Source organism: Scatophagus argus, chromosome 2 (genome assembly GCF_020382885.2).
Source record: "Scatophagus argus isolate fScaArg1 chromosome 2, fScaArg1.pri, whole genome shotgun sequence".
NCBI classification, from domain to species: Eukaryota; Metazoa; Chordata; class Actinopteri; family Scatophagidae; genus Scatophagus; species Scatophagus argus.
In genome coordinates this window covers 7,244,366-7,524,298 of record NC_058494.1, presented here as the reverse complement: position 1 = coordinate 7,524,298, position 279,933 = coordinate 7,244,366, and the positions used below count along the sequence as shown (strand labels likewise).

General features: G+C 41.1%; 24 protein-coding genes across 44 annotated transcripts; 10 read left to right on the top strand and 14 right to left on the bottom strand.

The window, feature by feature from the left end:
- The first annotated feature begins 5,092 nt into the window (after positions 1-5,092).
- abcc6a (ATP-binding cassette, sub-family C (CFTR/MRP), member 6a) lies at positions 5,093-31,588 on the top strand. Its single transcript, XM_046404788.1, has 31 exons — positions 5,093-5,690; positions 8,646-8,822; positions 9,023-9,148; positions 13,967-14,104; positions 16,969-17,091; positions 18,237-18,298; positions 18,436-18,567; positions 19,833-20,039; positions 21,211-21,388; positions 21,629-21,790; positions 21,888-21,980; positions 22,532-22,735; positions 23,511-23,657; positions 23,782-23,869; positions 24,433-24,502; positions 24,594-24,720; positions 24,810-24,986; positions 25,076-25,243; positions 25,479-25,662; positions 25,860-25,944; positions 26,066-26,183; positions 26,737-26,944; positions 27,124-27,434; positions 27,726-27,925; positions 28,132-28,258; positions 28,425-28,526; positions 28,704-28,850; positions 28,988-29,146; positions 29,313-29,479; positions 29,635-29,829; positions 30,169-31,588. The coding sequence occupies exons 1-31, from the start codon at positions 5,649-5,651 to the stop codon at positions 30,275-30,277; spliced, it is 4,533 nt and encodes a 1,510-aa protein (XP_046260744.1). The 5' UTR covers positions 5,093-5,648; the 3' UTR covers positions 30,278-31,588.
- Positions 31,589-32,029: 441 nt separating this feature from the next.
- On the top strand, positions 32,030-35,407 carry cep20 (centrosomal protein 20). Its single transcript, XM_046404800.1, has 4 exons — positions 32,030-32,170; positions 33,796-33,993; positions 34,301-34,385; positions 34,913-35,407. Exons 1-4 carry the CDS (start codon positions 32,143-32,145, stop codon positions 35,040-35,042), a joined length of 441 nt encoding a protein of 146 aa, XP_046260756.1. The 5' UTR covers positions 32,030-32,142; the 3' UTR covers positions 35,043-35,407.
- Positions 35,408-39,276: 3,869 nt separating this feature from the next.
- Positions 39,277-66,267, top strand: myh11a (myosin, heavy chain 11a, smooth muscle). 4 transcript variants are annotated; one of them, XM_046404755.1, is made up of 43 exons: positions 39,277-39,490; positions 42,779-43,143; positions 43,427-43,583; positions 47,937-47,964; positions 51,909-52,008; positions 52,137-52,163; positions 54,124-54,216; positions 54,328-54,391; positions 54,871-54,969; positions 55,262-55,405; positions 55,522-55,617; positions 55,825-55,943; positions 56,069-56,221; positions 56,329-56,502; positions 56,658-56,831; positions 56,980-57,094; positions 57,689-57,882; positions 58,095-58,216; positions 58,312-58,381; positions 58,495-58,655; positions 58,871-58,979; positions 59,136-59,267; positions 59,478-59,684; positions 59,811-59,948; positions 60,072-60,195; positions 60,322-60,493; positions 60,665-60,877; positions 61,116-61,260; positions 61,408-61,614; positions 61,731-61,835; positions 61,984-62,136; positions 62,255-62,503; positions 62,712-62,924; positions 63,064-63,276; positions 63,371-63,532; positions 63,651-63,779; positions 63,865-63,953; positions 64,038-64,161; positions 64,252-64,460; positions 64,641-64,749; positions 64,855-65,027; positions 65,408-65,440; positions 65,891-66,027. In XM_046404755.1, exons 2-42 carry the CDS (start codon positions 42,802-42,804, stop codon positions 65,430-65,432), a joined length of 5,832 nt encoding a protein of 1,943 aa, XP_046260711.1. In that variant the 5' UTR covers positions 39,277-39,490; positions 42,779-42,801; the 3' UTR covers positions 65,433-65,440; positions 65,891-66,027. The 4 variants fall into 4 exon arrangements, with proteins under 4 accessions (XP_046260711.1, XP_046260699.1, XP_046260704.1 ...); XM_046404743.1 differs by lacking the exon at positions 65,408-65,440 and having other exon boundaries at positions 39,278-39,490; positions 65,891-66,267; XM_046404748.1 differs by lacking the exons at positions 52,137-52,163; positions 65,408-65,440 and having other exon boundaries at positions 39,279-39,490; positions 65,891-66,267.
- A 2,355-nt stretch (positions 66,268-68,622) lies between these two features.
- On the bottom strand, positions 68,623-72,172 carry LOC124067442 (nuclear distribution protein nudE homolog 1-A-like). Its single transcript, XM_046404774.1, has 9 exons — positions 72,008-72,172; positions 71,506-71,632; positions 71,208-71,361; positions 70,600-70,748; positions 70,317-70,453; positions 69,615-69,791; positions 69,425-69,510; positions 69,182-69,336; positions 68,623-68,818 (listed from the first exon to the last, which is right to left on the bottom strand). Exons 2-9 carry the CDS (start codon positions 71,589-71,591, stop codon positions 68,725-68,727), a joined length of 1,038 nt encoding a protein of 345 aa, XP_046260730.1. The 5' UTR covers positions 71,592-71,632; positions 72,008-72,172; the 3' UTR covers positions 68,623-68,724.
- A 680-nt stretch (positions 72,173-72,852) lies between these two features.
- LOC124067407 (pannexin-1-like) lies at positions 72,853-78,027 on the bottom strand. Its single transcript, XM_046404736.1, has 6 exons — positions 77,626-78,027; positions 75,517-75,638; positions 75,105-75,304; positions 74,074-74,575; positions 73,807-73,966; positions 72,853-73,702 (listed from the first exon to the last, which is right to left on the bottom strand). The coding sequence occupies exons 1-5, from the start codon at positions 77,804-77,806 to the stop codon at positions 73,817-73,819; spliced, it is 1,155 nt and encodes a 384-aa protein (XP_046260692.1). The 5' UTR covers positions 77,807-78,027; the 3' UTR covers positions 72,853-73,702; positions 73,807-73,816.
- A 978-nt stretch (positions 78,028-79,005) lies between these two features.
- LOC124067357 (meiosis regulator and mRNA stability factor 1) lies at positions 79,006-95,300 on the top strand. Of its 5 annotated transcripts, XM_046404677.1 has the most exons (28): positions 79,006-79,133; positions 79,585-79,795; positions 80,623-80,832; positions 81,133-81,507; positions 81,690-81,846; positions 82,107-82,321; positions 82,973-83,090; positions 83,182-83,354; positions 83,691-84,209; positions 85,575-85,735; positions 85,898-86,062; positions 86,217-86,403; positions 86,568-86,746; positions 86,870-86,950; positions 87,064-87,303; positions 87,587-87,706; positions 87,809-87,987; positions 88,119-88,339; positions 88,431-88,573; positions 88,769-88,902; positions 89,117-89,319; positions 89,727-89,954; positions 90,172-90,411; positions 90,531-90,779; positions 90,967-91,027; positions 91,304-91,408; positions 91,709-91,873; positions 92,255-95,300. In XM_046404677.1, exons 2-28 carry the CDS (start codon positions 79,640-79,642, stop codon positions 92,452-92,454), a joined length of 5,184 nt encoding a protein of 1,727 aa, XP_046260633.1. In that variant the 5' UTR covers positions 79,006-79,133; positions 79,585-79,639; the 3' UTR covers positions 92,455-95,300. The 5 variants fall into 5 exon arrangements, with proteins under 5 accessions (XP_046260633.1, XP_046260649.1, XP_046260640.1 ...); XM_046404693.1 differs by lacking the exon at positions 81,133-81,507; XM_046404684.1 differs by having other exon boundaries at positions 80,623-81,507; positions 84,078-84,209.
- A 415-nt stretch (positions 95,301-95,715) lies between these two features.
- On the bottom strand, positions 95,716-106,616 carry bmerb1 (bMERB domain containing 1). 2 transcript variants are annotated; one of them, XM_046404703.1, is made up of 7 exons: positions 106,228-106,616; positions 102,930-103,050; positions 100,160-100,233; positions 98,233-98,347; positions 97,559-97,641; positions 97,339-97,453; positions 95,716-96,833 (listed from the first exon to the last, which is right to left on the bottom strand). In XM_046404703.1, exons 1-7 carry the CDS (start codon positions 106,313-106,315, stop codon positions 96,755-96,757), a joined length of 675 nt encoding a protein of 224 aa, XP_046260659.1. In that variant the 5' UTR covers positions 106,316-106,616; the 3' UTR covers positions 95,716-96,754. The 2 variants fall into 2 exon arrangements, with proteins under 2 accessions (XP_046260659.1, XP_046260668.1); XM_046404712.1 differs by having other exon boundaries at positions 95,716-97,453; positions 106,228-106,613.
- Positions 106,617-107,270: 654 nt separating this feature from the next.
- Positions 107,271-111,742, bottom strand: LOC124067399 (mpv17-like protein). The gene is made up of 4 exons (XM_046404726.1): positions 111,077-111,742; positions 110,147-110,217; positions 109,836-109,865; positions 107,271-109,291 (listed from the first exon to the last, which is right to left on the bottom strand). The coding sequence occupies exons 1-4, from the start codon at positions 111,378-111,380 to the stop codon at positions 109,046-109,048; spliced, it is 651 nt and encodes a 216-aa protein (XP_046260682.1). The 5' UTR covers positions 111,381-111,742; the 3' UTR covers positions 107,271-109,045.
- Positions 111,743-112,382: 640 nt separating this feature from the next.
- On the bottom strand, positions 112,383-116,915 carry ntan1 (N-terminal asparagine amidase). Its single transcript, XM_046404618.1, has 10 exons — positions 116,649-116,915; positions 116,012-116,114; positions 115,785-115,850; positions 115,575-115,683; positions 115,415-115,488; positions 115,272-115,325; positions 115,108-115,161; positions 114,917-115,014; positions 113,881-113,994; positions 112,383-113,713 (listed from the first exon to the last, which is right to left on the bottom strand). The coding sequence occupies exons 1-10, from the start codon at positions 116,727-116,729 to the stop codon at positions 113,549-113,551; spliced, it is 918 nt and encodes a 305-aa protein (XP_046260574.1). The 5' UTR covers positions 116,730-116,915; the 3' UTR covers positions 112,383-113,548.
- Positions 116,916-117,093: 178 nt separating this feature from the next.
- LOC124067310 (probable ATP-dependent RNA helicase DDX17) lies at positions 117,094-124,940 on the top strand. The gene is made up of 13 exons (XM_046404582.1): positions 117,094-117,360; positions 118,169-118,328; positions 118,492-118,588; positions 118,899-119,032; positions 119,287-119,352; positions 119,474-119,615; positions 119,756-119,916; positions 120,040-120,212; positions 120,388-120,498; positions 120,625-120,686; positions 120,914-120,973; positions 123,106-123,342; positions 123,467-124,940. Exons 1-13 carry the CDS (start codon positions 117,308-117,310, stop codon positions 123,991-123,993), a joined length of 1,983 nt encoding a protein of 660 aa, XP_046260538.1. The 5' UTR covers positions 117,094-117,307; the 3' UTR covers positions 123,994-124,940.
- Positions 124,941-125,596: 656 nt separating this feature from the next.
- Positions 125,597-135,572, bottom strand: LOC124067319 (ADP-ribosylation factor-binding protein GGA1-like). Its single transcript, XM_046404595.1, has 17 exons — positions 135,388-135,572; positions 134,689-134,773; positions 134,348-134,423; positions 134,115-134,213; positions 133,756-133,879; positions 132,998-133,098; positions 132,689-132,769; positions 131,495-131,632; positions 131,318-131,399; positions 131,050-131,160; positions 130,811-130,954; positions 130,428-130,471; positions 129,975-130,165; positions 129,553-129,806; positions 129,271-129,440; positions 128,968-129,078; positions 125,597-127,948 (listed from the first exon to the last, which is right to left on the bottom strand). The coding sequence occupies exons 1-17, from the start codon at positions 135,431-135,433 to the stop codon at positions 127,838-127,840; spliced, it is 1,968 nt and encodes a 655-aa protein (XP_046260551.1). The 5' UTR covers positions 135,434-135,572; the 3' UTR covers positions 125,597-127,837.
- An 803-nt stretch (positions 135,573-136,375) lies between these two features.
- Positions 136,376-149,859, top strand: micall1a (MICAL-like 1a). Of its 2 annotated transcripts, none has more exons than XM_046404571.1 (16): positions 136,376-136,518; positions 139,476-139,524; positions 141,394-141,535; positions 141,772-141,866; positions 143,085-143,233; positions 143,603-144,180; positions 144,276-144,336; positions 144,535-144,965; positions 146,178-146,521; positions 146,607-146,741; positions 146,866-146,992; positions 147,157-147,247; positions 147,716-147,789; positions 148,006-148,120; positions 148,228-148,274; positions 148,396-149,859. In XM_046404571.1, exons 1-16 carry the CDS (start codon positions 136,376-136,378, stop codon positions 148,527-148,529), a joined length of 2,715 nt encoding a protein of 904 aa, XP_046260527.1. In that variant the 3' UTR covers positions 148,530-149,859. The 2 variants fall into 2 exon arrangements, with proteins under 2 accessions (XP_046260527.1, XP_046260517.1); XM_046404561.1 differs by having other exon boundaries at positions 146,136-146,521.
- A 2-nt stretch (positions 149,860-149,861) lies between these two features.
- On the bottom strand, positions 149,862-154,578 carry c2h22orf23 (chromosome 2 C22orf23 homolog). Of its 3 annotated transcripts, none has more exons than XM_046404631.1 (7): positions 154,369-154,578; positions 152,879-152,975; positions 152,689-152,751; positions 151,725-151,898; positions 151,407-151,544; positions 151,061-151,161; positions 149,862-150,238 (listed from the first exon to the last, which is right to left on the bottom strand). In XM_046404631.1, the coding sequence occupies exons 1-7, from the start codon at positions 154,456-154,458 to the stop codon at positions 150,128-150,130; spliced, it is 774 nt and encodes a 257-aa protein (XP_046260587.1). In that variant the 5' UTR covers positions 154,459-154,578; the 3' UTR covers positions 149,862-150,127. The 3 variants fall into 3 exon arrangements, with proteins under 3 accessions (XP_046260587.1, XP_046260605.1, XP_046260596.1); XM_046404649.1 differs by lacking the exon at positions 154,369-154,578 and adding an exon at positions 153,504-153,804 and having other exon boundaries at positions 152,879-153,010; XM_046404640.1 differs by lacking the exon at positions 154,369-154,578 and adding an exon at positions 153,504-153,802.
- Positions 154,579-155,836: 1,258 nt separating this feature from the next.
- klf1 (Kruppel-like factor 1 (erythroid)) lies at positions 155,837-160,123 on the top strand. The gene is made up of 3 exons (XM_046404605.1): positions 155,837-156,261; positions 157,331-158,189; positions 158,281-160,123. Exons 1-3 carry the CDS (start codon positions 156,187-156,189, stop codon positions 158,454-158,456), a joined length of 1,110 nt encoding a protein of 369 aa, XP_046260561.1. The 5' UTR covers positions 155,837-156,186; the 3' UTR covers positions 158,457-160,123.
- Positions 160,124-168,496: 8,373 nt separating this feature from the next.
- Positions 168,497-171,253, top strand: LOC124067295 (NFIL3 like protein-like). Its single transcript, XM_046404550.1, has 2 exons — positions 168,497-168,651; positions 169,255-171,253. Exon 2 carries the CDS (start codon positions 169,327-169,329, stop codon positions 170,575-170,577), a length of 1,251 nt encoding a protein of 416 aa, XP_046260506.1. The 5' UTR covers positions 168,497-168,651; positions 169,255-169,326; the 3' UTR covers positions 170,578-171,253.
- Positions 171,254-173,924: 2,671 nt separating this feature from the next.
- LOC124067288 lies at positions 173,925-183,879 on the top strand. Its single transcript, XM_046404538.1, has 2 exons — positions 173,925-174,279; positions 179,882-183,879. The coding sequence occupies exon 2, from the start codon at positions 180,432-180,434 to the stop codon at positions 182,289-182,291; it is 1,860 nt and encodes a 619-aa protein (XP_046260494.1). The 5' UTR covers positions 173,925-174,279; positions 179,882-180,431; the 3' UTR covers positions 182,292-183,879.
- Positions 183,880-194,074: 10,195 nt separating this feature from the next.
- On the bottom strand, positions 194,075-212,052 carry rgl3a (ral guanine nucleotide dissociation stimulator-like 3a). 4 transcript variants are annotated; one of them, XM_046404507.1, is made up of 19 exons: positions 211,902-212,030; positions 211,409-211,468; positions 210,357-210,612; positions 204,989-205,278; positions 203,477-203,521; positions 203,139-203,308; positions 202,028-202,188; positions 201,636-201,947; positions 201,433-201,536; positions 201,007-201,091; positions 199,723-199,782; positions 199,012-199,098; positions 198,864-198,896; positions 198,620-198,741; positions 198,403-198,498; positions 198,044-198,179; positions 197,625-197,894; positions 196,863-196,977; positions 194,075-196,201 (listed from the first exon to the last, which is right to left on the bottom strand). In XM_046404507.1, the coding sequence occupies exons 3-19, from the start codon at positions 210,543-210,545 to the stop codon at positions 196,047-196,049; spliced, it is 2,430 nt and encodes an 809-aa protein (XP_046260463.1). In that variant the 5' UTR covers positions 210,546-210,612; positions 211,409-211,468; positions 211,902-212,030; the 3' UTR covers positions 194,075-196,046. The 4 variants fall into 4 exon arrangements, with proteins under 4 accessions (XP_046260463.1, XP_046260473.1, XP_046260455.1 ...); XM_046404517.1 differs by having other exon boundaries at positions 211,409-211,501; positions 211,902-212,004; XM_046404499.1 differs by lacking the exon at positions 211,409-211,468 and having other exon boundaries at positions 211,902-212,052.
- A 1,516-nt stretch (positions 212,053-213,568) lies between these two features.
- Positions 213,569-219,207, bottom strand: odad3 (outer dynein arm docking complex subunit 3). 3 transcript variants are annotated; one of them, XR_006844733.1, is made up of 14 exons: positions 219,117-219,207; positions 218,775-218,896; positions 218,490-218,567; positions 217,975-218,166; positions 217,762-217,863; positions 216,908-217,033; positions 216,457-216,579; positions 216,138-216,281; positions 215,848-216,008; positions 215,598-215,754; positions 215,272-215,421; positions 214,177-214,264; positions 213,892-214,077; positions 213,569-213,604 (listed from the first exon to the last, which is right to left on the bottom strand). XR_006844733.1 is itself a non-coding variant. In XM_046404483.1 (14 exons), the coding sequence occupies exons 1-13, from the start codon at positions 219,190-219,192 to the stop codon at positions 213,950-213,952; spliced, it is 1,647 nt and encodes a 548-aa protein (XP_046260439.1). In that variant the 5' UTR covers positions 219,193-219,207; the 3' UTR covers positions 213,569-213,604; positions 213,902-213,949. The 3 variants fall into 3 exon arrangements, 2 of the variants coding, with proteins under 2 accessions (XP_046260439.1, XP_046260429.1); XM_046404483.1 differs by having other exon boundaries at positions 213,902-214,077; XM_046404473.1 differs by having other exon boundaries at positions 213,569-214,077.
- A 1,337-nt stretch (positions 219,208-220,544) lies between these two features.
- On the bottom strand, positions 220,545-238,088 carry slc44a2 (solute carrier family 44 member 2). 3 transcript variants are annotated; one of them, XM_046404468.1, is made up of 22 exons: positions 237,896-238,084; positions 231,569-231,617; positions 231,300-231,373; positions 230,611-230,695; positions 230,347-230,431; positions 230,114-230,233; positions 229,928-229,988; positions 229,670-229,796; positions 228,775-228,858; positions 228,329-228,441; positions 228,120-228,251; positions 227,921-228,020; positions 227,175-227,267; positions 226,789-226,873; positions 225,590-225,852; positions 225,396-225,490; positions 225,066-225,169; positions 224,912-224,985; positions 224,699-224,769; positions 224,503-224,591; positions 223,880-223,964; positions 220,545-221,427 (listed from the first exon to the last, which is right to left on the bottom strand). In XM_046404468.1, exons 1-22 carry the CDS (start codon positions 237,930-237,932, stop codon positions 221,318-221,320), a joined length of 2,136 nt encoding a protein of 711 aa, XP_046260424.1. In that variant the 5' UTR covers positions 237,933-238,084; the 3' UTR covers positions 220,545-221,317. The 3 variants fall into 3 exon arrangements, with proteins under 3 accessions (XP_046260424.1, XP_046260404.1, XP_046260414.1); XM_046404448.1 differs by lacking the exon at positions 220,545-221,427 and adding an exon at positions 221,443-223,629 and having other exon boundaries at positions 237,896-238,088; XM_046404458.1 differs by lacking the exons at positions 220,545-221,427; positions 237,896-238,084 and adding exons at positions 221,443-223,629; positions 233,340-233,774.
- Positions 238,089-239,548: 1,460 nt separating this feature from the next.
- Positions 239,549-244,187, top strand: LOC124067233 (glutaryl-CoA dehydrogenase, mitochondrial-like). The gene is made up of 12 exons (XM_046404400.1): positions 239,549-239,932; positions 240,345-240,454; positions 240,675-240,707; positions 240,848-240,988; positions 241,139-241,201; positions 241,380-241,550; positions 241,648-241,777; positions 242,121-242,337; positions 242,451-242,554; positions 242,986-243,111; positions 243,231-243,391; positions 243,725-244,187. The coding sequence occupies exons 2-12, from the start codon at positions 240,352-240,354 to the stop codon at positions 243,796-243,798; spliced, it is 1,323 nt and encodes a 440-aa protein (XP_046260356.1). The 5' UTR covers positions 239,549-239,932; positions 240,345-240,351; the 3' UTR covers positions 243,799-244,187.
- A 117-nt stretch (positions 244,188-244,304) lies between these two features.
- syce2 (synaptonemal complex central element protein 2) lies at positions 244,305-246,027 on the bottom strand. The gene is made up of 5 exons (XM_046404415.1): positions 245,997-246,027; positions 245,581-245,687; positions 245,134-245,213; positions 244,897-245,011; positions 244,305-244,738 (listed from the first exon to the last, which is right to left on the bottom strand). The coding sequence occupies exons 2-5, from the start codon at positions 245,653-245,655 to the stop codon at positions 244,538-244,540; spliced, it is 471 nt and encodes a 156-aa protein (XP_046260371.1). The 5' UTR covers positions 245,656-245,687; positions 245,997-246,027; the 3' UTR covers positions 244,305-244,537.
- Positions 246,028-253,203: 7,176 nt separating this feature from the next.
- Positions 253,204-255,107, bottom strand: acp5a (acid phosphatase 5a, tartrate resistant). The gene is made up of 6 exons (XM_046404391.1): positions 254,974-255,107; positions 254,732-254,822; positions 254,422-254,621; positions 254,200-254,324; positions 253,771-254,116; positions 253,204-253,680 (listed from the first exon to the last, which is right to left on the bottom strand). The coding sequence occupies exons 1-6, from the start codon at positions 254,989-254,991 to the stop codon at positions 253,441-253,443; spliced, it is 1,020 nt and encodes a 339-aa protein (XP_046260347.1). The 5' UTR covers positions 254,992-255,107; the 3' UTR covers positions 253,204-253,440.
- A 1,885-nt stretch (positions 255,108-256,992) lies between these two features.
- Positions 256,993-268,509, bottom strand: LOC124067204 (interleukin enhancer-binding factor 3 homolog). Of its 3 annotated transcripts, none has more exons than XM_046404362.1 (20): positions 268,412-268,509; positions 267,801-267,938; positions 267,167-267,278; positions 266,538-266,734; positions 266,226-266,394; positions 265,962-266,124; positions 263,324-263,415; positions 262,743-262,838; positions 262,518-262,629; positions 262,318-262,415; positions 262,134-262,242; positions 261,895-262,035; positions 259,983-260,173; positions 259,532-259,651; positions 259,209-259,340; positions 258,861-259,022; positions 258,449-258,575; positions 258,317-258,355; positions 257,637-257,960; positions 256,993-257,464 (listed from the first exon to the last, which is right to left on the bottom strand). In XM_046404362.1, the coding sequence occupies exons 2-20, from the start codon at positions 267,905-267,907 to the stop codon at positions 257,355-257,357; spliced, it is 2,601 nt and encodes an 866-aa protein (XP_046260318.1). In that variant the 5' UTR covers positions 267,908-267,938; positions 268,412-268,509; the 3' UTR covers positions 256,993-257,354. The 3 variants fall into 3 exon arrangements, with proteins under 3 accessions (XP_046260318.1, XP_046260326.1, XP_046260335.1); XM_046404370.1 differs by having other exon boundaries at positions 268,358-268,464; XM_046404379.1 differs by lacking the exons at positions 267,167-267,278; positions 267,801-267,938; positions 268,412-268,509 and having other exon boundaries at positions 266,226-266,429; positions 266,538-266,678.
- A 1,774-nt stretch (positions 268,510-270,283) lies between these two features.
- Positions 270,284-275,376, bottom strand: ptger1a (prostaglandin E receptor 1a (subtype EP1)). The gene is made up of 3 exons (XM_046404349.1): positions 274,245-275,376; positions 272,431-273,341; positions 270,284-271,269 (listed from the first exon to the last, which is right to left on the bottom strand). The coding sequence occupies exons 2-3, from the start codon at positions 273,298-273,300 to the stop codon at positions 271,000-271,002; spliced, it is 1,140 nt and encodes a 379-aa protein (XP_046260305.1). The 5' UTR covers positions 273,301-273,341; positions 274,245-275,376; the 3' UTR covers positions 270,284-270,999.
- Between the last annotated feature and the right edge of the window lie 4,557 nt (positions 275,377-279,933).

Here is a 279,933-nt window from a genome sequence, read left to right as displayed (position 1 = left end):
AGAATTGCACCAAAAATGAAAAAGTATTGGGAGTTAACTACTGATGTACTGCCTGCAGCAGCAAGAGTTGAACCATGCTGTGGCCTCCTGGCTCCCATCCAGTGCCTTTGTTTGTATGGACTGCGGCTGGGTCAGCTGTGAGGCACAGGCAGGTCAGATCCAACCAAAACTCACCACTGGCCAACATGTAAAGCACTGTGCCTGTGGCTAGAATTTATTCATATAAAAAAAAAGAAAAGAAAAAATAAACGGCCTTCCAAATGATGTAAAAGAGTGTCAGAGTTGTGATGTGTCACCTACTTGGATTCTATTCACAGAGTCAGTGTTAATGACTGACTGATTACAAAGCATGTTAATTGCGTTTTATAAACTCCTTTCAATTTTAAACCCCTGGCTGCCGACCCAAAAAATACGAGTTTCTAGCTTAGTCATTAGAAATAATTTGCTCATATCACTTAATTATTACTTTTTCAAATGCTTCGGGTGATTTATTTCCAACCAAGCAACCAAATAAATGATTTGAAGTTATTAAAAGAAAATCTATCACATAAGCTAATAGTGTTATTATTATCTATGGTCAAGCTATCGTCACTGACCTAGACCATTAGACTTTGACTTAGACCATTTTTTTTTTTAAAGCTAACACGATCAGTCGCTGTCTTTGTTGCACAGGAGGAAATACATGTGACATTCAATATTACAAAATGAACTCTGGCATACAGAAACATGTGACTCATGGTGATGTTCTGTAAACAAAGAAAGCATTGCCAAACAGTCAGTCTAGAAATCTGTGGTGAAATTTCAGGCAGTGGACAGCTCACAATAATTTTGGAAAACATTCACAATTACAGAGATAAATGCAGCAGTATTCAAATTTCATTATCAATGTATTCACCCGGCCATTTTAGAGACCTAATTCATGTCTTTTCTAATAATTTGAAGGTTTTTCTTTACTGGGAGGAGACTGCCTTTACCATCTCATTAGTGGATAATTTTGCAAGCATGTTGCTTATGTAAACATTTATAAAATAACTGTTTATTTACATTGTTTGTTTGAAAGTGGGTACACCAAACCAATCCCACGTCACATCTGCCCTCCTCTGGCTGGCTGTCATCCTGCATGGTTTTCCTCTGAGGGGTAATCACAGCACAGACTCATTCAGACACTTTCTGGTTCCAGGGCAGTTGAGAAAATGATGGGAAGCCATCTGCTGTCTGAGAAGAAAAAGAGCATCTTTACCGTGTCTGAGGTTTGGAGATGTCGGGTGGAGATTAGAGTTACAAAAAAAACCCAAAACAAAACAGAATAGAAAAAAATAAAACAAACCGGTAGCCTAGCAATTACCTTGCTAATTCTAAATTGTTATGCAATTGAAGTGTCTCATAATGTTGCATAAGACGACTACAATTCAAAGTAAAGGCCATTTGCCCAGAGAATAAAGTGGTGAAGGTCAGATTCAAAGCTTTTCAGAAGAGCTTGGCAATCGATGCGGTGTTAAAGTAACATTTTGGCAAAAATTTGCTCTTTTGCTGAGTCATATGACCACTCTCATATCTGTCCTGTAAACACACAGCAAACAACACGAAGAACTAAAACTCTGGGAAACAGCTAGCCAGCAAGCTCTGTCCGAAAGTAACTAAGTTACTTAGAATTCATAAAGCCAGAATAATTTATCACTGGAACTGAATAACTCACACAGCTTCCCTAAGAGAATTTGTTACCTACTCGCTACAGTCCATTGAATTTGTATGCCATCACGCCTGTTAGCTTTGGTTGTGCTGGTAGGCTGATTTTCTTTCCTTCAGAAAAAGCAGCCAGCTGTGTCCCCTCCTTCCCACATTTTATGCAAAAGCTAAAAGGCTACTGGCTGTAGCTTCATATTCACTGTACAGATATGAGAATGGTATCAGTGTTCTCATCTAAATCTAAAAAAAAGTGTATTTCCCAAAATACATTTATTTGTGTGTTGAGCTATTTCTGACAGTGGATGAGTAATCAAGCTGTGACTATTTGGACCTCTTATGAATGAGTCCAGAGCAGGTGCCAGGGCAGTAAGGTGGCAAATACTTTTAGGTTCATATCACTGACAGAGGCATGTGAGACTGGTCTGGAGTCCGCAGACCAAGGAAACAGATCTGACACACACAAACACAGAGAGAGAGAGAGAGAGACAGAAGCAGTATCATCTTCATCATATCAAGTATACTTGCACATCACAGCAGTCCTGCTGACAGACAGGAAGCAGGTTGGAGTCAAAGGTTAATCTTAACTACAGAGCAAAGCAGCAAGGACAAACTAAGATGGCACTGTGGGTAAAAGCTGGAGGGAGTGAAGCGGAAGACAGAGCCCAGTTATAATTGCTTGCGTAGGCTGACACATCTGAATTTACAGGCTGCACTGGAGCTGCGCCACTCATTTAAGATGTCTATTTAAGAGCAAAGAGAGGGAAAAAAACAGAGCGGATATTTTGTTCACTTATTTCTTAATCTGCTTTAGGCCCCTCCCTTTTGCTATATTTGTCTCTTCTTGCTCAAACGTAAGAAGCCAAAATGACAGCATTATTTTGACTAGACTGTTTTTCCTCCCAGGGAAAGAGGCCAGAGGAAGTGTAGGTGACCTAGACTGGTTAACCACCGCCTTACCATGGGTTGGCTGGGGCACTGCCACCCCCACAGCAACCTTCTGCATCCACCGCCTGCCAGGTCCACATTACTACTACTACACGCCATGACCGCAAGTGGCCCAACTCCAGTACCAGCCTCCCGTTGGGTCCTTGCTGGGCACTTTTTCTCCCTCCACTGGTGTAAACAGTCTGTCGTCTGGCCATCGTCTGGCAGGGAGCTCATTTAGGTCATATTTACAGGCTTCAACGTGTGTATGTTTGTGTATCAGCAGTTTGCACAGCTCTTGGTCTTCACTGCATGCGTACTGCTCTGTGTATGTGTTGTTTTTGTGCTACTTTTTCTCCATGGGTTGCAACACATCCAACCTCAAGCTCCTGTCTGGGACCGATCAGCTGAAGGGTCTTGGCTCAGATGCTGCACTGAAGTTTTTTTCTGGACACAGCAGGAGATATTAAACTATCTCGCTTCAAATCAGAAAAGCCAAATATACACATATGCACACTGGCTAACAACCTTCATGGACCTTTTCAGATAGAAAACACAGCAATTTCAAGACAGAACATATTGTAAAACTGATCCTGGGGGGAGCTCTCACACACCTCTAAAAATGTCCTCTTACAGCCAAGCACCAGATGTTGTCATCTGTGTACTGTTGATTAGAATAAACAAACAGCCAGTCTCAGCGATTCAAGCATCAGTAACGTGAGTGAAAACAGAAAGGGAAGGCATGCTAAGTCCCTTTCTCTCTCAGTGTTTGGCTCTTGGATATTATTTGGGACAAAAAGATGTGCTGTAAACACTACAGTGTGCGCTACAGTGACACACATACACACACCACCCACCCCACAGGCTGTGGTACACTGCCTGAGGTGTTTCGGACCATTTCTTGGTAGTAGCAACAGTCCACTCAGGCTGGGGGACTGAGACATAACACAACAGTCAGTTAGACCGTGGATGTCTTTTTTGTTTAGATCTGTCTGACAGCTACATTAGGCTTTGTTACACTACTTTATTTTGTCTCAGTCTTCTATTGGTTAACGTTAAAGTCAGCAAGATAAACTCTGGGGACAGCAAAAGGTCATTTTAAACTTTCTGACCACACCTCATAATAAAGCACACCCAACAGACATCACTTCAAAATATTTATTTCAGACCAATATGTTTTACCATAATTATAGTTCCAGTTCCCTGTCCTAATGTCATGTCCAGTTGCACCATGAAGCAACAAATTCAAATCCAACCTTTCAAAGAATTTCACATTCAAATGTTTTCATGTGTCGTGTTACATAATTTTCAACATTTTGAGATAGCTGAAGTGCTAAATAAGAAACACTCACTGTAGGAGCCTGGAAGAGAAACGTAAAGTGATGACTCATTTTTTAAAGAATAATAATCTCATATTTGCACATGGCGAGACACAGGACCCGGTGGTGGTCTGCCTCTCCGCTGAACTTTCCATGTTTCTTCTTTGCGGTGATGATGGCACTGGTGGTGTTAGTCCCAGATGAGACGTTGTCATACTTTCCTGTGCAGCTGCTGTGCTGAAGTTTTTCCCTGCGTCTTGACCAGAGTGACCGTCATCACGCCATTCGATGACGTTTTTCAAGCTGACTATAAAGAGCTTTTAGGAAGCGTGCTCATGTTTTTGTGCTTGCACAGAGTATGGATACATCTAAAAACAGTTTTGTTTTGTTCTTCTGTATGTTTTAATTTAGTGTATCTGTCCATTTCAGTATGCCAGACTGGCACATATGCACTGACACACATAAACAGCAATGATAACATATGGCTAATGTCACTGGTGTACTGTAGCTGAACTTTCAAGTTATTTCTTAAATGTTTCTTTATTCACAAAATGGCCACAGTATCAGACTTAACCCATCTCTGATTCATCATGACACTTTGTGACAACGTTGTGCAATGATTTTTTTCCCCTTACATTTTCCACTTACAGCACAAGTTTCAGTCCAATAAGATGACTAATTAACCAAACTTATTCCCCTTTCTTCCCAAATCAGCAAGTTTTTTTTGCAGTACTTGGAAATGCATGTGATGCTTTGAGCCATTGAGGTTGCCCTGTATTTTCCATTCAACATAAAGAATCAATTTAACTTAGATGTGTCTGGTCTGAAAAACATAATTTTGTGACTCACCGGAGTTAGTGCTAATGTCCTCCACACATGCATGCTAATATGTTAGCACTGAAACACACTTGTGATACACATGAAACAATACCACACATTAGTGACTTGGGTTGCTGAAATCTTGGATGTGAGTAAAATGAACGTAAAATTGTGGCATTTATTTGAGCGTTGTTGGTCTCAGTTTAAAAGGTATGTCTGTGCACAAACACACACTGCATGGTCAGACGACTGGGTTGGGATGTGGGGAAAGGGGCGAGGGAGGTAGCAGCAAAAAAGGAGGTAAGGGGCAGCGAGTGAAAGTGGGAGGAGTGTGTCTGGGTGTGGGACTGTCATCCCATTGAGGGGAGTAGCTGTGGTGTTTTGATTGAAATCCAGGAGATGTGGGAGAGAGTGAGAGAGAGAGAGGGAGAGAGAGAGGGAGAGAGAGAGATATTTCCACCCACCCAACAAGGAGACACACTCATAAACAGCAGGCAGACAGAGTGAGAGTCAGAAAGACACAGGATCTCAGGGCAGCAGCAGTTCAAACAGCAAGGAAGACAGAAACAGAGTTTCATTGAGAGAAGATGTTTTATTAAAGGGGAGGAAAAGTCTCAGACACACTCAAACACACACACACACACACACACATTAATAAACAGCACATTCCACCCAGACAGACAGGCAGGGACAGGCTGAACGCAAGACATACTGCAATTAGCTATAAAGGAAAAATCTAATAAGGACACCTTCTTTTACTGCTTCTATCCCTGGCACACACACACAAACACACACACACACACACACCAGTGCTGGTGCTGAGTGTGTGCTACAGCGTGAGGAGCAGGGTTGATCGACCCCAACAAGTGGAGCATCAGGGAGGAAGAAGCAAGCAAGTGGATGGATGCCTTTTGCAGACTCAGTGGTCTGGACCCTTTGTGGGTGAGTTGTGATGAGTTGACGTGCTCTGAACTCACATTTTTTAATATGTGTGTCATTTTCTTTTTGTTTTGAACAGTTAATGTAGAACCTTATGCAGTTCAGTTATAAAGAGTTTGATATTTTGGATAAGTCAGGCAAGATTTTATGGTCACGAACTCCACAAATGTCTGATATGTGTCAATGTCAGTTAGTAAATATAATGTAAAAACTGTTTTTTTCTGAGCCTGAACAACGACCATCCACTGTTGTTTCATAAATTTAAATACTTAACCCAATGAGATAATTATATTATTTTTGCTCTTCTTTTGCTCTCTTACTCTTTCTCTTAATCCTATTTAATCCTGACCATGGATGGGATTAGTGATTAAAGCCATTAGCATTAGCCACATTAGCACACCGATCTTGTGTTTTTGACCATCGCCTGTGTTGCTCATTAGAGTCTGACAGGTTTTTACAGTCCATTGCTAAATAATAGAATGAAAAATAACAAGCTTGTGTGTAGAAGAGGTAGAGGAGAAGTGTTAACCTAAAGCATCAGCTGGCAGCACTTAGCAGATCAAAATCCTCACAGCATACACTGACCTTGTCAGTTTGCTGCCTGTACTGTTCTGTGTGTGAGGCCACCAGAAATCTAACCCAAAGAAAATCTGAATGGGAGAATTTATCTTTGATGTGTGTTGTTGAGCTTACCGTCAGCCTGCCCTGTGATTCAGCACAATAAGATGCCATGAGGTCACACAGCAGTGAGCTGCTGTTGTTAAGTTTTGTGCGTTAGAAGACCTCCACTTTCTGATTCCCGGCTTGAACGTAGAAGAATGGCTGCAGTCCAGCTGGAAAGCCAAAATTATTGAATGCACTCGCTCCCCACTTGCCTCTTTCCCGTTTTCCTTTTTCTCCCTCTCAGTTTCTGTTTCTCATTATGGGTCTTTCAGTTCTGTACTTGTGCAAAACACCAAATCATTGGTCATCAAACTTTGTTTAAAAAGTGAAAGTAAACTTGCTTATTGTCTCTTTGCCATGAAAGTTCAAAGAACAGATGCAGTGTTCTCAGCTAAATTACATTCATCACAAAGCGTGGAGGATGTTTTTGTCTCACGTTGGCCACAATGTACTATTGGTTATTAAGTGTAGTAATCAACCTTTCACATACTTTTGGAATAGTGTCACTGCTTACTCACAGCCCTGGGGTACCACTGGGAATTTATTTGATTTTAGTACTGAACTGAACATGCACAATCCAGCTCAGCAGAAGAGGTTTGATCCAGAAACACATAGCATACAATCTTTTTAGGGAGGACAAATTTGAAAGGGGCCAATTTAAGAGCTAGAAGTGTATATAGTTTCTTTATTTTTAAATCAAGCCATCCTGTAATTTGAAAAACAGGACAAGGTCTAGGTGAAAATATCAAGAGGGATCGATGCCTTCTAAAATTAGTGTCCTTAGTTCATACATGCCACATATTCACATTAGGCACATAATGTTGTTTTGCTCACAACCCAATGCAAGATTTCATTTATTTAACTTATTAGCTGATGAACTGCATTACAAGGAAGGTAATAGGCATTGAATAACCCTGTTAAATAGAGGATATGAAAGGGGACATTCAGCAGTTTTGCTTTCACATCACTGTGTTATTTTCAGGTAAAAATAGACACCTTGCAGCAGCTAGGCTTTTGGCATCTACAGGTTTACTACAAACACTTCAGCCAAGGGTGAGAAACAGGAGCAAAATGCACAAGAAGGTGCTTGAAGAGGGTCTGACAAGTTGGATTTCTTACATAAAAGTAGTCTGTTCATCCGTCTGCCATTGACCGCAGGAGTCAGAAGAGCCTGTGAAAGTAGCCTCCCACTCACTGCCTCACCAGAGATTTATCACTTTGAAGGATTTTGGTACATCAGTGTTCACAGAGAACATCAGTATACAGTACGTGCAAAATGGTTAGTTCATTACATAACCTTAACCACCTATGTTATTCAGATTTATGTGAGAATTTTTGTGACCCTGTGGTGAGGCAGTGAAATGCAAAGCTCTGATGTGGAGAAGTAGCCTATATAGACTGTGATTCAGAACCGTTGTGGTTCCAGAGGCGGCAAATGGTGGCGATTAATGGTAAATTCGAATTAATCATGGTTCATGTTGAGACATGCCTTCCCTTGAGCAGCAGCATCTATCTGTGTGAAGTCTGCCTCACCTGCCATGGTTCATCTGCAGGGTTGTGGCTGGATGGTCATTACATAATGATGCTGCAGCTGTCACCAATTGTGGCCTCTCTCTCTCTCTCTCTCTCTCTCTCTCTCTCTTATCCCACTTGGGAGTCTAACAGCAGGGCCAGACTGCTCCGCCATGCTTTAAAACCACTTCCTGTGGTGAGTCCACAGGGCAGCCTCGTTAGCTCAGCCAGACACCCTGCCCCTCATTAGGCCAGTGAGGTGATAAACAAGCGAAGCAAGACAACAACAAGCCACTTAGCTCCTGCTGTTTTTTTTAAACAAAAGTCAAACTATTCTGCTCACTGCTGTTATGTAATCGCAAACTTTTGGCTGCTTTTGCCAGCGCACCTAGTCTGTATAGACTTTTATTGCTTGTAGGCTCCATTATTATTATAATCCTTCACCTCACATTTTAATGTGTTGACAGCTTATATCGTCCTACTCAAATTAGGAATCAAGCCAGAGACACAGTCAGATAAAAAAGGTCTTCTTTCAGCTAACTCTCTCTCAGGATTGGGCACAGACACATTTTCTGTTGACTTACTGTGGTTTCCCTCTTCACTGTCTTGATGGATGCAATGCAGAACCTGCATCAAGTTTGGATTCTCTGGATTTGGCCCCTTCCTTCTCTGTCTCTCAGATGATGGATATACACACATCTCACACCTTTACCTCAGTTCCTACCTCTCAGGCATATTGTCTTGATCTGAAAATGGAATTTTCCTACTTTCTCTTTGCTGCAGGACTGGAATCGTACATGGTACACAGCCAATCCAGACCTGACCCAGTGTTTCCAGAACACAGTACTGGTGTGGGTCCCCTGTATCTACTTGTGGTTGTTGGCCCCTTTCTACTGTCTTCACTTGTACTGCCATGACCGCGGACGCATTCGAATGTCCTGCCTCTGCACTGCCAAGATGGTGAGACTTCACATTCACTTTGACCAGTTTTCAATTTTCTGTTCAATTTTTTCACATGACTGAGAGCAGACACAAAAGAAAAATGTTTCCAAGTTTTATTTCAACCAGATCCCCAATATCAACGGAAATATATTGGAAAATGTGACTGTAGATTCAGAAAGTTTCTTCAATCAGTTTTCCATTACTTACCTGTCTTTCAGGTGTTGGGTTTCCTGCTGGCCTCCTTTGGCTTTGTGGAGTTCTTCTACATCCTGCTGGAGAGGAGCCAGGAGATCCATCAGCATATGGTCTTCCTACTGAGCCCCATCATACGCAGTATGACTGTGGTAAATACTATGGCTCTTTCCAAATTTTACTCCTGTGTTTACCCATTTTTACCCTGTTTTTTGAGCCATACGTGCTTTAGCCCCACTTCTAACCTCGCATGACGCTTATATTAGTGTAACAAGGGTGGATGAGTAGCATGCTACAAAATAGTACGATCTATAAACCAAGGTCCATCTTCAACATGGATGTTGGCTTAAGTGAGTTTGTGGACTCATGCATCTGGAATATTGTGAAAAAAAAGACATGAAACAAGCATCAATTGCAGACTGCCAGGCAATCGTGTACTTTTGCAGTAGTTTTACAGAGTCTCTGTACTTTAGTGGTTCATGTATGGAAAAAGCTTTTAACTACAGAGCAACTCCACTGATTTGTAGCTATAATCATACATCTGACACCTGTGCTGCATTGCTCAGGGTAACAGAGAGGTTTTGAGAATATATCAGCCTATGTCCTGCTGGCTTACATGTCAAAGTACGGACAAATGAAAGAATATATAATTTAATATGTTTGCCAGACATGGGAGTGCAACGATGCACAACCAGGGATAGATTTATCATGTTGCAGGCAGTGCAAATATTGCAACACCCTGTAAACACAGGCTGTATTTGACCATCACTCATCAGAGCGCAGAGTAGAGTCCATATGTAATGACATCACTTACTATTGGTTGTGGAGTGGGTGTACCTACGTATGTGGAAAGTTTCAACACAATGAAAAATGTAATTGGTAGGTGCTGTGCAAGTAACCACATGTCATAGATTATCTTCCAAAGTATTCCTTTTCCCCATATCACCACAGATCATAAGCTGATCAGTTAAGGGTGGCTGGTCAGTCAGTCTTGTGGTATCTGTGACTTATACTCTAAATCAAGTTCAACTGAATGTCTTCCAATTTTGGAAGACATTGAATACAAAGGTGATGATACACAATTGTAGCCTATGTCAGACCTAATTATACAGAAAGGTCCAGTCTTTATAAAGGCTACAGGTGTGCTGCTGGATTTGACGCCAATTCCTTCTTTGAGCGCCATTGTTCTGACCAAAACTGTATTTAAGGCACAATGTGTTCAATTGCAGTGACTCTGCAGAAAGAAGAAAAGGGATAAAAGTACACACCATTTGATGATAGATAGATGAGATTTTTAATCTTTATAAATGTGTCTCATGGCACATAGGGTGGGCTACCGAATATTATTTATAGAAGATAAGAACTGGTGTGCAATCAGGAAAATGTTTTCAGTGGCTTAAGTTGATGGAAACAGCCCTGAATGTTTCTCACTCCCACTTATTTCAAATGATACTTAAATGATGAGTAGGAGCAAACAGAAGAGGGCTGCAGCTTGCAACATGGGTGGAATGGCAAGCTTAAAATGTTGTTTATCCTTAGTAGGAGTGATGTAAGAATTACAATGCAGTAAAACAGTGCCGTGCCCATATAGAAAGGGTTGCTGTAGAAAAGCTGACCCACAGATCCAAACAGCTTTACTCACAAAGCTTCCTCTCTCTGCAGCCTTATACAGGTCCTGCACAGTCTCAATCTCCCCAAGTCAGACAGCCTTTCCCACCTGTGGTCTTTTCAGACTCCTGGGTAAATACCAGCACGTGCTTGGATAAAAATACACTGAGACGTCTCTATATTGAGGGACACATTTTAAAAAAGAGTTCTTTATCTTAAGGATATCATTTATCACACTGGGCACACAACAAACATCTATTAAATCATATTAAGTCCTTGTCACCAATCTATTCTCCAAACAATATCTTTATGAAGGGACATAATTTTCTTGATGGCAATTGTTGCCGCCCACCATCACCCTTGGGCACAGGCCTGGAACACTGTGCTCTTTTGCTCTAACCAACTTGTTTTGTTGTCCTTCAACTGAAGCTAATGTATGGGAACAGTTCTGCCCAAGTCAGTCAGCCCACGTAAGAACTGTGGTCAGTATTGATGAAAAGTACACACACGCCACTGACTATAATCAGCAAGATGTAAAACTCCTATCCCTTCCCCAGCACTGCACACTTCCCATGTAATTATAAGGTAGGGTTTTGATTTGGGGGTTAGTGATGGACTTAGTTCCACCCACTGACTTGTACAAACAGATGGACTGATGGTTTGCAGTCATATGGCAAGTCAGAGAGGAAGGCTCAGAGTAGGAGGGTCCTTTCCTTAGGTCTTTAGGTTCAGACTGGGGTAGCCTCAGCCTCACCAGTTTAGGACTTAAAGTACCAGCAGTTGAGAACATACTGTTCTTTCCATGATGGGTATGGTACTACAGACTGATACTGTTGGTCTGGGGATACACAGTCCCATAGAACACTTCCCTCTCCCTTGATTTCATAGGGAGAAAAAAAATACAAATACATATTTAGCTTGTAAAAACTTGACTTTCTTTAATTGCAGTTATTTGATTTAAAGTTAACATATTGTGCTCAATTTCTACTTAATATTTTTATATCAGGTGTCTACTAGATTAGGTTCACATGCTTTAATGTTCACAAAGCACATTGTTTTTCTCATACTGTCCATTACTGGAAAACTTCAGTTTAGCCCAGTCCCTGTTAAGTCCCTATACTGGAAAAGCCCAGTCCACTCTGACTGATCAGCCACACAGGTCTGAGCCAGCACCGCTTACCGTATCTCCAGTCCCTGCAGCACTGCATTATAAACTTACAAAGAGCAAGCACACAGTTACCAGCATCCAACCCACTACTATCATTATTTAGTTGACTTCAAATGAGGCTTAACATTGGAGCAGTCCAGGAGTAAAATGCACACACACACACACACACTTCTTTAGTTTTCCATTTGTTGTGAGGACATTTCTGTCACATTTCCATCAATAATAGCATCAAGAGAACAACAGAACAGTCCCATGCTTAGCTCATGGCTCTCTTCTGGCCCTCGCTAGTTCAAAATATCTTGTGGTTTCACACTCACAAATGTTGAAACACTGTGGTCCCTTGAAATATCCAGACAAGTTGTCTTCTTTGCTTGTACCTTCCATATATTCATGCAAGAACAGCAAAAATCAAGGTGGGCCGTACTTTCATCTAGATGGAGGTGGTGTTGTGTTGCAGCGGAATATGGATAATTTATGGAAGTAAAGGCAGGGTTACTGACAAGGTGTTTCAGACAGTTTAGGGGCAGTGTTTTCTGTAGGAGAGAATAATTCCCTTTTGTGTGGACTTTGGTCACGTAAATTAGCAGACATTTTACATGCACAAAAAAGAAGGAGGGAAGAGAAAAGGAAAAAACTAAGAAGCACAATATGTCCTCTTTAAATATTATTTAAAGCTGGCGTAATTAATATTTACAAATTAACAGTGGATGAAATGACTATGTGTAATGTAAAAGGTGATGATACACAATTGTAACCTTGATTGATGAACCCACAGAGATTTATCACTGACTCTGCTGAGCATTTGATTTGCTAGAGTCAGGATCTTTTCAGCTCACTTTCACTGCTGTCATCAGTGTGTTTGAAAAATTGTGTTAAAAAATACCAAAGTTAAAAATATGAAAGTAAATGCAACTCAGTTACTAACTAGACTACTTATGATCAAGACATTTGCAACCATAAAACACATGCTGTCCTTGTATTAGCATCCCCTCCATAAGTGAGCCTTTGGTTCCAACATCTCAAAGACATTAAAGTCTGCTGGACTGAGCACTCTGAATTCCCCTTAAACATAACACTGTCTGCCTATCTGTATTCATTCATCAGTAAACTAGTAAGATATATAGTGTGGAGGGAATGAGAAAAAATGAATGAGAAAAGGAACATTTTTTATATTGACCAGTACACTTGAAAAATGTTCACACACAATTCTTTCATCTCCACATAAAGTGTATCTGGTTGTCGATGTGAAAAAGTTATATAATGTCCAAACCACTATCGTTTATAACAAGACACTGCTGTGGCTCATCCCAAAGTAACCAATGTGGTACAACCACTTTTTCCCCACTTGGTAATGAGCTGGAATGACAAAGTGACGTCTCACTTGGTGAACCAACCAGGGGCCAATTATAGTGTTTCAATGGTTTAATGCGTGACTTCACTGAGAATAGACAGACACTGAATCAGGCCTGTTTTTGGGAAAATATCACGATATAGAGTTATTTTTTTCTTTCTTTTTCAGAAAGTATATAATAAGATTAAGAAATGTGTACAGGGCATGCAGCATAGCGTGTGTTATTTTTTATAGGTGGAAGTTAGCCAAATCACATCTGTGCCTGTGGCCAGGGAAATCTAAGAGGTCTAAGTTCTTTCTCTGATACCACCATCAGCTGCATTAGATCAGTCTAAATCTGATTATAGCCTTTATGCATCGTTGGCAGTGGCATCTGCAGCTAATACGGGAGAGATAGTGCTTTCAGTCACATTTGAGTGGCACTCATAGCACACAGCAGCTTGGAAAGTTTTGTTTTGTTGTATTTTGTTTTTTCCATCAGATATCCACCTTTACTAAAAACTGAGCTTGAATGAAGCTTAGAACTGATAGTAACTGTAATACTAGTAACTTGAATATCCCTCAGGATCAATAAAGTATCTATATATCTATCTAATATAAAACTGCTCAGTAAATATCTTTTGTTTGAGTTTAAAAAAAAAAAGTCATTCCGTATTTGGATATCATGCTTTCTTGTCCTTATTTGTGATGTCTTTCTAGGCTGTTCATTAAATGTGGCATGACAAATTTGAGATTTGGGTCAATGCTTTATGACTCTCAATTGCTTCCCCTCTTGTGCTGCAAGAACTGCACATGTGAATTCTTAAATTAAATCTTTCTGTCTTACTGTTTGTCTTTCACCAGATCTTGGCCCTGTGCATAATCCAGTTGGAAAGAATAAGAGGCTGTCGTTCCTCCATATTCCTCTTCCTGTTCTGGGTCTTGGCTGTCGTCTGTTCCCTGGTGCCTCTCAGAGCTAAGATCCAGCTGGCTATGGATGAGGTATTTCTTTGAAATATTAACTCTATACCTTGCTATATATTCCAAGCATACAGAGAGGTTCAGCAATACTCTCTGAATTGAAAATAAGAAATAAAGCAGAGCTAAGGTGGATGTGTTTGTCAGGTTTCAACTCTGTGAACCTGTAAAACACCATGCAATGATATCTAATCAGGTCTAATCCTACCCATAGTCTAGACACAAGACTCCAACAGCACAGCTTGAGATACCTGTGTCAGCAAAGAGTCTCTATTTCATCCCCCAATTTCAACCAAAGTAACCTAAAGTTAACCAAGTGCTGGAGGATGACACTGCCAATTCTGGTCAAGCCCGTGTGTGTTTAAGTTTTCCTTTTCTTCCTGTGTCTCCTGTCAGACACTGCAATCATTGTTGTATGGGGTAAGTTTCTATTTAAGCGCACACAGCCATGGGGCAGTCACATTTGCATTTCTATAAAAACACACAAACACACACATCCATATTTCTGTTTTATCGTCCTCAGCGTGACATTCCCACACTGCTTGGGGGAGAGTAATGATGGCCCTGGGATAAATGCTGGTGAGACATGGCAGCCCAGGGTCAGACCAGAGGAACGTCAGCGCTGTGTTTATGGGCCTACACTGCTGTAAACAGAGCCAGATGGAAATCTATGCATCTGCACATAATGCAAGGCCAATGGAATTTTGGCACAGATGTTTTCATTTCATACAACCACACACGTACGCATATGATACACACGTGACCACCCATATATTTCTCCACCATATCATATATCTACATCTTGATGAAACAAGTACATAGGCTCAGTTTCACCTCTTCAGTTTCTCTAAAGATTTTAATACCATCCAGTGTATTTTACATGGTCATGGGAGTTAATGGTACCAGGTAGGCTGTGCTGCAGTGTCATATTTTCAGAATATACAGTCAAAGCTGAACTCGAAATAATAAAGACAGCTTCAAGAGGTTCATAAACCGTGCAAGAACCACTTACTACACCCTAAAACCAATTCAAAAGGTAGTTAGCCTATCATTGACTTTCAAAAGCTAATGCTGTAACTCTCACTGAAGGAATGGTTCAACATTTGGGGGAAACAGACTTATTCACTTTCTTGCTGAGAATTAGATGACAAGAATGAGTGGGATCATTGTGTGTAATGTGTGTAAGATCCATATGAAGCAATCAAGACAAATATGCTAATTAGCTTAACTTAGCACAAAGACTGGAAACTGGAGGGGACGTCCAAGGGTTACAAAATCCACATACTAGCATCTCTAAAGCTTGCTAAATAAGATTTCATATCTCAAATCCATACAAAAACAAAGTGTAAAAAATTGTGTAAATATTAAACAAAATCTTTAATATCCATGCAGTTGCAACAGAAAGAGTACTCAGGAATGTAAACACTCACACACACATAGAGATGTCCCTCCAAAAATGAAGGCATGATAAAGCAAATTAATAGATCATGCATTCATCCATTTTCTATACCGCTTATCAGTCAGGGTCATAGGGGGAGGCTGGAGCCTATCCCAGCTGACTACGGGGGAGAAATTAACAGATCAGTTTTTCCAAAATCTATATTGTAAGGATTTACAAATTTTGATCCCTTTGCTGGTAGTTCACTGTTTTCTAACTCATGGTCCTTTCCCCATTTACCCCCAGGGAGAGGGCCTTTTGGTTCTCTAAAATAAAACCTAATCATTGTCACTCTATTTGGAAGGTGTTTTTGTATATGGGTTCAAGTAAGTCTTGCAGACTATTTTAGAGACAACAATTGCATGACAATCATTTTTGTTTTTTATTTTTTCTTTTCTAAAATTGCACACCCTATTGCAGCACAGCTCAATAGGTTTCTTTGCCTACTTACATAGTTAGTGACGAATTTTCTAAATATTTATAAAGAATGTGTCTAATTCACATTGTAGTGTTGATGCCTCAAGTTGACAGAGTTCATGTTTGTGGACCCTTGGCCATTCTTAGTTTCTTGACCTACATTTTTCCCACCCACTCTCTGACCATCCTGACCCTGTTTTTCACTGTGTGGCCGGATCCATTTGGTCCCTTCGTATCTCCTTTCTGGGCATAGCACCACATTTTTTAGAGAAAGTCATTTTACTGTTTACTATGGCTCTGACTTTGATGCATACCCATACTGCTGCAACACACAACGGACTGGCTGTGGCAGTGGCGTTGACCCAATGGTAAACAATACCTCTGCCAAAACCCACAAAATCTGTACGTCAAGAATAACATGCCTAGTCCTACATTTCACAAAAGTCTCTGAGTGGTTAATATCACAGCTGCTCCCTTGATTGAAAGTAGGGTGCTGGTTTGTAAAACCACAATCTCCGTATTTGCAGATTTGGGCTCTTAGCGTGACTGAGAGGCGACTTTAACTATTGCTTTATTTATATAAAGTACACCATTAAAGACTTTGGGTTTTCACCCTGATTTAGCTTAAAGGTCCAAAATACTCTTTATTGTGTCTGTGATCCTGGTGTATAAACCATATCCTCTGCTATACAATGTGTAAGCATGGGAAAAGCCATGTAATGACTTTACTGTTGTTGTGAAATTGCACAAAGCCACATTGATGATAAATAACACTGTATACAGGATGTTGCGGGATTTGTAAATAACATCAAAGATGACAACCAAAACAGATTTGCATCCTGTTGAAAACCTTATGTCTTGATACAAGGACATTTTTATTTTCTGTGGCATTTTCTTAGCCACAAAGCCAATTAATTTTGTTCCTGGTTCAAAATAAAAGTCAAAGTCACGTAATTTGTCTTGAAAAGCTTCATGCAAACAAAATGAAGGACCTCTTGGCAACCTCATGAATCTCTGTTTTCTTTCTCCACAGGGCATTGCCTCTGATATTGTACGATATCTTGCCTTCTTCTCCTACTTCACAATCCAACTGGCCCAACTCTTCCTGTGCTGTTTTGCTGACCAGTCTCCAGAGGGAAAAACTGTCTTGGAAAAGGTAGGCAGATGAGAATGTATCCCACTTCCGTCAAAACCCGTCCTCTCCAATTCAATAACCAGGAAAGAAAATACATGAGCAACTATCTTGTGGTTTTCAACTTTTGTTGTCAAGACACTTTTCCCTTTTGGAGAAAATGATGTGATTCACCTTCCTCCCTCCCTCCTTCCTCTCCCACTTTCACTTGACCACTTTTGGCTTCCTGTGAGAGGAGTGTGAATGAGTGTGTGTTTTTCCCGTTGTTCTCCTGCATACCATCAGCGCTACTCACTCACATCAGCACTGGAACATCATGACCGCTGCCTAGAGTTCGTGACCACACAACACTGCAGGCATCACTTAATACAGATCTCACTGTCCCATCAAACATGAGCCTGACCAAACGTTTTAAAGCTCAGAATAGCAAGTTGGCTCTGGCTGGCTGACAGGTGAATGAAAATGAGTTTCTAATCAATCAAACACATGTGTGATGTAATATTTCCCTGGTGATAAACAATCAAAATAGCGGGAAAAGTCCCTAGCAAACTCTTGGCCAGTGGTGAGGAGGCTGAGGGTGCAGAAGCCGCAGTCTGGCGTGGTGGACACACCCATTGGTTGCTCCTTGGTGTGTCCTCCTCCTCTTCCTCCACCTCCTCCTCCTCTCTGCCCAAAGCTTTGGTTAGGGTTACTCACAGGAAGAGAGGAAGCGTGGGGATGAAGAGTGAGAGTGCTGGTAATGACGAGAGTAAACACCCTGGTGAGGGGGTGGCAGTGTGGAGAGATGCCATAAAGCATGCGTGAGAGGACAAATTTTCTGTGTGTGTTTCTGTGCGTGTATCCCGTGCGTGTATCCCCATGTCGGACAGTTTGTGATGATACATTTCCTGCTCTGTCTGCACTAGACCTCAAAACGTCATCTTCTCCCTGTGCTAACACTGAACTCTATTTATTCTGTCTCGTGGGAGTTCATGGCCTCTCTTCTCCACAAAGGGCCACCTGACTGTACAGTGCTGTTCACACACATTACCATTCTTTAACACACTCCTCACAAGTGCACCATTCAACCATCAACCAACGGCCACTGTGAAGCTGTGCATGCCTTGAAAGCCTTTAAGTGGTGAGAGATTTATGGCGAAAACAACAGTCTGGTTTTTAATCTGTTGCAGAATCCCTGTCCCGTGAAAGATGCCTCTTTCCTCTCAAAGATTCTCTTCTGGTGGTTCACTGGGTAAGATGGTTCTTCAATACCCCATCATTTTTAGGCTTTGGCTGACTCACTGCAGCAACAGTGTATCCTTGTTTACAATAATTTGTGTGTTTTGTTGATGATCATGTGTGTGAATCATCTCCGCACTGCTTCCTCAGGCTTGTTGTCAAAGGATATCGCACCCCGCTGGCAGCAGAGGACCTGTGGACCCTGAGGGAGGAAGACACGTCACACAAGATCATCTCTGAGCTGCAACAGGACTGGACAGCTGAATGTGCCAAAATTCAAAAGTGAGAACTGACTGATGATAATTGATTGAGTTTACAGGGGAGCCCCAGCAATTTAGCATTGCACTTTCACCATGTTAGGAGACTCATATAAGACACATTAAACAAAAATAAGAGTCTGATCATGTTATAATTAACATGCTAGTGTTGTGCAATTGCATGCTAACATTTGCACAAAACATAAATGTGGCTGATGGGACTGTCATTTGTTTTGCAGATATTTTGTCATAAACTTAAGTATTTGATATTGAGAAATGTTGACCTGATGGTGGCAGTAGAGGGGAAAAAAACACCAAAGTCATTATTCTTTATAAACAGGTGTGAATGCATAAACTTTCACAGCAATCTGTCCCATAGCTGTTAGATTGTGGTGGTTGTGGTTGAGCAGTAGTGAACCAACAAACAAACAAACAAACAAACAACTTTCAGCGTACTGCTGCCCTGCATCAGCACTGCTGCCTGTTCTCTTAGCCCCACCACCACCCCAGCATCCACCTGCAGGCTCACATTGAGGGTTCAAAATGTTTTCTCATCACTTTCCAGTATCTCATACAAGCATATCTGCAGAGAGTGATGATATCAGAGCCTAGAGCGTAACTGCTGCTTTAATAAACATTTGAAACATGAGTCGTGTAACTGAACGAGTGGTTGTGGCATGAAGAACTGTGCAGCAGAAGATCAGTCTTCACAAGGAAACTGCACGTGTTGTCTTTCATGTTTCCTCTGGCTCATGTGGCTTTCTGTTTTAACACAGGCCTGTGATCCACCATACAGCTCCTACCATTGTCACAGTTTAACAACCAAAGTATCAGTTCCATTTTATTGCAATGTGGTCAAATGTCAGCATGGTGTTGGTTGAATTAATCACCCACGCAGAGCATGACTTAGCCATGATTGCGGTAAATTGGAGTTCAGGACATCTCATCAGGCAAACAGGCCAAAAATAAGTCCAAAGGAGTCTCTTGAGGATATACAATACCATAATGTCAAGACAAAAGCCGTGTCATTTTTCAAAGCTTGTTAATATGATCCAGCCCTTTGAAGATCCGTCGTTAAATCCAGTAACTATGTTAGTGAATAATGCTTTTTTACTGCTGCTGGTGAATTCTTGAGTCCATCAGTGATGGTACAAAAAAACACAATTTTTTTTTCTTTATAGTCTGTTTCACATTAACACTTGAAAGGCACCAGCACCACGCTGGAGCATCTCTGACACAGCTGTAACTGCGTTTTCTCTCTCTCTCTCTCTTTCTCTCTCTCTCTGGCAGGCAGGAGAAGGCCTTGGCATCGGGTGTGGCACTGGGGAGCAGATTGCCAGATCAGGCTCAACTCCTCAGGAAGCTGCAGAAGGAGCAGATCTCTGGCTTCTTCCTGCTCAGGACACTGGCACGCAAGTTTGGCCCATACTTTCTGACCGGTACTCTATGTATCGTATTCCATGATGCCTTCATGTTCGCCATCCCCCAGGTGCTCAGGTGAGACTTCAAGGAAAGATTCTCTATCTGCTTTCAGCATGAACCAATCTTGCAATAAACTGTGAAATGATTGCCTTTACAGTCCCAATAACATCAGGATAATCTACAAATGTACTTGTGTATAGTGTCTCATTCTGCATGAGTATAGAAGTTCTACTTTGATAACAAGACGTTCTCAATAAAACTGCTCATAAGACGGTTACTATTGCAAGTAACTGTGTCATTTTGTTTGGACAGAGATGTTGTTGTTGAGTTTTTCAAATATAACTTTTTCAGTGCTCAGACCCACAAACCAAATGGCATTGAGTGCACCGTATTAAAGGAAGCTACAGCCAGTATTTCCAAACCTCAGCTCAGACTGAAATTACCTGGATAGACTGCAATCCAGGCTAAAGTAAAAATAGGCTGTTTTGTGCTTTCTGGGATAAACTGTCCAGTTCAATTTAAAGATTTAAGTAAAAGAGATTGTATTTTGCTGCTATAATTTGAAGAAACATGGGCTTAACAGATTTTGGGAAAACAAAAATACCACAGTCACATCTGTATAAACAAGGCCTTGATTATCACCTCAGATATCACCTTCATTGTTCTATGTTCAATGATTTGTGACACTGACAACCCAACAACAACAGAAGCTGGCAGCAATCAAAATAGGTCATGGCTGACCCACCACCCTCTGCACCATCCCACTAGCCAGACTGGAATGTTGTTGTTGATGCACAGCACAAAATCAGTGGAAGTGTTAATTACGGTCACGGAGCTGTGAGCAAGAAAAGTAGACGAGACCACAGCCCTCTGTGTTCCAGCAAGGAGGACAAGCAGAGAGGGAGAGGAGGCTCTAAATGGCAGAAATGTTGTCGGACCACAATAAGGGAGCCGCTGGCCAACTGTGAGGGCAGCCTAGCCGCAAGCTAAGCAGTGTTGTGCAACCCAGTCGACCAGCAGCCACAGCAGCACTCCAAGGCCATTGGTTTGAGGCACACAATGAAAGTCAACTAATACTAGATTTAGAGAAAAAACACAATAAAAAATCATGTTGACAGGGTAAAAACTTGTCTATGTCTCCTCTAATTTGTATCAGTCTCCACTTTCCAGGAAAACTCATATATAGAAATTAAACAAAAATGCTGAAATCCCGATTAAATTTTAATCTTCTGCTTCTCCTTCATAGTCTTCTTCTGGGTTTCATGAGAGATGAAGATGCTCCGCTGTGGAAGGGCTACTTCTACGCCACTCTAATGTTCCTGCTGTCCTGTCTCCAGTCCCTCTTCAACCATCAGTACATGTACACTTGCTTCACAGTGGGAATGAGGGTGAAGACTGCTGTTATGGGCTTGGTTTACAGGAAGGTGGGTAAATTTCTATCCATGGACAAGTAGCCGCTAACCTCTGGACACAACATAAATTAAGATTTAAACAGCAAAAACAAAAGCTTTCTCTGCTTCCAGACAAGAAAATAGTACACAGTATATGATTAACAGCTTTTACTAAGATGAATGATCGTGTGAACTCTTTACAAGGGTGGAAATTAAATTGCACACAGTACACTGAGGGCCAAAAAGTCTTTGTCTCTTTTGTTGTCAATCCAGTCTTTGGTGATAAACAGCGCTGCCAGGAGGACTTGCACTGTGGGTGAGATCGTGAATCTGGTTTCCGCAGACACTCAGAAGCTCATGGACTTTGTTGTGTACTTCAACGCTGTCTGGCTGGCTCCCATTGAAATTGCTCTTTGTCTCTTCTTCCTCTGGCAGGTATATTGAAATGCAGTGTTTTCACAATACCACTCATTCATGCACAAAAACATTTTAACTGAAAAGCCCTTGACACGATTTTTTTGTTTTATTATAGCATCTTGGACCATCAGCTTTGGCAGGGATTGCCACTGTCATTCTCATTTTTCCACTCAACGGATTCATAGCAAAGAAAAGAAGCAAGCTACAGGTAAAATCTGTTACAGGAATCCTTCACACTTTTGCTCCAATAGTCCTGACATCTGGCATGTTAGGTCAGAAATGCCACAGCTGGTTTAGATAGTGGCTGAAGAGCTGTGTGGGTGTTTGGCCTGGATGATACATTCTCTCTTGTCCTTTTGATGTCTGCCCCATATAACGTGTTTGCAAACAATAAAAGGAAAGGGTGGGCAGTAGAACGACATAATTTTTCATTTCTTTGGAAAAACAACAGACGGTTCTGTAAATTTGGATGCCAATTTCATCGAACCTAGTCTTGGATGCAGTGACCGCATCCCTGTCCCTTTGTTGTTTCCTTGCCATAAAAATTGCTAAAATGTAACAAGCAATAAATTCTTACAGAATTAAACAAGTTCCATGATGTTTAGGAAAACTATTACAGCTGTAACAAGTGCAGACAAACCCATGTTCACAAGTGTATGTATTTGCTTTGGTCTGGTAATTGTCACTGTGCTCCAATTTCAAGCTTAACCAAATTTATTCTAATAATAAAACATCAAACTCTTTTTGTCTGGTCAATAGGAGATTCAAATGAAGTTCATGGATGGCCGCATCAGACTGATGAATGAGATCTTGAATGGTATAAAGATCTTGAAGTTCTATGCCTGGGAGAAGGCCTTCCTGGAGCAGGTTTTGGGGCACAGAGAAAAGGAACTCAAAGCCTTGAAGAAGTCTCAGATCCTTTATTCTATCTCCATTGCATCCTTCAACTCTTCTTCTTTCCTGGTAGGAGCACTAAACTGAAAAAGCTGCAAATAAAAACTCTAAAGTGGCCTAAATGAGTGATGCTGGTGACATTTTCTTACTGTCAAGAAATTCAATGAAAAAACCAAAATCAATGATTAATTGATTCTACTGACAAGTATGTTCACCCAAAGCCTGTCAGAGCTTGCGTTCACTGACTTAGTTTAGCATGTTAGCATGCTAACATTTGCAAATTACCATGAAACACATAAATCAAACTATGGTAGAAATTTAAAATTTGACCTCATCATTTCTCATCAAAGTTTCAGAAGTAATTTCTAGGGGTACATGAATATTTGTACCAAACTTGTGGCAATCCATCCAGTTGTTCTCAAGACATTTGACTGAAAACCACAAACGCAAAACAAGTTTGTTACTTTGTGTCTGGACCAAGCAGTCAGATGGACAGACCAACATTGCTATCCCCAGAGCTGCGCTGCTGGTGTGGAAAAAAAGAAAAGAAAAGAAAAGAAAAGAAACAAGAAATGAAATTATAGTGCCTTTTTTCGAAAGATTCGTGTTTTCAGAAGGAGTGGGCATGGGGCTGAATGCCACAGACAGGGTGGGGAAGTCAGAGAGTACTGAGAGACAGACTAATGCATTGCTGTTGGTTTTGGTCTTTCCATGGGATATATTATACAATTAGAGAAATTTAGAAAAACACCAGCCTTATCCTTTAAATTGTGTCTCTAAAGATCATTTATCATGCAAGTCTTTGCCTGTAAAGTTCACATTTAGCATCTTTTTTCCCCCCAAGATTGCCTTTGCCATGTTTGGAGTCTACGTGATGCTTGATGACAGGAATGTCTTGGATGCACAGAAAGTTTTTGTCTCAATGGCACTCATCAATATCCTGAAGACCCCACTTAGTCAGCTTCCATTCGCTATAAGTACAACTATGCAGGTAGTTGACATTTTAATTATACACTCATAATTGCTCTGCCATGTTTTATATTTCTATATTGATATTTTCATGGTTCCATATAGGAATAAAAATCAGTTAGGTAACCACTGACTCGTTGTTTCAGGCAATGGTTTCACTCAGACGTCTGGGAAAGTACCTGTGCTCAGAGGAACTGAAAGTGGACAATGTCTCAAAGACTCCACTGAGTTCTGGTGAGAACCCCACCCATGTATAAACTGTTACAGAATAAACTACTGTATTGCACTGCTTAATTTCACCAATTTCTGTAATTTGTTCCCCATGCTGCATGAAATCATAGGCTGTCATAATCAATATATGCAGCCCGCAAGATTTTGTTGTTTATATCTGTGGAGTACCACAGCCTTGTATGGATCATGTGCACTGTCACTTCCTGGGTCCCGGGCTGACTAGTAGACAGGGTAATTATAGGATGTTCCCATTTAGTGGTTAAACATAAATCACAGTTTGAATTCAGACATATGATTCAGAGAGAAATAAAATAAAATACTGCACTCCTCTGTCTGTAATCTGTCAACACTTCCTAAGACAGCTTGTGAAAAAGCAACAGCTCTGTAATTTCTATGATTAAGCAAATTCACTTGTAATTACGCCCAGACTGAACTCTGACAAGTTACTTCAAGGGGGAAATTTTGTTTTGAAAGTTTGTTTGTCGTTCAGGTTGAAGGAACATGCCCTGTCCTCAGTGTTTACTGAAGGTTTTGTTCATTTTCCTCAATCTTTCATTCTTGTTTAGATGGGGAAGATGTGGCGATAGAAAACGGCACTTTTTCCTGGTCTGCTGAGGGCCCTCCATGTCTTAAAAGGTAGAATAAATGAAAAAGAATAGAAAAAGTTACAAGATCCACAATATAAAGAAGGGGAGACTTACAAGACAATTCTTTTCTTTGATGACAGGATCAACATCCATGTGCCACGAGGTTCCCTTGTCGCCGTGGTTGGACATGTGGGCAGTGGAAAATCCTCTTTGTTGTCTGCCATGCTTGGTGAAACAGAGAAAAGAAGTGGTCGTGTCTCTGTCAAGGTACTGAGCTCATGTTAGAAAGTTCTATTCACCGTTGTGAGTTTCATTTTACAAATACTCACAGTCTTTTCCGACATCTGTCTTCACAGGGCTCTGTGGCGTATGTGCCCCAGCAGGCCTGGATCCAGAATGCCACAGTGCAAGACAACATCATATTTGGCCGTGAAAAACTTAAGACATGGTACAACAGAGTGCTGGAGGCCTGTGCACTGCTGCCTGACTTGGACATCCTACCTGCTGGAGATGCTACAGAAATTGGAGAGAAAGTAAGAAAACTAAGAAATTGTACAAATTTTTTGCTTGTCACCAGATTTCTCCAACATTTAACTAAACTGGAACAATTGTGTTCATGCAGGGACTGAACCTCTCTGGTGGGCAGAAGCAGAGGGTGAGCCTGGCCAGGGCTGTCTACAGAAAGGCTGATGTATACCTCCTGGATGATCCGCTGTCTGCTGTTGATGCACATGTGGGTCAACACATCTTTGACAAAGTCATTGGACCAAAAGGAGTCCTTAGAGACAAGGTAAGATATGTAACAAAACCTGGAAAGTATAAGTCAACCTGTTCAATTTAGCTTCAGAGAGCCAAAATATGGCTTTACAACACCTAAAACATTTACGAGAATGTGAACTGCGCTGTTGTTATCATAATATGGAAACCACCACTTTGCTGACATTTTTGTTTTAAAGAAAGCCTCAATTTACTGTTGGATTGTGCTTACATCTTATTTTTCTGTCTTGTGTGGCTTGCTATAACAGACCCGCATCTTGGTGACCCATGGGATGAGCTTCCTGCCACAGGCTGACCATATCCTTGTGATGGTAGATGGAGAAATCACAGAAAGTGGGTCCTACCAGGAGCTCCTCAGCCGCCATGGTGCCTTTGCTGACTTCATCCACACCTTCGCCAGCACAGAGCGAAAAGAGAGCGCCATACAGAGAGGTGAGGAGGCGTTTCAGCAATACATGAAAATAAATAATTTAAGACAGTGTTCTGTTTCTTTGAAGTTTTTTTTTTTCAGTTCTTAATTCCCTAACTTTCTGTTGAAAATGTGCGCAGTAAGGACTAATATGTGATAAACATCAGTCAGAAAATGAATAATCGCAATTAATATCTGAAAACCTGTCCTTTTCTTGTAGCTGGTTCAAGGAGGTCCAATGCTCGTCTCAGCATGGTCGACTTCATGCCATTCTCCAGAGACCTGTCACAGGAGCAGCTCATTGGGTGCGTAAACAGATATATGAATTGTAAAACTTTCAAGATGTTTGGCTTCCTAAGGATCTCTCTCTTTTTTTTTTCCTTTTTTTTTTACGAAACTAACCTCTGGTGTCTCTATATTTGTCAGGGGTGACACCACTAATACCAACCTGCAGAACATGGAGCCTGTGTCTGACACAGACCAAGAACAAGTTCCAGAGGACTTGGGCAAACTGACTGAGGCTGATAAGGCCCGCACTGGAAGGGTAAGTCTGAAAAGGGCTTTTATGAAATTGGGCAACAAAGACACCCCCCTTCTTGTTCCAAAACTCAAATTATTCATACATTTCATACAAAGCTGATTATTTTGTTTTTCTGGTTCTTGCCCACAACTCTAATGTTTTTATTCATTCTCATCACTCTCGTAACATCATTTGTGGCTGATGTAGGCAGGTGTTTTCAGTAAAAAAACAAAAAAGAGCATTTAGAGCACACTATTTTCTTCAGAGGTTGGTGGAGAACAAAAACATTGCTTAAAGAGTCTGTCTGTTGGGTTTACATTTGTTATGTGACCAAAAACACAGCTACAAATGAATAATAAGGTCGCTGCATATCTGCTTGATGGTCAACTGTTTGCTAACAAGTGTGTCATATCAATTTTAAAGGTGTCAATGTTGAGTTTACTGCTTTTTTCTGATGCCCTCAGTTTTGCTGGTTTAATGAAGAAAAAACAGTTGAACAGTTCACACAAAGGCAAACCAAGTTAAGTTATCGAATTCCTTGAGATTGACTGGTACTTTTTGTGTTTTTCTACAACAGGTGAAGTTGGAGATGTACAAGAAGTACTTCAAGACCATCGGCTTGACCATCATCATTCCCATTGTCTTCCTGTATGCCTTTCAGCAGGGCGCGTCATTGGCCTACAACTACTGGCTCAGCATGTGGGCTGATGATCCTGTTGTTAATGGCACCCAGATCGATGCAGACCTGAAACTGACTGTCTTTGGCGCATTGGGCTTTGCGCAAGGTCAGTTAACATCAGAAAAAAGCATAGATAAGATCAAATACAAGGAACATAGGTAACTCCAGTGACTGAAATTTTGATATTTATTTATTTTCTTCTGAAAGATGTGAAAACTTTTCTCCTGAAAAGTATTGATTCGTCCTCGGCTCTGATTTAATCAAACATTTTCCCTCTCTCTTCAGGTGTCGCCATTTTTGGTACAACTGTCGCCATCTCCATCTGCGGCATCATCGCCTCTCGCCACTTGCATATGGACCTGCTGATCAATGTGCTGCGCTCTCCAATGTCTTTCTTTGAGTGCACACCCAGTGGCAACCTACTCAACCGCTTTGCCAAAGAGATTGATGCCATCGACTGCATGGTCCCTGATGGCTTGAAGATGATGCTGAGCTATGTCTTTAAACTCATGGAGGTCTTCATCATTGTGCTGATGGCGACACCTTTTGCTGCTGTGATCATCCTGCCTCTCGCTTTCCTTTATGCTTTTGTCCAGGTACAGTATTCCCCCAACATTTAAACTCACCAGTAAGGACTTTGTTATTTATGTTTTCTTTGGGAGCATTATGATATGGGTGGTTGAGCAAGAGCCGAGTTTAGAGTATGTTTTTGGAAAGCTCTGAGCTCCAAAACCAACCCTGCTGATTTTGCTGTTCGCTTGTGTTTTCGTCCCCACCTGCTGACATAGATGTTACACATTCACTCTGAATTACGGGAAAGCCCTCAGTGCTAACTGTTGGTTTCACTCATTAAAACTGGTGTTTTACTTTTCCACTGTGGGCTACAGAGCTTCTACGTTGCCACATCCTGTCAGCTGCGGCGGCTGGAAGCCGTGAGCCGCTCACCCATCTACACCCACTTCAATGAGACGGTGCAGGGTGCCAGTGTCATTCGGGCCTTTGGCGAGCAGTCAAGATTTATTCTGCAGGCAAATAAGAGGGTCGACTTCAATCAGACCTCCTACTTCCCTCGGTTTGTGGCCACCAGGTGAGCAGATAAGTGAAGGTTATAATGAGCTTTAATTTAATTCATACATTCATGTCTCCAGTCACAGTTCACGATGGACAACAATGTTTCATAGCACCAATGGTTACCATGATTGCTTCATGTTAAACAAAAAAGCTGTGGCTTTAGTGATGATGAAATGTGTAAGAGCTTTCCTGCCCACAGCTAACTCAATGTTACATCCACAGGTGGCTGGCAGTCAATCTGGAGTTTATTGGTAACGGTGTGGTCTTAGCCGCTGCCATTCTCTCTGTGATGGGAAAAAATACGCTGAGCCCAGGCATCGTTGGTTTGGCTGTGTCACACTCCCTCCAGGTAAGAGGCTCTGCTCACACACATGCTAACATGGTGCATGTGGCACTTAGAGGTTAAACAGGAAAATGTGAAATAGGAATGCATGGCTTTGCTCAGTCAGCGAATGCATTTAAAGTGCAGGAAAGAAAATGGTTTAAATTAAACCTCAGTGCATTGGATATTACAGGTGACTGCAATTCTGAGTTGGATTGTGAGATCCTGGACCGATGTAGAAAACAATATTGTCTCTGTGGAGAGAGTCAACGAGTATGCTGATACAGCTAAAGAGGTCAGTGTTCCCACCACACACACATACACGGAGAATTAAATGCTTGATATGTTGCAGTGTTGCGTTTCACAACGTGTACTGCATCAGTAACAAATCACTTCTCAGGGCACTAATTCCAACCTTTTACAATAAGAGGGCTTTTTGTTCCCTAGTCACCTTTTGTTATTGTCTTTTCAGGCCAGTTGGAATATAGAGGGCAGCTCCTTGCCCCTGGCCTGGCCCCAGAGAGGTACTTTGGAGTTCCACGACTATGGGCTGCAGTACCGTAAAGGCCTTGAGTTGGCTCTGAAGGGCATTACCTTAAATATTCATGAAAGAGAGAAGGTGAGTCTTCTTGTACGATATTGTATTGTATATTGTATAACAGTTTCAACAGTCTTAATCCTGGATCTCTTGAGTTCCTTGAGTTGCAGAATTATGTCATAGATAAATACTCAGAAAAAAACCAACTCTTTTTCCAGGTTGGAATTGTGGGTAGGACAGGGGCAGGGAAGTCCTCACTTGCCCTGGGAATCTTCAGGATCTTAGAAGCAGCAAAGGGAAAAATCTTCATAGATGGAATCAACATTGCAGACATTGGACTCCATGACCTCAGATCACGCATTACTATCATTCCTCAGGTACGACAGCAGTATTAACAGAAACCGAGGCCTGGCTTTCATCATGTAAACTGTTTGCAATAGCTGCAATCCCTGTTCAAAGTGAAATAAACCATTCTCCTGTAGTAATCCTGTTACGAATCTGGACAGTTTGGTGATGAACAACATCTGCTGTCCCCTTTCCCAGGACCCTGTGCTGTTCTCAGGCTCCCTCCGGATGAATCTTGACCCCTTTGATACCTACACTGATGAGGAGGTGTGGCGTTCACTGGAGCTCGCTCACCTGAAAAACTTTGTCTCTAATCTGCCTGACAAACTCAACCATGAATGCTCAGAGGGAGGAGAAAACCTCAGGTACACACAAGAGTGCACGCAGACCACTGGCTATAGTTTTGCCCTGTCAGTCACTCATATATTATAACAGGATATCCACACAAACCCGCAGGATACATATGGGATAGAATCTAACATGTGATTCCAACCTTCTCTCCAACTCTTTGTCTGCGCAGTCTGGGACAGCGTCAGCTGGTGTGCCTGGCCAGGGCCTTGCTGAGAAAAACCAAGATCCTGGTTTTGGACGAGGCGACGGCTGCTGTGGACCTGGAGACAGACACGCTCATACAGTCAACAATCCGCACACAGTTTGAAGACTGCACCGTCCTGACCATTGCTCACCGACTTAACACCATCATGGACTACACCAGGTACTACTAATATTTTGTGGTATTTAGTGGACTGACAGATTTTTAAGTAGAATACCAAATATTTGATGGTCACAGCTTCCCTATTATACTGCTTCATATCACTGTAATAAGAGTATCTTTGGATGCCCTTACAGCTTTTACTTCCATGGGGGCATATAACTTTGGCTTCCGGGGACCTATAATGGGCATTTGACATTGTTTTGCAATTTAGTGATAAAACAATGGGCCTGGACACTCTAAATCCACAGCTTTATCACATAAACATCTGTTAAGGCAGGTGTAATACAAAACAAAATCTGTATCTGAAACCCATCTTCCCCTTTTTCTGATGCTTCACAGAGTGATCGTCATGGACAAAGGCCACATTACCGAGATGGACTCTCCAGCCAACCTCATCGCACAGCGGGGACAGTTCTACCGAATGTGCCGGGAAGCTGGACTTGTCTAGGTCTTCACTGGGCTTTGTGCCATTGAGCTGGTGTCCTAGTGAACAGATGCAGCACCTTATCTGTGGCTCTCCAACACACATTAAATCGGGACATTCCGAGCTCGGTGGCAGCTCAAACCTCCTCTCCACATGAGGGCATTGTTAAAGAATCTCAAGAGCAGCTGCTGACACAGTCCCTATTTGTTGGTTTTTTAATACACAGAGACACGCCGTCTTTAGTCGAGAAAAGGCATTGTGAACCTCAGATGATGAACATTCAAAATAAAGCTACAGTGGATCGTTGAGAGTCTTCAAGCTATAAATATTGTATATAGTATATATAGTGGAGTCAGTTTATTCCACAAGAGGATTAAACAAGGAGCTGGAATGAAAGAGTATCACAATTTTCATTCTCTTTTTGAATGGGAGCTATATTATTTTTGTAGTTTTCATACGTTTTATAAAGCACATGACATATTTTTTGATGTTGTCTCAGGCTTAAACATTAATGTTTACTCACACCTTTTTAGCCTTGTATACAAGAAAAGAGGCAGTTTTGTAACTGTAAATTGATTTAAATCTATTTCGTCTTCTTGTTCCAGAAACTGGGACAGGAAATACTCTGACACACTAACCTTCAAAAGGTTCTCCCTGGCAAACACAGAGGAAGTGAGGTTTTCGCAGCATTCAAAATCTGAGCTGGAAGCAGCCAATTTGGAATTTTTATATGTCAGGGAAAAAGAGGAAAACACTGAAGTGAGCCAAGACATTAGCAAACATCCAACTATGTTGTGGCTATTGTTTATTTCTGTCAAAGTAAACACATAAAAAAGTCAATAGAGACCTTGCTGGTCAGATTTAACATGATGTCGGTAGTGAAAACCACCATGAATGAAGAGAATGCCTCAAAACAATGGTGATAAATTTCTGTGTGACTGTCTCTCTGCTTCTACCACACGACTCAGGCCAGATACACATATGCAGAGAAGAAAAAAAATATCAGTATTTTTCTTTTGGTGCTGACATGACCAACTGTAAATAGTCCATGTTGACCTTTACTCTTGATTCAAAGAAAGAACCCTATGAACTTTTCAAATAGAAGAGAGGCATTTACTGTTTTTGTCTTACTGGTTTAGACAAGATATTCTAAGAGAAAGCTTACAGTTTATTTATGTCATATGACAAAATGTAGTAAGTGTCCTTAACATTTTAAGGATTATATTATATTTATACTTTTTATAACAATCTTGTTTGTTTTTCACTGACCATTTACTGTTAATGTACTGTCTTGATCCATATGTCATGCTGGATAATAAAATTTATATAAATCTGTGGTATGGTTATCCTTGAATTTGTGTCTTTGTAACAGCGTGTGGGTAGAAGATCAATAAGCGATAATGCCTTCAGTCGGCCCTATAAAAAGTGAAATTTAAAAAAAATGTCAAAAAATGTCAGGCCTGTGATGAGCCGGCGACCTGTCCAAAGTGTACCCTGCCTCTCACCCTGTGTCAGAGAGAATCAGCTCCAGCCCCCACGTTCCCGAAAAAAATATGATGCAATGATACATAAGGCATGGGTGGAAGTCTAAAGTCTTCGTGAGCACATTCCAAGTCAAGGTGCGTGCTTTTGGGGTTTCTGGGAGCTGACACAGCATTTAAGGACACTTCTTCAAAGTTCTTACCCTACCTATACGCCTAATAATTGAATATACAAATTGTGAGGCAAAGTAAATTGAAGAATTCATGGTCATATTTTGATGCAACCTGGGATGTGGCTGACCCTCAATCCACCAATTAATTGTAGTTACACAGTTTAGTCACTAGATGGCAGAGGTCTATGGTGGGCTGTGAGCACAGACAAACAATCGTTTGTTTACGCTTGTTGCAATGGCGACCATCACAGAGCTCAAGTGTGGTAAGCGCTCACTATCATACGGGTGTTTGGTCTTCTTTCACATTATTAAATTAAGCTAGAGTAGATAAACGACAGATCACTTTACTGGACATGGTAGTCAAATTGCTAGTAGCACTGGTTAGCTAAGATAACGTTAGCTTCACCACAACAGCAACGACGACGCCCTCGCGTGTGTGTGTCTCTATTGAAAAATCAACAATTTTGGTAGCTAGATGACTCTAGTTGTAATGTAATGGACGTCTTAAAGTGATTGAGGGCTCTCTGTAATGTCAAAACCTACATTTCAATTCGGCATGTATACATTCAACCTAAGTACCGCACAATTCTAGGTTTTCCTGGATTTTACACTGCTCACCAACTATAATATACGGTATACAAAGGACCCTCGTAGTTTGCAAGCAAGCAAGCGAGGTCAGGTAGTTACTCTAAGATAAAGAAGGCTTTAGAAAGATAGTAAAGAGTAATTATTATTATGAAAATGATGCCTCGTGATACCGATGTGATACTGAGTCATATTTGAAGAGGCATGTGGCTTTGTTAATAAGCAATGAACTATTAACCTTCCTGCCGTGTTCACCTCCCGCCCCTTACTTTAGTGTTCCCGGTCAAAGTTGACCGGTATGTTTTAACTGCTCTTAAATTAGCACAAAAACATTTTTCACCTCCAAATTGTTGTTCAACATTCTTCAGCTGTGAACAACGTCTCAAAGTAGTGTTTGACATGAATTTATAGAATTAGAATAGAAAATAACTGTAGTGAAAATACAAATGGGCACTGAAAATGTATTACAAGATGAACATGTAATGTAAAAAATAAATGGAAAACCAAAGACCAAACTCAACATGAAGTCGTGTGTGTGTGTGTGTGTGTGCATGTGAATTCATGTACATGAGTGGCATGTGACACTCAGATCAGTTCAGAGTGGGCCTGGCAAACATAGGCATCACATTTGCAGCATCTCATCTAAAATCAACAGACCTATGTAGGCTTGGAGGTCTGCCAGGTCGATTTCTCTCCAGGTGTCCCCAAATAATTCTGGAGAGAACTGACAGGTTTGTCATCTCCAGTATAATTCCCTCTTCATCATGTCCAAAAACCTGGACTGGAACCTCTTCGACAGAGAACCACTTGGTCAGTCGCCTACTCATTGTGCTTAGAGTAAAAGGAGTGCAAGGCAAACATCAAGCTATATATGTGGGGTCTGTGTGAAGCTGATACATTGATTAGTCTGGATTGATTGATTGATTAGTCTCTTTCTGTCTGATGGATGAATATGGTCTGGATACCCATTCATTTGACCAGGAACACCACAGGTGTAACAAGGTTGATTAAAACACTCAAAATTCGATGAAAGAGGTGATCATCACTTCTATATGTTCAAGTGCATAGTGTGGAGGATATCATAAGGCCTTGAAGCACTCAGATGTAAAACACAATATTTATGAGTGTTTTAAGTTGTAAATCGGTCAGATTTGACCCGAACACTACAGAAGGGTTAAATTAAAAAATAATAATAAGCGGAGTGTCTAAGCAAACATCAAACAACATTTGTTTGGAGTCGGAGGGTCCTTTAGCACACCCAATACCTGTCTTCTTTTATTCAAATCAAATCTGGTTGTTTTAGCTGTGAGGGAAACACTGGAGTCCCGTGGTGTGCTGGGCCAACTGAAGGCTCGTATCCGGGCAGAGGTGTTCAGCGCCCTGGATGACCAGCGTGAACCTCGTCCGCCGCTTTCCCACGAAAACCTGCTCATCAACGAGCTCATTCGGGAGTATCTGGAGTTCAACAAGTACAAATACACGGCGTCAGTTTTGACAGCAGGTGGGTGAGAAGATAATAACACAACTGGTATTTTCACAAACATTGCCAGAGATTCGTGTTGCATTTAGTCCCACGTTACTGTGTCTGTATTAAATGATTGTGACAGTTGTGCCCTTCCATAGCTATAAGTCTTGTGATCACTTCATGGTTAAGGGCTAAAAAAAACAATGACAGTTTTTCAAAGTTGAGAAATGTTTTTGTGCAAAATCAGCTATTTTTATTCCAGCTGCTGTTTTTGAAATTCAACCAGTCGCTATTGTAGAGCGAAATGTCCCACTTCTAAACTCAGCTCTGTTTGTTTTCTTAGAGTCAGGCCAACCTGAAGTTCCCTTGGACAGACAGTTCCTGGCAAATGAGCTGAAAATCACAGAGGATACAAGCTCCAAGTCTGTGTAAGCACAGTTTGCTATCCAACACAGCATTCAAATATTTGCTGAACTCTCTTGAGTTATGCTCACTTATTGGATAATAATTTCAAATGTGGTCTGAATCATCACCATCATCATATCTCCTTCTTGAAATATAGAGAGATTTTCGGTAATGTCAGCTTGTCCCCACCCCTGCTTTGGAAAAACACTAACATCAGTTTGTGTTGTGAAATTCTACATTTCTCTAGGGGGGCTTTTGCTTGAGCACACGACTCACAAGATGCATCAGGGATCGTAGTCTGCTTGCATGACTTTCATGTCACTGTTCCTTTTTCTATCTGTTCTACTTTTATCTCTGTGTACCATCTGAGAGAACTGAAAAACACACAGTTAGCCATTTGGATATCATGTGTCCCATTGTGACCATATTGACCAGTAACTGATTCTGGCCTAGGACCTTCTCAGTCAACCCATTTTCTCATGCCAAGTCTTTCTTTAAAACAAGAATGATGGGAAAATGTTAATGACAAGTTTTACATTTTACTTCTCAGACCTCTTCTCTACGGCTTGGTGAGCCACTTCATGAACAGCAGTGATAATGGTGGAAAAGTGTTTCTGCGGGGAGCCTCTCTGCCAAGTGGTACCACTGCCAGCAACGCAGTGCCTGGACCTGATGACTAAAAGTTGACACACTGAGCATACTGGAACAGCATGGACTGAGAAGAAATGAAATTTGCATCATCTTGTTGGATTTTAATGATGTAATCTTCATCTGTAAGTGTAACCTGCAGGCGTTACAGCATGGTCTATTCAAATTCTACTGAGCTGCTAAAAATGCACAAAGCCTTTGTGATGTTTTTTACCTCCAAGTTGTCAGTGATTCCACATGGCCTTATTTGTTTAGGTTTTAATAAATGGCTTTAGGCTCAGCTTCAGTCATGGTTTTGCTGCAGTAATCTTAATGCTCTTTTTTTAATAATACAAGTTTTCTACTTTTATATTATCCTTTGGTTGTTCAAAAATAAATGTTTTATATTTATACACTACAGTGAATTGAAATCTTTTTTGGGAAGTGCTATTTCAGTCGCTACCACATGGTGGCAGCCTCACCAAAGATAAGGCTGAAGACAGCTGCTGCCTTAGGACTTCTTGTAGCCTCACAACCACTATCTGTTCATCAACATGTGAGACTGTGCATTGAAGCACTTGCATTCTTATAATTCTTATAGTAAACGCTCATTAACTTACTATGATCTTATTACTGACATTGTATCAGTTCAGCAATATAAAGAGAGTTAACTTTATTTGAAACTTTGGTGAACTTGAGTGTTTTCTTGCTTGTAGTCAGAACTGGACTTTTTTAATGCAGTTTTCATCGCATAACAGTTTTAAATAGAGATTAATAACCTGGGTTTTCTAAATTTACTTTCAACTGCTTTCCTGTGATTGTCTTAGCATTTTGGCACTCATTGTGTTGGTCTGTGCCACCAAACCCACCCATGTTGGCCCTGTACTCTTGAGTTTCAGCTGGTCTGAGATGTTTTTATGAGTAATCCCCCGTGATTATGAAAATGTTTTATCTTGGTCTTGCATAGCTGATAATCCACATGTTTAGGCTGAACTTAATGGGATTTATTTATTTAGCTTCTCTCCTGCTTGTTCACCTCTTATGCTGTGTTCACTGCTGCTTAGGAACTGGGGCCTTATGCCCCCTCTAATAACCACAATAGCAGTATGAAAATTGTACAAAATCTGCCGGAAAGAAGGTCCTCCCTTTGATTTCAAAAAGTAAATGAAAGATGCACCCTCAAACATGAAATTATTTACTGCAACAAGACCATGCTCTGTGCATCTCACTTCCTCTCTCACCATTTAAGGGAATATGACCTTCTTATCTGACAAACCCAGTGTATGTGGAACTGATTATCTACAGGGAGAAATACTTATTTCTCATTCTGATAAATGTTGCTGGACACTGAGTTGTACCCATTTACCATCTGTCATATATCCTGTCTCCTCTGCCATAACTGAATCTCTCATTCTTGATTGTGGAGGCTTTGATAGATGAGATCATAGCTCTCAACTTAGTTCACTAAAACAATGAGGTCATAATAGTTAGACACTGCATTCTGAATATGCCCGTGCCTCTGATGGAGCGAGTAGCTGTGAGGATGAAATGTGACCATTTACCATCAGCACAGTTTGTGCAACAAGATCTAATGTACACTTAACACTTAACAGTTTCCTAATTTATTGCTTCTTTGTCCCACTAGGAAGGACACTGTGTTTTTTGATGCGTATACTGAAAATAGAGTCACAGTGAGCCTCATCTGGAACATTTGGAGACTGATTTACTTTGTTTTCCTGGAGCAAACTTTATTTGCCCTTAAAGGCCATGGTCCTCAGGCACCCAGTTTATTGGCATCAGACATGCGAGTTCTCTTGAAAATGGCTATATAAGCGGAGGAAGTTAAACAATGGCACATGATTGTTCGGTTGGCAGTTTGCCCTATAATGGGTAGCATTTCTCCTCTGTATAAATTAGTTGTGTGTAAAAGAGACAGCTGTATAAATACTACTGAATGCAGTGGTCTATTGACTGCAGCGGAGTGAACTGATGTTTGCTCCTGGGCTCAAATTAGAATGCAATTGCATTCCAAGAAGGTCAAACATATCCATAAACTTATTTTCTCTCTAATAGACGACCATGTATGGACATGATGGTGAAGAAAAACATTAAACATACTGTATGAAACAGATCTTTGCATTACAGTTCGTGGTTTTGTTGTGTATTTTTTTCTGCCACATTGTGTGGAAGGACAGTCCACATGTCCACGGTAACTGGTACATTGACATTATTGCAATCATGCGTGTTTTTTTTTTCGAGGATAAGATTTTATTTAGATTTATTCGGTAAAATAAGTAAAATAAAATAAAAGTAATCCCTTTCATATTTGATTCACTGACTACTATGATATAACCATCCTTCACTCATACCATTTATCCATGTTCACACCCACCGCGTCCTCTCCTCCTTGTCACTATTGGCTGTTCATAGGTTTATTCATTGGTCTGAGGAGTTACTTAGTGATCATACTCTGTCTCAGACAACTGGGGGAGGATACATGTTTGGGCCAAAGCTTGGGACGGAGTCATTCTTTCAGCACACAGTGTCCCCATACTTTAATTTAAAGTTTTTTAGGTTCTTATCCTCCCCTCTCCTAGCATGTATCACCATACATCAAGAAAACTACAGAAATGTCGTCTAACAACAATCTGGAGTAACGATCCTGTAATATGTGGGTATAGGTAAAGACAGCAAGGCAGTGATACAAAATTCATCTGAAGTATACAGTGTCAGACTGACAGCACATCCCCTTATTGCCTAGGTGTAGCATAAATCAGTAAGCCACAAACCATTTGTCTGTCACAGCTAACTGCAGGTAAAGAAACAACTTTGTTTGTTTGAGCAGTGATATTACTGCTGGACCATATTTAGTCACTGGGGACTTTGTAAGCAACGCAGAAAGCTGCCGAGATTCCATACAGACCCCACTGTCCTTATATGGCACACACTGCAACCTCTCTGTTCAGTGTATCTGCTGACTCCCTCTCTTCTGCTCCTCCTCCTCCTCCTCCTCTCGTTCTTCATCCCTCCGTCTGCCTCACCTCTAACCCTGTCTCTCCCTGTGTATTTCAACCCATCTCCTTCATTAGCACCACCCTGCCTCCTTACTGTTGGCCAGAGGGAGTCCTGACATCCTTCAAGTTGGTCTTGGGTCTGTCATCAGGTTTCTAACACACATACACATACACACACACACACACACACACACACACACGGGCGCAGTGCTGTGTCTGTACGGCACAAAACAGACCCTGGCTATCAACCAGCAGCTTGATTTATTGGAGCAAATATATCGGTGTCCTTATATAGGAAGTTCCATTGGAAAGAAGCTGGAAACAGGAGGGATGCAGCAGGGCAGGGATGGAGGGGGGCAGGGCTGTTGGGGATAGCGGAATGTGATGTGTGTAACGATAGAAGACACTTGTGGGATGTACACAAGCACCATAAGACTCACATTTATTACATGAGTTATGAGTTGTGTATCTGAGGGGAATCTCTTGGTTACAGTAAAGGGGGATTCCTGTGCTGGGGACATCTTGCCTTATGAGGAGTAGGAGCAGATTGCATAATCTGAAAACCCTACACGGAGTGGGACTTGAGCATGCAGCCACTAGGTTTTAGTGACAATGTGTCCATCCCATTTTTGCAGTGTCTTTCAAGTTTTTTACCCAATATGTTATTTCAGATATTGTGTACTGTATAATTCTGAGCACAAGACTGGATGCTAAAACTGAAAATGCGGTATGAATCTCAACAGCAAACAAAACACAAAAGCAAAAAAGAAAGAAAATTACATTTACAGTAGTACATTTTGCCCTCTATCACATACCTTACTGGGACACTTGAAAAGAATAGAGGCATTGATGACATTATAAATATCATTGATGTTTATAATGATGTTATAATGACATAAAAAGCAGCAAAAATAAAGCCATTTAATATATGAAAGTATGCTTTATGATCTTGTGCTTTGCAAATCAAATCTTAATCTGTAAAGTAGCAACTAAAAGTGCATAAGGCAACATTTTACAGTAAGTTATCGTACACAGAGCATATCTAATATCCTGCTTCACACGGACAACATGTCTTTGTGTAAAGTGCCAGTCCAATTAGAGACCAAACCGTTTTCCATTTAATTACATTGACTTAATTAATTGATATCAACTTTTTGTCAGCAGGAATCTCCGGTCCTTTCGGCTCCTCCCCATTCATACATCATACCTTCCTGTGACCTGTTGGTGTCCGCAGTGCGCATGTCCTCTGCCTCCTGCCCCTCTAATGGATGCTGCCTTTCCTCGAGACGATGCTGCAGGACGAGGAGGAGGGCTAGCGCGTGCGGCTCCACCCTCGCTCAACAGTGCGCAGTTTAAATGGTAAAGCTCTGAATTTGACGGGGGTCATTTGGACTGTTCGTTTTTGGAGTACCTGGTCGACGCCGGCCGCTCCAAACCCTAACTTTCCAATTCCAAAGCTCCCCTGAAAACAAACTTCTTCATCCTGTGTAAGTATATCACTTACTGTAGAGTGTCGTTTTACCGGTGGTGATGCTGTAGTGCACTTGTCCTTCTCACACTTTGGCAACTTTAAATGCATTTTAGCAAGAGGAATTCCTGTTGTTTTCTTTATGTGTTGAGCTGATAAACTAAAGATGCTAGAAAACTTATATAAATATTTCTTTACTGGTTTAAAACATTATTTAAAAAATGGTTAGTGTTTAGCTTTTCAGCTCACATTTTTTGACAATGTCTGTTTGTGTTGCATCACTTCTTTCAGTTATTAACTGAAGAAAATGAGAACATTGGGGTCACAGACACATGCTCAGATGTACAGTACAATATGCACTGAGTTTATTAATACTTGTCACTTATACCGAGTTACATTTGGGTATTTAATTAACCCTATTGGATGGTGAAGTGGCCGTAAATGCTGTGAAATAGTTAGTGCATTCACTGCACCACAGCGCAGTATATAGCCTAAAAAGCAAGAAAGGGGAAGTTATGTCTATCTCAGTAAAGACACAGACATACTCTAACCATGGAGTTTCCTGTTTTCCAAATATGGTTGTATAAAGCTACTTGTCTGTCAAGCTGTGATGGCTGAAGATGCAGACACTGCAGTGAGAACTGAATCCTTACTGTTTTCACACATCACCAATGAAACCACTATCAGAACTAGCTTCAAAGGAGTTTATTGAAAGATTGTTCTCTCTGTAGTTATGGACATTAATGACCCATTCAGGAATGTCCGTGTCCATTTGTTCTACTTTAGTCAGTCTAAGAGGGAAGTCTTAGGTTGTGTGCATATTCTGTTGTTATATTTGTATTTAAAAAGACAGTTCTGCAGTCAAAGACCGAGTAGGAATATTTCTTTAATGGGACAAACCAAATATTATTATTAGTATATTTTAGTCTTCATGGTTTAATTATTTTCGTGCTGCAATTCTAATCACGATTCAAAGGCATGGATGTACCTATTGTGTCAGGAATTATTAACAATATGATAACGGTAAGAATGTTTGTGAAACAGCCAAACAGGAAGTGAGGGAAATCATTCACAGGCCCTGCACGTCAACCTCTTTCACCCACAAACAGAGAGGTCACTTAGTCTCCTGAGTGACATTTCTACTAGTTTGTTATTTTGACTAAAGACTCCTAAATAAAGTAATTGTTATTGGAACCATCGGATTTCTATTTCTATTTCATTATTTTCTTCTCAGCTTGGTGTAATATGTTTAAGAATCGTGGCCAACTTCTAATGACAGTGAGGGATTTGTTAATCATAACAGAAATGTGATACCACTCTGATTCATTGGTTAGCACTGAACTAAGCAAGGCAGTCAGTCTGTGTGCTGCATAGGGTGTTCCTGTGTTATCCAGACTAAAAATTTATATTTTCAGTAATTTACGGTATGACTGTAGGCACATTAATTATAAAGCAGTATGTGGAGGCTGTGAGCCCTTGTCATCCCTTAAATTTCCAGTCAGTCTGTACCAACCTGTTATCCTGTCAACCCTGCTTCAGACAGCTGTCTTCAAGATACACTGGCTGAATACAAAGCTGTGTTGACACAATAGGCAGACAGAGAGAGGGGGGCCTTTGCCAAGGTATTTAGCCACAGTGGTGCAGGAAGCTAAAGGAGGCGAGGAGGAGGACCTTGACTTCCTGGGGTGGTGTCATGAAAAGTTTGTTTACTTTTATCTGCAGAAAGAGTCGATCATCAAAGCATCAGCTGGTTCCTTCCTTGTTCCCTCAGAGCTATGCCCGTCTCGCTGGGCTGATCCACCAGCTCTGCTGTTCCTTCAGAGGTTTCTGGGTGGTTTGGTTTAGCTTTTCCCTGGGGTACATTTATAGGCTTTCTCAGGAGGCTCAGTGACAAAGTCTTACATAGTTCCCACTCAATTAAAGTATGTGGCAGTCGTAGTGTACACAGGGATAGAGGTGAGGTGGAGGGTGAACTTACAGCCCACAGAGAGGGGTGACTCATTGTCTGTAATCCAGGAACCTCTAAGTATTTCTATTTAGTAGTTCACAGAACAATCCAACTAAACAGATCATCATATGATTTAAGTGTAGTATTAGACCAGTTTTGTTTGGTGGTAGATTCAGATATATAGTGCAGAATATGGTGATATATTTAAAGTACCTGCCACCAAGCTGTATTTACAACTTTTGTTTTAGTAGACTTAGGTTCAGCTACAATTCCCACACTTACACCTGTTTGTATACCTCCCAGCACAGATACTATTCCCAGGCATGGCTGAATCCCTGACACTGGCATAATTTAGCCACTCCCTGTTTGCATTTAAAAATGAATGCTGCTAGGGGCCCATATGAAGCATGATTGTTAAACTTCTGGGCCCCCTCAGGCTCTCTGCCTTGCTGTTATCATTTTGGAGTAAACGACGGGGCCAGAAAGAGACATACTATTCCCTATATGGGCTTTGTTTGGGAGTTCACTTGCCTTGCTGTTTAGGTCCGCAGAAAAGAGTCCTGCTCCAGAGAAGGGGCCCATATATGGTCATCACAGCACGAGACTGAAGCCTCCTACCAGAGAGACAGAGAGACAGAGAGAGAGAGAGAGAGAGAGAGAGAGAGTTAAAGACATGGCAAAAATGGATGTTGTCAATTAAGCCCTGACTTGATGACTGAGTATGAATGAAAGCCAGCAAGTATTAAAAGTTTGGGGACTTTTCAGATAAAGTTGCTGAGAGAATGTTCTGGTATTTGTCACTGAGTTAATTAAAATCAATTTCCCACCGTCAGTCTTTCTATCTAAATCAGGGAGGGGAATTGTTTGTTCATCTCCCTTGTGGCATATGTGAAAGTGTAGGGTCGAGAGGGGGTGGAGGTCTGTGAGAATGACTGCAGTCTGGAACTCCCCGATGGATGAAACATGTTAACTCTTTGAGTTACAATCACAGACAGCAGGCAGCTTTACTTGTGAGTCTCCTATACTAAGAGGCTCATCACTTATTGTAGAGTTTAGTTAACCTTGTGCACACAATGGTTTTTTTTTACCAAAAATGAAAATCAGAAATCTACCACCTGGGCTTGTATTTATCTATGAAAGTTTCTATAAAATACTGTGTAATTGTAAGTGTAATTGATGCAACATAGCAATATCATATCATGTAAAATGTTCATGTTCTGTTGAAACCTCATTTCTCAGCACCTTGTCTGTATTTCTTGCTTTGCCAGCCTGGCTTTGTTCCCTCTTCCTACTTTAGTTTCCTCCTTCCTCCCTTCCTTCCTTCCTTACTTAGACCCATTCATTTGTTCCCTCCAACAGCTGGGCTACCACCTTAGCTCAAGATGTCCAAGAAGGCCCCGACTGAGGACGAGAAGTTCCTCTTTGTTGACAAGGACTTCCTGAACAGCCCCATGGCTCAGGCCGACTGGGCAGCCAAGAAGCTGGTGTGGGTCCCGTCGGAGAAGCATGGTTTTGAGGCGGCCAGCATTAAGGAGGAACACGGCGACGAGGTGCTGGTGGAGCTGGCCGACAATGCCAAGAAGATAACAGTCAACAAGGATGACATCCAAAAGATGAACCCACCCAAGTTCAGCAAAGTGGAGGACATGGCCGAGCTCACTTGTCTGAATGAAGCCTCTGTGTTGCACAATCTCCGCGAGAGGTACTTCTCTGGCCTTATTTATGTGAGTATAAATGGTTGCGCAATCATTCATTCACACCCTCACAGTGTAACTCCACACATATTTGCGTTTATATATTTATGGGGATTTTCTTTGACTCCTCTGATTCCCCGGCCCCCAATGTTAATTTAAATCAAATCTTAATTTTCCTATAAAAATAAATATTAATGCAAAAACTGACCCGAAAATACTTGTATTAGCTTTTCCACATATAGAGATAAAAGCACACAAACATTTACCAGCAGTCCTCACACATGTTCATCTTCCTCATGATGTGTTCTCTCAGACATACTCTGGCCTGTTCTGCGTGGTGGTGAACCCCTATAAAATGCTACCCATTTACTCAGAGAAGATCATTGACATGTACAAAGGGAAGAAACGACATGAGATTCCCCCTCATATCTACGCCATCGCTGATAATGCCTACAGGAACATGATGCAAGGTAGGGTATTTTGTGATGTCTACCTCACAGTATCATTCCTCATCATTTCTTTGTGCAGTTTTCTTGTTATCTGAGTGCTTGTGTTGCAAAGGAAATCATATCAAGTTGTAATTACATCATATAAACTGGAGCCATGAATTGTCCAACATTGTGTGTTTCTATTTTTAGTAGCCTCCATGATGCTAACCTGTCCAGAGTTAACCTCTGGACAGTACATCCTGTTATAGGCTGCAGTATATGCAGTTATAGGCTGCAGTAAATGACTGAAAGTGATCAAATCAAATTCATTGATGCCATTGTTGGCTCTGACACATATGTGTTAGTTGTGATGTCAGCTGTTAAAAGTCTTGCTTCTGTGTGAGTAATTTAAGCTGGCAGTATTTAGCTCAGTCTTGTTGGTGGAGCAGTTAATAAAAACCACAAACTGGCCAACGCTGTCAGGTTTGATAGTTTCAAATGCAGAACTGCGTTTATTATTGTGTCCTGTCCACAATCAGTCACGTAGCTCAGCCCGTCTACTGTCAGTCCATAACAAAGTAAGTTGGTCACAGAGCATGAAAGCGAGTACAACAGTATTTTATGGCCTATTTGAGAGTCAGTGTATTGCAGAGGTGACGATAGTGGCCTTGGCAGGGTAGTGCTTACAGTAAATGGTTCTTGGTTAACCCTGCAATTTTATGACTTCAGAGCAGCTGGTTTCCCATAGAATCAGTTTCTTGTCCTTCCAGGGGGTTGTGCCCACTGGACTTCATGTTGACGTGAGGATGTTCTCTCAGAGGAGCTGACATCTGGATTGAGAGATGGGTGGAGGGCAGTAAAACATTTCCTGTTTCAGGAGCCTCTCTTTCCTCATTCAAACTTTTAACTATATATTTTTTCTCTTTTGGTCAATACAAATGTCAAAGATTTTTTTTTTTTTTGTGCAAGAAAAGAGTTTAAAGGTCCTATTAAATGAGTCTGTGGTTTTGTTTCTCTGCTTTGGTTTGATGAGTTCCCCAATGAAGCAGGATGTTTGGACAGGACTTACTGTTAAGCTAGGAAGTAACTGTTTAGACAGCTTCAATCTTCCAAAACCTTATTACCACCCAACCCCTCTGGGTACAAAGAGAGCTCCCAAAACAGACATTGTATTTGTTGCAGACAAAATGATGATAATGCTGCTAATTCCAGCTAGCCAGCTAAGGATGGATACAACAGAAGGGTTTCCAAGGATCGCTCCAAAATCAATGATCAAATTCTACTGAAAGTCATTTTTTGTGCAAGATATGTGAAAAACATTGGGATAGATAGAGAAAGATTGGGCGACTTAGAAGTAGACAATGGGTATGTATGACAATGTGGCACACATACTAATAGATAAAGCAAAAGAATCAGCCCACGGATAGAAGAAAACGTTTCCCTGCGTGAAAGTTTTTGCTGTGTTGAACGTTTTTTCACTTGTGGGACTTTTAAATGAGAACATGAAGACAGCATCACAAACAACAACAAGCTCTTACGTGTTTCTCAGCCCTGTCAGAGGTTTCACTTGTCACTTATCTCTCACAGTTTGCTGCCTAGCAAATCTTGCACCACACAAGAACACACAAGTTAGATGTCAGTTTGCTTTTTAGTTACTTAAACTAACTGTCAAATCATGATAACTTGTGTAATCACAGACAGACACAGATATTTTTACAGCACCTACTGTGAACATCACGCTGCCTCTCTAATTACTAGATGAAAAGTTACTAGATGAAAAGTTTATAAACTGAAATGATTGCTCACTCATTTATGTCACTCAGTCATGATGATTTGAAGGATTTGTCGAAAGAAAAGCATAAACTCCTTTCTTCCGTATTGAGAAAAAGACTTTATCAAGCATCTACATTAGCAGATGTAAATGTATAGATACTAAATATATCTTCAACTAAAGCACTGTAGCTGCGATACACACAAGCTATGTGTCTAGATATGCTTCCATTGCTCTGGTGGTGTCTTGAAGTTAACTTTTGTTAAACGGATTGATATGTAAAAAGGTGCTGAACTGAGATCAGACAAAGATCTGCAAAAAGAAGAAGCTTAAGGAATGCAGCTGCAGTATTTATTCAGCCCATATCTGTGGCTGAATATTACTGTAACGTCAGATTGAATGTTAACATTGTGTTCAATTTGCTGAATTCTTATGGCATTTACATTATAAATATCCTAACTGGGCTTTGGGTCTTGTGATGTGGATTAATGCTCCATGCTGTATCAGACTGTAAGAATGCTGCTGTCACGAATATGTGTACATTGGAGTATTTTGAGGTCCACCAAGCTGGTACACAGGAAACTATTGTACTTACTGCTGCAGCTATGTTGTGTAAACAAGTTGTCACAAGTAAACAAGAAGGGGGAGGATTGATTAGTGTTTGTGTAGGTGTTTGGATGACACATCTGTAGCTCATCCCTGCAGAAGAACCCATACAGCTGCAGCTTGGAGACCATTTTATTGGAGAGTCACTCAGTGTGTCTTGATCTGCTGTATTTTTTTAGACTAAACAACTCAGACATTTGCTTAGGCTCATGATGTATGGAATGACAAGTGATATTTAAGCTCATGGACCACCCATTTAGTTTTTAAATTGAAAACACTGCATTGTTCAACAAAGTACGATGATTAAGTCAGCAGTAAAAGCAAAGGCAGCATTGTCAGTTAATGCATGCAGAAGAAATGATTAAGGCAAACTATAAAATGGAGGTTATAAACACTTCATAAAAATCCATCACATAAAATTAATCTTAAAAATAACTTTTAAGATGTGGCCAAGATTTTACCTCAGTAACCTCTTTAGACAAGCTGTTTCAGAGTTGTTTCGAGTTGCTTTGTTTTTAAGTCTTGAAGCTGTTTCGGTGAATAATGTATATGAAGAGCTTTAAAGCTTCAGGATAGTCTTACAGTCTTAATGCAGTCAAAGTGCTTTCAAGAGTCCTCAAATACCAAAAGGGTGAGACTAAAGCTGCACGTTGTTGAACCCCATTTGTAGTCTTTATTGTGTGACAATGTGACTGGCACTTGTTATTTTTGATGCATTTAGTGGGAATTCCCATGAAGTGGTCACTAATGATGCAGGATGTCCCACGCTGAGCGCTACAGTATGAACAGTTCACATGTAATAATGGCAGTGGTGCATAACTGCAGCAAATGCAGATAACGCTTGCAACTTTTGAAACATTCTTCTTACAGACTTGGCTGAGATCCCATTCCTCCAAAATTGTGTTTCAGTCTTTGATATCTAGGAGATAAAAATATGGCATTTCTACAGGGAATTTGCTGTCCCCTGCAGCAGATGACTGATATGTTGTTTTCTGTGCTCCCAGTGTACATGGATTGCATGTTACATTACATGGATTGCCAGACAGGTGCAAAGACAGCAATGCTGTGATGTAATCACAGTTTGGTGTCACCAAAATATTTTTCATACTTTGCAGCGACAAAAAATGTGTCTGCGCTCAGAGCACAGGATGGAGTGTTGTTTTTGGATATTTTGCAAAAGCTCACAACTCTCTCTCTCTCCCTCCCTCGCTCCATCTGACTTAATTAGGAAATGCAGAGAGGGAACGTGCTGCATTTTATGTATGTATGGAATGGGAGCAGCCAGTGTCAGAGTCCAAACAGAGTAACACTGTCTGTGCTGGTTTACAGTTCAGGACAGGCTGCACACTGTAACTGCACACACATGCAGTGATAAATAACACTATGAAAATGATGATGCTGCACATGAATGATGATTTTCATTGTCTTTTTCCCACATTGGATCATTTTTGCAGCACAGCTTCAAGGTGTCAGTTTCATGTCGAAAAATTACTGTAAAGTTATGTTTTCTTTCCGCAGTACTCCCTGTACTCCCCCAGAGGTGCTTTGTATTGAAGGATACAGTTACAGAATAGCCTTACATGGACTCCCAGGAGTGTTTCTGGAGACACTTTAATGACTCATTGCTCAGCTCATTCAGAATTGATTTTCATGGTTAAAAATCAAAGTATTTGTGGGAGTTACATGTTTCTTTAGGCACGAGGGAACACACTAATCACACAGCCTCCTCTGAGCCTTGAACCAAGTCTGAGCTGGTATCTAATTTTAACACTACATTGATCTTTATTCCTGGAGAAAGGCTTGCAGATTCACATGTGGTATGTACAGTAGTGTACTGAGCTGCTGTGCCAAAAATAGTGCTGGTCATACATATTTGTACTTTGGTTAATGCAGATTCCTTTGGTTTCCCACATCATTGTTGTGCCTTTATAAGAGATCTGGACACTGGCGTACTGTATATTTCTGAATGAGTTGTCATTATATGTGTCTCACACTATAAACTTTCTATGTTTCTGCAGATCGTGAGGACCAGTCCATTCTTTGCACGTAAGTAAAAATCTGTCACCTCAGAATTTAACCTTTGTCATCTTTCCGTAACCTTTTTTCCCAGACGTCACATTAATGCTAGAAGGAAGGTTGTGTCTGTGTGTGTGTGTGTGTGTGTGTGTGTGTGTGTGTGTGTGTGTGTGGAAGGTTACATAATGCTTGCATAAACAGAGTTAAACAAAGTAGATACCTCTCTAGTCTCTCAACACTGACAAAGAAATCATCCACAATATCACAGTGATATTTTTTCACTGATGTTGCTGACTGCTTTGGTTTTTTAGATTGTGTTGCAGTGAAGTTTCTTTCAAACTGGATAATGGTTAATGTGTTTGCAGCACTCCCAGAAGGCTGTGGCTTCACTCTCCTCTTAAACCCTCGGTCAGGAAGTTTGCCCTGCATCCTGATCGGAGAACCAGATTAGCTCTCCAAATGTTTGGGCTCCATTTTGTTTGTTTATTTTTTTCAGACTAATTACTGGGAAATTTGGCCGGGGTATCGGGCATCCAGGGACAAATGACCTCCTTTTGTGTGACTGTAACAGCCTGATTCCATTGGAATGTCCTGAACTTGACTTTAATTCATAGAAAATTAATGAATCCATTACATCCATTTCTTTATTTTTCGATTTCCTTTTCTAGTGACATAATAGGCTTTATATGTTGTCTGTATGCTGAGGTCATGATTTGGTTAAAATTTTCTGCATTGTGTACTTATTCTAGGAACTGTTGGCAATTGGGTTTTGCTCTACAAATACAAATTTTCCACCTTCACATGCTGTACATCCCCTAGGCATTTGTTCTGTTAGTCTCTGTCCACTTCAACAAAAAATCTACTGCATGCTTACGAAGAAGGATAATTTTGGAGAAGAGGATTTTTATGCACTAAATCACTGTTCCACTCGAAGTAGACCAAATATGAACAGCAAAAATTACAGCACATGCCATAGTGGGCCATGAATAGACATACCTCTACAGTGAAATTAGTTCTTCTCTGTGTCATTTGCAGCAACTTAAACTAACATATTAGTATCAAGGAGCTAGTACAGCTGATAATGTAGATTGCATTTATTTGTTTTGAGCGGCACCATGGCTGCTCAGCATCCAGTGATCCAAATGAAGAAAATGAAAGGAAGTGCTCCCCCCCCACCAAGGCTCTTTCTTCACTAAATTTACAGCACTGATGCCAGGATGCCGAATATTCTTTTATCACATCAGACAATTTCCTCAACTATCAAGCTTTCTTTATCAGAGATAAACTTTGGAAAACTTTGTTCATACTTATGCTTGTCAGGGTTCAGGAAGCTAATAGTTTACTTTTCTGGTGTGCTAAACTTATAGTGATATGATACAACAGAGCTGAAATACAAACTCTTGCTTCTCTGCTGATCATTAGTCAGGTCCACACAGTCACTTTGAGATTTCAGTTTGAGCTACAGCTGGTCTCAGTCTGGAGCCTTATAAGGGAGAAATGTTTCTGCTGCGATACATGGAATGTCATGTATGACGCTATCCTCCTGCATGTGTGTGTACAGTACACATGTTTAATTGCACTGTACTGCATGTTCTTTGGCTTTACAGCGTGAAGTTTAGTAGAAGTTTAGAAGTATTTGTTAGTATGTTGTCACAGGAGATCTGACTAACTATGATTTTAGGGATTTCCTCTTGACCTTACTTGTCAGAATTACATGTTTGTGTATACACAGAAACAATTCAACACAGAATGCATGGCGGTCAAGATGGCAGCAAGGCTGTTATGGGATTTATGGCATTTCCACTCACAACTCCAGCAACACTTCTAGTAGAAAGAAAAACTTACATAGTAGACCAAAATTAACAATAAAAACATTTTTTAGCTTCCTCTTACATGACAAATGATCCAACAGGATTTGCCCCCGAAACTATTTAACTCCTTTATGTATCATGCAAGACACAGATTTAGTAATAAGACCCCCACCCAACTTGTATTATGTGTCGACAGGTATACTTCCAGTTAATTAGAGCAAGATGTCAGGAGGTTTGAGACCAAGTCAGTGTTTCTGAATTTCTTATAAAGTTGTTAAAGTTATGAAGGTATGGCCATAATTTTCTTTCTTGTGTCACCACAAATTATAACCTTAAAATGGTCGCAAAATTTAAAGGATACCTCTCTAAGACAATGTCAAGAGGAAAACGTAAATGTGCAGCACATTTTGTAGAAATGTTCACTTGATCACTGAGTTCATTCTGGTGATTATAGCTGTGGTTATATTCCTCGAATTCCTCCAAACACTACCAGGAATTTGCCATGGGAAATAGCTATGAGCCAGCTAAACTCATTCTTGAGATGTTGACATTTCATTTCATCAGGGTCAACAGTTTCCTTGGTCTAAGATGCATTGCGTGTGTGACAGACTGGGTTGATGGCATGGACATAATGACCACAGAGTGGCAGGATTGTGCGAGAGTCCAGATTCACAGCCTCTTGTAACCCTGCTGAAGAGCCGAATGCATCATGCATTAATGCAGGAGTCGCCTGAATGTAGCTCTGTGTACTGTAGGGATTAACTCGTCAAATCTGATCACAGGTAGCACACTCAAGATTTTCAACTGAAAGTTCGTTTTTTCAGGCATTTCTATTGTTTTGTTTTGTTTTTAGCAGGGAAGTCTAGAAATAATCTTAAATGTTATTATTTTACATAATAATAATAATCATATATTAGGAATATTATTAAGATTATAAAATAATAATAAAACATAATGAGCCATCTGAATGTTAGCAATATGGTACATCTGGTGAAATATGATGAAATCCATTCTAACATTTCAAATAATCTGAAGATTGTTAGTGAATCTTGTACGGATGGTAAGTGGGATGTGCGGAAAGAGACAGTTTTATCAACCGTGTGGGGGAGAAACTCCCATCTGAATTTTTCCTGCACTAACAGCTGCCTACACCAGTAGCCTGGATGTCGTATGTGCTTAACAAACCTGAGCAGGACAGAGTAATTAGATTCCTCTCAGAGCTGCCGAGCCCCAACACTGGGAGCATCCCATGCCTTTTATGGACCCTTGTCTGAGAACGTGTCTGTGTTTTGGACTGCTGTCTGGTGGCTCTGGTATCGTTCAGCTCTGTCTTTCGTGTCGAAGATCATTTTCTGGAAAGAACATGTTCCTGCTTCTGTTTGAAAAAGTATGAGTTATAAATGTCTCTTTACAGATAGTACTTTTTTTACTTTGAGGTTTCTGACTAGTTTGACGGCTCCTGTCATATAAGTCCTCATAATTCTGTAAATGTTTAAAAGGTTTCTTCCAGTGTCAGTCCATTAATCAACATTTTGTGAAATACGCTTATTCATTTTCTTGCTGAGAGTTTACTGGGAAGTGTGATACCTTACTCATGTCTGTCCTGTAAATATGAAGCTTTAGCTTGTTAGTGTAACTTATAAAGCATAAAGACTGGAAATGGCTAGCCTGGCTTTGGCCACATGATTAAGATGCATACCACTTTTGTTGAATGCCATACACCCCTCTATTTTTACATGTTTCCTGTCCATCTCCACAATTTATAGTATCAGTTAAAGGCAGAAATGCCAAGAAAAATCTCTAAAACAAGAGCCAGGCTTGCTGTTTCTTGTTTCCAAATACTCCTTTAAAGCTAAGGTAAGTTAAGAGGAGTTCATTTTGAAATGTTAAAATCACATTTCCCATAAATATATATGGATTATGAATGTGATAGTGGGTGAAAGGGATCAGTGTGTAGTAGGCAGATGGAATGATAACATTATGGTTTGTGTCAGATGTTGGTGCATTTATATCTGCTGCACATGATTTCCATTCAATTAAACTAGGTTACTGAAGTGTGAACAGAGTAGCTGTCAGTGCTGTTTACCTTCTTAGTCTCTCTCATTCCCTTTCACTATCTATCCTCTGCATCTTTTAATCCCCTTCTTGCTTTTTCCACTCTAGTGGAGAGTCAGGTGCTGGGAAGACAGAGAACACCAAGAAGGTCATCCAGTATCTGGCTGTTGTGGCCTCCTCACACAAAGGCAAGAAGGACAGCAGCGCTGTAAGTGTCTGTTTGGAGAGACTGTGATGTGTTAAGACTTTTGGATCTGTTAGCCAGTTCCCTTAGTCTTCAGTATATGTAGGAAACTGCCCAGTTTAATCCTGTATATCGCCATTTCCTCCAAATAGCAACAATCAGGATCACAGTTTGCCTACGTGAGTAAAGGGGAATGCCTGGAGTGTGTTTTTGTGTGTAGTGTTTGTGTGTGTTTCTTCCTTAGGTTAGAAAAGTGCATGAAGAAAGTTTCACTGAGTTGCCAAGAAAATTTTGTAGTTATTTCTTTCTCACACCAAGAATTAAGATCCCAGATCTTACTGTTCTCGAGATAGAAGGTGTTTACCCTAACATTTGCCATTTCTGTATCTTACCCAACAGCAACAGACTTAGACTGCATGATCATCATCATTACTGTACTGACTCGCAGACACTCGAATGTTCAGTGAAGGACATCTAGTGCTGGTTTATCATATTGAATTTTGTGTCAAATTGTTATGAACACCCTCTCACTGTCAGCGGGGATGAGATTGAAGCCTCGCTGGCAGTGAAATGGTCTCTCACCAATCAACGAGCACAGTGTGAGCATGCCCATCTCCTGTTCTTATCTATCAGACACAATGAAATCTTCCCAGTCCTCCCCTCCCCTCCATCCCCCTCCTCCTTATCTACCTGCCACATGCCCTGAGGTGCAGCGTTGGCTCTCCTGTCCTATAGTGTGTACTGGACCTTGAGGTTTGCACTGTGTGGAAAATATCCTATATCCTGTACTGCCTTATCAACATCCTGACTGGGCCAAAATGAGCTCAGTCTCTGTCTGTAAGTCTTGATTAAAAAACTCTTTTTGACCAGCACCTCAGACAGGATCACACCTGAGTAAGATGGCTCTCCCTGCTCCTGACTAGATGTGGGTGGTTTGTGGTGTGTTCAGGTGTTGATGTACGTATCAGAAAGACTCATTTGTGGGTCAAAGTGATGCTTCACATTACCATTGACTTTACACACCCTCAAGGCCTTTGCGTCAGAGGAAACACCATATAGTAAGCTGTGCACCCGTGGACCACGTCTAAACAGAACACTTTGTTGGTTTCGACCCAGCCAACTGCTCCTTAGTTAACTGCTCAAGCATTTTATTTAAACAGTGTCTAAAAAGCAGTCCTGCCCATCAGCTGTCACTTTCTCGCCATTTTGCTGTGCTGTTTCTCGTCTTCTTTTTTCTCCTTTCTTTCCCCCCAGTGACTGAAATGAACAAGGCCCTCCTCTCTGCTATGCCTACTCTGTCTGAGTTGCACCTCTCCAGCTGGTCTGTATCTTTCTTGTCTTTCTGACTGACTTTTCATTACTCTGAAAGACTGTTATGTGCCTTGTTTCTCTAAATTTACCTTTACATTCTGAACAGCTGCATTATAAACCTTCATTGTTTTCACCTCACCATCACAGACACAACCCTTCTTCTCTTCACAGCGTTAGCTCATTTACAGGCGAGCTGAGGGTAGTGTTTTTAAGTGAGAGAGTATGTAAGGTAGAGGTCTACAGCACCTGACCTTGATGCTAGGCTGACACAGACCCCTTTGATCGGGTGGATTAACTTGATGCAGCGTGACGGGGTGTCTGCCTCATTTACTCACCATCGCCCAGTTCCACCCACTGGTCCACCGGCCCTGCAGTCTCACTGGAAGCAAATCACCACCGTTTGTGAATCATTTTAATTTGCCGACACACTGAATGAAGTCTTTGGCTGGATCCATCAAAGGTTTTCTAATGTTAACTTTATTCGGGGGGGCTTACTTGCTTCTCCTCATTTTAACAATATCTCAAAACTGATGGAGAAGTGACATAGTGCGACATAGCAAAAAAAAATCAAAGAAGATTATTATGGAATTACGTTGTCATCTAACAGCTAGTTCTATATTTATTGATCACTTAAGGCCTGATTTGCTTATTTTTCAGCAAGTTAAGTCTCCATTTTTCTGCAAGTTATTGCTCACACATCGGTGATAATATTCTCATAAACCTTCCCCAGTCTATACCCACCCTGTACCACTTTATCCCCACCGATCACCACCTACTGCACCCCATCAGCCAATCAGTGTATAATAGTAATGTTTCTGTTATCACTAGGGGGAGCTGGAGAAGCAGCTCCTGCAGGCCAATCCAATCTTGGAGGCCTTTGGAAATGCCAAAACCGTCAAAAATGACAACTCCTCCCGATTTGTGAGTTTGCCTTTTTCATTCAGAGTAACAGACAACTTTTATACAATTCATATTTTGTGCTTGCTTGGTTCATTAGACTGTCTCATCCTGTTACCCTTATTTCTCTCACAGGGTAAATTCATCCGTATCAACTTTGATGTGACCGGCTACATTGTTGGAGCTAATATTGAGACTTGTATCCTGTCTATGTCGGCTTTCCTCACTCTGGGAAAATGGCTGTTGTTAAAGCAAAAAGAAAAGGCATTAAAGATATAAAAGCATTTAATGTTTGGTATCAATTCAGCATTCAGCATCACTTCAATCCACTATGGCTTTTTTCTTTCTTTTTTTTTTTTTTTGTTTCTGAACATTTTTTTAAGCTGTACTTGTTGAATTTGACTGTAGTTATTAAATTTTTGCTTGACATTTACAATACTTAATTATCTGTCCTTCTAAAATGTATTTTTAGATATGTAATTCAGAGTTGTATTATGGACCATATTTTTAATGTGTGTGGGCTGCCAATGTCTTGTGATCTTTGTAGATATGTTTTTTTTTTGTCTTATTCAAATAGAAATTACAGAGGGACAGAGACTAGACGAAAATATGACTTTGTACTCAACCCTCATCTGAACACAGAGTGCATATGTATTCTTTAACAGCTACAACTTTCAGACCTGCTGGAGAAGTCTCGTTGTATCAGACAAGCAAAGACAGAAAGAGCTTTTCATATTTTCTACTACATGATCGCTGGTGCTAAGGACAAACTGCGTGGTGAGTTAAAATGTATTGCCTTAACCTAAGTGATATTATGTCCTGTTGATCAGTTACTGTGGGTTACGCTCATTTCTCAAATCAAAACTCGCAAAGACAAAATGGAGCCTGTCTTGGTTTCATTTTGACTGTCATACATTTTAAAAGTATGTTGAAGGTCATAAGGCTGTGGAATTTTCTCAACTCATGGAGGTTCATGTAATCCTTCAGCTAATGTTAAACTATTTTAATCAAGTTAAATCTGAGGAAATGTTCTCCAAATGTTTAACTTTGTGTATTTTCATATTTTCAGAGGAGCTTCTCCTGGAACCCTTCAGTAATTACCGCTTCTTGAGCTCAGGCCATGTTCAGATCCCTGGCCAGCAAGACGATGAGATGTATGAAGAGACCATGGAGGCCATGAACATCATGGGCCTCACTGAAGAGGAGAGAATCGGTATCAGTGATAGCTTTGCTTTAGCTCGACTTTGTAAGATTAGGATAGGCTGCGTAGAGTGGGGTTAAGTAAAGTGGCACCACCATTTCTCTAAGTGTCACATCTCCATGTTTCAGATATCCTGAAGGTGTGTTCCACAGTCATGCAGTTGGGAAACATTGAGTTCAAGAAAGAGAGGAACCAGGAGCAGGCCACCATGCCAGACAACACTGGTGAGGCTCCACGTCTTCCCACTATAAGGAACTTGCTTCCATATGGTTATCAACTTTTACCAATTTCACAAACTAAAATATAGAGTTCTGGTAATTTTATCACCAGGGAAAAATGACTGTCAAATTTTAGGTTAAAAAAGTTTAAAAAAAAATAAAAAACATACTTGCATTATGTGTACTAAGATATTTGCTTTTCTATCTCTCTAGCGGCCCAGAAGGTGTGTCACCTGCAGGGGATCAATGTGACAGACTTTACCCGTGCCATGCTCACCCCTCGAATCAAAGTGGGCAGAGAGTTGGTGCAGAAGGCACAGACCAAAGAGCAGGTACTACAAGGAGCACATCGTGTGAAGACATGAGAAAACAAATACTGCATTTAAAGAATACTTCCCACTTCCCATCCATCTTGATCCCACTTCAAATATTTTCTGCGCATGTGTGTATTTAATAGGCTGACTTTGCTACTGAAGCCCTGGCTAAAGCTGTGTTTGAGCGACTGTTCCGTTGGATCCTGGCCCGGGTCAACAAAGCCCTGGACAAGACCAAACGCCAGGGAGCCTCCTTCCTGGGAATACTCGACATTGCCGGCTTTGAGATCTTTGAGGTATGGCCATGTTTTTGGAAACTAACAAGCTGCTGTGTAGCTTTAAATACAAAAGACTCATAAAAATGTTCAGGCATGATATGTATCTGTCTTTTTGGTTATTGCAGAACAACTCCTTTGAGCAGCTGTGCATCAACTACACCAACGAGAAACTGCAGCAGCTCTTCAACCACACCATGTTCATCCTGGAGCAGGAGGAGTACCAGAGGGAGGGCATCGAGTGGAACTTCATTGACTTTGGTCTTGACCTGCAGCCCTGCATTGAGCTCATTGAGAGACCAGTGAGTCGGTTTGAGACAATGAAAGCACAATGTCACTTAATTCCACTTCATTCATAGGTCATGCCAAGTATGTTCTCCTGCTTAATGCAGATGTTTTGTGATTCAAAATCATGTGTCTTGTGTGAAATTTTGTAATCACTGCATAATCTCTACAGAACAACCCCCCAGGCATCCTGGCCCTGCTGGATGAAGAGTGCTGGTTCCCCAAAGCCACAGATGTCTCTTTTGTAGAGAAACTCCTGAACACACAAGGGAACCACATAAAATTCGCCAAACCCAAACAGCTCAAAGACAAGACAGAGTTTTCTATATTACATTATGCTGGGAAGGTGAGTGTTAGGCCCTGTGTGTAATATGATAAAAGCAGAATTGTTGAGGACATACATTCAATTTGGTTAATATAATTTAAAACAGTTTGTCAAAAAAAAAAAAAGCTCAAATGATGCTGATATTGTTTTATCCATTTATTTTTTGTAGGTGGACTACAATGCCACAGACTGGTTGACGAAGAACATGGACCCCCTGAATGACAATGTCACAGCACTGCTCAGCAACTCCTCCAGCCAGTTTGTGCAAGACCTCTGGAAAGACAGTGAGACAAAAACACAGCTTACCAACAATGAATTACATTTATATACAAAGGATTCATTTATGAGCATCAGTTACAAGAATTTTGAATATAATTACCTATATAAAACTGTTGACTTGCTTAGGAAACATACAACAACACATTAACATACTAACTGAATAAATCAAAAGTGTAACTGCACTGATACTAAGAAATTTGGATTTTGGATAACTGACACTTCAGTGGTAGTGAAATACACTGTTAAGGCAAGTAAACATTACTTTTGGCATTCAAATGAAATGTGGGTACATCTCCTTTGGAGTTAAATCAAATCTTTAGGATTTGGACATTTCTGACTTTGGTTGCCTCATGTGATAGTGTCACAAAAAGGACACACAAGTATATGCTGGCACCCATTGAAATGAAGGGACAAGAGGCAAGACATACACTGCACCGATTTTTGTCTGGATTCTCTGATTTTGCCTGCAAGCAGAACATCATGCCATCAGTTAATTTGAAATATTTTACATTTCATGTGCATGAAAAATGTATATTTTTAAATTTGCAATAGTTGATTTTCCCTTCAATGTAATGATGTGTGATGTGTGTCTATTTCAGCTGACAGAGTGGTGGGCCTTGACACAATTGCCAAGATGTCAGACACCTCCATGCCGAGCGCTTCAAAGACTAAGAAGGGGATGTTCCGCACAGTGGGGCAGCTCTACAAGGAATCTCTGGCCAAACTTATGACCACATTGCACAACACCCAGCCCAACTTTGTCAGATGCATCATCCCCAACCACGAGAAGAGGGTAAAGAAAAGTGCAACATCAGTAACATTAGTGTATCTTTCAAGGTGCGGTCTATTTGACACTATTAGAAAAACTCAATAAATAAGTTAAGAAATAAAAGAAAAAACACTGCTTTCTTCTCTTGCATATAGTAAACATTCATAATTGAGTGAGATCCATATTTTTCTTTCATAAAATCAAGTGTCGTAAAACTAAAATCTTGGTTTCCTCAGGCAGGAAAGCTGGATGCTCACCTGGTCCTTGAGCAGCTCAGGTGTAATGGTGTCTTGGAGGGCATCAGAATCTGCCGACAAGGATTTCCCAACAGAATCGTCTTCCAGGAGTTCCGTCAGCGGTCAGTGGAATCTGAGGAAACTACACTAACTTGTAAAGTGCTACTGGAGTTTGTAAAATTTCTCGACATCTTTCTGTCTCTTTGCTGTCTGTTAGTTATGAGATCCTGGCAGCTAGCGCTATACCCAAAGGTTTCATGGATGGCAAACAAGCCTGCTGCCTCATGGTAAATACACTTGTTTTAAAATTGTCCTGCATAATAATTTATTATTGAAGTGTACTTTTTAATCAAAAGTTTTCATGCCCTGCGTGAGTCTCTTTGATCTCTTGCCTATGCAGATCAAGCATTTGGACTTGGACCCCAACCTATACAGGATCGGACAGAGTAAGATCTTCTTCCGCACAGGGGTGTTGGCCCAGCTGGAGGAGGAGAGAGATCTGAAGATCACTGTGGTCATCATCGCTTTCCAGGCCCAGGCTAGAGGCTTCCTAGCCAGAAAGTATGGCCAGACAAAACCCTCTAATAAATTGTGTTGTCTGTGTTCCACTGCTCACAAGTTCAGTGAATCTAATCTTGTTAGGGACCTTTTTATTTAACTGTTGAGGGAGACTCTCATAACTTCTTGTTCTTTTTTGCTCCGTTTATCACCGTAAATCAGAAAATAGAGCACTTTTCTTTATATTGAATTCATGTTTCAATGTTGTATGTTTAAAGGGCATTTGCCAAGAGACAACAGCAGCTCACAGCCATGAAAGTAATCCAGAGGAACTGTGCTGCCTACCTCAAACTAAGGAACTGGCAGTGGTGGAGGCTCTTCACAAAGGTCTGCCAGCTGTTGAATTTGAGACTCTCTAATATTTTGTTCTAATATTTTTTTAATGTAAAATGAATTCTTTACAATTCTTTACAATTACAAACATAGGTTTACGTTTTCAACATTTTCTAAAAACGTGATGTTCCCCTGCCTTCTGAACCACAGGTCAAGCCTCTGCTGCAAGTGACCCGACAGGAGGAGGAGATGAGTCTGAAGGAGGAAGAACTGCAGAAAGCCAAAGAAACTGCTGTGAAGTACGAATCAGAGCTGAAGGAGATCACCTTAAAACACACATCGGTAAAGGGCAAAATTTGCAACAATAACACAAATCACATTTCTCAAGTTCTTTCACTGTCACAGCCATTCAAACCTGTTTGTAAGTACATTTTCTGTCCCTTTTCAGTAGTTATTTAATACAAGAGTGAAACCATTCCAGTAGGCTTCTGATAAAGGTCTACCAGGAATCAATGATACTCAGCCCAGTTCTTTCCTGCCCATTTGTGTCAGGTTTTGGAGGAGAGGAATGCACTCCAAGAGCAGCTTCAAGCAGAGACAGAGTTGTATGCCGAGGCCGAGGAGATGAGGCTTAGATTGGCGGCTAAGAAGCAAGAGTTGGAGGAGATCCTCCATGAGATGGAGGCAAGATTGGATGAAGAGGAAGAACGTGCCCAGGCGCTGTTAGTGGATAAGAAGAAGATGCAACAGCAGATGCAGGTCTACACATCTGTTTCCTGTTCATTGCGTTATTGTTTCATGTTGTTTTTATCCAGATAAGAACCTTCACCTTGCTTATTTCAATGCTCAGCTGTGTAAACCGAAGGTACATTATTCTTCATGTAGGAATTGGAGGAACACTTGGAGGAGGAGGAAGATGCCCGTCAAAAGCTGCAGCTGGAGAAGGTTACCTGTGAGGGGAAGATCAAAAAGCTGGAGGACGACATACTAGTAATGGAGGACCAGAATAACAAGCTGCTGAAGGTAAGTAACAGCATTTGTGAGAGAAGTCATTTTATTGGTCAGATACTTATTAAATGAGTTTGAAATTGTATTGAAAAAGATAGTAGATTGCAGCAAACAGATGACCTGTTTGGTGTTTTGTAGGAGAGGAAACTGTTGGAGGATAGAATTTCAGACTTCACTACAAACCTGGCTGAAGAAGAGGAGAAGTCAAAGAATCTCACCAAGCTCAAAAACAAACACGAGTCCATGATCTCTGAACTAGAGGGTCATTATCTATTGTGGACTGTCATGCATTAACACCCTAAAAAACATTACTAGCATCCCAGTGATTGTCATGATTGTACTTCAAAAACCACTCAAGCTAATGGTTGTCTCTCTGCTGTACTTGTAGTCCGCTTGAAAAAGGAAGAGAAGGGTCGACAAGAGCTGGATAAGGCTAAGCGCAAGTTGGAAGCAGAGTCAAATGACCTACAAGAGCAGATAGCTGACCTGCAGGCCCAGATCGCTGACCTCAAAGCTCAGCTTGCAAAGAAGGAGGAGGAGTTACAGAACGCCTTGGCCAGGTAAAGTCTGGAAAAGTAACAAATACAGTAATCAATTACTTCAGTACACCTGAATCCACAAGTGAACACTTGTATACCTGTGTACCACATCAACTTTTAACTTCTTGGGTGCTTTTTCCATAATTTCACTCATGCTAACAAATATCCTCTTCAATGCATTCTTCCTATCAGGCTAGAAGATGAGACAGCACAGAAGAACAACGCTTTGAAGAAAATCAGGGAGCTGGAGGGACACATCTCTGACCTGCAAGAGGACCTCGATTCTGAAAGGGCAGCTAGGAACAAGGCAGAGAAAATCAAACGGGACCTCGGGGAGGAGCTGGAGGCCCTCAAGTCTGAGCTAGAGGACACCTTGGACACCACTGCCACACAGCAGGAACTAAGGTCCGTCATACAGTATTGCGTATTACAAATATACAAATATGTATTCAGCAGAATTTTATTAAGTCAGTGCATATCACGAAGTTATGGAAAAGGTACAATTCATTTTCAAGAAAGCCTATATTAAAGAGAGGACAAACCCGGAAATGTAAATATTCTCATCTTCTGAAAGCTTGTACACAATTGAGGTATAACACATATTTGTAAAATATGACAATATCTGCATGATCCATCCATTCAGGGCCAAACGTGAGCAGGAGGTGACCCTGCTGAAGAGAGCCATCGAGGAGGAGAACCGGACACATGAGGCCCAGGTCCAAGAGATGAGACAAAAACACACTCAGGCTGTGGAGGAGCTCACAGAGCAGCTGGAGCAGTCCAAACGAGTAGGCCTGCATATTTATACACATACATTGTCATAAATAATAGGTATTACTGACCTTGTTTATTTACTTTGATACTGTTTCTGAAAGGCAACCTTTTTTTCTTTAATACACAAGATACTGATCTCATGGTTTCTCTCTTCTGCTCAGGTGAAGTCAAACCTGGAGAAGGCTAAACAAGCTCTGGAGAAGGAGACATCAGAACTAACCATGGAGGTGCGCTCACTCACCCAGGCCAAACAAGAGGGGGAGCACAAGAGGAAGAAGTTGGAAGGTCAAGTGGCAGATCTACAGTCGCGCTTCACTGACAGTGAGAAACAGAAGGCCGAGCTGGGAGAGCGCTGCTCTAAGATCACTGTAAATGACTCTCAGTAATTGCATCAGTACTGTGCATGAAAAAAGTGCGCATTTTTAAAAGCTTCTATACTGATATACTGAAAAGTCCCAGAACCATCACCTTTGTCTTCACACAGATTGAATTGGAGAGTGTGACAAACCTACTGAATGAAGCTGAGGGCAAGAATATCAAACTGAGCAAAGATGTTAGCAGCCTTACCTCCCAACTCCAAGACTCACAGGTAACTGGATTTTATGTTGGACTCTTCAAACATTTGTTCACACAGTACAAATACAGTCTATATGTAACTTTTTATTAAATATACTATTTAATGCTTGCTAATAAGAAGGCAAGAATTAAAGCACTGACCTTTGCCTTGGCTGCAACAGGAACTGCTGGCTGAAGAGACACGTCAGAAACTGCAGTTCTCTACAAAACTGCGGCAAGCAGAAGATGACAAGAACAGCTTGCAGGAGCAGCTTGAGGAAGAAACGGAGGCCAAGAGGAATGTGGAGAGACATGTGTCCACCCTCAACATCCAGGTCAGAGTTCAAACCAGGGGTCACTACTTCACAACTTCTGATAAAACTAGAGGATGAATAAACCTCAAGACAAAAGGTAGATTTATTGTCATCACAACAAGCCTGTTTCTGTCCACAGTTGTCAGATGCAAAGAAGAAGCTAGAGGAAATGGTGGGAAACATCGAGTTGCTGGAAGAAGGTAAGAAACGTCTGCAGAGAGACTTGGAGGCAGCAAACACTCAGTTTGAGGAGAAGGCCTCTGCATATGACAAGTTAGAGAAGACCAAAAACCGTCTGCAGCAGGAGCTTGAGGACACACTGATGGACCTGGACAACCAGAGACAGAATGTGTCAAACCTGGAGAAGAAGCAGAAGAAGTTTGACCAGGTCAGTTCATTCAGAAAACTCTTAACTCCAAGAGATAATTGCCATAATAATACATAGGTATAACATTTTTTCTGTACTGTATAAACCACATTTAAAAAAGGAAAGACCCATTAATACACATTAAAACATTAACGTTACTATCATTACTGTCACCTGAAAACTGTGTCCATTTTTTTTTTCATGTTTTCCTGTCCTCTCTGAACTTCAGATGCTGGCCGAGGAGAAGAGTATCTCCAGTAAATATGCAGACGAGCGAGACCGGGCTGAAGCTGAGGCCAGAGAGAAGGAGACCAAGGCCCTGTCTCTGGCGAGAGCTCTGGAAGAGGCCCAGGACTCCAAAGAAGAGTTGGAAAGAGCCAACAAGGCCCTGAGGATGGAGATGGAGGACCTGATCAGCTCCAAGGATGATGTGGGGAAAAATGTTAGTGCTGGAACATAATTTCATTCAAAACACATAACTGGCCGGTGCATTTTCAACCTGGCAGTTCACGGTATGACTTATGTTTTCGTGCTATTTACACCAAAAGATAGTAGTTAATTTGGCAATATATTGATGGCAGGTCCATGAGCTGGAGAAGTCTAAGCGAGGCCTTGAAGCCCAGGTGGAAGAGATGAAAACACAGCTGGAGGAGCTTGAGGATGAGCTGCAGGCAGCTGAAGATGCCAAGCTGCGTCTGGAGGTCAACATGCAGGCACTGAAGGCTCAATTCGAGAGGGACCTCCAGGGACGAGATGAGATGGGCGAAGAGAAGAAGAGACAACTTGTCAAGCAGGTGAAGAGTTATAAAATACCCCATCCTCCGCATGAAATGTACCTGTCACACCAGCTGCATTCGCAGTCTAAGCAACATTGCATATTGAACTCAGGTTCGTGAGCTGGAGACTGAGTTGGAGGATGAACGCAAACAGAGAGCCCTGGCAACAGCAGCCAAGAAGAAGCTGGAGACAGACATGAAAGATCTGGAGGGACAGATTGAGACGGCCAGTAAGGGGCGTGATGAGGCTATCAAACAGCTCCGCAAGCTCCAGGTGAGAGTGAAGGGGTAGTGGAAATGTGTGAGCACTGTAAATAGACCTGGAATAGATAAATCATATTCTGGTGCTGATTGTTTGATCATCCTTCGTGTTGCTGTCTTCAACCCACCAGGCCCAGATGAAGGACTTCCAGAGGGAGCTAGAAGATGCCCGTGCTGCTAGAGAGGAGGTGTTGACTACCGCAAAGGAAAGTGAGAAGAAGGCCAAGAGTCTAGAGGCTGAGCTCATGCAACTACAAGAGGTAACACATTTGATTTTTAGCAAGGTAATAGCTTGTTTGAGAGCAGAAGCCTGAATAAAGGATTCACCTCTACTATTGTTTCTAGGACCTGGCTGCAGCTGAGAGGGCACGCAAGCAGGCAGAGGCAGAGAGAGATGAGCTGTCTGATGAGCTGGCCAGCAACACCTCTGGAAAGTGGGTGGAGATTTCACTCCGTTGCTTTGTTTGTTAAATCAATTTAGAAGACGATTGATGGTTACACTTGCTCCATGCATGCAGGTCAGCCTTGGCAGATGAGAAACGTCGTCTGGAAGCTAAGATATCTCAGCTAGAGGAGGAGCTAGAAGAGGAGCAGAGCAACATGGAGATCCTCAATGACAGGCTGAGGAAGAGCACGCAGCAGGTGAGTGGACGATAGCAGCTGCTTGTGTCATTAAATGGCTCGATAAGTGCAGAGGCCACATCCCCCTCTTTGCACACTTTGTGTCCACAGGTGGATCAGCTGAACAACGAGCTGCAGACAGAGCGCAGCACCTCCCAGAAGAACGAGAGTGCCCGGCAGCAGATGGAGCGCCAGAACAAGGAGCTCAAGGCCAAGCTCCAGGAGATGGAGAACCAGGTCAAGTCCAAGTTCAAGTCCTCCATCTCCGCCTTGGAGGCTAAAGTGGCACAACTGGAGGAGCAGCTGGAGCAGGAGAACAGGTCAGTGGCAGAGGAAGATTATGTCTGATTAAATGATTTGGTGTCATTACACTCCTGACAGAACAGTGGTGTTTGGTTCCATTATTAAAGTTTTGGTTTCTGTTTTTCAGCTGAGAAAGTTGTCTACAAATACGTCAGTTATATTTGTATACCTCCCTGAACTCTTTTGTCATTTCTCAGGGAGAAGCAGGCATCTGCCAAGAGCATGCGCCAGAAAGACAAGAAGCTCAAGGACCTGATGATGCAGGTGGAAGACGAAAGGAAACAGGCAGAGCAGTACAAAGACCAGGTCTGATCATTGAATGCGCTCTTGCTCAAACACAAGTCTTTACATTTCTGTGCTTAGCTGGGATGGCCTATTAAAAGTGTGCATATTTCCTCCGTCGCTCACCAGGCAGACAAGGCTAATACCCGCATGAAGCAGCTGAAGCGGCAGCTAGAGGAGTCGGAGGAGGATTCTCAGCGTGCTACAGCCGCTCGCAGGAAGCTGCAGCGGGAGCTGGATGAAGCCAGCGAGGCCAACGACGCCATGAGCCGTGAGGTCAACTCTCTCAAGAGCAAACTCAGGTAGGACAAACTGACAAAGAGTCTGTCTGTCTGTCCGTCTCTTTTTCTTTCCTCTTGGCTAGGTGCCGTGTTTCTTATGTTTCTCTTGTGTCGTTCAGCTTTTCATTTCTGTGATGCTACAACAGGAAACAGATACTGCCCTAAGAAAAGTAACAGAACAATAGTCAACATGCACATGAGTAAAACATGCACATTACACACATATATCTTTTCCATAAAAGATAGATATATTCAACTCAAATAATGTTAACTGTACTCAGGTTACAGTGCTGAAGAACACGTTGTCACTGGCATCTTCACAGGGTTGTAAATGCATTTAAAGCATTCAGGTTTTAGTAAGATTTAGCTTGGTGGTCTTACTGAGTCCATCTCTATTACAGAGGCAACCCTGAACCCAAGGAGTAACACAGCAGGTATCTCTGCACTTAAGTTACCCCATCATCATTTCTTTTGTACTTGCCATGACTTCTCATTTCCCCATGCACACTCCTGATGCTATTGTTTCTTTCATCAAGCCTAACTGAGAGAAATATTGCTTCCAACTACAAAAGACTAAAACATTAAGCAGTGAATGACCTTTCCATCACACCAATTAACTGGTGGCCATAATTTTCTCAGTGCTTGGTTTAATTGCAGTAAACCAAACTCATTTTCCTGAGCCGGGAGTCAAATGAGTTATAACAGTAACCAGCGTGCTTAACCTGTAACCAAAGCACAACCTGTACATTCTTTATTTCATCAACACCCAGAGTGGTTTTCAAGCCTAACCAGCTCAGAAACCTTCACATAACCACTTCTCTCACTCTGGGGATATGTTTCTGTGTCTGTATCCCTGTCTTGTGTGCATCTCTGTGGCATTTTAGACGTGGAAATGAGCCTTCCTTTGGCAGCACACCTCGGCGTATGGGTGGAGGCCGGCGGGTAGTCGAGGATGCCTCAGAGGAGGAGGTTGACTCCCAAAGTGACTTCAATGGAACCAAGTCCACGGAGTGAGGGACGTGAGATAACAAGATATAAGAATTACCTAGAAGTGCAAGGTCTGCCACGTCAACAGAGAATAGCTTCCAAACCTGTTATGCTATTTAGTTCTTCCATATCACTTCAAAATACATAGTGTCTCCAATTTCCAATAATGTAGTGAGCTATCTTCTTGTCTCTGAGCACCTTTTCTTAACACGACACAAACAGGACTTGATATCAACTAGGGGAGTTGTTTGGTGGCTATGCAGATGTGTGATTTGTTGTTCCTTTTTTTAATTTACACATTTTTGTTTTGTACTGCACTGAATGACCAATTCTTTCTTAAGCCAGGTTTTGTACACCAGAATAGGTGCCTCTAATTACCACACTAATGTGCCAGCAAAGCCTCGGGTCTCCACAGTTTGTCACCTTAGAACTTAAAGCAGAGACATCATGTAAATCTGTGGATCTGTAACTATTACCAGCGACGGTCGTCCTGTTGCCTGTGACTGCTGTTAGTATGTGAGAGCAGCACTGAACAGATTGGACCTGAGAGATATTTTTATACTCAGTCTGCATCCACTCAGTGCTGCTGCTTGTACCCCAACAAAAAACATTTTGCTATTAAACATTTTTCTTTAGTCACCTTTTTATATTATTTGCACGTGTCTTGTGCCCAGATATGTTTGGATTACATGTATCCGAGCCCAGTAACGTCAGAATGCTTTAGTTTAGGGTTTAGGGTAACCACAAAAAGCACAAGCCACATTTCAGTATTGGGCACTTGGCAGCACTTATTTGGTATCTTTTTTATTTTTCTATTGTTCAGATATACTGTATATGTTCAAGATGGCCCTGGTCACCCTAAACCAGCTCATTCTCCCTGATCATACTATATGTAATCAATTGAAGTTTACATGACACCAATCTTATCTATTAATTGTTGAACCACCTGCACAAGAAATAAAGATCTTAAAAAAAAACAACTTTGGTTTTCTCATTTTAATATTTCTGTCTTGGTCAGTAACTTCAAAGTCAAACATCACAAAAGAACTTTATTGTCCTTTATTGCCCTCTGTTCAGTTCAATTAAAAAAAAACAAAAAAAAACAAGCTGCAAACCAACAGGATTTAAGTTTAGTACCTCAGGCACATACAGTTTGTTGAAGAGGAGAAAAAAAAAGGAAATCCAGTTGTGACATGAACCAAAAGTTCATAGCTACACACAGGATACACTGCAGTATACAATGATGACCGCGATATAAATGTGATAAACTTAGATGTGCACTGTATTATTTGCTTAATGAGCTGCCAGATGGCAGTGGTAAGAACTCTAGATTTATCAGTAACATTTCAGGGAAAAATACAGATGTCACAAAAACTGTTAATCACTCCATCTCCCATTCACAATATCTCTCACTAAAAGGCAGGAAAAGGGCATTTAATATAGGCTCTACATACCTACACAAATATACTATCAACTGTGCTTATCCTTGACCTGTTACCATCTATTATTGCTTGGTATTTTCACCCACTATGTAAGCATGTACAGGAGGGCAGACTGGAGGTCTCACAACTATCAGGAAATTATTAATGTACATTCAGTAGTGAACACATACCCATCTTTGATGAAAATCAATATAAAAGTTATAGGTAACACTAGATGCACATATTATCTCAAAGACAAAAAAACCCCAAAACCTTTCATTAGCCTTGCATACCCAATAATTATTAGTCTGCAAAAACAAGTCTGTGCAATAGCAGGAGAGAGGCGGTAGAATTTAAACAACTACCACGTGAGATCCGACTCACCTGAAGAACACTGATATTATCTCATCTCTAGAAGCCTGGCAGCACGAGTAATGGATAACCCATTTCAGTTACTTACAGCAAAGCAAGGCCTACAAACTCAAGAGGTAATAACACAGATGAAGGCAGCAATGGCTAAAATACAAACCTCCTGGAAGCAACTAATTAATTCTGAGCTCTTGAATACCAAATCTCACGAAAAAGAAATACTGAGGGCTCTTTTTGACCCACAACAGCTTGTCCGCAAGAGGTTAATTCATGTAGGTGTTCAGTGCTACATTACCAGAGCCCATAGTTCAAAGAATAAAGAAGCAAAACAGACTTAATGAAGTCTTAACATGTTTTTCACATCAGATTCAAAGAAAAAAAAAACTATTTCCCATTACTTTTTTTGTTTGATCAGCTTTTCACTCAGCGCTTTGGTTTTGATTTGGTCACAAACAACATTAACCTTCATATGATGTCAGGTTTTTGGTCCCCGTGTCAGGGTCACATCCTGTGGAACTTATCAACATTATGATCAATGGGCAGGTGTTTTTAAACAGCTGTGCTCTCTGACCCACTACGGAACACAAATCACTAGACACAGGACTGCTTTTAGATGCAGTCCACCACAGTGACAAAGACACAGTAGCAGATACAGTGTGAGCAGTAAGTTCTTTGATCTTACACAAGCTGCAGTGCTGCTTCCTAAGACAGATGTGATGTGAAACTAGCCTAAGGCAGCAGACATCCATGCACTGACTACGTGGGGCATGGAGCGAGGAGAGCAGTTTCTTGTTCAAATAGTTCAGCAGGGCGCATGGCGACATGGGAAGATAGCTCAGTTCAAAGTCCCATTGCTGTAGTTTATTAAGGAGGCAGAGGGGACATGGGGACAGTGTCAGGTTATTGAAGGAGGAGGTGGGTGGTTAGATTTCTTTTTCCTCTCAGAGCAGAATCTTGACCCCTCCCTGAGGAGACTGTGCTCCCTGAGGGACTCCTCTCGGGGGAGCTGGTCCAAACTCTAACCGCTTCACTAAACTGCCAAGACAAGATGTAGCACATACACTCATGAGATTATTAAATTACAAAAAAAAAAAAGTGTTTTTTCTGCAAACACTGGTTTTTTTTTTTTCTTTTTTAATTTCTTATAACTCTTCTAAAATGTGCTGGTTCTACAGACATAAAAATTAAACAATCATCAAAATAATTCTGATAAAATAATAAAATATCTGATATTTTCTTCTTTACTGTGTTAGTTAACATATTTTCATAGGTTCACAGCAGTGGCCTATGTTAGTACAGGAACATACTCCTTTTACAGAAGAACTGTATGTTTTATCTATTAAACCACAAGAACAAACATTTTCCCAGTCTAGTCTGTGCTGCTGTTGTTTGGCTCACCTGTCATACTGAGGAGGGGGGCTCATACTGGCAGCTTGAACCTCAGCGCCTCTTTCTAAACCGGGAGGACTCCCAGGGCCGGCCGGAAGCGCTGGTCGGCTGACAGACGTGTCGTACACAAAGTCCCGACAGGACGCCAGCTTTGACTCAAGATTCTGACAGGGATATCAGGAAAGCGCCAGTCAGCTCACATATGGAAAACCAGACTCATAGTGATTCTATTCAGTGATATAACCCACTTACTCCAACTTTTCTCAGCAGCTCTCCTACAATGTTGAGTGCAGATATTCTAGTAGACGCAGTGAGGGGAGTCCCAGTTAGACCATCCCCTAAAACAGAACAGACAGAAGCAGGTAAACCTGTGGTATTTTAATACAAAGGCAGTATATTCACAGTCACTGTAGTTATTAATGCAGTCTAAGCCTTTATTTACCTCGTCGAATGCTGGAAGCAGGGGGCGTGGCGAATGAGCTGATAGGTCTGGAGGGTGTGACAGGAATGGAGGGGTTGCCAGCCGAGGGGCACGGCACATCTGCTCGATCTGTGTCTTTGCCCAGGCTGCTGGACGGCCGTCGTTCCTTCTGACGTACAGCCAGCTCTTGCCGAAGGTCTGAAACAAACAGATATACCGTGAGTCAACTTTTATTCTGGGAAAGCAAGGCAAAAACAATAAAACAGCCAGCAGTCATCACCGGCGAGGTGATGAGAGGTGACCTCTGCCATTAAATCAAAATGTTCGATCAACCAAGCAGTGACTGACAACAGTTAACTGTGAGGGATACCCACACTTTTGCTTCAAATTTATGCAAGTTAATTTTACACATCACTGTAAAACAGAAGAGGCTTAAAGAGGGAAAAAACATTGTCAAGTATATTTGATTGGTATCAAATGTGGAACAAAAACAACATATGTATAGCCCTTCTTTCAACACAGTTAGATAGGACAATTATGTACTGTAAATTAGATCAAGCGCAGGATAAGAAAGAGGAAAAAGAAAAAAAGGAAAGAAAATACCCACAGGATTTGAAGAATTAATCAAGCTGTTAAAATTCACTAAGTTAGGCAAAAGTGTCAGATTGTAGAGAAACCAACAGTAAACTTGAGAAGCTACACTGCATGTTGGTGTATTTATACCTCTGGCTTCATCCTTGAGCCTTTGGACAGACTCAAGGAGGTTCTCTTTCTCATCCAACTCGCTCTCAAGAAAGGCATTCCTCTCAATGACGTGGTTCATCCGCTGCTCAAAGTCCTCCAGGGACATGATGGTAGCCCTGGGACAAGCAGAGGACAGGCCAATCAAAGTTAACAATACTGCATTTACTGTGCAATCCAGCTCAGTCTGAGCGCAAGTCTACCTCTGTGTGCATATACGAGTTAATCTGTCTTTGACATGCAGTAAGTCCTCTACGACACTGACCTTTTGGTCCTCTCCAGGTCATCGTTGGACTGTTCAAGCTCTCGGATGTATTTCTGCAGGTGATCTCTCACTGCTCTGGTTTGTGCCAGATCCTCCTCCAAAGTTGAGATATGCCTAAAAGCATCAGAGTGTTGAGCCTCAAATTTCTCCTGCAAACATCACACAATGGCAATAAATTAATTGACATTGTCATAGAAGACTAATCAATATAATTCAATAAAAGGATCTGTGTATTAGTCAATGCAAATGTGACAAAAGTGTCAAAAATTCTTTTGAATGTTCTTTTTCCTCTTTGTCCCCAAGAACCTCTGAGCAATCATGGCTTCTTAGCACAATCCTGCATTCACTTCTTCCATTAACGTCCTCTTCCCCATGGAGCACCGAACAAAAATAGCAGTCAGCTGCCTTATAGTGAGGCAATTTTCCTGGTGGCAGTGGCAATGATATGCTGAATTTGGGTTGGCCAAAGGCTGTCTCTGCATGTGGGCGTGTCTCTGTTTCTCTGTCTGAACGTAGGAACAGTATTATCTGCCTGATCACTAACTGGAGCACCCGAGTTTGTCCATCTCTGTTGGGGCCAAGGCCTATTTATAATCAAGGTGCTCTACCTTTATGCTGTCCAGTTCCATGCGAAGTCGGTTGTTGTCAAAAAGCAGCTCTTTGTTTCGAGCCTCACACTGCTTCAGCTCAGCTTCCAGTTCGGCTTCATAGTCTCGACTCATCTGCTGAAACTCCTGCAGCTCCGCCTGAGCCTCATCAGCCCTGATAACAATACAGTATTTGATGACAAATAACTCAAATGTGTACAGCTACAATGCATCATCATTATTATATAGGTTAACTATTACAGAATTTCTATGGAGTAGGGTTTGCTTAATGTCAATGTTACAATCTAACAGTATTAACCTTTGCTGATGCCTCTCTGTCTGCTCCTTCCAGAAGCTCAACTCCTCTTCTAGAGAAGCAAACTTGTGCGTTGTTGGCTCTACCATGTCTGCTGCTTTGTGTCAGGACAATGGGGATGGGAGATCAGCTGTGAAGCAGAACACAGTACAGCTTTTCAGAGTGTCCTTGGATACCATAAGAGCTCAGACATTGTCAGTCAAACTACAAAACTGTTGTGCGTGGCTAATGCTAACAAGGTTAGCTACCCTTAGTGTACAGTGCCAAGCATTCGACATCGCTATCAGGCGTGGGAACACAATCACAATATAAACGTGCTTTTTGCATTTATTTCTATCAAGAACGAAACGTAAAGATGGAAGAGGAAAACGTTAGTGTGGGCTACTTTTTAAAGCTAACAGCGGTACATTAACGGGCATATGGCTAAGCTAACACAGCTAGCTGAGCGACTTAACCAGAGTGTGTTTTCCCAACACAGTGAAAAACAGAGACTAGAAGGACTCACCTGCATATAAGGGTCGATTAAAACATAGTTGAGGGAATGTATTTCGAGGGAAGCCAGTAAAATTCGCCGGGTTTGTGCAACAAACGTATCGTGACTGTACAAACTAATCTCTTATTACGTTAGGATGGAGCTCGACTCACCAACCAAATCCAAACACAGCTTCGTTTCTCGAATTCCATTGGACAAAAGTGATGACGTTGTGAAAATATTATCCAATGATATTATTCAACGAACTTGCAACTGAGGGGGCGGAGCCACCGACACTACAATGCCTATAAATGCTGTGACAATGCACTGCGATTTAAAGTAAAGTCGGCTCACTTCAACCTGCGATGTTGCACGAAAGACGAATCCTCAGACGTTTTCTTCCATGTGTTTGACAGCTACTGACAGTATGTAACAATATGCACATGTAATTGAAAAGTGATGTTCCCCCTCCTCGTGTGTATATAGAGGATGTATTATTTTTATTGCAGGGGATTTGCTTACACTGTATTGAACCTGAATTCAGTAGGTTTGACAAGGATAGTGAAATGGACATTTACACTTTCAATAATTAGTCTGTCTTGGGCACATATTTCGGAATGCCTGATGATTCAGTGGCAGAGGTGGCAGGAAAGAGGTGAAACTATTGAAGTATTGAGGAAGAAACAATAGAAAGTGCTCTGCATAAAGTAATCAGGTTTAAACGATTTTACTACGGAGAACTGCTAGTAGGTGAATTAGGTTATAGATTGTGTATGAAGTAAATTCACCTCATTATTGCCATGAAAATGTTTTGTATAATATTGTTTATTATATACTAATATCTAAACCATTGTAATGAAAGACCTCATAACAATATGTATAGCTGAGAATAACATTCTTTATTTGCATAAGGCCCATGAAAATCTGACAAGCTTTAAGTCTTTATAATAATTGATTTTCACATTTTAGACCATTCATCTTTCATGTAAAATGCAGAGTTGCCATCAGTCTAACATTCTGGACAACCCAGGGTCTTGTTTTACATTCAGCATAAGCATACAGTTTACTATGTGTTGTTAACAGTACATTGACACACAAATAATCACATGCTTTACAGTCCAGTGGTTATCATAATACCTAACAATTCATGTTTAGTTTATGCCTTGGAAGGTCAAACTTTCCTCAGTCACTACATTGTCTTATTTCCCCACCTCGACTATATGTAAACCTAAACACTGTGTTCAGAAACTTTCTGATGTAAAGGGCAGGAAGTAAATTCTTGCACTTAGAAAATTAATGTACAAATTTCAGTCCAAGGAACATGGCTTATATCATAAAAAAATGACTGGAAGGCATTTAAGATCCTGAGAAAAAGATTGTGTACTATAGAAAAACATATAAACATAGGAAAAATTTCATTTTGAAACAACAAAATTATTAAAGAAAAAAAAAATCAAAACAAGGTCTGGGAGACTGAAGCAGATCGCCTCAGACTGGAGATCCTTGTACTTGAAGTATTCAAATTTATTAAAAGTGAAAGGTGACATGTCTGTTAGACAAACTACAGACTGTGAGACTGAGGCCTCTTGTGTTTTTGGTATGTAATACTGCACCAGAGATTCAGATAAAACTAAGTGCACAGGTTTCCCTTGTGGTCCACTTCTTCTTTTCCATTGCAGCAGGGCCTCATCTCAGTGGATTCATCATTCAGCAAGAGGGCAGAGAAATCTGACGGAAAACAAAACAAGTTTATTTAAGGTTAAATCCACCAATCTTTTCTTTTCACTCATGGTACATAGCCTCCATCAGAACGCTTCAAAGTTTTTCCTTACCTCAGAGGAATCATTCTTCAGCTTTATTAGTTTCCTTGTTGTTCTTGCGTGAGCATGATTTCTTACTATCTAACACATCAGTCTTCACCTGACCCAGTGTTTGCAGTAGGCACATGGTGTCAAACCCCTCATCACCAACTTCTTGCAACAACTCAAGCACCTGCAAATGAAATAAGTTACTTCTCTTTGAAAGAAAAAACACCAGCAAACATGGGTGACATATCTTAACCACCACACTGGACATTTATTATCTGCACTAGGACTCACCTGCAGACATTTAAATGATTTGAGTGCACTAAGGTTCTCTTGGAGGAATAACAGATAGATGCTGAGGTCGTTGTAGAAGGGCGTGACCATACCCAGAGTGCCAAAGCCCGGCAGCATCTCATAGGGCCGGAGGAAGCTGGAGTTCTGGCGAGCCGGTCCAAGAGCAGCGTACACCACCAGTGGAACAAGAAGCACATAAACCCCCAAGTTGATGTAGCTGAGCAGCCTGAAGACTCCCACTGCCACGAGCTTACACTGGACAGCCGACGGCACCATGCTGTTATTCTTCAGCTCTCCTGTACGCAGGTCACAGGAGAACTCATCAGTGAGAGAGGCCAGTCGGATGTAGTAGCCAAGGTAGAGGCAGGCCAGCAGGAGGATCAGCAGAGTCAGGCCCCGACATACAAGGTACTTGACCACGAGACCTCGAGAGAAGCGTTTGGTCTTCAGATACTGCTCTACTAAAGGGTATTTGAAGCAACCCTCGGTCAGGTCCAAAGCACTGTTGCAGAGAACAGGTACATGGGCAGTGAGCATGAGGTGAAAAGACCTCTGTGTTTAGAAATGCAAATGGATTTTTTTTCCTACCCATGACCAAGATTTTCTTCTAAGCTTATATGGTGCTGCTTTATAATCCAAATGAAAGTCCGCCCATCTAGATGTATGTGTTGTTTTGAGCCGAGTCATCAAGAGTGAGCAGCAGCATGCATTGGTATCTGCTACTATATAACACAGCCTCTTGGGGGCAGTGTCACAAATGAGTGAATACAAGTTTAACCTATTCCTTGACTTTACTTGTCAAAGGATGGCCCACACTACTTTTTTGGATAGGTGATCTTGCTTATGTTATTCCCTCTCTCACCTGTAGACCAGTATTTTTAACATGGCAACGACACACTCTCAGGGAATATGAATTTTAAAAAAACAACAAACAAATGTATATTACAGACACACAGCAGTCTCATCTCCTGCTAAAACTGTGAAAGAATAAATTGGTATGTAGATCTGATGATAGGTGAGAAGATGTTTACCTCTGGTTGTCCTCGGGTGCATCTTTGCTGTCTAAGGATGCCAGATTCTTGGCCAGTCTGATGGCCCGATTATAAAAGCGGTCCAGCTCCTCCATGATGAAGTTGAGGTCAGAGGAGAGGTGCGGCGCTGCAGTGAAACGCCAGAGCAGGGCAGGGATATACAAGAGGATGGCCAGTGAGAGCAGAATGTATGGGAAGAACTGCGGGAAGAAAGGCAGGGAGAAAACAGATAAGAAAAAACTACAGTAGAAGAAGGCAATAAAATCCAACTTTGATTTCTGGACAGTATTAGCACTGCTTAAAGCTTAGAAGCATTTAGCTTTATTAAACTTGGATACCTTAATTAGTATATTTATGGACATGTGTTTGACCGCTACTTGACTAAATATTACTGTTGGGGGGATGTCTGTACCTTGTGCAGCCATAGTGGTGAGCTGTCGGTTTGTTGCTGTACTGCTGCCCAACAAAATGAGTCCACATATGCAGCCTGTTTCCAGGTGAAGTTTGTGGGAGCAAAGCAGCTGATCTGGGTACCTGGATGAGGAAAGTGAACAGGCATTTAAATGACTCAGCAAATACACCACTCCAGACGCCCTCCCTCCTCCGCACTCATGGTCTAATTTGTCAGCATACTTTTGTAAATAATCATGCCATCGCCTATGGCAGTGTACAATGGGAAGTTCAATCTGGTTTGTACAATTCACAAACGACCCACAAAGTCAACAGACAGTAATATTTTGGCAACACAGGAGCTGTTATATTCATATGACAGAATGATTCTTCACGCAGTCTGAGTTATACAGTTCTAATATCAGTCATATTAGTACGAGTTATACAAAGTAAGTCGGGTCCTGTTTGTGACTGGAGCATCATGCAGTGGGTTAACTAATTCCATGACCGACATACAGGCAAACGTGAAAATGTGCAGTGCAAAAATTAGAGCTCAATTATGTGCCCACATCACATACGCAACATGCATTTCAAGAATCGCTTTACTGGCGGTATATATATCTTTTACATACGCACACTGAATTTGTGTACTGCATTTAACCCATCCTTAGTCGAACACACACGCAACACCTAGCAAATTACATGCAGTGAAACTCACACAGGAGCAGTGGGCTGCTGCTATCAGGCGCCATTTTATTTATTTTAGCATACAGTATTTTCATTTTATGCTACACTTCTACTTCACTACCTTTCTGAGATAAAATTGTATCTTTCATTCCACTGCATTTGTTTGGCAACATTACTAATTAGTCACTTTACAAATTCATGTTATTAGTAAAGAACATAAATGAGCTAATATGTTATGAATTGTGATTATGGTATTGTTTTTTTCATCATTATTAGGTTACCAGGCAGTACGTAAAGTAAATATTGAATCCCACCTTCACAAGCTGCAACAACATTAGTGACACTTACACATTAATGCATCACTAATTATAATTAGGTAATATGATATCATATTTACTGTTCTGCATAATGAGTACTTTTACTTTTCTTGGGATATTTTGATGCTAATACTTTTGTATATTTACGTACGTATGATTTTGAGTGGAGGAGTTGTTTTTTTAAACTAGTCACTAATTATGCACATAAGTGTGACCTCTGTACTATCTGATGTATAAAAATGAGCAAGGGGGGTACAAGTGCAAAGTTTTTTCACACTTGCACAAAATATATCCACAGCTGCAACACTTTATGACACATTCACAATCTTCAGTTGGTGAATTTTTTTAATGATAAACTCACACATTCAGATGTGCATGCAATATTTTTCACAGGCAGACAATTGTACTGTAGGCTGTGAAATATTAATGCATTAATGGCTTGCCCTCATTTGCTCCCATACAGGAAAGCCATCTATCTACATGTCAGGCATGGAAAAGTCCATCTGCATCTCCTCTTTTGTGATTGTTGTTGATTTAATAAGGAAAATCAGGGTGGAATGTTGGCTATATTGTGCTTTCACTTTCACAGTATTATGTGATAACAATAGCTGTCCACAGTAATTAAAGTGTCCTGACTGGTGTACTGGATCCATCCTGTCTGAGTATCAGGGGCCTGTAGCAGGACTGAGACCAACAAAAAACTGTGGGCATTTCAACTAAGGAGATTATGTATTTAGTTAAACTGCTGATGGAGATGTAGATGTTTTGTTTTGTTTTGATTGTTGTTATATGTTGATATATGGCTGCTTCACCGTCTGGGAGTGGGATAAGCAGAAGAGTGGAGACACCACACCTTCATTATTCACAGCTCCCTCTGATCATGGAACATACTGAGTGTAACTGCCCTACATACATACATACACATCACATTATTTCATCCACCACTACAATTAAGTACATTTGAACTGAAATAAATGCAATTGTGTAGTAAGGAGACGGAGAAGAAAAGAATAAAGAAGCGCCGCCAGGATCTCCGTCTAAGGGATATTTTCTGTTGATAATCCGCATGTTGAAATCTATAGGATTATAACCTCAAATGAGTAAGACTCGCACATTGAACAACTCACCAACTGACACCTCCTGAGCAAAAGCGAGCGAGATGAGAAACAAAGGCAGCCCCACCGCTAGAAACGTGACTATCTTGTCCACCGCCAGCTCCAGACGCACCCCTTTGTACTTCGCCTCCGTGGGGTCCTTTAACAAAAAGTCAGAAAAAACGTACTCGGTAGCTACGTGGGCAATCGCCATGACGGACGGCAACAAATAGTCGGTATTGTCTAATTGATGAAAGAGTCGCTCTCTTTTCAATTAGGCGAAAGCGAACTGCGTTTAAATTAATGCAAACTCCCACGATGTAGAACCGTGAAGAACCTATGAAATACCGAGCCGTTATTGTTTACCCATCTCCATTCACTGCTGGGACTGATGGGTGAACCTGCTGTCCCGCTACAGCAGCTACCCCTGACATGACAGGCAGCAGGGGGGAAACTGACTGCCTGCCGCCAGATGGCGCCCCTGTTTCTTTACAATGTACAGTACACTGTGGGATCCCGTTGCACTAGCGAGGAAATGTGGGGGGTTTTTTCTCCAATGAAACAGAGTCTGAATTCGATTTTTTAAAAATGTTTTCATTTTTTTTCAGGGGTGGAAGATGTATTCAAGTAAGTGAGTATGCTACGACTCTTCAGATTTTCTTACTGAATCATAATCAGTGGAGTAAAAAAAATGCAATCGCTTTTAAAGGAATGGAAAAACGTATAGGTCACAAAAGTTATTAGAGAAAAAGGATAGTATGAAAAAAAAAATGATATCATCGCTGCCATTTAACCTGAAAATATAAGTGTGTTCATTTAGGATTCATAATGCCAGTCCCACCATTGTATTATCACAATCACTTTATCTTTCAGTAGATGTACCAGTAAAACCTGAAAAGGAGCAGGCCTTACTGTCTATTCAGCTGTCAGTGGGATTACAGTAACCTCTTGGGGAGGAAGAGCAGACCAAGTTAAATTATTGAGATTGAGGTTAGACCACTGTGGATTTAAGAGTGGAGTTCCTGAGTGGAAGTTGTCAGTGTGGCCATACTGTGACAGTAAAATATGTGCTTCTGCACAATTTATCCTGTGAAAACTATACAGAAACATAGTGGAACTGGGGGGATACCTTTAATCTCTCAACCATGGTCTAGAACTATACTAGAACACTCAAATTTTTAAACTACTACAATGATCCCTAAACTGACACAAACTGGACCACAGACCCCCTTTTAATAAGATTTTGTCCCAAGGTCTGCCACCTGATTAGAATTTTGTTTTTAGATCTTTTATTATTGATCTTTATAATAGAAAACCACTAGTCTAGAATTCGTAGTCTGAATGAGGGGGGCAACAATAAGCCATCGACGCGTCCTGACTGCCGTACGAAAGAAGGAGAAGAAGAAGTAGTAGCCGCAGCCCAATTTGCGACAGCTGTACGTGCTTTTTGGCAAAAGTAGGTTACAAAAAGGTGTGGGTTTCTACGGAAACGGATAGGGGGGAGCAGTCCTTTGAGGAAGATGTGAAAGACGAGTCCTCAGGTAAACAAATAAACAACTATTCTGGAAATTTCTCGCCCTTACTAATTGATATGGATTTTATCAATAAGCCAATGAACGGTAGCGTGTAGGGGAGTAACGTTAGCTACGTTTCACTTAAACAGCGAATTAGTGGTGCTTGTTGTTACCTTTAAAACTAAGGCTAGCTCCAGGCAAGCAAGTTGACACTTACATTAATTTTGCTATGTTCATCTAGAAATGTAGCTAGTTAACTAGCTATTTCCGCCACACACAACGGTTAACACGTATGCTCAAACGTATTAGTGTTAGTTGACTTGTAGCTAACTTAACGTCGGTAGCGTTGGTTTTTATGTCTTCATGTGAACGGAGATTAAAAAAAAAACAGCCAGCTAACTGCGCACCCGGTCACCGGTCAGGTGATGTAAGCGCAGCTAATTAGAACAAACTTTTAACTTTCGTTTCCTCTGTATAGGAAAGCATGAGAGAGAAAAGAGATGAAAGTATGGTGAAACACCTCTTTGGGTTGTATGATGGAAGGACTGGGAAATGAGAGATCCATATGCAGCTCTAGATCCTACCCATGGCTCAGCCACCCCAAAACAGAGGCTTCAACCCTTTTATGGAAACTCAAAGACTGCTTCTCCACCAATGAGGCAACTTCTGCTCTTCACACAGATAAAGAAGTAAGTACATATCTGTGTACAGTCCAACTAATTAAATGGAGTGCAGATTGCATAAGAGGTAGCAGATAAGCTGTTCAAGTCATTTTTTTTTTATTTATGTAGCCTAAAATCACATATCACAATTCCTCAGTGGGCTCTATAAACTGTACGCTGTATTACATCCTCTGTCTTTACACCCACGATTCAAGTGAGGAAAAACTACCCCCAAAAACCTTTTTGACTAGTAAAAAAAAGAAAGAAACCTCAGGAAGAGTCCCAGAGTAGAGATCCCTCTCCTGAGACAGATGTGCAATAGATGTCATATACAGAATGGACCATCAAAATCATATAATATACAGATTATAATGACAGAATTTCTAAAACATAAATGGCAAATTTATGTGAAGAGTGTGGATTCAAGACGACAACTGAGTAGCTTGAGCTGTTGCAAATGACACCTGAGCCGTACGACCACCTCTCCACCATGGTGACTGGGAGGAGGACAGGCCACACAAAAAAAATTTGCAAAGGAATAAGAATATATATAAATTTGTTGGCAAATATACATATATGTGAAGATTTACTGTCTATCAGCTTATGCCAGCAGCATAGGATTGCTGTGGTAAACATTGAGATCAGCTTTTAGCTGTTGGCATAAATAGATCAGTTTCTTTTTCTGTTTAGATTTGGCCTCAAAAAGCCATATGAAATTTGTTAAATACTGGTCAGTTCAGACAGGTTATTCAGATATGATGTGGTATGACTTGGGCTTGCTAAATTTTTATTTAGCAAAGTTTGAATTATTATAAACAAAAATCCACAGAAGTTTGTTTTTCTTTATGTTCCAGAGCAATTACATGGACAGACAGGCTGTGCTGGAACTGAAAGATGTACCTCCTCCACCCCTGCACCATACTACTTCCCAATCATCCCAGCCCTTCTCTCTGGCCCCTCTCCCTTTGCCCCCTCCCTGCTTGCCTCCTCCTCAACTTACACAAGACTCTCACCAACAACAACTACTACCACCGCAACAGCAACAAGAGGGGGTTAGCCCCAAAGTAAGCATTTGCACTCAATGTGACTGTTGCAGGACAGATGGCTATGGGTTATTAGGTGGCGGAGGTGTTGTTGGTAACAGTAGCAGCATTGCTGGTGTCTCTGTATATATTGCTCCAAGCTCTCTGGGAGCCAGCAGCAGCAGCAGCAGTAGCATTAGCAGGTCTGGCTCTTGCTCTGTGGCTTCATCTGTTCATCAGTATAAACATAATTTGAGCACCAGAAGTAGAGGTGAAGTTCTTGACCCTTCATTCAGTCTTGCTTGCAAACCTCAGCTGCTCTCTTCTGTTGCTACCTCTCAGCCTATTTCATCACACCCCTACCTCTCCTGCTGCTCAGGGCTTCTGCACACCTACTCATCTGTACCTCTTCCATGCAGCCAACCCAGCCTGTTTACATCCTCAGCCCCTCTTGCTTCCTCTCTCTCGTGTGTTTCCTCTCTACGAACTCCCTTGCATGGCTCTTGCCTGGCCTCTTCTGGCTACTACCCATGTGGTGTGGACTGCTGCCCATCTGCCAGAAGACCCCAGATAAGCACTTTTGGTGATCACACAACTACCACCACCATGACCACTACAACCACCTCAGCACACTTCTGCTCTAATCCTATGCACCTAAATGTAGAACGCACGGTGTGTGTGAAGGGGGCACACTACTGCCAGGAGTGCCTGTTGAAGGTTGGTGGATCCTTTTGTCTGTATTTGTGAATGAAGATCACTGTAGGTAACTTAATTCTACATGCATGGGTGACCGCAGTAATGTAAACTGAAATAAGGCCATTCTTTTTATTTTTGTTGTTATAAAATGCATTTATGCATTTGGTGGTATTTATTTATTTGCTTTTTGTCTTTATTTGTAGCCCATGAACGGTCTGACGTCTGATTCAGATAAGGTGTGGCCCAATGTTCCTGCTCCCCAGACTGCTCCTATCCCTATTTGCAATGGCTGTGGCACTTCCTCTGATGGCATGATGCTCATGCCATCAACCAGCCTTACTAAGACTGGCCAGAAATATGGTTAGTGGACACTACAATACAATTTTGAACTCCTGAATTAATACCTTTTATTAGGCATTAATGTTCAGTTGGTCTTGAGGGTCTTGTTTGGACTCTTTTGAAATAGCAGGGTCTTTAGGATTTGAGTGAAATGGATATGGAATGCTATTTATCAAAATAAACTGCAACTAGAATTAAATAACTTCGTTAATCTGAAGCTGTAAAGATGCTTTACAATTGTTAAGTGTGTCTACAATGATCGTTTGCTTACTGTCTGCTAGGTTCTCCAGAGAGTAGTGGCCCCGAGAATATACCCCCGGTGGGTGTTTTCTGGGACATTGAGAACTGCAGTGTGCCCAGCGGACGCTCTGCTGGAGCTGTGGTCCAGCGTATTCGCAGCCGCTTCTTTCAGGGCCACCGCGAGGCAGAATTTATTTGCGTCTGTGATATCAGCAAGGAGAGTAAAGCTGTCATTCAAGAGCTCAACAACTGCCAGGTACCAACAGTAATGTATTTTATTTCAGTTGGTTGTGTTATTGCAGGTAATGATGCCATTCATAGCCTGAATGAGTATTTATCTGTTGGGGTTGGGTGATATGACAATGGGCTTTATTTCATACAGAAGTAGAAATGCATCCACTGGTAGAGATTTGGTAATGTGCACATCAGGTCTGGATTCTCGCGAGATCTCGTGAATTAGGTTGCTTCACATGCTAATGTGATTTGGGCAGCAGAACTGCTTACCATGTTCTCACATAATGCTAGGAAGACATTTGGTGTCTGTAATGCACCTCATAGTTGGCTTGTCCACCTCAGAAGATAAGGGTGACAAAAACCAGGAGGAGAGTTAAATTATACAAATCCAAAGGCATCCTTCAGTTGAAAGTGTTGTTCGCATTTAGATTCTTAAAGCTTCCATTTTGAAAGAATGTTAGTTTTATTTTTTGATTGTTTTGTTTTTAACTTAAGTGTAGTTTCATGTGGGGCAGTTGTTTTTAAATGCTGTGAAATTACTACTTTGATGTTTTCAAAGGTATGTCTTTCCACATCAAACATCTAAAAATGACACAAATGTGTCAAGTAATCCTCATTGGCAAAAGAAAGTTCAGAAGTCATAACCCAAGTGTACGTAATTGTGCTTCATCAGGTTACTGTTGCACACATCAACGCCACAGCCAAGAATGCCGCAGATGACAAGCTTCGCCAGAGCCTGCGGCGCTTTGCTGAGACTCACACTGCACCTGCAACTGTTGTACTTGTATCATGTGAGTTCAACTCAGATTCACTGTAATAAGCATTTACAACCTTGAAACCACAAAGATTTGTGTGATAATTTGACCTTTTCTTTGTTGACAGCGGATGTGAATTTTGCAAGTGAACTAAGTGACCTACGACATCGCCATGGGTTCCAGGTAATCCTGGTCCATGGCAACCATACGTCTTCTGCCCTGCTGCAGCACGCCCACTGCCATGTGGCCTTTCAGGAGATCACAGCTGATCTGCCACCACGCATGCTTGTCAAAGCACAGGTAGGCCCCCTAAATACTTCATTAGGACTTAAAATACTTTTTGTATTTACTCTGTATTAAAAAGGTAAGTGGATGCTGGCAAAACAAACCAATGAGAAATTCATTTTAGTGTGGACTTACTGACATGGCAGAGAGTGAGACTGTTGGAATGTGAGCTTGATGACCTTAACAGTTATTTACACTTTTCTTTTTTGGATCATTACAATGTTATCCTAATCTATGCCACTCTCAACCATTCTCCAAATTGATTTTCAACTAAAAAGAAGACTACTGCTATTTTTTGAAGTGTAAAATACAAACCAGACAGGCACGCTGTCTCTTCCTCCCCTCCCTCAGCCCAGTTTCAACCTCCTCTATGTGCACAACCTCCCTGTCAACTGTGACAAGAGCCTGCGGAACACTGTGAAGCTCAGGCTCCGCCGCCTGTCAGACAACTGTGGTGGCAAGGTGCTGGGCATGTCCCAGGGCACAGCAGTCCTCCGTTTTGGCAGCCCAGAGGCAGCTTCACGTGCCCGCAAGCGAATGGAAAATGAGGATGTGTGTGGCCATCGAATCAGCCTCTCCTTCTCCCCACGACCCAGAGATGATGCAAGCCCTGAGCCTGAGTTTCAGTCTCAGCCCCATCACTTGCCTCAGACACTGCCCCAGATCTATCAAAACCAAGATTTAATGTTCACCCCTACCCCATGCACATCCTCTTTTTCCTTTCTGCCCCTGGAGAAGCCCAGGTCACCCAGGAGGCCGCGGCGTGCCACCCGCCCATGTCACACCACAGGCCCAGTGCCTGAAAGGCCCTACAGCCCCAGGAGGGGGTGCAGTGGGCCTCCCGGTGGTGCTCCAGCCAAGCCCCATCAGGTCAGCAGACTCATCCGTGCCTGCTTCCCCTTAACCTCCATTGCCCTCTGTCCTTGTCTGGGCTGCTTTGTAAATCATAGTAGCCCCCCTGCCCCCGATTCTCCTAATTGATACTTTTACTAACAGCTTGTAGCTGCTTGCTAAGCTCCGTTTGTGTGTCTTTGCTAGCTTGTTGCATGTAGTAACTGGCATCGGTGCTTCATGCACCCCCTTCTGTCCTGCATGTTCATTTGCCATTAATCATGTTTATGCATGAATTAGCCCATAGCTTTTGCGCTTTCTTTGTGGTTGTGTTTTGATCAGCTGTCCGTACTGAAATACTGCTTCTATGTGTTGCCCAAAATCTAAACCACGCCTCTCTTTATTTTGTGCTTGAATTTGACCCCTGCAGTTTTCCACTTTCATACAACTGAACTCTGCTGGCTGCAGTGACTGACTTTGCTTGTCTTTTGCTTCTTGATTCTAACCAAACAAACCGGTGTGGAGGACTGGAGAAAAATGACCCATCAATGAACTTCTGCATATGTGGACTGAAACTAGGGATGGGCATTTTAATCTTTCTTCATAGTGTGACAGTAAAGAGAACTTTCAGTTCATCCAATATTCATCCCATCTACAGTGCATGTCGGCTGTTATATGATGGAAAGTAACTATTGCAGATCTGTCAGCTGCCTCTCCAACTGTCACAAGGACAATCCTGCTGGCTGATTCAGCTTGACCATAAGCTTCTCAGTATTCTTGTCATGTTGGTGTTTAATCAGAGAAGCTCACGTTGTGTAGAGTACATTCAAGTTCAAAAAAAATTTAAAAGGGACAGCTCATCCCAAATTCAAAAATACTCATCTTCCTCTTACCTATTTATTTGATCTAAATGGATCAAAACGTGCATCTAGGTGGATAAAATGTGTAGAGACATTGCTGTTTTATTTAGTATTTTTCCATTAAATTTGAGAGAAGGCCGACATCTCTGGAGTCAGTATCTCCAAAATTCTGCAACTCAAACCAAAACAATCTAGATGGGTGAGTAACAACACAGGTAAGAGGAACAATATATATTTTTGATTTTTGAGTGAACTATCCTTTTTTTAAAAAAAAAAAAAATAGTTTGGAGGTCAGTACCTTCCACGGAACTGAGATGCACAAAATAAATTCTGATATTCAGCTGGTGTTGGCTACTACACAGAGCTTTCTAGTCGGCTAGTTTATTTTAAATGCACATCCCTAGTTTAAACCTCGAAACATCAGTTTATGCTTATGCGTGTCTTTCCATCGAGCCTGACGTGAACTGATACGCATGCATATAAACACGTCAACAGAGTTCATCCAGTCACCTTCTACAGTGTTAACATGTGCTGCCTCTGTCAGATCCAGGAGTTAGGTGGTTTGGAGGGCAAGCCCAGAATGGGTTTCCATCACCTGGAGAAAGGATGTGCTGCCTCCTCTTCCCCCAACAGTAATGGTGAGACACCAGTCCTGGAGCCGCTGTCTAAGCCTGGCCTCACTGGAGAGTCCATGTACAGGAGAAGGTACATACAGGGAAACAGGGCATTGGACTAAGAAGGATACCGTTTGATAACAAGAAAGACCTTACTATGTCACTCATATACTTGCATATTTTTGTTGAATAGATGGTGAAGGCTCTTGCCCTTCATACATGTTCCTCTTTTTTTTTTGTTTTATCTTGTCAGTCGAAGAGAGGACTCCACTCCTCGCAGTGTGACTGAATCCCCTGTAGAACAAAAGGACAGGAGCTCAGCAGAGTTCCAGATTAGCACACCTTCAGCCTTCAGCAAGTTAAATCTGCACAGGAGTTTCAGTCCCCTCGTCCTGTCCCAGGGCTCCTGGTCTTCCAGGTAACATTGTGTTTAAGTCAGTCATATTTGATCAACTTGGCTTAGAGTATTCATTGTTCCAGAGGTGACATAGTACCTATGTTACACATACCACACCCTCATAATATTTAGTGTCCTGTTATTTTAATTTTTTCCTCCTCTTGTCTAACAAAAGGAGTGCATCTCCCTGCCTGTCCAGCCGGTCCTCTCCCCTCCTCACTGCCCCTCGTAGTCCGTGTCCTGAAGGTCCTCCTGAGCCTTTCTCAGAAGGGGCAGAGGTTCAAGTGGCCAACCTAGACTACAGAATGTCCCGCAAGGATTTGCAGCAGACACTCCATGACACCTTTTCCCGATATGGTCGGGTAAGCCCTACAACAGTGATGTTTTTACACTGATTATTATATAGATCAAATGCGACTCTATCCATTCCTGTCCATTCACTTCACTGTTTGCACACCTCCTGCTTGAAATGAGATTCACCTCTGTCTCAAAATATCTCCTTGTGGGTGTCACTTGTTTTATCTAGTTGAAAGCTGTGGAGCTCAGCCCCCACACTGACTATCAGCTGAAGGCCACAATCCAGATGTTATCCCTGCGACAGGCCATAAGTGCCGTTAGTGGCTTGCATCGTTATAAAATTGGAGGCAAGCGTATTCAGGTGTCTCTGATCACTGGTGGCAGCAACAAATCTCTTGCTATGCTCAGGTACAGTCAAGCATAGTTGAATTGGGGATTCATCTAACTTTGAGATATGAAATATGATTGCAAATGTTTCTTCAGCTGTTCTAGTTTGCATTCTGGCAGTAAATTTCAGCCTTTTCATTACAGCACTGAGATCATCAGCATTCTTCACGATGCACCTGCCAATTGTCTTCCCCTCTTCAAGTTCACAGAGATTTATGAGAAAAAGTAAGTAACATTGTCTCAACACATGGCTTTCAAACTTGAGCAGCTTATAGTTATGATGCATTTCAAAGTAGTCTGTACTGACAAGCTAAATGATCTTTCTTACCCCTCTCCAGATATTCCCGTAAGCTTGTGGTTGGTGATCTATACAGATTGCCAGAGGTGGTGGCAGTGCGAGAACAGGGAGGCTCAAGGCTTGTGTGTCTTCTGCCCAGCAGCCAAATCCGTCAGAGCCCACTGGGATCTTCCCAGTCCCAGGAGGCCTCCTCCTCTGCTAGCGGCAGCCCCGTGGTGTTTGAAGAGCTGGAGTACCATGAACCTGTCTGTAGACAGCACTACACACAGCAGGACTTCAGGTTATTAGAATTTTGCGTCAAATTCACCTAGTTTACATAATACTCGGGTGCTTATTTCACAAAAAACAGATAATAACAAAACTTTAAAGCTTTAGTTATTGAAATGTGTTTTTGGCCCAGGGTATTGGAAAGCCAGATACTGACCTGTGATGTCCCTCGCTCACATTTGCCTCCAACAATTGAACAGTCAACCTTAATTTTCATGAGCGCTGTTCTATGAATTACACAATTACAGCAGGCTGTCTCCCTCTCTGATTGTTTTCCTTATTGATCTTTTTTTTAGTGAGGCTGACTTCGACCCTGATTCCTATAAAATACCTTTTGCTGTGATGTCTCTGAGCACCTTAGCCTCTGAGGTCCACACTTTGTTGCAGTCACATGAGGGAACTCTTCCTTTACTCAGGTGACAATCAGTTTTTTTATATTCGTGCATTTGTAAACATTTTTTTGAATCAAACAGCAAATGTTTTCACACATTATAAAGTCAATAATCTTTTGTCCTTAGTTTTCCAGACTGCTATGCAGCAAAATTCAGCCCTCTGCAGCTAGGCAGTGAGACCATGGAGGGTGGTGTTCCTCTGGAGCACCTCATTACTTGTGTTCCCAGTATCACAATAGTCACAGCTCAGAATGGCTTCAAGGTCATCAAGTGGATCCATAATAAACCACCAGCACCAAACTCCGGTAAGAACATTCAAAATTTTGTTCAAGCTGGTTTGTTGACTTGGCTTCAGTTCCTACAGTACGTGCATAGTGCTTTATTAACCTGTCCGATACGTATTTTGAATACTAAAGAAATTTATTTCTTAATGCAGAGCCATGGATTCAACGCTGCAAAAGTCCTGTTGGAAACCCACAGCTCATCCAGTTCAGTCGAGAGATCATTGACCTGTTGAAGAATCAGCCTTCTTGCATAATGCCCATAAGCAAATTCATACCCTCATACCATCATCACTTTGCCAAGCAATGCCGTGTGTCTGACTATGGTTACTCCAAGTTGCTGGAGCTTCTGGAGGCTGTGCCACATGTCCTCCAGGTATTGAGAAAAATGAGGATTGCACATTCCTAATTGTACTTTTGTTTGTCTCTTTTTCAAATGTTGTTTTTTGAATTTTATTTTCTTACAGATCTTGGGTATGGGTACCAAGCGTTTACTGACCCTGACCCATCGTGCTCAAGTGAAGCGCTTCACCCAAGATCTGCTCAAGCTGCTTAAATTTCAAGCCAGCAAACAAGTGGCAATCAAGGACTTCATGCAGGCGTACCATTGGTCAGTTTAACTTGCTTTCTGTAGATGTGTTCACTTTGCGTTAATTGGATTGAGTTAATTTTATTTGCCTGCTGGCTCGCCTGTGAATTCCCCTGAAGTTTCTAAAAAAAAAAAAAAATAGGGTGTCAGACATAAGAATGGATCATCAGTGATGTGGATATTTGTTGTTAAGTGTTGTTATACTTTGTATAACAGGTGCTTCTCCAGAGACTGGAGGGTAATCGACTATGGCATATGTGATCTGATGGACCTGCTGACGGAGATCCCCGACACCACCATCACTATTACAAATCAGGATACAGACACAGTCATCTCTGTTCCCAAGAAAGGTTAAGCCAGTTATTAAAAAGATGAAAGAAGACTCAAAGAAACAGATCATTCAACTCCCATTTTAACTTGTTACATATATAATCTTATAATATTAAATATTAGCAAACTTAATTTGAAAATCCTCCACAGTATGACCAGCTGTAAACAGATTATTTCAGGTTTTTATTTTTTCAGCAATTTGACTTGACTGAATTCCCTCTTATTCACCTACAGAGCGTACAGTGGAGGAAATGGAGCGTACTAAGCAGTTTGGAAAGGAGGTGGTGGACCTTCTCCGTCACCAGCCTCACTGCCGAATGCCCTTCAGTAAATTCATCCCCACCTACCACCATCACTTCGGTCGTCAATGCAAGCTCAGCTATTACGGCTTCACCAAGCTTATGGAGCTCTTCGAAGCAATCCCCGACATACTGATGGTGAGTTAGTGAGACTGTGTGTTTGTACAGATGTCATAGGTGCTCCATCACTCAACTATGAGGAATTGTTGATCATAACTGAGCATTTACTGACCTTCAAGACAAAAGGGATGTAAGATAAGCTGTGTGGTTCCTTGATATGGATGTCCAGGATGTTCTCTTGAGACCAAGTATCTCAGTCATCAATTATTTCTGTTTGCTTCTTTGAACTGACTTGCTAATTGAAACTGGCCTGCTCATAAATGATCGGCTTCAGGGGCCTCCCATGGTTTTTCTGCATCAGATCAGGCTCTTCTCATATGTCCTGTACTTAGATTGAAATAAGTTACTGAATTCACAAGCATAAATTCCTCCTCCTTTGAGTCTGCCTGAACACTAATTTAAAAATGATCCCCTACCTTTGTCAGGTGTTGGAGTGTGGTGAGGAGAAAGTCCTGACTCTGACAGAAGTGGAGCGAATCAAGGCTCTGGCGGCTCAGCTGGTCAAGCTGCTTCGGGCTCAGAAAAACTCCAGCCTTCCTGTCAGCCAGCTGCTCACAGAGTACAGCAAGACCTTTGGTTATGGTCTACGCCTGCAGGACTACGACGCCAGCTCCCTGCCGGCTCTGCTGACCAAACTCTGCCATGTTGTCAAGGTAAAGAACACTGAAACACTGAAAAGTTTAGTTTTTGGTTGTTCCTTTTGTTGCTTTTGAATAAAATCTGTAAAGTTAAATCCTACACCCACTGAAGAGAACTTCCTTTGGAAGTTGAGCTGATCTCGAAGTGACAGAGAGCACAGTCACTTAAATTGTACTTCTGATGGTCGTAACATACCAAGAAACAAGCAGCTGCTCTCTTTTCCATTTCAAGGTGGTGGATGGTTCTGAGGGCCGGGAGGTGCAGTTGATCAACAGGAAGTCTTTGCGCTCACTGACCTCCCAGCTACTGGATCTGCTCATGTCCCAAGAGGAGGAACAAGTCATCAATGGTCTGAGAGTGGAGGACTTGAGCGAGCGTTACTGTGTGATCCATGGAGCCCCACTCAACCCATGTGAATATGGCTTCCTCTCCCTCAGCGAATTACTCAAGAGCCTGCCCTACCTTGTGGAGGTGAGTGGAAGTTGGAGTTTGGTTTTGGTTTGGAGTTTTGGTTGGTAAAGCTCTGGTGTACTTGCATTCACACACAGAGGCAGTTCTTACTGTTTCAAATTTTTTTTCTTCTTCCGCAGTTGTACCATGAAGAAAGCAATGACAACAAAGCTGGCAACGCTGCCAGTGGTCATGGTGAGGAGTGGGTTAGGCTCACCAGGCTTTACCAGTTTGCCCGTAATGTACGCGCCCTGCTCCACACCTATCATTACAACCAGATCTTCCTGACTGATTTCCAGGGAGCGTATAACAAATTTACAGGCTGCTGCCTTGAACCACGTTCCTATGGATACATGAGCATTGATGAGCTGCTCAGTGCCATTCCACAGGTGAAAAATTATCTTATTTTTATTTTTTTTCTACAATTTGAGATCTGCTAGTCTTGGTTAAACCCATACCTGATTCTTTTCCAAGTTTGTCATCTTTTCATTTGTTTGTTTAGTTCCTGGATGGTACAGCCCATGAAATCTTATATAGTTCTTGTAGTTTGTTATATTTTTGATGTGTCGTCACCAGGTGGTCTGGATCAAAGGGCACGGTCGCAAAAGGATTATCGTTTTGAAGAACGATATGAAAGGTAAAACGTGATGGACATCTCACTCATAGCATGTTTCATTTGTTTTAAGTCATGGAGTATACACAGACTAATCATTTCATATGATCAGGAGTCACTATTTATCTAAACTGTAGGTGCTTTCTGGGGATACTCAGTGTAGCTGAGCAGCTCAGTAATAAGGTTCTCTCTCTCTTTCTCTCTCTCTCTCTCTCTCTCTCTCTCTCTCTCTCTCTCTCTCTCTCTCTCTCTCTCTCTCTCTCTCTCTCTCTATGCATACACATCTGTGTTTTTGTTTAGCAAAGGGAAGCTCTTCAGCCCCCACCAGCCCCCAGCCAGGAGAGAACATGGAGAGCCCACGGGACAGCCCAGTTAGCAACAAAATTTCTGGAGCCCAGAGTCCAGGTGACACGGATCACACAATGTTTATATAGAGAGAGTGCGTGTGTGTGTGTGTATGTGTGGATGCATATTCCTGTAGTTGTGGAGACAAAAATCTGTTTACACAGTCACATTGTGAGGACCTGCATTTCTTATTGAGACAAAATGCAAGTCCCCACAACATTAATTGTCGAGTATGAGGCTGAAAACTTGCTTTAAGGCTAGGTTGAAGTTAGGGTTAGGTTAAGGGCTTGGTTTAGGGGGGTCATGATTGAGAAATACAGTGACGTAATTAAAATGACTCAGTGATGTTTTACTTGTCAGGTGGAGATGCAGCTGCAGAGTCAGAGCTGCTGTGTCTGACATCACCAGTAGACCTGCTGTGTGGTCCTGTACCATCCTGCCTGCCGTCACCTCAACTCCACCCCGACCCCATTCTGCTCCAGCAGATGGACCTGATTCACTTTGAGGAGAAAACTTCACCAACAGGTCAGTTTTAATGTATTGAGTTTCATGTATTTGTATTGCATGTTAAGCCATCATTAATTAATAATAAAATTGTTCTTTTGATGCTCCAGGTTCAGTCAGTCCATCACTTGGTATTTTGATGCTGATCCAGATGCTTATTCAAACATTTCTAGATTTCTTATTTGTACAGTAATGGATTAGACTCTAATCTACTCTAGAGGGTTATGTGGCCTTGGCACAGATATGTGCTCAAAAGTGCTGTCTAGTTTTCAGAAAAGATGATAAACAGCAAAACAAGGGAGAAAAGAAAAAACACCTTACAAAATGAGTACATCACACTGTTGGCTTCCTTCCTGCCTTTCACTGGGTGTTATCTCAGTCTGTTGTTGTGTGTGATTTCAGTGAGTGATGAACCTGAGGTGACAGCTGATGGTGCGTCTGAACCACCTGAGCAGCCTGGCAGCACAGAAGACTCCACAGCCACCAAACCACCACCACCCCCTGACACGAAGACCCCCTTGTCCATGGACAGTCCCAGCAGAAGAGCCATGCGCAGTAGAATTAAGCTGGCTGCCAACTTCTCCTTCACAGCAGGCCTCTGATCCTCCAGGCCTCCTTCTCATCTACACACACAAATCAGTACTAGATCACACATAGTGTAACTCTAAATACAAGAGTTGACCGGCTACACTGAACGCATACTGCACAGATCCCATAAGAGCATAGGTATTGTCCCCTCTGCATCCTGACAGGCTGTTGCATTCTTCTGCTCTCTTCTTAATCACTCATCGGCCATCTTTGTTCTCTTTAATTGTTTCAAAATCAGTGTTTTCTTCCGATGATGTTCACCAAGCTGTGATTTTCTTCTTGCAGATTTTCTGCAGTTCTTTAATTTGCCAAATTCATCTACTGTAACCTCTGTTTCATTTCATCTGGAGGGAAGTTAAATTGTATTTCTGTGAATGTGCATCATCAGTTTAGAACCACTTTGTGTCAAAGAACACTTCTAGCTTACAGAGTATGCAGAATCTAAAAATGAGTTAGTTGTCACTGTGTACAAAGTATTAGGTGATACTAGGGGAAATGCCAGGGAGGAGTAGTCAGTTTTTCTATGTTAAATCCAAGAAATGAAGTTACTCGCACTCTCAGTTTATAAGATTGACAAATAATAGAAGGTTTAGAGAAGTTCTGTTCATGTAGCATATTAAAAAACCTTTGTGTATACTTCCTTGCTGTATTCCCAAAGACAGAGCATTTAATTTAAGGCATTCACACAGTTTTGAACTCATTTTAAATTTCCTGAGGTTTTGCTTTGTAGGTAACTCAACTTGACAACCAAACTGGCCTCTGGCATCTGCCCGTTTCATTCTTTCAGTCTTGTCTTGGGTAAAGATTTCTAAAGAGGTAGCTTCTCTTTGAGGTCTCTTCTCCACTTTGTCTCTTGTAGCCTGAAGACAGTATTTTCTGTTGCTTTTTCGTGTGTAGAGTGTTTAGCAGTCTGTGGAAGAGTTTGGCGTGGTGCTTCTGAAGAGATGAACATTACAATGAACTGAGACAGTGACTTTTGCTAAAAGAAGCTAACAGTCTGTTGACAGTTCAAGCATGAATGGTAAAGTTTTGATTGACATTGCAACAAGCATTGCTCTCAGGAATTTTTATTCTTGCAGAACATTGGCTTAATTTATCGCAAAAGATTTGGCTCATCTCTCCAGGGGCTGCTTCAGAATGCCAGACAGGGGAAAGGTGGCTCTTTCAAACGCTGGCCAGGTGCGTGCTTGGGCAGCAGGAACTGCAGTATACTTTGATTGTTTGGCTTTACCCAGCAGCCAGTGTATTTGTGTTCTTTTAGCTGTATTTTGTCTGTGTGTGTGGTTTACACTGGATTAGGTGGTGTGAAATATGCGTGGGGTGCATAAATGAATTTATGCATAGTGTAAGCCCGAGTAGAGCAGACAGGAACAGATGATGGAAAGAGATTCTTTAAGATCGGTCTTTTATTTTCCACCATGTTTTAGGGATCTTAAGGGTTGGCCGTCACCCTTGCAGTTGCCTCATAAATGCTCAAGGTTTTTTGAAGTTAACCTTGTTGCTGGTAGTTTCTGCATCTGTCGTGATGTCCACACTGTCTGAGTTGAAGAGTTCGAGGGAGGCAGTTAGCACTCCTGAGTTTTTGATTTTTAATAGCAAGGTGAATGGTTGTGAGTTTTTAGGGGTAAGAGATGGGACAGGAGGCGATGGGCTGTTTATGGAGCACCATGGGGGCTCTGGGTAGCCTCCTGAACAGACTGCGACGTACACAGAGAGGACCTCTGCGGCTCTCTGGACTCTGCCGGGCTTTTACAATGGCTTGTATTTGCCACGGTGCCAAAGGAATCACCATTGCACCTCCCCGTCTCTTGCATCTCACGTAGAGGAGTTTTTACGTACTGATGTTTGCTGGTTTCTCTGTTTTCCTCTGTCTCAATTGGTAGAAGACTGCTGGCTGCTGAATTGCCATTAAACGATGTTGGATAGTTGTGAAGTTTGGCACGATCCAGGCACCGCTGAAGTCAAAGAGTTGTTGTTGTTTGAGTTCAGAGAAAAGGTTCAAAGAATGGGTAAGAGCCCATTTTATCAGTTTCTGTCCGGTTTTGGTGTTTACCTCTTTAGGCAGTGTTATTACATGAGTTTTCTTTGTCAGACTTGATTTTGTCTTGGTGTGAAAAGCCTTTATAAGAGATTCCACCTGTCAGTTCACCAAAATGTCTGAAATGCCAATCAAAATGTTTTTAAAAATGCTGTTTGGGTTCAGACCTCTCCTGCAGTGTTTCACATACTGTCCGGAAACCTGTGTTATGAAGGAATGAGCAGCTCAGAAGAGTTGTTGATTTGGAATCAGTAATGCTAGGAAGAGGATTAAAATGCTCACAAGAAATGTCTAGATTTAACTTTGGCAGTAAGAATGTATTATACTTTTTGTGAATTAGAGCAAAAGCCTAGCTCTTCCTCAGAGTACTGCAGTGGCAATTAACTCAAGTGAATACATTTAACTTCCCTGTTTAGCTTTCTCTCTCCCTTTTGGTTAAAATCAGTCATAAGCTGTTGTACCTGTCAGTATGCACTTTTGCATAGTTTTGGTTTATGAAATAAATATATAAAATTAGTTAGTGGAGAGAGAGGGGCTGAAACATGTATTTGTGTCTTTACCTCTGTTTCTGTTGAACTGTATCTGACCTTACTCAGTGTTCAAGTTGCATCACAGTTTCTCCTTTATCCAGCAGTGTCTTTAAAATTCCTGCCTTCTGATTGTTTGTGTTTATCTGGTCAACAGTTGTAAGTGAAACGTGTCCTCTCTGTATTTGCCTCCCCTATCTGTCACACTGCTTCACTGCACCAGAAGTCGCTGTAGCAGTCTAATGTTGAAGGGACCAAAAAAAAAAATTTGCGTAAATAAAGTTCACAAGCATCATTTCTGCCTTTTCTCGTTTTGTGTTTTTGAGCTTGTTTTTGAATGACTCAACCAAATCCTGAAAGATGCTCTTTATTTAAACATATATGTACAGGTAGTTTCAGCTTATTTTCTGCATATTTATTCAATATTCAACATTAGGACCTTCATAAATTCACTACTACTACAGAACGTTAAAGTTATCAGAAGGTAGGTTAAGTGACAAAGGGCAACACTTTGCTTGACATGAGTCACTAATGTCCTAAATACACTCAAACATACACGGTCTATTGTAGGCATTTACAAGAGAACTGCATTCATTTCCTGGTGTTTATCATAAAAACGCAAGACTAAATTCAGAGGATGCAAGTTGTTTATCAGCAATATCCATAATATCTATGAATGATGTCATGATACCAGAGTCAATAATTCCCAGTAGCTGTTGGCTGAGATGATGTAAGTGATGTGGTGACACTGGGGAACTATCAAGCATAGTGTACCAATAAATAAATAAACAAAGAAAAACACCATGTTTAAAAAAAATTCAAGATTTGTGCTGGCATATACAGGTGTCAACCATAATGATGGAAGGTCACAAAATCCTTAACAGGAACTAACCTAACCCTTCAAATGTGGGTCATAAGAGGTTACATGCCAGTTAGTGTTACCCTCTATAGAGTGAAATGGACACGGGTTTGGCTACTGAAAATGATCTCAAAGTTCTTCTTCGTCTGAAGTTTCGTCAGTGACACTTTAATACATTTTTATCCTTCAAAAAATGTACAGAAGATTCAATTTAATAATTGGAGTGTATTATAGACATTATTGCACAGGGTGAGGTTGGAAAACAGAATTGCGTTTGGCTAGTTAAGCAAAGCACAGCCAGTTCAATCTCAAAGAAACTTAACTGGCCATGCTTAGCTTGTTTTATTTAAAAACAAACAGGGAACTTTTCCTGCATTGTCCACTCCCTGAGAAGATGAACACTATTGTGTATTTTTCTTTTTACACAGCACTGTATATGTCCATCATCGGTTTCATCGTATTGCCACTGTTCATCTTTGTGTATGCATTTTTTAACATGAAGGAACTGCTCTTGCGACTGCTCCCTGGATGTGAAGTAATATCTACGTTTGATGTTTGAACACAGATGATTTTAGATTCTGTCTCACATTACTTTCAAAATTTTGATGTACAGGTTGCCAGATGTCTTTTCAAATAGACAGATGCTTTACAGGCATTCAGCCTAATATGACCCAACCTTTGTAATAACATTGCAGTGGGGTCCACTTTAATCAAATATTTCTTTGTCATTTTTGTTAACATTGAATGACACATATCGAGAATAAAAATGCCACGCTGGCCAAAGGATGGACACAAGAATATTGTTCGACTCCAGCACAAAAGCATCCACTGGCTGCTGCTCCTCTCCAGTAATTTATATACCTGTCATGCTGCCATATTGTTTGTTTGTATCACATGTGTTGGCCCCACCCTAAGAACAGAGTGTTTCCTGGAAGTGACCAGTGAGGTTCACTGGTTGGTGATAAAAGGCTGAAATGGAAGAATAAATACCCGTGGTCAAATATGATGAGACAACAACAGATGCTTTTTCCTGTCAGGCAGAGAACCCCAGCAGTTACACCTCACTTTGTGGACATTGTGCTTGTAGTTCTATAAAGGCGTGCACTGTTTATCAACCACATGATCATAGACATCATAAAGTAATGTTACATGATGCATGGACCCGATCTAATTCTCATACAGGATACATAAATAACAGACTTTTATTTACAATTCCCATTCCCATTCCCCCCATGTACACCGTGGACAAGTGTCCTCACCCACAGAAGCTCCTTACTGTAAGGTTCCCTCCGAGAACTGATTAGGGATCATTTCCAAAACTCATTTATGAATTTCATTCCTGAACAGTTTTGAGGGAAAACACAGCTTACAGAGGTTCTCTGAGTCACAGGAAGTGATATATGGCATGTCATGTGACTTGAGCATGTTGTGTCTGACATGAGGAGGGGGTCATGAAGAGGTCTGTGTCAGTTACATAATGGCACACTGGGTGGCTCCACAGCAGTCCTTAATGATGGCCACTCCTGACTTGGTGATGGATGGTTTGTTGAGAGGCGGCTCTGGGATTTGTCTCTTGGGCTTTGGAGGATCTTGCCATAAAAAGAGAGGAAAAAAGAGATGATCACATTGTGAAAGTTGAAGTGAGCAATGACCCTGCCCCTCTCTGTGTGGGAATTTTTGGATTTTTCACTCACTTTGTGTGACTTTGAGCTTCTTCTCTAGAGGCATCAGCTTCAGTCTGAGGAACTCTGCCATCTCCTTGTCCTCCTCTCGCTCCCTGAGTTCAAGATACAGTCAAACAGTCTGCCATTTGAACACATTCACATGATTTGCAGGACTAGCACTCTTAGCCTAGCTGCAGTTCCTGCCTTTTTCCATTACCTCATTTCTTTATTTCTGGCCTACTGTCATTTCTTACTGAGACACTTGAATAGAAATAAACTACTATTATGAGTTACACCTGTGCTTCTTCGGTTTAAATGTACAAATACATTTTATCTGCTTAATGCTGCTGTTTTGTGAGTGTGTGTGGTGTGTATTTTGTTCTGATTAGCTAATGTTAGCATGGTCGTCACTCAGCTTACTCGCACACACACACACACACACACACACACACACACACACACACACACACACAGTAGCCAGTGTTGTGATGGTGAAGTGGCCCTGTCCTCTGTCTTCAGGCATGCTCTCATTTGCTTCACACATATAATCTAATGAGTCTCCTTCCCACTGTCAACCATCCTGTGTCTATCAGATGAAGAAATCAACACAAGAAACCAACACTGTCTGAGTAAACAAACAGACAGTCAGCTCCCACAGATGTCCTCCCGGATATTAACTGTTCCTGTATGTGGGAGCACTCTACCTTAATCTCTCCACCTCAGCATCATCAACCAGGAAATCCCTTTTCTGCACCAGCTTATGGATCTTCAGGATCAGCTCCTCTTCCCGTTGCCTCTGCTTCTTGGTTTTTTCTTTCTCTGGAGAAAAAAAAAAAGGAAAATTAAAGAAAGGCAGTGTTATAAACACATAAATAAATGGATAGCTAGAGGGACAAGCAGAGCAGATGAAACCTTAATGTTTTACTTCCTCACAGGAAACATAAATGCAGGTTCCGCACATTCAGTTACTTGCAGACGACCTTAACAAACTGACCTTACAGCAAAGTCAGCTGGCTCTCAAACAGAGTCACATCACAAACAGACCCCTAATTCTCTCCTCATGTATAATTTATACCAAATAAGGCAACTAACTTAATTATGTAAATGCTAGAGCGTTCTGTTTTTTTCTTTCATTTGGTGAAGGAATTTGCATTCACAGTCAGAGACCCATGAACATAACATCCTCTTTGCTTTATCTCATGTTCCTAACCTTCACACTCCGAAGCACAGATAGAGACACACATAAACAAACCAGACAAAGTACACACACACACAGAGCTGCAGAGATAGGCTGTCTGACACAGCTGGTATCTAGGCTTGGTCAGGGAAAACGGGGTTGAAAAACAACTGCAAACATCAGCTCCTTTCTCCTATCCGGAAATGAAGTGGAGCGGTGCAGCTGCAGTCAGTATCCCCCCTCTGCAGGGCAGAACAATCCTGGGTGGGTGCGTGGGTGGTGGTGGTGGTGGCTGCAATCCCAGTGTCAGAGGACAGCAGGGTCTGTTTGTCACATGAGCAATGTTGCTGGAATGAAGTGGCTCAGTGGCTCATGGGAATGTCAATAAGGGGCAGCTTTTGAGTGAGCAGTTGCCACAGTTACTGCTATTTAGCAAAAGTTGCATAAGATTGCTTAAGGTCGGTTTTGTCTTGTCAACTTTTCTTTGTTTTGAGTGGGATGGATTACTGGGTTGCACTGGGGGAGGTCCTGACCTCAGTATATTTAAAGTCTTGTCTACAGCCATGAGTCAGATTAACACCACTAACAACATAAATCAGAAAATGTCCACAAAGGTAAATCAGTGTCTTTCTGACAACATTCATTCCAACATGAGATTCCCAACAGCAGTATTTACTGCAGGACTGCTGTGTCAGATTGTATTACACTGGAAAGAGTTCTGTTATTTTGGCCTCACACTATACACAGCAAGGTTGGAAAGTGGTTAAGAAAAACGCCCTGTGAGTGACAAGTCACTGGTTCGTTTCCCAAAACAGCTGATGAACATCCACGTATTTTGTTGCTTTGCGTCCTTGAACACGACACCAGCCCCTCCTGCTCGCACACACTAATACATGACGTGTGCACTGAGTGCTGTTGCCAGGTTCGCTGTATGCAGAGCCTCGTGTATGTGTTCCTATGTGTGCTGCAGCTGACGTCAGTGAATCATTTCTGCACATTCTCGTTGTATTTCAGTTACAAACCACACTGGACTGTGGAGTTAAATGAATATTTGACTCCATACTGCACAAACACACCATAAAAACATCCAGGGAGTAAAAGTGAGTGTTTTCTGAAATTCACTTTAGACATGTTGTCTGAAAAGCTTCCCCTCAGCTCGTATTGCCTTCACAGTGATGACACATAGGTGCTTGTGTGTGTATGATTATCTCCCATAATTCAACCACATCCCTGAGACTTCCAATCAATCTTGCACAGTTTAGTATAACGGCACCTTCTATAAATCACCACGACGCCTGCTGGGGTCATGAAACAGTTTCTGCCAGGAGTCCAAACAGGGAGTGTTTGCATAGAGAGGATCAATTCTGAGTGGTTTATTTCCTGATATGCTTAATGCTGGTTTTCTTGATTGTTGACAGAGAGAGAGTGTGTGTGTGTATGTGTTTGAACTGTACCTGGTACTGCGACAATTTGTCTCAGCTCCTGCTTCAAACTCATGATGTCTTTGCAGAGCTGAATGTCATCCATCCTAGAAAAAAATGAGAAGGAAAACAGTAAACCACTGGTTTCCATCAGATTGAAGAACAACAAATATTATTAGCTGCTTCCACTTCCACTTGAAATGATGTTAGGCAGAGTTAACAGTGAACCATGGGGGAAAAAAAAGCATCATGCATAAAGTGAACTAGAAATGTCCTGTCAGCTGCCAATTTTATGTTTTGATGAAGTGAAAAATTCTGCCAGTGTTCAAAAGCACAGAGATTGATTTTTTAAACTTGAATATTATATATAATATTTTTCACACTTACGAGTGAAAGGTAAGATGATTTCACCCTATTTTGTATTTGACACTTTCACAATTCTAATAAAATGCATTTTATAACAAAAACAAATTTATCAATTGATTGATAAATAAAATTTATGATGCATGAATTTATCATACATTTGATTCATCAAATATTCTTTTCAAATAATTGTGGTTATTCCAAATGAGAAAAATATGCAGAACATCCTAAGAAACATCCTAATTTGAAGCTAATAGAGACTTTAGAGACTTTGAGATGCAGATAAATTGAAATAGAAAAGCTGTGCTAGGACTTAAAGGGTTAATCTAATCTAATTCACTAAATATATTGTATAAAATGCCCATATGCCCATGCCCAAAATTAAAATGCCCATAACAGTTTCTTGGAGCTCAATGTGAGGTATTCAGATTGTCTTATTTTACCCAAAATTTTATTACCCAAGATATTTACAATTAATATAAAAAATAGAAAAGCATCAAATCCTCATTGCATGCACAAGTGAAAGGGAATGTTTGGCTATTAAATAAATCAAATAAATCACTATAGCAATTAATCAGCTATTAAAAACTTCACACTGCTCTCTGAGCCCATGGGGGCTCGACATGTTCCCCTCTCCTTCCCCTCTCTGTGAGCCATGACAGCAGCCACAGAATTATTTCTCCCTGTCATAGATCAGGCCGATGACTCATCCATAGCCTCCTCCTCTTCCTCCCTCTGCATTTATCTCTGTTGCTCCGTTTTACACCTCCCTCCTCTTTCTTTCTCCCTCTCGACCCCTCCCTTCAGCTCCTTCCTCTCCCCCTCTTCTGTCTTGTTTTTCACTCTTTCAGTGCCGTCTGTAGATTTCAGCAGCTTCTGCACTCTGACACTCCATCTGCTAGTTTGTGTGTGTGTGTGTGTGTGTGGTGTATTGATGAGCCGTCTTGAATCACACAGAGCCTGACAACAGAGACGTAAGCAATAAGCAGCGTGGCGGCCTAATGAAGCCTTTCCAGTGGGCGTGTGAACTAACATTATCAACTGTGTGAGCTCTCTGAGATGCGTATCGGCTTCATCCGACACCTCGAGCATCACAGTGCACACGTTAGGGGCGTAATGACCCACAAAACACACCGTGCGCTTCTTTGTGTCACAGTGCAGACACAATCTGATACAGTTTCAACACAGGAAAATAAATAGCGGCTTGTATAGTCACTTTCAGTTCCATTGTGTTAAGGTGCAACATCCGACACTTTATCATAATGTATCGCAGTTTTTCTTGGTTCATTTACTTTTTTTAAGCTACGTGTATGTGACAAAAAGCTAAACCTTATGCCAAAAACAACAAGATAATGTGACAAAACAAGAAATATTTTCGGCTGCACAATAAAACTTCACTGTTCAGCATTGATTGAGCATATACAAGGAGTGAGCGATATAGATAAAAATATAATTTTCTATCAGGTATATGTAATTATATCACAACAACAATATATTGTAGTAGTAAAATTCCTAGAAATTAAACTGAGTAACTGGACAGAAATGTCAAAATATAATAACTTTAAAAACAAGGTATATCATTTCACTGAATCATCCTGCTCAGTGATTTGTAACATTGCCTGTTACAGTCTAAAACAACCAAAGATATTTAAGGGACATTAATTAGAAATGACTGCAACATCTCTGGTTGGTTGACAAATTTACAGCCTCACGGTCGTATCATCAAAGTCTACATGCACCGCCAGTTTGTATTAGAGCTTTTTACAGAGTTATAATCAATTAATTATTTAAGTATTTTTTCAAGCAAAAAAAAAGATGGTTTCAGCTGCTTAAATATTTCTCACACTGCCATACTGTATGAAGCTGAATGTCCTGAGGTTCTTGGGCACTGAATACGATAGTGAATTTAGCTGCCTGGTTTATCTTATCTGACAGTATGCAAGCAGTGAATGACAGGATATGAATTCCTATTTGATCACACTGTATGTAAACCAGTGGCACGAATGAACATTTGAGTTTCACATGTGAGATGATGGGGATGATGAGAAAGACTGATGATTTAGACACAGAGGAAATAAATAAAGTAAGTCATCCCAAACACTGAGCCAAGCTAATGTCGATGAGGAGCCAGTAAGTCCATCATGGTGACTCATTCAGCTGCTATTGGCATGTCCAGCCCTCTGCATAATCAATGGAACAAATGGGCTGGCTCCCTCACTATCAGACAGACTTTGGGGGAACCGACTTCTACCACAAAGAGACAACACCTGTGCAGTGCAGTGCATCATGGCCTGTCTGTCATGGCAACGCAGAAAACCTCATCTTCCACTCAAGGACAGCAGCAGGAGTTGTTGTGAAACCGTACTGACTGATTTGTCACAGTATGTGTCTAATATGTAGCCTTACAGGAACACAAAACATTGACAATTTAGCAGCTCACATGAAGCGCAGCTCTGACTCCCGGCGCACCAGGACCTCTCGCAGACGCTGGATACGAGCCATCTCCACCTCGATCTCCTCTGGAGCCATGGTGCTCTCTGCCATGGACACGTCTGAATGACCTGGCAGGCAGAAATGACAAACAGAGAACAAATGAATAAGGAGGAGTAAAAAAGATAGGAGAGAAACTGGAGCATCTGACATGGTAAAGAGATTTTTTTTCTCTGATTTTCAGTGACAGCTGAGACATTAACGCATCCAGAAATTCCTAATTTCTGTCTTTTTACCCTTAAAAATGTTCTCGTAGCGTCAGCGTCTTGGCAGACTCATTCCTCCTTCTCCCTGTGACGGGTCACTTCACATCATCCAGTAAAGTGATGTTTGGACAGAAAGCAGCAAGTGTAATCGAGCGAGGTGGCTCAGATTTTGTAGTCACAGCGGTGATTCAGACATACAAATGACTGTTTTCCATTGAAAAGCCTTATCACTGCTGACACGATAAAAGCAGGATTTCAGCATGTGGCAATTTGAGATCTTCTACCAAAGCAGAAGGTTGTTGAGTCTTCATACAGAGACGCATCAATGAGAAGCTGTGGCTTCTCGCTGATTGGGTCATTCCTCCATGAACTGAACCACTGACTTCACACTCTCCATATCTGCCATTAAACACTTGCTACACTGACCAAACATGTACTGCACCGATCAATGCACTGACCACTGCAAATGCTGTGGCTTTTACAACAAACTGACATTTAAAAGCTTTACCAGCATCGTACAACATACAAGGAACAGTATGATCTCCATATGCCAATATAAATATATTCCATGTGAATTTGAGGAGGGTGGTGATGTATTAGAATGTAGTCTTTCTCCAAATATTCCCATCTGCCTGCATGCCAAATCATGAAGGGAGCAATGAAGTTTTTAACAGGAAACTTGTGTCACAAAACTGAGGGTGTGGAGCTTGAAAGATGTTGATGTTTGCTGCATTATGTATGTATTATGATGTAAGTTGCATTATGGGAAATGTAGAATAGCTTTCAGGGGCAGCACGTATCCCAAAGGCTAAAAGTCAGGATGCATGGAATCATATATACATGGCTGCTTAAATCTTGGCACATACACACACACACATCACCCCTTATGGAGACACTGTCCACAAGCTGACAGGACTGAATAAACTATTTGCACCTTGAATCCTGAGATGTCAAATGTGACGCATGTCACTTATGCACAGTGAGTCTTGTAATATTAGAGGACTGGATGAGCTCCTCGTCCTCCTGCAGCTACATAAACTGCAGTGTGCGTTTGTGGTACATTTCATGGACAGAGCTGACTCACCACAGCAGACAGAAGTCTGCACAGGAGGGCCCTGGTTTGTTTGTGCCTCACTGATATTGAATCATCACCCAACGTGTCTGCTGACAAAAGATGCTGACGCCAAAATCGAAGTTTATAGCATGTTAGAAAACACACCAATCTTTATCTCCCTCTTTCTCTCCATCTTGTTTTTCTTTGCACACTCCTCTCTGTCACTCATAGCCATGTGCTTGCCATCAATAAGACCAAGCTGCATAAAGTCCCGACTGATGGCAAAACACCAGTTCAATAATGTCTTAACAGCTCTCTCTTATCTGAACAAGCTGCTCACACATACACACACACACACATACTCAGCATTAAAAGCATCGCAAGGCCTGAAGAGCGCTGACACTCGCTAATTAAAAGCATGTTCGCCAAAGAGAGGTGAGGTTAACTCTGCTGTTTCAGGCCAACATAAGCAGCACTGCTCTTCACAACACAGGCAGGTGTAAACTGGTGTCCTTCTCACGCACATTTTCATTAAAACAAATGAGCTCATTGGTATAATTCAAGATTATGATTTAATGAGGAGCACACGCCCTGGTGAGCCTAGACTGTACGTGGTGCAGCAGCCACATGGGGCCTGTCAACAGGAAAATGTCAGCATCTGTATCTGACAGCCAGTGTAGACACCCCTGACACATCCTGCAGTCACACGCTGGTGCTGCCTCCGGACCCCAAGACCCCACCCCACCCCCACCCCACCGCCACATCTCCATGCACAAAACATACAGGGGGTGAACACAAAATAGAAATGCAAGATAAGCACAGGCGGTATTTCTTTTAGAAATATAAACCTGGAGGGGCTTTGCTCTGCTGCGTCTTGTTTTCAGGTGGAATGTGTGTGTGTTTGTGTTTGTGATAGACAGACAGAAAGAGAGCAATGGCTGGATCTGCGTCTAAAAATATCCCCTGCATTTTCTTCTTCTTCTTCTTCTTCTTCTCTGACTTATTCTGGAAGTTTCTTCACACCCTGCTCTCCTGTGAAGAGTTATCCTCAGAGGAACCAGCCAGAACACATCTTAAAGGATGTTATCACTTGGTTGTTTCCGTCAGCATATGCGTCATTCATCAGCCTTTATCACTTGGGCAAAATAACAGAAACATCTAATACGACTGCTCTGCAGCTGATAATGTCCAAACTGTACTTTGCTCAGCTTTATGGTCGTAATTAAAGATGTGATTTGGGCAGAGATGAAACGATTAGATGATTAATTGCTAGGCCAATCAACATGAGATCAATGTCATCAAACAAAATGCTAAATGTTCTCCGATTCCAGCCTCTCCAAAGTGAGTATTTGCTGCTTTTCTCAGTTTTATATCAGAGTAAAATGAATATAGCTTTGAACTGTGGAATGACAAAAATAGCAATTTACAGACGTCACACTGTTTTGTTTTTTTTACTGACACTGGGGTGCTTTTACAGCTTTGAGGCTCTAGTCTGTAGTGTTGTGGTATTGTGTCAATATAATTGCTTGCTATTATAGTGCAGAAACTGCCCCCCCTCCCCAACACACACACATACCAATTTACAATGATCCTCAAAAACGATCATCTTTTACTCATGTGTCCATGAACTGAAATATTGGAAATGTAAAATCAGAGCAGAGCAGAAGACCAAAGTAGTGACACAGAACTGCTGTGCTGCTCCAGCTCTCACAAGTTTGCCAAATACTCTACACTTGCTGTATTTGTGATATACTCCTTGGCTCAAATTCATTCACAAACCGCACAACACCCAGTGTGTGCATGCATGGGGAATTAAAAGGCCTATTATTGCCACGACGGCGCTACTGATACATCCCAAACCTCTGTGAGTCACCTTTTAACCATTTCAGCGCTACCTGCTCACTGGGTTTTGACAGAGTGGGAGACATCGTGCTATCACTGAGGACCGGGCGGTGAAACAACATCATATTCTGATGCATGACGCTCACCTTTGTCCGTTGTCCATGCAGTTTCCGACACTGCGCCGTAGCTCCTGAGCGCGCGCTCGGTGTCCGAAATAGATTTCTTCATCTCCATGTCGGTGCTGTGCCCGCGCGCATACACCACGATACGACGAGTCTGTGGGCTGAAGTTACACGGCTCCTCTGTGTGCGTCCCTCTAGATCACTCCAGTTCACCCGGTGACAAGGCTCCAGCGACCCGAGACGTTGAGCATCTTTATTCAAGCTTCCAAGTAGCCCGACGTGTGGATGGAGGTGAGGATGTGAGGAGCATGCGCAGTGCGGGCAGGGATGTGAAGACTTGGGAGACACCCACTGGCACCGAGGTGACGTTAAAAATCAAACAATAGGTACACAGTTACACTGGAGTTTTTATTTGTCAGTCTTTCCAAGAATCTGTATTGGCCTATTTAAATATGCCAAGGCTCCGTCTGGGTATATATTCAGTGTATTTATTAGTAATAAAGAGATGTGACAGATAGCAGGAGGTAATAGCTCCTAAAAGCCTCTGAAGTGTACCTCTGGTCGTTATTGGCAGGCAGACAGAAACACCAAAGATTAGATGTCAAGTTTACAAATAAAGGGATCTGGATGTCTATGACAAAATTAGACAAACTGAACCTGGCAGTCTGCTACAAACTACAAACAGTTTTATTAATACGTTCCCTAAAGCTTCATTTTTGGAGGCTTGGAAGCAGGTAGAGATAGTAAGTATAAGTGAGTAAAACAGAAAACACGGGCTGCAGAAAAACAGCCGTGCAGCAGCTGGCAGGCCTTTCAAAGTACATGTTGTGCTCAACATATTCCCACAAGAGATGGAGACAGAGCTTCTGTTGCTTCTCAACAATGAGTAATACAGAGGAGTGAGTAATGTGTCTGATTGATCCAAAACACACTGATAGCAAAATATCAGAGGTGTGAGCGACATCTCAGATCAACCTAAGACGAAAATAGGGTCGTCTTACACTACACTTTAGTAACTGATTTCTGACTCCGCAGCTGTATGCTCATGTAAACACTCACACAGTGAATCAAAGGGATGTTTTTACTTTATTCAACAATAAATATTATTTATCTCCACCAGTTAGTACAACCTGTGTGCAAAATCATTGTTTCGACACATTATAGTCAACAGCACTGATCAATAGTGATATCGAAACCAGTCAAAACGATAATTGAGAAATTTCAGACTGTGTTAAAGTAGCAAACCGACCTTCAACTGAATTAGTAATCGATTTCACCTCTCAGTTCCAGCATAGCACATATAAATAATAGTCAGAAACAAATGCTCTAACACTACATTGATATTATGTTGTTACTTAGTCTGATAAAAGGAAACAGAGCTGTCAGGGTTACATTGTTCTTCTGTAGCCCAATCCAGACACTGTAGTGTTACTGTGATCCATAATATTAATTTAGTTACGTAACAGATCAAATGATATAATCACACAATTTCTGATCAAACACTACTTTAGAATTCATAATTGCAAAGTACAATTCAGCCTCCTATATAAATCATATGAGAAAAACAAAAATAGACACCACATCTCTTGGTGACACCACATGTGCATATGTGTGCGAAAAGTTCTTTTTTTTTTTAATTATCTGTGTGAAATAGAAGAGAGAAGTTTGCCCTAATTCCTTTTAAATTCACCGCCTTCAAGGAATATGTTCACTCTGTGGATGTTGCTGCCTTCAATAAGATCTGAATCATACTAACACAGAATAAATTCAGAAATAACAGTAAGCTTGTGTCCAGAGCAGAACTCCCCCTCCCCAGAAAAGTGCTTGGCAGAGAGGTCTGATGAAACATTTCAAGAATCACTGCAGGCAAGGAAACCTATAAATGTCTGCACTAAGAGGTCAAATAAAAAAAACCCCAAATGTATTAAGAAATTAGGACCTGGTGCAAAGAGAGACAACAGAGAGCACTCCACAGAATCACGTTAACATAAGTTACAACCACAGGCAGGCAACATTTCCACATTCAAGTACACTGATGCTTGAGACAAGCACCATTAATCATTACTAGATAAAACTTCAGTAGTATATCATTACCTTGATAGATATGTAAAGGGATAATGGAAAACATGGAACTCAAAATTGTACTTTGAGATATGTGTTTTGGTGCTTTAAACAATATACTGTTTGTGAAATTATGCCATATCTCCGGGTTGTTACTCCTTAGAGATCGGATCGTTGCAGTTGCAAATAATGGTCCATACGCTGGTCCATGCGCTTGTGCTAATGACAGAGTGACAATGTGCAAGTATAGTAATTTGCTCCATTTCATCAAGTAAAAAGCCGGAGCTAATGTGCTAGCTGCCGCTCCACACTGTGGAAATGATTCTTCGAACACACATTCCAGGTTTTCATTTGGATGTACAGCTGAGGACAGTAAAACATCAACCTTACACTTCCTCATCACACCAGCTTCCCCGTATCGTTAGGCATGGTCCAGTTGAATCAATTGTTTTAAACTTTAGAAAAAAAACCCCAAAAAAAACAAAACCTGATGTGACATGTAGCATGGCGACAGTTCACTGCGGAACAGAAAAGTATGACTCAATGATATTTTCCCACTGTGGTGACGTGCTGTATGAATATTAAATAATGGAAACTGTTTCAAAAAAGCACCTGACAACGTCACCATGACGCACATTTTTAGCTTAGTTGTGATGAGACTTTGAACTCAGACGCCGGCGCAACATCGGCCACAGACAGCCCTGCTGACCACAGGACCAGCTGTCTTCTGTTTCTGTTGACGTCTTGTCCCCCTCCATGACAACGACTGTTTCTACACACCTCAGTTCTGAGCAGGTTTAGATGCTACTGTTGCCTCTTTGGGAGCATCTGTCTTGTCCTTAGTGTCGGCTCCCTGCTTTGCAGATTCTGCTTCGTCCTCTTTAGAAGGGAACATCCACGCCAGAGCAGCACCGGCAGTGCCGTCGCCGCTCTGACGTGAGAAGCAAAGGAAGGTGGCCCAGATGAAGGCACAGCAGCCAGTGAAGGTGGTCCGCACATACAGAGGCACCAAGGCAAAGTTCAGACACTGAGAGAGACAAACATTTTTATCAATGTACCGTTTTTTCAATGTACATGTTTATATATCAGTGAATAATTCAGATTTGTTATTTGAGAGGTAGCTTCTAAAACGACATAACTCCTCAGCAAGTTGTGAAATACAGACACACAGACTCTATTCTTTAAAAAAACTGGGTCAGTCGATGGAATTGAATCTACAACATTTAACCCTTGCTTTGTACTTATGGTGTGTTATGATATTTGGAATAGGTGAAATATTGATTTTAGGGCTGCTCCACAGGCTTGTCTTTTAATATTAATAACTGTGCAAAAAGACCAAGACTGGGTCACTTTTAATACTACCATAGCAGATGTTTACATTAATGGAAGTGTGGGAAAATTTCAAATTTTAAGAGAATCTTCAAGCAGAAGCAACAGATTTATCATGAGGCTGTGAGGTGTCTTTAAAAGATCATTAGTGAGTGGACCTGTGACCTTAGCTTTTCTTCACTATGTATTGTTCCCAAATGTCAACAATGAAAAACATATGGATGGGAGGTATTAACATTTACCTGCATGAATGGCCAGAACATTAGCCCGGTCTGCAGAAACAGACAAAGAGAAAGAAAACAAATCACTTGTAGTTTTCCCCAAATGAAAAGGAGAAAACCTCGAGTGACAAAGAGAACAGCAATCTGCAGAGCTTTCCCAAAACCACATAATACATGACAAATCATCTGATTGCATACACAGAACTATGGCTATACAATACATGGACTGTCTTCAAAATCCATATGTTTTGATTTAGGTACAAGTTAAATGTCACAACAGATGACACCACTTGAAGAACACGCTGTGACAGCCTGTCTCTGCTCCTACTCACTTTGTATGTATTCAGGAATTTTTCTCTCCAGTCTTGCGTGATGTCCTCCTTGCCCTCCAAGAGGCTGACACCTGGGTGACAAACAAGCACTTCACGATTGTTTTGGTTTTCTACAGTTGTATTATAAGCGAGTACAAATACTGCAACACATCCTCTTGCAGGACATTATCAGAATTGTTTTTCATCAGCTTGTTTATTGAATGACAGCTCACCCGTAGTAAGAGGAGAACTGGGCTGGTTGTCACATACCGGTAGGTTGGTTGACACATTCAACAGATTACGCCCTCTAGAGGGCATGTTAAAAATCGTTGGTATTGAAAGTGGTGCCAGAGGTCACCTTAAGGGTGATTTCAGGAGTAAGACATTTTGGTGTTTTTTGTGTCAAAATGTAAATATTCAATATTCATTTTACACAATGGATTTACAGTAAAACAATTATTATCTTTAAAAGGCTAAGAATGAAGGGTAAACAAATGCACTTTTTGAGGGATTCATATGAAAGTGAGAAGTGTCACAACCAATCCTGTTCTCCCCTGTGGGATGTCAAAGGGAGCATTCATTCATCACTATAGCAATTTGTAGGCCTAATTACCACGTGTAATACTAATCCCTCAAGTTTACGTTACTACTGATACTGATGATGTGATGTTTGATCTAGTATAAAGGTTAACTCAATTTCACTACACTACACGTTCTCTGCTTATCTAGAATATGCCATCTGCTAAGTGATGTCTTTCGTGTGGCCTCAGGTAGTCAAGCTTTGTTTCACAGGGCAGTGAACAGCTGTGAATCTTTATACGATACGCTTAGATGACTGGGGTCAAGTTAGACATTGACAGGTATATGATCCGTTTTGAAGTTAACCATTAACTCCCGGTGTGTCCCGGGGAGCTGTGCTGTGTTGCCCATTCCGTCCGACTGGCCACCGACCTGTGTAGAAAACGCTGGTAGCCAGGGGCGCCGCTACAGTCTGGTCCAGAACAAGCTTTCTCACCACCATCCCGGGGGATTTCCCGGGAAACCTCCGCTCCAGGAACCGCATCCAGAAGAAATTGAAGTTACCATGGAAACTGAACGCAATCATGGCGACGTTCCGTGTCTGGCTCCAGTTTATTTTCTCCCTCCGCGAAAACCACTGGTGAACGAAGTCCCCTCCAGCGAACAGACAACCATACAGTGTAACGTTGGTCACCCACGGAAACCGACGCGCATGTCTCAAAAACGCCTTTCGCATTATTGTACAATGAGTATCGACCAGAATTTAATAAGATGTTAGCAAAAAATAAAACACTTAGCTTAATGTGTGAGTTTAAATGTGACAAATTAGTGTTACCGGTAAATTACATCATCTCTTTGGTGTCATCTGTCTGGAGATATCCGCGGCATCGCAAATACTGTACATTTCCTTCCGGTTTTCGATGGAAAACGTTCATAAGGTCTTGCTAACCATAGAGTGTGTATGTTTTCGCACAATTAACATAATAAAGTAATATAATCTCAGATGAAGTACTTCTTTATCGTGCACCATCCGACAACCGGCGCAGAACTGACAGTGAGCCACCGGCCAGCCAGCACGGGCCGTATTGTGACCACGCCCCCTTTACGTAAAGAAGCACTAGAGGCTACAGAAGGGCGGAGCAAAGTTCTGGACACCCCGAGCAACCAATTCAGCCTGACCGAGTGCCCTGAGGAAGCCTGAGTGCAGCGTGTCAGTCTGACCTGAGCTGGTTTGGTCTTATCACTGAAGAGGTGGCTTTTATTGATGCATCAACCATAGGGGTTCAAGAGATCAGAGATTTTTTTCTGCTGACAGTGTTTCGTTACACGTAGTGAACATTTTAATTGTGGCCAGGATACACTATACAGACAAAAGTATCCAGACGGACGTATTTATGGGACTGCTTTTCAGGGGTTGGGCTCAGCCCCTTACTTTCAGTGAAGGGAAGTCTTAATGCTGCTTGTGGCAACACTTTGGGGAAGCCATTTTCTATTCCAGCATGACTGTGTCCCAGTGCACAAAGGAAAGTCCATAAAGACATGTTGGATGAGTTTGGTGTGGAAGAACTTGACTGGCCCACACAGAGCCCTGACCTCAACCCCATCCGACACCTTTGGGATGAACTGGAAGTGAAGCAGAATTGAAGTGGTCCCTGTTAGGCAAAATATATATTGAAGATATTTATAGAGAGACATATTTTTAATAGAAAAAAAATTTACCCTTAAGTACTGAACTCAATTTTTGAACTCAAGATTTAACCATTTACATTTATTTAGCAACAAATACAGCATGTTACAGTAACAAGTTGCACTGAATGCTTTAAGGACCTTGCAACTTTCTGAGTAACACAACTGATGAAAAGGCCTTACACAGCATGTTGTGGTTTCATTTTTAACAGTTTCCAAAAAAAAAAAGACAAAACTAGTTAAATCATATTGGGTTGCAGTTGACAAGGATCTATGCCATCTCTTGCAGAAGATTACTATACACATTCACACATGCAGTTTCCTAAAACATACTCATTCATAGCGAAGTATACAGCAGTAGAGTCTGTGATGAACTATCATACTCCACTCTCCTCGGGAAGGTGCATTTGTAAAGAAAATAAACTGTGCTCAGCTTTTACAATAATGCAGTGTTTAACAATTAGTATTCTCTTTACTGTTTTAAGCAAAGTGCCAAAATAAATACATTCTTTATTGTTGTTGCAGCAAGTTCCCCACTTGTAATTATTCCTTAAACGGTAAGTCAAGGCTGTATGTTTAAGGGCCACATATGTGGTTTTACATGTGTTAGCGGATTAACTATATTTTGTCCAAATATTTCTAAGTTTTTGGATTGATTTCATACCTCTTAGATGTGAAAATACATTGTTTTTCATAACCTAGTTGAGATAGTTAAGGTTTGACTTCTCGGTACAAGGTAGCTGGCAACATTAACTGACTGACAAAAAGGCATTTAAATGAATGCAAGGTTGGAAATGAAAAAAAAAGGTTGTTGTGGGTATTGGGCTAAAAAAAAACCAAAACATAAAAATGAGAAAGAAGTATGATCGTATAACCGTACGTAAGACAGCAATGTTAATTATTTCCTAAAGATGAAAACAGTCAAACATCACCAACATAACAAATGGTGTAAGAGAGTGGAAAATATTAAGTGTTGCAGGTATGAACAGAACAACCTTTACTTCCTCTACTCTCTCTACTGGACCAGCCAGATGAGGCAGGAGAGCCACTAAACATACACATGGTCCAAGTCAGGGGTTAAATCCATGCTAAGACACGATGAATTTAAAAAAAAAAAAAAAAAGGTCAATATGTAGATGGGTCACAGTGTTTCCATTGAGCTCAGAGGCAAAAACAGTCAAGCTCCATGATAAGGTTGAGTGAGGGAGAGAAGTAGGACTAGACACTCCTCTCCCACTCCCCCGTCTCAGTCCTGTGGTAGAGCTGTGGCTGACCACCAGGGAACAGGCTATCAGAGCTGGGGTGTTCTAAAAGGAACTGGATGGTGGACTTTATGTGTCGGACAAAGTGTGGAGGCTCAGCCATCGGAGAGGTGGACAGGTACTGTAGAGAGAAATACCAGAGTCTGAGTCTGCATTATGTGACTTTTTGGACTGCTGCCTCACACTCACTTTCTGAGTGTCTGAAGCAGAACAGAAGCCTCGAGTAAAAAATGAACATCAGCAAAATATAACAGAGGATGAAGTAGATTACTTTTTTAGGACTGCTACCTTTAAAATTGTGTCATCACTTTGTGACAACCAGAAGGCAATATCCAGATTTGGGGACCACTTGCAAGGCCCGATTTTAATCAGTCCTCGACTTGAGTCATATATGTCAGCCATCTGCGAGACAACAAAACATTCATTTTAATAATAATCTTTGCAATGATTTTGTTTTTTGTTTACCCAACAATGAGATTATGTCCTCTTAGTTTCGTCACTTGGGTGGGTTAAATGCAGAGCACGAATTTCATTGGAGTGAGTTCCCTCCAATGACGAAATATGTCACTTTCATCTTTCATCTTTCATCATCATACCTCCGTGTCCCACTCAAGTTGCAGTTTACATCAATGTCTGTCCAGGGTTATATAAGATATGTAGTGAAGGCTTTGAAGGAACTTAAAGTGGAAACAGCCCCCCATTGCATAATAGAGGGGTGAAAGCAGATTTCATTTTGTTTTTGCCAGAAGACTTTATCTAACATACCAATCTAACATACTGCTATATGTTCATTAATGTGTAAGTTCAATGAGAGAAACAAAAAAACAGAGTCCAGTTCCTTGTGTGTGTTCACATGCTTGGCCAGTAAAGCTGACTCTGAGAGAAAACAAAGAAGCTACAAATTCTAAAACACACGGGCTTCATATGCATCTTCAACCCAGCAGCATAGAAGTTCTGTACAATCACCACATTTTTAAGGTGGACACCCAAGATTAGCGTCACCAATTCAATATCTGACCAAATAAGAAATATACAGTCAACTCTTCTGTTCTTGAGTCATGGTGTTGGTTAATGGACTGAAAACGATACGATGTTACAGTGAAGTTGACCTTTTGGATATAAAATATCATCGCTTCATCTTTTTATCCTATTTAACATTTGCGTGAATTTATTATCATAATGAGTGCTATGTAATCACATAATACTTAACATACGGTGAGAATGTTCTGCATGAAATATCAACTTATAACCTTTGGTTACATTTTTGTGCCACAAAATGGGCAGTATTCACACACAGAAAACAGCATTTTATATATGGCAGTACCTGTCCCCCAGTGAAGGTCCTTGCCGATCGAAGCTCCTCTGCAGGTCCTTTATGAGTGAATGAGGAAGGGAACACATCCCCTGTCTTAACATTTACACCTGTGCAGAGACAGACAGAGATGCAATATATTAGAAGTCACATTCCATTAAAGCATCGCATCTCTCTCACTCTGCAGCATATTCTGCACTTACCTATTCCATATACTACAGGCGTATGAGTTCCACTGGCAACAATATCATTAATTTCTACAAAAACAGAGAACAGAAGAGTCACTTGGGCAGGTTTTACTGTCATTATTTTTTAATATAATATTTCTAAATAACTCTAAACAAATCAAGACAGGTGTTAAAGTTACCAGTGATGCAACATGTTTCCAGATGAATATCCTCTTTCTGTTTCTGGAATGCTGCTGTAAAATGAAGTAAAGTTAAGTGCTACAAAGCCCAAAGCTATTATGGTGACAGCATGATAGAGAAAAGGTAATTTAAAAGACTATACCTAGTATATTAAGGCTGAGTTTATGGGATGTTTTTGACTCATCGTTAAATCCCCCGACAAGGTGGAGCTCAAGTCTGCATAATGGAAAATCAAAGGAAAGAAAATGTAGAACATCTGAATAGGATGTGCTCTTATATGTTTTTGTTTGTGTGTTCCATACCTGCCCTCCTTACTGACGTTGCTCAGTGACATGACAGCTTTCACAATGACTGGGACTTCAGACCAGGTGCTGGAACCGTCACAGTGAGCAAGGCAAACTGCTCCACTTCCTAATAAAATTCAATCAAGGGAGTCATTAAAAATTTCATTCCTAAATATGGACACAGGCAGAGTAAAGTCAAGAGCATAAATCTAACGAACAAAAGTTTACCTGTGTGTCGCAACACAACCAAATGGCAGGTGGTGGCATCATCAGATCCAATTACTGAAACACAGTCTGTAATAAGACAAGAATGTGTAATCATTATGATCCAGAATGATTAACCTGGAGTACTATCTGGCTCCCAGTACTTCTTATTCAGAAAACACATATTGTGGCTCGAGGGCATTTAAAAGGCGGATATTTCAATAAGCTGTAAATAATGAGGCTTCACTCACTGTCTGCTGGTGTTGTTGCAGCAAACTCTCTTTGCTGTACATACAAGAGGCACTTTGGGTCGACATCAACAAGTGGCTTGGAGCGAAATGTTCTTCCATTTTCCTGTGACATATCAGTAAAGATATATAACTTTAAAAAATGTCAAACTGACCCTTCACAGATATTATTACAGAATGTAAAGTTGTCATCTTCGGGGTCTTATTATTATTTGACTGCACAATTTAATTTGAAAAGCTGTCATAGAGGAGACGGTAACCCAACAAGCATTTTTCAACTGGTTAAAGAAAAGACTCACTATATATATACATAAAAACAATTAAAATCTCTATATCCCTGCAAACACCAGATCTGTGTCATAAAAGTTTCTTTTTCTATTTCTCATTTTTCTACTAAGGGAGCTGTCATGTCTCTTTAATTCGCATTTCTTTCACATTTAGTAGTTTTTTTTATTATAAATGTAATTATTTTAGGATACATGACGTAACATCAAAACCACAAATGCAACTGTATTACCACGTCGTTTAACATTTTCTTCCAATCTATTTATTAAGTGATTACTTAACAGAAAAGTATGGTTAACGGGTGATGGCAGCTAGCTGAGCAAGCTAAATTTAGCCAATCTCTCTGGAAACTAACCTGTAAATGTGGATACTTGGCGAACAGTTCTTCTGTCGAGTTTATGCGCCCAAGTTCTCTACTTTGAATAAACAAAGGCATTTCGCAATGCGAGGTCTACTTTATAACTGGCTATCATACCATTATAAAGACTAGAGACTTCATATTCGTATTATCTCATATTGTACACACATAACGCAGCGACCGCAGAGCCTTTCAATCAGCTTGAACTTCCTGGAACCGAAGGCTGTCTTCTTCTACTGCGTCAATGCAAAAGAGACTCACAGTGTCTGACATATCGCCACCAACTGTTAAAAGGCACGAAAATGCGTACTGGAGTCAAATTCACCATTACTACCCAGGCAGAGTTTGTGCGTAGTGTCTCTTTTAATCTAAACGAAGCTACGTATAATTACTAGTTGAAGTTACGTCTTAAAAGAGGGCAGGGAGTGCAACGGGGCCGTTCAGCTACGTGACGCATACAACAATTGTTTACCAAAATCCAGAGGCCTATGTAAGGTCAGCGTAATTATCGCGTACTATCCACGTAGTTTTTTAAGGGTAAAGTGTGTTTATTGGGTTATCTTGCACTTTATAACAGGACATAACGTGAACAAACCGTAAAGCTAACATTACAAACAGCGCAGAGGAGTTCGTATAACGTCGGTTTTTTCGCCAACATGAGAGGGGGTTCCTCTTACGGAGACAGAGACAGGGACCGTGGACGGGACAGGTAAGTTTATATACAGAAATAGCGCACATATTTATCAGAGCATTAGTGTTGCATAATGTCTAGACATCACAGTTTGACCCAAAGCCATGGCTCAGACTCCACTGTCCTCAGCACTAGGCCGAAAAGTGCAATAAGAAAACAGGAAACCTCAAGCCTTCCCTACCCCCTTTCAGTTTGTTAACCTCTTTTCATAGTAAACATGCACAAAGTTAGACTCATAGGTTGCAGAGCATTACAGCCTTACAGCAAGTGTATCATAAGCGCGAATTAAAAATGGCCATTTACCATACAAATGCAAATTGGTAGGTCCAAACCTATATGTGTAGTATGCAACTTCATTATAGAATTATACTATATTATTTAACTACTTATTTTAGAGACTTATTTTAAGAAACAGATAGACTTATTTTAAGAAACAGATAGTCAAATTTCTTCAAATAAATAAAGAACATTTTGGCTATGTAAATTGTCCATAACTTACATATGCAGAGTGGTATAGAGCTGTAATAAAGCAGTACACATACATAAAAATCCACATGAGCCCTGTTATTGGTTTGGTAAAATACAGAATTGCTTTCTGGACTTTATGAGAATAATTATTCTGCGTGTGCAATAAAACCAGGGCATATGGATTCAACCATAAATGTGTTGGTCATTGGTCACTGGTAACAGTGGATGGTCAGTCACTGGCATGACGGAGGCAGACATGTCCCCTACAGTGATTGCTGCAGGTAATGCTGCAGCTTGCCATGCTTATTCCACAGTGCTCTGTGCTCTGTGCTCTTATCTCTTAAACCTTATCTGTCAGGCCACGGTTTGGGGCCATGAGCAGTCGCGGTGGTCCTCCCCCAATGAAGTTTGGGAATCCAGGTGAACGTCTCCGCAAAAAGAGGTGGAACCTGGACGAGCTGCCAAAATTTGAGAAGAACTTCTACGCTGAAAATCCTGAGGTTCAACACATGAGTCAGGTAAATCTTTTATTATATTTACCTAAAAGTACAGTTAGGCATGACAGCCATATTTCTTTACAAAGTCAGTAATTCCATCAGAAGGTATTCTAAGAAATATTAATAATTTATGCACAGTGTCCACATGCAAGTTTTCTCTTTTTTACCCTCTTTTTCTGTCCAGTATGAGATGGAAGAGTTCCGCAGAAAGAAGGAGATCACCGTCAGAGGCGCTGGCTGTTCAAAGGCGATCACCGCTTTTCACCAGGCGCAGTTTCCTCGTTAGTAAACCTTACATTACCTTGCAACCTAAAATGTTTGTACAAGCAATCTCTGGGATCCATTAACATCTACAACAAATAATTAATTCACTTACTCATAATATTTAGGGAGTTCAAAATATCCTTTTTGAACTGCCTTACATAGTAAAGCTAAACAAAACGGCTGTTCTGAAAAAACAGCTGACAAGACAAGAAGCAGGTATGTTCAGAGATTGTCTTTCTGATGGAAAGACTGAAAGACAGAAACCAAAGTTACAGTCCAGCAGTGTAACTGTCTTTTGGTTATCTCTCTCTCTCCTCCTTCTGGCAGAATATGTGATGGACGTGCTGATGCAGCAGAACTTCAAGGAGCCCACAGCAATCCAGTGTCAGGGCTTCCCCGTGGCCCTGAGCGGCAGGGACATGGTGGGGATTGCCCAGACTGGCTCTGGAAAGACGCTGGCTGTAAGTCTACCTGGCTATCGTCTTGCACAATGATGACGACACTTTACTGGACATTTAATTAGAAAAGTTCATAAAAATCATACTTATGTATCAGGTTACACAAAATAGAAAGCAACAGTAAATGAAATTAAGTACAACTGCAGTGGGACGACGTCAAGATGAGTACATGATTCTACATAATGTGTTTTTAAAAGGGATTCGTGGGAGAATGAATCACTTTATCTGATTTCTTTTTGTGTTTTTTTTTCCTGTAGTATCTTCTTCCTGCTATTGTTCACATCAACCACCAGCCCTATCTGGAGAGGGGAGATGGTCCAATTGTGAGTGCAAATTCCATACATGTTATTATTTTAGACAGAGGTGTGTGTGTCTAAATCATACTCCCATAAAGTGGACGTACAGTCAGTCTGTAAAACATTCTTATTCATCCTGTCTTCATAGTGTCTGGTGCTCGCTCCGACCAGAGAGCTGGCTCAGCAGGTTCAACAGGTCGCGTTTGATTATGGCAAGTCATCCCGTATCAAAAGCACCTGTGTCTATGGTGGAGCACCCAAAGGACCACAGATTCGAGACCTTGAGAGGGGTGGGTCCATAGTTTGAAATTCAAAACTATTCAGTCCTGTTCTACAACTAATTGAATTCATGGAAAAACACAGAAAGTGTTTCACAAGACAACCGTGAAATGTTCTGCTTAAGCATCGAATAATGTGTGCATCTTTGTAGGTGTTGAGATCTGTATTGCAACGCCTGGTCGCCTCATTGACTTCTTGGAGTCTGGGAAAACGAACCTGCGGCGCTGCACCTACCTAGTGCTGGATGAAGCTGACCGCATGCTGGACATGGGCTTTGAGCCACAGATTCGCAAGATAGTCGAACAAATCAGGGTGGGGCAAAAGCGCAGTTCCCATGGCTACTGATTTTCAAACAATCACCTTGACTCTTTAATGTCATAGTATCTTTCTTCAGTGAAGTCAGCTGGATGCTCTCTCTCTCTCTTTGTCTTTCAGCCTGACAGACAGACTCTGATGTGGAGTGCAACCTGGCCAAAGGAGGTTCGGCAGCTCGCCGAGGACTTCCTGAAGGACTACATCCAGATTAATATTGGTGCGTTGGAGCTCAGTGCCAACCACAACATCCTGCAGATTGTCGATGTCTGTATGGAGACTGAAAAGGACCACAAGTAAGGATTGCCAGTGAGAAAATATCTGGCCTAAAAAAAACATTGTCATCACTTTTTCTATATATTTAACTACTCTAATAGTGTTGCTGAACATTTTCTGTTCAGTTTATCCTTTCACACAGCTGGAACTCACAAGTGCTGCCCTTGTGCTATGATTATCTCTCCTTGTCCACAGACTTTTTCAGCTGATGGAGGAGATAATGGCTGAAAAAGAGAACAAAACCATCATCTTTGTGGAGACTAAGAAGCGCTGTGACGATCTTACCAGGAGAATGAGGCGTGATGGGTGAGCAGTGACACGTGACACCAACATCAGTACTATGACTGATGAATTATGCAAATATTTGGTCTTGATAGAAGCTGTTCAGAGTGCTCTCTAATCCTGCCACTTCATTGTGGTTTTGTTTTCTAGGTGGCCAGCCATGTGCATCCATGGAGACAAGAGCCAGCCAGAAAGAGACTGGGTACTCACAGGTAAGAATACTTTTAATACACTGCTATTACTTCCCTCCTGCCCTCTGCTGTAGAGTTCACCAGAAGGGAAATACAGACTGCTAACTAGTCAGTGTAGGTGTTTTAGTTATTCAGTCTTTATCGCCTGAGTTGTGATTGGAGATGATGATTTCCATGCTGCTCTTCAGTTTTAGTGTCTAGGCCTGTTTCTGCTAATATTCCTTCTAATGTTTCTTTAATTCCAACAGAATTTCGTACTGGTAAAGCTCCTATTCTGATTGCTACCGACGTGGCCTCTCGTGGTCTGGGTATGTCTGCTCACACTTACAGTTTATGGTGCATATTCTCTCACACTTGGCCAATGTCTCATTTTTTATGCATTTTCTTGAAAATTATATGTTTCCTGGAAGTCATACAACTTAAATACTTGTTGATGTGTGCGGTGCGAATGCACCTTTGCTTTTGGGCCTCTATTTACAAAGATATCTTGACTAATAGGTAAGTATACTACAGATGAGACAGCTATATCCGGGAAACTCTGATAATGAAAAGGGGTAAGAAATGTAATTCTACACGAAGTGTAGAATTGTCTTAGTTTGACTGTTGTCTGATTGATCTCATGACAGTTTGTTCCTTTTTTTTGATAGTTATCACAGTAGCAATTTTCCATAATGTACAGCTGGTAAAATATGTAGTGTCGCTGTCGACTAGAAGTGAGAAAATAACAAAAAAAGTGTAATCTGTGTGAATGTATTCATGTACAGTGAAATTAATCAGCACATTATTCTTAAGGATCACCCTTACTATTGTAACCTGACAGTTTATTGAACTGTTGAGTCCAGTATGGAGGCTTCAGGCCTTCTGCTCTGCTGGGTTTATAGTCTGTTTCTTGTTACTGCAGTTAAAAAGCTTCCTTCTGCCGGGGCTCTTTGGCACGCTGCTGCCTGAAACAAGGGGTGTGTGGGGCAGATGCTCCTACGCACCTTTTCTTATGTCTCCCTCATGGTATCAAGACAAATTAAATGAAGATGCTGCTCACATAACTCGTTCTTCCACACAATAGCAGGATCTCCTCTAAGTGAAATACAACAGTCATTCATACGCCTGTGGTTTTCCTGCAGTGACATGTCAGAATGTCTGCTATACAACAAGTCCATTTGACATCCAATTTGTTGGCAGGATAAATGTGAGAAGGGGGGATAAGTGAAGTGTCTCTGACTTGTCAAAATTCCTATGACTGTATCCTTGTTCTTTTTTCCCCTCTTCTCCTCTCAGGGTTTGGCAGCACACGGCAGCTGTAACAGTCTGTGCTGCTGTCACTGCCCCCTACGTCACGTAAAAGTAGAAGCTCGGCTAGTTTTAGAGAGGTTAAAGCCCCTCTCATTCTTCTTGGGTAAATAAGATCCCCCTGCCCAGTATTGTCAGAGTTTGTAAATCCAACGAGCCTTCCTTGGGAGCAGCCTGAGGTGTCTGTATGTCTGCCCATCGGTCCGCCCCAAAAAGCAGACAGACAGGAGAGAGACAGTTAGACGGGCTCGTCTGGATCCGGTCTTGGCCAGGGACTGAGGAGGGTCCTGCAATGCAGCGAGAGAGCAACAGAACCAGCCGTTGTGTGCGTGTCTCTTGAGGTTTAATGGTTCTGCTCCCGTCTGACGTTGCTGGTGTGGGATGAATCCTGTCTCCCTCCCCCTCAGCCCCTCCCTATAAACCAGGACTGATCAGGGGGGACTGACTACCTTTGTAAAAACAACATGAAGGGGGTAAGTACCTCACCGCCCCTTTCTCTTAACTCCTCTATGAGCTCACCATATTTTCATGTACTCTTATTTAAGTCAAAAGAAGAGCAGTTTTTATCCTTTCGCATTGTCCTTATGTTACTCAGCAGGATATGAGTGATGAAATGGCTTCCCTCTGCCATGATGGAGGGGAAAAGGTAGACTGATGATCAGCAGTGCTGTCAGAGCCCCACGTCTTGTGTAATAAGAAACAGACTCTTTGTCTTCACACACTCTGACCAGTAATCACATTGGTGTGAAGATTATGAAGCCTAAACATGGTTTCCACCTCAGTGTCAAGTGAACATGAAAACCTGAGGTTAAGTTCAGTTTTTACTGTATTTGATTAAAAGGAGGTAAAATGGTGGTTCACTGAATGAATCTCTAGATGTATGGATTTTTGCAAGGTGTCTAATAAAGCAGGTAAGTTGCTCTGTTTGTTTAGATTCAATTTCCAACCTAAATTATTGTTTCAGTATCTTATATATATTATATGTATGTTTAAAGGTTAAAATAATCATATCATTTTATATTTATTTAAATACAATCTGTCAGCTCACGTGATTAAAATGGTCAGTTCTTTCTTCAGAAGCTTTTTCCCCTCTTGACATGATAGTCTTTTTTTTCCCCCCATGCTGTAAAATCATTTGCTCTTTATCTGAAAGATGTGGAAGACGTCAAGTTCGTCATCAACTATGACTATCCCAGCTCGTCGGAGGATTACGTGCACCGTATTGGACGTACGGCCCGCAGTACCAACAAAGGCACTGCCTACACTTTCTTCACCCCTGGGAACTTGCGGCAGGCTCGAGACCTTGTCCGGGTGCTGGCAGAGGCCCGACAGGCCATCAACCCTAAACTGCTTCAGCTCGTGGATTCAGGGCGTGGTGGAGGGGGAGGCGGTAAGAAGGGCTGTCACTGTTTTACATCACAGTCAGTCATGCAGTAAAACAGAAAAGATGGGGATTTTGAGACATCTAGGGATGAACAGTTTAAAAATGATTGTACATGTGTTCTTTATTACAGGTGGCAGAATGCGTTACCGTGGCAGCAGCTCCAACAACCCTAACCTCATGTACCAGGAGGAGTGTGATCGGCGCATGCGCCCTGGTGGCGGAGGCGGCAGCAACAAAGACAGCCGCAGTGGCTTTGGCCGCGACAACCATAACAACCGCGATGGAGACCGCTCCACTTCTTCCTCCTCTTCCTCCTACAGGGACAGAAGCCGGGACCGCAGGAATAGCTACAACTCAGGCTCAGATCAGTACCAGAATTATGGTGGCGGTGGGGGCTACAACACCCGCAGCGGAGGCCAGTCTGGTGGAGGCGGAGGTCAGGATCAGCCTAGCCAGCCACATGGTCAGTTTGGCCAGCCTCCTGCTCCTCCTCTTCCTCCTCCTCCTGCTCCACCATCAGGGGGGCCCCAGCCTCTGATGGCTCAGCAGTTTGCTCCTCCCCCTCAGCCACCGCTCATGGGCTTCATGGGGCAACCGCCTTACCCTTTTGCTAGTCCACCACCTCCTCCTCCAGGTCCTCCACCTCCCAGGAAGTAGACAGATGTAAGAGACACAAGGACTTAGTTAATTTGCCCTACTGAGAGTTTTCACAGTGCAACTTTGTTGTTTTTACTCTCAAACTCTTGTCATCTCCAAGAGGCAACAGTTTAAAAAGGTAAATATCTGAGGAGATAAGGGCCGATATTTTCTATTTGTTTTGTACTTTTTGATACAACCCACATGTGGAATTAAAATGTTCCTAAAGATAAGAAAAATTTACCTACTTTTACCTTCATTTTATCAGTTTCCAAAGTCTCATACAGCTGCTCTCAGTCATGTACCATAGAGGAACAAGTTTCTTGTGTTTTCATTTTAATCACTACTACAGCAGTGAATTTCTCCAGTCTGTCATCCGTCTCTGGTTTAAGATGAGTCATTCATCAGCTGTATTAGGATGTGGTTACAATGAAAACTGGCTTCAACTGAGGCCCCAGTGGTATGTGGTTGAGACTGCTTGGTAAAATTATTTTTAATAGATACCGTCACATTCCACTCACGTCTTGCTTTATTAAAGTTCAAAATCTGTCTTGTATTGTTTGGGGGAAGAGTTCTGGCTAGCAATATAATAATAGAATAATAATTATTGCATTTATTTGAAGGTTGTTCAAATTTATTCCAAACACTGATGCAGTTCAAATTGTGAATTTTCTCCCATACTTTTCATATGCAACCACTATTTTGTTTTGTTTTTTTAAGTATAATGGACTGTCACGGATTTAGATGCATTTTGTCGTGCATGGCTTTACTTCTTCCTGTCCTGAACTCAAAACTGATGTGTTTCTGTTTACTTCTGTTTGTCTCACATATTATTTTAATAATGAGATCAGCTAACGCAGGCTCATTTTATGTGCATTGCTGACTTAATTGCAGTTTGTTGCTTGTTTCCTTTTTCCTCTCTTGTTGTTTTTACAGTGCTTTCTTAATAAACAAATGAGTCAAAGTTGGATTTTCTACTTTGCAAATTATTGATTCATACAGCTGAACTCCCTGTACAAATCACTTTATTTGACTTAAATACACATTTGTAGTACATTCCAATTTTGTACTCGGTAGTATGTACATATTTGTTCCTTTTGTTGATAAATATACATAATGGCATTAGGAGCACAAATGGAAAAGACGATTTCTCTCCCTCAGAAATACATCTGTATAGGCCTTTTCACAACACTTACTTTTGTTGTACTTGCTGTATATCAGTCTTGAAAATCGGGATCCAGTTTAGTTGGATGACTCACTCACTTGATATATGTTGTTTTTCTTGCCAGTCCTAGTTGTCTGTGTGTGTGTGTGGTCCAGTCTGATTCATGTCTTTCAAAGCTAGACAAGGCTGACAGCACTGTGTGTGGAATGATGTACAATGAGTAACTTCCAGTGGAGTGCAAACTGAAACATAAAAGTTATCCATTTAAAGACTGAAATTACCAAGATTTTTATCTGTAATAGGTTTTGTGGGTTCCTTGCCATAACTGACTAAGGTCACTCCAGTCAGGATTGTGCCAGTGTACATCCAAAAGCAGATGATACTGTGGAGAAGATGGAGGCTGCAATAATCCCATAATTGTTGAATTGTTGTAGCAATGACAAAGGCATGGACACAAGATAAGTTTGCTCCCAATCGTGATGATCGTTGATGTAGTCAAACCCGTTACAGTCCCCGTTAATGCATAGTTTACAGGACATGATACTGGGAGAACACGTTTGTCATTTACAGTCTGCTTGAGCCATGAAGGACTGAAAGGTGGTTGGTGAGGATGAATTTTTTTGTCCCATTATTGCTTTCTTCCTTCCCGTCTGTTAATAATGTATGTACCGGTAAATGTATCTGTAAACAAAGGCTCAGATCAACATGGAAATGAAACAGCTGATTCATAGTATTACATTACAGAAAGTTCAATGGCACTGCATGACGGCTGATGCGGGCTGATCTACCATATGAAATCTAACACTTACAGGTACAAGCGTAAAGGCAGAATCAGTATTCTTAAACCCTCTTTCTATTCTGAACAGAGTCCCCAGCTCTATTCTTCTTGTAGCTGCACACATTTGGAGTTTCACATGTATCCTCAGGTGAAACCAGTCTACCTCCAATCTCTCTTTATTTTAGTCTTTATGACCTTAGGAAGTGATTGTAGACCTGTGCTCCAATCAACTCAATGTCTGTGGATATCAGGATGATTCTGTAACATCATTTGATGTGTCTCTCTCTCTGATGAGGACATGAATAAAGTTATGTGTATATGTATATATACAAAGCAAATGAACATCAAAACATTTCATCTCAGGCACATGTGGCAGAATCAAACTGGATGTCAGCAATGTCAGCTCAGGACTTCACATGTCCTTCTTTGGGTCAATCAACAATGAGAACAGACAATGTTGAACTTTGAGAGGGAATGGTTTCATGTGCAAAATTTAAACAAAATAAGTGCATGAAAGTCTGTGTGTAAAATCAATCTCCAAAAAAAAAAAAAAAAAAAAAATCAATATCCTGAGTGAAACATAATGTCCAAAAGTGTCCCCCCAAAATATTGAAAACATAAAAAGTGCTGAAAATAAAAGCTAAATTTTTGCATTTTAACAGGGGCAGAGATTTAGTGCTATTCCTTCGCAGTGCTTTTCCACAAAAGACATACTGACATGTCGGAAAAGTACAGGCGTAAATGATAAAATCACTGACAGCCACATTCCATTTAGCAGCTTCAGTTTCAGGGTCCTCCAACTGTTCATGCTGGCTCACCGTCACTCCTGAATAGAACAGAGCCACAGTTAATGTAGGCTCTGTGCTTTCCTTATTATGGCAAGTGCTCTGAGGAAAAGACTTGCTGTCACACCTTAAGACACACACACTCACTGCCCAGTTATAATTTTCCAAAGCATGACACAAATATTAAAACCAAGACGATACGTAAAACTAGATATTAATTCATTATTTACCCTCCCTGGAGATACTTGGTTCTCCTGACATTTTTCCAATTATTACAGCATTTAAGATCATCTCCTCATACAGGGAAAACCACTTATTTCAATGTGTTTACATATATTTTAAGAATTTCCCTCAGAATTAAACAACACAGTTTGTCTGACAATCCTCTGCTGCTGCCCCTCCATGAACACTGAAGTTGTGCTGAAACATTTAGCCAATTAATCAATTCATCATGTGACAGGAATTGAATTTCAATTCTAATAATTTAGTTATTTATCAGGTAAAAGGACAAACTCCTCCACGTCATAAGCTGAATACACTTCTGTGTCTTGGCTTGGCTTTATCACTTTATGCATTTAACTGACATAAAGTCGACCTGAAAAGCTTTATTGATTGACTGAAAGAAATGATTTTTTGCAACCTCTGAACACTCAGAATGAACACTGGACACACAAACTTGTGACAGAACTTGTGGGACATTTTGACTTGCATTGTCCAAAGTTAGGAATGCATCATCAGTCACATGCATTAGGTTGAGCACTGAGGGTTGGTAAACATCTGGGAGGACTGCTGAACAATATGTGAATCAGACAAATGTACACATTCTGTTTTTACAAGGCTCAATTTGTTTCCCCCAAAAGTCACTTCGCTGAATCAATGTTTCTGACAGTTTGTGTTGGGCTGATTGTTCGAAGAAAGTGTAGCTGCAACACAAAGATGATAGAAGGAGAGGAAGGTTGCGAAGGAAGGCACAAGGTAGAAGCTGGTTCCCACAGCTGGTCTCATGTCAGTTTGGATGATTACCAAACCACAGCAAGTGTAAAGAGGCCATCTTGCCTAAAGCCAGCGATCAGGGACAACTTTAACCTAAATCTAAAGGAAGCAGCAAATGAGATGACAGGAAGTTGGCCATTCTCACTAAAGGTCCCCCCAGGTGTTTGGAGGTGGAAACTGGTCTACATCACCAGATTCATCATAAGATTTGTCCCCCACGTTGAAAGTCAGTTTGTACCGCAGACGCACTTTTTCCTGAAACACAAGAAAAAGAAAAAAAACAGAATTACTGCCTGTGCCTGTAAGCCTTCGTCCATCTGTCAAGCTGCAGTTCATGTCCGTGTCTGTCCAGATTAAAGTATGTAGTGATGTGTAGCTTCATACACCGGTGAGGCTGTAGATGTTGCTGCAAAGAAGCTACAAATTCTAAAAAGTGTCTGCTTCACACACGTCTTCACGTTTTATAATGAGCACAGTTTCCAGTTGGACACCCAAGATTAGTGTCATCAGTTCAGTATCTGACCAAAAGTGAAATATGGTCACAGTCTTCCCATGTGTTCCACAGTCATGGTGCTGAATAATGGACAGAAAACATTATGATGTCACAGTGAAGTTGACATTTTGGATACAAAATGCCATCACTTCATCATTTTATCCCATTAAACATTTGTGTGAAATTTTGTCATGATTAGCTATTGACTTCTTGAGTTATGGCTTAATAAAATGTGTTTTTTGAGGTCACACTGTCCTTTGACCACCAAATTCAAATCTCTTCATCCTTGGGTCAAAGTGGATATGTGTGCCAAATTTAAAGAACCTCTCTCAAAGTGCTCCATATTGCTTTCTGTTTTATTTATTGACAAATAAATCAGCTATCAGCCATTGGCCATCGACTGTTTTTATCGTATAATTTTTGTATTTACTTTATTTTGCAAATGATCTATCTACAAAGAACAAATATATCTACAACCCTGCAGGGCACCTTTCATTTTTAAGATAATTACTCCTTTATAAATTATTAAATTATATAGAGCAGTTTGCTTGCAAAAATGACAAGTGTGCACGCCAATATGCCTATTTAATTACGAGTATCATTGTCTCTAATGATGTAACAGGAAATCAATGAGGTAATCAAAGCTTAAGTTTCAACAATATATCAAAAGACTACCATCTGACCTCCAAATTTTATAATTACAAACACTTTGTGAGGTTTCCATACAAGTTCTCATATACTTCAGCCAGTGAGATTCAGAAAAATGTGATGAAAAAACCACCTTGTGAGGGTTAGCCAACAGTAGGATCTGAGTGATGGCAGCTGGAGGCAGGATGGGATTGAAGGCTGGGAGTTCTGTGCTAGAGGGAGGCTGCAGCTTCACTTTCATCACCTAGGCAACGTGAACACAATCACAAAAGCATCATGTTACCAAGTGATATCCACAATTAATATTTAAGATATGGTTTCCCCCTGACTGAACATTCAAATGAAAAGCAACACAGCTGTTTTGGGGACAGGACCAGAAACCATTCAGGTGTCCCTTTGCTGTAATCAGTCTAAGCAGCAGACAACATGAACCTACCTTTGGTACGGCTGCCTGAAAGCGGATGTTGGTGAGAGGGATGGGGGCAGAGGACAGCATGGAGATGATCACCACCAACACGTCAGGACGTGATGGAGGACAGTCACGGGCAAAGGTGAACAAAACCCGGAGACTGTGTTTGTCAAATACAGTCACTGGTAACAAGCTGCCTGAAGAAGATTTGAAGAGAAAAGGGGAAAAACAAAAACAGAATGATAAATACAGAAGTACAAAGAGAAAACTGCGCAATTAATCACACCCAGCATCACTGCTTCTGCTTACTGGGTTTGATTGATTCCAGAGGCACAGTAACGTCAGCCAGAGAGATACTGTCATAGGGGTCAGCAGTCGTGAGACTGAGATTGGAGAGGAGGAGAGCATCGGGCTGCTCTGAATGGACGACCAGGTTGGACGTGGGTCCCGGTCCAGGAGTGGAACCAGAGGAGGTGGTGGTTGCATTTGGAGCAGGTCTGGAGCTGGTGCTGGACTTCTGCAGATCTCGTAGGGTGACTCTGGACGGAGGTTGGAGCTTATCCCTGTATGTAGAGGCCAGGAAAACACAAGTTACCGTACAAACTAGCTGCATTCATGTCAAAGAATAAATAAACAAACACATAACTCCACTTAACATACGACTTACCACTACTGTGCTATGAAGGGTTAGTGCACCAATTCCTTGCAATTGCAAACACAGACACACTCACCATTTGACCTGCTGGGTCCCTGGAGGTAGGGACTGCTGTAGCAATGTCTTCCCCAACATGTCCAGTTCCTCCATAGGTTTAGGTGGAGCAGTGGGGGCACCTGCTGTTGGAGCCTGCGGTGTTTTGACCAGAGCTGGCAGCAACACTGCGGCAGGGACTGGTGTAGCAGATGATTCTGTGCTATCAGAGGACTGAGAGCACAAAGAGAGGGTTTAAGTTTGCATGTGCATGGAGATGGGGCTGATGTCAAATGATTTGAACATGAAATTAGTATCAAAGCCCCTATGTGTAGAGCTTGGTGTAACTGTAGCATATTTTAAAATTATTCTGATGGGGTAAGTTTTTGTTTGCACAACAGACTGCTTTGAAACTTCCACTGGGTGGCACCAAAGCCACACAGGAGGAATATGGCTTTACAGTATGAGCAGTACAGTATTATCTTACAACTTGTACCTGAAAATTGTTCTGTGAGTCGCAGTTTTCCGTTGCATTCAGTCCTGAGAAATGACAGACCACAAAAGCTTAATAAAATTTCAATTTTTGATTGTTATAATATATTACAAGGTAATGCTGTTGAAACAACAAAGTAACCGTCAGAGCTCGTGACATGGTTGGTTTGAATGTGTGTAGCTTTGTTGTGGTCTAGCCATATGTGGCCTGCTTCCAAGGATGCTGGGTTTCAGCCAGTCAGCCAACCGGAGGGCTACACAATGGCCAATGGAAATATGGTCCTATGGTGCTGTGTTTGCACTGCTGACCCGACACCTTTCTGGCTTGTTAAAAAGTTAAGCTTAGTAACTTTGTGTTTACAAGCCAGATGAGTTCTTTGTGCTTACCCAGCGACATGAGTTCGTCATCCAAGAGGCTGATGCCCATGCTCTGAGTCAGGGTCTGCAGATTAGAGAGCTCCAGGTTGGATGGTCCTGTGCTGGCTGATGCGTTGAGCCCCATCAGGTCTACGAGTGCTGAGCTACTGCCACCTGATTTGCACAGAGAACATCCATCCGTGTGCCAAATCACACCTCACTGTCAATTTCAGCGGTAGACTTGAAAACAATCACACACATGCACCTACCTGTTTGTGAGTGTGTGGTTATGCTATCTTTTGAGACGTCCTCTCCCTTTACCAGTTGTCTGTACAGGGTGATGACCTGAGTTAGGCTATCATTGGCCTGTAAGATATCAGCTGTAAGGAGAAAAAAGGCTCATTAGCAAACTGGATTTCAAATGTTAAGCTTAAGGATGGGCCTAGTTCCATGATGAGTGTATGAGGAAAATGGTGAGTTCATTAAAGGTTATTACAATATGGTATTCAGTCAAAGTCATGAGGTCAGCAAACTCACCTAAAGCTTCATCACTATCCTCTGTATCACTCGCTAATCGGAACAGTGTGGGTCTCATCTTTTCACAGCGCTGGTAAAGATCCTGAAAATAAGACACATATTGAAAACCAGTGAGGGGTGCAAGCAGAGTTATGAGACTGCAGCTGCAGAAGGTTTAATGTGCTGAACTGCGCTAACTTTAATGAGCTCCTGGTTGCTTTGGGAGCAGCTCTCCTTGCTGTAGCCCTCCAGCAGCTGGGTCAGCAGGCTGACGCTCTCCTTCACCTCCTGGATGGCGTTCACCCGCTTCGATACTTTCTCCACTTGCTTTTGGTCCTGGGGGAAAAAACAATAGGATCTCCCAGTGTTTAAAAAAAAAAACACAGTGAGATGAATACACATTTCTGAAATATTAAAATTACAGCATGTTTGCAGACTTTTATTTCCTGACTGAATTTGTTTATTAAGGAGATAATGACACAGGAGACGTGACAACATACAGTAAGTGTTATTAAGGTTATTTTAAGTGGGTTTTACAATATAAATCTTGTGAATTAATAGTTTCCCAAGTCTGGGTGATAAATCAAGTTTTAATTTAATTAAAAGTTTGGCTTCCAACAGTAATTAAAACAAGATAACTGAGGAGCAAAAACCATTATTATGTTGCTTTCCATTTCGCAATGGTGCTCTTGTTTAGTCTTATAAAACCAGCTCTGCCCTGTCCATCGTAGCTGTGCACTTTCGCCCCTCCCCGACAGCCCAAGCTCACTCTCGGCCAGCCTGTGGCCTGTTCAGTTCAGCTCAGTGCGGTTAAGGGAGCTGTCCTTTGCAAAAGCCTGATCAAGCCAGCTGCTGTTTGGATTCTGATGTACATCTATGTACACTGTTACAGTAGCAGTGCTTAGACTGGTCAAGAAGAACAAGAGCGCCGCTTTTCAGCAGTACTTTCTCAGATTTTGTATACCAAATAGCACATTATAATTCAAATTTATTATCATACATTTATTTGCTTTTCACTTGAATTTTATTTAAATTTCAAAAAAATACAAAGACAAGCGTTTTTAAAGTTAATGAGTAATTATGTTTATCAGGATCAGGATTTTTTTCTATTATATTAATAATTTTGAGGACCACTTGACTGTTGATGACAACATTTTTTGTACAAATAAATTAACAGCTATTTTGCTAGATATGATCATAATTTCAAACCATGATCATTAATCTGTATTTGGTTTTTTATTGCTTCTTTTGATCATATTCATCAAAAAGTTATTATTGAAACTCAAGCCAAGTGTAGTCAAGTGTGAATTCCATGGTAGAAAAGCACAGATACACGTGCATGTGGGACCACATGTTGTACAGCACATATGGTAAACAAAACTGATGACACACCTCCTGGACCATTTCCTTAATGAGCTTGTTTGCTGCTCTTAAATCTTCAGGGTCGGTGCTGTTCAATAAGCGAGACAGCATCTACAAAAACAGGATAGGACAGAAGTGGGAGAGGAAAGGAAAGAGGAAGAGGACTCTGTAAATTGTTGGTCCCTTAATGATTTTCACAGGACGTTCTCTTCACAGGATTCGACAGGTATAAAATATTCTTATGAATCTAACATAATGGAGATACAATTCACATGTACGGCCTTTTGAAAACCTACTCCAAGTGCTTAGTGCTCATTTGTTGCCACTCATACTTCATACCTTGGATTTCTCCTCATCCTCAAAGATGGCACTTTTGGCTCTGGGTGGAGGGGGTGGAAGGGGCTTATCATCAGGAAGTACAGGATCCAGCTTGACAATACCTGGAAGAAAACAAGGTCACTTGTTAACCAGCTCCCATTACATATGTGTACGCTGTATATAGATTTTAGAGACACAAAAAAGGTCACCTCTGACTTAGTACTGTTCATGGCATATGTGATACTGGTGTTATAACATTGTACTTCACATTTCTTTTTATGTACAGTCTCAATTCCAAAAAAAATCTCAATCTGTGTATGTTAAAAAAAAAAAAAAAAATCTTAAGCAAACTTTTACCCCATCTTTTTTTGAAAAGCAAATGATGTCCTACAGATATGGTTCATACATAACCCTACATGAGTACCGACTACACTGCGGTAACTGTGGACAACTACTCCACTTTGCTGGAAACTGAGCCTGTAAGACCACACCAGATTCAACTCAGCATGATTAAGGACTTTGGTCTCATGCTTGTGGGTCATCACCACAAAAAGGAGAACTGATACTACTTTGTGCAAAACATTATTTGTTAAAACAAGGAAACTATCGGGAAGCAAAACACCATTATCAGTAAAACATAGGAACTACACAAGCTCATGAAGCTCTGTATGTGTAAATGTATGAAAAAACAAATTCATGTAACCAACATGAGACACATAACCTAAAAAACTTGTCCTTTATCTTGACAGTAATTTCTTCAAGCTTCTGCAGTGGCTCACCCTGTTTTTTCAGCATCTGATAAGCTTCTGCTATTTTGGTCTCATCAGGCAGCCTCACCGTCCAGCTGTACACCATTTCTAAAACCTTCTTCTTCACTGGCTCAGGAGACCGGGCCCCCAAATACTAGAAGGGAACAAAATTGTTAAAAGGTAACTGTGACTGTGCTTATGCTTTAACAACTAAATATACTGACATGTGGTTTGCTGTTCTTTATGTTTCTTAAACTTTTCCTGCAACGTTTCTACAGTCATTTAAAAGCTGCTTTAACTAATTAATAAAGTGCTACAAAAAAATAAATCTCACGGATGTATAGTTACAGTCAAGCTACTATGATAGCATAAAAGACAGGGATCATTACCTTGGGTGACACGACCTTAATGAGCTCATTGAGAAAGCGAAACTTTCCCACCTCGCCGTGGAATCGCTTTCCACAGTTCTTCATGCACGTCTCAAGAACCTGGGAAGCGTTTAAAGTGTGTTTGTTTTACCTTTGTACAGACAAGCAAAAAAAAAAACTTGCTTCTAATGTGGCATTCTGCAGCCCTTTTGCACTGTCGCTTTGAATTGACGTTTTGATGCATGATCTCTTACCGTAAGCGCCTGCATGGCCTCCCACTCCTGAGGAGACTGGATTTTATGGGCCAGAAGTCTGGTTGCAAGCTGGGGACTGATAAATAAAATTTAAACTTAACTTTACTGACGGATAGAAAAAAGAAGTCAATAACACTGCAAGATGTAAATTTGAAATGCGCTACAAAAACGCTTGCAAACATGTACAAATTATTTGGAGTAAGACACCCTTGATGTTGTGTCAAGTTGTTAGAATTTAGCTCAGCAGCTGGAATAGTTCTGATTTATTTCGCCATTTTCTATATTGTGGGAAGCAGAACAAGTACTCTGATATGGCGTAATATTGAACAGCATCATCTCACCCTTCTGGTTCATTGTTGAGCTGATCACAAAATGCCTGGATATTATCCCAGTCAGTGTCCTTATTCAGAGGGTTGGTAGCCTTGTCTGTGTAAAGGGAAAATAAATTAGCCTAAATTAGGCGTCTGCTCTACGGTATATTTCACATTTAACAAAAAACACATGAAACAAGAGGCTCTTGGCATCCTCTGTTTCGGATTGTTATGTATAGACCCATGAAGTCTGTCAAACCTCACACAGTGACACCAAGTCGTACGAAACGTTATAGCAGAAGTAATGTACATTTCCTGGCTCCGGGTTCATTCACCGGCTTGTCCTGGTTCTTAGGGAGAAACAGCCAACAGCTAGGTTAACTAGCTAGTTGACTTTGTTAGCATTCAGCTGAACATTACTAAGATTTTTAAATTTAAATGTCAGGTTAGCGCAGCATCACTAATCCAAAGCTGTCAACAGTTAACAGTCGTCTTACAGCAAACGTGATACACTATCTGACTGAGTTAATTCCTCATCGACAACTGCACTTTTCGATTTGATTACATTCGTCCTCCTCACTCAAATTTGTTTTTCGCCGGGGACAGCGCTATACGGTCATATAGCGGTAAATTCGAACAGAGAGTACACCTCCCTATCCATTATTAGTGTATCGTCTACCGCTTTTACGTTCAAAGGTTAATGGGATATTGAACACTATGCTGACTTACTGATGCGAGACTGTAGGCTATCCTCATCTGGAGGGGCCGCCGCCATCTTTCGGGAATTCTAAACAAGAGTCCACTATCGCGTGATTTTTGTAACATATCGCGTGTATAGACTTTGGTGACTTTGTGTAGCACCCCTTGCTGGACGTAAAATGAAATAACAACGACGTGACATTGACCGTGGTGGCAGGTTGCCGAACACTTCAATCAAAGACACTCGGATGGCTCTGCACCGCCCTTGGACTGTCTCTGAACAACATTGATTCTTCAGGATAATATATTTTTTACAATGTGCTTCAATTTTGTTGTCGCCTAGAGGACGTTGCCAGTAGCGCGGGATGTAACAGACTTTTTATCCGGCGTTTTAACAGCCCTTGCAGTCGCTTCATCAGCAAACAGAAACCGTGTTGTGGTCTACCTCAGGGAGGCAACTCGCCTCTCCTTCGACTGAAACTGTATCATCGCCCGTAAATGGCAAAAACAATTCTCAGCTTGCCAGCGCTCTCAAAGACGCAAAGCTGCCATCTAGGCTAGCAGCAGACTAACGTGCCCACTTTAGCCAGCTAGCTAACCTAAGTTGACTAGTCAAGAACTTTGTTGTCAAGGTATCGTTATCAGCTCTGGATAGCAGCCGTGTTTTTAACCCAGTGGATCTGGTCAAAGTTCCAGTTTAGATGCATTTATCGTTATCTGAATAACTCGGTACAGGAGATAAAGTTGGGGCAAAATGCATTTTGTTGTTGCAAAAGTTGGCTAGCGCTAGCATCTAGCAAGACATGCTAGTGTTTAACGTGACTCACTGGCTGTTAATGAATGTATCGTATTGGAGTATCGGGTGTTGCCTGGCTCGTCCCTTAGCCGAAACGCTGCTGATGACTCGTTTATGACTGGAGAAAAGACATTGTGTCGTCTCCTGTCACGCTTGGGACAAAAAAACGCTCGACTATATCTAACAAGAGTACTTTGATTTCTACGATAATACGTTAGTACCATGGGATCTCTCAAGGCTCTCCAGGAGTGGTGTCGGACACAGTGTGAAAATTACAACGATGTGGAAATAAAGGACATGTCAACGTCCTTTCGGGACGGTTTGGCGTTTTGTGCCATAATACATCGTTACAGACCAGAACTGATGTAAGTAACCTGAAGTTTAACTGTGTGACATTGATACTAACCAAGATAATGTGCATGTACGTATGAGAGAACAGGTTACAATGGTTCAGGTTAACAGTAGCGTCAGGATAAATGGGATTTGGTCAAAACACAATTATATAAGGCTCATGTCAACAAAGATTAGATTTTGTTTTTCTTTTTGAACACATTTTAAGTAGAAAACTACATAATAGCTTTCTAACTTGATATGATGCAGTGATTAGATAACTATTTATGTTTGTCAACAATACATAATGTTTGTGTATGTTTTGTCATAACTCCAAATGCCAGGAGTGAGCGGCCAGTGTGCTGTAATTAACTCAAGCTGACAAGTCATGCCCTGTCTGTAACAACACACCCCTCTTCTGAATTCTACACCCTCACTTACAGTACAGAAACTACCGCAAAAGAGATAGGCAGTGTCCATGTGACTTGATGAGGAGGAAGAATTGAGGAAATGATGACTTGCTATTCTTTTGATAGAGACCAAAAGTGGAAAATATCATACTGCCTTTTTAGCTTACAGTTGACAAGTGAATTTGACAAGCCTTTGCTCTAACACACCACAAGATGATGCATGTTTTATTCAGTGATGATCAGCCTCTCAGTACTTACAGCAGGGGTCATTGTGTGTTTGTTACAAATATGTTTGTAGAATCTGTTTATCAAAATTGGTAAATAGTTTGATTTGAAAAAATCGCCATTACTTTCATTGTGATCTTAAATAGACACAGAATCTCTGACCTTCATATGACACGCATTGGACATGCGCCTCTGTGGAAAAGCACTGGTCCTGTGTAGCATAATGCAGCTCTGTGTAGCTGACTGGGTAGTGCACACTGTTGACAACACCAGCATTTGTGGTTTGATTCCATTTGAAACATGTCAGCAATCCATGTTGTTTTAGGAGGACTGTGTTAAAGCATCCAGTAATGTAATGTCCCTCCTTTGTCCTGGAAGAAAAACTGTGGTGTGATGGAATGATTTTGGACAATAAGCACCTTGCTCATGCTGCTAACCTTGCAGGTGGTCCAGGCATTTGTGAGCAAATTGGACTATGCTTGGATGGTAGTAGAGCAAGCATTCACTGACTGAAACCAGTCACTGAAGTGGAACATATGTGCAAACAAAGCACAGCAGTAAAAGAGTGAGTATGAATCCTAAAAAGCCATCTTTTGAGCTCTGCCTCTACGATTTGTGTCCCAGCGTGCCTTCCCGTGCAGCCCTCTGTAAAGCTGCAGTGGCCCAACCGAACTTGCTCTGATCCAGACAGACAGTCCGTCAGACTAATCTGCAGCTGAGACCTTCGCCTGTCAAACTGGATTTAGCTCTAGTGTTAGGCCAGGCCATTGTAGAGCTGCTCTGCACTCTGCAGGCAATGTATTCTCATCCACGTACATCCCACTGAAGTACAGGAAAGACGTTAGTACAGCAAATGACCTCATCTGGAATTTCAGCCAAGTCTGTCACTCAACCCACTGGAGAGGGACTGGAAATGACTGCAAAAAATCATCATCATGGCCCAGTTAACCAGTGTTCCTGTGACAGTACAGTAAAAGCTGTATTATGATTAAATTGTTTTCAAATATGCAGCTCTAGTTCAAGCTTTATCTTGCAATATAGCAGCCACGTCTTCTGCTTAGTTTTACTTTTTATATTTTTCTATATCCTCCCTGTGTTGAAGTTTGTCTCCATAATTCACTTGTTTTGTCTTACCCTCTCCTCTACTAAATCTACTGATTATGATGTATGCATAGGCTTAATTTGTGATTGTTATGACATCACCCTCCATTACAAACTATTCTGTCAGACAGAATCAGATGTCAGAGATGTACCAGTTCACACAGGTTTTGATCGTGTGGTTCTTGAATGTCAGATAATGTGTACACATGTGTACACACATGCGCATGCACATCTTCAGCAGTCCCAGCAGTCCCTTTCCCAAAATAAACCTCAGAGTGAGACTGTGAGTCACAGTGGATTAGGTTTGCAATTCGGATCACACACTGTGCTTCATCATCCATGGCAGTGTCTGCTGGCGCTGTCTGTTCTTTGAGTGTCAAAAGCTACTCACGGCAGTTTGGGCGTTGCTTTTCTTTCCTGTTTGTTTGTTTGTTTGTTTTTGTAAGTTGCTGGTTGTGTTGGTATATCTGACTTAGTGGACATGTTTTGACACGATCTTGACGTTTGAGTTGCTGCACAGTGTGTTTGTGACCATGGGAACTAGATTAGAGAGAACAGAGCTCACTTTGTGTGGCTCCAACACGGAGCTCATTCACAAGGTTTTGCCTTCTTGAGAGTTCCGCATGGTCTCCACAAGCTCTCACCAGGGTCATGGTGTTTTTTTCCACCATACTGTTATTGTACTACTACGCACTTGTGTCAGCATATGCTTGCTTATGCACACAACCACACTTTTACCCCAGAACACCTCAGACATTTTCCACTTTTATGTTTACTGCGGATGTTTACTGCTGAGAGGTCTGGTTTTAGTTCCCTGCTCCAGGCATTTCAAAGCAGGACCTTGTAATTATGAGCCCATCACTCCTGTTTGATGCAGCCGCTTCTTCCCTTTTGTCCTGGCAGTTTTTCACATCAGGCGTCATTTACGTGTGGTTTAGGACCAATAGTGCTAACTGCTCAGCATTGCTGCCTGTCATGCTGTCAAGCCAATAATAGCTTTTTGATGGTTCATAACATATGTGGAAATAGGTCAGCAAGCTAAACACAGCACTGTCCTGTGTCTGTGAGGCTTTGACAGTTACAGTACTTCTTTATGGTCCTTATATAAAGAGAAGCAGTACTTCTTTATGGTCCTTATATAAAGAGAAGCTATGGTTTGCAGTTGTTGCTGGCTACATAACTGTACACTGATGGCCTGCATTCTCAGCCATATCTTGTTTTGAATTTTAACATATTTTTCTGTGTTGTCATTCCAGAGACTTTGACTCACTATCTAAAGAGAATGTCTACGAAAACAATCGACTGGTGAGTCCATTTTACCTTCAAAGTCAGCCATAAAATTATTAAGTCTTATGATTGCATGCAACCATAATGGGAGTGACTTCAGTGTATTTGACTGCATGTGGGGAAAAGAGCATTCAGGATCATAAGAAAAGTTCCAGAGACAACGAAAAGAGGATTTCAAGTGCAAAAGTGCTGAATTTGCAGCTTATTATAAGTCAAAGGATTGAAACCAGCAAAGAACTTTTAAAATCATATTTCCCCTCGTCGGGTTTTTCCACACTGAGTGGAAGCCAGCAGAACACTGACGGATAAACTGGGAGTCTCCTCATTTTCAGTCTGACCTAAGCTTTGGCAGCTTTTTGCTGCTGTTTACATTCTTTTTATCCAACAGCTTTCAGGGAAGCTAGTTGATGGTAGCACCAGTAAGCTCTTTTTTGGAAGTAAATCTAGTGTTTAACTTAAGGTTGTCACGATACCAGATTATAAATACAATATTCGGTAACTCTTTCAATATCTCTGCAAAAAGAAAAAAAAGCCCTAGGTGCTCAAAATTGGGTTTTTCTTTTTTCTTTTTATAATAACGACCTGCACACAGTGCTGGTACTGATATCTGGTCCTCCTTAGTTTTAGACCAGTTGCGTTCATAATTTACTCTTTTGCTAGAAAGTTTGTATTGCACTTACGGTAACGTAATGAGTTGTCATCAACTTGAGTAATATTACCTTAACTTTTCTCCATTATGTGTGTCTGTGCAGGAATACAGGGCAAGATAGCTATGCTGGTTATTTAGTTTTAACATTTAGTGTCTCTACCAATGCATTTTACCAACATTATAGTGGTACAATATCATCATGAAATACAGAGAGAATTGAGTTATTGAGCTGAATACACCTTGTAGCAGAAATGTTAGAATTTACAGCACTGCATACTGTAGAAAGAGAAAATGAAACATCAATAGTTTCAAAAGACATTTCCAAGCTAAAGCAATATTGGCATTTTCCACAGAGACAGCAGAGTGGCATTTTGATTGATTTGGGTTCAGTTCCACTTTGCCCACGTGCTGCATTCATTGGCTGGATATTTCAACGTTGCGTGACTGCCAGCAACTGTGTCCGTGTTATGTAATCTTAACCGGTCGTATTGGAATTTTTCATTAGACTGATGGTGATCCTCAACGGACAAAACATTATATCATAAGCAAATGATTGAGGGTTTGGCAGCAGGCTGGATTATTCAAGGCATCAAGTATGTGCTGATTGATGAACTTTGCCAAGCTTTTGAGAACATTATTCTGTCAGTTTTCTTTGTGTTTTTCACTGAGGCAAATAACTCAATTTCTGCAAATACTCAGATTAAGGGTTCAGTTTAAGTAAAACATTTTAATCGGCACTCAACTTCCTGAACTAAACATATTTTCACCCTTCATGGCATCGAGCCATGCTCATAGTTTTGGTTTTATCATATCAGGTATGAGTCTCTGTGATTTCTTATGCCAGACCAGAACAATGAAGGTCAAGAGACTTTTGTTTGTGCAGCTCGAAACAGACTAATATTTGATAGCTAACAGCATTTTCCATAAAGTCTGTCCAGGTTTCTCAGGCTGATCCGCTGACCTCACTGTCAACAGTTTCCATTGCTGCCACTTGATACCATAGATATATTCACGCCATAATAGTCCCAAACACCGAGGGAAAACAGACCAAAACGCCACCATCAGTTTAAATAATAATAATAGGGAATAGACGACAAATGATACGTGTCAGATAACCGCCTTTGTAAATAATTGGCAGTAATTATTATAATTTATTATTGGTATGCATGTAAACACACTGCATGCAGTTTACTCATCTACGACGTCTGCCTCCCTTTTCTGTCTTTGCTACATTGTAGGCATTTGAAGTGGCAGAGACACAGCTGGGGATTCCTGCCCTGTTGGACCCAGAAGACATGGTGTCCATGAAAGTGCCTGACCGTCTCAGCATCATCACATACGTCTCCCAGTACTACAACTTCTTCAACAACAAGTCTCAAGGTATGGACAGTAAATTCACTTGGATTTCACTTAAAACAGAAACATAAAAGACATATAATCCTTTAAGATTAATGTTGTTCATGATTTTTGTTTTTTTTTTTACTTGATGATATTGATTTATGGAAAATAAGAATTTTTGTGATCCAGTTATAAGGAGCAACCTGTATAACCTGTGGGTGTGACAGCAGCTTACATAATTACTTTATATCATTGACTGAATGCTTCCTTTTCCACAGCAAACCCCCCTTGCATGAAAAGACACAGTACTGCTGGTCACCACGAGCTAGCTCAGAAAAGACCCCCAACCCCTTTGGAAGACAAAGTGGCTGAGGTGAGAACAAGACTTGGCACCTGGAGAAGGTGTAGAGACAAACAGGAATTACCTTGTGCATGTGTTGATATCATATTGTTTTTTACAAAAGGCCACAAATAATACCTGTAAAAACTGAAAGAACAACATTATTTTTGCACAATTTTCTGCTGAAGCTGCATGTTAACAGCTGTATTTTTTAAAGAAATGTTTAGTTTATAGTGTCTTTTGGATGCTTGGATATGCACACTGAATCCTTCATGTTTTTTTGGTCATATACTGGTTTATTTGAAGCCTTGGATTATTAAAGTATAATACTGCATGTTCTGTTTGGAGGCATTAGGTCATCATATCTGTACAATACAAATCCTATCCTGTCCGTGCAGTACAACAATGTACAATATCCACATAAGTACTCTGTAATTACTACTTCCTTGTGTGGGCTTTGTGTTGCACAGCAGGGAAAAAGCAAAGTGACAGAGGTAGAGTCTGTAAAGACAGCCTCTGTATCCTGTCTCTCTTTTCTTTCGCAACGCCGTCAACTTCTTTCCTCCATCCCCATACTCCTATGTACTGGCATGTTCCTCCTCAACTCTCACCCCACCCCTCCCTCTTCAGATGGAAATCCATGCCACTCCCTCCTCTTCCTGCTCTTCTTCCTCCTCACATCTGATCCCCCTTCCACTCGCAGGTCCTGAGCCTAGGCAGTAGAATGGGGTTAGGGGTGGGTTAGGAGGTGCAAGCCAAACAGTTAGGTCAGTCTTTTCTAACCATCTTGTGTAATATACAAGACTAACAATAGAAACTATCTTAACAGTGTGTGCCAAGTTTTGAAAATGCTGCTGCTAACTCCCTTTTTTACTCAACACAAATAAAAAGCCAAAAAGAAAATCAAATGCCTCAACACAAAATACCAATCTTAAATATCAATCATATCCCCAATATGTGACTCCCTTGGGCACTAACCCAGGCTGTTTGGATTTTGTTACTAATAAAACCTTTTTCATCATGACAGATTTTTTTTTGTATCAATCAAATGTTGTTTTACACTGAAAAAGAAAACCATGTGAATCCATGAACAGTAGATGTAGTTAGCTTAACAGAATGAACGATCCACATCCTGAAATCCTGACTCCGTGTTTGATCTCCCCCCCTCCCCATTACTCTCCATCTTCCCCCCCTTCCCCTGTCTCCTCCCTGTCACCTCCCTGTGAACTACGTCCTGGTCGCTTTCACTAGCTGAGCCAGCCCGTGCAGACAGGTGTAGAAGGGCTTGTGGCAGTCAGGTGCAGCACGCTCAGCAGCACCTGCGCCGCCTGCCAGAAGCACGTCCACCTGGTGCAGAGGTTTCTGGTGGATGGCAAGCTCTACCATCGCAACTGCTTCAGGTAAATACTGCAGCTACGCCTACTATGTCTACCTGTGTCTGCAGTGCAATGAAAACATGTGTTCTTTTGAGTTTGTAAACTCAAATTGTTTTTATAAAAGAAGTCAGAATATAAATGATCCTTTTTCCATTATGACATTAATTACATGGTCAGTATTTCACCAGTTTGTCCTTGTAATGTGAACTAGCCGCAGCATGAAATGCTTGGTTTGCATTGTCAGTGTATGTCATGTCTCTGCATCCGTCACTAACAATGAGAACAACTATATAGAGATCTAACTGCTGACTGTCAATACATTGCATGGCTGTTTCTGAAAAAAATGTCAATGACAATCTCCCTCACTGTCCTCCTGTGTCGTTGTTGTCTCAGGTGCACAGAGTGTCACAGCACTTTGCTTCCTGGATCCTACAGATCAAGAAGCAACTCTGGGGCGTTGGTCTGTACACATCACCTTACAAAGCACATTTCGGCCAATCAGAACGGCAGGCCAGATCTCAGCGAGAGACCAGTGGTAGTTCAGTCCGCAAGAATTGGTCGTAGCCCGGTTCCTCATGTGTCACCTGAGAGAGACCAGGCAGAGACTCCTCCAGTAAGCCAAACAAATGATACCGACATGCCTTCCAATGACCCTGTCTCACTCACTGTAGTTACAGCAAATAAAGCAGACTCTTTGGAAAAAGCAAAAGACATGGATGGCGGTGTAGAGACAGAGGAGACACCACGATCATGTTCTCCTCCCAATCCTTTTGATGAGAGCGATGAAGAGGAAGAGAAGGAGGAAGATATTAAAACACCTGCCATATTAACAGCTAATGGGGACCTCCCTTCTACACCTGTCACTCATCATGAAGGTGCCAGTCGGCCGGTACCAGCACCCCGCAGGGTTTCTGAACCGACTCCGCCTCCTCGCCCTGCCCCTCGAGTTCGGCTACTCCGTACTGCAGACGGTACAGTCGGTGCCTTCTCACTGCAGAATATAGATGATTATAGATGAAAACAGGATCTCTTGATATTCATCCTCACATTTTCCTTAAAATCATAGGTGAAAACCAGAAGCCTCCGACTCCTCCCAAACCTCGAGAAAGATCACAGTCCCCTGGAAGGTAGGTGTTCTCCTGTTCAAAACCTCTTTTTCTGTCCATTGCCACTCTTTCATCTTCCTTAATCATATCATCACAGTCTCTCTCCCTTCACAGCATGTCCTGTACATGTTTTCCCCTTCATGCATCCATTTGACTGTGTTTTGTTGTCTTCCCCTCTGTGACCACCCCCCATCCCTGTCTGTGTATGTCACTGTCTAGCCTATCCAGTGGCACCCATAAACCCAAAGACCCACCTTGGCTCGCCCTGGTCCAGTCAGAATCCAAGAAGAAGAAAGCTCCTGCCCCTCCCCCTGTTGGACTGGCAACACCTCCCAATACAGGTTCTCTGTCCTCTCTCAAAGGGGAGGGCTCCAGACCCAGCACACCCCCTCCACCCTCCAACCCATTTGACGAGGAGGATGATGATGATGATGACGAAAATACAGTGGCAGAGGAACAGGAGGGGAGTGAAGGAAGTGCAATTCCACCCACAGTTGTGGCAAGTCACCCATGGTACAGCATCACTCGGGCAGCAGATGCGACAGGTGCGGACACTCCCCCTAGTGGAGGAAGCTCGTCCCGCTCTGCCAGCCCGGGGAGCACCACGAGGAAGAAGCGACGGGCACCTCGTGCTCCACAGCCGCCCACAGGTACCCAAAATCAGTTCAATCAGCACTGAAGTTTTCGACTTGCGCTGTCATCGTGTTGTATCTAGCTGGTTGTCATTTTATAAAGACTATACATTTCACTCTAGCACTTATTGTGATATCACCTCACCTGCAGGTCTGTAAAGCTGGAACACATACATGCCCATATAAAATTGCCCTTCAGGTGGTTTGGTAACAATTTGTGCACAGAGTTTGCTCTTGCTGTAATTCCCTTCATGTTAATAAAGAGCAGTATTTGGACATTTATGAGAACACAGTTCTCTTACTGGCAGAATTTGAGTAGGCGGGTACTACGAAATAATCTATGAAACTACGAGTTTCAGTGCTGCCTTTCTTGATATGTCTTGTAAAAGTGTTTTGCCATTTTCAAACATATTTTCAATTGATTGAATCAAATGTACGTGGACAAATGAAGGTCAACATGAAGTTTAGCTTAATTTTTGGATCACTAACCTTGGTCTACAGCAAGCCAGATTTTTTTTTTCTTTTTTTTTTTTCCTTTTTTTTTTTTAACTGTACTGGTTTTGCAAAGTGTAATCTTGCCTCTGTATTCTTGAGGCTCTGCATTATGTGCTAACACTCTGAGGTGAGGCACTTGGTGTTTTGACAACTCTACAATTAGTCAGCCACATCCTGTAGAGTGTTTTTGACCCGTTGTGCTGGGTAACAATCTTTTTTTCATCCACTACATTAGTCTTCTTAGGTCAACCAGGTCATTCTTGTCTGGTGAGTCCAGTTGATACTTAAGACATTATTTTGGCTCAGTTTTTTCAGCTCTGTGATAGACATTCAGCTTCAGTGACAGTACCACTTCCTTCCTTGTTTAGAGACAACAACACCACAAATGCAAAAGTCACACCTTGAATCAGCTTATCAGCTTTACTTTCTCTTTTGTACTACACCGGTCCCTTCAAACGTTGACTTACATTTTACAGAGGTAAAGGGCTCCGACTCTTAAACCGGATTCAGACATCTTGAATTTAAAATATAAGTTGAATTGGAGTACAGAGAGTGTGATGTACATAGATGTTAATGATTTTTGTTCTTTTCCCCATCCTCTCTCCACTTCACTCTGTCCCAACTGCTTTGATTCCTTTTTCATTTCTCCTGTCTTTGCTGTTTGTTTTTTACTAAACCTTCTTTCTTATTCAGTTCTTCCTCACTCTCAGCCCTCCTCTTGCTCTCCCTCTCCAGCTCTTAGCACAGACAGTCTGTCTTCTGGCTCAGACCACAGCTCCTCCCAGCCCTCATTGGGTGGTGCTGCCAGCAGCGACCAGCAACACACCTTCACCAAAAGTGTCTCAGAGCCTTCCATCTGTTCACCATGCGACTCTGCGACCTCTCCTTCCTCCTCCGAGCATCTGGTTCACCCCTCCCAAAGCCCCTACCCTTCTCCAATGCCATCAAATGCCACCTCAGCTCCAGCCACTCCACAGACCAGTCGCAACTTAGAGACCAAAGGAGCCGGAGCCCCTCCACCACGACCGCCAACAACTCCCAGCCCATTGGCCTCAGGAGCCATCCAGTCACACAATAAGGTAATAGGCCCACCCTCAAATAAAGAAATATAAAACAATATATCTTGCACATCATATTCCAGCTGCATACTCATTCTTATTTTAGCGCATCTGTAAGGAGAACCCATTCAACAGGAAAGCCTCTCCCTCCCCTGCTAAATCCAAAACCAGACCACCAAAAGGGCCTCGTCCTGCCAGGCCCCCTGCCCCCGGGCACGGCTTCCCTCTGATCAAACGCAAGGTACAAAACCTAAAGGAAATGTACATTTTACATTTCAGCACTGAAAAAAATGCATAAAACGGATATTTCCATTTCTACGTCAAACACATATGGAAGTATTCAAATGATCCAAACATCCATCCAGGTTCAGTCAGACCAGTACATCCCGGTAGAGGACATCCACGGGGAAATGAGTCAGCTGGAAAAGGAGCTGGATGAGCTGGAGCAGAGGGGAGTGGAGCTGGAGAAGAAGTTGAGAGACAACCCTAATGGTAACACATTATATGAACTGTAATGCATCACGAAAGTGTAGAAAAAATTATCACAAAAAAACAGAGGAGAAAAAGCAATATGACTTTACCTGAGAGAACAATACAGCAACACCACAACAGAAACATGATAAATATGTCTTTACGTTCTTCTTTTGTGTTTTCAGATGAGGATGAGGAGCACCTGTTGGTGGAGTGGTTCACTCTCATCCATGAGAAACACCTTTTAGTACGACGAGAAGCTGAGCTAGTCTACACGTAAGTAAAACATTAGACTCGGTGCCAGTCAGGCCTGGACAGTGTCCAGAGAATCAGGTCTGCTCATTGTCCAGAGTCTCCTGCTCACTCATGTGGGCACACAACATCGTTTGGATATTTGCATTCACACACACAGCTCTTGTGGATGATGTCTGGAAATTTTCACCCTAACAATGCAGGTGTGAAAGGGGCTTTAATGTGAGTTGTGCTCAGTAATAGCAGGCTTATTCAGACTTATGAGTCAAGTTTCTGCATTTCAAGATTTTTTTATTCATTTATTTGTTTATTTTTTTTTACCAGAGTCTGGGGCCAAACAGTCAAACATGACCAGTCATTTACAGAAGATGAGATGTTATAGGCAGCCTTCCTTTATTGAGGCTCATTATGGTTTTACATAAACACATTATGTACAGCAGTAAATTGGAGGTTATCAGTGTGTAATTACTGTGTGAATGTTCCTCACTGCAGAGCGAAGCAGCAGAACCTGGAAGAGAGGCAAGCTGACGTGGAGTATGAGCTGAGGTGTCTTCTCAACAAACCAGGTGTGTTTGGCTTTACCACATTCACAAAGCTTAAAGAGTCAAATTCATTGTCTGTGTGTAACGCCTGACTCAGGTTACACAGCACATTACTGCAACCAAAAACACAAATTATATCATCAAAGAACCAGTGCTTTTTTAAAATCTTTTTATCCATAACCAAACAATATACATGGGTCCAGTTCAACACTGATCAACAGATGACTCTCTCACTCTCAGAGAAAGACTGGACGGAGGAGGACAAGAGTCGGGAGCAGGAGTTAATGGCTGAGCTTGTTACTATCATTGATCAGCGCAACCAAATTGTGAACAGCATGGACCAGGACAGACAGAGGTAATCAGTGACTGGCAGTGAACTGTGTGTGTGATCTGTAAACTGAGACAGTTATTGACCAGCGATACTTTGCAACAAACAAAAATCTAACAGTCACTCTGTCACAGGGAAGAGGAGGAGGATGAACTTATTGGTGCCATGCTGAAGAAAAAAGGTAGGATGAATTTAATTTTAGCAGGTTAAAGATTCTTTAGGGTGTTCAGGAAGCAAAATATTGAAGTCACATCTCTCGCCTTTGTGAATTTTAATGTAATTTTCATTGGTTTCATCCTCAGACTTCCACAAGGATCAAGAGGGTGAGCAGCATCAGAAGAAAAAAGGAGCAAAGTTCAAACCCATAAAAGTGCTCAAGAGGCTGAGCCATAAAGGTGAACCAGGCAAGAGTCCCCGCAAGGAGAAAACGCCATAGAAAGGACAGATTCTCCTCCAAGAGGATTTAGACAATTTTAACCAGACTAAGGAAAATGAAAACAGGATGTGAGGAAAGAAGTGCATCAGGTCAAGGAGATGACAAAGTCTTCTTTGACCGTGCCATTAATGGTCCCTGCTCACATTTTACTTCTCTGACTATTTTGAGTTGTGTTTTAAAGTGTAAAAACCCAACCGCTTTAAGAGCTGACATGTGAACTCTCTGACCTTTCAAACTAGTGAGGAGTAGTGTAGGTTTCTAAATTATCGCATTGATTTGTTGTATGTTCCTTTGTTGTCCTTGCATTGCACAGAGACTCTGTAGGCTTTCATCAAGGCTCAACAAAGCTGTGTTTAGTCAGTTCATTTTGAATGAAGCTTTTGGATGCCAACTGATTCCTGATAGCTATGAGTTTTTAACATGTTTTCACTCTGCTCCAGACTTACACTCCTTGGATACCCGTCTTCTCTGTGTTTTGATTCCAAAGTTCAGTAGATTGATACCTGAGATGGTTTCAGGATGTGTTTGGTTTGACCCTGTGGTACTAGTGAAAGGAATTTTTTTTTTTTTTTTTTTTTTTTTAGATGAACTCTGCTTTAAATTTTGCAACATCTATCCTCGAAACAATCAGTCAACAATGGATTCCCAAGCTCTTTTAGCTGCTATGTTATGACAGTTTGTGGTTTCCTTGTTTTTAATTTCTTGTGAGAGAGTGATAGTTTGTTGTCATTTGTGTAAATGCATATCATCACAGACATTTAGGATGAACATAGATACTGTAAGGGTGTAAATGTGAGGTCTGGAGGAGAGTGTTATATAAATTTCTGATTGAAATTCTGTTAGAAAATGTATTGTGTTATCAAAGGTCCTACATGCAATAATGTATATTACAAAAGACAGTCACTCAGTATTCTATTAACTGTAGCAAAATACCAGTTTTAAACAGTTTTAACCATTGGGAAACTCTGAATATGCAATCATTAATTTATATTTTACTATGCCTTTGTGTATGTTTCCATTTTTTGCCTTAAAACATGTTAATATTGTTTGTATGAGTGCCATAGTGGATGAGTCTCATGTGTTTGAGCTAATATAAATGTCAGTATGTTTACTCATTTTGTTCCCATAGATTGTTCACCTGTTCACCATTTTAAATGGTTATCTTTGTTGTGTGTGTTTCTGTTCTGTGCCTGTCCTCCTGTCCAGCTGAAACCAAGGGCTTCTGTAGAGTCACATTTTGGTTAGCTATTACATTGTCCTGAAACAGCAGCAGGATTATGAAATATACTGACATTGGAAGGTAGAGGAATAAAATAACTTATTGCAAGTAGCTAATGTTTCTGTGGATTTAATGCTTTCACCACCTGACATCACAGTTTTGTCTTCACTACTGATATAAATGGTGCAGAGAGCAGTCTGTCAGCTGTAACCTGTTTCCAGACATCATGACCACACTCACTATATCAAGTTTGACTTAACCCTTTCTTGTCTGTAATTTGTCTGATTTTGAAATTCTTTTGCTTGCAGTTGATTTCCAAGTCATCTCCAAGAGTTCAGTCAGTGGCAGTGAGTCTCCTCTCCTCCTGCTTCTTTCAAACTCATTTCTTTCTTTCTTTGATCTGTTCTTTGGCTCCCCTGCTCCTCTCAGATGTCATTGCATCCCTCTTGGGACTTGTGGTCTTGTCCAGCAACTCCAGTTCTCGAATTTTCTGTTATTGAAAGTTGTGACAGCACAGGTTTAAGTGCAAGTGTATTTGACACAGACTACTTAATACTCTGTCAGTTTGTATGAAATGCATTAACACTTTATTTGAAGGTGTACGCATAAGACTGACATGTCACTGATACCATGACATGAGACCTCTTAAGAACATGAAGGAATCTTTATGAATGTTTATGACACGATTCTGTTAATAATGACATAAATGACCCAGTGACACTTGATGGCAATGGTCATAAACATTAATAAAGACTCCCTCATGCATGTGGCAGCTGTCTTAGTGGTATGTGAACATAATTTCTTGAATACAGAGTAACACTAATGCAAGTTTAAGAGTTTATTTACATTGCTATTGATCTGTCTGTTTAAAACCACATTAACATTCCTAACAATAAATAAGGCTGAAACATCTATTTTACCAAAGCTTTTTCCAAGACCCATAACACAATCAAATTTAGGCCAATATTGTACACCTCCAGTTCCAAAACAGATGGGACCCTGTATAAAACTTGATATCATTTATACACTCATGTACTTTACAAAGTGATGAAACTCACCACAATTATGATAGTATCATCTGTTACCAACCAACCTGTTTTACCTTTTGAGCAGTACACAGCTTTCTCAGTCTTTTTGTTGTCACAATTTGTTAAAAATGTGTTGCTGGCACAAGATTCACTATAAACATATATGTACAAATTTCATGAGGTAAAACATTAAATATATGGTCCTCTTCACATTATTTTTTTTAATGTTTCCAACACCGTCCCAGCTCTTTTGATATCAGGGCTATAAGTCATTTCTTGCTTACCTGTGAAATCTCTGTGTTGATGATGTTGATGTACCGCTTCTCCTGGCCCAGAGAGGCCATATCTGCCAGAAACAGTCTTCGCTCCTCTATCTCATTCAAAACTGCAAAAGAAACAAACAGGTTAATATTAGACTTATTTGAAGGATGCGGTATATATTTAGCCAAGCAGAGTGTGACAGCATAGTTTGATTTGGACTGAAGTTATCTGAAGCAGACTCAGACACCACAGAATCAGATATGATAACAACTTCTTGTTCTCATAGACAAAGCATCTTAAGTCACATGTGGTGTGTTTTCTGAGAACGTTTCCTCTCTGTTACAGCAGTTTGTGTGCAGTCAGCATCACCTTCTTGATACCGGTCTATCTCCTCTACCACTCCTGGGCTGCCATGACCAGCAACATTTTGGGAAGATGCAAGTGTGGGTTCTTCTTGTCCCGTTGCCAAAATATTTTGAAGCCTCCTCTTCTCTTTCTCCAAGTCTCCTAGGGTGGGACAGAGAAAAAACAAGATACCAATTTCTCAGGGGATCTAGAAAATAAAACAAAAAAGGCCTACCAGATTTAGAAATGAGTGCCCTTTGGTATATTTCCATTGTTTGCAGTCAAGGCCTGTCAAAACACAAATACAGTTTTAACTTAACGCCATCAGCATCAAAAACATACTTAAAGGACCAGGACGGAACTTTTCTCTGACGTAGCTGTTCCCAGAACGACAAGATTCAGCGCTGCGTCTCTGAGGCTTCGCTGGCAGGACTTTCTGGACAGATTTACTGGCTTTAGGCTGAATGGAAGAAGCTGGTGATGTGGAGTCAAAGGTCAGGGGTAAAGATGCCCCGTCTGTGGGGGAAAGTTAAAAAAAAAAGTTTTTAGTGGGGCAAAACAAAATATAGTGATTCTAAAAGTCTGAAATACTGTGTTGAGGGAATAGTGCAGCAACAAGGACAATTCAGAGTACCTACACTGAGCAATTATTCATTTCAATTACTGCACTGCGAATGTATGTGTTAAGTGTCCAGTGTGGTGGTTGGAAAACGCAGAGAGAAGCCATGACATGATATCTGGATTTTTAACTCTATGTTGTACACTGATTTGTACAATAACAGAATTTACCACAAATTTATCACAAATATTCCCAACAAAATATAAACATCAATACTTGATAGCTGTATCGCAATATACCGATACTAACAATAACCACAATACAAAATGTAATACTCATATCATGTTAATTAGACACATATGATAATATTGTGTATATAATCCAGCACAGATGTTCGGCCTTGTGCATCTTCTGTCACTTCATCTGGCTGCCTTTTCATTCATTCATTCATTATTTATTAACTGCAATTATCCTTTTTGTACAATTTCATACAGTTATGGTTGCAGATGCTCTCTCCACCTGCCCATACTAATATTTGGAGTGTGATTAATTTGCCAAAAAAGATTTTCTGATTTTCTATAAATATCACCATCAAGATATTATTATATTTTGGCCACAATGATTGTGTAGTGAAAATCAAATATTGTGGCAGTGCTTATACTTGATGTCTGTGTATAATACAGTTTTATCACACAAATCGCAACCATAGTGCACTCCCAACCACTCACCCAAACCTCTGAGACTTACTCTTGAGGCATTCGTTTATCTGTTTTCTCTGGAGGTTGGTGAGCCTTGATTCCTGCATCATTACTGAGCACCAGGAGAGAGAATGATTAGAATTTCAAAAACAGGCATGTTCCTCAACATACACACATCGTCACCTGCTTCATGTGTGTTGTTCATCAACAACAGAATATTGTCAAGTGCATCATCTCACATCTCAGCATATCCTGCGTCTCCTTGCTGTACTTGGTGGCTCTGGGGTTGTTCCACACTCCGCCTCCAACTCTGCTCTGTGGGGAGGACGCCTCCATCTGGAGGAGACACACAAAACTCAATATGTGTGATACTGAAAAAACACAGAGAGCGAGAGGCTGCGGTGACAATGTCATTTATGGACATCTCAGGAGCTCCTCCACATTGAAAGACTTACAACTCTCAGATTGGTAGAAAATAAGTTTAAAAACAAGTGATATTTATTTAAATTGTGTGACATGGGGAGATTTTTCAATTCACAAATGTCAGGCAAACATACAAATAAAACGATTTAATATTTGCATGTAATATTATGTCACATAAATAATAGTAATAATAGCAGTAATAACAGTAGTAATAATAGCAATGAGAAAGTTCCTAAACTTGTACATAATGACTTTGTCATTCAAAATCACAATGTAGCTTAACTAAACATTAGCTATATTAAGCTAGTGCCCTTGCTGCTAGGTGGCTAACAGTATCAGTTACGTCAGAAGGGTAAGAAGATAGTTGACTCCACATGAAAAAACAACGTATGAAAAAACGTATGACAGAACTTTGACTTAAGGAAAAAAAACTTAACTCACTTAAGTTTAATTTCTTCTCTTGTCACAAGTCAACATTTAGCATTAACACTGGCTAATGTTTGTTGTCAGACTCGTGTGCTAACACCAGCGTCCTCTCCAGTACAACAGACTGTTGCTGTAGCAACCAAGTAACGCCAAGCACTTCCATGCTGAAGCCAACGTCATGAAGCTTTCTTCCTTTTTATTTTCCTTGGCTAAAGTAGCCTATTAATAGCACTTTTCCTCCTAACTACAGATCTTTTCAAAGCATGTTTCACTGTAATACCTACTCATCCGAAACACTGAACGTTCTTCTTTTATTTTTTAACTTTGACACGGGACATTGACATTATATGGCCTCTAGATGGAGACAAAGTCGGTTTTGTTTTAGTATTAAAACTACTGATATATTTCCCTGTTCATCTACAAAAGACCATTTTCCTCACAGGAATCATTATATATTCATGTCACAAAGCTCATAAGGAAAAATATGAGAAAAAATATTAAAAGAATTTCTGTGTGGAACGAAGGTGATCACCTGAAAATAGAGCAGACACTCAATATAGAGACAAGAGACCCTAGTCCCTCATATTAACACAGGAATGATAAAGCTCTGTATGCAAAGCCTTAAAAATGTTTTATTTCGTTACTTTATTCTAAGTGATTTTATAAGCATTTATGGTATTTATTTGTCTTATTGAATTATACACGTCTTTCTGAATTATACACAGTATGACTACGTGCAGTCATGTAGACACATTACACATTATCTCTTCATCGTTTTTGTCTCTTATGATAACGTTATTCAAATTCACAAGTTCAAAACTGAACCAAAACTTTATGTGATGTGTTCCAGGCTGTGATGGGGCTGTTTTGTGAAACTGACCACAGCAGTTTTCAGTTTGTGCACTGTATGTCTTCTGTTGTCGTCACTCTGAAGCAAAGAGCGAGTCTTTATCAGCGATGGGCTCGTCATCAGAGATCAGCAGCAGTCAGGAGTCTATTATCTCTGGGAATACAGCAGCCTGCCTCTGCCTCATGTCAGCAGATAAACAGCAGCCAGACTATAATCACCTTTCACACACAGGTCTTCTCAGAAGTCAGAGCCACATGTCCTCACTGCAAAGACAGAGACTGACCTGTACGAGTGCGTTACTGAACTAAACTGACTTTAAAAAATCACAAGTATTAATTCAACAAAGGGGATAAACTTTCAGTTACATACTTAGAAACAGAAACGTGAACTGTCCTGCATGATGGTGTGTTTCTGTATAAGTGGTACCAGTATGCCTACCCGTTAGCTTTTATTTACTAATATTTTGTGTATTATGCATCCATATTCCATTTCTGTTAAGTTGATCTGTAATAAATGATCAACAATAAATCCATAAAAATCTTTGTGATGTCAATTTAATTAATTAATTTATTTATTTAGACATGTTATTCACTACACAGCAACACGCTCTGCACTCTGTGCCAAAGCATGTTTTATTAGATAGTGGCCAGACATGACCTGTTTACTGCTGAATGACTCTGCAGTGGTGCTGCAGTGTTCATTTTTTTTTAATGATCATTTTTATGTAGTGACTAATGACTCAGCTTACTTAACATTTGGATTATAACTTGTAATTTATTGTTGTACCCTGATATATTTTGTTATTTTTCATTTTTTTATATTAGTTTCTTGTTTAATCATGAGGGAATTACCCAATGTCACAATTTATGGTTCATTTTATTGTACATAAAACTGAGTTTAACCCTTCCTTCTTGTTTTATCTCAGAAAAGCCCTCACCTGATTGTATGATTAAGTTTAGGTCCTGGTGTGTGAAAATATGTCAGAAATTGCACTCATAACAATATTAAAGTTGTATTTTAATTTGAGGCGACTTTTTACAGAACCTTTTTATTTATTTTGTTTTATTGTGTAAACGTATTTTAAATGTTGCTCTAATGCATTTCTCCTTTTTCATTTTTTCTGTGCTTACTAAGCGAAGTAGCATCAATGCATAAAACTTTAACTTTGAGGTCATCTCATAAGATTCATAAAATGTTCACTTACTTTCAAATATGTTGTTGACCATATGAAGAAAAGTGATTCAGTAAAGTACCCATACATTTAAAAGATGATTTGATCTTACCATTAACATTACATTAATATTTAGTTATTGGTCTGGATGTAAGAATGATGCTTTACATAAGCTAATGTTTCCTGTGAAATGACAGCTCTGTGCTCATCAGTTTTTGCTCTGAAACCCACAGAACAGGAAGATGCTGAGTTTGAGGCGAGATAGTAGAGTTTTATAGTGACTGTAAATGAAGAATCTCAAGGGATATAGAAAAGGAGCCGGCTAAGGAGCTCTCACTTACGCTCCACCTCCTAACGGTCAAAACCTACATGAAAAAGAGAGATTTGAAGTTAGACTTGCAGCTGACAGAGATAGACAAGAGAGAGGAGGGAGAGATAGCAGGGGAGGACTGAAGAAAATGAGACAGCTTTAAGAACCTGTTTCTGCAGCCTTTTCGGGCTGAGGGGACTGTAACTGGGATGAGCGGCCTGGTGAGCTGGGCCTTGACTTTTTGTTAGCTGAGTGTGAGATGGTCATGTGAGAAATAAAAAGAGAGAAAAAGCAAACAAAAAAAAAGAAAAGAAAAGAAACTTCCCTTTTGTTGCTACCTCAGTCGCCGTCATATCAAAAGTGCTTGATGGCTGTTACGCAGGCTGTGCTCCCTTCCTTCAGCTCCTTCTCCAACCTCTCTCACGCCACCGACAATATGAAAGTAAGTATCGAGCTCACTTAACTCATTTGATTCATACACTGTGACAAGAAACAAAACCTGATTTGAATAGTGTCTGGTTCTGCCTATTGTGTTACATGACCTGTGGACAGTTGGAATCAAAATAATAGATCTAATTCTTTTCAGAGAATATCAGGAAAATAATCTCATCCTCTGCCTTGTATGATCTATATTGTTGTGCTGATTATTTGTAAGGTCCACAGATAAATGGAGCTTTATTTCACCTAGTCTTGTACTATAATGTTGAAGTTTTACATCACACTTTACCACAGTAGTTTTTTCTTACAGGTTAGAAAAGAAGAGCAAATACAGCGTTTCTTACGTAGGTGCATCAGAGACTAGTTTCACATCCCGTAACAAAGTTCTTGAGTACCCTTGTACTTCTGCTGAAAGCGATATTAGTTGTTGTTCTGGCACAATGCGCTTCCATTTTTTTTAAAAAAAGACGCCCTGTTCATATGTTCCTTTGGAGGTTTAATGCACCTTTTGTAAGCTGCTTTGGTGTCTGCTAATGTAATGTAAAAAAAATATGCATAACATAATCTGAAAATGATCTGCAAGGAGTGAAATGTTTTATGTGCTGTTGACTTCTAAAGTTAGCTTGAATCTGATATGAGGCTTCAGCGGTCTGCCGTGTCAAGTTGATATGTTTTGAAGTTAGTCTCTATCTCTGTTTCCATAGACAGTTTTTTCTTGCTGAGACACAATGGAGGAATCTTTGTAGTATTTTTCTTTGCATACTAAAGATACAGTAAAATGGAACATACATCCTTCATCTAACTCAGACAGCTGAAGCCTCGAAGTAGCTTCAGCTGAACTCTGAGATATATTTTTACATGAAACAAGGACTGTGGATTTTGTTCCCCAATACTTTCATTGCATACAATAACACTATGGACATATGAATATTGTTTTAAGACAGACTTGAAAATTTGTTAACTTATAACTTAAAAACAGAAGCAATATACAGGAATCTGTTTTTTGTTTGTTTTTTTTGTGACATGATTTCCTTCATGATCATCACCTCTCAATGCTCTCCAACATCATCAAGGTGTGGAACACTGACAGTGGCTCTCTCCCCCTGGACTCTCGAAACAACAAACTGTCGCCCAGCAGCTCTGAGCAGCTGCAGGTCTCTCAACAAGTGACAGAGGAGCTCCTGGACGAAGACAGCCAGACTTCCTGGGACATCGAGTTCCTGCTCTCTGATTGGAGCAGCCCATCACCTGACCTCAACCCCTCTCTGGACAACAATGATCAACGGCTACTACAGCTAGACACAAACAGAGCTTACCAAGAGACGGCCATGTTTAAGGACCAACCAGGACAGGAGCATCTGCAGATGAACAATGGCAGCCTCATGGCAGACCTCCTGTCCCCTCCTGAGGCCACAACTTCGGTTCAGCCAGAGTTGTACCTCCCTGGTTATGCTGATGATCAAACCGGTCAGACTTCATTTCCTGGTCTACCCAATGTAGATCAGTTTGGCTTCACACAAGGAAGCAATGTGGAGAGGCACAGCAGAGGAAACCTCAGTAAAGTCTCATCATGTGACTTTAACCCTTACTATCCCCTGCAACACCCACCCATGATGACTTTCTCCGACAGCAGGTTTATGCCACCTCAGGTTGTGACCCCTGACCCTCGACACTACAGCTACATGCCACACTTTAACCACAACGCCAACCTTTTCTGTGACTACACCCACAGCCAGGCCAAGGGTCATCTGCCCCTTCACCAGCAGCCTCTGCTGGTTGGACCACAGCTGCCCCCTAGTGGGGTGGAGGGGAAGCGTGGGCGAAGGCCGACAGGGAAAAAAAGGCCCGCCATCCACAGCTGTGAATACCCTGGCTGCAGCAAGACCTACACCAAGAGCTCACACCTCAAAGCTCACCTTCGCACACATACAGGTACATCCCACGGTCTGTCACAATTAATCACAAGATAGGATGTCATACATTTGTCTGATATTTACTGTCTGTTTTATTGTTTACTCTTCAGGGGAAAAGCCTTACCACTGTTCATGGGAGGGCTGCAGCTGGAAATTTGCCCGCTCAGATGAACTGACACGTCACTACCGCAAGCACACAGGCCAAAAACCATATGAGTGTCTGCTGTGTCACAGGGCCTTCTCTCGCTCTGACCACCTGGCTCTGCACATGAAGAGACACGCCTGATTTGCATTTGGTTTGCACACACACACACACACACACACCACTGACCACTGCCACTTGAATAAATTAAAAGGCAGAGGAGCTTTACAGTCTACTGACTCTCATTCTGACCCACCCATAACACAGCCAACAGTAGGATGGCCTCACAAGTTATTGCATGGGAAGAGTTTGTTTGTCTGTTTTTGGTTTACTTCAAAATACAAATGAGGCTAATCTAATTCAGCGGCCCTTACCATGTGACATGAGCTCTTTTGCTTTTGTTTGTTATTCATTGGTTAAAGAGTGACCAACATGTAATGACTGCTTAAGCAATAGCACTTAAAGGAGTCCTCCGTTGATTTTTGCATTGCACTACGGACCCACAATGAACAGACAAAAATACAGAAATGAATGCAAGAGAGATAGGAGAGATATTATGGCATGGTGCCTGCATTGCCCACAATGCAATGTGACCGCTGACAGCTCTGTTAGATATTTGGGTATGTTATCGGTTTTCTAAGCTCACTTCTTTCTAACTCCACTGACACTGACCCCAGATTTAGTGCAGCTCAGCTACAAAAGGCTTTTAACAGCAGCACATACTACAACATATAAATTCACTTGTATGTGTGTTCTTCTTTAATGTGACAGGTTGTCTAGGTTCCAGTTTAACTTATGTGAACTCAAACTGATTACCTGGAAATAATTTGTGACTTTCACAATAAGACTGCCAGAGACATGGATTAGCAAAAGTGGAATATTATATCTATTTATAATACAGACACACAAATGTATTTTTTGATGACCTTACTTGATTTAACACCTTTCCTGTCCAAAACTCTAACCACAGCAGCATGTCTGACCTCAATATTCACCCTAAAATTACGTGAAGAGAACTAAGTCCAAAATCAAGATTTTGTCTTTACTCAACCAACTGCAGAAATGAAGGACAGCCAAAATGTATTCAACCTCGATGTCAAAAAATCAAACTGGACCTCTCAAAATATAAGTACTTTGGTTAGGACCAGTACAAGAACACAACTACAATGTAAAGTTAGCATGCCTTCAGCAGTACCAGATAGATAGATAGACAAACACTGTACACACTGTGCACATGCAGACAGCAAACATTAACACTAAGAAAAAACCTACCAAGAAATGTGTGTATTATGGGTCATACCGGCATACACAGCAATATATCCTGTAGGATCTCATGGCACACAGAACAAAGTCATGACTGCTTAGTAACAATGCTTAGCTGTATTACTGCTGAGACGATCTGATATCTCTATCTGATTTCTGTTAGAACTTTATTTTATCTTTGATTGTAATATTGATTGTAATGCAAACAAACCATAACTTATATGCTAAACTATTTGATTTCACAGTAAATGCAGGGTTATGTATATTTGTCATCTACCTTTATGTTTGTCTGTTTGGGGAATTTTTAATTTAAGAAAAAAACATATATGCTTTTCTCTCTCTCATCAAGCAGAATTTAAAACTGTAAATAATCTGCAGCGTTCTCAGTTGTTTGTAATCATCTAAAAATGAGCAACATATTTATTAAGATAATCTTTTTTATCAATAGAAGATACTATATTATTGTATGTTTTTATATCTCCAAAAGAGTGCTTTCGGGTCTTTTAACTATTGTTTTCATTGTCATAATTCTAATAAAGACTAATGCTGTAAAACTGTCTCTGAGTATAACTCATGTTTATTAATCATCATCAGCCATCTCTTTCATTGACAGTGGCCAAACTGAATTGAGAAATGGGCAAATACAAAGTGTAATGTCAGTCTCTGGCCTTTAGGTGGCAGTCTTCTGCTGTTATATTAACACACATGTTTGTATGCTGTTGCTAGCAGGCTGCTGGCGGTTGTTTCTAATCTGACTGAGGGTGAGGTAAGGACGAGAGTCTGCTTATGTAACTCAGTGCTCACTGATTCATCCCGATTATGTCAGATGATGGAGGTCGTCATCACATTATGGAGCCCCCCAGCACACACATAACAGCGTAACAGAGGTGCTTTTGTCTGAGGTTTGTTTACACTTAAATCTTTGGTCAGGGTTACCTTTTGTGTATGAGATATACTCCTGAGTATGAGTATATTTGAGTACACATTTTAATTCTAAACATGTTGCATCCTGCTGTTCTTAATGTTGTTGCTTTACTGATGTCATTGCCATTACAACCAGTTAAAAAAGATAATAATTCACACATCCAAAACATAAGGTTTTTCTTTTCACAGACTCTAGCTTTTCCTTATAAGGTAATCAACAATATCTCTGAATCAATCTCTCTGAACTGAAAATAATAAACAAACCTGTCACTTGTAAATGGCGCTTACACAGGGAGAGTTTAAGTTCGGGTTCATGTCATCAGAGTTATTCTGATTATGAGTCTCCAGCTTGTGAACAGTGTTCACATAAACACCCAAGTCAAAATCTCAACTGGAAACCTCTGATTTCTGATTTGAAAGGTCTAATACTAATGATTTGCTACTTACTAATATGGACATGCCTGAAAACCAAAGGGATATGGAAAACTCACACCTGCCAAAGTCTGTCAATAAATGTAATTAAAGCCAGATTTAATGTATGTATTGTTACATTTTCAATATTTTGAACTCACACACTTACACAAAAATACAAACAACTTGAGTTATCCAGTGGTTTGCAAGCCATTAACATGAAGTTTACCATCATGTCCACTGAAGCATGTTTTTGTGTCACATTATGGCATATGAAGCGTCCAGATTTTTATGGAACTTGCAACATCCTGTTTTATGGGGAGTGCCAACATATAACACAATCACTACAACAACAACAAGAGGTGTGAGGAAACCATTTTAGAAAACTGTAGCAGGTATAATGGTTTACTAGATTACTAGAGGGAGGAAAGTACAAACACACTGGTGTGCCAATGAGCCATGGTTTGGCAGAGCTGTTAGCTTTTTAGTGTACTTTCACAACTAAGATTAGCTTCTTAAACCTGCTCATCCAAAAGGGCACGATAGCAGCAGCAACACATTTGGAGCCCTGGTCACAGCCAAAGATACGCACATGAAGTAATCCTGATAATTATAGCGCTACAGATATTCATCTTGGCCATTAATGATCTGTATCTCCCTGAGAATGTGCTCACATGGTAAGATGTTACACATCAGCAGATAAATCCACAACACTTCATTAACAGGTTAGAGGTGGCCATGAAGCTCCATCTGCGACATGAGTTTATTTTAGTGCTGCATTCAAGGCCAGGTGATTCGGGATTTAGAGGTAACACGAGGACAGAGGCAGAGTTGTGATCTGTAGTGCCCTGAAAAGAACAAACAATCAAACTCTTAAACAAATCCCCTTTTTTACTTCCACTTTCTAGTTCCTGCTGTTTACATCATGTTATATCTCTAGAGAGGACGTTATGCAAGCATTATAGATTGTGATATTCAGATGTTAACAGTCTGCAAAATAAGCACAGAGGCATGAGCATTAAGCCATGAATATTAAAACTGGCAGTATCTGTTTGGCATCATTGGGCAAAAATAATAAATAGAGTAGATTTCTATACTTCCTCTTGGCTCTGTTTTCATTCCTCTAGCGCACTGACTCTGGTCCATCACTGGTCATTTCAGAGAGCGGCTGTTATGCAAATGCAGATGAGTGTGCATGTCCCTTCACATGGTGAAAGTGTGATGAAAAAGCAGAAAATTCTACAGGAAGTCCTACATGTTGTGATACATTTCCAGCATCTCCTCTGCCTGCAGCAGCATATAGCACAAAAAGACATGTCGTGAACACTGCTCCCTGCTCCATGTGAAGCTTCAGGCTCATTATGTTCAACACCGCATCACGTGTATCGAGGAGTGGCAAACAGGCATGATGACAAACATAGGGGAATAATAACAGGGGAATACTTGGGACTGTGTGTGTGTATGTGGTGTACTCATGCCACTGTTAGACATCATTGCAGCTACCTCTGAAGCATGGAGCCACAAAGTGCTGAAAAGGGACGATGGACTTGGTGAGGCTCGTATCATGAGGAGGAGGCCATACGAGGCACGACGTGTCACTGGCCATCCATGTCACTTTGCTGCTGATCAGACTTGTGGTTTTGCGTACTGCAGCTTTAAGCCATGAACTATTTATGAATTTTTGTTTGTTTGTTTTTGGCTTAAAATCTGGCAGTTATATTCTATATAGTATATATAGCTCTATTACAAAGTTACAACAGCTCTGTTAAGTTGTACGTTTTGTTTTCTGTAAGTCCCCATTGTAAGAAGAGATGTTATGAGTGGGAAAAGCTGAGTGAGCCACTTCACATGATTGTTTCAGTGTGTCTTCACTGCCACCAATAGATCCAATGGGGAGAACTGTGTTTCATCGGCACTGAAAAAGAGAAGAAAAACTTAAATGTTGAGCAGCTAAAGGAAGGTTTACTGGGTACAGATGTGTAATTAAATTCCTTGTCTCTTCCTTGTTTTCCTCTGTGGAGAAATGCAGAATAATCAGTCTTTACGCATGACATTTCCCCATGATGAGGACATTCAAGGACACTTGTTTAATCTAATTAAAGAGAGGGGGATGAGTCAGAGGTCACACCACTCAAAGCAATAATGGCAATAAAAATATCAGTAATCCATCTCATCAATTCATATATCTGATCCATGTGATGCATCTAGAATTTATGAATGCCATACTTAAGCTTCAGTTAAACTTTACTTGTGCTGTATTTTTTCTTGTTTTTTCTATTTTCACAGCAGAGCAACAGCATTACTGAGAAGAAGTGAGGACAGCAGAGCCACTTCAGTTCACCAAACAAACCTCCGCACACACACAGTCACAGTAAGAGAAACACACACCACCATTCACCAGACAGTATAGTTTAGAGTTAATATTTTAGGAGCTATGTCTCTCCAGTGAGCATCTAGCAATAGATAGACCATGCTTCTCCCAGACAGAACCGATGGCAGCCTTCACACTGAGATATCAGTCTATGCTATGTCGTTATCTACATCTGTATTTTGCATGAGTTTCACGTTCATGAACAGAGCCAAACTGGCAACCCTCCATGTGGTAGGAGAGATAAAGATTTCTAAATACAAATAAACATTTCCAGCTTCATTAGTGTCTCCTCTCATTCCCAGTAAAGACTTGACTTAATTAATTTGCTGGACAGTAACAATGTGTGGATGTGTGGCATAAATGCCAACTGTGTTTGTTTTGTGATTACACAACATCACATAATGGGAATGTTGGCGTGATGTCCAAAAGCGGGATGAGGATTAGAGGGGTGAAAGCTGCTGGCGTACTGAGACGGACTGTGTGTCCAAGTGGATGTAAGTGATATAAAAGGGAAAGAGAAAAAGAGAAGAAAAGATAGAGAGAGCGAGGGAGGGAGGGCTGAGAGGTGAGCTGATTACCCTGATTTGAACTTGAGCGTACACACACAAAGTCAAACAAGGACACTGTCCGCTCTCTGATCAGGCAGTCACTGACTTTCTGCCTTTGTTTTAAAAGAGATAGAGATTCACATAGCCGTGACTGCATGTGTACACACATTTGTAACTCTGTTGCCTACCTTCATTAACATGAAACACTAACTATCCTCTTACCTTGAACGTAAAGGATCAGAGAGTTACTATCACACTCAGAGGACTAAGAATGGTCAAATTCAAAGCTGCCGAAGCTGAGATATCCTGACTTTCATGTAAGTCTCTGTCACTCATTCACAGCACTCGACATGACCAGTAAATTGATTTTGACATGTACACTTACATAGATGTTATCTATGTTATACAGCATTATACAGCCTCTAAGGTACAGTAGGTCATTTACTCTGTAATAAAGATTTAAAAAAACCCTCTGTGTGACTGTTGCTCAATAATTTATCTTTCTGTGACAACACTATCTGTGTTGAAATGGCTACTTTTTACAAACAAATCTGCTACTGATTAAAGCAGCATAAAGTGAATTTAAATTTCAGTTAAGATTTCCATTCAGTGCTCCTCATCATAAGCAGCTGTGAAGTCTGTTTTCACCAAATGGCATATGAATCATAGACTCATGTCTTAAGTCATTTCAGGTGTGATCACAAAGCATTTTGTGCCATTTCACATGCAGATGTAAGCGGGAAAATGTCAGGTGACTTAGTATAAAGAGCAAGAAAGTCCACACCTGCAGTTTGGATGGAAGGGTCAAACACAGGACTTACATGCAGGAGACTGGTGACCTAACCAAACTCTGACCATTTCACATCTTTAACAATGCGTTACTGATTTAACCCTTTTCTACATATTCAAAACTCATGACACATGAACAGTCATTAAACGTGATTATATGCTATACCATGAGATCGCGTTAAATTATGGGTATACTTGAAGATGTAACACATTGAATGTATTTTCCTCCTGATAACATTCATTTTGATTTTTTGAAAATTTTAAAACTTCATTTATTTCACAACTATGTCAACTAGATTGAAATGTTCTTTTTTCCAGCTTTTCTTGGTGGATTTTTGCATTTCTGGGCACATTATCACCACATGCTGACCAGTGAAATAATATGAATGTGCTGAATGTCCATTACCTCACCCCCATGCCTGTGTATACCTGCTCTTAAAACATGCTCTTCAGCACTACAAGTGGTCAGAGACTCCACAGGATACCTTTAATTTAATTAAAAAGACCTCGTTCTGAGACAATACTTGCACATGCTATATTTAAGTACTGAAGTATGTTTATGAATAGTACTCAGTTTTCCATTCATCCAAAAGTTAAATATTATTAAATATAAATATTAAAAAACATTTATCAAAGCAGAATAAGGCAGATTGCTTCACTAACATTAACAAAAGTGGAATGGGCCATAGGTATAAAAATGTCAGTAGGCCTGCCACTTTGGCCCGTGAAATATCTCAGCTGGATGGATTGTTCAGTGCAGACTTTCATAGTTTGCAGTTGATGAAGTGCAGTTCTTCCTCTTACACCCACAGCAGGTTCACATTTATGATTTTCAGTTAAATGTCTCAGCAACTATTAGATTAAATATCATTAAATTTGGTAATGTTAGAGACATTCATGTCCCCCGCAGGATGACTTAACTGGCGATGTCAACATTTTCATCTGTCTAATACTTTGGTTTATGAGCAAATATCTGCAAAAATAATCACGTTTATCAGCCTCAACTGCAATTTGTGTTTAGTGCAGATATGAAAATGCTGACATACTGAACAACGATGAAACAGCATGCAAACATACAGCTAAGCTTAATTGTTTTAACGTTATTACTATGAGAATTTTGGCATGCTAATGTTAGCGTTTAGCTTAAAGCACTGCTGGGCCAAAGTACATCCTCACAGAGTCTCTAGCATGTCTGTAAATACTTAGTGTTGTTCAGGAATCACTTCTCAAAGATTCCTGAAAAGATAACACCCCATTTTAGTTGACTGAAACAGTAACTAAATGAAATAATCTTAGCTATTGTAATTTTTTTTGCAGTGTAATCCCATGCTTCAGGGAGCTGTTAACTGCTGTTAACATTTCAGGGAAAATACTTTCCAAAACCAGATAACCTTGAATACAGGAAAATGTTTAATTTAATCTAATTTGTTGGCTCATTCAGCAGGACCTCGGGAAACCGGTACAGTTTTATTTCACAGAATTTCACCATAACCTCTTTGCACTTTGAGTCTTGGCACACTGCTACATGTCATGGCCACGTACCAACATGTTCAAACTGATGATAGAAACAGGTCAATAGTGACATTGTTGTTACTGAATTGTCCCGAGAGGATCTGCATAAATAACAGAATGAGAAGTTAACTGTTGCATTGTTTTGGAGAAACTGGAGAGATTGACACAGAGACACAGAGGTCCAGTGTGAGGCATTTCCATGAGCAGGGAGGAAGTATCACTGTCCAGCAAATCGCTCATGGAACAATGTTCCTTTTCTCTGTGCAACCTCACCCCAACTGAACTTCCAGCACCGTGCAGGTCTCACATGCTGTGTGTGTGTGTGTGTGTGTGTGTTACATAACAGCCCCCTTTTCCATTCAAACTACCAGCTGGCCCTCAAGTGACTCACTCTCTCTGTCTTTGCATTCTTCATTTACAATACAAGGTTATTCAATTTATAGATGAACTCACAGATGAAGTAATGCAGCAGTTAACTTCTATTGCTCTGACACAGTGAGGCCAACAGTCATACTGAGTGACATTACACATCTTCACAGTTGTTTGTTTTGATTTTTTAGCTAGTGTGTCTGATAATCTCTATAATATGTCATGGTGTGAAGGAAATAAAAGTATAATCACATGTTATGTTTGTGCAACTGTAGAGAAACAAAGAGGACACTAACCAACACATATAACTGTTACCTTGAACTCCTCATTATGGGTGCTCAGCTGCAAAGAGCATATGAGGACAACTCAAACCCCCATGACTGCAGTCCACACTGGCTTTAGTAAACTGGATGACCTAATCTAATAGAGCAATCTAAAGGAGCAAGGGAGAAAATGAAAACATGTGACTAGATAGTTGATGATATGAAAATCACAAAATGTATACACACCAGCTTTAAATACAACTCCCCTGGATAAATTGGCTCAAAAAATAACAAATGAAAATGTTAAAATAACAACCAAAGCCTCACATGAACATTCTGTCCTTTTGTTATGGATGATTTTGTTTGATAGTTTAGTACTCGAAGAAATACGTGAAACTTTGTGTGTGTGTGAGTGTGCATATGAAAAAGACTATGACACTGTGTATTTTGGGTCAGTTCCTTTCACTGTTGAAAGAACATGTTTAGCAACTTCTTCAGCAACTATATAGTAGGCAGGAAAAGAAGCTACCAAGTACAACAGTTAAAATAAAATTGTTGTTGTTGAAGGACATACACTATATTCACAAAAGTATCCAGACACACCTCTTTATGGGGCTGTTTGTCAGGGGTTGGGATTGGCCCCTTATTTCTAGTGAAGGGAAACCTTAATGCTTCAGCATACCAAGACATTTTGGACAATGCTATGCTTCCAGCTTTGTGGCAACAGTTTGGGGAAGGCCCTTTTCTATTCCAGCATGACTGTGTCCCAGTGCACAAATAAAAGTCCATAAAGACATGGTTGGATGAGTTTGGTGTGGAAGAACTTGACTTGACCCACACAGAGTGCTGACCTTAACCCCATCCAACACCTTTGGGAAGAAGCAGAACAGAGACTGTGAGCCAGGCCTCTTGGTCCAACATCAGTGTCTGACCTCACAAATGATCTACTGCATGAATGGGCAAAACTTCCCACAGAAATCTTGAGGAGAGCCTCCCCAAAAGAGTGGAAGCTGTTTTAGCTGCAAAGCTGTCTGTGTGTTTATACTTTTGTCTATATGGTGAATGTGCATACATGGGGTTTCCCTCTCTGCAACTACATTTAGCCACGTTTAGTAATCAGAAAACCCCTTAGTAACTGTTACAAGAATTGGCACAACAAGTGAAAGACATGCATTGTTCACGTGTATCCTAATAGCTTTGAGTTTCCCCTCATCATCGGGTCAAACTTTGTTTGAAAACCTGCAAAACCAATCATATTCCCATCAGACTGAGAGACCTCCAGCATAACTGACCGACACATCACATGTCCTTCTGACAGAAAAAGGTGCTAGTGTGACAGATGTGAATTTATTGCAGGGTTAACAGATTTTTAAGGTCTTAGAAGCCCTACGTGTTGTCTTTCCAGTCACCGTTTTTGCTGTGCTTGTTTGCTTCTATTATCCCATTACATACATTCTCAGTTTTTTATTGAATTTTGTCCCGGTTACGTGTTGATTAGACTTTTTCATATCTCATGTCACCTTTTCGTTCCGACGTCCTTCAGTGACGTGACAGTATGAAGGTCACAAAATATTATTTATACAACCTGTGGGAATTTATTTTGAAAGCAGGGCGGGTTTGTTGCTGTTTATTTTCTGTGTGTCTCCGCTGTTTTGACTCAGCCGGCTTCCCGTTAGGAGGAGGTGGAGGTGGAGGAGGTGGAGGAGGAGGGAGGGGTCACCCGGGGTGAGGATCCGACCCCGGCTGAACCAATGAGCGGGGGGAAGAAACGACAGAGAGATGCGGAGCTGTTGAGGAGCAGAAACACCCAGTCAAGCTGTGACGCTCCACACGCCTCCTCTGTCACACTGAGGACACTGTCGTCAAAGGCTTCAGCAGCTGTTTGATTTGTAAGTAAGATCAACCTTATTTATCACTGATTTCATCGTTTTTTTTTTAATTGTGAAAGGGAATGTGATGTATTCAGTTCAGTCGTTCAATCGGAACGTTTGTGAGCTGTTATTCTAATTATCATCTCATATCGGATGAAATTGCTTGGGAATTCCATATGCGATATAGAATACTTTAATATAGGCTAAACAATAAACTTGGATTTAAGATTTTATAAGTAGCAGATAATCAATAATAGAATTCATACCCCTCTTAATAAAACTGTCAAAAAGAAATGTACATTTCAAAAGCGTAATCAAACACCTTGAGTTTATTCATTGGACCCGCCTCCCCAATGTTTGTATGGCACTTTGATGTTGTAAAAGTAAATGAAACCTTTATGGTTGAAATATAGATAAAAGGACGTTTTTGTTATTATGAGTTTGTGTAAATGTAAAACAATGCTCATTAGTGTTTAATATGAGAGCTTTTTAAAATTAGTAAGCATTTCCTACTGTTCAACACATTACAGTATTTAACTGGCTGCAGTATCATGTCGATTTAATGCTTTGTAACCTTCTTAATGACACCTCACCACATGTTTGCGGTTTTTTCACCACTAGGTGGTGCCATTACAACACACTAATCTCAGACACCTCACAGCTCCCTGAAGTGTCTCCCTGAAGAGTTTGAACATGACGGGTCAGACTGTGGGAGGTATGATCCAGGATCTGTCGGTGCCCTCACTGCTGGCGGCTGAGGGCCTGGGGCCCAGGTCTCTAGGAGGGGCCGGGTTCTTCACAGATGAGGCTGTTTCAATCCTAACCTCCACAAGCCAGCTGGCACGTACCCTCCTGGGTCGCACCTTTGCCCTCAAACGCAATCAGAGCCTTGTCAACACTGAAGCTAAGGCTGGTAGCAGCTGTGATGAAGACAATGGCAGCAATACACGCCGTAAAAGAGAGTTCATTGATGAGGAGAAGAAAGACGAAGGCTACTGGGACAAGAGGAGAAAGAACAACGAGGCAGCCAAGCGGTCCAGAGAGAGGCGGCGAGCCAATGACATGGTGCTGGAGCAGCGAGTCCTGGGCCTGTTGGAGGAGAATGCTCGCCTGAGGGCCGAGCTGTTGGCCCTGAAGTTTCGCTTTGGCCTGGTCAAGGACCCATCCGATGTGTCGGTCATCCCGCTGTCTGCACCCCTCTGTGCTCACCCCACACCCACTACAACACATTTCTACCAGCCTCACACCGATGTATCCTCACACTGCAGCACCCAGCCCAACACCAGCACCCACCACATCCACCCACACCCTCCGCAGCAGGGTCCCATCTATGGGCCGAAGGGAGCTGGACCTCTGTCAAATCACAGTCTAACCGAGGAGTCTGGTGTTTCCACCTCGTGTGGCTCAAATTTGGGCAGCCCCATGTTTTTTGATGGCACACTGAGTGAGCATGATGGGCCTTCTCCAAGGGAGCCGGTGGAGGAGCAGCAGCAGGGCTACGACTCCCACATCTGTCCCCTGGAGGTCAACAAGAGTCAGTACGTAAACAGACAAGACTCACCCGAGGGCTTGAGGAGCCTCCCACACAAGCTTCGCTTCAAAGGCCCTGGCGGTTGCAGCGACGAAGGTGAGATGTCTCCATCCTCTGATAACAGACACAGTGGACCACCTGTAGCCACAGTGGGGCCAAACATTCAGGTGAGGAACCACCAGCAGGTGGTGTGGGACAGTCGGACAGAGAGACAGGTTTCTTGGTCCAGAGAGGAGCAGCAGTATCAGGATCCATCCGCTGGATATTATAGCTCCTCTTCTCTGCAGAACTTCAGAGACACCAAGTATTGGGCAGAGGACATCAGTCTCAGGTCTCAGCTCAGCTGTTTGTCTCAGGAAGTGGCTCAGCTCAAGAGGCTCTTCTCTCAACAGCTGTGTTCCAAGAGCTCTTAAAACCTGAACACAGGAGGATCAAGTCTAAAGCAATGTTAATAGTCAGATTTTGTCTAACCATTCATCTTACAGGCTACTGATGTCCACAAGGCAGCATGGCTCCCAGAGAAAACAGCTACCTCTGAAGTGACAAACAGTATGTATGACACCTGTTTCACTGGAAAAGCTTAGTTTAGGAGCCTGTTTGTTCTCTGAAGGTGAGCATCAGAAAGCACAGACACATTTAACTTTTAAAAGAATACTAAATGATTACAAAACTAAAAGTGATTCACAGTTCTAAACTCTGGGCTGGTCTGTCAGAAACACTGGAATGGCATGAAAGATACAACACAAAGCACATGGTTCAGTCTCTCCATGTTCTTGAGTGAAATGTGGTGGTTTTTGTCTTCTTTGGGACTTTTTTAAAAATATATTATGTGTAAAGGTAGCATGATTACACAATTTGTCCCAAAGACAAAACTTGTTTTTTTTTTTTGTTTTGTTTATTTGAGGGGGGTGGTGGTGGTGGTGGTGTTTAATGTCCGGTTTATGTTATGACAGCAAGGCACATACAATTGTACATTTCATCTTTGTTATATGATTGAAGTGAATTGTACTTTGAAATAAAAATATATTTTCTATACAAGACTGGTGAATCTTTCATGACAAATAAATATTTTCTCACTGTAATAGCAGAGCATCCAGTATACAGTGTCTCTGGACTATATATGACTGTAATATGTTTGTATGTCTAAGTAAATGAGTCAGACCTAGTGTAATAAAACCATCTTTCACAACTTAAAGACATTGCTGTTTTATATAAATACAGCATGCGATATGCAAGAGAATCTTTGAGGTTTGATAAACAGCATTTTGCATTATATCAGTGGCAGAATAACTCAGATGGGGGAGAAAGAGCTAAGGTATTGAAAGGAGGTGCACTGCGCAAAAGTATGAATATCTCACAAGTTTCTTTTTCCAATGAAATTATGTAGCTTGAATTTGATTTATTCTCCAATAATTCCTCCTTTTAAAGCTGTAAACACTGCTGTGGTGTCCCCCCTCATCGAACGAAGGTTACTGAAATGAGGTGGGACGGTGGGGTGCGGGACAGTGTCAGGGAGAGGGGTAGTGCAGGGAGTGGAGTGAGACTGCATGACTCATTTTTCACGTCAGCAGTGTGAAAGCTATTTTTAGCAGTGAAGCAGCTGCTGTGGAGACTGACTGGCCCACATGGAAGTGAAGGATACAGGTTCAGAATATAATAGCACCTGGAAGGTGTTCAGATGTGCATCAGTAGGACTGCTGTAAAATACATTATGACAGTGATGAAGAGCCAGAGAGCTTCAACACATAAAGTGAATCATTCGTTTTTGTCTGACTGACCAATATTATTCCGTAATAACACGTTCCATTTCAGTTTTCAGTCATTTTTTATCAACACCAGGTGGCGCCAAGTGTCTTCATCAGCATGGCTCAGTGAGTATCAGCCATTCATTCATTCATTCAGTCAGTCACAGCAGTGTTACCACGGAGGTCGTCTCCTCCATTGTGCATACTGTAGCACCACATGCTGCACATTCAGGCAAAACATGGATGAGATTTTGTGTCGAAAATACAGCACTCTCGCCTTAAATTTACACATCCTTATTCAAAAAGCACAATGCAGTAACATGGCTTGAAAACAACATTTATTTATTTAACCTTAACAAATTAATTTTCATGCCAACATGTGAGGTTAAACAGGACTTGTGCTTCATACTTGTGCAGCTGCAGAGACTTTGCTCCTTTAAACGTCGGCCCTGACGATGACAACCACAACAACAACAACACAAGGTCGTTTGTCTGCAATCAATCTTCATCCAGCCAAGACTGCAAACCCCCATGCCATAAGCAATATAGGAAGGAGAGAGAGCCTTCTGGTTGCTAGGCAGGCACCACCACACCACAGTTTCCAAGGGAATGCCAGCATGCAGAGAGATGGAGGAGTGTGTTGGGGGTTGGTGGTTATAAGAGGGGACTGGTGGGAGGAGGAGCCAGACAAGTTCAAGGCCGCTGTTTCCTCCAACATGGTCTAATGGTGGTGATGATGGTGTGTGTGTGTGTGTGTGTGTGTGTGTGTGTGGTGTGAATGGGTGTGAACGTGTGTGGTTGAGACAAAGCTGGGGGAAGGGATGTGAGTGAGAAAGTGGCAGGGTAGTGGATGTGTGTCTGATAAAAACAGGGCTGACGTAACTTCTCATGAAATATGGTGGTGACGAGTGGGATAATAGAAAAGCTCCTAAGCAGATAATACACACACACATATTTGCTGTAAAGATTAACAAAATGACAAGAGGATGAGGTACAGCGAAAACCAACAGATAATGACAATGGCAAAGGCACCCTTCATTTATCGTAATGAATGTACCTTCTTTTCCTTCTATGCTCGGATCCTGGGCAGTAATGATAATGTCACTGTCTATTTTTAGTAAGACTTTATTGTGTAAACAAAGGGTTACACTCTGTTGCTTGCCATAGCAAACACAAGTTCACATGTTCTGATCTAAGGAGACATTTCTCCCCTGTGTGTGAGCGACTTAAACGAGCATAAAGAAATAGGAAAATGACAGTCCTTTATAGCATAATAAGGGGGTTAGCGAGGACATTTACCCCAAACAAACTGTTTAGCCACACAAACCATGTACGTCTCTGCAGTTTAAATCCTCCCAGGACATACATCCTGTCCTTCTGCAGACTATGATGTCAATGGAATTACATTTTATCAACACATGAGGGTTGGCCAGACATCCATAATCATGCTGCTAATGACCTTTATGCAAAAATCAGTTGCATTCTGATGTAGTCTAATATTAGTTCCACAGAAGCAGCATCAATACAGAGGCATCATAAAATAAGATTATGAACAGGAACAAGTGGATTGTTGAATTTTTAGAATTTTTTTTTTGCTGTTGTTGTTCTTTTTTTCTTTTAAATGCTGTATTAAAAATATTTTTAAACGCCGTCCTTCAGCTGTTCAAGCCCAAAGTTGTACTGGCAAGCAGCGTTGGAAGGAGTAGCCCATTCAGATCTTTTACAGAATTATTTTAAGTTTGTTTCATATGTACGACCAGGAGGAAATGTCTGATGATGTCTGACGAGATAATATGTAACAGCGACTGTACCTGCACGGTCCAAAGACATGCTGTTACACGCTATGTGTAAGCCTGTCGGTAACATGGTATCTGTGTAAACGCATGTATACCCTTATTATAAACTTAACCAGTCCCTTGAGAGGAAGAGATGGAAACAGAGAAGGGGTGGAGGAGAAAGAAAAAATGAAGGGAACTAATAATACAAAGAGAGAGAGGGAAATAGAGAGAGAGGGGACTCTGGCGCGGAGGGATAGAGGACAAAAACGTGACTAGGCAGCGAGCTGTTATGCAACTGCTGACCTACTAACACATATTTCTAGAAAGGGAGCCGGAGAAACTAGAGCAAAGTGTCCGGCATCGCACAACACGCGGGCAGCCCGAGCCTAAAGACAGAACCAGCATCCACCCGACCCATCGACTCAACCACAAACTGACCAGAGCACCGACAGGAAGCCGAGACGAAAACTTTTCGGTTTTTTTTCCGGGGAGGTTTCTTTTAGTAGGACAAGGGAAGGAGGAAACGGGAGCGAGACAGCTTTTGTGTCGGGGAAGCCTGAATCTTTCCCCCCCTCCTCCAGGACATGGAAAGGTATGTTATGACTGAGGGTCGGACTGCTTTTCTTCTTTTTGTCTATTTTTAGGTCTTTATGTTGTCTGTTCGGTGTGGTTTAACATGTAAGTGTTTCAGCTGTGTGTCTGGAGATGAGAATGTGATGCTTACGGCCGGTTATTGTTCACATGGCGACTCTCGGCTCTGCCGGCACATCGGCGAGTCCGTGACTTTGAGACGTTTTGCGGCTGTTTTTGTCACGTTAAACGCGGCACGCGCTAAGCTAGCGCTACTTTTTTGGTCAGTTTTGTGGCTTTTTTTGCTTTGATATTTGAATGAAACACGTAGCACGACTGGGGGGAAAATGGTTGGCCGTATCCCACGTTATGTGCTCAATGTCACGGCGAGGTTATTTTCCTCATGGTGGTGGTGTTTTCCAGGGAATGGGGGCAGCCGCTGTGCTGTGTTATGTGGTTAATGCAGACACACAGTGTACTACATTAGCCCCTGCACGTGGCACGCTACTGTCTGTATGTGTATGTTGTTTTTATGTAGGTCACCAGGCCGCCTTAGTTGCATGGGTATGAATTCATCTTTGTGGCTGTCCAGCTAATGCAAACATTAGACTGGATCATAGCATGGCTGCTCTAAATGTACTGATTTATTGAGAGTGTCACTATTACCACATTTTCAACAAAGGTACTAAAAACTCACCTCAGAGTGGAAGGTTATTGCAAATTTAAATGGAAAGTACGTAACCTCTAGGTTACATCAGTAACACATTTATGGATGTTCAAGTTTAAATGAGAAAACAGCCCCCAAATGTATGGTTTGTATTCATAGTGAGTCACAGGGTGATTCTTTTACTATTAAGGTGTGTTAAGTCAAGCACAGAGCTTTGCTTTGAGGGAGTTGGAGGGTATGACATAACCAGCACACAGCAGGGAGAAGCAATAAACAGCAGCTCTCTCTCTCTGGGACAGAGCAGCCTGTAATTGATTCCTGTTCACACCCTTTGCTTTCTCCCTATCATTCATACCCAGATTAACACCAAATCTTCATTTCTAATGCAGATAGATATTCATCAAGACTGAATGGGTGGAAAATGTATTTTGGAAATTGTTTCATCGATGACGTAACACAGCTGCTCTTCCAGTATGTCTGAGAGCTATTTTTAACTTGCTCAGTCTTTCTCCTCCAAGAGACAACATACCAAAAAAAGAAACGAAAAAATAAGAAGAAGTGAGGTAGAGCCAAATACATAAATATATAATTTTTTTGTTTGGTACAAAACTTGAAAATCTTGGTGTGTGACTTTGTTGTGAAACTAGAATAACAAGTGAACATCCAGGATGTGATGCAATGCATGGAAACCCCTGTCTGGCGAAGGCAGGCAGAGTTCTGGTGAGCTCTTTGTCCACATGTTGCCAGCTGGTCTGGTTTCAGAGTCATCTGCATTGCTCCGTCCCAGCCAGCTCTTTGAATATAGGTCACACCTGTATCTGGGCGAGGAAACACATGAGGTATATTGTACAAACTGAGGACTACTTTGACCAATCTGTTTGTTGCTCTGAGGAATTTGAGACCACAGATTCATGCACACTTTAGTAACTACAGCTACTTGTCCCAGTTTCCTACTTTAGAGTCTATTAATGAATGAGTTTTTTTACTTTGTGAATCTGCTGACTGTGAGAAGCTAAAACCTTTGACTTGTAAGTGAAGATGTGAAATCAGATTGCACTTAAAAGGCTGTATGTCACATGTCAGCCATTGACCCAGTAATGTACAAAACACTAAAAAGAATATTATGCATATGTGTTAGCACATATGGATATGTACATTTCAAGTCATGTTTAAGCAAATATTGGATTCATTTTTCGCTAAATTTGTAACCTTCTCCTAAAAGTTTGCATTATCTGTCAGGCTTGGTGTGCTGTCACTAATCATTATTAAAATTGTGTGTTACTAAAGTGTTGTTAGCAACACATTACTGTAAGTAAGTGGCAAATAGCATTAAGGTATAGGTTGGAATGTCTGGATTTGTGTCTCTTTGTTTTGTTTCTTGACACAAAGCCATGCAAAATGGAGGCTCCTAGCTGGGGCCCCTCCACGTGTGTGGTGTTGGATCATTTGAAAGATGGAGGAGGGGAAGAGGATGCCATGCTTTTTAGTCACACTTGCCTCAGAGGAGGTCAGAGGTGAAGCATTCCTCCCTCAGCGGCAAGTGCCTGGGAACTACTTCGGAAAAGTGTTTTCCACGGAAAAAAAAAACATTGATAACAAAGTGCTGACAGTAGCTGCAGTTTTTAATGGGGAATTATATCATGCCCAAAGAGTCAATTGCACAATATGCTATGTCTAGTATATCTGTATTTTCTTGCTTTAGTCTTGGCTTTTATTCAGAGCACAGCATGCACAGATAGTGGTGAAAGGGGAGATAGCAAGGCATTCACATCCAGTAACCTGTAGCTTCTGCTGCTATGTAATATGCATGTGTTACACAAGCTTTGCTTCGCAACAGGAGAAATTCAGAGCACGTACGTTACGAGCAACAACAGCAGCCCCTCCCCATGCAGTCCTGAGAGAGAGCCTGTTATGTGTGAATTTGGCTGCAGAGATGGGTGTGTGCTCTGACGTCAATGCCCTCTCCCTGTCTCTCGCTGTTGTCTTTCATCTGCTGCTGGTACATATTGTTACGTGCTGCATAAGGTGTTGTCGGGAGATATAGAGCGTACAGGAGTTAATGTTGCATGAAAATCACAGGGGCTTTCATAATCTAATTTCAAGGCACAGGACGTATTCTAGTTTGTCTCTTTTATTCCTCCTGCTGCAGATTCAGTAAAATTCCTCTCATTTCCACCAACTGAATTTTTCCTGTCACCCCATCCCTCTTCTGTTTCCTCCCTCACCTCTTTTTTGTTGCTCTATTTTTAGAGTGCACTCTAATACTCTCTTTCCCTCTCCTGCCTTCCCTCCCTTGCAGTCCCACTGACCTATTTTATGGTGCACCGTCAAAGACAGGAGGAGTGTTTACTGCTTAGCGTCGTTTCTAGGTCAGTGGGACAGCGCAGACGTATGCGTGCTTCCTTCCATGCCGCCTTTGTTTCGTCGTCGGCAAGTCTGTATGAAATTTATTCTGGGGTTGTATGGGGGGGGGGGGGGGGGGGTGGAGTGCTGACCCTACATTTTTTCCACATCTGTCGGTGAATGTGTCCAAATCTCTTCGCGTTCAGCGTACTTTTACCATAGTTCTTTGAGAAAGAGAGGCAAACAAGAGACGTTTTGGCACTGAAGGGAAAAAAGCTGGAAGATTAGCCTGCAACCTGTCTAGACTTAGCCCCTGAATTACAACATAACAGACATTGGGAAATAAAAAGTTAATTATTCAGAGTGGTATTCAAGCTGTTTCAAGGTCACATGGTGGGTTTTTGGTTTTCTTTTTTTTTTTTTGTTTGAATGTGAGATAATGTAATGGGGTCACTGACTCTGGGGGGCACAGAAATGTTATAACCAGTCTGGAGAAGATGCACATTAGACTGAACAGTCATGTGGCGTTGACCTGGTGGTGGTGTGAAGTCAGCGGTCTGTCATATGGGGAACAATACACTGCAGCACAGCGAAAGAAGCTCAATGTGAGTCAGTTTTGTTTAACCAGAGTGCTTTTGTTCTACTCTCCTTGGGACGTTAGTGTGTTTTGTTTTATTTTTTGCCTTTTTGCAGTCGCAGTTTCAGTAATGGGAGCAGTCAATGGAGTCTCTTTGTTCAGGTCTGCTTTCTCTGCTCGTACCATGTCCAGACTCACACTCCAGCCATGACTACACACAGAGGACATAAGACCAATATAGGAGCACAAATAGGGATTAGAAGCTACATGCTGTTCCTGCAGCAACACTACAAAATTTCTCTGCATTGTTTCTTGTCCAACTTCACCTCAGCATACAGTTAGTTTTAACTTAGAGCTCTCGAACTGAAATAGTTTGATAGTAGGTTATTTTTGTTGTCCTACATGACCACCATAAATAGGACCGACAGCTGTAGTTTTTGATGTACAGAGTGATAAAGATACTGAAAATATTTTGCACATATCCAGTCCACACTGCTTCCGTAGCATAACTCACTTTCTTAATGCTGCTCCTGTACCAATATGGCATTTGCATACTTGTGCTTCTTGTTTCATTTTAATATTCAGGCTTTAAAAGTCTTTGTAAAGTATAGTGAAATATGGCAAAGAAACTGGACTGTGGTGAAAGTGACCGGTAGGATTCAAAATAAATTCCTTCAGACAATTTAGTGTCCACCAAACTGTAATTGTATTTTACTGATTCCAGTTTGAAATATTTATATAGCAACTGGTCTAAAAAAACAGTAGAAACGGGGGGAAGACGTGGCTAATGCAAGCAAGCAAGTGATGATAAAAGTTCAAATTTGTGCTACGTTTAATTCCACTGTTGAGAATGAAAAGCGACACCAGAGGAGTCATTGTTTCCCACAGGCACAGTGAGCTAAATTATTACATTTCCCTCTGTGTGTGTGTGTGTGTGTGTGTGTCATAAAAAGATGTTTTCATGTTTGTAATGGACTCAAGGGCTCAGTGTAAAGATGTGTTACTAATTACTGCATAGCAACTGTGTCATGCTGTGCAGAAAGAGGACGGGAGGAATCAGACCTTAAAAAAAGAGCAGGTCTAGTCATTATGTAACACTGGTCTGCTGTCAACATCCGTTCGTGCTGCGTTCAGCATTGTTGTTAAATTTATGGCGCAATGCATGCTGGGTGGGTTGGGCTTCCTGTAGGGGTACGATGTTAACACTGCATAGGGAAGTTCAGGAGCTTGAAGCGTTGTGTAATTTCAGACAGTGTGACGGCTACCAAAGAAACTGAGATGTTGCCACCACTCCCTCTCCCATGGACACACACACACACACACACTCACACTCCAACACAGATGTGTGTTCATTCCCATAAGTACTTTCAATTTGGTCTAATATGCATTCTCATTTTAGCCTCTCATGATGCATTTTAGAAAATAAGATGATAAAGCATAAATTACAAATACACATTGTTTGCTCTATCATGAACTGTACTATAATTAGAGTGTGGAGACACGTGAAGTGTATTCCGTTCCCTGCTTCCCTCAGCCCTTTATCTGCCACCCTCTGCAGAGCTGGCACCAGGTCAGCCTGCTTCAGTCCTCATTATGTGACTATGACAGCACCCTGTCTTACGCAGGAGCTCTGCAGCAGCAGCAGCAGCAGCAGCACATACGGTACATTTAGTCCCAGCCGCAGCTCTGTGTACTCGTGTGTGCTGCTTCTCAGACTCTGCATCACTAAGTCAAGAAAAAAAAGACAGACAACCATTATGTAATTTTTGGGGGTTGTGGGCGGGTGTTATGTCATAGATTATAGGTGCAGGTTGAATTGTGATAAACAGGCTGTGTATTGATCTCAAGCCTTAGAGATTACACTCAAGCTTTGTCCTGCAGTTCACAAATCTAGTTTGACCTGACTGAAATGTTATGTATATATGTGTCACAATGAAGTGCAGTGGTTTTACAAATAACCTAGCTTTCTCTTTCTCTCTCTCTCTCTCTCTCTCTCTCTCCCTCCCCCTCCCCTCCCTCCTTGTCTCCATAACCCAGTTAGTGGTCAGCAAACAGCAGCACTGAAGCAGGATCCTCAGGGAGCCCCGAAGTAGACGGATTGACCTACATCCTCTGTGAGACACAAGAGAAGGAGAGCAGCGGCCCGACAGGCATCACAGCTTTGCTAAACATTGCGGAAGACACTGATAAACTCAAAGTCACCTCCAGCGAGACTCCAGGGACTGCTTTAAACTGTTTGCCAAGACAGCTGGAAGACTCTTTGCTCACAATACAAATTTGTTTCTGTTCATAGGTTCCTTGTTCAGAACACAAGTTCAATGTCTGAGGTTTTCGTGGAGTTCCACCTCTTTTTGATCTTCTTGGCTAATATGGACACTTGAACGATTTAATCTTGAAAGACAGGTAACAGAAATCAATGAGGCTATCCCTTCGAGGAGCACAAATACCTCATCAAGAAGTTTTTGCGGATCCTGCAACATAGGTCAGACTCCTTAGTAGCAAACAGAAGGCTCATATAGTTTTACATCTTTTCCCTTCCCCCTTTGCCCTTTGCTAGAGTTACACTCTGGCCCCTAGCTGGGAAAAAATGGAAAGTCTGAGTCTACACATCCCATCCACCAGCAACAAAAATGCCATTGAGGCAGACACATTTTCTAACTACAGCGGGACCCTCCCATCCCCTTCACCTGAAGGAGGAGTGCGGCTCAGCCGCCCGGCTAAAGGTACTAAGCCCAATGTGACCTGCCGTCGCAAGCGAGAGTTTATATCTGATGAGAAGAAAGATGCCTGCTATTGGGAAAAACGGAGGAAGAACAATGAAGCAGCAAAGCGCTCAAGGGAGAAGCGTCGGCTCAATGACATGGTGCTAGAGAACCGTGTCCTGGCACTGAATGAGGAGAATGTTCGTCTAAAAACTGAGCTCCTTCAGCTGAAGTTGCGCTTTGGCCTCATCAGCACAGCCTCCTACATGGAGAAAAGTCAGCAGATCTCCAACAGTGGTGCTGGTGGTAATGCTAGTAGCAATGGGAGCAGCACCAATGGCACCCCAAATGGTAACACCTACCTCTCAAGCAGCGGCTACTCCAGTGCATCCCAGGTGATGCTGAATTCTGACTCATCCGAAACTGAACAATCAAGCCGCGGTGACCGTCACACCACTCTCCACAGTTACTCTCCCCGAGGCTCTGTCTCTGACATGTCTGATGGCTCCTCGAGAGACAGCCCAGAACCCATGGGCTACAACATAAAGAAGGAGCCCTCTAGTATGGAGATGGCCAGACTGGAAAGCAATGGGATTCCCAATGGGATTGCTAACGGGTTGCCCAATTGTATGCCAAGTGGGGCTTACAATGGCAACCACACTGCTCTGGTTTCTCCTCACCAGCAGAACACCCCACTGGCTGAAAGTGCCATGGACTACCAGCACCACCAAGAGCAACAGCAGTGCCACATGGAGTCCTCCAGTCCTGCTCCTCAGGCCACCTCTGCTCAGAGGAGTGTCATCTTGTACCGATCCAGCAGTGGCTGTTACCCCATGGAGAGCCAGAGGCCAGAGGACCAGCAGTCCCAGCAAAGCAGACTGCTGCAGCAAGGCCAGCACACCTCAACCTCCAAGTTCTCTGACTGCTCAGTGACCGTCACAGAGGTCGCTGAGAAACTAGAGAGGACAAAGACCGTGGACTCACCTCAGTATGAATACACTAACGGTCATGCTGAGTCGGCAGGGGAGCTACAGCACAGGTACAATCCCAAAGGTCAACAACAGCATGAGAACCATCACGGGCAGTACAGCTACCAGGGTCAGGAGAGTAGTCTTCAGCATGCACAAAGCCACCAGAACCCCTTTGCCCCAGATCTGATCCACAACACTGAGGAGGGCAAGTGCTCCTTCCCACAGCACAACAGCTACCTCAACACACTGGACGAAGAGCCCCCGGAGCTCACCTACGAAGGAGGCCCCCAAGCCGATGGTTTCTACCAGGAGAACTCTTCCACTAAAGACACCTCATCCAGTGAAGGGGACCCTCGCAGCTCTGACAAGGAGGGATCCACAGATGATGAGTCCCCCTCCTCGTCCTCTTCAGACATCAGCAGCTACCACCAGAAGATGGTGGGAGTTGCCGGTTCACAAGCTGAGGTCAAAGCCACTGCCCTGCCCCACAAGCTTCGCCTCAAGTACAGAGCTCTGTCCAATGGGGCGGCAGGAGTGCAAGCTGAGGGACCTGTCAACACTTCCATGTCCCCTTCTCCCAATTTGCCTCAGCACCCTTACTTAGCTCTACCCAGCAACCCCCAGAGCACCCAGGTTAATGGGGAGAGCAAAGAGGTGGAGAATGACACTGAGTATACAGAAGAGGTCAAGCCTCAGGTGAATGAGTCTAAAAAGGACGGGGGTAAAAGGGGATCCAGCAGCAGCAGGGGTGGGCGCAATAAGCGGCGAGATTAAGGACATAAAGGGGCAGCGCATTCATTCTCCTGTCACCTCTTTGTTGTCTACAACAGGCAATTATGATTCACATCGCCACCTTACAAGACAGAGAGCAAGCCAGTGATCTGTGTGAGGTGTTGTTAGGATGTGGTTTCACCATAAGGTTTCACTGTGTCACCTGTTCCCCATCCCTTTATTATCTTTATTCCTACCTCCCACCTTCCCCTCCACCACTTAAAATAATAGATCACTTAATGAGGGAGGGGACAGAATGAAACTCTCCAGAGCTGGAGTCTGGGATATTTCCCTTGTGGAAAATTCAAACATTATTCAATTATTCATTATTGTAAACTGCCTTGGTGGCTGGCCAGCATTTACTGTGGCATTATGGGAACATTCCTTTAACCAAAGAACACGCATCCTTCCTCTAGTGTCTCCCTTTGTGGCAGAGTTACATTCTTCCTCCCTCTGGACACATCTGTACCATTTCATCCTCTTACCATCTGCACACAAGCCCCCTTCACTTCTGAAGCACTTAGATTGTATATTACTGTGACATAAATTTGCATATATGGAATATATATTTTAAGAAGAAAAATGTGGCAAAAACAAGAAAAAATAAAGCAGTTGGATGCGGAAGTCGTAGACTTCAAAGTAATGAGTTTGCTCTTGTTGTGACACTGTGTACAGTCCCCTTTTGTCTCAAAAATGCCTCAAAGATTTTTCTTTTAACTAAAAGTATGAGCCACAAGTTGTAAAAAACAAAACAAAAAAAAAGGTACGCTTTTTTTCTAGACGTATGGAGCAGATTGGGGTGATCTGATCTCTTTGACGCTCAAAGCTGTCAAGACAGTCTGGGCCAGTCATGCGCATATCAGTCAAGGCTATGCAGTCACACATTGCCGTTTGCAAAACCTGACAAGCACAAGGCAAGCCTCGTTTGCCAGCCGTTCCAACAAAAATCAATACATCCTCTTTGCCAGGCAAAAATTGTCTGCCTAATAAATGAAATGGCTTTCCAAACCAGCAAAGCTGCTCTCTCTTCATAAGGTGCCTCTTTATTGTGTTGTCCCTCGTCCCCACTTTGGCCAATGTCTTAACAATCCCACTCACCTCCGCACTGAGTTGTTTCAGCTAGATCATCCAGTCTGTACAAGTTTAACTGTTTCACTTCCTGGTGCCTGCCTCTGGCCACTATGTATAAATGTAAAGTTGTCTCTCTATCTCTTGTACACTGCTGTCATTATTTTATTATTATTTTATTAATATTGTTATTTTCTATTATATTCGGTTATTATTTTGGCTATTATGTATGTATTTTTCTGTCATCCTGTTGTGTCATTTTGCTCTGTGCTCTTCCTGGTTGTGCTGTGTATTTACTCATACCCTTTGACCCCCAGTTACCATTTGTATTCTGTGCTACCATATAACCTTTGTTGTTCGCTGAAAGGATTTATGAAATTAGAAAAAAAAAAAGATTAAGGCTTGTCCAGAAGTGATTATGTATTGCTATACTTCATGTGGATATGCAAAATGGCTACAAAAAGACTCATTTTTGATTGTGAAAGATTCAAAATGGGGAAAAAATAAAAGGTTGTTGAATTTATGTACCTCTCTTTTGAACTTTTTGCGTCAGAAAATGAATGTTGAAAGAGAGCCAAGCTCATACACACATCCAGACCAGCTTCAGCTGCCAAATCAAAAACAACAACTACAACAATAATAATAATTCTAACACTAATAAAAGGACATATTTAAGATAATCGGGAAACTGAATAAACAAGTTTCAATACAAGGAGAAGGAAACTGACTCCTTTAAAGCAACTAAAATAAGAGGTCCTTTAAAACCTCTTGTTAAGTATGTGTTACATCAAGTAGTTAAGCATAAGCAAAGTTACATTTCCTGTTTCTGATGTCCAAAATTGCTTAACGCCATGGCCCATAACTTTGACAGATGTGCTTTATTTGGACAAAAGAAGAGAACGTCCCAGAATGTATCAGAGTGCAAGAATCAAAAACAAGTTACACAACTGACTTGAGAAAAACCTGCGTCAGACTGTGAACAGAGTGTGGCATCTGACCCTGCTGTTAATGGAACAATAGCTGGCGGGAGCAACAAGTTGGCATGGGCAGAGCGTACCACTGACAGGGCTTACATAAGAGCCATTACCGGGATGACAGCTTATCAGATGCAGAGGATCTTGAGAATTTCAAGACAGTTGCACACACACACACACACATACATATACATATGTATACGTGTGTATATATATATATATATATATATATATATATATATATATATGTATGTATGTGTGTGTGTGTGAAATTTTGTGACGCATATGAATATGCAGGAACAATGGCTTGTTCCCAAATCTCAGTTTCAGATAGAAAGAGGAAGGATGTACATGTGTAGAAGCTGCCGACCACAGACAGGCCGTCTGATCTTCATCAGAAATATGAAACGCTTATTGTGTTTTCACTTCTGCCCTCAGTGCCACCCACCCTGTTAAAAAAAAGGTGACATTCCTAAGGAAACTGCAGTGCTTTGTAGTGCATTATCTCTCTCTCCCTCCACCCCTTCCTCTCAGTATCTATGTTTCTCTCTCTCTCTCTCTCATCCCCCTTTTTTTCAACCCATCTCTGAGCTGTAAAAGCTGCTTTGTGTTGTGCGGAGGCTTGTGAAAATGGGCCAGTAGAGTAAAAGTAGGTCAGTGAGGAGGGATAGGAGAGGATAGAGGAGGGGGTGAGGAGAAAGAAAAAAAAAGAGGGGGGGTTATTCAGAGTGAAGGGCTGAGAGAGAGAGAGAGGAAGGAAGGAAAGAGGGAGGGTTACGTCACATGCCTCTACAGTGTAAACTTGAGCAAACTACTCAGAAAGCAGCTCTCTCTTGTTGCTGCCCGAGGGAGCAGGTCAGTAGTACACACACACTGACACACACACTTGGGTTACATCAATGTATCAGCTTGCATGAAGCTGACATTTATAAAAAAATTACACATGCAGATTCATTAATCCCTCAGAGCTAATAGGATTATCTACTGGAAAGCTCTGTGACATTTTAGACGATACTACTATCGCATTTCTTACTATTTTTATGAGTTCCTGTCAAGTTTTAGTGACCTCTCATCAAAGATTGAAGGCAATTATAATGATTTTAGTTCATTAACTCACAGGAATTTGGGTGGGGAAATATTTGAGGCAAGAGGAAAGTACCTTTGAAGACAACAGTGACTCATGACATTATAAGTTGCCAGCTTTCCTTTAGATAGAAATCTCTGCTCATGTCAGTTTGACCTAATTTGAAGTTTTGTCTCAATGTTTACACACACACGCACACTGGTTAAATTCACCTGTCTCTCAGGTGTGTGCACAGCAGAGAAGGTATGACCCTGGATTTTATTTTCCTAGAAGTGAGGAAGTTAATGAAAACTGGTAAGTTCATAGCGAGGTGTGGTTGTGAGTGTGTGAGAGGGTGGTGTTGGCCCTGCACTGCCTGCAGTGATCAACAGCCCTGGCTGGTTATGTAACCGGGATGCTGCAGTATGTAGGTCAGCAGCACAGGGAGAGGCAGGAATGGGGTAACGAGGATGAAGCTGGCGAGTGTGTTACACTGTGTGTTGGTATGTGTGCGTTCACACGTCCATTTCTCAGGTTTGAGTCATTCCACAAACGTCCACACACAGCTGATGTACAGTTTATATCATGTTGTGCAGGTGTCAAACCATCATACCATCACTCACTGGAGAAATGTCTGCTGAAGAAAACTTAGATTCACAGGCCGAGGAGTCCATCAGCATCGGCAGCTGCTGCAGAGACTCATTGTGCAATGAGGCTAAACTGACTCAGCTTTAAACATTAACTTAGTGTGTATATAGTAGATGTTTGCCTTTCACAATCTAATCCTCGTAAATTTTAAATCACCCTTTTTTTGTTTGTTTGTTTGTGTTTGCATCTTTTTGCATCTGTGAAAAAAAAGTATCTGAGAGCATTCTCTCATTTCACCAAATCAAATGAAAAATATAATTAGCTTGTTAGCACCAAAAGTCATTGAAAGACTAATCAAACTCTGGATTTGATCAGGCATATGGACTTGTTGTGCCGTGTTAGGTGGAGTAATAAAACAACAACAAAAAAGCAGTAAAGGAATCAAAATAATGTTAATCATGATGAAAATAATCTGATATTATCCAATACGGGCTTTGCAGAGGTGAATGGCAGTCACTGAGAAGTTCTCCAGTTAAAGAATAAAGAACTCTGGAATGCAGTTAAGCAATTATTAAACCCTTTGCTGCATGATTAGACACATTGCTAATTAAGTGTCTCAAACCCTCAGTGAGGTTTATTAGTTGAGTTGTTATTAAACATTAGGTGCATCCTGTGAATTTCATCCTTAATTTCCTGTGATGACCATTGTACAGTAATTATTTCTAATGTGTTGCTGTGGATCCCTTTCTGTGTCCTTGCTAAGCTGATTCGTAAATTCATGGTGACATTTTTGGTGTTTTTCACTCAAAACTCCATTGTGTTTTTGCAGTACATGTTAAGTTTTACTGCATACTTCTATATTTTTATTTTATTTGGTAATAGTGACACTAAACAAAATCAAGTCCAAAATTGCTGTGATGAATCAAAGTACAAACAGTACCACTGCGCATGGTGATATAAGTACAAATAATAAGAGCTATGTGTTTTGTTCAGTTCAGATTCGGTATATGCCTGCAGGAAGCCTGAAAGAGAAAACAGAACAAGGGGAAAAAAATGACTCCTCTGTTGAACACGCTTGGTTGGCTGTAATTCATGAGAGAGTTATGTTGCCTGCCATGACCCATCCAATCCCTTCTGCCTCTGTCCTACACAGCACTGTAAAATAGGTCAGTGAACGTCTGTGTGTGTGTACAGATGTGTGTGTATAGCAATGATTAAAGAAGGACTGCCAACTTCACTGAGACACACACACACACACACACACTTCCACATACAACACTGATGCATTTACAGCACGACGTAAAAATAGGCCACAAGAAAGTTTTGCGCTTTTGAAATGAAAGTAGGCCACTAGGAATAACTATGTTTGTGTGCGTGCTTTGGCGCGTGCGTGAGAGCGAGATGAATCAGCTCCATGTTATGCAATGCTAAATCCCTTGGGTCCCATTACCATATCTTGTGCCCTTGTGCTGCACACATTGGTGTATGAGTGTGTGTGTGTGTGTGTGTGTGTGTGTGCAAACATGTGTGTGCATGAATGGTGAGTGATATCCTTGTGGTATCCGGCTTTGGCAATCCATCATCTGTCTGCCGAATTTGTCAGCTTGTTGATCCTTCACTTCTTTTCAGCCTGGCAGCTTTGTGAAAAATCTCATGATTATCAGATTTCTTAGGGACTTAAGTATTTATTCATTCTAAATAATTTAACATTTAAAGTTAAAATGAGCAAAAACATGGATTTTTTTAAAGTGGTCAAATTGCAGCCAGTCTATTTGCTTTCTTGCCAAGATTTAGATGAGGAGATTGATATCTTGCTCTCGTCTCTATACTACATAAGGTACAGTAAGCGGCTTCTTAGCTTAGCTTAGCATGAAGCTGGCTTTGCTGCTGGAGTCTGTGCCGGTTGCCTGGCAACCTCACTTTAATAACAAGACTGGTAGGCATTGCATCTGGCCAAGAAATAAGATAATGTCCAGAACAGCTACGGCGTGTCTGTAGTACACATGTAAACTTGTTAACCACAGTAAGCTTCAGAGGTACTGATAGCTAGATTTTGTTATCTTTGGACAGAACCAGGCTCTGTGTTTCCCTCTGTTTACCTGTATTTATGCTAAGCTAAGCTAAGCTAATGCTTGTATGTATGCTAGCTTCACTTTTGCCAAGATGGCAAACAAGCACTATTTCACAAAATTTCAAACTATTCCTATAAAACTAAGTAGCACATCTTTTCTATAGCCTTTTTATAATCAAAACCTATGCAATGTTCAAATCAGTCAAATTTTCACATTATTTAACACAACCACAGAAGAGCTTGGTGCTATATGATGTAATCACGAATACTAATTCAATCCAGACATCAGTGTTTCCCATGTAGTTGTTGCAGAACTCTGACTCAGGTGTTACGAATGTCTCTCCCCTACTCTTCCCGTAAAAAGAAACAACTTTTATGAGCTGCACAGCACAAACATTTTACTGACATCATAGGACCACTCATTGCCATGATCACACGGGCTCGAGTGCTCAGTTTCAAATCCAAGCTGCCACGTTGTTCCATAAATATTTTATTTTTAAAATTAATTAAACAGAGAGAGGAAGTAGACTTGGATTCCTAAAACAATACGGTAACACATTACAGTAAGACGGTCAAGGTTAATATGTTGTTTCTAATATAAACTTACGTATGAATAATAAAAAGGTTGTTAATGGTTTATTGATCTGCTTTATTGTTCTCATGAGTTAAACGCCTATCATGCTAATGATGTTTTCTACCAAAGCTATCAACTTTTAAATGTAATGGCTGTATATTTATCAGTTTTAAATTAGTAATGAAGCCTGCATCTAGATAAATGTCAGCTAGGTAGAGTCCACTATGAGTTTTGGGACATTCCCTCAACACCCTAAATATGATGCTGACCCTTGAGCTCCCAGTAATCTAAAATGTGTCAAGTTATTATGCCAAAAACACTACAGGATACAACCCCAACTCCAAAAAAGTTGGGATGCTGTGTAAAACATGAATATAAACAGAAGGCAATCATTTACAAATGAACCGTGTTTACTGACAAAGGTTTTACAGCGTGTTCCTGAGCCCATGTGGTAATGTCCTTTATACAGACGTGATTCACAGAGTGCTTGTGAACGACTGAGGCTTCCTTTCATACCCACTCGTCATTCTGTCATGATATTGGTACCAGTGAGCCTCTCAAGTGTTCCAAACAGGTGATTTTTCACATTCTGAAACGTTCCCAGTCTGTTGGTGTTTCCTGTCCCAGCTTGGTTGAAACATGTTGCTGGCATCACGACAAGACAAGACAAGACAACTTTATTTGTATAGCTCATTTTTACAAGCAGTTTGTCTCAAAGGGCTTTACATAACATCATAGCAACATCCTCGGCCCTTAAACCCTCACATCGACTAAGGAAAAGCTCCCACAAGAAAGATTCATACCAAGCAGATATTTACAAAAATCAATGAAGCTGATGAGCTAAAACACTGAATACAATGTCTTTGCACTGTTTTCAGGTGAGTATATGTCAAAAGGAATTTGCAAATGATCAAATATGAACATTCTGTTTTATACTATGTTGGGTTTTAATTTTTACACTGTCCAAACTTTTCAGGAATCTTGATTGTATTGTTTTGACTCCCAGCACATGACCAAAACATTCATTGGTATGTGTGTCAAGGATGGGTTCAGATTTTTTCAAGTCTGTCTGTTTAGAAACTGTGAATGTCCATATGTACACTGAAAGAGTTATTGCTCTCTAATCATTCCTTCTGTTCACATTGCAAGAGAGATCCTTTGCTAGCCGAGTCTAGTGTACATGGGGGACAAAAGCCTTGTTCTAGCTAAGCTAATGTCCTCAAGTCAAGTGAGTACATCATGCAAAGAAAAAAAATCCCAATTCCTGTTCCTATCCCTCCACTCTTCTGCTGGGTTCAGTAAATTTGTATGGGAGGGAATTTGGTAAAATATGGCCTGAAAATTTGAAAAATATCCACATATCCACCTGATTTGACAAACATAGTGGCTTATAGATGAATTTTAAAATGCATTTTTACACAGGGATTTCGTTCAGATTCGGACGACATGTCTTCAGGGCCACTATGGAGAGGACAAATGGCTACAGAGATGTAAAAATGAACATGTGAGTATTGTGATAAGACGGATGTTTTTTTTAAATTTCTTTTTAAGTGGAGTAGTGTACACACAGCTGATGCTGTTTCATCAGGAATATTGCACAGTCCGCATTTTCCATGTAAGCCAACATTATTGGAGCTCCAGCTGCCTGACAGACAAACAACATGTTGGAGCTGTGGTGAGTGAGGTAACCTGCAGTTCTTCGTGGTGGTTATTAAGTGGATTAACCCCCTTAGATTAGTCTCAGCCATTTCTCCCATCTGTCTACTGTTACACCACAGACCACAGCAACTACACAACCTCCACAGAGAGGATGCCCACACACACACACACACACACACACACAACATTAGGCATTTACATGAGCATATGAGCAAATCTCCTCGCACTGACCTACTGTACTGTGTTGTATTGTGCGACTGGACAGGAACACACACACACACACAATGGACAAGCGTGCTCAGACTGCAGGCTTACATTTTACTGTAGACATGCACACGCAGTGACCTCTGCCTCACTTGCAAGAAAACACACTAATCAGTGATTAGTCGTTGGTTATTATTCTCAGCTGAGTGAACAGCAGACATGCAACTCAAGTACAGTACTGACATAATGAGGTGGAGTTAGTGATGCGTAAGTTAAAGGCACAGCTGTCTGTATGGAGGGATTTAGACTAAATGTGTAAGTGTGTCACTGTGTGAGGCGGCTTTAGAAATGTTTGAATTGGAGGAGGACTTGGTTCACCACAGGTGAAGACATAATTGTTAAATCTGTAAAAGTGAAAAGACTCACATTTACAGTGACATAGTTTATCCATTGTAACGAATGAATGTCATGTGATGACCTTCACTCTTAAGAGTTTTAATAAGAATTTTTCCAGTATATTGCTGCTAATTTAACTCCAAATAGCATATATCAGTTTTATATCTCAGTGTCCCAGGGGCCCAGAACCTACACCCAGAAGGACCATTCAGTAATTCATCTGTGATACCAACAAGGGGCATAGCTGGAGTGGCCACTTCTCTGTGTTTTTTTATTTTTGTAAGTATTATTGCTTTTTAATATTTTTTGTTTCAACTGAAGGTTGTTGTTCAAAACACTTGAACCAGTAGGGATAAATCTGGGTAGGGGTAGCGAAGGCAACACTTCCCCCTTCCTCATTACCACCACTGAGGTGCCCTTGAGCAAGGCCCTTAACACGAGGTGCTGCAGTGGAGCTGCTCAGTAGGCAGCTTATATAATGTGCAGCTGTGTGAATGTGACCAGGGCTTTTCAGAAGAGAGCACTGCTCTCAGAGAACCGCCTATGAATAAACAGAGGTGAATAATTAAAGAAGACAATACTGTAGTGATAGTATACCTCAGTAAAGTTATTCTTTTCACACTTTAAGGATATAAGTTCATCATTTAAGTAATGCTTCCCTCTGAGAGTAGTTTTTTAGGTTGGTGTGTTATGAACGACACCGGATGTTTTCTTGGTGAGTATGTTCTGCTGTTGTGGTCCAATGAGACATGTATGAAGTTGAGATTGCATGCTACATGTTGGTAATCCAGAAGAAGACGAAGAGTTTTGAAAAAAGCGGCCCCAGTATTGACCAGTGCTTATTGGCAACTGAAAATTGACTAACCACCATAACTCATAACTCAGCACATTGTACAAAATGATTTATACGACATGTGCACGTATAAATTCTGATCCTGCTTGCAATAGACCAACATTTGGAACTGCAACACCATTTGCCTTCTGTCTCTGGTCGGGAATCCTCCTCCCTTGAAATGCGGTACAATTCATCCTTCTACAAAACAAAATATCAGTATCAAATATCAGCATGATTATGTAATGCCATGTCTATTTTGATAGAGGGAAAAATCCTGATAAAATAACTACACATTTTCTGTTGTTAAAAAAACATTTAGAAGATCAGGCAGCCCCACGTTTTGAGTGCTTTCTAATTCTTACTGTGCTGTGGCTCATATAGATGGACAAACACTTTTAATTGCTGTTCTCTGACATTTTATATCTCACCAAGCATTTGCACATTTGGCCACTCACCAAACATTTCGGTGTTTATATGGAACATCTCTGAAATCTAAGATAAGATAAGATAGGCCTTCATTAGCATCATCGTCTGAGCGGCTACAAAACCAAACTATAGATGATTGTCGCTGCAGGCCTAATTCCTAATTATAAAGAACAAACACTACTATGAAACGCAGATCATATAAGACTAATTTCAGCAGCTGAATCTTCTTTGAGTCAAGTTGAACCGAGACTAATTCATATTCAGCTTCACGTGACACCAGCTGAATGTTAGTCAGCCTCCTGATCGACAAATGTGAGTTTGTGACATACTGTAACATCTGCGTCAGAAAAGTGGCCTCATATGGTCTCCATACACACTGGAAGTCATTTAGACTCAATCAGCCACGAGACACCGGGACAGAGGAGGACAGCAAGACGCCACAGCCATGAGTGAGGAGCTCACTGCCCTCTAGCCACTTTGTCTCTGTTTCTTTATCTGTGAGCTAATACACACACAGACTTTAATGCAATCATGGCAGTCACCTGTAACCCATGGGACCCAACCAAAGTGTCACTGAGACATCCCGCACAGGCAGTGACAGTGTATCAGTCAAAACTAATGCAGGTAACGGCTCTGTTTGTCATCGAATGTGGATAAGCCAATCGATATAAATCAATACTCAACACTACATACTGCACGTATGGGTAACACAGGGGGATAAACACGGTGAAAAAGGATTAACAGAGGAGATAAAATAAAAGAGAAAGCGCACGCACACACACACACACACAGAGATATTGGAAACATTACACAGATTTACATTCATTTCCTGGAGGTTTGACCATCACCTAACCATAACTATAGACATTACTTGCCTAATCCTAACCTTCACCTTAACCTAACCCTAACCTCAGCCTAACCTTAAAGCAAGTCTTCACCATAATGTTTAATGGTTTATGTTGTGGAGACTTGCATTTTGTCCCCATAAATAAGGTAAATCCTCACAATGTGACCGTGTAGACAGGTTTTTATCCCCACAACTACAGGAATATGGGTACACACCTGTACTTCTGTACTTGTGAGGATCCTCACCAGTTCATTCCTTGGCCCCTAGCCATAACCTAACCTTTAAAACGGTCTGAACACTTCAACAGTCCTTTGAAGGTGTGTCTGAAAGTGAGGACCACCCAAAATGTCATTACTGACCACCCAAGGTCAAAAATTCTAAATGGATCACACAAAAACATTTATAAGAACACATACACACACACACACACACACATACGCAGAGATAATTTGCTCTGACCTCTTATGACCGCTCATGTACTGATAGTTAGGTGGTTTAACATTGCGTGTGGAGAAAAGTGTGTTCACAATATGGACGTTAGAAGTTTGACAACATCCAGCATTTGTGCACGCACACACACACACACATCTGTCACTGTGAGCTGTGACCTCCCACATTGTTCAGTGTTGTCAAGAAGAAGAAGAAGAAGAAGCAGCAGGAGAATGACCCTGTTTGCACCACTCACTTACACCTGCTGCTGCTGTTTGGTCACGATGACTAACTTGTGTTTGTTCTCTGATGTTATCTGAAGCTTCCTTATGTTTTGTAGGTAACTCCTGAAAAGACTTGATGTTTGACTGAAGGATAAACCATTTGGTCGATTGTGAATGGAACCAAGATGAGTGAAGTAGGGCAAAACCCTTCTTTTCAGGATTTGTATTTGGCGCCACCTGCTGGTCACTTGCAACCATCATATTTATCCAGAGTTTCAGTTGTAGCTTCAGTGATTTACACTGGGGTTCTTTTGAGTTTTACTATAACTGGATGCTGAATTTAATAATAAAAGGTGGACCTGTAGACCAACAGCCTCAAGAAATCCTGAAGTCATAAGCCATATACAAAAATAATTAAAAACAAATGATTACAATTGAGGCTTTATGATAAATAGCAAATTGGCTTTATTATTGGATATTTAATACTAATTATGAACAGCAAGTGCTTAGATTATGCTTAAAAAATAAAGAATCTGTTGAAATACAATATTAGAATAAAGACAAATGGACTTGAATTACAACTCGCATACAGTAATGTTGACTTGTTAACACTTACATTTCAAACATGCGGTGGAGTGAATGAGAACGAAAGCCTACTGAACATAAAGGCTAACAAACGGAGACAAACAGATACACAGCAGAAGTTATGCTGAAGACTCCTTCATATTACATATTACAGCTGCCAGACTTTTCATACCAACCTGACTTCTGACAAACCACAGCAGCATTAAAGCTGCACCCAGTGATGCGAAATCCTGCACAAACCTGAAGGGCAACATCAGTGTGTTTTTTGTTCATGTTAAACAGGCATGTGAACCACACTGTGCACATCATCCACTGACTGAAAAAAAGACCAGGTTTCACTTTTAATATTTGCAGAAATCTACCTTAATGTTTTGTGAGGGATTTCACATCACTGAGATGATCTTATGTGTCGAGTCACATTCACATACTGGGACACTTCATTTTCACATACATGAACCATTCTTCAGATTCATCTCATTGGCAGAGTCACATGTGCGACGTGAACTGTATACCACTCAGTGTAGAGGCCCTGCTGTTCTTTAAGTTAGCCTGTGTTACAGACTGTAATGATTAACAGCCTCGCTTGAATCACAGCCTTTGTCATCAGGGAGGAAAATACAACAGAGACACCTCTAGCTGAGTTATCCAACTCCTCCTGAAACCCTCGCACATGGACTCAGGCCAAACTAGACCACTGTGTAAACATTGCCACATATGCACATCATGCTTACATACTCCTCTCCTTCATTTAATAAGAGCACAGTTAAAAGCCACCAATTTTTGCTTATTAGATGCCACAGCAACTACATTCATGTCTAAAAACAGTGGAGTATTGCACACTAAAGAGAGCATCCAAAACAAACAGACAAACAACAAAGAAAAACATTTTGCCCTAAAAGCTGAATACTGGAATGCATTGAATAAATTAAGTTGATAAAATTACATCAAGTTACATTAAAACATTTAAATACTCAACTAGAAGGCGACCAAATACTTTTAACGACTCTCAGAGGGGTCCAAAGAGTGTTTCAAACACTCTCACCGTTCTTCAGTGCGCTAAGCACGGCTGAAATCAGACTGATTTCACATCTTACCCGGATCTGTTCGGGAATGCTTACTCATCAGGCAACAGGGAGCATCCCGACTTAGTCACTTAGCCCTGCTCTGATTGGTGTAATTAAAAGAGTCGGTTAGTCATTCAACCACACAGGCTGAAGAAAACGTCCCACGTCTCTGACTGTTTCTGCAGCCACATCCTCTCCAACAGGACAATATGATGTGTCGATTCATGACTGTCTTCTCAGGGAAGCTCCTCCCGATGTTTGTACTTAGCTGCAGTGAAACCTGAAGTGCTGTTCAGTTTATGATGTGCAATAACCCACAATATAATGTGCATTTGTCCACAATGACACAAGTGTGTGTGTCTCAGGAAAAAATGTCCCAGGTAAATAGTGTTTCATTTATGCAAAAGGTGTTGATGTATGGTGGAGAACAAAACGAGAATACAAAATTTAAATTTCTTTCTCAAAGTCCTGCTTTGTTTCTCTCTTTCTTCTTGATGTTGCTCCTCAGCACACTTGGACATTTCCCTCTGCTCCCTGCGTCTCAACGATGGCTCCTTATAGTTATTTTTCACTAGAACCAATAGAGGTTTCTCAGGAGACTGTGTGGTGTAGTGGCTCATATCTGCTGTACAGTGAAAATCTCAACACAAATGGCCACAGATGCGTTGCCGGCCTGTTGTTGCAGACAGACAGCTCCTTTGTCTTCCAGACGTACTCCTAACATTCAGGCAGAACAAACTTCTTCAGCCTTTCACTTGGCATGGCGGCTCTTGGGTTGAGCCCCAGGGCTGAAAGAGGAGCTGAGATGTTTCATGTGGCTCCTCCAGCGCTGATGCAGCACAAAGTCATAGTTGGCGGAGGTGTTCATGGCATAAAATACGTTGGCTTTGTCGGGGATCTGGAGCTCTGAGGCAGAAAGATAAAAGAAATAATGAAGTGTTGCAATTTATTTTCTGCAGGCCTACTTCTGTTTCAGTTAGCAATTACCCGTATTTCTTGGAATGATATGAAGGGTAGTTGTGGGAAACGTCAGCATTACACACCTACATAGACAGAATGGCAGCAAAGGCAATAAAAACATAATAAGGACAAGAGCTGTTCCCTAACTGTGTGAGTTATGTCTTTTGGCAGATTTCTATTCAAATTTATGAAAGATTATGTCAGGGAGGGAGCTGACTTTTGCTTCCCACAGTTGATGTCTTAAGCATTTACTGCTGACGTGTTCCACAGGCCAAAATCTTTTCTACTATTAGATGAAATACCGGCGTACACATTTAGCCAGTTTACACAAAACTATTGAAGTTTTTCATGCAAATAAAACAGAGGAATTATTCTCCATGATGTGCAATCCACTACATATTCAGCTTTAAATACTACTTGTCATCAGTGGTCTTACATTTGATCGCTGACTTAAACAGAACCTTGGTGTACAAAAGAAAGGCAGAGGCGGAAAATCCTGCTCAAGAGAAGGAGGCTTTAGAGTTGATCCCGTTCTGTGCGGGTTACACCTGCGCTCAGATAACATTATACTGCCAGAGGAGAGGCCTGAGGGGAGGACAATATTTACCTTTCCCATTGTTGAGCATTTGGCAGAGGCTGAAATCATGACAGCTGACATCCTCCATGTTGTGTTTTTCAATAGCCCTCTGAATCACCTGGGGCGTGTGGTCCTGACTGGTCAGCTGGAGATAAAATCACACAGCCAAATGTCAATACTGTAACTCTCAGTTAGAATACCTAGAAACTTGAACTTCATTTTGAAGGCTGTGATTCTAATGTGAATATACTGTATTTTGGTTTTGATTCGGGCAGATGCTGGTGACTGCAACGATATGCGTCATGAGGTAAGGGAAACATTAGCCAGTTAGGCACAAGATAAAGTAAAAGCCATGTTTTTGATTTAAACATTTATCAAGTGAAAGCTCAAAACACGAAACCTTTATTATGAAATTTTGGGGGTGAATGAATTTTGGCTTTGGTCACTTACATAGCACATAAGTCATTGTTTAGATTTCAGAATACATCTATTGCTTTAATAAAAAATTAAAATGGAACTAACTGCTAGCTGCAGCCTAGGAGGATTAGTTCCTGCATAACTTCTTGGCAAATGCAACAGAACACCTAAATTTAAACCTTTAAACTTTAAACTGTTTTGTTTCCGCAAAAAGAGACTGACACAGACGACTGAGTAAAACCGATTCCTTTCTCTTCTGTTTTCTTCGTTGTTTTTTTTCTTCCACTTTCCTGCTTTAGAAAGTGCTACATCAAGTCAAACTCAACCAGGCTGGCCGACCTTAGATACACTAAATTACAAAACCACTGTCCTTACCAGTATGCTCTTGTAGACGTTCCCATTGCTGACACTCTCCACACTGACCCTGATGATACACGAGTCAGCTACCTGTTTGTTGTAGACAGGCAGCGCAGCCTGAGGAGAGCAGCCGGACAACAGTGACGACTCAGGGTTCAGAACAAGAGAAGAAGAGCTGAGGTCCGGCTGTGACGAGCTGCAGGAGGAGCTGGAAAGACTGGAAGAGGGGGAGGACATGGACACGGAGGAGAAATCCCCTGCAACATTGTGAAGAGAACCTGAGAGAGACTGAGGGAGGGGAGGAAGGGGAAAGATGGAGGAGACAATATATATATAAATTATATATAATATCATATTACAGTTTCAATCCAAATATCACAGTTTCAAAGAAATTTTTGTTAACAAAATAAAACATTTTTTCTAAACACAGGACATACCTTGAGTTTGAGCCTGAGGGGGGAAGGCTGGGGGGCGGAGAGCTCCTCCATGTCCGAACTGCTGGAGCCAGAAGAGGACACACTGATCTGGTCAGCGTGCGTCTTCCTCAGGGAGCTGTCGCTGGCTGTTCGCAGCCTGCACACACAAACACAGTTACACAAAAGTGCAACTGAAATGTGTTTTTTAAAAGCCAGACACAAATCTTTCTGCAGCAGATTCAGAAATCTTTTAAAGGATTATATTAAAGTAAAATTAATATCTGGCTCAGGTACCACATGATTCCACGTGCATTTCGATTCAGACCGTATTTTTCTAATATTCAAATAACAAGTCCAGTGAGGTGGTTCTGCAGACTTACGAGGCGAGTTTCTTAGTGAGCAGGCGACTGCTCCATGAGTTGGGAGAGCAGGGACAGGGGTCAACTGGAGGCTCCAGGTCACGAGACAGCTCATAGCTTCAGGAAACACAAAAGAAGACAAAGTAAACATCGATGCAAATGGCACTATAACAGTCTTCCAACCCTCTGACTGTCTTTATATTGTATGCAGTGTCATCGCCTCCAGTGTGTGTCTCACCTCTCCTGGTCTGTGAGCAGCGTATGTGCCTGCAGCCAGGCAGTGATGCGAGGGTTCACTGGAAGGCTGTAGTGGGAACAGGAAGCCTGAAGCTGCCGAATCTGAGAGAGAATCTCAAACTCCTGCAAGACAAAGGAACAAAACAGAGCAGAAATTAATTCATAGAGAAATAAAAGACAGACCATAAAAATAAGTCAGCAATCACTGTCATTCATGTGAGGCGGCACTAGGAGGCGACACCTACCCGCCTGCGCTTCTCAAAGTTAATGAGTCCACCCTGTGAACAAAAAATATGAAAACAACAGTGTTATAATTATGGCCTCGTAAATCTACTGTAGCACCATAAAGAAAGAGCAAACAGAAACAAGAGTGTGGGTGTGATGCGTACTCGCCTCCACAGTGTCAGTCAGTGCCGTATCCAGCATGGTGAGCACCGTCAGGTAGGTGCCGAGGTACGGCACCACACCACTGCTGAAGCTCTGAGGAAACAAATCAAGCAGCATGTTTACATTTTGGTTGCACAGTCGATGAAAATATACAATCGATTGCTTATTAATTGCTTGAAAATATTTCATTTAGTTTCAAGAAGTTGAAAAAATAAACTGTAAGAGATCAGAACGTTAGCTAATGTCAGTGTCAAGAAACTTGAGCCAAGGAGGACAGAATATCAAGCTTAATATAACGTCAGCGAAATACTGCAAGTGATGTAGAAACATACAAAGATAACTGAACAACTCCATTTAAACAGAGTGAACAGGAGGGTATAAAACATTTTACACACAGCCACACCTGGGCGAGTGAATGGTCAAACTGTGGGAAACCCTGCACACATGTAAGCTTTTACATCTCTCACTATGTAAGAGTCACGTGAGTTCGATGTGCTTTTTCCATCAAACGAACAGGGTTAAAGAGAAGAGGGAACTGGAACTCTGGTGTCACAAATGTGACACAAATTTGTCTGATGCGACAAGTTATATCGTTTTCATAACTTTTGACTTTAAGGAAGGAGAACTGATGATCCGGGCAGAATAAAAACAAACCTCAAAGCCGAAACTGAGGAGCCGCAAGATTATTTCCAGAAAAATTCTGACTTCTTTTCTTACCATCTGCTTGGCCGCTGAGCAGAGCCGGGGCGATTTGGAACCATCTGAGTGACTTCCATCCTGCAGGAAATAGATAACAGTCCAGTCAACTTTATTAAAATAGATTAAGTCAGGGTGTTAATGTGAGGGTGTGAGATGACAACACCAAAAAAGAGGCATGTTATGTAACTGTTCTTTTCAGGGTTGAGCACCTGTTGACAGGTTGCTGCTGCCTGTGGTTCAACACAATCACAGCAGCACTGTTCATTTCATCAGGTGTGTCCTGTGTTTATCAGGGAGTATTAAACATTACCCACTTAACAAAACTAAGGACTGGTGCCCAAGTGGCCACTTTCAACTGAAGTTGTATTTGTGTTGGCTGCTAACAGTTGCCTTTTCATTATATTTTAGAAACTGGACTGCTCACAACAGCGCTATCGCTAAACAAACTTTCATATCAATTGTTTTTCCACAGGGAACAAAGGACACAGAGTGGCAGGTGAACTGGAGACTGAGCATGCAGTCAGTCTCACAGGACAAATAATTAACCAAACACAGGAGGCTGCTTGTACACAATACATTCAAAAAGTACATTTATTTCATTAGATGTTAAAAAAAAATATTAAAAACCTTTCTGATAATCACACTGATATGCTTGCATGCTTACATGTGTGCTTAATGCTTTGCGCAAATGACAATTATTTTCATAAAGCCACAAAATGTCAGAAACCTGTAATAAAATGTCCAAAGTGGCATCTTGAACAGTCATTTTAAAAGTCATTTTACAATGATATGAAACAGAGAAAAGCAGCAAAAACACTCATGATTACCGATTATGAAAGTAGCTGCAAATTCTTTTACTGCTGATCAACTAACTGAAAAGGAAACTCGTTTTTTGGTAAAGGGGAACTCCAGTACTGTTTTTAACAAGAGCACAGCCTGCTAATAAGGAATAACAGACTCTACGCAAAAGCTACACAAACCTCAAGAAGTCCAGCAAAGCTGCTGTGATGACCTGTTATTTTGTGCATTCAGCAGTTTGTTCAGCTATTCTTTTTGCACTGGAGTCAACAGACCAGTGTTTTCCTTAGGTTTGTGGAAGACTTTGGTGCATGTGTTGGCATGGGTGGGTGGATGGGGTGGGGGTCTTGGGAGAGTACCCCAGGAAGACAACATTTGTTTTTCAAGGAAAAGAAATGCAACTTCACTTCATTGTGGACCATTATTATTAGCATATCTGTGTATGACTGTTAGGGACAGCCAGCAGGCTGCATGTGTGTTTGTGTCAGACGTGTGTGTAGTTACCTCCTCCAGGATCTCTCTGCTGATCAGCACACAGTTCTCATCAGGGAAGGTCTCACACAAGTGGTCAAAGGTGGCCATGCTTTCCCTGAAGCCAAACAAAATAAATCTGTTTAGACTTGATGTAGCGTAAATATTCCACATTGTTTGTTTGGTTTTTTTGGCAGCTGTAGCAAGTGATTCGGATTATTGTCAAAATTCCACATTGTTTGTTGTGTTTCTTTTATTTGTTTTTTTTTTTTTTTTTTTTTTGTAGTGTAAATATTCAGCGTGAACAAGGCTGCACGCTCAAAAAGGATAAATGACTCAGAGAGATTCACTGTGAAATTGATTTTCTATTGTTTCCTTTATTCTCTCTCAGCCAAATTTTTCATGTTGTGCCTTACAAAAACAAAGCGACTCAGTGTTGTGTCTTGATTGTTTGCTGACCTGCTGACAGCAGTCCAGGTCTTCTTCAGGCGATACACCGCGTTGGACTGCAGCGCTGAAAGGATGGCCCTCAGAGAGGAGAAATTCTTCAGCTGTCTGCACTCCTGCACACAAAATACAAGAAAATGAAATTCTGTTACGCCTCTTTCAAAAAGAGTTTTAATTTATTTATGTCACTTGACTAAATGTATTTGGACCCTGACCTGAGCGACAGCGATCCACCTCTCGATGACGCGCGCTCTGTGGGTGGGGCTGGTGTGTGCGCTGCGAGGTGAGCTCGGGGCAGTGGAGGGGAACAGGAAGGCAGAGGAGGAGCTGGGTGATGATATGGGAGAGGAGGTAGAAGGGCTGGGAGAGGACGGGCAGAGGAGTGAGGTGATGACACGGTTGGTGATGGCGTTGAACTGGGAGATGGTGGCGCGGACGCTGGGTGCCAGGTTTCGGTTTTCCTTCTTGTCGCGCTGGGACCAGACGCAGCCCAGGCAGTGGAAGGGCACCACTCTGACAAATAGATCCTGAGGAAGACAGAGTCAGAATGAGAGACCCACAGTGACACAGACAACAGTGCTCTGAGATATTTGTTAAAAAAACCTACAGCGTCCAATCTGGTCAGCTGCTCTGCCACCTCTCTCACGGGGAAGTCCATAAATTTGCATTTGTCTTTCTCCTTGGTGGACATCTCTCCTCTGTCTTCCTGATCTCCACGGTCCTGCTGCAACGACTGACTGCTGTGCTCTGACGCAGACTTGGTGCAATCTGTCAAACACACCAAATCATAAATGACAACAAAACAGGCTGCTCAGGGTATTTTATAGCATCCACAGTTTAATGGGACAAATCTACAGTCAATCATAATGTCGCTGAACCGTGAAAAAAAAAGGTATCTGGAAATTTTGTTTTTTCCAGGAGCATGTTTTTAACTATGCGCTCCAATGACGTGCGGTTATTTATGATCCTCCAGTCTCATTTTTATGTCCCACCAAACTTGATTGCAGGCTATTCTACGTCTCCACTTCACACATTACGCTAACAAAAGCTTTTGGTTCCCATTTTAGCTTGAAATCAAGATAAACCATGTCCAAATACTAATCTGATATTGGGGTGCACACATCAGTTTGACTGATGGTCGTGTAAATAACAACCCAACACATCAGTTGCTAGGGAGGAATGTGGACATGCCGTACAATGTAAAATGTCAAAAATACAAAAAGTGGAGATAAGTTTTTTTCGTCAGACAGCGACAATAATCATGCTCCAACAGTCAATCATAGTAAACACTTTGAGTGCTTATTTAATAGTTTTGTTGCTATTGGTATGATATTCATATGTACTATCTCACTCTGTCCCTCAACTTTTTCCATCCCAGTTCATAATAACAACACACTTAGCTGTAGCTGAAATAAGAATATAAACCTTCCTTGGAGCAGACAATAAAAATTGCAGACCTGATGCCTGAAAAATGACACTAAATGGCAACAAATGAAAAGAAGAGCAACTCATTGTATATGGAGCTGAGTACAACAAAAGGATAGTCTGCAAAACTTCCAGATTATTATCCTCTGTGACGCTGCTCCAATCAGATCATCGGTATCTACGGTGCACATGCACACTCAGGTCGCCATGACAGCACAGTCACCTGCCATTCATGCATCGTGATGGCAGGACATAAACAAATCCTACATAATCACATCTGTCTTCCACCTTACCTTGTTCCTGGAGCCTCTTGAGGAGGGTCTCAGCAGACTGGGCCAAGCGTCTGAAGCAGGGGCGATGTCTCAAGTGGACGCACAGCAGCCGGATGGACTGATACTGAGGGGGCTCATGGAAGTCTTCACTGTACTCCTCCAGCCACAGCCGGATCACCGGGGGTAAGGTACTGAGGGGATGAAATAAATGTGTTCATTATAGTGTCAGTCCTTTATTAGTCCAGGTTCATCTTTGAGATGAATGGACAGCATTGGTAACATTTGTAACGTTAATTTGTGGGGCAAAGTCTCCTGAAGGGTGGGGCAATGTAAAACTCTGAATGAGTGGCCACACTCACCTGCGTGGGCAGACTGTGTTATCCAGGCTGGCCAATGAGTCATCTCTGTGGAAAAGCAAACACAATCATCTTTCAGCAGAGAAGAAAAGCAACAGTGAACACATGAGGGGACATCACGGTGACCGCGTGCTGACAGAAAAGATCCTGTAAACAACACAAGGTCCACTACAACTGTTCATCCTGTGGAAATGTCCTGCAACACTCTGAATCCCTGCAGAGACAGTCTGTCTCAGAGAGCCTCCCTCAGACAGCAGTGTTCTCATGAACACATACATAAAGCACATTTCCGGTTTTATAATCGGGTAAATCTATTTCCTGCACCAAATGTGACGCAAACGGTAAAAAAAAAAGAAAAAACTTACAAGCATAGTAATAGTTCGCATTTAGAGAGCGAACCAAAGACTGTGAAAGTTGTGTTTAATTAAAACCATAACAAAGTAATAAATAAATAAAGTGAAATGTATACAGCACGTGTCAACTTAAAGCGCAGGCGGTTTACAATGTAATGACAACAACAAAATGTTACATCCTGTACAAAATCCATACGGAATCCATAAGGCAAAAGAGAGAATACACTCTTCCCAGGTTGCCCTGCCGCTGACCTCTCTTAAAGTTCACAAGAAACCTGCTGCCACCAGCATCACAGACATAAAGGCGACTGTTTGGCAAACAACAAATGAACAGCACTAATGGCCACAGTTTGACGCTGGCAGCCATGAGCAGCACACTGGCCTGAGCTGTGAGTGCCAAACCAGACAGGAAGGCTCTCTGGCATGAATCCGAGTCTCATTATATGTATACTAAAAGAAATTAAAAAAATCTCTTCTAAAAACCAAAAAAGGCTTTCTGAGTTGAACCCTGCATTCATTGCAGATGAAACATTCCTCACACAGTCAAATTAAATCTCAGCTTTCAGGTGAACAAGCACCTGTGCTGGGTGTGGAGGGCGTAGTCATGGTTACTTAGGAGTGGAACAAAGATCCCAACTGCTTTGTTTAGCTCATGACAACACCACCTGTCATAGAAACATGCCTGGCTTTGTGAATAGCTCAGGCTACGTAAAGAGGGTTTTATATAGCTCTATTTTAGAAACTGATATGCACATTCTGCCTGCTCACAGTGATGACCTATTTAAAAGTAGCACACATTGGAATTCAAAGTCAGTGTTGTGAGGTTAAGATGTTCTGTACTGGCCCATAAGGACCTGTGAACCTCTGAACATCACTAATGAACACATTATATTTTATTTGTTATAGTCTGACACGTAAAAGCAAACTCGAAGCTTTAACACTTTGGTTTTTGTATGAACTGGACACATAAGATAAAATGTGTTGATTAGTGAGCTCTAGGAGTGTGGTAGGCTAATTGTGTTGCCTTTGGACAGAGCCAGCCTAGCTGGTTCTAGTCTCTGTGCCAGGTCAATAGCTGGTGCTTCCAGCTTCATACTGAATGGACATGGGTTTGTTAACACATCTCAGTCTGACAAAAGCATCTGTGTGGACCATTCCTCACCTCTGAAACAGCAGCTCGATGAGGGTGCTGGTGGAGGTGAAGGCCCTGTAGGTGGAGAGGAAGATACGCACAAAGTTGGGCTCCTGGTGCTCAGGGTCCATCAGGTGGGTGACCAGACGCTCCAGGGTGGCGGCCTTCAGCCTGCGCACCTTCACTGTGTGGTACTGGACAAAGCTGAAGGCTGCAGGAGGCTCTGTTGTGTGTGAGGCCGGCAGGACGGGCTCCCTGCGCAGCGTGATGCCAAACACAGCCCCATCTTCCTCCTCCTCCCCCCACTCCTGCACCGGGTCCTGCAGGAGAGAACACAAGGTCATCAAGACGTGATGAATAATGACCCAAATTCACGATAAAGCCTGCTATTCTGCTCCTTTCTCCAGGATATGGCAGATAGCTCAGACTTTAGCCTCATGACAAATGCAATAAGCCTTCAGACTGAGACATTTCATGCAAAAGGCTGAAACACAAGGTCAGTTATTCTCAATCTTGAGATTCTGTTTGTGACCCTGCCCTGAACTCTGACGCAGACGGACACCTGGTGACTGGACTGATGATAAGGTAAAGAAGCGTTCACGGGAAAACACAAGGCCAATTAACTGAACTATGGTACAGTCTGACACAGTTTTATCTTAAGTTAATTATAACTTTGGACCTGTTCAGAACAGCGATTCATTTCCCTTCACACTACACCAACTGCATGTCACAAATCTGTAGAGAAACAATAACAAGCGGACAGGAGAGCGAAATCTGTCGTTGACCTGCACAGGTTTAGAAGAGAACAAGTGAAGGCATATTTAGATTGACACTAAACAATAACAATGGGGCCCAGCGCAGCAGAAATGATTTTTCACATAGGACTTTAGTGGAAGAAGTTACATCATGATATCTCTAACTAAATGGAAAAATATGTCCCTAAGAAGACAAAGCTATGTTTTGTTTTGTTTTTTACAAAGCATAAATCATACCTGCATCATGAAGAATGAATTGTATAATGATTTCTAACTTAATAAAACTACAGAGCAAGTCTTGTGCTACTAGAGCAGTATGGACTTAAGTCTGAATCAGTGAAAGTTTGATAGAATAGCCCTTCACAATATGCTGTCCCAGGTGTATAAGAATAATTTACTTAATAGTACCATCACAACATGAAATTCTACAAACACAAACTTAATATGATAAAGACACCTGTGCCATAAATTATAATAAAAAACTGCAGACTGTACAGCAGACTGTTAATAAACCAGAGCTGCCTCACTCTTTGTCTCTGTTATAGGACATACAAATATAATGGATTAGACTCTATAATAATGCAGTGTTAGGGAAAGTACACAAAGACCCAGATGGAGAAATATAAAACAACATGAAGCGTGATGCTGGCCAACTGCAGCAACTATGACACTGAGTCAGTCAGACCAAGCAGACTGAAGGTAATCACAGTGTGATCTGGTACATGTGGAACAATAGAAGCAGACCAGGCCTGGAAACATCTCATATCACATGACAGAAACTCAGGCAAAGCTGCCAGACACAATGAGACACTCGGTGCACTGAAGGGAACCTTTATATCAGTGTATGTTTGTGCAGGTTGCCAAAACAACGAGGGAATTAGATTCACATGTTGATAAATACACGTGAAGTCTGACAAAACCAAGACAACCACACCAGAACTTAATCCAACTCGTTACTGGCCTTCATCATCATTTAACCTACCATCGATAAGTGCCATTTTCCCATGTCTGTCCTCCTCTTGGAGAGAAGAAATCCCACAGCCTGTAAACTCCTTCTGATGCAGCTGATAAGAGCGCAGCGCGGGCGGAAATTACGGATTTATGTTCTTCCTGCGACAGTTCACGTCAATACGAACGATGTCCGACACTTTCATTGTTGAGAATAAAAATGGTAAAGTACGACACGAGTAAAAAGTTGAACCGTGTCCAGACGTGGGAGTTTTAGCGGCGACAGAGTAACAGGTCGTGGGACTTGATGAAGTGGGAGGAGGAGGACATCGGGGGAAGCGGTGATATTCACTGGGCGGGGCTAATGACACAGGTGAGGGAGGGGCTACGGTCTCTGACCAACCATACGGGGATTAAAGGCCCACATTAAACATGAGGCTACGAGTGGGAAAGTTGACTTTGATGCTGATGATACTGCCACAATGCGTTTCAGCTATGGGTTTTGTATGAGTAATGAGTTACGGAAATCTTTCTTGGGGATGCTGCAAAACAAACAAACAGATTAGGTGGTTTGTAATTTATGTAATCATTAAGAGTGCTGGAGTAGACTGTACCTCCACATCATGTTTATACAGTATAAGTACAGTTACAACAGTACCGGCTATCAGGCAGACTGTTTACAGTAGATGTGGTATGGTGGTGAACACACATGGGGGTCACCCTGCCCGGTAGTTTGAAAGTATTCAAAGCTTTCAAACTGTTACAGATTGTAAAAATACTCAGACATATACGTTATTCATTTGAATACTGTATCGTTAAAAATATTTAAATAATACTTTATTATTTAAAACTGTATTAACAGCCAAGTCTGGAAGACTGAATCTCATTCAGTATAGTGTTAAACATACGAGCGTGATAAGTCTAAATACCTCAGCTAGTGGTTTCAAATACAGTTTACTATATGTTTTGTATTTCCTGTAAAATTCTGTCAAACTGTCCTAACTCGAGTTTTGATGGTGTAACAACATGGAAATAACGTAAATACTTAAGTAAAGGCTGCCGATAAAAGGTGTTGTAAATCTTTATAGTACATCCTATTATCTTCCAGTTAAGATAAAAGAGATTGTAAATAAAGGCCAAGTAACAAATTTGCTTGCAAAATCTTGCATGAAAGGTTATACTAAGGCTGGTGATATTTTGTCACTTAAATGGGAACCAACCATGTGGTGCCTGTGTGGTTCAGCAGAGTCAGTGTTCACACTTAGCTAAGAAGGAAAAGCTGTGGACTCTGGTATCAGGATCAGCAGCCCAACATTAAGTTTGCTGGATAAAAATTCTGGATAAAAACCTTCCTTGGAGCAGACAACAAAAAAGTGGAGGTATAACTCCACTTACAACCATGACATTGTTTGTCCAACCTTGAAAGCTTTTATAAAAAAAAATGGGAAAAGAGATTATGGGCTGTTGTGTTGCTTGATCATCTACACCCCCATATTATTAAGTATAATGCATTATGACGACTTACAGAATCTTTACGGTGCATTAATGTATATTTTGAGACAGTGAATTCTCTGTATAAAATTTTTAAAAAGTGGTTCCTAAAACACTGAATCCAAGACATTACAAGTGTGGTTAAGTTCTAACTTTAGGTCCACCTAATGCCTGACATTGATGTTATCACTGTAAACATAGTGTATCTGTGTTTTTTATCCAATGCAAACCAACGGCAGAGACAATATTGTGACATCTGGTGGCCAAACTTTAAAAATTTAAATATAAAGTAAATATTTCAGCTTCTTCAGTCTCTCTATCTGGATCAAGAGCAGGTTCACCGGCTTTAAACCTGTTCTATATTTTTAAAAAACTTCCTGATAAGAAGTGTGATAATTTTACAGGAAGAAATTACAGTCAGCTTCTGCCTCTAGTCTTCGTTGATGTTCACATGTGAATATCAACGTGCTGGGATGAGTGCATTTCAGGGCCTCTGAAGAATCCAGTCGGAACTGTTTTTCCGACGGCCTCCAGCTTAAGTTCCAGGCCATGGTGTCGGGGGCGTGGTGGAGACATACCACATGAAACAGGTCTGTTGTGCTCATACCAACAACTCTGTGGCTAAACACATAATCAAAGAAAAATGTATACATTAAGAGCACTCAGTACTACAGAAAACACTAAATTCCAATGTATTCACAGACAAACAGACTAGCGACAACAGAGTGTGATGACACTGACAAGCTGAGCAGATGACATGTCTTTAAATCAGGATGACCACTGCTCTTTTAGCTCCCAGGAAAGAATGAGCTTTTTTGTATCTCTAATGAGTTTTCTGAACTGAAAAATCTACCATCATTCTACCATGTCTGCCCATGACACCCACCCACTCTCTCTCTCTCTACAAGAGCTGGACAAAAGAGCAGGGAAACAGCACCAGGAGAGGCCTCAATTAGTGCTCATTAGACACATGAATGGGTGATAAGATGACAGGAAAGCAGCAAGAGAAAGCATCCATGCAGGGTGATTACAGAAAATTGTTTGAAATTGTTTCTTCTAAACCTTGCACGACTGAAATCAGTTTCTATTAGCTGGAAATACACGGCACACCCACAGAAATATGACATACTTCCTGCAAAGTCAGCAGTTAGTTCCTTCTCAGTGTCGCTAAATACACGCTGGTGTTGATGACGTGCTGAGTAAAAAATATGCTGAGCTGAATGGGAAGAACAGCGAAAATTCCCAGGGAGGAGCCTGACATAGACAATTTTTTTTAATTTTTATAATAATAGAAAATGAATAATTTAATCATTTTTAAAACAATAATGGGAAAAGTCAATCACTCCTGCTTTGTCAAATGCAAACATTTCCTGGTTTTCTTAGTCTTTCACAGTCCTCTTTGATACTGAAATATATTTTCTTTGGGTTTTGGACTGTTTGCCAACTTCAGCATGAGTTCTGGGAACACGTGATAGACATTTACAATAATTACCTGACATTTTAGAGACCACATGATTCACAGAGAAAATAACTGGTAATGAAAATGATTAGTTTCAACCTAAATGTGTTGGTTTTAGGGGAAAGTGTGACGGGCACTTTTAAATTACGCTGTTAAATTTTATATACCAAACAGTTAATCTGGAAAATATCAGACAAATGATGTGATGGCAAAAATCATCGTTGCTTGAAGCCCTAGAGGTGCTTGAAATGGACTCATTTTTAAAGCTGATATGACAGCCACACAGACAAAAGTGTAATACTGGTCACTGAGCTATAGCTGCCCGACATTTGAATCTGTTAATTCCCATGCAGTAAAAGCAGGACATCATTTAAAATAATGCTAACATTACAATTACCAAATTTCCCAGGCCATGTTTAAGGTCACCATAAGAATATTACACTAACATCTCCAACTCTAGGTGGAATACCTCACCAATGTTAATATTTCTATTTTTCTATATTTATCCTGCATGTGTTTGGCTTCTCTCATGCTCTGTGGCACCAAATGTCCGGACAATAAACCGGGTGCATTTAAGTGTATTGATGCCTGGACTTCTTTGCATTAATCATCATGACAGCTACACCTTGATCTCAGAAAATATTGCCTGAGTCCCGAACTGGATGAATGAATTTGTAAAATACAACAAAATGGATGTCAAGTAGGAATTTTAAATGAAACCAGCTGAAACTTTGTTCCACCTCACCTCATACTGTCCATCAGTGTCCAGCAACTGGAAGCTCGTCAGCCACACTCCAGGCTGCGTGTCCATGTGGACGCCCATGCTGTGACTCGGCCTGGGCCACAGCAGCTTCTTCATCCTGCCCACCTTGGCGCGGAGGCCGCGGGTCTCCCCTCCATCACCACCTCCACACACTGGAAGAATGGTCCTCATCTCCAGCTCTGTGTCACGCTACAGGCCCACACGCTTCGTCAGATCTCCCCCACACCTGCTGCCTCATCTGTGTCAGGGAGGAGAGCGTGAGAACATTAAACATAGTCTCATGTTGTCAAATTTTATGTTTGAATGTATGTCCAACAATCAAGGGAGCATAAAGGACAGCTGTAAGCAGGTTACACATTGGATCCTCCTGTTCCTAACCATTTGAATTTCAGTAAAGATTCGACCTAAAAAAAAAAAACTGGGTCAGAGGAAGGTGAATTTGCACAAAAAAAACGCTGATTAGATTTACCATGCTGTGACAGAAATGGGGTCAATGTTTCAGCCTAACTCAATAGGACACGCAGAGCAACATAAATTACCTTAACTCAGTGAATTCTCTTCACGGCAAAAACTGCACATAAAGCCCCTAAACTGACATATAAAGCAATGTTGTCTGGACTGATTGAGGAATCTTGACTTGAAACCCATACATTTTTATAGCTGGCAACAATCTGTGTCACCAAATAAAAAAAGTGATAATACTGGCAATATACTGTATACGCTCTACATAGTGTAAAATTGTATGAGCGTTAATACTGTCTCAAATGGGTTTGCAGCATCTATGTCATGAGTACAGTCACTCAGTGAACATATGAAGACTGCGATGAGATACAGCTCAACTTCAGTACTCAATATAACCAGAATATATTTCTTCACATATTGGGTTACATACACAATTCACAAACAGTCACGGGTACAGAGAACTGTGTCCTCTACAGCATTCCTAAGGGAAATAATGATAATCTTAGCATTCAAAATACACTCTGGATACAATCATATACCCGTTCACCTACAAAAAAAGGCAGCAACTTAACTGTAATTGTGCTCCTCTTGATTCTGAGTTCCCCGGATCCTGAAGAAGACCATGTTCAGAGCTGTTTGAATATTCACGTGTAGAGACTGTGAAACTTGGACGGAAGAGACTGGCATTTATCACTGAGGACGAATTGTTCTTTGTGTTTGTGGGCGGATGATGCTCTCGCGCATGTTTATGCCTGTGTGTGAGTGTGTGTGTGTGTGTGTGTGTGAGTGTGTTGGAATGGCCTCCTCCCTGCTTGGCTGTACACTGAGATATTGTATAGAATTGCATCTCATCATTCCAGTTCACTGGCCTCCTCATTGGATTAAAAGACAAACTCTCTGCCCTTATTTTAACCTGGACCATAGACTCATCCGGACACTTAAGCATGCATGTGGATGGTTTGATTCTGCGCAAAGAAAGCGCACAGACATGCAGAGGTTTCCACATAAAGTGGATAAAATGAGCTAATTTGACGTTTGCTGGTCAAGGGCTGAAATGTTTCTTACCCGTGGGTGCGTTGAGACAACGTGACACGCCTGAAACCCTATTCAGACTGCTGATACATGCTTGATGGAGGGCCTGTGACAGGGGGTGTTGAGGAAACTCACTCACGCTTGTGGCAGCGATTCAAAATCTGCACGAGCACGCGCAGCCCCGCCCCCTCTCGCTGATTGGTTGATCAGATGAAAAGAAAAGCTCAAAATTATGTTTATGTGCTTGATTGTCAATTGGGGCTGTATATTAGCCGATCAGTGTCCTATAAATAAATTTTAAAAACTGCTTGCATTTGTTTTTGTAAACTAAATATAATTTTCATAGGGCTCTGCAGAGCCTAAAATTCCTAAATTCTCTAATAGACACCTTGTAGGAGAATTTTCGTGTCTGATAAAGGACTAAATCAGTAATTAAGAACACCCATGGGGTCCCAAAAGAATATCAGTATTTCTCTACTCTTTTTGTTTGTATGTCATGTATGTTTGATTGTTATGTATGTTGCATGAATCAGTAGACACCGATGCCTTCAGGGCCTTACAAACTCCTAAAATGAAACCAACTGAGAAGGAAAAAAATAATCCGGTAGAAATACTCACACCCACACTTAGGAAACCTGTGCTAGGGGCTCACAAACAAATTTTATTAGAAGAAGAGGCAAATAAAATAAAATAAAATAAAATAAGGAAAAAATATCAGAAGGCAAAACATTGACTTTTGGTCTTCTGTCTCAGTGGCCTTAATAACAAACAACAAACCTGCTCAATATTGACTGATTAATTTAATCAGTTCAGATAAAGCAGCCAGTTTTGAGTATCGTATTTTTGTGGGCTGCAGTCTAATTCAAGTCAACTTTATTTAGCCCTAAAACACCCATCTTGCCGCTATACGGACCTTGAAAACATCACATGGCAAAATCAAAGGGGTTAATATTAACTTATACAGTTTAGTGAAGCTAGAACAAAGAAACATATCTGACACTAACAGGAAAGAATCGACTGCTGAGAAAAACTACAAACTACTTAGGAAATCCTGCTCACACTGCAGCTACTTGCATTTTTCTCTCCTGGAACTTACTGAACGCACACACATATTCAGTGGATGAGTCAAAGAGCTTTTGTTCAAAAGTTGTCTGTCTGGTTACATTGTGAGTCATTCAATCACAGCAGCTGTATGTATAAGGCGCTAGCTACATAATTAAAGGCTTAAATTGAAGAACATTGTTGAGGTTACATGCTGACATTTTGGTATGAAGAATTATTGTCCTTCCAATAACTCATGCACAAAACAAGACGATCCACCTCACATACAAGAACTGGCTCCATCACCTGCAAAGCATCTGTGCAAGGAGATACAGCAGTTTCTGTGATGCTCAACATAGCCAAGATAGTTCAGGTGTTACAGGTCAGGGGAGGTTTCACACACATCTCTGCATCACATCTTAAACTGGGCCAAAGCATCCACTAAATACAGGCTGGATTTGTCAGAGGTGTTGGCTTTCAGTGAGCTGCAGGCTGCAGGCTGCAGGAAATCACGTATGTAATATAAAACCCCAAAGCATTCAAAAGAGATCAGCAGGATAATGACTCAAGTCACCCATTTGACCCATTTGTCAGCCATTTGTATTTAAAAATAAATAAATAAATAAAATACACGATAAAAGGTGAGAGCAATGTTTTTAATTGCCTTTTCATGAGGCAGAGGGTTGGATTCTCGACTGTGAAAAAGAGGCGGAGAAAAGAGTGTTGGTGCAACAGTGACACTTGACAGAGAACATTACTGTTGTCAAAACAAGCCCACTTATGCAACAAATAATCAGTAAAGGGACAAGTATATCTGTTCATAAATATCATTTCAGAACTTTTCAACTGTGCACATCTATCAGCTAAAAATACAGTCTCATTTGTGTTTTCAGGCAACAATTTGCTCACTTACTAATAATTATTGTAGAGGCAAAATATTAAAGGACTAAAATAGAAATGTGAAAGTTTGAATGGATCTTACAGGCTCTTACAGTAAGCTCATTTTACACTGCAGTCAGGTTTTGGTTCAGCCTGTTGGATTAGAACTTGCCCTTCTTCTTCTTCCAGGGCTTCTTCTTGGACTTGGAGTCAATGATCAGCTGAGACTGACGCTTCAGCGCCTCCCGCGTGATGATCCCATCAACCTCATCCTCATCGCTCTCCTCGTCTGACACACCAACAGTGATAGTTTGGGATGAAAACAGATTTTGATTACATGCTTGAATTAATGTGTGTGTGTGTGTGTGTGCGTGTGTGTGTGTCTCACCGTCATCGAATTCATCCTCTCTCTGGTCCTCAGGCAGCTTGACACGAGTGTTGTAAACTGGCAGTTTATCTTCAATCCTGACGCCGAACTGCTCAGGGCGACAGAGAGACATGGTGAAAACAGTCGATGACAACCACTAGTAAAGGATTTATTTTCTATTTTTGCCCATGTAGGCTTTCTTTATTAAATATTAATCCTCAAAATCCCTATTTCCATGGAAATCTGGCTTCCATCTGTCTTCATGTAGGACTTTTCACGTTGACAGATTCTGAAATTGTACAGAACTGATGGGCAATACTCTTTGTCAATGTTTATCGCCAGTTGCCAGTTTATCTGTTATGTGAAAGTAATTTATTTTATTTTTGAACCTATAATATAAAGGGGATTTTACATTCATGTAAAATCTCTTATTCATAAGGACATTAAATTAGTGTTAAAAACTTGAAAGGGGCCAATTTAAAATTGGCATGTACAAAAGATGTATTGAAATGTGTGACTCTATAGAATCTAAAAATACAAATGACTAACCATAATTTCATCAGACTTGATGTACTTCTTCATAGGAGAGGAGTATGCAAGCAGTTAGACGAGGATATTTGAGCAGATTCTAACAGTAGCAGGCAAGCAAACAAGACTGGACTGATTTACGTCGGATTTACGTCAGTTACAAAGATTATGCCCTCTAAAAATGGATCTGAGGGTAAAATAGTCAATGTCATTAGTAAATGGCCAACATTTTGTTACGTGTTTCCTATGGCACACTTTGATATCCTATGTTCTCAAACAGAGAAGGTGCTGCAGAGCGTTAGTAATCATGAACAAACACTTCGGGTGACTCTGATGGCTGCTTTTCCATTCAGATAAGCTATGCACGCACAGCAGCATGCATGCACACCATACTGTGTTCATTTGTCGAACTGTACAGTGCAGGCTTATACAAGTGCCCCAACATGCCCTTTGACAAACTACGTGGGTCAATGAAAGTTCAAATTGACACCCAGCCTTTTCAGAAGCGACTGTTTACAACCTCTGCAAATGCCAAAGAATTTTTTGATATCCTATCCAAAATCATAACCTGTGTGTGAACCCACTCACCTCCTCCTCCTCCATCTCCTTCATAATAGCAGCCAGATCCTTTCCCTGAAGCTCCTCATGAAGCAACTGCAACTTCAGCTCACACTGAGTCATCAGCTCCAGCACAAACTCATCTGAATCTGGAGACACGTCAGCTTCTGTGTCCTCACTCTGGAGACAAATAGAAGAATAGTGAACAGACATGAGTTTGACTGTCACCAGACACTTTGGAAAAAAGAAATTAACACCAAAACTACTGACACATATTAGCAAGCATTAAGACACACTATAGTCAGCATCATTCAAAGCTACAGCTGGACAATTTACAGTCATGAGGTTGTATTTACCAGCATGATGTGGTGAAGTTTGCTTGTGAGGTGCTCCACCCCGGCTCGAACAGTACTGAGGACTTTAACAAGCCAATCCAGGCGCTCTTTACTTGCCTCACATCTCTGCTGTTGAACCTGCAGCTGCCGCTCACACTCCTCCAGCATCTGTTGGTCACTAATAAAACCACGGAAAATGATCAGAAGCTTGAGAATAAGCATTACACAGCTGCATACACAATGCTTTTCTTCCACTGTTTGAGTGTCTCACCTGGAGAGTTTAGCTTCTCCAGAATATTTCATCTCCTCTAACTGGTGTTTCAGGAACTCCTTCTGTTCCTTCAGCTGCTGCAGCAACTTCTCATTCTCTCCCTCTAGCTTTTCCAGATGTTGGTATGTCTTTTTCTGTGAGATAAAGCGCTCCACTATCTCCTACACATAACACATAAAGAAAAACACATATGTAAACACACATGGGAGCCACACAAATGCATCCATGTACAGTGTGTGCTCATGAATTGGCACACTGTATGGTGAACCGATCTCTTTCTACATCTCTACCTGTATATCTGTGACTCCGGTGGCCTCCTTGATGCGTCTGAAGGCCTCCTCAAAAGTGGAGATGGCCTTCTCCTCTTCACCTGCCATCCTGGGGGTGCTGCGCTGGGCCTCACTACTCAGCTCATCAGGCTGCATAGCTGTTCTCTGAAAAAGGTAAAAGAAGATCAAGTTACTCTGTTCATTCTACAGCATATCTCTGTTTGAATTAAACTGTATTTTTATCAAAAATGTCATTAGCTACTTTTGGACTGACTGTTTGTAGGTCCTTCTATGGTCATGTCTTTTGATGTTATTTGGGGGGGGGGCATGTGTATCTCACCCTTCTATCAACTCTCTCAGCCTGGGCCTTGCGCTCCTCAACCTTCCTCCTGTAGCTGGCTATGATGCGCTCTCTCTCCTTGCGCTCCTTGTAGAGCAATTCCTCCTGCTGCTGTAGCTCAACCTGGCAGGAGGAGTAAAAGAAGGGGTGGCAGAATGGGAAAGAGGCAAGAGAGGAGACAACGGACAGGACACAGTGAGACAAACAGAGTGTCAGTATGACAACAGTGAATAAGTTATGATTATAATTCAGATGCAGAACAGCAATAAGGCTGGCTAATGTACATGCACTTTCATATAAAATGAAGAGAACACAGGTGAATAAATGCTTTAAGAGCTCATTGTAGCTGCGTTACTTGGGATTCGTGTCATTAGTGATGACGGTTGTGGTGAGGGAATCAACCTTCTGACACCTTCCCTAGAAACATGCATACTGAGAGGTTGCAGGTCACCTTAGCAGCTTCTTTGGAGAGCTGGGCGTTGTTGTTGAGGGCCTGCATGTTATGGAGCTCCTCTCTGTGATTCAGGATTTCTGCTTCCAGACCGTCCAACTGCCCCTGGAAAGTCAGACTCTCCTCCTGAAGAGGTGACAGTAGAAAAGTGAGGGATAAAAGGAGAAAAGACAGGATATATGGATGAACAGAAAACAGCTGCAGCAAGCTTTTTTTTTTGTTACAAACAGTAAGGTCATAAGGGGACTGCTGCAACACTATGATCAAAATAACTGCATGAACTATTGCTCATTAACCATTAGGCTGAGATCTTGAAATGAAAACTTGATCTATTAATACACTTACACTGCACTGGATTATGTTACAACAACATTAACCAAATGTCTAAAATGTAACCATGAAGAGAATGAAGTGAGAGGATAAGTTAACGTTATGTAAGTCTGGGACAGGACTGTACTGTACTGTACTGTACCATTGTGGAAGTCTCACTCATCGTTTACATATCACATACAGAGTTTCATAATAAAGGCACAACAAAGTGTCTTGGCACAGGCCACAGAAACCTGTGGAACAGCAGTGGGCATCCACATTTTCTGTGCCTGATATGAAAATAATTAACAAGCTGGACAAAATGCTGATAATGCACAATTCTCATATGCTGATGGCGAATACACAGTTACTATATTTGGATTTCCATGAATTCATTCTTTCTAAAAATGGCTACATGCATTGCAAAATAATCTCTAAAACAGGAAGCTCAGAGTGTTCTGAGAAATAAATCATTATAAAATGTCCAGCAATGAGATAAGTACAACTTATTATTTTGAGGCAAGCAATGTGTGTGTTGAATTAACCTGAAGGTGACTTTTGAGTTTCTGATAGTTAATCATGATGTTCTCTGCCTCCTTGCACTTTAACTGGGTCTTCTCCAGTCTGTTTTCCAGGGCCCGCAAATTCTAACGACAGACAGAAAACTGTTGACTGAGAGTACACGCATGAGCCATTCTGTATTGTATTAAGCACAAACATTCGTGTTTTGCACATCTCTAAGCCTTAGTGCTAACAACCATGGCTTCTTCCTCTTTCTCCCGAGCACGGGCATCAGCAGATTGTGCTCCATCGCTTGCCAGTGATTTAATTTTCTGGTGTTCCATCGTCAGCTCTTCAAGGCGCTGTTTGTGGGTCTCAGTGGTGTGTTTTAGGGCATTGAGACGCTTCATCTTGGACAACACTCTTCGGTCTAACGCTGTCAGGGCTGCCTGAGAAAACGGTGGGAGAGGGAGAAGGTATGTGAGCAAAAGAGAAAGAGACATGCAGATGGGCAAACAGAGAGTTGTGCGCTTGCAGATAGTCTCAATCTATTATTTATTTATATTTATCTACTATTTAAATATTAAGACACTAGACAGACAACTTTTTGAACATCTAATTATATTTGCTACATGCTACGTTGTCACCAACAATAGCTGTGATTTTAACAGAGGTAAAAGTGAAACCACTGGTGAAAATTGTCGCTTTAATTTTTTTTGACCCACTAAATGAGCCCAGTAAGAACGCACAAGCCAGTGCTCCGTCCTCTCACCTTCCCGGACATGTTACGGTAGGGATCCTTCTCCAAGCCTCTTTTAGGAAAGGCCACTTTGATGACATGTTCATCACCCTGAGGGGCAAGACATCAAAGAGAACAAGACAGTGAAATAAGATGAGATAATCCTTTATTAGTCCCATAACTGGGAAATTACAGTGTTACAGCAGCAAACAGGATATAGAGGGTGCAAAGCATGCAAGGATAAGGGAGGGATGTGAGGGTGTGAGGATAAATAAAAGAGAAGCAGCAGGGCTAGGAAAGTATTTTATTGAGATTTACAGCATTAGCTTCAGCCAGTTTCCTGTGCAGCCTCTTGTTCTCCTGCCTCAGCTGGCGAATGGACTCTGCGTTCTTCTTGATGGTTGACTGAGAGCTCTCATAGTATGCTGTTCTTTCGCCCTCTGGTGGACACAATTAATAGTTACACCAAATGGCTATAATGGAGAAATCGTCTCTCAATATTCACTAATATTACACCTAACTACACCTAACTTTCCCTCGGACTTAGTTATAAGTTTATAGTGGTTAACGTCATGGTAACCTAAACACAGCAAAGCACGAATCTTTTAACTGAAACGAACTTGAATCAATGCTCACTTTGAAACTAACAAACAAACTTACCCAACAGTTGGATTTTACGCTGCATATTCGTGATCTGCTCATGTAGCGGAGGCTTAATCGTGTTGGTGAACGGCATTTTTGTTCTGTGTTATGGGCTCGGTTAGCAAAGACGCCTATGCCAGCCGTCAGCGTTAGCTTGACCTAAGCGAACGCCTCTTTGAGTTTGTAGCGTTGCCAAGGCAACGTGTACACTCGCACCAAAGCGAGGCTCAACGTTTCAGGTTAACCCTGTGTGTGGCGAACTGCTGCGACAAAAACACAATTCATACACTGAATTCTGACTGAACCTCCAGTATAATTTAAATGTCATTTACATGTGCATTTATATGTCAATTTATATATGTTATATGTCATGTGTTTTCATAAAAAATATATTCACTGCATAGCTGCTCTTAGTTACAAAATTTTAAATTTTTTTCTTTTAGAAACATCACAAAATGTCAAAAACTACCAAGTATGCTACTACTGTAAAAAAAAAGTTATGAATAAAAGCTTCCATTTGTATATTTGCTTGAATTTCCCTCGGGATCAATAAAATATCTGTCTATCTATCTATATACAAAATTGCATGTCTACCCTATTGCATATCAACCGTTACCATTTAGCTGATTTCATACCTGCACTATATTTGTGATGTAACTGCATAGAGTACATGTTTGAACGTTTATAAATTGTGGCATGATTCTTCAAAGAAATTAATGAATAGATATAAAAATGCTCTATTCAACTCTCATAGACAGAAGTATTGGGCTACCTGATCTTCACACCAACAGGAACTTTATATTGATATTGTATTCTAAAAGCACAGACAGCTTTGCAGCTATAACAGCTTCCACTCTTCTGGAAAGACTTTACACAAGATTCTGGAGTGTTTCTGTGGGAATTTTCTGCCCATTCATGCAGTAGATCATTTGTGAGGTCAGACACTGAAGTTGGACCAAAAGGCCTGGCTCACAATATCCGTTCCAGTTCATCCCAAAGGTGTCGTATGGGGTTGAGGTCAGGGCTCTGTGTGGGCCAGTCAAGTTCTTCCACACCAAACTCATCCAACCATATCTTTATGGACTTTGCTTAGTGCTTGGTGCAGTCATACTGGAATAGCAAAGGGTCTTCCCCAAACTGTTGCCACAAAGTTGGAAGCCTAGCTTTGTCCAAAATGTCTTGGTATGCTGAAGCATTAAGGTTTCCCTTCACTGGAAGTCAGGGAACAAGCCCAACCCCTGAAAAACAGCCCCATAAAGAGTAGTGTCTGGATATTTTTGTATATGTAATGTATTTCAAATTGTACTTTTTTGCACAGTTTTAATTTATTGTATAGTTTAAATGTTGTTTGTCAGTATTATCACACAATTCCCCTATGATGGACAACAGCGATGAAAACAAAGAATATTCTACTTGTAATTGTACTCAAATAAACCTAAGAACCAATGGCTTTCTTTCCCTTTGAGCACTGATATGGAAATTCAAACTTTTATTAGTTTACATCAAAATGAGAGTTAATGTAAAACTTGTACAATGTACAAACTCACAATTTGCACATTAATTAAGAATATGTTATATGATATTCAGTGGAGAGTATGAACAAAAGAGGTATTAAAAAATAAAGACTGCAAATCCAACTTAAACCACTTGGGTCATTTGTAAGCTCTGCTTACTCTGAGTAATGTACTAAGCTTTTAATCACCTGCAGTTTAGCTACTTTGCTTTATGAATTAATTTCAAACAGTGCAATATGCTTAGCTAAACTGATCAAACACAGCCTTACTCAAGTATCAGCAGGGTACATCTGCCATAAAGTGGAGATCTCACTGAAAGACACTGGACCCTTCAATGTTTCAACAATAATCACATTACAAAATAAACACAAAAGTGTCAAAAAGACCAAATTGTACAATGAAAACAAAAACTTTAGCTTTTAAGGCAAACTGATGCTTAAATTAACTACAATTATCATCTGTAACTCAAACTCACATGCTGTTTCTGTAATAAAGTCACCCTTGTTGGTAGAGCTCAGACAGACAACGGGCTCAAGGCTTTGTAACAAAATACAAAGGATCAGTAAACATTCAGACAACACAAATAAATCTCATTTGGCAGCAAGGCACAAACATACATAATGTAGGAGATGGCAATGGAATTCCTCCTTTCGTTCTGGTTCCTTTAAAAACACACACACACACACACACACATAAAGCTGTGACTTAATCTACGGATTTGGGTGCTTCATTGGACTTGTTCAGGAGGGAGAGCAGGTTCTGTGACATGAAATACGGCCTCTCTGCTGATCCATCGTTGCGCTCCAGGTCCTCCACTGTGACATGGACAGAAGCAGTTGAGGACAACATTTTTCCAAAATCAAGCTAACACTGAGCAGCAAATGAACTGTTCTGGGATTCATTTATTATATGTATTATAATATATAAACATTATTACATATCAGTTTGACTTTCAGCTGATCCAGAATCACACTGGGCACTCCAGCAATTTCATATTGCACTTCATATATTGGCTGTGGTCAGAAGTTTGCTTTGTTTTACTAGACCCATCAGTGATGTCACAGGGTCCTGGAGTAAGCAGACAGTGTTTGACTTTAATTGGTCACCAGTCTGACAGGCTGCTGCTCCAAATCAATGCAGCAGATGATTTTAGATTTTATTTTTAATGTAGGCCAAGGTACAAAAACATACAATACTACACTTCCCATAATGTGATATATTCCTTAGCAAAAGTCAACACCTTTTAAATTCCAGGACCACTAGTGTGTAACACAGGCATTACATGAAAAATTTATATTCCTTAACCCAACATAGGATTAATCAAATTATGTCAACAGAACCTTAGAAAACAATACAGTAATTGCCTTACAAGCTGAATAGCACTCTGAGATGCAAGTAAAATGACAATAAAATTGTTGGAGTGCACCTTTAAGACAAAATCAAAGTTCTCGCTGTTTTTTTTTTGTTTTTTTTTACATAAAAACTCACCTTCTTCCATGCACCATAACACCTTAAAATGTGTATACCCATAACAGAACTACTAGGATTAAATACAATCACCTTTAATCGAGATTTACATCCAGTAAATAAGGAATGTCATCAGTAACTTTAGTGGAAAAACAACTTACATCTTTCACAAGGTGACAAACATGAAAAAGAGGTACAAAAGCATCCAGAGACTTAAGATGTTAGTTGCAAGCATTCAGAAGGCCATGTCAACACCATGCAGCACTTAGAGAGAGAAAGAGAGAGAGAAAAAGAGAGAGAGAGAGAGAGAGGGGGGATAGGGACAGAGCGAGGCAGGTGGGATCAGTAAACAACTGTTGGGGTCTTGAAAAGAGGTCACCGTGGCTGCGTCATGACATGACACAAAGCCAGTCCGAAATACCAAGGCAAGTAGGTGGCAATACAATACATGGGATCCCATCTTGGCGTGGATCTTTACAAGACGGAAGCCAAAAAATACATGACAAACATACACTGCTGTGTATATATACAAGTTCATAGGAAAGATCCAGTATTCATACAGTATATCAAATATGTCTGTAACATTTTGGCGTCAGCTGGTATTATTGTAAACCGTGAAGGAGATTCACCATCGATTGAGATGTGATCGCTCTGACTGTAAACACGGTGCTTAGTGGTTCTGTAGTGCATACCAGGATTAAGACAATAACTATTAGTGACAGTAATCAGGCACAGGTTCAGCACTCACAATGTTCTACAGATCTTCACAATGTACAAACCAACACTGTTCTAAAACCAAGACAAGAGAGCTATTTTTTCAAGCTACAGAGATGCACTGGGCTTTTGACCTGCTTCAATCTTCACAAATCGACCGCAACCTTCTCCAGCTAGACGCCTCTCACATACAAGCGATCTGAAATTTTAGCTTGTTGCATGTCGCACATTTAACACGTCCATATCACAAAGTTGTAGCACAGTTCTTTCATTCTCTACGAGGTTTACCAAGCCTCATGTTTTTTGCCCTTACATTACTGTCAACATCTACTCCTGTGGTGCAGATGGATCCTTTTCTTCCTGAAGTTCTTCTTTTTCCTCTTTCTTTTCACCATCCTCCTCCTTCTCAGCCTCCACAGCCGGAGATGACACCTCCTCAGCCTTTTCCACCCGTTTCAACTCCTGCTCCTCTGCAGCAACTTTCACTTCTCCTTCTTCTTCTTTCTTTACCGCCTCCTCTGTCTCACTGGCATTTTGCTCTTCACTTTTCTCCTCTTTTGGCTCTTCAGCATCCGCCTTGGACTGCAGAGGCTGCTCCTCCTCGTTGTTCTGCCTGACCACCATCTGCTGTTTCAGCTGGATCTCTCCGTCTTCTTGCTGCTGAAGAGGAGTCTCCTCCTCAGGCTTCACCTCATCAACCTGATTGGTAGTGTCTACCTGCTCAACACCATCGCCACCTTCCTCAAGCCTTTTTGTTTTGGAAAGGATGTCATGCAGCTCAGGGGACATGAAGTAAGGCCTTTCAGATGAGCCATCATTTCTTTCCAAGTCCTCGCCTTTTTGCATTAGTAGAAAAGACGTATTTTGTGTTTTTCATTGGGTTAATGGAAAATTAGGGGAAAATGAAAATATGAAATAAAGGGAATGTGTGAAAATAAAGTAACGTAAAGGGAGAAACGAGAAAAAGAGAAGACGAGTCAGAAACATGGCAGGAAGAAGAAACCAGTATGTCAGCTTCTGATCATCGAATGAGTGCTTGAACACAGGGAGAAGAGGAGAAATCTGGGCGGTTGCAAAGTTACTCACAGAAGCATAGGAAGAGTGTGTCCACACACATGGCGTACACGCTGAAGAAGCCATGGGCGATAAGGTAGGATCCCACTACCACCGTCTACGTGAAGAAAATTACATACAGTTCATCAAGACCTTTGCTGTGGCACCAAAGCCCACAGGCGAGCTCAAAACAGTCAATTCATAACTGTGACAGAATTTCCCTTCATATTTAGTTTTCAGTCTCTTAATTCAACTTAACCTATTGCACAAAGGGTGTCTGTCTCCACAATTTACAGTCTATTGCTTGTTATCTGTTCTGGAGGCTTAGAGGAGATAGTGAGTAGACAGTAGCTGGTTAAGGAGATCAACAGAGGGGCTCAGGGCAGCAGAGATAATGGGCAAATTGAGATAAGTAATGCTTAGGCTAAATATCCAATTATTTGAGACTACATAAGTCTCATGCCCATAACTGGAGAAATCCCCTAACTTATGTACACCCTCTGGAGGAAGTCAGGCAGATGACATTGCACCTGTTGCCTTGTGTTGTTCCGATTCCTTCCATTAACCAAGTGTTTTTCAATAAATAACTTCTGCAGTAAGACATCATCTGATCTCCTAGAGTCTTCTTCATCAATAACAATATAACTGTCTCTCACCAGTATTGGCACCCAGTAGTAGTTCAAAGATGGAGCCGCCTCCTCTACCGCTTTGATTCTTCCAGAGAAGAAGAAGAAGGAAAAGATCCCTGTGAAGAGAAAATAAGAGTTGGTGAAGTTAAACTAGAAAACCAGAAAGATCTCCTTCCAGTTTAAAGAATAGATATTTTTGGTCTAAAAATAAAATTTTTCTTACCAACAATTCCAACGATAAGGAGCTTCCCAAGAAACAACAGGAAGTCAGTCACTTTATCTAAAACAGCCACCCTGTGTTGAAATGGGCACAGTAGAGATTATGAGAATGTATCAAAATAAACAAGGCTAAGAACAGCGTAAATATTGAATAGATATTTTTTGTCCAGTGGTTAACCAATTAAAAATTGTATATATTAATTCCATAAAATCCCACCTGATAATGTTCCTCATGAGAAGGAAAAAGGCATCTCGAGCTGAGGGACAGAAACTTTTTCCATAGATGGCAATCTGGAGCAAAACAACAAACAACCACTTTAAATCCTGACCAGACTCAGCATTCCTGTCTCCAAGAACTTACAAGAACTCACCATGATGTAGGCATTTCTGTTAAGGAACTTGATACATTTCTCCAGACACCAGAAGCAACACTTCATGCAGCTCAGCAGGAACTTAGCAAACTTGTTCTGAGCACCTGAAAAGTGATAAGAAGATTGTTACAATTACTGGAGCAAACAAACTGTGTGTAGGAACCTCTAGCACGACACATGCATCTATCCAAAACCAAACTTTAAGTCTAACTAGTTTAACAACAACATCCTAAATGCGTAGAAACAATGTCAGTGATAAATATCAGCTAATGATGAAGACAGTAGGTCACAGGAGGTCAGCGTTCCTGTTCTGAAGATAAATATTCTAACCTTTCAGCTTGTGATCCAAGTACTCAAGGATGACCCTGATGACCTGAACCAAAGACAGGATCAGAGAGCCAAAAGCCAGAGAGCCTGTGTGGTATCTGGACAGAAGGAGGAAACACAAGCAAATAGTAAGCATGAAACACACTTATCCTGTCACACAGGTAGAGTAAAATACAAATACAAATTCAGCCTCTAACCGGAGGGCCCGTCCCAAAGAGGCAAAGATGGGATAGGCAGGAATATCTTCAGGCTTCTTGAAGGCCCAGTAATACGAGGCAAATGCTCCTGACAGAGTGACCTGGCCCAGGGCTGTCACAAAGTTTGCACACCAGAAGAAGAGGAAGACATTGTAGAACTGGAACAGGATGAGGTATTTGTGGTAGAGTGTCTCCCCACCATAGAAAGCAAACAAGCACTCTGCATCAGGACACTGAGCCGAAATGTTTGAGCTGTTGAATGTCTGAAGAACGAGAAAAGAGACCACAAGACTGTTGAAGTGGTTTTTCATACAGTTAACATCAACAAAAGTGCAAGGTTTCACACACACACAGTCATGTTTCCACCACTTGTGGGGACATTACATAACCTTGCATTCATTTCCTGGAGGCTTACCGACCACCTAACCAAAACAATAAACTTTAAAGTCCAAACCTGCACCTTTACCTAACCCTAACCTCAGCCTTAACATAAAGCAAGTCTTCACCATCCATTCATTTCTATACTTATTATCCATCAGGGTTTGGGGGGGAGGGGGCATAACTCTGCACAGAAGGCCCCAGACTGAACCTGGATCCCTCTTGCCATAAGGTAGCAGTACTAACCACTGCCACACTGTGCCATCTTCCATCCATCCATTTTCTATACCGCTTATCCGTCAGGGTCGCGGGGGAGCTGGAGCCTATCCCAGCTGACTACGGGCGAGAGGCGGGGTTCACCCTGGACTGGTCGCCAGTCAATCGCAGGGCCAACACACAAAGACAGACAACCACACACTCTCACACTCACACCTAGGGGCAATTTAGAGTAGCCAATTAACCTAATGTGCATGTTTTTGGTATTGTGGGAGGAAGCCGGAGTACCCAGAGAAAACCCACGCAGGCACAGGGAGAACATGCAAACTCCACATAGAAGGGCCCAGACCGGGATTCGAACCTGGAACCCTCTTGCTATGAGGCGACAGTGCTAACCACTGCACCACCGTGCCGCCCATACTGTGCCATCTTCACCCTAATATTTAATGATTTATGTTGCGGGGACTCGCATAGGTAAAGCGTGTCCTCACAATGTGACTGTGTAAACAGATTTTTGTCCCCACGACTACATGAATATGCATCCACACACAAACAAACATCTTCAATAAGTCAATTTAATGTGGTAGTGACATTTAAAAGCATACCTTGGGGTCGCAGGTCTGTCGTGAGTACTCACACTCAGAAGTGTTGAACACCTTGTACACCTGCTCATTAGATGTGGACAAGAAACTGGGAAGAACAAGTGGTCAAGGAGATTTTGTTGATGAAGGGAGGATATCTCTGAAGAGGTCACAATCAAGAGTCATTTACATCTACATTAATGAAACTGTGTCACAAACGAGATAAAGTAGGAAAAAATAACAAATGAATAGTATAGAAGGATACATCATTACAATTTGGGAAATTTAACAAGAGTTGGATTTTTTTGCAACAAAAAGGGAAAAAAATGGTTATAGGAGTGAATAACTACGAAGTGACACGTTTGTATTTTGACCATTTTTGATCGTCATCTGGACAATGGAAAGGATACACAGCAGTGATAGCCCAGTAAGCAATCACCAAGGCGAGGAGGGCAAAGGTCAGCAGTGGGTAGAACAGTGATGACATTACGTGCCCAACGGCTCTGAAAAAGATGACAGTAATAAAAACATTCTTTCAACAAGCTCAGAAGCAGTCCTCTTCAAAAGGAGCAAGAAGGTTCCCCAAACGAAGAAATGCAGAACAGCATTCTCTTAAAGTAGCATTAACTGATTCCTTCAACTTTTGTGGCAGCAAAATAAGCAGTAAAGACAAATCCAACAGAAACAGAGAACATTAGCAACATGTATTTGGAGTCGTGTTTCTGACCACCTGATGAATGTAAGTCAAATATTCAGACTTGTTTTAACTGCGTTTTTGGTGTCCATCAACTCCTCAGGGAAACATCTGGCTCTTACGCTGCTCAGTTTATTAAGGCTATAGCTGTGAATAGATGCCTGTGGTGGCAGCAAACAAGGTTGATTAAGAGATGTGAGACTGAACCAAATTAGTTAAATTGTGGGCCTTGAGTTTCAACACTGAGTTGAAAGACACTTAAATGTTTCATAGAAAAAGGAACTACAGAGTTGGGTGATAATTCTCTGTGCGTTTGTCACAGTTATTTAATCCACAGTAATTGTATAAATGTAGATTTGGGCAGCTTTAAAACAGGTGAAGAGGTCTGGTCACTTCTCTGACTCAGCTGGACAAACCGAGCAGAAAGGCTCTGCATGATGCCAGACTGAGATACATACTGACCTGCTGGCTTCTTTGATAAGGGCGATGGCAATCAGGATTCTCTTCCTGAGGAAGATGAGTAGCAGGATAATGATGACTTCCACTATAGCCAGAATGATCACTGCAAAACAGAATGAAGTGATAAATGCATCAGATTAACAGAATTCATACACATTCCATACAAACATGTATTCAAGTGTGAAAGTGTGTTTGTGCGTACTGAAGGCCAGCCAGGTCTGTCTGATTTGCAGGTAAACAGAGAAGTCCGTCTGCAGGCCCAGGTCACGGATGGTGACATCTGAGCCCGGCTCTCCCTTTAGACTCGCAAACTCCATGTAGCAGTGGAAAATCCCTAAAAAAATAGTTCATATCTTTAGAAGTTCTTCATTTTCAAATGAGCGGATATCTTCATCATCAGTACAGGCTTACCATATCCGATGACGAGAATAACCAAAACAATCATGACCCAGACCATGACACCAGCCAAGAATCGCAGCAAGATGATGAAAATCAAGCTGACAACCATGGCGATCACCAGACCACTGGAGAAGGTGGACACAGTCAAAGTGTTACATGTGTCATGGCAGTTAACAAGAGTCTTTAAGCACTTTTTCCTGTAATCTTTGCAGTTGCTTTCATGATCAGTTTCCTGAGGTTGGTCTTAAACACATGGTTTTCATATACCAAGTGAAAACATTTAACAGTCATGATAACAGTGCATTTTCCAACTACTACAGTGAGTCGGCTGACAGAATCTGTTTAGCGGCTATAAAAGCCAGTTAATGTGTAGATGAACAAACTGATGTTATTTTATCTGTAAATGTAACAAAAATGTTGTTCTGTTAATGTAACCATCAGAAGGTGGATGGACTTACAGTAAAATCCAGTGCCAAGACTGAGTATAATCCTCAAAGATTCTCATGGCCACCTGGCGAGCTTCAACAACCACATTTGACTTCCTGCAACAAAAAGAAACAAACAGTGGATAAAATATGTAATTAAGTGACTGACTACAAAGATATTCATTTATTAGGTTAGTCATGTCGTGCAGATTAAAATGAGAGACAACTTGACTTTGCTGTGTGGCTTTACTCTGTCCAGCACTGACATGTTGTCTGCTGTAACAACACAGCACAACAGCCTGTAATACTCATCATCATGATAAATAACATGCAGAAAGCACAGTGACGTCGCCAGTGGGAATAACTCCAACAGAAAACGCTGACATTAAGACCCTCCAGGGCACATACAATTAGAGCAGAACCAAAGCAGGCGTACACGGTGGCAAAGACCCATCAGTGTACAGAGGTATACGAGCCTTTAAATAGGACGTGGAAATCAGTATAGTGAGATGTGATGGGGATGTGATATGATAGCAGTCTGCTACTGACACAGCATAGCAAAATGTGCGTTGATAGCGTCAAGCCTGAACTGGTTCATTTAAGCACGTAACATTTTATCTTTGACTTAATAGCAAGGATTATTTTCAATTTAACTGAATAATTTCTTAATAAAACATTTTCATTATTCAAATAATCGTTTGAAAATATCAAAAAAGTAACATAAATGTCCACATCTAGCTTTGAGGTCACAAATTTCCTACATTTTATGACCATTTGTTGCCATTACAGAGCTTGTTTATAATTTTTAGAGCTGGGGTAATATGCTTAATATGATTAATCAAACAGTTTTGAAATTTTGCAACACAAAGTGATTAATAAGCACATTTGGTGTAAACATGTTGCCACACTATGACTCAGTATGACTCACTTGGATGCCTCCAGCACATCTGTGGCATTGATATTGACGCCCTGTCCAGCATCAAATGTGGTCTCATTGCCCACCACCACCACGCCGCCTTTCAACGTTCCCAAGGCAGGAAGGCAGCGACGTGTGACTGTGGAAGAAGGAGATGTTTATATGGATCTATTAGTTACTGTATCACACAGAGACTAGACACCTACAGACACAGCAGCTTGTAGCATGGAGAAAAAGTGTTAAGTTTAGAAAAACAAGCTGCTCACTTACAGGGTTTACTGGGCATCACCATGGCTGGACACAAGGCATCCCTCAGGATCTCAGGAGGACTCTGAAATATTATACAAATAATGTAACAACTTTCAATGTACTTATTTGTAGTAACGTAAAGTACATTTCACAGCATCACTTTAAGTATGTATAAAATGTGAATAATCAACTTATTTGAACACTTACCAGTTTGGCAAAATCCACTCCTTCCTTGCAGTATTGTTTGTAGTATTCATGGTCTTCTTTGTTACCTAACTTGGCTTTCACCAATGTCATATGCCTGTCAGGACAGCTTTCCACACATAACTGGACACAAACAACAACAACCAATCATGACAGTTAATTTGCTTGTTAGAAAGGAATAAAATGTTGCAATGAACATGAAAGATAAGTAAGATAAATAAGATATTGCCTCTGACCTGTGTGGTGGGACACTGGAATTCCAGTAGCACCAGAGGACTGGCACATTTCAGGATGTTGAAGTAGAATAGAAGAGGCTTCTTCCTGTTGCACAAGAACAGTAAAATAAGACTATTACTAGGCATATATCACAAACAAATGTTTCAAATGATGAGTGTCAGATTATAGTAACACGCATCATTATCAGAAATACACAAGGTGGTCTGTATGTGAAAGGTTTCTAAGTACACGTGTAGACATGTTCGTATTGTCAGGTGACTCACTCCAAAGATGTTCCAGCTTGTCCGCAGAACTGCCCCCTGCTGTCTGTGGGGTAGATCACTTTCCTGGGGTCACCCTGAGACCAGGCTGCACAGGGAAGAATTTAAATCATTCAGAACAAAGATGGACATTAGACCAAATGACACTAAATATTCAAAATGCAAAGTTGCACATCCTGCTCTTGCACATCACCAGATACTCAAATTAACACTAAATGAATTGAACTGAAGTCTCCAGTAATTTGCAGTCTCAGATGTATGAATTAACTCTTTGATGGCAATATGTGACATTTAAATAAAACTCCAGCCTCTGCTCATACAGTAGCAAAGAGTTGGGGAAAGGTTTGGATTCTGACAAAGAATCTTAATTAATTATTTATGTCTTAAATAAGTAAAGAAAGTAAAGTAAAGAAAAAATGTAACACTTATATTTTATTTTATATTTCAGGGGGGCCCAGCAGGTCAACAAAAAACAGCATTTACTTCTTAATGTTCATGTACGTTTCATGATTTGTCAAATCATTTATATTTCTCTTTTTTTTATCTACAAGTGTTGTACTTAGTACCTGCTGTATGTTGAACTCACTGGACATAAGGAAGCTGCGAGCAGCCTTATACACCACCCTGATGAACTCACAAACAACCAAACAAACCATGTTGTACTGGACGTGAGTCATATTGACTAGTCTTACCGAGGATACCCACAGCAAAGTAACCCAACAAGGCTACGATGAAGAGAATACAGCAGAGGATATCTGTGCAGCCCCTGAGAGCAAAGCAGAAAATTGTTACTGGTGTCTTACATTAAAGGATGAAACAAATCATGATCAGTGATGATAATAATAATAATAATAATAACAACAACAATAATAAAAAAAATTTCTAAGCGCCTTTCTCAAAACTCAAGGACACTTTACAAAGACAAATGATGTGATGTGAAACAGTGAAGCAGACGTCTCACCTGTTGTGAATAGGTCCTTTGAAGTTTGGGTCAAACTTCCTGGACTCCCCTGAGGGTTAAAAGAGACAAAAGGCCTGTCAGTGTCTCACTCTGCAAACTCGAGCATGTTGAAGATGTGACTTGTGAATTCTACATTTTGATGAGATTGGAACACACACATTAAGGCAAATAAATAGAGAACTAGTAGTTTCACTTCATATACTCTTTCATCTCACCACTAACCACTTACAGTCATGAGCTCTCAGTGAAAACCTGAACTCAGATCAGTTAACTAGCAATTAAATAAACACAGGTCACCCATCACACTGCCAACAACAATATCTGAATCCCTTGGTTGCTATTAGTGATTTTGAAATTACAATCACAGTATTAATAGTCATATTTATGTAATATTGTAATATATCTTTTATAAACAATATATGTTTTAGTATCTAATTAAACTTTGAACATTCACATCATTTGGAACATTCAATTTTGTGCAATGATCAAAACAATACCGTCATGAAAAAATTCCACTGAATAATAATAATATTACAATAATTGCTGATGGCTCCTAACATACTAAGTGTACACGTGTAAAAATGACCATAGCACTACAGATTAGTATGTGATTGAAGATTTATGACTATGGAACTGTAATGTTATACAGCTTCACAATCACAGTTGCATATATTAGCTTAAACTAATAAAATATGATTAGTCTAATCTAATCTAATTACTTCTGATGATTAAGTTAAAACTGAAACTGTGTTATGAATTAGTTTCAGGTCATGTTTAATGAAACAGATTACACACATTAATATATAACTTCTTGACTCATCACAGAGAACCAGCATTTCTGCCAATAATTTAGACAATATTTAAAATTATTAATACTTTATCAGTATCTACAGTACAGTGTGTGGATAAGTTCAATGTATGTGTGCACAAAAAGAGCACTGCACACATAGAAGGCACATGAGTACAATATATTATGCATAAGTCTGTGTATTGCCAGAGACAAGACCGTCTCCAGAACAAAAGGATTCTTCTGTCTGACCGTCATGCTTAGCAACCCACAAAATGGCTCCCCAGCGATGGTGAGCTCCCTGTGGACATCACTAGCCGTCATGGAAACACCTCCGACACAGCAAAAGAGTAACATCCACCGCGCCCACTCTGCCTAGAATGACATCATCGTGAGCTAATGCTGACATTTTCAAACAACGGCGAGTATGAATGTGCTCCACGGCCATTTTTAGACAGTCAAATTTCACCTTGACATATGTTTATGCAGGAAATCAGTAAATGCCACCTCCTCTGCCAACATCCTGTTGTTAAATGACTAGACTATGAGATAATGCACATCTTGTCATATTACTGTTACTGTGTACCACAGTCTTTGTGACGATTCACACATCAAAGTTGCATTAAACTGTTCTTCAAGCTCTGCTACAGCTGCAAATTGGGAGGCTGTATGTCTGAGTGTGCCCGAAACACCACAAACTGATAATGCACTCACAGACACACACACAGCACACTCTCTGTCCACACAGTGCAGAGACACAATTGGCACCACCACAAAGGTCTCCCTGGACTTTTTATTTTAAAGTGCCATATGTTTGCTGTCTGTAAAATGTTAGTAGTTGTCAAAACAAATGGCCTATACACGAGCCATTAGTCAGTGCAGCTGAAGTCTATCTTACACAGTTGAATAACGTCACCAACACATTCAGCCACAAATGAGCCTTAAGTCCATCATAAATCCAGCTGGGGCAGACTGTTACAGTACCTTGTCTTGCGTATTTTGTCATCCCGCCGTTATTTCTCTCACAGTTTCTGTCATGGAAGGTTTTTCTGTGTTGTGCGTAGCGGTTGTGTTCGTTGTGTCTTCTTCCTGTATGAAGTCTGGATCCTTCAACATCTAACTCTTCACTTCCTCCTTTCAGTGTATTCAAAGCTCTGGCTTCAACCTCCTACTCCCTCTTTCTCTGGTACCTCTCTTGGCTCCAACATTGTCAGGGGAATTGCAGCAAAAACAGTAATGAAGGGGGAATTGAGAAAGTAGCAGCAACAGCAACAAAGACCTGATGCCTGTGAACCTGCCATTGCCAAAACTGCCTAAAACCATCTGATTACACAAACATGTTCTTTCACTCTAGCATCATAGCAGTTATTTTGGGCTTTGACTCCGCTGAATCGACGCGGGTTCACCATTTCCACGTTATAGCTCTTTTAAAGAGCGAAACCGCCTGCAGAGGAGCTGCATCATCACATGTTTTCTCAGCTTCCTGTTACTTAAAGGAAGCCTCCTGCTTAAAGCAGCATTTTCCAGCTCGTCACAGCACTTTGACCACGCCCCACCCCCACCTCCTAGAGCCAATATAATCAGACTTCACATGACTTACTCCCTAAACAATGAACAAAGATTTGTCAAAACTGTTCCATGCATTGTTAAGACAATGATTTGGTTATGATGCACTGTGTGTGACAAAGACAAGGCAATGAACTGGATTGGAAATCAGAGATAAGGCCATCCTACATGTTCTCTGGTGGCACATGCCATGTCTGGTGTGCCCACTTCTGCTGCCATGTGACAGACTGTCAGCATAGCATGAAATACAATACTAACTATTGACCTCATACATGTTTCAGTTGCATACACAGTGTCATGTCCTTGCAAATTGTTCTCGTTATGAAACAGTTTCCTTAACCTGAATTTCTGAGGCTCAGTTAACAAGGAATAGTTTGGAGAAATTGGAGAAAATTTGGAGAAATGCACTTAATTTGGTTTCTTGCTGAGAGTGCTGAGAGATATCACTGTCCTATCTGTCAGTTAAATGTAGGAGAAGATTAGCTTAGCATGAAGGATGGAACAGAGACACAGGTAGCCTGGTTCTGTCCAAAGATAACAAGATTTTCCCACCAGCTCACCTGAAGCTCACTAATCAACAAATTTTATCTTATTAGATTAATCTATACAAAAAAAACCCCCAAAGTGTAAAAATGGCATTTAATACAAATGAGATAAGGCATATTAATTATTGAGCCTTAGAGGTGTTCATAGATGGTTTTGTTATCTTTAAACATAGCTGTTTCCCTCTGTTTCCAGTGTTTATGCTATGCCAAGGTAATTAGCTATCAGTATGTTCATACTTAGCATACTAAGATGAGACTGCTACCGGTCTTTGCATTTAACTTTCATCAACAACATAGCATATGTCAACAAAATGTCAAATGTTCTTTAAATAAAGGAATATGAGAATTACCAGTATATGTTGTTGATTATATGCAGATATATGCAGATGAAAAACAGTTTCTGATAAACATCCCTTTAGTTTAAATACATTCAGATATACAAACTATGTTATGGAGACGCTGTTTCAAAATTATCTCAGATATGTCTTTCGTGTTTCTGTACTGTTTCTTGTTACTAACTGACCAGCAAACTCAACTGAAAGAGGTAAATAATATCAGTTTCTACTGACTTGGCTTTACGGTAATACTAATAACAGTATTATTAATATTAGAGGTCACTCTCGCCCTATAAATTTACACCACCTCATGAGAGTTGCATTAGAGTGTCCTGGCAGCAGTTAGAAACAGGGTTTTTACAGATTGTTTTTTACAATTATTTACATAAAAAGTTAAAAGGGTTTGCTGTTGCTTTTTGGTCTGACTCCCTCTTCCTGCCATCTCTTTGTATGTATACATTTCCTCTTTCTCTTTACTCCAGAGGATGAACACTGAAAGTGATTTTTCCATCCGCCTTTCATTTGCAGGACCATCTGTGAGTGTGAGAGACACAGCTCCATTAGAGCTGCCTGTTTTGTGCCATGTAACAATCGCTGATTGTGCTGAAAAGCATTCCGGCAGATTTGCTGTTTAAATGGTGCCAAATGTGTTGTAAATGGTCTTGTTTGTTTATCTAAGTGGATAAATGAATGTGATAGTAGTTTACTGATGTTAATCTCATGAGTGTACCAACATTAAGAGATTTTTTTTTTGAAAGGTGTAAATGTTCTCATGTTCTCATATGACTACCATGGGGCCCACGGGTAGCTCATTACATACTCCAGGGGCCCTGATAGTCAAAACCAACAAAGCTTACCAGACAATCTCAGTCTGCAGTCAGGTGCACATGGACTTAAAAACATCCCCCAGACTTTACTGTAGTAAAATCATGAAAAAGTTTGAAGATTGAATGGAAACAAATGAGAATGCTAACAATGGAATAAGACAGTCTGCTTCTGTGAATAACATGATTTCTTTTTTAGTCACCTCAATTGTGTGTATGCGTGTGCATGAGTGTGTGTGTGTGTGTGCATGCATGTGTTAAAGGAAGTGGTGATGTCACGACCAATGTGAGTCACTAATAGGCCCAGAGGGGTTATCAAATGAACCTTTCCCTGGCTACCTTAATGGGTTAGTGTGCACTGTGGTTGTGTGTGTGTGTGTGTACGCGCACATGAGGTCTATATGTGTGAGAAGACATTATGAGTGCACTTATATTTCTATTTAGAGCATGTAGATAAAGTTGATTAATACATGGGGCTTGACTTGATAAACTGTTTCACTGCTATATCTAATAGCTGCTACTGCTTCAAAAATATGACCCTCTGATAACTACTAACGAGGCCACTGGCCTACATTCTCCTAAAAGGAAAGGAGAAAACACATTAAAGCCTCATTTTGCAGAGCTAAATACTTCAAAACTGACAACCACTGGCTCAGATCATCTCCTCTCTTCACTCCTCGGAGAAACTGCTTGGATCAAACAGCAACAGTTTGTTACACATAACAACCATTCATTTTGAAACATTTAGCAGCAATGTTTCTATGTGCGTGCTCTGCATATGTGTGCACATGTAGTGTGTGTGGTAATGCATCTGAGTGTTTGCCAGCCCAATAATGACTGGAAGCCTCTTGTCTGTGTCTGCTGAGTGGGTTAAGCAGACAAGGCTGAACAGAGTCCAGGCAATGCAGGCTGCAGCCTGCCTGACTGAATGCACACCTAGACGGGGAGGAAAATGTAGTAGTACGCAACCGGTGACTGCTCACAGGTCAAACCATGCTGATAAAAACTGCTTTTCAAGAAGACTGGTGAGCTGGAATGTGTATTGTGCATTTGAATCGTATAAACCTTTATCTTCGTTTAAAAGGGCTGTGGTTTTTGACCTTTTAGCCTTCCTGGGGGAGGGGTGCCAAAGACAAATAGCTGTTTACATGGTGAAAGGAAAGCAACAAGGAAATGCTCCAGAATGTGAGCTTCATGGATTGAGGATGTGCACTTTACATAGTGGGTGTGGGCTGCAGCCTGGGAGCTTCTTACATTGTGAAAGAAGGAACAACTCCACAGTCAGACAGCATCAGCGTTGGCTCTCCATTTGAATACCAGTGTGAAGACTGTGGCATGCTTTTGAGCAGTCCTCTCATGTAACAACACTGACATGGGGTATTAAAGCAAGAATAACACTCGTTCCAAAAACTTCATGACTCATCAGTCCATAGGAACAACAACAACCCAGCCCAGACACAAGGAAACCACACCAGGCTACTGTGGGCTGCTAGGTTCCTGCTCAGTGGAGAAAATGCATGTGTGTCACACATAATAATCAGTGATGAGTCATGTCTTTGGGTGGTATAGAGGATGGGTTTTCCATAATATGTGCATGCAAAAAAAAAAATCAGTGCGTATGAAAGCAATTAATATCAGTGAAGTGTATGTGTTTGTATGTTTGTGTGAGTATCTGTGTGCATCTGGAAAACGGGTGAAATGACCATGTGCCAATCTACAAAACAACAAATGGTTTTTGAAACCAGGGGAGCACACAATAAACCAACAATAAAGCCTACTGTCCACTCCTCCTCTGTGGCTTATTTTGTGTGTTCCTGCAGTACTGCACAATCTGAATATGAAGGTAATATAATATTAGTACAATACGAGACAAGCCTTGGTTGGATGAATGACAGCCTACTTTTCATTATCAGCCTCCTTTATCAGTATCATTAAGCCATATATCAACAATTAATGACTCGGCTGAGCTCTGTAGGTTTAGGTGTCACTCTATGCTATATTTGGTTTCTAATACAACATGTTACAATAGGGCAATCCAGCCAAATACAATCACCCATTTACACCATTGTGCCTTCTTTCACGGTGTATCGTCAATTTAAAAAAATTATCTAAGACTATTTGAATACAAACTGTCTGAGATTAAACCGGAGATTAGATCTGCATAAGACCCATGAGGTCCACACCCTCCCATCTCCTGCAGTCATTGTTTCCATTTCTTCGCCCTTTAAAGAAAAAAGCAAAGATCGAGGAGAAAGCGTTTAGATTCTTACCGTATTTAGGGTCCGGTTTTTTTTCCTCCAGCTCCATTCTCACACACTGCTCAGCTGTTCGCGGCTTATCAGACCTTAGACAGGACAGTTACCATGGAAATGTTGAGGAAAAAACCATCAATAACATCGGCTGGCTGCTACAGCCACAGACAGAGACCATCCCGGACCAAACGGCGCATTCCAGGCTAACGGAGAGGACAGACAGCCAATGAGAGAGCCGAGCATGATAACTGACAGATGCGACAACCAATAAGAGTGCGCCTGAGCGGGAGAAACTCATTTGACTCGCCGCGACTTCAATGGAATGTCTACAGTTTGGGAAGACTCATGTGTTTCTAATGGACATAATGCGTCTAGAAATACGTTTAAAATTACCGGCTTCCTCCTCATAAGATTAAATCAGAGAGCCATAAATTAAATTGTGTGTTTTAACTTTATGAGGGCATGCATGTGTGAGAAAATACACCTTGTAAATAAAAGAACGCAGTAGTAGTAGGCTATTTGAGCTACAATTTAAAGCAGTACTCTAAGATAAGATCAGAAGATGAATCCTCACTTAAGAATGTCACTTTATAACACTTCATCTAGGCTACGTGACAGGAATATACTGTCCTCCACTGTATATATTTGGCAGCTTTAGTTACAACCACTTTGCAAGTTAGGCGTTTTCATTCCAAAAAAAAAAAAAAAAATCAACATGTGATGATTCATTCTTATAAAACACAAACAAACAAAAAACAGCAGGTTATACCCGAAAGTATGCCCTTAAGGCTCAACACTGATCAAATACACATTTAAAATGCTGTTAAGTGACGGTTATTACAAATACATATATAAAAGATTTACTAAATGGAGTTTTAGTATGATAAATTCCGTAATAGGTTAAAAGTTATGTAAGGATGTGCGTCTTTCCTCCTCCATTGGAGTACAGTCTCCACCACTCTGAGTAAAAACTATTCCTTTTACACTAGACTGTAACTCATGACAGAAGACTTACATTCATAAGCAATGTGGATCACAGAGGAAGGGTCTCCTAATCTGCTCAGAGAAAGTAACAGGTACAGTTACTGCTCCATGAGATGTTAAACTGGCTACAACAGAAAAATGACTGACCTGCTGTTTTCTGAGCTGCTCCAGTCAGCAATTCTGTCATGTAACTTAGAAAAACAAAACAAAACAAACAACACAAAAAACACCAATGAAACCCACCAATGAAAAAATAATCTGAAAGACAAGCATTTAGGAGAGAGCCCCACCTTTAGGCACGAGTGCGTCATGTCTAGGTGTGTCAGAAAAGCAATGAATAATTAAAAGGCATGAAATGTTATCAGCTTTCTTGAGAAAATTATAAGAGTTTTACACATCCAAAATAAGAGGCAGTAAAACAAACACATACATGTTTCCTGGTAGCACGTTTATTGATAAAGTAAACCAATGTAACGTTTAAAATGAGTTTTATCTTTTATCCAGAAAAAAAAGAAAGCTGTAGCTGTTGTTTTTGCGTGTCAGCTGGCTCCGCGGTCACTTGCAGGGTCACTAACAAAACTTGGGTCCAGGCGCTCACACATTGCGGACTCGGTTCCTTATTTAAGCAGCCAATGAGCAGCGAGGGCGTGGGCCGACACCCTCCGTCCACTCCTGTCCTACCGCACTCCACGAACGCCATTTTGAGTGTGGAAATGAGTTACATATGTAATTGTCACACCTATTAGTTAAACAGTAGGCAGATACTCTTCACGGTACAGGAGGCAGCACCAGGCATCAGCAGCGGGAAACATCCCTTCATTTGTATTTAATTTATTTATCTTTCTGTCCCTAAAGGCAGTCCTAAGGTGGTTGCGTAACTGCCATGCGTTGCACAACTATAGCTCGAACATTGCTGCCTTGCCTCATCTGTCATGGAGGAAATGAGCTCCCACTGTCAACGTTACGTATGGCTGTGACGCTGCAACCGGAGAAATATTATTTAAGCGACTTTTGACTCTCAACCCTCCACTGAAAAGTCATCGGATCATCAGACCAGCTCAGATTTGAAAGGTACTGTACTGTAATTGGATGCTTGAACCAAGGATTAAATGTTTACATTGCTGCATGGACAAATTAATTTAGGGTATTTGAACACTCCTCATGAGGGGGCAACTTTTGTTCTGGTAAATGTCAAACATGAACAGTTCTTAAGCAACATTCAACCCATTGTTTTATGACTTGCATAATAATAATGCAATGATATTATTTTTTATGTTACGAGCCTGCTTAAAAGCACTTTATGAAGGGAATTTAGGAAAGTGTGATGTGTGTTCTATTCTGTCATACTTTCCTGATTTTCACAGGTCTGCCATGACAATACTGCTGCATTATGATGTCATCAACCGGCACGTGCTTTTACTTTGTTTAACAATATTAATAAAACACAACTTTCATATATATTTCCCATCTCCTCTGTGTACAGTACACACATGGCTCTTAGAGGTGCTGTCACCCGTGTGCTGTCAAACACCCAAAAATGTGTTGCGGTCACAGTGTCCAGAGCCCAGGGTACAGCTGCTGCAAATCCCAAGGGTACATTTGAAATTTTCTAAATATATAAAAAGAACTTGTAAGACAAAGTTTTGGGATAATTATGTCCCATGAATGTGGATATCACTGCCTTCTTTTTTTGTTCAGAAAGAAAAAGAGCGCACAGGAGGTTAAACAGAAATAAGCTGCTTACATTTCTGTAAGATGGTGTAAAATCCATTTGACTGAACACTTTTTTCTTTCTACTATTTTCTTCCTTTAGATGTTGACGAAATCAAAAAGCCAGCCAAGGCATGTAAGTGAAGTGTTACTGATCTGAACCTGGTCTGTCTAGATTCTTTCACATGTTCTGTTAGCACATGTTTCAGTGACATAACCACTGTGTGTGTGTGTGTGTGTGTGTGTGTGTGTGCGCGTGCGTGTTTTGTCTCTCAGCCAAGGTGTCATTCAGCTGGTGCGATGCCCTGAATCTGGAGGGTCAGCTGACAGAAGAGGAGATCATGATCCGGGACTCCTTCCGCGACTACTGCCAGGACAAACTCATGCCTCGAATCCTCATGGCTAACAGGCATGAACGTAAGCAGAGCACACATCCATGATCAGAGCATACCGAGGAATTCTATCTCTGTTAGGTTATTATCAACTGTTAGTTGCATAAAAAGGCATTTTCTTATGAATATTTAATTGTCGATTGTTTCTGTTTTGCCAACATGCTCTGGTCTACAGATTTCCACCGTGAAATTGTCTCAGAGATGGGAGAGTTGGGTGTCTTAGGTCCAACTATTAAAGGTAAACAAAAAAATAAAACCACATTATCGTTACTTACTTAATTTTCATTATGTTTTTATTTCCTTTCATTCTCTCAGCTTATTTAAAACAATACATAATTTTTGTCATGTTTGGTTTAGAATTAATTGTAAGACTTAAAACTGTTTGTTTTTTGGGGGTTTTCTTTGCCCCTCTGCAGGGTACGGCTGTGCAGGCACTAGTTATGTTGCATACGGCTTGATTGCCAGAGAGGTTGAGAGAGTGGACAGCGGGTATCGGTCAGTCATGAGTGTGCAGTCTTCACTGGTCATGCACCCCATCAACGCTTACGGCACCGAGGCCCAGAAGGAGAAGTACCTCCCCCGGCTTGGTGAGGGTGACATTTTTCCTCATTTGTACACGACATTTTAAAAAACGCCAAAGAAAGATTTAAAGATTGTCATGTCACGTTTTTATTTGTCCTGCAGCTCGAGGAGAAATCCTGGGCTGCTTTGGCCTGACAGAGCCCAACCATGGCAGTGATCCCAGCAGTATGGAGACCAAGGCCAAATACAACCCATCCAGTGGCACCTTCACCATCAGTGGAGCCAAGACCTGGTAGGTAGATGGACACATACAAGAAGCACAGGCTGTCCCAGTGGAGTGTTTTCTCAAAGGTATCTGTTGACTTGAAAGGAGAGGAGATACTGATAATGGATCTGGACAATGTTTGTGATTTAAGTTGTACTTGAAATGTGATGGATGTGGAAAACTTAAATTACAGAGTTTGACACATGGAGGTCTGATACTGAGACGTGAAAAGAACTGTTACTACAGTGCTGCCATGGATGAAAATCCACATGAAAACAGAGGCAAAACTGACAAAATTGACAAAACTTGTTTTTTTCTTTTTCTTTTGTCTTGCAGTTGATATTTGAAACTCTTATCACTCCTCTATTAGGATCACAAATTCCCCTGTGGCGGACATTGCAGTGGTGTGGGCCAAGTGTGAGGATGGCAGAGTGCGGGGCTTTATCTTGGAGCGTGGAATGAAGGGTTTTTCTACCCCTAAGATTGAGGGCAAGTTCTCCCTGAGGGCATCTGCCACCGGCATGATCCTGATGGATGAAGTGGAAGTTCCTGAGGAAAATCTGTTGCCCAACGTCTCTGGTCTAGCTGTAAGTGGCTGCTACCTAAAATCAAGTTCAATTAATTTTACTTCAATATTAAAACATTAATGTCACTGTGTGCTGATATCTACATTTGCTCTGTTGGTGACCTTTGTGCCTAGGGTCCCTTTGGCTGTCTGAACAATGCCCGGTATGGAATTGCATGGGGAGCTCTGGGAGCTGCTGAATTCTGCTTCCATGCTGCCCGTCAGTACACTCTGGACAGGTACCTGATATTCTGTCTGGAGCAGGGGTGCCCAAACTTTTTCCAAAATTGAAAGTTACTGGTGGACCACAGGCCGAAAACAAACACTTATTTTATTGTATTGTATTGGACTGTTTCATTGCAGAATGGTACTAGGATCCCAAACTCCCTTAACTGACTGACTTACTGTGTAAAGTGTCACTATAAAAATAACAATTATGGATCCTATGTATTTAAAGAGCATTTTTATCCCACAAAAATAAATTAGGTATTAAAAAATATGGATATTATTATAAAAAATATTTTTTATAATTTGTTACAGTTAATTTGTCATTTCTGTTCAGTAGAAACACCTGCTGGGCCAAACTGAACATTATAGCAGTCTTTTTGTGTTGTTGCAGCCTCAGCTGTTTTAGAGGTTTGGTTTTCATGTCTTTCTACCCTCCAATCAGGATCCAGTTTGGGGTGCCACTGGCCAGGAACCAGCTGATGCAAAAGAAAATGGCTGACATGCTGACTGAAATCACACTTGGGCTACAGTCATGTCTGGCCCTGGGAAGACTTATTGATAAGAAGAAGTGAGTCTTATTTTTGTTTTTCTGTCCTATTTGTATCACATGGTTATTTTGGCCTCTGCGAGCCACTGGTCCTCTCTTCTACAGTTTTCCTTTAATGTGTTTTTTCTTTCCCTAAATAGAGCAGCACCAGAGATGATCTCAATGCTGAAGAGGAATAGCTGTGGCAAAGCTTTGGATATTGCCAGACAGGCCAGAGACATGCTGGGAGGAAATGGCATCGCTGATGAGTACCACATTATCCGTCACGTCATGAACCTGGAGGCCGTCAACACATATGAAGGTACAGGCACACATCTAGTTTTCGTATTTAGCTTCTTTAAGAGCGCCAACAGAAGTAGTTTTTGAGTGAAAACTTTAGCTGCAATCGTGTACGTCCACCACCAGAGGTCAGCAGTGCAGAGAAATTGAGATTTTTCAGAGCTTGGTCCACTTTTGATATACTTCATACAAAGCACATGGTCAAAGTAAATATATTTAACAATTCTGAAATTTTAATACAAATAGATGTTGCCAGTTGTTTGTAAAAGAGAACAGAGTAAGGGGAATATCATGATTTTTTTTTTTTATCTTGTCACGTAAAAATAACTTAATGTTTTTTCATCATTCTTCATAGGAACTCACGATATTCATGCCTTGATCCTTGGCAGAGCCATCACAGGACTGCAGTCTTTCACTGTTGGAAAGTAAAGGCTCTCGGTCACCTTCTTGAAATGCACTTGATGTGGACTTTTACTGTACCACCTTTTCATCTGATCTCTGAGAAACACAAGCCTTTCCCTGGTGGGATAAATTACAAATACCTCATTACATTTACAGTCTTTGAAACTGCAAGTTGTTATCTTTGGTGAATGCAAGGTCAACCTCACAAAACAATGGGTCCAACTGCCATGACATTTTTACAGTTAAAATGCCTGAAAATATACCTCAGGTACTGATAAGGCAGGTGCATGTGGAATTTTGAGTTGCTTTATTTCATAATAGAGTATGTAAATAACCAGTTTTGAATAAGTGCAAAGTTATAAATGTAGCTGAGATTTTATGTGCCCAATTCACATTAAATTATCTTTAAATTTAAATTGTTGTCATGTGTTAGTTACTGTAGGTCTGAAGTCCTGCTTATATGCTTTGATGAAATATATATGCTTTTATTACTATACTTAATAGGTATGAAGTATTTGTACCAGAGACCCAAATAATAAATTGCATTTTATTTGTTTGAACACAAAGAAACCTGAACTACTGTCGTAAAACAAAGACAGAGTCAACCAAGGATTCTTGGAAAAAGAGGAAACCAAAAGGAGTTACTGAGACGAAGTCAACTAATCTGAATGCTCACCATCCTATTAAACAAGATCACATTAAGTGATTCAGAAAAACACATGAACTAGTTCCACATAATATGAGCATCAGAACAATAACTAGTTTATCACGATTCTGACATCTGGCTCATGGCCAGGCCTTCTCTGAGACCTGCCAGCGCCTGGCTGGCCTCCATGAGCTCCTTGTTGAGCTTATTGCAGCTCTCCAGCACCTCTGACAGCTCCTGCAGCTTCTCCTGCATCTCATTACTGTTCTCTTCATATACCATGTACATGTGTCCCTTCATCTGCTGGCACATCTCTGTCACCTACACAATACAGAAAAGAGTAAATGAAATTCAAACCACTGACCAGATATGAAGATTTGTGGACAGGTACAGCACAAGATAAACAATGAACAACAAGTGTTTATGCATCAATCTTGAAAATCATGAAAGAAGGCAGAAGGATGAAAACAGTTTTGTACTTTCTTGAGCAGCTTCTCTTGAAAGCTGTCCATCATCTTCTGATCGTTGCTGCGGGTGTCGTTAATCTGCTCTATCAGATCCTGCGCTCTTCTGCTGATGTCTTCTATGCTTGAGCTACAACAGATATTGACATACATGTGGCTTGATGAGTTCCCTCTGTTCATCCCGAGGAAAGTGTTCAGCAGCTACTACATTATCAGACCAATGAATAGGTTACACTGGAGGTAATGCTGTACCTGGTAGGCTGCTCTTGAATCTCAGTCATGCTCATGTTTGAAGTCTTCCCTCTTGTTGAATTATGATCTGTTTCTTCTGTCTGTTTCGCCACAGACAAGGAAAGCAGCTATAAATACTTACATCAGCAGGTGTGCCATTGTACATTTCATTGAGTTTCCAAAAGACAGTGCCAATAAAACTGTTTTATCATTATTATTATTATTATATCGGTAGTATCCTGTGAGAATAAAGTGTTAGTTTGAGGAAACAGGTTATCATCTGTGACAACATGGGAACAAGATGTGTTGTCTATTATTGCATTTATTTATACATATATGGTTTAAACAAACAAACTACACAAGTCAAGCAGTCACGTCTTCAGAAGACCGTAGTTTGTTTCTACAATCATTTTCCTAACTTGTTTGCCCTCAAAATCGCATTACAAGTTTTTACGTTTACGTGTTTACCGTTTGTAGGTCTCCATGTCCGCTCCTGGGAGGGGGATGTGAGGGGGACGGGAGGTCGCCAAAGAAAAAATCCATTTTTGCTGCCTTTGACTCTGTAGTGCCTAAATCTGAAAAGGAGACACGGGAAAAAATAATGACCTGTTTCCACTAATGAAGCTAGCAAAATGTAATGGCTTAATTCTCAACAGCTACAGATGTTTTTGGCTTTGGCTAATCCTTCCTGGCTGTAAAATATAACATTAAGGTTACCTTTAGCCTCACACTTAACAACTATATGAATATACAGTTACACAAATTTTACAAATATTACCCACAGAAATGTATAGATATAGGCTACTTAGTGCGTTAACTGTGTGTGAGTGTACATTACCTATCTGAAATTACCACAGATATGTAGCTACAGTATGTGCACCTACTTGCTAGCGTTAGCTCGCTAAGCGCTAAAACAGTTGCTAGCTCGGCAGTGGGTTCCTTTTTATGTTTATGTTTAACAAACTGACACCCAGCGACTTGTTTTGTATTTTTTTGCATTTTAACCAACTATATACAATATACATTCCTTATATTTTAATATATTCATTTACATTACTATATTTAGACTAATAAAATCCACGCAAGGAGTGTCATTTATGTTTTCTCAAATATAATTTTATTTGATAAATTCAACAAGTGATAAATAAAAATGCTGGTAAAATGGGACAGGATTTAATTTCAGCCAGGTTTTAAGGATTTTTTCTATGGGTTTAAACAACTAAGAACTTCTTAGCTTCTTCTTAGTTGTGCATGTATGTGGGTGGGTGTGATGTCTGTGGGCATTACAGAGCACAAAGCACTTACTCAGATTGTTTCTGGTGGATTAAATCGGGGTGGATTGGGGATGAGGGGGTGATTGATCGTTGCTGCGATTGGAAACTTAATCCCTCCCTCCCTCACTTCCTCTCTCTCTCTCTCTCTCTCTCTCTCTGTCGCAGTGTGGATTACTGTAGCACAGGCACAGCATGCAGCAGAGAGACACAGAGGCTGTCTGAAATATCTTAATGTCTGGCGGAGGATGAACTGATGATGACACCATGAAGCTAATGAAAGTTAAATTAACCACTGCGTAGAAACGTGTTGGTGAACCAGCGCTGCAAAGCTCCAGATGTGTTTAATATGGAAACTGCAAAAACTTTGTCTTGACAGGTGGGTTAATTTATTCACTGGGTTATTTTTATGTCGGTTAAGTGTCTGGAAACTAGCTGCTCTAAACAGTAAAATAAAAGGGTAAATTCAAGTAGATATTCGAATATATTTGCATTAAACCCCCATAAATGCCTTATATTAGATATCACTCTTTTTACTTACTGTTCCTCTCTGCAGGGAGTTGCATCACAGCAGGTGGATAAATCAAACTGGATATATTTTCATTTTGGATATAACGTAACATCTACTACACACTGGAGGAAGTGGAAACTCTGAAAATATGGACAGCTTTAACCACACAGACAATGGAGGACTTTCATTTCAGTACTTGGTCCATAATGTGGAGCCACTTTACAAGGAGTACAAACCTCCTCCCAGGGATCTCATCCAGCTACCTAAATCTGTTCTCTACCTACTGATGGCTGCTCTGGTTGTTGTTGCCGTGGCTTATGCTATTGTGGGTCATCTCATCAAAGACCTCATGCTGGATGTAACAGGTACTCAGGTTTTGTAGAGATAGCCATACATTATATAGACAAAAATATCCAGACATACCTCTTTAAGGGGCTGTTTTTCAGGGGTTGGGCTTGTTCCCTGACTTCCAGTGAAGGGAAATCTTAATGCTTCAGTATACCAAGACATTTTGGACAATGTTATGTTTCCAACTTTGTGGCCACAGTTTGGGGAAGGCTCTTTTCTATTCCAGTATGACTGTGCACAAAGCACAAAGCAAAGTCCATAAAGACATGGTTGGATGAATCCTGACTTCAACCCCATCCAACACCTTTGGGATAAACAAAAACAACCATTCCAAAATCTTAAGTCAAGCCTTTCCAGAAGAGTGAAAGCTGTTATAGCTGCAAAGCTGTCTATGCTTTACATCCTGTGGATTGCTGGTCGGTGGCCTTTTGTCCATATAGTGAATATCAATCCTAATGCTTAAAATAGCTTTATGCAAACATTGTTTGATTGTGCACTCAAAATGCCAGATAATAAAGGGCAAATGTGCTATATATTTGGTTGTTTTTGCTTTTGTTTCATAATGTTACCCCAAACCTGTAAATCAGTGAGGCAAAAGTCTTAAAGTAAAGTCTCAAATATTATAATATTACTCGCCATACGTGAGTTTTGAGGGTCATACCCATGATGAGAGGAACTAAAGCTACATTTTTATGTCTCTATACCAAATATTTCCTTGTAAGTTTATTGTAAAAAAAAAAAAAGCTGAAAATTTTCCATCAAGAAATTTTCCTTGGGGATGAAGCAAAAGTGCAATAACAATTAAGCAAACTTAACAGGCTACAATACTGACCAAGGTTATATTTAAAAAAAAAATTAAGAAAGTGGGGATTTTTGGGATAAATTACTGCATTCTCATCCCTGCCCTCTTCTCTGTCCCCAGACTGTTTGCTGGGCCCAGTCGATGAGGACTTGACAAAAGACAGCAAAGGGGAAGGAGTCAGCCCTCTGCACATGCCACCTGCCCTCAGCCACTCCCACCCAAATGCCTTCCATGTGTGGGACCAGGACGATGTCATCATCCCCATGAACCTCCCAAATGAGAGCCCACTGGCCAGCCCTCTGTTGGCTGTCATCCCATATATACCCTCATTCTTTCCTGCCTCCATCAATGTCAACAGCCCGTCCCTCAATCATCCACTTCCAAAAGAGAGTGATGCATGAGGCAGCATAAAGGTTCCAAGACAAGTTTTCATGTGGTGCATCTTTTGACGCTGTTTCCTCTGGTGTCCATCTTGCTTTGGTTTCCCTTTAGTTCCTTGTTTTCACCTCTGAAATGCATTTTACATAAATCATTTTCTAGGGAGCTCATGATCATGAAACAGTGTCACAAATCCAGAATTGTCGTATGACTCACAGAGATATGCAAATTATGCATAAGTACTTTTGATATATTCCACATATGACTATGCAGTCATACACACAATGATCAAGGCCAATCTGGATGTATGGATTATGGAACAGACTAACTGATCTCTGTGCGCGACTGAGACAGAAACAAGCAGAAGATTTCCTCAGGAAGTGGGATGGCCTTTACTTGTTAATTTTCGCTGTGGATTTGTGCCAAGTTAGCATCATGACTATTTAACTTTTCTTCTCAGACTCCCTTATCGGTCCATGCTGTAACATTTTTCTTCATGTAGGATCTTCACCTGCTTTGACAAACAGAAAGAGTAATGACAAGCTTGTGATGCACATTCAGCACAAAGTACTGCAAATTTATAAATAGTTAGTGTTTGGCCATGAGCAGGGATGTGTCTTGAACTCTGGCGAATTACAAGTCCAGTCAAAATCATGTCCTAAATCTTCACTGTTTCACTAAGTGTTTCTCAAATGTATTACACAGTATATTACACAGTATAAGTGATGAAGAGAGCAGCGTGCATATTACAGGAGAGCCAAGTCAGGTTGAGTCTTTGCGTCAAATAAAGGTGAATAATATGACAAGATAATGACTGTTAACCCTTGTGTCTTTGTCTGATGCTAAATATATTTCAGGAGGAGTCTTTAAGAAGATCAGCCTAACTCACTAACTTACAGGGTGAAGTTAATTCAGTTAGAGGAAGTGACCACTTTCAGGTCACCATGTGATACTTTTTAGGGATAGACACAGCATGCATAAGATAAGTACGATCTGATATGAAATAGAGAGATCATCTCAAATGATCTCATATCTAATAAATTCAGCAATAAATCCCTTTTTTTATTAGTATTGGAAATGTAGGAAATGTGGTAATGTGTAACATAGACACTTTGCCGTGGTCTTAATAATGGTATAAGATTCACTGTGAAGCTGTTGAAGGGTGATGGTGTGTGTTGAGGATGTCACTGCAGAAGGCATGCAGCTCTCTTATGCTGACAGCACTGTTACACAATTCAAAAAGACAGATTCCAGGGTCCATTTTAAGCAGGATATTGGCTGAAATGCAGAAATCCCAGGATATTAAAAGCTCAGGAAGACTGTGACATCACACACACACAAACACACACACACACTTGCACGGTATCCACACTTTCGTTCATTTCTCATTTTTTCTCTGTCTGCACCTATAACTAAACAAGTAGATTATTCCACCTTTGCTGTTTTTCTCTGGACAAATATCAAAGTATTAACATTGTCTTCTCTACATTAGATCATTTTGGGGGACTCTCATTGAATTAACATTGCTCATTCCATCTGTGAAACCTGTGCCTGTATTCAGTGAGGGATGGAGATTAGGGAGAGAAGATTAGATGAGCAGCTTAGCCTTTAATACAGCATCCTTTTATTACTTTTGAGCTGTGGAATTAGATCATCGGACAGCAGCAGTCATGGTCCAACTTAAGAATTTTTCTTTGTTATTGTGGTTGTGTGACAGGACACACTGGGTCCAGGCTGGGCTGTGCAGAGACAGCCAACAATGGAGTTTCAATGGGGAGGACTGTTGTATGAAGGGAGAGCTCTGTGCAGCAGAGTGGGTCTGGTTGACTGAAGCCTTGTGTGTGAGATGTTTCTGTACATCCATCTTTTTTTTTCTTTACCTCCATGAGAAATTCAGCAAAGGTTTTATCTAGAAATAGGTGTACACTCATAATCAATTAAAAGGCTGCTTTCAGATTTATAAAAACCTAAATTTTCATTCCATGGACTATCAGCTACTGTCGGTGGTTGATTTAATTCTTCATAAAGACAGAATTTCATGCCGTGTGACTTCCTCCCTGCTTCGAAGTGTGTGGAGCAGTTGGGGAAACTGATTGCAAACTAATGTGTTTGTTGCTCAAATCAAATAGCTACAACTTAAAAGGCAACTTTTTAAAAGGGACTTTTTCAGTTCTGAACTGAGGGAAGGTAGAAGACTTGCTAATCCTATTTCCTCAGGCCTGCTGCTCCAGGAGATCTTAGCACTCTAAACTCCACACTGACACTATGGGAGATGGCACAGGAGCTCTCCAATTGGTACACATGGGTTAGGGCTTAACATGGAGCCAATTAAGATCCAAAGAAGGTCAAACTGTGAGGAAGTGATTCACCAGAAGGTTCCAGACCCTCTTGTCTATTACTTTTACTTATAATTTTTCTAGCTTCTGACCTTAGCTGTTTGTGTTGGAGGATTTTACACTGTGCTGACTGACATCAGGTTCCAAAGGAAATTTTTTCTGGGTTATTAAAACTAAGGTTGTTGTAAGTTCCACTTCCTTCCAAAAATGCTGTGACACAAAGCTTGCTTATAGCTGTGTGTGAAATCATCTTTTGATTTGTGCTTACCAGTGTCAAGAGTCATATTAGGATTACTTATTGTCTGGATTTTGAAGTGGAACATATGAGCTCAGGATTACTGTGCTGCAGTTATGAACATTTAGTTGCAGGTGGGGAAACATAAGACTGAGGGTTCATGTTAACAAAAATTGTAAAGTTGTTAGTTTGCTTAAAGGTGCTCATTTACACTCCTAACAAAGGAAGGCATTATCATTTATTTGGAGTCTGTCCACATGATGAATGTAGGTCCAATATGGACTGTTTTAGGTCTCTACCAACTGCTAAATGCTCCCCTGGGTTCACTAGCTACATGCTAACTGTGTTGATCTGTTTACTGTTTGACGATGAACAGGTACTGTAGAGCTTCTGGTGGTTTTTTGCTGAAAACAGTGAAAACAATGCTATGAGAATCGAGAAAGTGAACCAAAACAGTTGTGCTGTGGGCAGGACAAGTGAACAAAGAGCTGAAACTCATTGTTAAGACAGGGTGAGCTGCAGCTTTAGGTGATATTTATATGTAGGTTCATCATTATGAACAACCCCTTACAGATTGTTTTCACATTGTCATTTGATAGATGGTTATAATAAAAACATAGATTTTAACTGCTGTAATTAATAATTTGAACTGATTACTGCTTGCTGTGAATCCTTTGGGGCACCCACTGAGGGCCCCTGCAGGTGGCAGAGTATAATTACTGTCCAATCATCAGTCTGTCTGACCTGATGTGCAACCGGGTGAAGCTTTATTCTGGTCTGCGCAGAGATTATGTCAGTCAGGGTTAAGTGATCCTTACCTGTCCTTTATCCTCAGGTGGCTGCTTATCCTTGGCTGATTTCTTGTTAGCAATGACTCAGCTCTGTCAGTTCACCTCTGCCTGTCAATGCATGGTACCAAAGGACTGTAACTTCAAAATTAATAACAAAACACACATTAAAGAATCAGTAAAGCTAAAGTAGCCAGGCAGTTGTAAGGCAATATAAACCTAAGGAAAACAAAATATCAATGGGATTTCATTATGTGATAGGACATTATAGCACACCCTGGCCTGTTTGGGCATTTGTGAATCTATTAACTAAATGCATTGGTCTTCTGCATGAATTGCAGAAACATTTACATGCCCATCTGTTCTGGGTGTCTACTTAGTTAACTCCCAGGTTAATAGTCATTGGTTGGCTGAGTTTATCCTGGTTGCAGCGACTGCCAATTTGGCGTCACTCAGTATAATCCTCTGATGGCAGGCCAGGTGGTTCTCTGTGAGGGACAAAAAGCAGTGACCGCGCAAGTCTTGACCTCGCCTGTCCCACAGGACCAGCCAACCACGTCAGTATCTCAGCTCTGTACATGGGCCTCTACTATGACCCATACAGCTACTGGACCTGCAATACATTCAAAGGCTGGGTGAAGAGATCCAAATTTGTTGCAACAGTTCTTGTATTTGAGATGTTGACAAATTTGAATGTTGTAAATGATAGTCATGAAAATTTCTATATCTTGTCTCACTAATGCTTTCATTATTTCAGAATAAAAATCAAGCCAAGCCACAAAACAGGTGAATGAAAAAAAACATTCAACTCTTCTGAAGTGAGATCTAAGCCATAATCCTCATTTAGAAACATTTAAACTCAGGCAATTCCATCTGCCCTCAATCAGTTTGTGATTTGCTTCTCCCAAACACTGTAATTTAGATGTGCATAACTACAAGTTCATGCTTCATATGCTTATTAGAAGTCACATGATTGACCGAGAACAGAACAGAGGAATTGTTGTGCCTGTCCAGTCGTATTTACAATACTGGTAGACTTACTGAATAGATGGCAAACTCATTGTACATTCCTATGTAGACTCTTCATTTGAGTAACTAGGCTCATGATTATTACACCCTATTCCATGTGCTTTGAGGCTACAGTAGGGTTTTGGAAAAAGAAAAAAAAAAAAAAAAAAAAAAAAAAAAAAGTAAAAGGCAGCATTAACATTTCAGCTGTTTTAAACAGGAAAACCAGTTACCAGGTGTTCATGGCTTGTTTTAATGAAGGCAGCAGAAACGTCATGCTGCCAGACCTTAGTGTCCTCAGTCACACCAAGCAGATCCATTTTCAGCTGTGTTTGCAGGAGACATACACACACACCCCAAGACATATCGGTGATGCAAACAAAGCCATAAAACCAAACAAGCTGACAAGACGCATTCTTTACAAACCACATTTATTCTTTTATAATACAATGAATCTACATGTAAAACCAGTTGATTCTTTTAAAAAACATACAATTGCTTTGAAATATTAATGCAAACGTTTAAAAAAACAAAACAAAAAAAAAACAAAAAAAAAACAAAAAACACATGATTAACAATCATTAGCATCGAACTGAAACACTGCAGTGTGTGCGAAATACTGACAACTTCACCTTCCTGTTGTAAGCTAGTCTACTCAAAGTTCCTTTGAGAGAGGACGGTGCGATAGAGAGAAGTGCCTTTAGCCTGGAAGAACGTCACGATCATCTTGTTCTTGGTGACTTCTGCGTGGATGAAGCCTCCCAACGTTGAAGCTTGGCCAGTGAAGAACTTCACAGTGCCTTTGGGAACATGGTTCCAGTGACGCACATCAGGGTCCAGGAAGTTTCCAGCACCGCTCACCACATAGCCCACACCAGACTCCTCAATGTACTGTAGGGGACAAACACAGGATGGGATTGAAGGGGGACTGAGGGATGGGATTGTTCTACCAGATCACTTGCACATTTTACATGAACCAACCTGCAGATTGTGATCATGACCACAGAGGTAAGCAGTGGCCTTGTATTTGATAAGCAGAGGATGAAGCCTCTGCAGCAGGCACTCTGTGGGCCCGTGTTCAGACACAGACCACACAGGGTAGTGGCCAGCCACCAAAAGGAAATCTGCCTTGGACTGAGCCAGTCTCTGCTGCAGCCAGATCAGCTGACGGTTGGCATCCACTGCACGGAGGGGACCTCTGGGCTTCTCATCCACATAGTCGTCAGAGTTGCCACACAGCATTATGGTGTCAAGCATGATGATGGTCAGCATCTTGCCAGTGTTGGGGATGTGGAAGTTCAGCTCATAATAGTAAGAAGGGAATTTCCTATAAAGTCAATACACTTTTTCATTATTACTTAAATGTTTAAAGTCTGAACTTTAGAAACATTTTGAAAAGTCATGTCTTACCATCTGTCAGATCTGTGGCTGTAGTCAATCTGGGCTTGGACATTCCCTGCATGGTCATGATTGCCAGCAAGCACATACCAGGGGACTTTGAGAGACTTTGCAGTGTACACAGACTCAAAAGTGTCCTGACAGAGGACAGACCATGGTTTTTACCTCCAGTATTGCTTTAACATTAAGTTTTTAAAACTGCCTTTCAGAATACTTCAAGTTTACTCAACTGACCTTAAACCGAGGAGAATCCACACTGTCCACACCTTTGTAGTAGAAGTTATCGCCAAGGGCCAGAACAAAGTCAGCTCCCATCTGCTCTGCTACTTTGCTCATTTCTCGAGCCGTAGCCTTCTGCACAGCGGTGATGTAGGGCGGATAAGGCACTCCACCCCAGTCTCCTACAGCCAGGAACTTAATCGAGGTTCTGTTTTCTGTAAAGATACACAACTAGATCTTTAGAGATGAGAGTCTGCACAGGGTAAATCTCACATAGACAAAGTTGCTCACGATATCATGAAGGCCTACATAACATAATACTTACTGTTAATTTGCTCCAGCTCTTGGAAGGCAGTAGGATAGCAGTAGGTCACAGGGATGGCAGCAATTAAGATGGATACCACTGTAAGTGCCATCTTTAAAGAGAGAAAAAAGCAGCTGGAACTTCAGTTAGCAACAGAACAAACAGCGGAAATGCAGAACAAAAAAACGAAGTCGGTCATACTGAAAGCGAAACCACATCAGCAGAGACGTAGACATGAAAATGAGGAACATAAAACAACTCACAGCTGCCCCTTGTGCCATAAGCCTACACTTGCTCTCTCCTTCCTGCCTCCCTAAACAACAACATGGTCTCTTACTTTATGTATGAAGGTGACTTGTGATTGGCTGCAGTCTGAAGCTGACATGTCCCAGCTGGATGTAATAGAAGCTAATCAAAGCAGCCATGTCTGTGAGGCTGAGAAGGTCAGAGGTCACAGTTTCATATCTGTCAAAGCATTGCATGTCTACTTCTTTTAAATAAAAACTCACAGATCAAATGACTATCAGCATTAGCAGACACAACACAAAAGCAAAGCAGCATCTAATGTTTCAATCCTCCCACCATCAAAAAGAAAACAAAGCTGGCATACAGGAAAAACAACTTGTCAAGAGTAGGCGTCAGTGTGCAGAGATAATGGTGTCACAGATTAAAGACAAAAAACACTCACAGCTGATAACTGGTGAGGTTGACTCCCAATGACCTGACGGGTCACTCTCTGTCCTTGTACAGCTGCTTCTGCTCGTCTTTTAAAAGCGTTCCCAGAGGAGAGGCTGCAGGAGGACCAGCCCCAGGACACGCCGGACGAGCATGACCATTGCTCACACCCTGACTCAGTCTTGGGACTGGGGCCACATGTGATCTGCAATGGTTATTATAGCTATGGTCCAGACTCCACTTTTTCCACTTCAGTGTTAATCACTGTTTCCCTTCTTCATTTTCCTTATCTTTGTGCTTCCATCTTTTTGGGAATAATAAATGTGACCTACCGAGTTTATTTCAGTGGCACAATGCTTAGCATAAGGCACATTAAATGCTGAGCTAAATTGTTTACTCTCACATAATTCATTCTTGTATTTTGTGTTTTTCTTATTAAACTGGAGTTCTGCAACCCTTTTATCTATTTGTACACTTTTTTCATAGTTTCAACTGAAAATAGGACCCACTGTCCTCTTCTCACTTTGATGCAAACAAACAATTATCTGTTGAACATTGATGTCCTCTTCAGTGCACAATAAATTGGGAATTTTTGCACCCCTAAATCAAGTTATCAGTAGAAAACAAATGTTTATGTGACCGGATGAACTGACAGATGAAAGCAGTGTTCGAAATCTAGACAGTATTTCTTATGATGCTCATGCAAATCTGATTAAAGTGACACTCCACTTTTTGCATTAACAAATGAAGTTCAGCCTGGAGAAAGCTTTAAAAAGACAAAATCTTGGATTGGACTTTACATGTCAGGTTTTCCCCAGAAAGCTTGCATTGCAAATCAGAGGCACGGAATTTGAACGATGGACTTGTTTATAAGACAGGAAAGTCTAATGAAAGACACCAGCAAATGCATCATGGGAAATGTAAGATCCAGTGGTTTTGGAGCTTAACTCATACTATTATAAAAAGTCAGAATAACTCACTCCCTGTAGTTTCAGTTTTGACAACTTTTTAAAAATCTGTTTCATGAATTACATGAAAGTGAAATAAGAAATCCGTGGAGTGCCCCTCTATTTCACTGTTGTATTTAGCATATATACTATGTCTAGAAATATAGAGACCAGATAGCTTACAACAGTGGCAGTATATGTTCATATAAAAATGGATTTCATAATTTCTAATATAACTTGTTCGATGCCTACCAAATGTATTTGTGTTGTTGTTAAACTGAAGCCAAGTAGCTTTGCAACCATACTGACCGAATTTCTTCAGAGGGGTCAATGAGGGTTCATCTCACCTCTGTGAGCCACAGAGCTGTACATACAGACCACACATGCGCTGGCTGACACTATGAAGCATCTGCATGCGCTGCAGATGCTGCTCGCAGCACTCATGAGCGCTGCAAGATGTTCGCTGTAACACTGATGAGAGGAATATCTGTGGTATTTTTAAAGGACGCTCAAGAAGAACCTTTTTACAGCTTTGAAAACACAATTCATGATGCCTGAAAAGGTAAACTCTAACATCTTAAACTTAACAACTTTATAACTGTTTAAGTGACGCAGTTATGCAAACTGATGGTCGGAAAATCTGCACCTAAATAACAGCCATTTTACAAGAAATATCACAGTATTTTATGTGACACACAAAACCATAACATACTTACACAGAACCAGTAAACTAGATAAAAACAAAACATAATGATAAACCAGGTATGTTTTGTACATTCATGTCAACATGGACATGATGAGTGATGCTGCATTTTAAAGAAAACAGGCAGACAAGTCCGTGTCTGGGTTTACCAGATGTCCAATAACTAGCAAGTGTGGTGAAAAAACACAGCAAAATTCCAGTTTCAGAGACACCAACAAGCAGTTTTTGTTTTCCTCTTTCGGAAGTCGTATCCCAGGATCACCACCACGTCAGAGTCATTGGCATAGTGAGGTAAGAAAGGCTGTACACGATATGGCGATTAATAATTCATGTTGCTGTATCCAGAGTATGAGCCCTGGTTTTGCGCTCCAAAGCCCTGATACATGCCATACCCCTGCTGATTCCCCCAGGATGACTGGCTTCCCCAGCCTGCGGAGTGACATCAAACCAGAAGGCCATATTTTCTTTATTAGATACATTTTCTCTTGAAACGGGGCATAAAAGCAACGAGAGATCAATTATATATTACTATTAAAAACAAAAGCACAAAAAGTCCTGGTTAAACTTTAAATTGACTGCAACTTCCTACATCTTTACTCACCATAGTTATTATACGCTTGACCACCCGTTACTGAGCTCGGGTAAGCCGTGCTGTACATAGAGTAGTGTCCTCCCTGGCCGTCATTTTGACCCTGGGTCAGCATCTTCTTCTTTTCCTCTCCATACCCGTAGCTGTAGGGGCTCTCCTGGTCAGCAGGCGGAGGCATCGACTGGTAACTTTCTGTCTTCGTGACGCTTGAGTTGGCACTGGAGACTGGTGGGGAGGAATAGGTGCTGCTCTCTGGGTAAAAGGTGCCATAGCCCATGTTGGTGCTTGAGCCAGTGGAACCAGTGCCTTTGGCTGCATTATTACCATACAGTTTATCTAAAAGATGAAAGCCAAAACAAGAGCAGTATCAGCTAAGAACCATTTGTTTCTAACATGGTCTAATTTTCATTCATTAGCGAGAACAAAAGACAACTCATGTCTGGTACATACTAAAATAAACATGTAGATCAAAATGAAAAAATGTTGGCTTTTACAACTGGCATTATGGTGACCACAGGGGAATCGCGCTCTAACCTTTAGAGGATATGGGTGTATTTTTTTTTTTAGCTTGACTTTATGGCTTGTTTTTTTTCCCCAAGTGAAACCGAACTTTATTTTTAATTCCCTTTTTTTAAGCAGCAAAATAAAAACAAAACACCAACACAGCCTAAAGTCAGTCAGTGTACACTTACGATAGCCTGTGCCGCTGCTGCTCTCATAACTGTAGTTGGCTTTAAGAATGAAGGAAAGGAAAGATTATTAGTTGAATTCTTCACAGGTGTATTAAATCCAAGTCAACACTTGGTGAGAGTAACATTCCTTACTCTTGTTGTAGCTGGGTCCTGGAGGAAATGGTTTGCCCCGGCCCCTGCCTCGACCTCTGTTGGGACCCCAACCACGAGACCCAGAGTCTGAAGGAATGCCACGGATAGTGCCGAACCCTGGGATGTGCTGTTGAACAGGAAACAGAAGGAGATTTTATGCCAAGAGCTTGTGGAGGTGCGCATGCAATGGCTAATATATTGGGGAATTATTTTCACGCATAAATACATTTCTAAGTGTACATGTATTACCAAGAGGCGCCACAATCTTAATATTTAACTGGAGAGCTGAATGTTTTATTCAACATTACTAATAGCTGTGCCAACATGTATCTCAGTTGTATCCAGTGTACACTCTAACGAAAATGTACCCTGGCTGGTTTTGACCTTCAAGTAGTAGTAGTATATGAATTACCATGTCGGTGTAGGTGACCTTCTTCTTTGAAGGATTTCTGTTGACATTTGTCACTCCGTTGTCATTTGGGAATAGCTTCTCCAAAGCAGCGAGGGCAGCGAAGGCCTTTGCTTCCTTCTTATTAGAGCCTCTTCCTTTGAACTTCTGCCCATCAACCTCCACCTGACAGACGGGAGAAAAATATCACATCAAAGTTTAATGGCCCTTTAAAACTGATATGCATGTGTTTCCATTACAGTGTGTATTCACACTTGATTCTACCACTTAGAGAAGTCAGAAGCTTTAACACTAACCACTACAGGGGTCTTTTTCACCTTAAAGCGTTCTAGTTTGAGCGCACTGACTCACCTCCATTACAAAACACTTTTCGTGGGAGCCCCCTGTCTCCGTAGACAATTCGTACTTCAGGCTGCGGCGCTTCTCATTCAGCTCCATCACGGGGTTCTTCCCATTTTTGGTCAAGATAGGACCCTGACAAGTCTGTTCACAGCAAGGGGACAAACAATGACACTTAAATACACATGACTGTAAACGCTTCACTCAAGAACATTCCACTGAGTTCACTTTTTTTGTCTTCTCTGACAAAAGCAAAGGCTGACACAGTTTTACTGTATGATGGTTTTATTAAACAAGAAGCCTCTAAATACACCACTTCAGATGAAGGAACGTACGTCTTCTGATGCAGTAGAGGCCGTGGAAGCTGCTTTCACTGATTCCAGGATGCTGTCAGCATCTCCACTGGACTCTGATTTAGAGTCTGAGCCTGTCAGAAGACCGAGATCCTGCAGGACCTGTGAATGACAAAAGTCAAAAACATGAGCTGACCACAATTTAAAACAGCAACAACGCTTCCTTCATTCACATCCAGTGAGCGCTGTAACGGATCAGAAAAACCGTCAACAATCACAACAATGTTTGATTAACAGGACAGAGCACAGCTCGATACAAACTTTAAACAATCTTATACTCACACATGTAGCGAAAATAAACAGAAGTGAACAAATATCTTATCATTCAGTTAATAACTAGATACCTTAGATGTAGGATTTGGTTTTTGTAAGGGATGGGTCTGGGAGCCAATCACGACAACAGGAATACAGATCACAAATACAAGACTCTTGCCTTGGTGGCTACATTAAGCTTGGCAGCTCGTTTGGAAGGTCCTGTTGCCTCAAAGGTCTTGTCATTTAGTTCCACAGCCATTGTGAAGACTGGCTCGTGGACTGGACCAGTCTGAGATGTAAGCCGGTACTCCAGACCAGGTCTGTATTGGTTCAAGCGCATAACAGCATTCATGCTGAAGTCTTCTGTGACTATGGAAAAGAGGAAGAAACAGATAAATGGCAGAGAGAGAAATATGAGTGGTCAAATAAATAAACTCAATACATTAGGAGATTAACCCAAGAACCCAACCCCCATTATCTGTTAGCTGGTATTCCCAAAAACTGGTAACGCTGAATAATTTTACAACGATCAGTCATAACATTATGAAACCTGCCTAATATTGAGAAGATCCTTTTTTTGCTGCCCAAACAGCCCTGACCTGTCACACACACTCCACCAGACCTCTGAAGGTATGCTGGGGTATCTGGCATCAAGCCATAAATAACAGATCCTTTAAGTCCTGCACAACCCGAGGTGGGGCCTCCATGAATCGAGTTTTCGAGCACATCCCACAGCTGCTTGATTGGATTGAGTTCAGGAGAATTTAAGGGCCAAGTCAACACCACAAACACGTTGTTGTGTTCCTAAAACTATTCTTGAACCATTTTTTGCATTGTAGCAGGCCGCATCATCTTGTTGAAAGGGTTCACTGCCATCAAGGAATCCCATTTCCATGAAATGATGTCGAGTTGGTCAGCAACAATGTTTAGGTAGATGCTACATGTCTAAGTAACATCCACATGAAAGGCAGCACCCAAGGTTTTCCAGCAGAACATTGCCCAAAGAATCACATTGTCTCCACCTACTTACCTCCACTGTCTTCCCTAGGTAAGCGTCGCACACACACCTGGCCATCCACATGATGGAAAAGAAAACGTGATTTGTCTGACCAGGCCACCTTCTTCCATTGCTCTTTGGTCCAGTTCTGATGATCATGTGCCAGTTGTAGGCACCTTTGGCGGTGGACATGGGTCAGTATGGGCACCCTGATTGCAGGCCAATAAACAACAAACTACAATGCACTCTGCGTTGTGAATTGGACAACATGGGCCAGCCTTCTCTCCCCACATACATCACTGAGCTTTGGCCACCAGTTTTCCTTCCATGGCCCACTTTCTGACCACTGCAGAACCAGGAACATCCCACAAGAGCTGCAGTTCTGGAGATTTTGTCAAAGTTGCTCAAATCCTGATGCTTGACCATTTTTTTCTGTTTGCAACACATCAACTTCAAGGACAAATTGTTCACTTCCTGCCTGACATTTCCCACCCAGTGGCAGGTGCCACTGTGACGAGATAATCAATGTTACTAACTTCACCTCTCAGTTTTCATAATGTTATGGCTGATCAGTATACATTTCTTCAACACATTTACAGAACATATTTTTGTATTCATACATCAAGTTTCTATTAGTAAAGCCAAAATATTCCTGATTCAGTTTAATGAGCAACAACATACACAGTTAAAAGGCCAATAACAACAGGGCTCCAGAAGTGTTTACACTGTTGACAGCTGACACTGGTTGCTGTACATATGCAAATCCATGCTTTAATACTTGATAAATAACTCTGATCACTGCATGATCACCAAAAGAGAAAGGAATAATAATAATAATAATTAAAAAAAATGTATGTGTGTGTGTATACACAACACACACTCAAAAACTTTGCTTCGCACTCATTTTTTTCAATGATCATATGCAGATGATACCGCCAATTTATTAGGCGCAGGATTGGATCCACTGGATTGCATCCGACTTTAAACTGAACAGAAAATAGCTAGAGCTAAGATTTAACTTACAATTATAGTGATATATTATATCTATATCGTAACTAAATCAGCGTAAAATCATAAAGTTTGTGTTACTAACATGATTTCTTCTGAAAGCGCTTCTGGAACTTGAGATATTTCCTCTGTTTGCTGTTAAGGTGGGTCTCGTCCTCTAATGTCTCCACCTCTGCGTGTGGTCTCTTAGCTGGCAGGTTCAAGTGTCCCGTAGGTGGTGTCTGGGCTGTATGAGACAAGAGAGACACACATGAGAACAGATCATTTCATTAAAGTGTAAAGTGACCTGCACAGGTAGAGGAAAGGACACAGATTATTTGGTACCTATGCCATCTTTGCTGCTGGCTCCCATTGATTTCCGTGGTTTTATAGATTTGAGGTCCATCCCCAGCACCTTGTGCATCTGTCCAAATGCACACAGCCTCAAGGCAAACTAAGGAAAACAAAATATTAGGTACTATTCACAAAAACATGAGTGTGCCTACATGTATTAGCAGCCTCATCTTACCTGAGCACTTTGTGTGATGTCTTCACACTGCTGTGGAGTCAGATCTGTGCTGGCATCAACCATTTCCTTCTCACATGGATCTTTAATTCCAGGACCGTCTTTGTGCACATACAGTTAAATCAGTATAGTAATGTTAATGCCAACATTTATGCAAACATCCATGCTGTTTTCACAATTCAATTAAAAAAAAAAAAAATCACCTTCCAAGAGGATTCCAGATGCAACACACTCCAAAACCCTGCGCAATGACTCTCCTGCTCCCATTGGCCTCTCAGATGTACCAATGGCTTTCTCTACCAGCAGCTCAAGAGGCTATGAGGAGGTGAGAGCACAGAATATAGGCACAATTAATCATGGCAGAGCTGTGAAAATGAGGCTGACTAATACACAACCACAGCCTGTGCTGTATGTGTAACAAAACTCACCCATCCTGAGAGTGGAGTCCAGACAGGAACACGCTTACACAAGTCTCTCATGATCCGCATCACCACGACGGCAGAACTCAGGTTGTTGACTTTGGCCTGAAGACACAAAAAAGCCACTTCAGTCAGAGGAGCTGCCACCTCTGACCCCTTGCTCTGAAGTTCCACAAAATGACCCCGAAAACAAAGCACAGAAAGAACAACTGAACCAGCTCCAAATAAACCGTTACGACTTATACATATTATTACACACTTTTGTCCACGGGCTGGCTGTTTTCACAGCAGCAGTTGAGCTGATACTGAGCGAGTTCAATCTGACAGCAGACATTTTAATAAATCAAATTCTGTACTAGTGTCGATACCAATGATTCATCTAAATCTGTCATTGATACCGATCAGGAGATCACTCCTCATGAGTTAATAAATACAACTGTCAAACTTCTGAAACTTTAAGGTTATGGTCTACATCGACAACAAGTGAGAGCACAGTTAAAAGTGTTACTGTGTCTAAGTGGAGAGAAAATTATAATGTGAGACCATTCAAAGAAACAACCTTACGTACAAATAAGGACGTGAATGCAAACCTGGAACCACTTGGCGTGGCGGAGAGACGCCAAGGCAGATAGGCATTGCTGCCTGTCCAGAACGTCCGGCGGATCGTTGACTGTTCGCGTTTCTATTGACGAGGTGGGGTAAGAAGAAAAGGTACAGTTTGACCAAGGGGGTTGGCTCTGTCTTGCAGCTCAGGGAGTAGCAGCTTTCCACAAACTAGCAGCAGCAGGGAAAGGGGATCCCAAGTACCTAATGTGTAAATCTTTGGTCCCGACAAGCATAACAGTACACCTGTCACAGATCACGGCTAACTTTTTGACGATGTGTGTCCAAGTGAGAATAAAGGCTGCCATAAAGACACAGCAGCATTTACAACGCTGCATGTTGTTCATGTGTGCACTGGGTAAAAAGAAAATACCCCGTTCCCTCAGCCCCTCTGCTTGAGTTTGCTGCTTCCCCCCTTCCTGAGACAGTGTGTCCAATTGGTCAAAGGTCCAGCGTTCCTAAAAACTTGACAAACTAAAAGGCAATCAGTTGTGAATCACAAGCATTTAGAGAATCTATACGTGTGTCCCACACTGCAGCAAAACTGATGGGAGTCCCTGATCCACAAGTGGCTTAAACATGATTTCTGAAAGATTGGAAACACAAAGGGCCATACCAGCTTTGTGCACGTTTTAGCTCATTTTCTACATTAACACTACAATTCAGCTCATCTATACACAGCAAGTTGTAGGCTTGTGCAAGTTGGACAGACTAAAAACTGAAAAACGGAAGGACTGCAGTAAGGTGAACTGGTAAACAAGGATGTTCCAAATACTATTTTCCTTGATGTTTAAATGGGAAGTTTAAATGTAGATGTGTCGACTGGCGTAAAAAAAAAAGAAAAAAGAAAAAAACACTCAGAAAACTGAAGTGAGCACAAAAAAGGTGGTCCAAAGAAATTGCATCTGTGATAGGAGCCATTTAAAATCAGTAATCACATTTTTTCAATACCATCTTAGATGCAACAGCTAGTCAGCTCATTGTTTTATAGAGCAACATTTGAATAACTGACACGTTTGCTGTAGCGCCACTTAGCAGGGTCTAGTGAAATGTAAAATGTGAAATGTGCAATCTGACTTCTGCTTCTTGTATTTTAGAAGCAAATTTATTGCTCACTGTTAATATTCTTTAACAAGTTACATGCAAGAATTCCTGACCATAAATCTCATACAGTCAATGAATTTCCATATAGCCAAACATTTCAGCAATACAACAACACAGCGCTCACCTAGCATAGAGCTCAAACAACTATTAATGCTCGTCTGTTCAGCAACACCTGCCCACCTATAGGTCCTACCTCTATTCAAAGTGATCCACAGCACAGAGGTGACACCTACTGGACCAATGTTGTGCCCTACACACACACACACACACACACACACTAAAATAACTCGCCGAGTTGCATATTAAAAATGTTCAAATCTTTAAGTAAGTGTTCACATGAAATTAGCATTTTGTCTTTGTAAAAAAAAAGCTTAACATTCCATTAAATTTAATTACATTCAATAAAACTTTTAGAGGGGGCCCTCATGTTGGTTGAGGACAACTGGACTAAACCTCATGTTTTCTCTCCACTGTTCTGTTTACTTTCCACTGGTGTTTTGTTTATGTTTGCACACCATTTTACTGAATAAAAAAATTACCAAAGAACTAAAATAAAGCTAACAAGCGAGCTAACGGTCAACTAACAAACTTGTTGGCGGAAATAAGAATTTCCCATCAACCCCTTCTCTTACGCTACATTTACTGTTATTCTTCTGTGGAACATTACTCATCACAGGAAAGAGCCCTTCAAACACAGTGTCAGTCCTACACCCGATCAAGTCAGAATGACTGTGGAAGCTAAAATCACAGCAACAACAAGGCCAGAATTTTAATTGTGTAGCCCCAGTGTGCAGTGTAGTAAATGGACTAAAACTGCACTGAGACCGGTATGGTTCTCTCTGTAGGGCTTCAGCTAACTTCCCCTGACCTTTCAATGAACTCAATAAAACTTCATACCCCAATATAAATACAGCCCACGCTAATTAACACAGAAGCTCGACCGACCAACACATTCACCTCTGAAACAATGATTTCGTTGTTTCTACTGTTTTTCCTGTGCGTTTGATTCAAATTCTCCCAAGAGAAGCCACAGAAATGTCCTCATCGATGATCAGTTTTGCTGCAGCTGGTGCCAAATGCATCAGCATCAAGTACATGCAAATACGCGCTTTGCTTGTTATTCTTGAAAAGCCTTCACTTTAAACATGAAAACAATTCAACAAGAATAAACAGAGTTGTTTTTATGACTGGCATTGTTATCAACAACATGTGCAGAATGCATCAGCGACTACAGAGGAAGTGTAGTGCTGGCACACGCCAGTTTGTCACAAGACGACGACAGGACTCTCGAGCGAGTGAAGAGCCAACAGTCATTGGTTGTTCACTGGCATCAGTGCGAAACAGTCACTGTACGAGCTCCACTGAGGTTTAATGAGATGAAGATGGACAGCATGTGTGGCGTTTCCATAGTCAGCGCAGGGTTACACATCAATGGAGCAGTGCAGTGTCTGCACATTGAGAACACACAGATCAGGCACAGATCAGCTGATGTCTCGCTGGAGGCTGGACCAACATACGTACCTTCTTGGTCTTCTGGAGTTTCTGCAGCTTCACTCCCTTGCTCTGTCCTGACAAGGGGTGATGTCAGGTGGATAGTCAGAGTCAGGACTGATTGGGTGCTTGTCACAACAAGAGCTGCATCCCCTGGACACTGGCTTACTGTATATGTCCCTGCTGAACTGTCCTATTTAAAACAAGGAACAAAACATTAGGTAGGCAGAAAGGTCTAACAAGCAAAAATAATCTGGACAATGATGTAAACCAACTGTGGGCTTTATCTCCTACCTCTAACTGTGCAGATAACTTTTCAGCCACTTCTTTGAGCAGGGTGACAGTAGGCTTGTCAGAGCAGAGCAGCACCAACTCCAAGTGCTTGTCTCCCTTCAGCAGGAGTCCCTTGGCCACCAGGCCCACCCTCATAACCCCACGCAGGACACGCTCTTGTGAATCACCACTTGTATCATGAGGAGGAAAAAAGAATATAAAAGACTGACATAGATGAAATGAATCAGTTGAGTTAAAAGCTTTTAAAGACCCTTGATAAACATTTTTAATCATTAGGACAACAGCAACAGAGCATTTGGACACCTCGCTCACCTCTCCGCCTCTGTGTTTTCGTTGTCATGTTTTGGGGTATCCATCTGGTCAGACACAATTTTAAGGGCGCACTCCACATGGGAGATGATCATCTGCACTGCCTCCAGCTCCTCTGGCGAGGGATACACTTCAGAGTGTTTTGCCATCACATGGCGATCGTATTGTGATCGTATGTGCACCTGGGGGGCTGCAGCTTCCTTAAATAATAAAAATAATCATAATATAAATTATGATTATATTGTAGAAAAGAACAGCATAGTGTAAATAAGAGCAAACGTATCTTTGGTTTATACTTTAATCACATACTTATAAGTTATTTTTGTAATGAACAGACTGCATTCCTAATCCAGTCACTACTTTGATGTATTCCAGTGAAACTGAAATCTCATGCAATGTATAAAGTAAAAATAGCAATGGGAAGTATAGTATTAGCAGTAATACTTAGGAAGTGCGTGATTACAAAAAAAACAAACACCTGCACCAGATACAGTTTGCAAGAGGAAGAGCAATCTTTTTTTAAGCGCAAAAGAAACAAAAAAAGTGATGGAAAACATTAGATGTTCAGTCTTAGTAAGGAGACTTGAAGAAGTGGATTAAATGACTCAAATTAAAAAAGGTGAAACAAGAACCTCATGATGCCGTTTATCCTCAATCTCCTCCATAGCAGCAATGTAATCGTGGTATTGTCTCAGCTCCTCCTCGTAGCACAGGCAGTCATACCAGTAACGCAGCTCCTCATACCTGGAAGGACAAAATGACAGACTGAGGACACCTGTGATGACCGGCTGCAGCGTTCAAGTCCAAAGCAGATGCTACAACAATACGTAAGTGTGAAAGGGAGGACCTAAAAACAGACAATCAACATTTGCCAGTGACACTTTGAACAACTTGCCTGATCTACCCGCTGAACTTTAATATTTAAGTCTACATTTAATTCGACAGGCTCACCGGGCTCTTAAAACATCTGTCACTGCTGTGCCAACCTCCAAGAGCAAATGGAAAAACTTGTTTAAATTTGGGCTATGTTTGAAGTGCTCTCCACTTCTTTATGTTTGTTTGTATTTTTAAAATATTTGGTTACTGTTGAACTTAAAAAAAAAAAACGTTTTCTTTTCTACATGTTACTCGTATGCATTTTAATGAAAAATATACCGAGTTTGCTTGTTATCAAATGTCTAAAATGACCAAATTCTATCTCCTCGCCTTTATCTCAGTGTTCATATTGAACTATTTCGTTAACCATCCACTTGATGCTGCCTGTACCTGTCAAAATCGTGCGGGAGGAGCCTGTGGCCCTGCCGTATGAGGCTGTCCCAGTACAGAAGCTCCTCATACGCCTGGTGCTCATCCCACGCTGCAGCGGACGCCATGTTGTCACGACTTCCAGCCTGCAGCTACTGCCTGTTTTGGATGGAAAAACCGTTAATTGGTCAGCGTACAACTGGTACAGCTAGAAGCCTGGCAGCAAAAGGCCGACCAAACCAAACGTTCTGAATGCCATCAAGTTATCCACATGCATGCTGCACTGGTTGCAGTTTGTTTGCTCAGCAGGTTGAGATTCCTCGTTAAGGTGCACATTAACAGTTTATTTCAACACAAAATAAACACACAACATCTCATACATCTGTGCAATGACAACACTGTCCTCCAATCATACACTGAGCCGATACTGCGATGAGCTATGACAGCGGGGTAGCTAATGTTTACAGCATTGACCGCCCACTTAATACGAGCGAGCCGCGCCAGCTAACGTTGGCCAGTGCTACTTATGTACTCTTGCATTAGACGTGTCGTTTTAGCACAAAACCACTGACGCTTACCTCTGCTAACGAAATAATAAACAAGTGTAGACCGTATCGAGATAACTTTGCTACCTTTTGGTTGCCGTCAACCAGCGAAGGATCGCTTGACTTCTCCTTTTTTTGTGTTTTTGGATGATTGCAGTACCAACTTTAAGTGCACACTGCCACCTACCGTACCGGAGTAAGTACAACACGCTATATCTGAAGGCTATTTAAATTAAGATGATGATAATGGTGATTCTTCTTATTATATTTGTATTACTTTTATAATAAAATACATCAATAAATGTCAAACAGTGTGTGTTCATGAAGAAATATATTACACCTCTGTGTTTCCTAAACCTTGTCTCTATTTGTTCCCAAAGTCCATCCTCACTCAGCTTATCTCAGCCTTTGTTTTAAACTCAATCTGCCCTTTCTTTATTATGCATTATTTGTATTAGTTTTCAGCCTTATTTAAACCAGCGTGATCAAACCATATCCTGAATACGACTACATCCTCTCTTCTACTTCAGCAAACTGCCTTTTGTACCCTATAATATGTTTTGCCTAATGGTGTCTCACTTATTTGCCTTTTAGCCACCCTGTCTACAGATGCATTATCCTTTACTCCCACATGTGTGGTTACCAATCAAAAATCTGCATCTATTCCCAGTCTCCAAATTCCAAACAAACACAGCACTTTGCATGGCCTCACTTCTTCCACCCACTAAGATTAACAATTGCTGCATTCATCTCAATACACAATACATAAGTGTGAAATGGAGGACCTAAAAACACATAAAAATTTGCCAGTGACACTTTGAACAACTTGCAGATCCTAGAAGGCCTTACCTGCTGAACTTTTACAGGCTGTAACAATGACAGGGATTTCAGTATTAAAAGGTAAATGAAGCATTTACTGATCAGCTCGCTGGTCTCTCAAAAGATCTGTCACTGCTGTGCCAACATTCAAAAGCATGACTCTAGCCCACTGTAAAAAGATAAAAGAGTGTCTTATTTCACTTTCCATACAATCTTTCAATGATGCTAAAATCAGTGTAAACTTCAGAAAGTAGTCAAGGGGGACCAATGCATACTGGATTATAGGGACTTTTTTGACATCAGACTTAAAGTAAAGGATCTGAATACTTCTTTCCTGCAGATCTTAGAAGGCCCAATCTACCCGCTGAACTTTACCTGCACATCTGTTCTTACATAAGCACTTCTCATAATGAAAACACATAAATAATAACACATAAATTGGCCATCTTGATATCATTGGCTGTTTCCAACTAGTTGCACTTTGTTGCAGAAAGTATTTTTGGACAGGCCTGTGAAATAAGAATGAAAAAATGTTGCAGCTGCAGACCACATGAATGTGGTTGGAAAGAGATGATGAGGGTGAAGAAAGTTCATAGTGGTATTTTATCAATATACTGCACTTCACCCAAACTTTTTTCCCAGCAGAGCCACCAGCCTACGCATCTGCCATAGTACGGAATCAACCCACTGGAAATGTCAATTGAATCAAACTTTAATATTTTTGATTTAATATGTCGTTATCTGCATGACCTTTGTGGATAATCCTTCTCTATTTGTCATGATTATCTTCCATGGAAAGTCTAGAACGACCCTGCAGGAAATCACACCACCCTCAGTATAAATTCTTAACAACGTTCTCACGCAAATTCCAGATTTTTGTCATTTATACTGAAGAACAGCCATAGAAACTCTACTGCAATTTGCCTCTGAAGCTGATCAAGTTGCACTGCCAGGAGCACTGTTTAACTATCAGCATAATTATATATAATAACATACATAACATGTATACACCACTGCATGCAGTGTCGTATGTTTACTAACCACACACACATCCTCTCTCTCAGCAGGTCTATTTGTTAGGAAAATGACAATAAGAAAAAGACAATTAGTTAAAAATAAATACAAAAATTCAGAATAAGGTCACATTGCATTGTTTTATTTACATTCATTTTAAAGGTCTTTACATATCCTCCATGAACTGAGGGATAATTCAAGTATTAACATTATTTCACGCAGAGCAATGTATAAACACAAGGAAAGCACATTTGAACTCAAACATACATAAACTCCACAGTATTTGAATATTAACATTCCTTTATGAAAAACATTCAGCAGAATAAATATGTAACATTACAAAGACACTTGAAATACCTCTACTTTTACTCTGGAGCTCCCTCTGATGACTATAATGATGCATCTCAGTTCTTCCACATTTGTCACTGTGCAATTTATTTATTTTTTTTACCTTCAAAGCTGCTGAGAATGAGGCTGAGAAATAAAACCAAACAATACTATCAATACTGTGTTCATATGTGGCCACGAGTTCCAAAATAAGGTTAGAATAATAAGGAATGTTCACTTATTTTAAGTAAGCGGGAGAAAATTTGTGATATTTTGTGCAAAATCATAGCATTAGCTAGCATCCATTTGTCAGCTCAGGCTGAATCAGTGAAACATTTCTACAGTGGACCAGCCGAGAAATGTCACAACCGCTAATCTTATGTGATCGACTCTACCACAAAGTTCGTTCCTTCCACAAGCTTCTGTGCGGATCTGTCTTTCAAAATGTCTGCCAGGTATAAATGACCTGCTGATAAATTACATCCACAAAATACTGTATTAGTTTTTATTGCATCTCAAACTTGGTTGACTTCATTCTTCTCTAGGCTGGGGAAGGAGGTGGGCTCCCAGCGGCCTAACACATTACCACCAAGGCCTGCCTGGCACTTGGCAATGAGGTAGATCTTGCGGAGGACGGTGCGGCGCAGCAGAATGTAGACCCAGGGGTCGAGAATCTGGTTCCAAGTGGCCAGCCTTACACCCATCACCATCAGGGTTTTATAGTTGGGCAGGTCCTCCCCAATAGATCCTGCGTAGGAGCGAATCACGGACATCAGGCCAAAGATCTGCAGGCATGAAACATGTGCTTGAAATGCATAATTCTGCATCAAGAAAGAGCAAAAACACTGTACTGAGAGTAACACTAAAATAATAGCAAAGCAGGTCTTAAAGTGATTTTTTTTCACCATCCAAAACATGGATGTTCTAGATAAGCTTTCCATAACAAGATCAAATATCAAGTGAGGGGGAGCAACACTGCATGTTAGTACTTAATCACATGCATGTTTAGACACAAGACAGTTTCAATGGTAACAAACGTCCATTGTGTGAATTCTCTAAACTAAAGAGGCAATCGGTGCATGCTCACACAACATCTGGAGGAGCAGCTGTTGTAACAACAGAGAGGGAACAAACACAAGCAGCGGGGAGACTGTTCATGTGCCCAAAGGACGATAGAGTCAATAATCAGAGGAAGACATGGTGATTGTGTTCAAGCTCAAGGTACTGATCTGCCCACCTGTGCTCAAAGGAACAGACTGTCTGAAATCAATGTTTGTTTGAAGATCTTCTCTTCCTGTTGACTGAACACTGGATGCATTATCATTATTACTGTTTTCCTGAACTGCCATTTATTTGAACTGATATTTGTTTCAGATCCATTTCTTTGACTATTATTGTTCCCCTGGCAAAGTCAAGTGGAAAAAGAAAATGCATGAGAAATAAAGAAACTGACCAGAAATTGGTCCTTACCAGTGTGATGATACATGCATATTACTAAATTTAGTTACTACAAACCATAGAGTCTTATTTAAACAGTCAACAATTTTATAATTTGTTTCTAATTTGAAACATATATTAAGTGACATAATATTGTGAAAAAAAACTCCAAAAATAGTTATATTTCCACAAATGTGACAAGTAATAAAGTAAATATATGCACATCTATACAGGTGGTTTCAGTCACCCTGGTCAGAAGTTAGGCTGGGAATTACAAACTGTCCCCAAACTATATGCACCAAAAAGAAAGCTGAGAATAGTCCTGCTCCAACAGGCGCAACAAAGCTGACAAGACAGGGAGGGAATCTGTACAGTGCACTGTCCTGAGGAGATCTCTGATCACGCAGCATAAGTGAAAACACGTGTGTGTGTGAATTACTGATGTGGAAAGGCCATCTCATGATGACTTGGCTGTGCACTTCACTCTCACTGTACTTCCCAATACTCACCAGCAGAGGGCTCCAGCAGATACATGAGGTGACCATGATGCCGACCAGCTGCACTACCATTTCGATGTCGTGGGACTTGGCTGAGTGATGTGAGCCGGGCTGCCTCCTGAGCCGAGCCAGCACCAACGTCAGGCCGCTAATGGTGTTACACACCAGGGCCACAGCTAGAGAGGTCAGACCTAGTCCGGAGAACAGCGCCACAAACGCCACATCCACCTCCTCAGTGTCACTGAGCACGTTAATGAAACACCAGGTCCCTGGGTTCTGATAAGTGTAAGAGCCCAGCTGGAAGCACGGCAGCATGGCCACGCACAGAGCTGCCAGCCAGATGACTGACAGGCAGATCTTTGTGCGGGTTTTGGTGACCAGCGATGAGTGCAGCAGCGGCTTAGTGACACCCAAACACCGCTCAGCAGCCATGGCACAGCCCATGAAGAGTGGGCACAGTCCAAAAAACACCATGCTGCCACCCAGGAACTGACACATGCTATCGGAGGAGTTGAAGTCCTTTGGGTGAACACCTCCGGACAGGTAGAGCCGGAGAACCAGGGCACCAGGTATCACGTGGCCAATGAAATCCGTGACCACCAGTGAAGTAGCAAACAGAAGGAATGTGGCTTTGGTGCGCCGGCGCTGCTGGGAGTATGCATTGACGAGGATGAAGAGGGCCACAATGTTGGAGATGATGCCCAGTGTCATGGACAGTATGACGACAATGACGCCACTGGTGGTGGGCTGCACCAAGCTGAGGTTTCCCGGCTGTGACAGACCCTCGACAGACACCCTGGGCTCCACATTCCCTGCACTGACATTAGAGAAGTGAGGGAGGAGCGGGGAGGATGAAGAGTTGTAGTGATTCAAAGCTAACATCACTGAACCCTGAAGGTCAAGAGGTCCATGGTGAAGCGTGTCTGCAAGAGAAAGGAGACCAAATTTGCATCTCGCAAATGGGCTGTTGACCTGATCATCTGCACATTTACACATTCACATGCATCTGCATAAACAAGTGAAGACACATAATGAATTGAGATGTCTCCATGTAGACAAAAATGACATGAATCATATGCTGTGACTGCAGTCACCAGAACTGTTGTGTTGTTGTGATGTTAGTACTCTCCGCCAACATCAACGAGAAGACAAATGAGAGAATATTTTCTGATGTTCCACATGCAGGAAGCACTGAGGCTGTGGAGCTAATGAGCCAACACCATAGTGACAGACTTAATCTATAGTAATCTCCACTCCTGTTTTTGTCATCTAAATAATTACTGGGATTTCACCCAGAATGAGTTAAGAATTGTCTGAGGGCCTCCGTTGCTGATACATCATGTAATATCTCAACTCTGATTACATTGGACTCCAGTGTGATGTAGATCACCACAGAAAACCCAACAGCTGATCGTGACACACCGTGTTATATCAGAATAAGGTCGTCTTGTTATTCTGATCCAAAATAAAAGCTTTCGGTATCGCCCATTCATAATTACTCTCTAAACACCTTGACAGCTGGGGAGGAAGTTTGCACTTTGTGGAAACCGTACTGTGTAGTGTGGAAGCATGTATGAAAAAGAAAATTATGTTCATATCTGTGAATCTATTTAAGTTGTTTTCTTTAATAAAAAAAAATCAAATAATTTTCAAACATTTTAACAAATATGCAATCCATCCAGCTTTAAGTATGGTCAATCGCTCTTAGTGGAAAAGTCTACTTTAGTATTATTTTTTATTATTTGATCTGCTTGAGTATTATTTTTTATTATTTGATCTACTTGAGTATTATTTTTTATTATTTGATCTTAAACGAAAAGGCTCACCACTGCATAGTTCAAATATCCTTCTTAGTCCAATTCAGCGGCAAAAGATAAAAACAAAAAAACAAAAAACAGTTATCCAGAGATGCTCCACAACAATTTCAGCAAAGTCCCCAAACAGATGAAAATATGTCTTTTTTCTTAAGAACAAAAATCCTGTTTTTCTCTGATAAAGTCCAGGGTGCCGACGTCCTTTGCGGAGTGTATTGTAAGTGTCAAAGCGCCCTGCTGCTTCATGGTTATAAAGGCTTTCCACTGACACTGAAATACCAAGACGCGGTTTTATATGTCGTCTTCAGTGTGTGTGGGCGTCTCTGCTGCTGTGCGCCCCCACACTTCACGTCTCATCCCTCCGCCGCACTTTGTGTCGCTTGTGTTTACATGAACTGCTCGGTCCAGTGAGCACACCTCAACACGGTGTTACTCACTTTATACGTGTCACATATATTCCTTTGAAATCATCTCAAATAGGCAGCACGTTGTGTAGGCTACACAGATTTACATGGCTGTTTGTCAGCTTGCTAACTTGGCCAAAATGTTTAAATGTGCTCACTTCAGCTCGTGGATTTTACTTGTTTTAGTGGTTAAGGCATTTGTTTTCTTGTGTTTTCTTTGTTCTCTGCAGTCTGGATGGATATGAACAGATTGGGTGTCATAGCTTACATTTTTTTGCAGTTTAATGCGCAACTGTGTGCTCAAAATAACCTCTGAGGTATCAGCTATCCAGACAGATCCAGTACATGGTGGATATGCTGTTTATCAGTCTGCTGTTAAAAGGATTTTCTGTTTCATTCCTCTGAAGACAAGTCCTCATCGGTACAGGAAGGTCTATTATTTAGACTTGAATAAAAAGATTAGACGTGCATTTATATTTTGACCTTCTGAAAAGTATGGAAAAGTCTTATTTTTGTATCTAAACAGATTGTGTTGCATGTAAACATCAGAATAAATTTGTCTTATTATTCTGATTCCAAACAAAAACATACCTCGTCCATGCCCACACAATTGAACAGTTTGTGAGATAAACTCACATGAAAATGATAGAAAATTCATATTCCTCCTCATGAAAGATCCAGATGTTCCTCAAGGACTGCAAATGTTTTTACAGCTGCATTAAGGGAAACCTGGTATTTTTTTCCCTTCTTTCTGAAAGACACTGAGAGGGAAACAGTGTGTGTCTGATTTGGATCCTCTGGCTACATGATGTGTACAGGTGGTCATGTTTGTTTAAATTAAAGAACTTGGAGCCCGGCAGGAGTCGTACTTACACAAGTTGTGGTTTGGTAAACGGTGTTAAAACAACATCTCAAAACACATACTAGCAGCTGTCAGCTAAATTCTTTTATCAACATGCTAACTTGTTGACAACAACAATACTAATTTGGGGATATTTTGTTCACCGTTTTTAAAATCACATTAGCATACGAATTTTCTGCTAATCAGCATGAAATGTCTGCAGCTGAGGCTGATGGGAGCTCATAGATCTTGAAGATGATGCTAGATGAAAAGTTAAGGGATCACCTAAGTTATTCTGAGGAACATCACTATCTGTGTCAGGTCGTCAAAACATTTCACTCAAAATGTCAACCTCATGGTGGAGCTACAGGAAAATTAAAGAGCTCATCAAAGGCATGATTGGACCCCCATGAATCTTAACACAAAATCTTCCAGTTTTGTAGCTGTAAAGGAATTTCATCCAAAATCCAATCTTTTCTGCACGTCTCTGTACTGTGCACGTCTCTGTGTCTTTCTTCCACCATTTTGCTCTCTATTGTGCAATAAAGCTAAAAAAAGAAAGTCAGGAAATCATCAAAATGATTAGAATTCACTCTCATTTCAAGGTAATAGATCGCTAAGATATTTGAGTCAGAAGTCAGTCATGGACTGACAGACCAAATGACTGGATTAGAAATAATTTTAGAACGGAACCTGATTCCAAATTCATTTTGGCTTGTATTCTTCTAAAGACATACAGTCAAAACAGAGGCTGCTGATTGTGAGTTTATACACATTCGATTCTGACCAGACTGTTGTTTATTTCAAAGCCCACAGGAGCAATTGAGATTCAGATTCAGAGCAGACATGGCAAATTGATATGTCAGTGCTGAATTAGATTGTTGTCTATTATAATGGTTTCATATATCATATTAGCACAGAATAGACATGTCTCAGTGTGTGCTGATCTTGGACTAAAGAGCCAATAATTTATGTCTGATTGTCTTCCTTTCCTGGTGCCCATTTAGACTCTAAGTGCAACAATCAAGCGCTTGGCTGCCATGTGTGTTTTTCCTTCAGCTCTGAAAGGAGACCCTGTTGCTCCCATTTTCCTCATCAGTTCCTCTCACAAAGGGTGCCATTTGGCCTCTGAAGACCATTGGCTCTTCCAATACTAAGTCTGGAGTTTATAGGCTGGAGGCCGCCTCTACACCCGTTCCCCTTACTCTGACCACAGACAGAAAAACCCTCGGACTGCATACCTGATGATCTTTAAAAACACTGAGATGGAGGAGCCCTTTAGGCTGGGAAAGTTCAGAGTAACAGCTCTGTCTTTTTTGGAGTCTGAAATGTAATATTGAAGAAACAGCATAAAAAGAGTTTTCTTGTTGCATGTGCACACAAGTATTCCATCTTGGCTTCACGACACTAAACTAACCACAGCTGTTCAACGGTTCTTTGCAGCACCCATTTTGCCAAAACCTTCTGCAGAGCACATGGCTGTATGTCAGAAAGATTGAGTATTTCTTACCATTTGAGCAGCTTTGAAGCTGACAGGACTTTGATTTGCCAATAACTGTGCTCTCTCTCATGTATGAAAAAGTTTTTTTTTTTTTATAATTTTTTCATTTATTTATTTATTTTATTACAGCAAGGACATTCGAGCCCATGACAGTTAATTTTTACAACTGCAGTATGTTTGTTTCAGTCAAACAATTTGACACCATGTAAATGCATTTGGTGTGGCAACAGGTCAGGTCATGTGATATTTTAAGGAGATGCTGGCTATTATGATTGGAAAGCCGCACACTATCAAGTCTGGGCGCCTCAGACACGACATGCCAGAAAACAGTGCAACATTTGCATGAGAATATTCAGCCAAGGAGACAAACCAGCTGTCAAAGACAGAAACAAGTTCAACCACTTTTCTCTGATGAATATCTGTATTGCAAATTGTTTAAAAACTGCTGTCTGACTGTCTAGCTGGAATCGAGAGGTCATTTCTAATATTCAGTTACTGTTTTGACCACTGTATGTCTCCAAAAATGTGCAACCATGCTGTTTTATTGTTGAGCAGGAGTTACTGAGAAGAGGCAATAGCAGGACCTCCTCAGTAACAATAAATACCTTACATCAGCAATGAAAATAATCCTAAATTACATGTCACAAGAAATACTTAGAAGCACAAGCCAAGAACAGAAGTTTCATCTGACTGTCTGTTCAGCCCCCTGCAGTGACATGATGTGGAAAAAACCAAAAGCTTCAAAGTTTCAAATGGATTTATTAAACTGAGAGTCCTGGAGTGCCTTTGTTCTGATCTGATCTTTTAAATTGTTTAAAGTGTGAAATATAATCTGGAAAAGTGATTAAAATCTGAAAAGTAAAAGCACTCAGTGCGTGTAAAATAATTTGTAAAATAAATAGGGACCAAAGCTGTCAGATGAATGTTGTAGAATAAAATGTCATGTAGTGAGGAAGGAGAAAGTTGCATAAAACCAGTAACTTTCCTCAAATTTGTTTATGAGTCCAGACATTCATGGTCACCAGGGGGTGAAGTCCACTAACTTAACTTTTTTTTATCACACTGACCTGTCCTCTGGCACCACTGTGAAGATGACATCTTTGATTATGTCTGAAATGTTTCCATCGCTATTGGATGGACTGCCATAAAAGGGAGCTCACACATTTTTGGTCCCCTGTGGACGACCTGAAATAACAGGTGAACGCCTGAATTTTCCTCTAGCGCCATCATCATGTCCCAGTTTAAGTTGGACTTACACATTGGATTATGATGAAATACAACTTTGTGTTAATTAGCTATACTAAGACGGTTAACATGGTGAAGATTACCTGCCAAACCTCAGCATGTCAGCATTGTCTTTTTAATGCAGCATCACAAACCACTCTCTGTCACTTTATCAGAGGTGTAAAGAAGAAATAGATACCACTTAGTCTGCATATCACTGCAACATAATAGGAGAAAGTAGAGATTAGGTTATATCTCCCAGTTTAAAGCTGTCATCAGATATTAAAGTCACACACACAGGTGAGTGGAGAATGATTATGAAGTTTGCATGGCTCAATACTCACAAATGCTGGACCCATTATTCATAACAAATCAACAGTTTTACTTCTGCTATTGATACACAGTTGTCAAATGAAGTCTATGAAGTCAAATGAAATTTCTTACCGTATGATGTCTGTTCCTCTATTACAAATCTATCACCATGTTGAATCCCCTGCACGTCCTTGAAGGCATTCAAATCAATGACAGTGGCTGGTCTAGGATCTGACTGTAGTGTGCACAGTAAATGTGTGTGTGTGGTGTTTGTCTATCTGAAACACCCTCAAGCCACAACACGAGATTAGTGTGAATTCCTTTCTTTATCTCTGTTTCTTTCACCATATAAACAGTTTGACCCTCTGGCCAATAAGGCAAAATAAGACAGCAAAGACAATGACTTAACACAAGGCATCAGTGTTATCTGCCTCCACAGTGGATGACACTGATAAAGGGCTTTCTGCAACGGAACAGTAACTGGATACTAGCAAAGCCAACACAATGAGCCTGTTTTGGAAAAATTTATGATCTCTATCAGGATTTAATTGTTGGGGTTTGAAAGTTGGAAAGGATAGAGGTGCTGCACTAAATGTACAAAGTAGAAACGACTAAAAAGCAATACAGTGATTTGGACGGCAGCCTCTATGGCTATTCAAACACATGGCATGCATGCTGCACAAGTTAAGTGTGTCTCCACTGCTTAGCCTGCTTTAGACATTAATTTTCTTCTTCATTCATTCATTCTAAAATGTCCACCACTTATTCCCACAACAGCTCTCAGTTTGTAATAAATCAGACAAAAGCTTTGTGCTACTAGTTATGCCTCTGCACTGGCAGTAGACATGGATGTAAACTGCAGCTTGACTGGTGCATGGAGGCGCACAGTTAAAAGGCAACAGTTCTAGTTTTATGGATATGATATATTAATTTCTTAACTTTGGAAGCAGCACACATTTGAGTGGTAAAACTTGAGCGTCAGTCTTTTAAAAAACACATGGTTAGTTGCACTTTATGAGCAAAACATTCAGAGCTCCCTGCATTCCAATTTTGGTAAATGCTCAGGCGGCACATCCAAGTTTATAGGAAGAACACTATGACTGAAAGAATGTTAACTTATTTCTTTTTGCAGTTCAACTTTAGTGTCATGATGTAATTCATGGGCTGGAAAGCCTGCAGGTGCCAGAAAATACATCCAGTACTGGATCCCCTGACAGTTTTTCAACCAAACGTAGTTCTGAGAAGTGAAGCTTTCAAGATGTACTTCCTGTTGTCTTTGCAAATAGTAAAACTGTAACATTTCTGTGGGTTTTTTCCTCATAAATCTTTGTCCCAGTGAACACCAGTGACAGTTTTCCATATCAGTGTTTGATGGTCTAAATAGAGCAAATTCTACCCATATTGCCTTGGCCAAACTAA

Bases quoted from the DNA above. Each gene is read 5' to 3' on its own strand.
- syce2 (XM_046404415.1), bottom strand. From the start codon at position 245,655: ATGGATTTTTTCTTTGGCGACCTCCCGTCCCCCTCACATCCCCCTCCC. The intron at 245,214-245,580 runs GTAAACACGTAA...GTGGCGAAACAG, and splicing joins GACATGGAGACCTACAAACG to ACAGAAGAAACAGATCATAA. The intron at 244,739-244,896 runs GTACAAAACTGT...TGTATTGTGTAG, and splicing joins AAGAGAAGCTGCTCAAGAAA to GTGACAGAGATGTGCCAGCA.
- ptger1a (XM_046404349.1), bottom strand. From the start codon at position 273,300: ATGTTAGCTTTGAATCACTACAACTCTTCATCCTCCCCGCTCCTCCCT. The intron at 271,270-272,430 runs GTGAGTATTGGG...TCATGCCTGCAG, and splicing joins TCTGCTGGAGCCCTCTGCTG to ATCTTTGGCCTGATGTCCGT.
- LOC124067233 (XM_046404400.1), top strand. From the start codon at position 240,352: ATGGCTCTTAGAGGTGCTGTCACCCGTGTGCTGTCAAACACCCAAAAA. The intron at 240,989-241,138 runs GTAAGCAGAGCA...TCTGGTCTACAG, and splicing joins CATGGCTAACAGGCATGAAC to ATTTCCACCGTGAAATTGTC. The intron at 243,112-243,230 runs GTGAGTCTTATT...TTCCCTAAATAG, and splicing joins AGACTTATTGATAAGAAGAA to AGCAGCACCAGAGATGATCT.
- LOC124067204 (XM_046404362.1), bottom strand. From the start codon at position 267,907: ATGGCGTCCGCTGCAGCGTGGGATGAGCACCAGGCGTATGAGGAGCTT. The intron at 258,576-258,860 runs GTAATTCATATA...CCTGTTCAACAG, and splicing joins AGGTCACCTACACCGACATG to CACATCCCAGGGTTCGGCAC. The intron at 257,961-258,316 runs GTAAGTGTACAC...TTCATCTTTTAG, and splicing joins CAGCAGCGGCACAGGCTATC to ATAAACTGTATGGTAATAAT.
- micall1a (XM_046404561.1), top strand. From the start codon at position 136,376: ATGGGATCTCTCAAGGCTCTCCAGGAGTGGTGTCGGACACAGTGTGAA. The intron at 144,966-146,135 runs GTACCCAAAATC...TTTCTTATTCAG, and splicing joins TGCTCCACAGCCGCCCACAG to TTCTTCCTCACTCTCAGCCC. The intron at 146,742-146,865 runs GTACAAAACCTA...ACATCCATCCAG, and splicing joins TCCCTCTGATCAAACGCAAG to GTTCAGTCAGACCAGTACAT.
- klf1 (XM_046404605.1), top strand. From the start codon at position 156,187: ATGGCTGTTACGCAGGCTGTGCTCCCTTCCTTCAGCTCCTTCTCCAAC. The intron at 156,262-157,330 runs GTAAGTATCGAG...AACATCATCAAG, and splicing joins ACGCCACCGACAATATGAAA to GTGTGGAACACTGACAGTGG. The intron at 158,190-158,280 runs GTACATCCCACG...TTTACTCTTCAG, and splicing joins TCACCTTCGCACACATACAG to GGGAAAAGCCTTACCACTGT.
- acp5a (XM_046404391.1), bottom strand. The intron at 254,325-254,421 runs GTCAGTTGAGTA...GTCCTCTGTCAG, and splicing joins TGGATTCTCCTCGGTTTAAG to GACACTTTTGAGTCTGTGTA. The intron at 254,117-254,199 runs GTAAGACATGAC...TTGACTTTATAG, and splicing joins AGCCACAGATCTGACAGATG to GAAATTCCCTTCTTACTATT.
- myh11a (XM_046404743.1), top strand. From the start codon at position 42,802: ATGTCCAAGAAGGCCCCGACTGAGGACGAGAAGTTCCTCTTTGTTGAC. The intron at 58,217-58,311 runs GTCAGTGGAATC...GCTGTCTGTTAG, and splicing joins TTCCAGGAGTTCCGTCAGCG to TTATGAGATCCTGGCAGCTA. The intron at 58,382-58,494 runs GTAAATACACTT...TTGCCTATGCAG, and splicing joins AACAAGCCTGCTGCCTCATG to ATCAAGCATTTGGACTTGGA.
- bmerb1 (XM_046404703.1), bottom strand. From the start codon at position 106,315: ATGGAGATGAAGAAATCTATTTCGGACACCGAGCGCGCGCTCAGGAGC. The intron at 100,234-102,929 runs GTGAGCTGCTAA...ATTTTTTTCTAG, and splicing joins GAGTCAGAGCTGCGCTTCAT to GATGGATGACATTCAGCTCT. The intron at 98,348-100,159 runs GTACAGTTCAAA...TTTTTTCTCCAG, and splicing joins ACAAATTGTCGCAGTACCAG to AGAAAGAAAAAACCAAGAAG.
- odad3 (XM_046404473.1), bottom strand. From the start codon at position 219,192: ATGCCGTTCACCAACACGATTAAGCCTCCGCTACATGAGCAGATCACG. The intron at 217,034-217,761 runs GTTAATTCAACA...TCACCTCTTCAG, and splicing joins AACTCAAAAGTCACCTTCAG to GAGGAGAGTCTGACTTTCCA. The intron at 216,009-216,137 runs GTAGAGATGTAG...TGTTATGTGTAG, and splicing joins CCGGAGTCACAGATATACAG to GAGATAGTGGAGCGCTTTAT.
- LOC124067295 (XM_046404550.1), top strand. From the start codon at position 169,327: ATGACGGGTCAGACTGTGGGAGGTATGATCCAGGATCTGTCGGTGCCC.
- LOC124067407 (XM_046404736.1), bottom strand. From the start codon at position 77,806: ATGGCGATTGCCCACGTAGCTACCGAGTACGTTTTTTCTGACTTTTTG. The intron at 74,576-75,104 runs GTAAACATCTTC...TCTCTGCAACAG, and splicing joins GCACCCGAGGACAACCAGAG to TGCTTTGGACCTGACCGAGG. The intron at 73,967-74,073 runs GTGAGTCCTAGT...TTTCATTTGCAG, and splicing joins AATCATTTAAATGTCTGCAG to GTGCTTGAGTTGTTGCAAGA.
- LOC124067319 (XM_046404595.1), bottom strand. From the start codon at position 135,433: ATGGCGGCGGCCCCTCCAGATGAGGATAGCCTACAGTCTCGCATCA. The intron at 131,161-131,317 runs GTGAGTTTGCTG...TTCTCCTTACAG, and splicing joins GGATAGTGATGAAGCTTTAG to CTGATATCTTACAGGCCAAT. The intron at 130,166-130,427 runs GTACAAGTTGTA...TTGTGCTCTCAG, and splicing joins ACTCACAGAACAATTTTCAG to TCCTCTGATAGCACAGAATC.
- LOC124067357 (XM_046404662.1), top strand. From the start codon at position 79,640: ATGATGGAAGGACTGGGAAATGAGAGATCCATATGCAGCTCTAGATCC. The intron at 85,736-85,897 runs GTACATACAGGG...TTATCTTGTCAG, and splicing joins GAGTCCATGTACAGGAGAAG to TCGAAGAGAGGACTCCACTC. The intron at 87,304-87,586 runs GTTATTAGAATT...TCTTTTTTTTAG, and splicing joins TACACACAGCAGGACTTCAG to TGAGGCTGACTTCGACCCTG.
- LOC124067310 (XM_046404582.1), top strand. From the start codon at position 117,308: ATGAGAGGGGGTTCCTCTTACGGAGACAGAGACAGGGACCGTGGACGG. The intron at 119,917-120,039 runs GTGGGGCAAAAG...TTTGTCTTTCAG, and splicing joins AGATAGTCGAACAAATCAGG to CCTGACAGACAGACTCTGAT. The intron at 123,343-123,466 runs GTAAGAAGGGCT...TCTTTATTACAG, and splicing joins GCGTGGTGGAGGGGGAGGCG to GTGGCAGAATGCGTTACCGT.
- slc44a2 (XM_046404448.1), bottom strand. From the start codon at position 237,932: ATGGAGCTGGAGGAAAAAAAACCGGACCCTAAATACG. The intron at 226,874-227,174 runs GTATCCTTTCCA...TGTTCTTCCCAG, and splicing joins TACTGGGCTATCACTGCTGT to TTTCTTGTCCACATCTAATG. The intron at 225,853-226,788 runs GTATGCTTTTAA...CTCGTTCTTCAG, and splicing joins GACAGACCTGCGACCCCAAG to ACATTCAACAGCTCAAACAT.
- cep20 (XM_046404800.1), top strand. From the start codon at position 32,143: ATGGCGACCATCACAGAGCTCAAGTGTG. The intron at 33,994-34,300 runs GTGGGTGAGAAG...TTGTTTTCTTAG, and splicing joins GGCGTCAGTTTTGACAGCAG to AGTCAGGCCAACCTGAAGTT. The intron at 34,386-34,912 runs GTAAGCACAGTT...TTTACTTCTCAG, and splicing joins GATACAAGCTCCAAGTCTGT to ACCTCTTCTCTACGGCTTGG.
- LOC124067399 (XM_046404726.1), bottom strand. From the start codon at position 111,380: ATGCGAAAGGCGTTTTTGAGACATGCGCGTCGGTTTCCGTGGGTGACC. The intron at 110,218-111,076 runs GTCGGTGGCCAG...TTTGTCACCCAG, and splicing joins TACCAGCGTTTTCTACACAG to GTGTCAGCCTCTTGGAGGGC. The intron at 109,866-110,146 runs GTGAGTAGGAGC...CTGTTTCTGCAG, and splicing joins AATTCCTGAATACATACAAA to ACCGGGCTAATGTTCTGGCC.
- ntan1 (XM_046404618.1), bottom strand. From the start codon at position 116,729: ATGCCTTTGTTTATTCAAAGTAGAGAACTTGGGCGCATAAACTCGACA. The intron at 115,684-115,784 runs GTAAACTTTTGT...GAATTTTATTAG, and splicing joins GGTTGTGTTGCGACACACAG to GAAGTGGAGCAGTTTGCCTT. The intron at 115,326-115,414 runs GTATAGTCTTTT...TTCATTTTACAG, and splicing joins ACTCAGCCTTAATATACTAG to CAGCATTCCAGAAACAGAAA.
- rgl3a (XM_046404499.1), bottom strand. From the start codon at position 210,545: ATGAGGACCATTCTTCCAGTGTGTGGAGGTGGTGATGGAGGGGAGACC. The intron at 202,189-203,138 runs GTAAGGTGGAAG...TGTGTTTGACAG, and splicing joins CAAGAGGCTCCAGGAACAAG to ATTGCACCAAGTCTGCGTCA. The intron at 197,895-198,043 runs GTATGTCCTGTG...CCCCTCCCTCAG, and splicing joins CCCTCAGGCTCAAACTCAAG to TCTCTCTCAGGTTCTCTTCA.
- LOC124067288 (XM_046404538.1), top strand. From the start codon at position 180,432: ATGGAAAGTCTGAGTCTACACATCCCATCCACCAGCAACAAAAATGCC.
- LOC124067442 (XM_046404774.1), bottom strand. From the start codon at position 71,591: ATGGTAGAGCCAACAACGCACAAGTTTGCTTCTCTAGAAGAGGAGTTG. The intron at 69,511-69,614 runs GTAAATAAAGGC...GTTCTGTTTTAG, and splicing joins TGCTTCCAGCATTCGACGAG to GGGATGGTCTAACTGGGACT. The intron at 68,819-69,181 runs GTGAGCCAAACA...TTGTCTTGGCAG, and splicing joins CCCCCTCCTCAGTATGACAG to TTTAGTGAAGCGGTTAGAGT.
- c2h22orf23 (XM_046404631.1), bottom strand. From the start codon at position 154,458: ATGACGAGCCCATCGCTGATAAAGACTCGCTCTTTGCTTCAGAGTGAC. The intron at 152,976-154,368 runs GTCAGTTTCACA...TGTCTCCTCCAG, and splicing joins ACAAACTGAAAACTGCTGTG to ATGGAGGCGTCCTCCCCACA. The intron at 151,545-151,724 runs GTATGTTTTTGA...GTCCCACCCTAG, and splicing joins GTTCCGTCCTGGTCCTTTAA to GAGACTTGGAGAAAGAGAAG.
- abcc6a (XM_046404788.1), top strand. From the start codon at position 5,649: ATGGATGCCTTTTGCAGACTCAGTGGTCTGGACCCTTTGTGG. The intron at 24,721-24,809 runs GTACTGAGCTCA...CTGTCTTCACAG, and splicing joins GTGGTCGTGTCTCTGTCAAG to GGCTCTGTGGCGTATGTGCC. The intron at 25,945-26,065 runs GTGCGTAAACAG...TATATTTGTCAG, and splicing joins TCACAGGAGCAGCTCATTGG to GGGTGACACCACTAATACCA.